The 288358-nt window shown below is 41.5% G+C and overlaps 14 protein-coding genes and 1 long non-coding RNA gene across 19 annotated transcripts; 5 read left to right on the forward strand and 10 right to left on the reverse strand.

Moving 5' to 3' along the window:
• Nucleotides 1-2713: 2713 nt before the first annotated feature.
• On the reverse strand, nucleotides 2714-36770 carry LOC131953173 (R-spondin-2). Its single transcript, XM_059316228.1, has 7 exons — nucleotides 36659-36770; nucleotides 36073-36213; nucleotides 32907-33455; nucleotides 5566-5757; nucleotides 4769-4918; nucleotides 4321-4506; nucleotides 2714-2949 (listed from the first exon to the last, which is right to left on the reverse strand). The coding sequence occupies exons 3-7, from the start codon at nucleotides 32992-32994 to the stop codon at nucleotides 2714-2716; spliced, it is 852 nt and encodes a 283-aa protein (XP_059172211.1). The 5' UTR covers nucleotides 32995-33455; nucleotides 36073-36213; nucleotides 36659-36770.
• Nucleotides 36771-47517: 10747 nt separating this feature from the next.
• Nucleotides 47518-54408, reverse strand: LOC131953204 (eukaryotic translation initiation factor 3 subunit E). Its single transcript, XM_059316277.1, has 13 exons — nucleotides 54292-54408; nucleotides 51566-51683; nucleotides 51148-51265; nucleotides 51015-51057; nucleotides 50741-50845; nucleotides 50517-50642; nucleotides 50254-50378; nucleotides 49783-49903; nucleotides 49310-49411; nucleotides 49103-49212; nucleotides 48887-48989; nucleotides 48021-48155; nucleotides 47518-47892 (listed from the first exon to the last, which is right to left on the reverse strand). Exons 1-13 carry the CDS (start codon nucleotides 54379-54381, stop codon nucleotides 47869-47871), a joined length of 1320 nt encoding a protein of 439 aa, XP_059172260.1. The 5' UTR covers nucleotides 54382-54408; the 3' UTR covers nucleotides 47518-47868.
• Nucleotides 54409-55735: 1327 nt separating this feature from the next.
• Nucleotides 55736-65995, forward strand: LOC131953187 (E3 ubiquitin-protein ligase rnf146). The gene is made up of 2 exons (XM_059316254.1): nucleotides 55736-55955; nucleotides 64745-65995. Exons 1-2 carry the CDS (start codon nucleotides 55826-55828, stop codon nucleotides 65701-65703), a joined length of 1089 nt encoding a protein of 362 aa, XP_059172237.1. The 5' UTR covers nucleotides 55736-55825; the 3' UTR covers nucleotides 65704-65995.
• A 3898-nt stretch (nucleotides 65996-69893) lies between these two features.
• On the forward strand, nucleotides 69894-73252 carry LOC131953217 (G-patch domain and KOW motifs-containing protein-like). The gene has a single exon (XM_059316302.1). It carries the CDS (start codon nucleotides 69901-69903, stop codon nucleotides 71473-71475), a length of 1575 nt encoding a protein of 524 aa, XP_059172285.1. The 5' UTR covers nucleotides 69894-69900; the 3' UTR covers nucleotides 71476-73252.
• A 636-nt stretch (nucleotides 73253-73888) lies between these two features.
• LOC131953216 (ADP-ribosylation factor GTPase-activating protein 1) lies at nucleotides 73889-115541 on the reverse strand. Its single transcript, XM_059316301.1, has 11 exons — nucleotides 115089-115541; nucleotides 113657-113766; nucleotides 113208-113379; nucleotides 112702-112919; nucleotides 112060-112128; nucleotides 110961-111069; nucleotides 110460-110516; nucleotides 80373-80462; nucleotides 79311-79370; nucleotides 77732-77868; nucleotides 73889-77416 (listed from the first exon to the last, which is right to left on the reverse strand). Exons 1-11 carry the CDS (start codon nucleotides 115146-115148, stop codon nucleotides 76870-76872), a joined length of 1629 nt encoding a protein of 542 aa, XP_059172284.1. The 5' UTR covers nucleotides 115149-115541; the 3' UTR covers nucleotides 73889-76869.
• A 16-nt stretch (nucleotides 115542-115557) lies between these two features.
• On the forward strand, nucleotides 115558-123617 carry LOC131953218 (uncharacterized). The gene is made up of 3 exons (XR_009388608.1): nucleotides 115558-115768; nucleotides 122963-123022; nucleotides 123491-123617. It is a non-coding gene; the product is annotated as an uncharacterized LOC131953218 (long non-coding RNA).
• On the reverse strand, nucleotides 117046-128385 carry LOC131953215 (endoplasmic reticulum metallopeptidase 1). Its single transcript, XM_059316300.1, has 15 exons — nucleotides 127491-128385; nucleotides 126974-127101; nucleotides 125614-125719; nucleotides 125384-125530; nucleotides 124850-124942; nucleotides 123856-124068; nucleotides 123482-123705; nucleotides 123108-123285; nucleotides 122328-122503; nucleotides 121823-121978; nucleotides 121443-121648; nucleotides 119915-120027; nucleotides 119464-119648; nucleotides 119208-119285; nucleotides 117046-119071 (listed from the first exon to the last, which is right to left on the reverse strand). The coding sequence occupies exons 1-15, from the start codon at nucleotides 128158-128160 to the stop codon at nucleotides 118979-118981; spliced, it is 2766 nt and encodes a 921-aa protein (XP_059172283.1). The 5' UTR covers nucleotides 128161-128385; the 3' UTR covers nucleotides 117046-118978.
• A 2191-nt stretch (nucleotides 128386-130576) lies between these two features.
• On the forward strand, nucleotides 130577-135213 carry LOC131953181 (zinc finger Ran-binding domain-containing protein 2). Of its 2 annotated transcripts, XM_059316248.1 has the most exons (8): nucleotides 130577-130741; nucleotides 131814-131866; nucleotides 132098-132203; nucleotides 132289-132451; nucleotides 132613-132774; nucleotides 132918-133231; nucleotides 133830-133931; nucleotides 134237-135213. In XM_059316248.1, the coding sequence occupies exons 1-8, from the start codon at nucleotides 130683-130685 to the stop codon at nucleotides 134241-134243; spliced, it is 966 nt and encodes a 321-aa protein (XP_059172231.1). In that variant the 5' UTR covers nucleotides 130577-130682; the 3' UTR covers nucleotides 134244-135213. The 2 variants fall into 2 exon arrangements, with proteins under 2 accessions (XP_059172231.1, XP_059172230.1); XM_059316247.1 differs by having other exon boundaries at nucleotides 133830-135213.
• A 3783-nt stretch (nucleotides 135214-138996) lies between these two features.
• LOC131953169 (cholinesterase 1) lies at nucleotides 138997-196527 on the reverse strand. Its single transcript, XM_059316225.1, has 11 exons — nucleotides 196296-196527; nucleotides 174330-174495; nucleotides 157671-157814; nucleotides 151356-151541; nucleotides 150717-150919; nucleotides 149330-149474; nucleotides 147409-147516; nucleotides 143682-143755; nucleotides 142863-142983; nucleotides 140756-140891; nucleotides 138997-140180 (listed from the first exon to the last, which is right to left on the reverse strand). The coding sequence occupies exons 1-11, from the start codon at nucleotides 196521-196523 to the stop codon at nucleotides 139748-139750; spliced, it is 1944 nt and encodes a 647-aa protein (XP_059172208.1). The 5' UTR covers nucleotides 196524-196527; the 3' UTR covers nucleotides 138997-139747.
• Nucleotides 196528-222388: 25861 nt separating this feature from the next.
• LOC131953201 (antistasin) lies at nucleotides 222389-224057 on the reverse strand. The gene is made up of 2 exons (XM_059316270.1): nucleotides 223918-224057; nucleotides 222389-223471 (listed from the first exon to the last, which is right to left on the reverse strand). Exons 1-2 carry the CDS (start codon nucleotides 223985-223987, stop codon nucleotides 222423-222425), a joined length of 1119 nt encoding a protein of 372 aa, XP_059172253.1. The 5' UTR covers nucleotides 223988-224057; the 3' UTR covers nucleotides 222389-222422.
• A 1451-nt stretch (nucleotides 224058-225508) lies between these two features.
• Nucleotides 225509-230282, reverse strand: LOC131953192 (uncharacterized). 2 transcript variants are annotated; one of them, XM_059316263.1, is made up of 4 exons: nucleotides 230163-230282; nucleotides 229659-230004; nucleotides 228683-228812; nucleotides 225509-226453 (listed from the first exon to the last, which is right to left on the reverse strand). In XM_059316263.1, the coding sequence occupies exons 1-4, from the start codon at nucleotides 230163-230165 to the stop codon at nucleotides 226432-226434; spliced, it is 501 nt and encodes a 166-aa protein (XP_059172246.1). In that variant the 5' UTR covers nucleotides 230166-230282; the 3' UTR covers nucleotides 225509-226431. The 2 variants fall into 2 exon arrangements, with proteins under 2 accessions (XP_059172246.1, XP_059172245.1); XM_059316262.1 differs by having other exon boundaries at nucleotides 228687-228812; nucleotides 230163-230280.
• A 13784-nt stretch (nucleotides 230283-244066) lies between these two features.
• Nucleotides 244067-246200, reverse strand: LOC131953202 (paternally-expressed gene 3 protein). Its single transcript, XM_059316272.1, has 4 exons — nucleotides 246059-246200; nucleotides 244850-245936; nucleotides 244419-244544; nucleotides 244067-244275 (listed from the first exon to the last, which is right to left on the reverse strand). Exons 1-4 carry the CDS (start codon nucleotides 246059-246061, stop codon nucleotides 244145-244147), a joined length of 1347 nt encoding a protein of 448 aa, XP_059172255.1. The 5' UTR covers nucleotides 246062-246200; the 3' UTR covers nucleotides 244067-244144.
• Nucleotides 246201-251164: 4964 nt separating this feature from the next.
• On the reverse strand, nucleotides 251165-264831 carry LOC131953188 (uncharacterized protein DDB_G0283697). 3 transcript variants are annotated; one of them, XM_059316257.1, is made up of 4 exons: nucleotides 264690-264831; nucleotides 251925-252309; nucleotides 251631-251756; nucleotides 251165-251316 (listed from the first exon to the last, which is right to left on the reverse strand). In XM_059316257.1, exons 1-4 carry the CDS (start codon nucleotides 264690-264692, stop codon nucleotides 251183-251185), a joined length of 648 nt encoding a protein of 215 aa, XP_059172240.1. In that variant the 5' UTR covers nucleotides 264693-264831; the 3' UTR covers nucleotides 251165-251182. The 3 variants fall into 3 exon arrangements, with proteins under 3 accessions (XP_059172240.1, XP_059172239.1, XP_059172238.1); XM_059316256.1 differs by lacking the exon at nucleotides 264690-264831 and adding an exon at nucleotides 252479-252577; XM_059316255.1 differs by lacking the exons at nucleotides 251165-251316; nucleotides 251631-251756; nucleotides 251925-252309 and adding exons at nucleotides 260851-261091; nucleotides 263462-263587; nucleotides 263976-264516 and having other exon boundaries at nucleotides 264690-264823.
• Nucleotides 264832-267954: 3123 nt separating this feature from the next.
• On the reverse strand, nucleotides 267955-272758 carry LOC131953196 (uncharacterized). Its single transcript, XM_059316265.1, has 5 exons — nucleotides 272609-272758; nucleotides 272359-272455; nucleotides 270374-270496; nucleotides 268475-268600; nucleotides 267955-268213 (listed from the first exon to the last, which is right to left on the reverse strand). Exons 1-5 carry the CDS (start codon nucleotides 272609-272611, stop codon nucleotides 268083-268085), a joined length of 480 nt encoding a protein of 159 aa, XP_059172248.1. The 5' UTR covers nucleotides 272612-272758; the 3' UTR covers nucleotides 267955-268082.
• Nucleotides 272759-277844: 5086 nt separating this feature from the next.
• On the forward strand, nucleotides 277845-279071 carry LOC131953174 (craniofacial development protein 2-like). Its single transcript, XM_059316229.1, has 2 exons — nucleotides 277845-278244; nucleotides 278758-279071. The coding sequence occupies exons 1-2, from the start codon at nucleotides 277845-277847 to the stop codon at nucleotides 279069-279071; spliced, it is 714 nt and encodes a 237-aa protein (XP_059172212.1).
• The last annotated feature ends 9287 nt before the right edge of the window (nucleotides 279072-288358 follow it).

Below are 288358 nucleotides of genomic sequence, written 5' to 3' on the forward strand. Positions count from 1 at the left end.
TTGTTGGGGTGTGGTCTCAGCATAAAACCAGATCTGTCACGTGGTAATCAGCCGACATTATGACGTCACATGGCATAGATCCCACCAAATGGCACACAGTATTGAAGAATAAAATGTCAATTGAAAAACACCGTTTCAAAATGAACAAGGCCAGATCAATTGTTCCATCGCTGGCCATAAATGACACAATTAATTTACATGGCATGTTAGGAATTTGTAACAACAACAGTGAGAGGTCATCGGTTCAGTCAATGACTAAATGGCCAAGTTCAGTCAATGACTAAATGGCCAAGTCCAGTCAATGACTTAATGACCAAGTTTAGTCAATCACTTAATGGCCAAGTTCAGTCAATGACTTAATGGCCAAGTTCAGTCAATGACTTAATGACCAAGTTTAGTCAATCACTTAATGGCCAAGTTCAGTCAACGACTTAATGGCCAAGTTCAGTCAATGACTTAATGACCAAGTTTAGTCAATCACTTAATGACCAAGTTCAGTCATTAAATCAATAACTTAGTTAAATCCTTGATTTAATGACCCAGTTCAATCCTTGAATCAATGACCCAGTTCAATTATTAAATTAATGACCCAATTCAATAACTGAATCAAATACCAAGGTAAGTGATTGACTTAATGACGCTGTTCAATCATTGGTTCGTGAACCAGTGCTTTAAATCAATCACTCAAACAATTAGCATCCCGTTCAATTTTTCAATAAATTTATCACCAAATGTGTTATTGATGAGAGATGACATAAACTTAATGAATGGATGAGAAATTAACTAATTAGAAAAAAATATTATGTCAAAAAACAAAATAGTTATCATTTAATACATTTTGATTACTAAGTTGAGTAAAACGCTGAATCAACCATACAAAAACGAAAGTACAAAAACACGTTAAATTATAGAAGCTGATTTTTGTGTAAACAAATATTTAGAATGTAAACAGCAATAAAAGATCTTCATCCGTTCTTCGTGTGTTCTTAAGATTTTGATCACAGCAGTTATCCTAGAGCAGATCTTCATTACACATCACAGACAACAGCACATAGGTACACATCACATAGGTACACAGCACATAGGTACACATCACACAGGTACACATCACATAGGTACACATTACATAGATACACAGCACATAGGTACACAGCACAGACACAGCACATAGGTACACAGCACATAGGTACACATCACATAGGTACACAGCACATAGGTACACATAATATAAGCTACACACCACATAAGCTACACACCACATAAGCTACACAACACATACGCTTCACACCACATACAGACCACACCACATATACACCACATACACACCACAGCTACACACCACAAACACACATATATTTGAAGCCGTGTTTCTCGATGTTCACTTTGTACGGCTCACGTTTGATTTCTTCGATTATTTCCCCTTCAACTTTGAACTCCCACAACCGGATGTTGAAAGAACCAACCGTTTTAGCTCCCAGCTCTCCTGCTGACCACCTCAGCACACACAGAGCTAAACGAGTGCTCGGCCCTTGTATTGACCAGCTTTAAGTGGTCTCACGGCAGGGGCGGCGACTGAGTGGTAATTATTGCTTTAATTAGGGTCCCGTCTCATCCAAACCGACCATCTCCAGCCGAAGTGATAGCAGAGTACACGCACAGTGACATCTAGGCAAAAACCTTGGGACATTGTGTATACAATTCAGAGTTCAGACTGGAAAACTTGTAACACTTTGTATTGAATTCAGACTGGATACATCGTAACACTTCGGTTAACTACAGCTCGAGAACGTTGCAACATTTGGTATTGAATTCAGACAAAAACTTGTAACACTGTATTGAATTCAGACTGGAAACATTGTAACAGTTTGTATTGAATTACGACAGAAAAAAAATTTTTAACACTTGGGATTGAATACAACCTTCTGCGTAACTCTCTATCTAAAGAAATATTTAACTGAGGTTTGTTTTCAATTGAAGGGAGACAATTGAAGCTTTATTAAAATATTGAGTTTAGATTATCATCAGTTATCCCCCTTATGAACCTGGAGCACAGAGCGTAGAAAGCGATGACGTAAGCAGCAGACGTGGACGAGACGTATCTGGGCGGTCCCCGTGAGACACTCGGCCACGTGTGACTTGTAGCGCCCCCTCTATGTGCCTCTTGGGAAAAAGGAAAAGTTGTATCAACATTTCGAATATACACGAAACAAAGTGTGTATTGTAAATCCATGCTTGACCTTTAGCACAAGGTACATATTTTAGATGAATGACCGCTAGATTTTCATTTCGTTCACGAGAATGAAAAAAAAAGAAATACATTTTGTAACTGATGAAATAAGGGGTGGAGCTATAGTTTGTAAACAGGCAAACATGAATAGAGGGGGCGTGTTATATGCATGTACATCAAGAGCATCAATCAAATTGGCTGCCGTAGTATTTTCTACATCTAAACCACATAATGATAGAATGTTGGATAGGGAGTGGTATCGACTTAAGTGGTATCGCCACATGTGAACTGGTATCGTCACATGAGAACTGGTATCGTTCCATTAGGTATCGTCACATGTGAACTGGTATCGTCACATGTGGTAACGTCACATGTGGACTGGTATCGTTACATGTGAACTGGTATCGTCACATGAAAACTGGTATCGTCCCATTTGGTATCGTCACTACCCCCACGAAACGAGCGCCCTAGCACGAGCGCCCTAGCTCAGAAATTTTGGATGCGCCCCCTTCGACACCTCATCTTGCATCCCCGACATGGTCTGCGCAGGCGCACTTTCTTCTTGCGGGTGGGATATTTCCGGTTGTCCCTCCGCCTCCCGCCCCACTTTCTACCTCTCCGTGCGGGGAATCGTCTCCCCCCCGGGCGCCGCCATTTTTTCCTCCGGCGTCTGTCCTTCCTCTTCTTCTTCTTCCTGTTCCTCTTGGGGCGTTGACACTCTCCTGGGTTGAAGAAAAACCAGTCTGTACATAGAAGTGGCTTTTGGTTACATGGTTGACTGGTTACACGGTTAGTGGTTAAATTCCCAACCATTATAGGCTAATAGTGGTTATATTGTTATGTGGTTATTTTGTTATGTGGTTATTTGTTATATCGCCATAGATAGCGTGGCTATTTACTAAACAACATAGCGAGTAGGGGTTAAAATCTGATTGTTACTGGGCGCTACTCATGAATTTCTCTGGACGCCGAAAGTTTTTTTGTTAGTAAATTAAACATGCAGATGACACGCCCCCTGTGTTCATGTGTGGCAACCACATGTGGATGTGAGATCACAGGCAAGTGGTAACTCGACTAGAGGTAACACAGGTAAGTGTTATCATAGAGGTGACACAGGTAAGTGGTAACTTGGGTAGAGAGGTAACATAAATAGTTATCACAGATAAACAGGTAACTGAGAGGTAACATAAAGTTAACATGGGTAAATTGGTAACCGAGTAATAACAGGGTTGATAGGTAACACATTAAAATATGTAACAATTAAAATCAAGGGTAATTCAAGAATTGAAATATCAATTTAGTAGTTAAATTATAAGTGAGTTGTGATTTATGTTGTCATCATGATGTGGGTGACATCAACATGTCATAACGATGTGGGTGACATCAAAATGTCATCATGATGTGGGTGACATCAAAATGTCATCATGATGTGTGACATCAAAATGTCATTATGATGTAGGTGACATCAAAATGTCATCATGATGTGGGTGACATCAAAATGTCACCATGTGGGTAACATCAAAATGTCATCATGATGTGTGTGACATCAAAATGTCATCATGATGTGTGTGACATCAAAATATCATCATGATGTGTGTGACATCAAAATGTCATCATGATGGTGACATCAAAATGTCATCATGATGGTGACATCAAAATGTCATCATGATGTGTGTGACATCAAAATGTCATCATGATGGTGACATCAAAATGTCATCATGATGGTGACATCAAAATGTCATCATGATGTGTGTGACATCAAAATGTCATCATGATGTGTGTGACATCAAAATGTCATCATAATGCGGGTGACATCAAAATGTCATCATGAGGTGTGACATCAACATGTCATCATGATGTGTGTGACATCAAAATGTCATCATGATGTGTGTGACATCAAAATGTCATCATGATGCGGGTGACATCAAAATGTCATCATGATGTGTGACTTACCATCATGATGTGTGATTTACCATCATGATGTGTGCCTTACCATCATGATGTGTGACTTACCATCATGATGTGTGACTTACCATCATGATGTGTGACTTACCATCATGATGTGTGACTTACCATCATGATGTGTGACTTACCATCACAGTGTCTCTGTGCCAGCTGACAGCGTTGCGAGTCGGTCAAGGCCGGACACGGCTCGCCGTTGGCCGATGCCGGCTGTAGAACCGGCCGGGTCCGGGTCTGTGTGCCGTACCGGAAGCCGCAGGTTTGGCCGTTCCTCGTGCACTCGGTCCAGGGAGACCATCCCCCGGGGATACAGTCAACTAAACACCGGAAGTAGAGGTCGATCAGGTAACACAACACTTACTTTATTTTCATTAAATTGACTTCTTAAAGTTCTTCTAATGTTATTTCACCGAGAGTATTAAGGGAAATAACTCAGCATTAACAAAGTGTCAATAATATTTGGCAATTATCGTTCTTATATAAACACAAAATTTTCAGACAACCGTCAGTGCAAATGGGGGTTGCTTACCCGTGTCTTCCGACAATTAGCTTACCCCTGTCTTCCAGACCCTCACTTACCCCTGTCCTTGCACTCGTTGGTAAAGTTGGCGTAGTAGAGTCCATTGGGGCAGCTCTCGACACACTGCCCACCGTACAGCAGGTAGGGCGACTCGCACATAACACAAAACTGGCGGCTGAAGCAGTTGTAGCAGTTGCGTATGTGGCATTCTGGAACAGGATGGGCATTCGTCAGTCACACACACACAGAAACACTCACACACACACACGCTCACACTCACACACACACAGACACAGAGACACTCACGCTCACACACACAGACACTCACACGCACACATACTCACACACACACACACTCACACACTCATTTTACACATGCTCCAGCTCATACTCTCATAACACTCACACACTCACACTCTCTCACACACACACTAACTCAATCACTAACTCACACACACACACACACACACTCACACACATATATATAACTAGCCATCCACCCATAGACACACAATACAAACACACACACACACACACACACATATATATATATATATATATATATATATATATATATATATATATATATATATATATATATATATATATATATATATATATATTTATTTATAAATATTTATTTATTTATTTTATTAATGTTTATATAAAAATTTCATAATTTAAAAACAATTTAATCTTCGAATGTATGAAACACAACGATTAAGTTAGATTGTGCCAAGTTTAAGGTCTGTATATAGCGGTGAGTCATTAAAGTAGTGTTAGATTTCAAGTATAAAGATTGAAGACAAAGAATTTAAAGGACATAATCATAATGAAGGAAGAAAGATGTACTCACTGACACACTTGTTAAAATACTGCTCACGCTGCCTGTAGTAGCCGACAGGACAGGACAGCGTGCAGATGCCGATCTCACGTGCATTCTGTCGGTGCAGAAAGAGATACAGGCTGTCCTCGCACGCCACGCAGCCGTTGACTGGGGAGCACGCAGTGCAGCCTCTGGGGCACAGGGGGAACCGTCCCACTATAGCTGTGGAGAAATGGTATATGGCTGCAGCTAGGGGAACCGTCCCACTATAGCTGTGGAGAAATGGCATGTGGCTGCAGCTAGGGAAACCGTCCCACTATAGCTGTGGAGAAATGGCATATGGCTGCAGCTAGGGGAACCGTCCGACTATTGCTGTGGAGAAATGGTATATGGCTGCAGCTAGGGGAACCGTCCCACTATTGCTGTGGAGAAATGGCATATGGCTGCAGCTAAGGGAACCGTCCCACTATTGCTGTGGAGAAATGGTATATGGCTGCAGCTAGGGAATCCTATTGCTGTGGAGAAAGGGCATATGGCTGCAGCTAGGGAACCGTCCCACTATTGCTGTGGAGAAATGGTAAATGGCTGCAGCTAGGGGAACCTATTGCTGTGGAGAAAGGGCATATGGCTGCAGCTAGGGAACCGTCCCACTATTGCTGTGGAGAAATGGTAAATGGCTGCAGCTAGGGGAACCTATTGCTGTGGAGAAAGGGCATATGGCTGCAGCTAGGGAACCGTCCCACTATTGCTGTGGAGAAAGGGCATATGGCTGCAGCTAGGGAACCGTCCCACTATTGCTGTGGAGAAATGGTAAATGGCTGCAGCTAGGGGAACCTATTGCTGTGGAGAAAGGGCATATGGCTGCAGCTAGGGAACCGTCCCACTATTGCTGTGGAGAAATGGCATATGGCTGCAGCTAAGGGAACCGTCCCACTATAGCTGTGGAGAAATGGTATATGGCTGCAGCTATGGGAACCGTCCCACTATAGCTGTGGAGAAATGGTATATGGCTGCAGCTAGGGGAACCGTCCCACTATTGCTATGGAGAAATGGTATATGGCTGCAGCTATGGGAACTGTCCCACTATAGCTGTGGAGAAATGGCATGTGGCTGCAGCTAGGGAAACCGTCCCACTATTGCTGTGGAGAAATGGCGTATGGCTGCAGCTAGGGGAACCGTCCGACTATTGCTGTGGAGAAATGGTATATGGCTGCAGCTAGGGGAACCGTCCCACTATTGCTGTGGAGAAATGGCATATGGCTGCAGCTAGGGGAACCGTCCCACTATTGCTGTGGAGAAATGACATATGGCTGCAGCTAGGGGAACCTATTGCTGTGGAGAAAGGGCATATGGCTGCAGCTAGGGAACCGTCCCACTATTGCTGTGGAGAAAGGGCATATGGCTGCAGCTAGGGAACCGTCCCACTATTGCTGTGGAGAAATGGTAAATGGCTGCAGCTAGGGGAACCTATTGCTGTGGAGAAAGGGCATATGGCTGCAGCTAGGGAACCGTCCCACTATTGCTGTGGAGAAATGGCATATGGCTGCAGCTAAGGGAACCGTCCCACTATAGCTGTGGAGAAATGGTATATGGCTGCAGCTATGGGAACCGTCCCACTATAGCTGTGGAGAAATGGTATATGGCTGCAGCTAGGGGAACCGTCCCACTATTGCTATGGAGAAATGGTATATGGCTGCAGCTATGGGAACTGTCCCACTATAGCTGTGGAGAAATGGCATGTGGCTGCAGCTAGGGAAACCGTCCCACTATTGCTGTGGAGAAATGGCGTATGGCTGCAGCTAGGGGAACCGTCCGACTATTGCTGTGGAGAAATGGTATATGGCTGCAGCTAGGGGAACCGTCCCACTATTGCTGTGGAGAAATGGCATATGGCTGCAGCTAGGGGAACCGTCCCACTATTGCTGTGGAGAAATGACATATGGCTGCAGCTAGGGGAACTGTCCCACTATTGCTGTGGAGAAATGGCATATGGCTGCAGCTAGGGGAACCGTCCCACTATTGCTGTGGAGAAATGGCATATGGCTGCAGCTAAGGAAACCGTCCCACTATTGCTGTGGAGAAATGGCATATGGCTGTAGCTAGAGGAACCGTCCCACTATTGCTGTGGAGAAATGGCGTATGGCTGCAGCTAGGGGAACCGTCCCACTATTGCTGTGGAGAAATGGCATATGGCTGCAGCTAAGGGAACCGTCCCACTATTGCTGTGGAGAAATGGCATATGGCTGCAGCTAGGGGAACCGTCCAACTATTGCTGTGGAGAAATGGTATATGGCTGCAGCTATGGGAACCGTCCCACTATTGCTGTGGAGAAATGGTATATGGCTGCAGCTAATGGAACCGTCCCACTATTGCCGTGGAGAAATGGTATATGGCTGCAGCTAGGGGAACCGTCCAACTATTGCTGTGGAGAAATGGTATATGGCTGCAGCTATGGGAACCGTCCCACTATTGCTGTGGAGAAATGGTATATGGCTGCAGCTAGGGGAACCGTCCCACTATTGCTGTGGAGAAATGGCATATGGCTGCAGCTAAGGGAACCGTCCCACTATTGCTGTGGAGAAATGGCATATGGCTGCAGCTAGGGGAACCGTCCAACTATTGCTGTGGAGAAATGGCATATGGCTGCAGCTAAGGGAACCGTCCCACTATTGCTGTGGAGAAATGGCATATGGCTGAATCTAGGGGAACTGTCCCACTATTGCTGTGGAGAAATGGCATATGGCTGCAGCTAGGGAACCGTCCCACTATTGTTGTGGAGAAATGGCATATGGCTGCAGCTAGAGGAACCGTCCCACTATTGCTGTGGAGAAATGGCATATGGCTGCAGCTAGGGGAACCGTCCCACTATAGCTGTGGAGAAATGGCATATGGCTGCAGCTAGGGGAACCGTCCCACTATTGCTGTGGAGAAATGGCATATGGCTGCAGCTAGGAGAACTACTGGCTGCAGCTAGAAAAGTAACTGGTTAGTGTTTGGTGTGGTTGATGTGTGGTTAAGTGAAAGTCTGTCGTGTGGTTTATTAAAGGTGTGATGGGCGCTAGTGTTCAATAGAGGGTTTAAAAAGTGTAGTTTGTGTTATCTTAGTGGCAAGGAGAGGGGTGTGTCACATAGGAGGGGGGTATAAAGACAGGGGTGTGTCCTATGGGGGGTATAAAGACAGGGGTGTGTCCTATGGGGGGGGGTATAAAGACAGGGGTATGTCCTATGGGGGAGGACAGGGGTGTGTCACATGGGGGGGGTATAAAGACAGGGGTGTGTCACATGGGGGAGGACAGGGGTGTGTCACATGGGGGGGTATAAAGACAGGGGTATGTCCTATGGGGGAGGACAGGGGTGTGTCACATGGGGGGGGGTATAAAGACAGGGGTGTGTCCTATGGGGGGGGGTATAAAAACAGGGGTGTGTCCTATGGGGGGGGGGGGTATAAAGACAGGGGTGTGTCCCATGGGGGGTATAAAGACAGGGGTGTGTCCTATGGGGGGGTATAAAGACAGGGGTGTGTTCCATGGGGGGTATAAAGACAGGGGTGTGTCCTATGGGGAAGGACAGGGGTGTGTCACATGGGGGAGGACAGGGGTGTGTCACATGGGAGGGGGGTATAAAGACAGGGGTGTGTCCCATGGGGGGTATAAAGACAGGGGTGTGTCCCATGGGGAAGGACAGGGGTGTGTCACATGGGGGGGGGTATAAAGACAGGGGTGTGTTCCATGAGGGAGGACAGGGGTGTGTCCTATGGGGAAGGACAGGGGTGTGTCACATGGGGGGTTAAAGACAGGGGTGTTTCCCATGGGGGGTATAAAGACAGGGGTGTGTCCCATGGGGAAGGACAGGGGTGTGTCACATGGGGGGTTAAAGACAGGGGTGTTTCCCATGGGGGGTATAAAGACAGGGGTGTGTCCCATGGGGAAGGACAGGGGTGTGTCCCATGGGGGGTATAAAGACAGGGGTGTGTCCCATGGGGGGGTATAAAGACAGGGGTGTGTCCCATGGGGGGTATAAAGACAGGGGTGTGTCCCATGGGGGGGGGTATAAAGACAGGGGTGTGTCACATGGGGGAGGACAGGGGTGTGTCCCATGGGGGGTTAAAGACAGGGGTGTGTCACATGGGGGAGGACAGGGGTGTGTCACATGGGGTATAAAGACAGGGGTGTGTCGCATGGGGGGTATGTGTCATAGCACGCACGTGATTGTTTTGGCACCAACATATTTACAGTGGTCTACTAACCACAAACATGACATTTGTCTACTGACATAATCACATTTCTACTGACATGATCACGTGACATTTGTCTACTGACATAATCACATGTCTACTGACATGATCGTCTGCCAAAGAAAATATTTGGACCACCTCTACTAAAACTCGAAATAAAACGGGCGCTATGTCACACCTATCTCGCGAGCTCGGGATTTCGTTGATACGTGGCTCGCTGTACACTATCGCGTGAATCTCGTTGCTTGTCGCGTGAATCTCGTCGGTTGCATGAATCATGTCAGCAATTGAGTTTTGACCTTGACTTTAATGAAATAATAAAACTTGGGTTTTTCAAAAATCAAATTTTACGACATAATAAAACTCCAGCTTTTGATACATGAATGTTTGACATGTAATATATAGTTAAAATGATTTCCAGAAAAATGCGTAAACGGTAAATTGCGCAATGGAAAACTGCGCACGTAAAAATACACAAATGCAAACATATTACACTTATACACATTAATTTCGTCATTTTTCGCGGAAAAGTGTTTTATGCTACAATGTACACTCTATTATGTTTATGTCTATAAATGCTCGATTTAAGTAACCATACATGCACTTGCACACTTTAGTGAGCAGTTTTCCATTGCGCATCTTTCCTGTCACCAGTAAGAATTATCTTTTAAAATATTGGATCAGATAATTGTTTTACTATCTGCGGCCAGGCTACACGGAAATAGAATTCGTACAGAAGATGTAAATCTGGAATGTACTTTTGACCTGCAGATAAATTTGATTTAAATGTGGTTTAAAGCTAGAAACTGAAAGAAAATGCTTTTTAAAATACTGTAATGTAATGGGTGTTGTAAAGCGATATTTGAGTTAAATTAGTTTATGTTTTAACTCAATATTTGTCTGCAAACAAAACCTCTTGAAAAAGTTTATTTTCACCAATCCAACTCGAATTTCAATGTATCTTTAATGGCCGCATGGCGCAGGCTCTCTAAAGGCACGGTGCGCACACGAAGTGCGTACTTGAATCTAGAGACGGTGCGCACACGAAGTGCGTACTTGAATCTAGAGACGTCTGCTGTACTTGACATCTCTGATCGCTTCCATTCATTCGCCCCCCCCCCCACCCCGCGGGTATTCTACTGAAACGAGAGATGGCCCAGACACGTAAAGGGACAGAGTTTACAGTTTTCAAATAAATATTTGCGCTGTATTCTTCAAAAAACTGAAAAGCCGTCAAAGACGTCTCGGAAAGTTAACGCAATACTGTCATAAGTGGGCTGGATTTAGATAACAACTTAGATCACTTGCTACTTAGTTCATGAGTTTAAAATAACTTTATAAAGATGAGAGTAGTGGAAAGGGGAGATAAATCCCGGGACGCTGAGTTACTCGTCAGTTGTGTGACGTGTTGCACTGCAATGTTTGATTCGATTAAAAAAAGCTTGCAATGAACAAAATACTAGAGAAAACACAAAGGAAATGGGATTGTTTCGTTTATGAAATTTAGAATTAAAAGTTTGATTTAACTACTAGCTAGTGCCGTGTGGGAGATGGGAATGGTGAAATTGTCTAGGTTAGTGTGTGTGTGTGTGAACAAAAACTTAAACACACTATGTGTGACACACTGTCACACAAACTGTGTTTAATTAGGTTCAATGGGGCGTGGGTGCGTTTAAGTTCATTTTTTACGATATTTAAATGGAAAATAGTTTTAAAACGGAATACATTAAATGTATGCAGAATTTAAAAAAAAATTGCAGCAGAAGAATATGATAGTGATCATGTACCATCTATTGACGTCACAAAGTACCATTTAATGAAACGTTACAAAGTACCTTGTAAGTTTTAAAAACTTTTTAGCTAAAAAACTACCGTCTAGTCTATCTACTGCACTTGTCTACAGCGTGTGTATGTGTGTGTGTGTGTGTGTAGTGTGTGTGGTGGGGAGGGGGTGGAGTTTATTGGTTTTAGGGTGCTCGGCTGGGACGGAGGAGCCATATTTACTGACATGCACGAAGATGGTCTAGGAAAAACAAACATCGTATTTTAAGACACATTGAGACACACGAAGCTATTGGACACAGAAACCCATTGAGATACACGGAGTTACAGTACAGAGACACATTGAGACACACGGAGCTATAGGATACAGAGACACATTGAGACACACGGAGTTAAAGGACACATAGACACATTGAGACACACGGAGTTATTGGACACAGAAACCCATTGAGCTTCGAAGACCTATCGTGTTAGTTGACATTAGGAAATCGTGATCTGTTCTATAGGATTCAGAGAGTTGTCGTCCTGCAAGATTCCTCAAGTTGACAGACACTGGGGCATATCTATAATACATGAGGGCAGACACTGGGGCATATCTATAATACATGAGGGCAGACACTGGGGCATATCTATAATACATGAGGGCAGACACTGGGGCATATATAGAATACATGAGTTGATAGACACTGGGGCATATATAGAATACATGAGTTGATAGACTGGGGCATATCTAGAATACATGAGGGCAGACACTGGGGCATATCTAGAATACATGAGTTGATAGACACTGGGGCATATATAGAATACATGAGTTGATAGACTGGGGCATATCTAGAATACATGAGGGCAGACACTGGGGCATATCTAGAATACATGAGGGCAGAAACTGGGGCATATCTAGAATACATGAGTTGATAGACACTGGGGCATATCTAGGATACATGAGTTGATAGACACTGGGGCATATCTAGAACACATGAGTTGATAGACACTGGGGCATATCTAGAATACATGAGGGCAGACACTGGGGCATATCGAGAATACATGAGGGCAGAAACTGGGGCATATCTAGAATACATGAGTTGATAGACACTGGGGCATATCTAGGATACATGAGTTGATAGACACTGGGGCATATCTAGAATACATGAGGGCAGACACTGGGGCATATCTAGGATACATGAGTTGATAGACACTGGGGCATATCTAGAATACATGAGGGCAGACACTGGGGCATATCTAGAATACATGAGGGCAGACACTGGGGCATATCTAGAACACATGAGTTGATAGACACTGGGGCATATCTAGAATACATGAGGGCAGACACTGGGGCATATCTAGAATACATGAGGGCAGAAACTGGGGCATATCTAGGATACATGAGTTGATAGACACTGGGGCATATCTAGAATACATGAGGGCAGACACTGGGGCATATCTAGAATACATGAGGGCAGAAACTGGGGCATATCTAGGATACATGAGTTGATAGACACTGGGGCATATCTAGAATACATGAGGGCAGACACTGGGGCATATCTAGAATACATGAGGGCAGACACTGGGGCATATCTAGAATACATGAGGGCAGAAACTGGGGCATATCTAGGATACATGAGTTGATAGACACTGGGGCATATCTAGAATACATGAGTTGATAGACACTGTGGCATATCTAGAATACATGAGGGCAGACACTGGGGCATATCTAGGATACATGAGTTGATAGACACTGGGGCATATCTAGAATACATGAGGGCAGACACTGGGGCATATCTAGAATACATGAGTTGATAGACACTGGGGCATATCTAGAATACATGAGGGCAGACACTGGGGCATATCTAGAATACATGAGTTGATAGACACTGGGGCATATCTAGAATATACACAAGACGGAGAATAGTTTTTTTAAATTCTAAAGACCCCCCCCCCCCCGTTGGTAGGAGCTGGGGGCGTCACTGGTACACTGGGCCCTTTCAGCCACGGGACGCGGGCGGCGGGATAAAAGCGATGCAATTAAATTGTTAAATAGATGATTCGAGCAGGGCCTCACTGGCATGTTCGACCCTGAGATTCGAACAAGGGGCTCCGTTGTTCCGGGGGTCGGGCTTTGATTGGCCCGGGCCACAGAACTTTCTGCCTGCACAAGCGGTTGGTGACTTGGTCAATTCACCGGATTACACCTGACAGTCACCTGATTACACCTTACATTTACCTGATTACACCTTACTTTCACCAATTACATCTTACATTCACCGGATTACACGTTACATTCACCTGATTACACCTTACATTCACCGGATTACACCTTATATTCACCTGATTACACCGTACATTCACCGGATTACACCTTACATTCACCTGATTACATCTTACATTCACCAGATTACACCTTACATTCACCAGATTACACCTTACATTCACCTGATTACATCTTACATTCACCTGATTACATCTTACATTCACCTGATTATACCTTACATTCACCTGATTACACCTTACATTCACCTGATTACACCTTACATTCATCGAATTACACCTTACATTCACCTGATTACATCTTACATTCACCTGATTACACCTCAAATTCACCAGATTACACCTTACATTCACCTGATTACATCTTACATTCACCTGATTAAACCTTACATTCACCGGGTTACACCTTACATTCACCTGATTACACCTTACATTTACCTGATTACACCTTACATTCACCGGATTACACGTTACATTCACCTGATTACACCTTACTTTCACCAATTACACCTGAAATTCATCGAATTGCACCTTACATTCACCTGATTACACCTTACATTTACCTGATTACACCTTACATTCACCTGATTACACCTTACATTCACCTGATTACATCTTACATTCACCGGATTACACCGTACATTCACTAGCTTACACCTCACATTCACCGGATTACACCTTATATTCACCTGATTACACCTCAAATTCACCAGATTACACCTTACATTCACCTGATTACATCTTACATTCACCTGATTAAACCTTACATTCACCGGGTTACACCTTACATTCACCTGATTACACCTTACATTTACCTGATTACACCTTACATTCACCGGATTACACGTTACATTCACAAGATTACACCTGACAGTCACCTGATTACACCTGACAGTCACCTGATTACACCTCACATTCACCTGATTACACCTCACATTCACCAATTACACCTTACATTCACCTGATTACACCTTACATTTACCTGATTACACCTTACATTCACCGGATTACACCTTACATTCACCTGATTACACCTCACATTCACCGGATTACACCTTACTTTCACCTGATTACACCTTACATTCACTAGCTTACACCTTCTACAGCTTACACGTCAGTCTATATCGCCGTAGGTGTTGTTCTAAAAATAGCACGGTGACAGTGTGAAAACGGTGGAGGTTGTTGAACGAGCTGATATAAGGAGGTGACATGGACGAATCAATACAGGATGTGCTGAGGGCATGTTGGGTGGGACATGGGGGGTCTAGGCTCATGTGTGGGCAGGGGGTCTAGGCCCGACATGTGGGGTGGGGGTCTAGGCTAGACGTGTGTGCTGGGGGTCGCTATCCCCTGTTGTTTCATATAAGAATATTCGAGAAAGTTTAGGGGAGATCACTCTTGGTTTATTGTTTTCTGGTATACTGAGTATGGGGAGTTTCTAAAATAGTGGGGGAGGGGGAATCGAATTGGAAAAACCCCTTAGCAACATCGTCTCTCTCTCTCTCTCCTTCTGTGTGAATGAGTGTGTGAGCACAATAACTTTTTCTATCAACTTCTTGACGATTTCCGATAACCGGAAGTGGTACTACACTTTACTTCCGGTTTAATAAGAGCATTAAAACATTTATAATTTTATATCATATTCTCATTAAGAAACTTTTTTTAAGAACTTACAGCCTGTGTGCTTTAACAAATTAATTAATTAATTAAAATAAAACAATGGATTTGTTCACAAAGTTACCCATCATTTCCATATCTCGATTCCACGAGATTCCACGAGAAAGTTTAGGGAAGCTGACTCCTGCTGTATTTTTAAAGTTTGCTTGTCATTACAAAATGTAAATACGGCAATTAAACGGAAGATGTGAGGGAAATAGTCTATTAAAATGGTACTTAAATTAATAAAGTACAAAATATATGAAGGAAATAGTCTAAATATTATGTGAGGTATAAAAATGGTAGTTCAATACAAAAGATTTGAAAATATATTCAAAATATTATGTGAGGTATAAAAATGGTAGTCAAATAAAGTACAAAAGATTTGAAGGGAATATTCTAAATATTATGTGAGGTATAAAAATGGTAGTTAAATAAAGTGCGTAATATTGTACACCTAATGGCACTGATTCATGTTTTGGAATGTTCCATTTCATCAGCTCCACTGGGGTGGGGAAATACCTGCTGTAACGGGCTATGTGGATCTACAGAGACCTACACGACGTACAGACCTACACGACGTACAGACCTACACGACGTACAAACCTACACGACGTGCAGACCTACAGAGACCTACTCGACGTACAGACCTACTCGACGTACAGACCTACACGACGTACAGACCTACAGAGACCTACACGACGTGCAGACCTTTAGAGACCTACACGACGTGAAGACCTTTAGAGATCTACATGACGTGCAGACCTACATGACGTGCAGACCTACATGACGTGCAGACCTACAGAGACCTATAAGACGTGAAGACCTACAGAGACCTACATGGGGGGGGGGGGATTTTTTTAAAATTCTAATGAATCATTAGTCTAGACATTTTAAAAATGTGAGCGACTATTTGAGACTCAATCCTAGGATTGAATGGGAGAAGTGAAGCAGACGATTGATGACGCGATAAACCAGAGCGTAACGTCAAGCTCATACTCTTGGAATGCAGTTATTCCCCATTAGTGGGCGCACATTGTTACTTCCCTTTACCGTTGTTTGTTTTTAAGGGTTGCTGATCAGCAGAGCGGTGAAGCGAGACGGAGAGCAGTCAGTGGGTTGGCCATTAGCGGCCTGCCCCGGGTCCAACTTTCCATTTTTGGGATTAGGGCGGCTTCGATTTCTCATCGTGGGGGGTGGGGGTGGGTGGGTCCAGCTAACTTTTTATCAGTGACATGTATCTTGTTTTTTGTGGAATTTTTTCCACATGTTCATGTCTACATATTTGTTTTATTAATCAAAACGTTTTTTTTTCATTAGTTCTCCTAAAAAAAACAAAGTTTCAAACTCGAATACTGTATTGTACACGTATCGTGTCGTATAATTTACAAATCGATTACTGCAAAGTAATAGCTCATGAGTCTTAACACCAGGCGATTGTATACAATATCGATCTAAAGAATGTAGTATCGTGAAGGCATCAGACATAATAAACACATGATCACTCCACACAATTAGCCCACCCGATTAGCCCACAAGATTAGCCCACCCGATGGGCCCACAAGATTAGCCCACAAGATTAGCCCACAAGATTAGCCCACAAGATTAGCCATCTCGATTAGCCCTCACGATTAGCCCACAAGATTAGCCCACAAGATTAGCCCACAAGATTAGCCCACAAGATTAGCCCACAAGATTAGCCGACACGATAGCTCATGTGCTATTCTAGTCCCAGTCTTTCACATCTAAATCAACAACATCAACAACATTAACAACATCAACAACATCAACAACTTCAACAACATCAACAACATCAACAACAGCAAGAACATCAAGAACAGCTATAACAATAACAACATCAACAACATCAACAACAACATCAAAAACAATAACAACATCAGCAGCATCAACAACATCAACAACATCAACAACAGTAAGAACACCAACAACAGCAAGAACATCAACATCAGCAACAACATCAACAACAGCAAGAACATCAACAACAGCAACAACAAACTTTCTCGAATATTTTTATATAAAACAACAGGGGATGGGAACTCGGGCTATAGACATGATTTTTTAATCCATTTTAAATACTTAAAGTTTTAAAAATAGAATAAAATCTCGTAGACAAAAGAATTGCACACCAAGTGAACGCCAAATTAAAAAAAAGTGCATAATAGTGCGCAATATTATTAGTACTTTAAAAATTTACATTAGTTTTTTGAGAAATCGGAAGAAGCGTAAATTACTACTTCCGGTCAACGGAAATTACTCAAAATTTAACAGAAGGTAGAGAATTAGATCTTATACTTACATGTGAAATTTCAGTTATCTATCTGAAATAGTACTCAAGTTATAGCCTTTTGAAAAATTCTAAGTAGAAAAAGTACCACTTCCGGTTATCGGAAATCGCTCAAAAGTTGATACGGATCTACGATTTTGATAAAATACTTATATATGAAATTTCATCAACCTAGCTGTAACGGTACTCAAGTAATCGTGTTTACACACAGACACACACACAGACAGACAGACACACAGACATACGGACAGTATTGCAAAGCCCAGTTTTTCAGACTGGATTACGCATAAAACCTCTTAATATTGATAAATCTGGATTGATAATTTTTGCCCGATTAAAATAAGTCCTCTATACTTCGGATGTGATGAAGGACTGAGGTGTAATACGGTGAAAATTGTGAAAATTTCAAGTGATTTTTGTGCACGATTACAATACTTTCTCTATACTTCGTGTATACGAGAAAGTAAAAAGACGGATAAAGATAGTTTTTACGTTACGCTGCTTTATGAAAATGTGATGTCATTATCGTCTTTTCTCATTAGTGCACAAGACACGTTGGGCAGATGAAGTAGAGTTCATCTGTTTCAATGACCTCGTCATTTGAAGATTTAGTGTAAACCAAGTAAACACAACAATATGGGAAAATACAGGAGAAATCCCAGGTGGAGTCAGATGAATGGGGAGATGGATGGTTCATACTGTGATCTAACCGGCAACTATAGATACGGTGATGTAACCGGCAACTACAGATACGGTGATGTAACCGGCAACTATAGATACGGTGATGTAACCGGCAACTACAGATACGATGATCTAACCGGCAACTACAGATACGGCAACTACAGATACGGTGATCTAACCGGCAACTATAGATACCGTGATCTAACCGGTAACTACAGATACGGTGATCTAACCGGCAACTACAGATACGGCAACTACAGATACGGTGATGTAACCGGCAACTACAGATACGGTGATCTAACCGGCAACTACAGATACGGTGATGTAACCGGCAACTACAGATACGGTGATCTAACCGGCAACTACAGATACGGTGATGTAACCGGCAACTATAGATACGGTGATGTAACCGGCAACTACAGATACGATGATCTAACCGGCAACTACAGATACGGCAACTACAGATACGGTGATCTAACCGGCAACTATAGATACCGTGATCTAACCGGCAACTACAGATACGGTGATCTAACCGGCAACTACAGATACGGCAACTACAGATACGGTGATGTAACCGGCAACTACAGATACGGTGATCTAACCGGCAACTACAGATACGGTGATGTAACCGGCAACTACAGATACGGTGATCTAACCGGCAACTACAGATACGGTGATGTAACCGGCAACTATAGATACGGTGATGTAACCGGCAACTACAGATACGATGATCTAACCGGCAACTACAGATACGGCAACTACAGATACGGTGATGTAACCGGCAACTACAGATACGGTGATCTAACCGGCAACTACAGATACGGTGATGTAACCGGCAACTACAGATACGGTGATCTAACCGGCAACTATAGATACGGTGATGTAACCGGCAACTACAGATACGGTGATGTAACCGGCAACTACAGATACGGTGATGTAACCGGCAACTATAGATACGGTGATGTAACCGGCAACTACAGATACGATGATCTAACCGGCAACTACAGATACGGCAACTACAGATACGGTGATCTAACCGGCAACTATAGATACCGTGATCTAACCGGTAACTACAGATACGGTGATCTAACCGGCAACTACAGATACGGCAACTACAGATACGGTGATCTAACCGGCAACTACAGATACGGTGATGTAACCGGCAACTACAGATACGGTGATCTAACCGGCAACTACAGATACGGTGATGTAACCGGCAACTATAGATACGGTGATGTAACCGGCAACTACAGATACGATGATCTAACCGGCAACTACAGATACGGCAACTACAGATACGGTGATCTAACCGGCAACTATAGATACCGTGATCTAACCGGCAACTACAGATACGGTGATCTAACCGGCAACTACAGATACGGCAACTACAGATACGGTGATGTAACCGGCAACTACAGATACGGTGATCTAACCGGCAACTACTGATACGGTGATGTAACCGGCAACTACAGATACGGTGATCTAACCGGCAACTACAGATACGGTGATGTAACCGGCAACTATAGATACGGTGATCTAACCGGCAACTACAGATACGGTGATGTAACCGGCAACTACAGATACGGCAACTACAGATACGGTGATGTAACCGGCAACTACAGATACGGTGATCTAACCGGCAACTACAGATACGGTGATGTAACCGGCAACTATAGATACCGTGATCTAACCGGCAACTACAGATACGGTGATCTAACCGGCAACTACAGATACGGCAACTACAGATACGGCAACTACAGATACGGTGATGTAACCGGCAACTACAGATACGGTGATCTAACCGGCAACTACAGATACGGTGATGTAACCGGCAACTACAGATACGGTGATCTAACCGGCAACTACAGATACGGTGATGTAACCGGCAACTATAGATACGGTGATGTAACCGGCAACTACAGATACGGTGATGTAACCGGCAACTACAGATACGGCAACTACAGATACGGTGATGTAACCGACAATTACAGATACAGTGATGTAACCGGCAACTACAGATACGGCAACTACAGATACGATGATGTAACCGGCAACTACAGATACGGCTACTACAGATACGGTGATGTAACCGGCAACTACAGATACGGTGATCTAACCGGCAACTACAGATACGGTGATGTAACCGGCAACTATAGATACGGTGATGTAACCGGCAACTACAGATACGGTGATGTAACCGGCAACTACAGATACGGCAACTACAGATACGATGATGTAACCGGCAACTACAGATACGGCAACTACAGATACGGTGATGTAACCGGCAACTACAGATACGGTGATCTAACCGGCAACTATAGATACGGTGATGTAACCGGCAACTACAGATACGGTGATGTAACCGGCAACTACAGATACGGTGATCTAACCGGCAACTACAGATACGGTGATGTAACCGGCAACTATAGATACGGTGATGTAACCGGCAACTACAGATACGATGATCTAACCGGCAACTACAGATACGGCAACTACAGATACGGTGATCTAACCGGCAACTATAGATACCGTGATCTAACCGGTAACTACAGATACGGTGATCTAACCGGCAACTACAGATACGGCAACTACAGATACGGTGATGTAACCGGCAACTACAGATACGGTGATCTAACCGGCAACTACAGATACGGTGATGTAACCGGCAACTACAGATACGGTGATCTAACCGGCAACTACAGATACGGTGATGTAACCGGCAACTATAGATACGGTGATGTAACCGGCAACTACAGATACGATGATCTAACCGGCAACTACAGATACGGCAACTACAGATACGGTGATCTAACCGGCAACTATAGATACCGTGATCTAACCGGCAACTACAGATACGGTGATCTAACCGGCAACTACAGATACGGCAACTACAGATACGGTGATGTAACCGGCAACTACAGATACGGTGATCTAACCGGCAACGACTGATACGGTGATGTAACCGGCAACTACAGATACGGTGATCTAACCGGCAACTACAGATACGGTGATGTAACCGGCAACTATAGATACGGTGATGTAACCGGCAACTACAGATACGGTGATGTAACCGGCAACTACAGATACGGCAACTACAGATACGGTGATGTAACCGGCAACTACAGATACGGTGATCTAACCGGCAACTACAGATACGGTGATGTAACCGGCAACTATAGATACGGTGATGTAACCGGCAACTACAGATACGGTGATCTAACCGGCAACTACAGATACGGTGATGTAACGGGCAACTACAGATACGGTGATCTAACCGGCAACTATAGATACGGTGATGTAACCGGCAACTACAGATACGGTGATGTAACCGGCAACTACAGATACGGTGATGTAACCGGCAACTACAGATACGGTGATGTAACCGGCAACTATAGATACGGTGATGTAACCGGCAACTACAGATACGATGATCTAACCGGCAACTACAGATACGGCAACTACAGATACGGTGATCTAACCGGCAACTATAGATACCGTGATCTAACCGGTAACTACAGATACGGTGATCTAACCGGCAACTACAGATACGGCAACTACAGATACGGTGATGTAACCGGCAACTACAGATACGGTGATCTAACCGGCAACTACAGATACGGTGATGTAACCGGCAACTACAGATACGGTGATCTAACCGGCAACTACAGATACGGTGATGTAACCGGCAACTATAGATACGGTGATGTAACCGGCAACTACAGATACGATGATCTAACCGGCAACTACAGATACGGCAACTACAGATACGGTGATCTAACCGGCAACTACAGATACCGTGATGTAACCGGCAACTATAGATACGGTGATCTAACCGGCAACTACAGATACGGTGATGTAACCGGCAACTACAGATACGGCAACTACAGATACGGTGATGTAACCGGCAACTACAGATACGGTGATCTAACCGGCAACTACAGATACGGTGATGTAACCGGCAACTATAGATACGGTGATGTAACCGGCAACTACAGATACGGTGATCTAACCGGCAACTACAGATACGGTGATGTAACCGGCAACTACAGATACGGTGATCTAACCGGCAACTATAGATACGGTGATGTAACCGGCAACTACAGATACGGTGATGTAACCGGCAACTACAGATACGGTGATCTAACCGGCAACTACAGATACGGTGATGTAACCGGCAACTATAGATACGGTGATGTAACCGGCAACTACAGATACGATGATCTAACCGGCAACTACAGATACGGCAACTACAGATACGGTGATCTAACCGGCAACTATAGATACCGTGATCTAACCGGTAACTACAGATACGGTGATCTAACCGGCAACTACAGATACGGCAACTACAGATACGGTGATGTAACCGGCAACTACAGATACGGTGATCTAACCGGCAACTACAGATACGGTGATGTAACCGGCAACTACAGATACGGTGATCTAACCGGCAACTACAGATACGGTGATGTAACCGGCAACTATAGATACGGTGATGTAACCGGCAACTACAGATACGATGATCTAACCGGCAACTACAGATACGGCAACTACAGATACGGTGATCTAACCGGCAACTATAGATACCGTGATCTAACCGGCAACTACAGATACGGTGATGTAACCGGCAACTACAGATACGGCAACTACAGATACGGTGATGTAACCGGCAACTACAGATACGGTGATCTAACCGGCAACTACTGATACGGTGATGTAACCGGCAACTACAGATACGGTGATCTAACCGGCAACTACAGATACGGTGATGTAACCGGCAACTATAGATACGGTGATGTAACCGGCAACTACAGATACGGTGATGTAACCGGCAACTACAGATACGGCAACTACAGATACGGTGATGTAACCGGCAACTACAGATACGGTGATCTAACCGGCAACTACAGATACGGTGATGTAACCGGCAACTATAGATACGGTGATGTAACCGGCAACTACAGATACGGTGATCTAACCGGCAACTACAGATACGGTGATGTAACGGGCAACTACAGATACGGTGATCTAACCGGCAACTATAGATACGGTGATGTAACCGGCAACTACAGATACGGTGATGTAACCGGCAACTACAGATACGGTGATGTAACCGGCAACTACAGATACGGTGATGTAACCGGCAACTATAGATACGGTGATGTAACCGGCAACTACAGATACGATGATCTAACCGGCAACTACAGATACGGCAACTACAGATACGGTGATCTAACCGGCAACTATAGATACCGTGATCTAACCGGTAACTACAGATACGGTGATCTAACAGGCAACTACAGATACGGCAACTACAGATACGGTGATGTAACCGGCAACTACAGATACGGTGATCTAACCGGCAACTACAGATACGGTGATGTAACCGGCAACTACAGATACGGTGATCTAACCGGCAACTACAGATACGGTGATGTAACCGGCAACTATAGATACGGTGATGTAACCGGCAACTACAGATACGATGATCTAACCGGCAACTACAGATACGGCAACTACAGATACGGTGATCTAACCGGCAACTACAGATACCGTGATGTAACCGGCAACTATAGATACGGTGATCTAACCGGCAACTACAGATACGGTGATGTAACCGGCAACTACAGATACGGCAACTACAGATACGGTGATGTAACCGGCAACTACAGATACGGTGATCTAACCGGCAACTACAGATACGGTGATGTAACCGGCAACTATAGATACGGTGATGTAACCGGCAACTACAGATACGGTGATCTAACCGGCAACTACAGATACGGTGATCTAACCGGCAACTACAGATACGGTGATGTAACCGGCAACTACAGATACGGTGATCTAACCGGCAACTACAGATACGGTGATGTAACCGGCAACTATAGATACGGTGATGTAACCGGCAACTACAGATACGATGATCTAACCGGCAACTACAGATACGGCAACTACAGATACGGTGATCTAACCGGCAACTACAGATACGGTGATGTAACCGGCAACTATAGATACGGTGATCTAACCGGCAACTACAGATACGGTGATGTAACCGGCAACTACAGATACGGCAACTACAGATACGGTGATGTAACCGGCAACTACAGATACGGTGATCTAACCGGCAACTACAGATACGGTGATGTAACCGGCAACTATAGATACGGTGATGTAACCGGCAACTACAGATACGGTGATCTAACCGGCAACTACAGATACGGTGATGTAACCGGCAACTACAGATACGGTGATCTAACCGGCAACTATAGATACGGTGATGTAACCGGCAACTACAGATACGGTGATGTAACCGGCAACTACAGATACGGTGATCTAACCGGCAACTACAGATACGGTGATGTAACCGGCAACTATAGATACGGTGATGTAACCGGCAACTACAGATACGATGATCTAACCGGCAACTACAGATACGGCAACTACAGATACGGTGATCTAACCGGCAACTATAGATACCGTGATCTAACCGGTAACTACAGATACGGTGATCTAACCGGCAACTACAGATACGGCAACTACAGATACGGTGATGTAACCGGCAACTACAGATACGGTGATCTAACCGGCAACTACAGATACGGTGATGTAACCGGCAACTACAGATACGGTGATCTAACCGGCAACTACAGATACGGTGATGTAACCGGCAACTATAGATACGGTGATGTAACCGGCAACTACAGATACGATGATCTAACCGGCAACTACAGATACGGCAACTACAGATACGGTGATCTAACCGGCAACTATAGATACCGTGATCTAACCGGCAACTACAGATACGGTGATCTAACCGGCAACTACAGATACGGCAACTACAGATACGGTGATGTAACCGGCAACTACAGATACGGTGATCTAACCGGCAACTACTGATACGGTGATGTAACCGGCAACTACAGATACGGTGATCTAACCGGCAACTACAGATACGGTGATGTAACCGGCAACTATAGATACGGTGATGTAACCGGCAACTACAGATACGGTGATGTAACCGGCAACTACAGATACGGCAACTACAGATACGGTGATGTAACCGGCAACTACAGATACGGTGATCTAACCGGCAACTACAGATACGGTGATGTAACCGGCAACTATAGATACGGTGATGTAACCGGCAACTACAGATACGGTGATCTAACCGGCAACTACAGATACGGTGATGTAACGGGCAACTACAGATACGGTGATCTAACCGGCAACTATAGATACGGTGATGTAACCGGCAACTACAGATACGGTGATGTAACCGGCAACTACAGATACGGTGATGTAACCGGCAACTACAGATACGGTGATGTAACCGGCAACTATAGATACGGTGATGTAACCGGAAACTACAGATACGATGATCTAACCGGCAACTACAGATACGGCAACTACTGATACGGTGATCTAACCGGCAACTATAGATACCGTGATCTAACCGGTAACTACAGATACGGTGATCTAACCGGCAACTACAGATACGGCAACTACAGATACGGTGATGTAACCGGCAACTACAGATACGGTGATCTAACCGGCAACTACAGATACGGTGATGTAACCGGCAACTACAGAAACGGTGATCTAACCGGCAACTACAGATACGGTGATGTAACCGGCAACTATAGATACGGTGATGTAACCGGCAACTACAGATACGATGATCTAACCGGCAACTACAGATACGGCAACTACAGATACGGTGATCTAACCGGCAACTATAGATACCGTGATCTAACCGGCAACTACAGATACGGTGATCTAACCGGCAACTACAGATACGGCAACTACAGATACGGCAACTACAGATACGGTGATGTAACCGGCAACTACAGATACGGTGATCTAACCGGCAACTACAGATACGGTGATGTAACCGGCAACTACAGATACGGTGATCTAACCGGCAACTACAGATACGGTGATGTAACCGGCAACTATAGATACGGTGATGTAACCGGCAACTACAGATACGGTGATGTAACCGGCAACTACAGATACGGCAACTACAGATACGGTGATGTAACCGACAATTACAGATACAGTGATGTAACCGGAAACTACAGATACGGCAACTACAGATACGATGATGTAACCGGCAACTACAGATACGGCTACTACAGATACGGTGATGTAACCGGCAACTACAGATACGGTGATCTAACCGGCAACTACAGATACGGTGATGTAACCGGCAACTATAGATACGGTGATGTAACCGGCAACTACAGATACGGTGATGTAACCGGCAACTACAGATACGGCAACTACAGATACGATGATGTAACCGGCAACTACAGATACGGCAACTACAGATACGGTGATGTAACCGGCAACTACAGATACGGTGATCTAACCGGCAACTATAGATACGGTGATGTAACCGGCAACTACAGATACGGTGATGTAACCGGCAACTACAGATACGGTGATCTAACCGGCAACTACAGATACGGTGATGTAACCGGCAACTATAGATACGGTGATGTAACCGGCAACTACAGATACGATGATCTAACCGGCAACTACAGATACGGCAACTACAGATACGGTGATCTAACCGGCAACTATAGATACCGTGATCTAACCGGTAACTACAGATACGGTGATCTAACCGGCAACTACAGATACGGCAACTACAGATACGGTGATGTAACCGGCAACTACAGATACGGTGATCTAACCGGCAACTACAGATACGGTGATGTAACCGGCAACTACAGATACGGTGATCTAACCGGCAACTACAGATACGGTGATGTAACCGGCAACTATAGATACGGTGATGTAACCGGCAACTACAGATACGATGATCTAACCGGCAACTACAGATACGGCAACTACAGATACGGTGATCTAACCGGCAACTATAGATACCGTGATCTAACCGGCAACTACAGATACGGTGATCTAACCGGCAACTACAGATACGGCAACTACAGATACGGTGATGTAACCGGCAACTACAGATACGGTGATCTAACCGGCAACGACTGATACGGTGATGTAACCGGCAACTACAGATACGGTGATCTAACCGGCAACTACAGATACGGTGATGTAACCGGCAACTATAGATACGGTGATGTAACCGGCAACTACAGATACGGTGATGTAACCGGCAACTACAGATACGGCAACTACAGATACGGTGATGTAACCGGCAACTACAGATACGGTGATCTAACCGGCAACTACAGATACGGTGATGTAACCGGCAACTATAGATACGGTGATGTAACCGGCAACTACAGATACGGTGATCTAACCGGCAACTACAGATACGGTGATGTAACGGGCAACTACAGATACGGTGATCTAACCGGCAACTATAGATACGGTGATGTAACCGGCAACTACAGATACGGTGATGTAACCGGCAACTACAGATACGGTGATGTAACCGGCAACTACAGATACGGTGATGTAACCGGCAACTATAGATACGGTGATGTAACCGGCAACTACAGATACGATGATCTAACCGGCAACTACAGATACGGCAACTACAGATACGGTGATCTAACCGGCAACTATAGATACCGTGATCTAACCGGTAACTACAGATACGGTGATCTAACCGGCAACTACAGATACGGCAACTACAGATACGGTGATGTAACCGGCAACTACAGATACGGTGATCTAACCGGCAACTACAGATACGGTGATGTAACCGGCAACTACAGATACGGTGATCTAACCGGCAACTACAGATACGGTGATGTAACCGGCAACTATAGATACGGTGATGTAACCGGCAACTACAGATACGATGATCTAACCGGCAACTACAGTTACGGCAACTACAGATACGGTGATCTAACCGGCAACTACAGATACCGTGATGTAACCGGCAACTATAGATACGGTGATCTAACCGGCAACTACAGATACGGTGATGTAACCGGCAACTACAGATACGGCAACTACAGATACGGTGATGTAACCGGCAACTACAGATACGGTGATCTAACCGGCAACTACAGATACGGTGATGTAACCGGCAACTATAGATACGGTGATGTAACCGGCAACTACAGATACGGTGATCTAACCGGCAACTACAGATACGGTGATGTAACCGGCAACTACAGATACGGTGATCTAACCGGCAACTATAGATACGGTGATGTAACCGGCAACTACAGATACGGTGATGTAACCGGCAACTACAGATACGGTGATCTAACCGGCAACTACAGATACGGTGATGTAACCGGCAACTATAGATACGGTGATGTAACCGGCAACTACAGATACGATGATCTAACCGGCAACTACAGATACGGCAACTACAGATACGGTGATCTAACCGGCAACTATAGATACCGTGATCTAACCGGTAACTACAGATACGGTGATCTAACCGGCAACTACAGATACGGCAACTACAGATACGGTGATGTAACCGGCAACTACAGATACGGTGATCTAACCGGCAACTACAGATACGGTGATGTAACCGGCAACTACAGATACGGTGATCTAACCGGCAACTACAGATACGGTGATGTAACCGGCAACTATAGATACGGTGATGTAACCGGCAACTACAGATACGATGATCTAACCGGCAACTACAGATACGGCAACTACAGATACGGTGATCTAACCGGCAACTATAGATACCGTGATCTAACCGGCAACTACAGATACGGTGATCTAACCGGCAACTACAGATACGGCAACTACAGATACGGTGATGTAACCGGCAACTACAGATACGGTGATCTAACCGGCAACTACTGATACGGTGATGTAACCGGCAACTACAGATACGGTGATCTAACCGGCAACTACAGATACGGTGATGTAACCGGCAACTATAGATACGGTGATGTAACCGGCAACTACAGATACGGTGATGTAACCGGCAACTACAGATACGGCAACTACAGATACGGTGATGTAACCGGCAACTACAGATACGGTGATCTAACCGGCAACTACAGATACGGTGATGTAACCGGCAACTATAGATACGGTGATGTAACCGGCAACTACAGATACGGTGATCTAACCGGCAACTACAGATACGGTGATGTAACGGGCAACTACAGATACGGTGATCTAACCGGCAACTATAGATACGGTGATGTAACCGGCAACTACAGATACGGTGATGTAACCGGCAACTACAGATACGGTGATGTAACCGGCAACTACAGATACGGTGATGTAACCGGCAACTATAGATACGGTGATGTAACCGGCAACTACAGATACGATGATCTAACCGGCAACTACAGATACGGCAACTACAGATACGGTGATCTAACCGGCAACTATAGATACCGTGATCTAACCGGTAACTACAGATACGGTGATCTAACCGGCAACTACAGATACGGCAACTACAGATACGGTGATGTAACCGGCAACTACAGATACGGTGATCTAACCGGCAACTACAGATACGGTGATGTAACCGGCAACTACAGATACGGTGATCTAACCGGCAACTACAGATACGGTGATGTAACCGGCAACTATAGATACGGTGATGTAACCGGCAACTACAGATACGATGATCTAACCGGCAACTACAGATACGGCAACTACAGATACGGTGATCTAACCGGCAACTATAGATACCGTGATCTAACCGGCAACTACAGATACGGTGATCTAACCGGCAACTACAGATACGGCAACTACAGATACGGTGATGTAACCGGCAACTACAGATACGGTGATCTAACCGGCAACTACAGATACGGTGATGTAACCGGCAACTACAGATACGGTGATCTAACCGGCAACTACAGATACGGTGATGTAACCGGCAACTATAGATACGGTGATGTAACCGGCAACTACAGATACGGTGATGTAACCGGCAACTACAGATACGGCAACTACAGATACGGTGATGTAACCGACAACTACAGATACAGTGATGTAACCGGCAACTACAGATACGGCAACTACAGATACGATGATGTAACCGGCAACTACAGATACGGCTACTACAGATACGGTGATGTAACCGGCAACTACAGATACGGTGATCTAACCGGCAACTACAGATACGGTGATGTAACCGGCAACTATAGATACGGTGATGTAACCGGCAACTACAGATACGGTGATGTAACCGGCAACTACAGATACGGCAACTACAGATACGATGATGTAACCGGCAACTACAGATACGGCAACTACAGATACGGTGATGTAACCGGCAACTACAGATACGGTGATCTAACCGGCAACTACAGATACGGTGATGTAACCGGCAACTACAGATACGGTGATGTAACCGGCAACTACAGATACGGTGATGTAACCGGCAACTACGTATACGGTGATGTAACCGGCAACTACAGATACGGTGATGTAACCGGCAACTAGTATTTATTACCAGATCAGACACGTCATGGAACCCACAAGGATAAAAAAAAATACGAAAACCCCAAAGACGTCTTGTGCAGAGATATAAAATAAACAGATTCTAGAAACAGTTGTGATAAATAAAATTATAAAGGACAGAAAAGCATGATGGGACGGTCTGGTTGGGTGATAGAGCTTACAACTTCTAAACCGAAAGTCTTGAGTTCGGATCTCGAGTTCGACCTCGCTAGCTCTGAAGGTACCTGACTCACATTAGGGAGAGTAAAGACGTTTGAGCAAAGTGCTGACCACACTATCCCTAACTCATGACTATGCCGGAGATATTAAAACAGATGAACTCTACTACATCAGCATCATTGACCGTTAGGTCCGAAAGCTACTTTACAGAAACATGGAAGGGTGTTGTAAATGGCTTTTGCTCATTTGACAGTTGCAAAATGCGAAGAAGAAAGAGGAATTGATTAGAAATTTGGGAATTTCATAATAAAGTAGTGTTTTTATATAAAATGTGATTATTTATCAGAGACGATGGTATTTTAATAACCGGTAAATTGCGAGTGTGAACGCCTCATGCTATCAGATTACACAAAGACGCGGGGATGAGGGGGGGGGGGGAGATGAGGGGTGTGGGGGTGGGGGAATGTGGCGCCGCGTCTGCCTCCGGTACCTGACATGATGCGCGAGGACACGTGACTCCCGGCTCAGCCGTCTGGGTCGCTCCTAATTGCGCTGATGGTGAGTCGCCTGCTATTTTTAGCAGCCGTGTTCAGATGAGCGTGTGATAAGATTACTGGCCTGATCTTCATTGTCTGCTTGGTGATTGTTGCCATGGAGACGCCGCTGTCGGGCAGTATTAGCGGTATCAAATTTAAGACTAATGTCGGCTAAATGGGCGCGGCGTGTACATTAAATTCTCCGCCAGGTTAGATAAACCCTGTCTATTGGCTACTGCTTCAGTTGGGTTTTTTAAGGGGATTTTGTACTGTATAGAAGCTATGTTGGTCATGCTATTGTAAAGATGATCTACTGGTGATGTTGTAAAGATAATCTACTGGTGATGTTGTTGTAAAGATAATCTACAGGGGATGTTGTAAAGATAATATACTGGGGATGTTGTAAAGATAATCTACTGGTGATGTTGTAAAGATAATCTACAGGGGATGTTGTAAAGATAATATACTGGGGATGTTGTAAAGATAATCTACTGGTGATGTTGTAAAGATAATCTACAGGGGATGTTGTAAAGATAATATACTGGGGATGTTGTAAAGATGATCTACTGGTGATGTTGTAAAGATAATCTACAGGGGATGTTGTAAAGATAATATACTGGTGATGTTATTGTAAAGATAATCTACAGGGGATGTTGTAAAGATAATTTACTGGTGATGTTATTGTAAAGATAATCTACTGGTGATGTTATTGTAAAGATAATCTACTGGTGATATTATAAAGATAATCTACTAATGATGTTGTAAAGATAATCTAATAGTGATGTTGTTGTAAAGATAATCTACTGGTGATATTGTAAAGATAATCTACTAGTGATGTTGTTGTAAAGATAATCTACTGGCGATGTTGTTAAAAAGATGGTCTACTGGTGATGTTGTTAAAAAGATAATCTACTGGTGATGTTGTTAAAAAGATGATCTACTGGTGATGTTGTTAAAAAGATGATCTACTGGTGATGTTGTTGTAAAGATAATCTACTGGTGATGTTGTTAAAAAGATGATCTACTGGTGATGTTGTAAAGATAATCTACTGGTGATGTTGTTAAAAAGATAATCTACTGGTGATGTTGTTAAAAAGATGATCTACTGGTGATGTTGTTAAAACGATGATCTACTGGTGATGTTGTTAAAAAGATGATCTACTGGTGATGTTGTTAAAAAAATGGGTGGTGTTGTGGGTGGTAACATGGGTTTTTTCAAAGGTGGTAACGTGGGTGGTAACGTGGGTGGTAACGTGGGTGGTAACGTGGGTGGTAATGTGGGTGGTAACGTGGGTGGTAACGTGGGTGGTAACGTGGGTGGTATCGTGGGTGGCATGTTTATCACAAGGACGCGAGGTGTACTCACTTCTCCTGATCCTCCCACTGGCCTTGACCGATCTGAAGATGTACTCACACAAGATCAGGTGATAGAGAAAGGTGCTCAACCAGAGCATGGTACTTGTGCATAGTTGTCAGACGCCCTCGTCTGCAGGGGCGTCGCTCACTCGATATGACACCCTCACCTCCAGGGGCGTCGCTCAGTCGATATGACACCACCTCCAGGGGCGTCGCTCAGTCGATATGACACCCTCAATTCCAGGGGCGTCGCTTAGTTTCCTGCCGCCCCCAGCGCTCCCCAGACTCCCATGTTACAGAAATATCCCGACTGGATTGTGTGACGTCATTTCATTAAGGTTTCAAGGGTTTGAGGATCCTGTAAGACGAATCCCTTGTGGAACAGAGCGTGGCTTGATCCCCTCCCAGCGGGGTGACCCCAGAGACGTGTCACTGGATCGCTCCCTAAACGGACGAGGGCGAGAGATGAAACAAGCGGCGAGGGCAGGTCCTGTCTTCAAAGAGACGATTTAGCCGATTAATCTGCACTTTTGTGCGGAGTTGGCGCAGTTAATGAAAGCTGAAAGAGAAGAAAGAAAGGCTTTAGAGGTGGCGTCTAACTCACCTAACAGGGAAACACTCACCGGGGTGCCGGGGTGATCCTGTTCATTAATCCCAATATACAGCGGGGCGGGGGGGGGGGGGGGGGGGGGTGGGGAAGGGGGGGTATCGATGTGGTCACTTGTAACCCATATGTTGAATATCAGAAGGAAGCATTTTTTTCCTGATTTAAATACTTCACAAATTCATTCCTCTAATTAAATCAAAACACGCCATCTTGTAAAACTATTGGTGGAATCTGATTGGCTAGCCGAGAGTGACCAAATTATTGTTGTTGACGCAATAAAAGCTTTTTAGTTAGATTTGTCATCTGAACATCCTCACTTTTAGCTCCAAATAGAAAATCTATATCAAAATGTTTTAAACTGCTGCCAAAAGAAGAAAATGAAATCGAATTTCGGAAAGTAAAATAAAAGTATTGGTCCCACATGAAATCTATTAAACATGTTAAAGAAAATAAATTGTTTTTTTAATCTTCACTACATTTCAAAGATTTTTAATATTTGTTGTATTGTGTCTGCTTCTGTCACGCCTTTTGATATTTTGTCCAAAGACCCGACTTTCTTTTCATAGTGGGTGTTGATAAAATGTTTCAAAGTTCTATAATTAAATGTTACGTCACGTTATTTTAAGCCAGTTCTACAAACACAGGTGTGGCTCTGTGGCCCACAATGACGAACAGGTAGTTTTATAGTTTTATATATATATATATATATATATATATATATATATATATATATATATATATATATATATATATATATATATATACTTTCAATTAGTTCTACAGACGTGGGTGATATTTCTACCTCAAGACTCCACGCTTTCTGTGCGATAGACGTAGGACTTGGTTATCTTACAAGTGATCAAGCTTTTTGTAACGCTCCTAATAAAATAGTTGAGTAAAAAAAATTGTAGTGTAATATATTACAAATTTAAGCGACACAATTTGTAAATGCTTGAAAATGACAATCTCCACTTAGTGCTACATTTTGATTTACTTTGAAGCCTCCGTCATGTTAACTTCATGACACCATCTATTTTACAATAGAAATTCGGACTGGACATTTTATAATGACCAACATTTGTTTTTAAATCTTCCGGTAAATTTATTGATTCGTGGCATTTGAAAGAATGTGTATTAACAGCGAGTGTTTTTCAGTTTTTCATTACGGACACCAACTAGTGGAGTCTAGACAGGCCCATTAAATATTCTAAAAAGTCTGTGTACTGTTGTGATTAAAAACAATGTGTTTATAAAACTTTATTGTGTGGTTTTTGTCGAGTTTAACTAAAAATTAACTGTATTTGATGTTTATAGTTTTTTCGGTAACTAAACAAAAATTTTAAAAGTTTAACACAATATGGTTTGCTTGTTCATTATATCAATGGAAATTTAAGTAAACATAACTAGGTCATGTGGTTTTAAAATATATTTTATTTAAACATTGTAACGGTTAATTAAGTTTGAGTACAAATTTCTCCAATATCGATCACTGAGTTTCTGTACAGACTGCTGATGTTTGTCCTACAAAAGTGAAACATCGGCTTATAATTTAGGCTGGATGAAAATAAATAGAAATGTAGCCATCAACGAAAAAAATGTTTAGTTCTCTGTTTTCGCAAATTTTATATCAGATTCCTAAAATATAAAATTTCTGAAATATTTCAGGCTAAAGCTTTTATTTTTATTTATTTTTATTTTTGTTTTTCGGCCGCTATGAAGGTAAAATTAACCAGTTTAGGAACTATCTCTTCGTGTGTTTTGTGGTAATTCCTCATTATTTACACGGCCATGTCTTTGATTATTTTTCTGTAACAAGATGGAGACTGCAAAGTACTTTAGCTTTTCGATCCCACAAATATGACTTCGATACAATATTAATCGCTGGTAAATTTTGTCTAAAGTCGTCAAAAAACAAAATTTTTCAACATATAGGTTTTTAATTAATAAATGTAGGCCAATATTTAGGGATAATATGAATTAAATATTTGCTAACATTCATTGATTATTTAATTTAAATTATTATCAACTATGTATGAATTATAAATATTGTCTGAAATTTTCAGTAGAAGTGTGATATTCACAAGTTCCCAATATAAATCATGTCAACGTTATTCAGAATAAATATGATAAATTGCCAAACATAATTGTCACAAGCGTATTTTTTTATTTGACTTGACTTACTTTAAGCCGCAGTGACCAATGCCTGAATGTTTTAATGAGGTTTTAATGAATTCATGTGTGTGAGCCTTTTGGTCAGAACAACTCACGCTGATGTGTATGTTGGCAGGATCGGTGAGATCCTCTTATTTCATTTTCTGGTGTCTGAAAACATGCGACTATCATGTGGGGGGGGGGGGGGGGCTAATTATAGCGTGACGTCATTTGTGGATGACCTTATAGAGCTCTGACCTTCCGTTTATTTGTACCTGAGTTCTGGTCTATACTTAACCACCCACACTCCATCACAACCTACAACCACTGCTACAACTCTGATTATCAACCCCAACCACCCTCAACCCCAACCACCTTTAACCACAACCCCCAGCTTCAATCACAGCATCCAACTTACCGGACGACGAAATTTTTATTCCGGGGTAAAACTTCTGAATATTTTAATGAAATAAAATTCCATTGAACGGACAGCTTAATTCCACAAAGAAGAAATTATCTCCACAAATATGGATTAATCCAAAGCGTAACTGGTAGAAATCTGGCAATGGAGAGGAAAGGTGGTAGCATAAGTGGTCCACAGCTACAGTCCCTGTCTACATCTACGGTCCCCTATCTACACATATAGTCCCCTGTCCACGGCTACAGTCCCCTATCTACAACTACAGTCCCCTGTCTATCGCTAGTCCCCTGTCCACAGTTACAGTCCCTGTCTACATCTACAGTCCCTGTCTACAGCTACAGTCCCCTGTCCACGGCTACAGTCCCCTGTCCACAGCTACAGTCCCCTGTCCACAGCTACAGTCCCCTGTCCACAGCTACAGTCCCCTGTCCACAGCTACAGTCCCCTGTCCACAGCTACAGTCCCTGTCTATCGCTACAGTCCCCTGTCCACGGCTACAGTCCCCTGTCAACAGGCTCAGTCTCCTGTACACAGGATAAGTCCCCCTTAGTGCCGCTGACTACCTGTACAGCGCCAGGTGTACCTGTGGCTCAGTGAGATAAATGAAGAAGATCCAGGAAACAAACAAGGTAGGTCTAGATGCTCCGCCAGAATATCACAGCAACGCCTGTCTTAATTGCTGTCAACAGGCGTGGAATGAGTGGAGGAAGGAGCGCACTCCGGTCCGTGATGTAGGGTGGGAGGTGTAGTCTACGGCAGTCAATCCTCGCCACCAGCAGCCGCGCGATAGGCAACCACGGCAGTCACACGACACGGACATGCTGCTGGCACGCTCGGGATATAGCACAAGTATGGATATATATATATATATATATATATATATATATATATATATATATATATATATATATATATATATATATATCTTGTATATAGCCTCTATATTCATACAATATATATTTACATACATATATTTATTAAATACAAGTAAATGTATATATATATATATATATATATATATATATATATATATATATATATATATATATATATATATATATATATATATATATATATATATATATATATATATATATATATATATATATATATATATATCTATAATATAAGCGGGCAAGTAGTGTGTCAGTCCTTCCTTCCGTCATCGCTATAGATTTTGGAACCATAAAAGTAAACATTCGCACCATGCTGTGCTTTTCAGTGCACCGCAGTGTCTTATTATAAGTAATAGAGTAGGGTTTGTTTATATAGTGGCATAGAGCTATTTTATAATTTCCACTGTTTGTACAATTTTGCATAACGTAAAGAAAATATTAAATACACGCACATTGCTAAAACATATTAAAAGGATCAATGTCAAATATAGTTTTCGTTAATATTCCTAGAAAAAGTGGATACATTTTAATAAGATAATAACAGTACGGTAGAAAAATCAAATTAATTTAACTCTTTTTTTCTAATTTTGACAAAGGAGGTAATTTAAAAATACATTAAACTCACGCTAATAAAAAATGTGAATGCAAATATACGTTCGTCATAGAAGGAATTAGTGTTGCAATAATATAATTAGCAAAATGTGAATGCAAATTATTCGGATGTGTAAGAAGAAATTATTGTTAGAAAATTATAATTAACATGGATTGATAAAAGGCAATCTTTTATTTATTTTATTCACTGAATGTAGGCCCTACTGTTTATTACTTATAATTTTTAATCAACTATTCAGCACTATTATAGACGCGTCATCACGTTCATTAGGTGCGCAATGGTTTTAGTTATGAAACTCTATTGTAAATTTTAAAAATTAAAGTACTGGGAAAAAAATGCGTGAATGGATAAAGTGAAATATTGTATATATTATAGATACTGCCTATTATTTATACTGTCGGGTTTTATAGGAGAGGCGTAGCGAGGGGGGGGGGGGCATATGTCCCCGGGTGCCGACCTTAGGGGGCGCCAAATTGGGTTGGAAAAATTTGCGAGGGGGGGGGGGGGTGGCGGAAATCGAAAGTTTTAGCGCGGGGGGGGGGGGGGGGGAAGGGGTGCAAATCGAAAGTTTGAGGGGGCTGCAAATCACCGGAAAGGGCGCGATTTGGCGCTACGGGCTAGACTGTGAGCAATATGCCTTTATGATTGCATTTAAATTGTGTTTATGTTATGAGTGTTGTGTTTGTTTTTTCGTTTTTTTTTTGTTTTTTTTTTGCGTTCGTTTGTGTTGTGTTTAGTTTTGTTCTGTTCCCAAGTTGGTACATTTAAAAAAGATTTACCGTGGCGGAGCACGGGATGCAGCTAGTATATATATATATATATATATATATGCTAGATAGAAAACACATGTTTTGCTTGTGTGCATGCACATGAACATTTAGTTTATGTACAATCTGACAGCCAAACAAACAAACCGACTGATACTATAAATTTTTATGTCAAGATCTGGTAAAAAAAATGTCTGTGACTTTTGAAGGACATTAGCGTCCACGTTTGACTGTTGTTGATATAATCATATGTACACGTCTTACTGATGTCGATATGATCACCCGTACACGTCCATTGCGTGCACGTCCCTCCCGTGAGTGCAGCAGACCGTGACAGCGACACTCCCCACTCTCCCACGGCTCCACACAATCTCTGTGACCGCGATAAATGACGCCAGATCTCTCAGTTAACTGTCACTGAAAGCCGCTTAACCAAAGGCAAGATACCCTGTCAGTAGACAATGGAACCCGGACAGAATAAAACGGATAACAAAAGATCTATACACCGCATCGACCAGTCCTTTCGATTATGCCAGTTTGGCTTCTGGTTACGATTTATCTTGTGGGCACTTTAAATACACAAGAGTTCTTGAATAAGAATGTAAAAATAAATGATAAATGACACGGAGACCCAGATCTGTGAAGCAAAATAAGTAGAAGCTTTTCATGCTTGGTACAAAAAATCTCTTTCAAACCAGATACGCGAGCTTCTAGTGACTAGTTATGTCAAATGTATTTCTGTAGAAACCATTAATTAGTCTGTTTGGGCGTTATGTTTAAGGTCACTGTGTAGTAGGCCCACGTGCAATATTGTCAGCTCGTGTTTAAATGTACTTTACATGGAATTGTTTGGATACTTAATGATATTATTCATCCTGTTAAACAAATGATTGGCGTTAGTTTTAGCAAATGAAAGGTTTTTAAAACGATATTTCTAACTGGCACTTAATTTAACAGATCACTAAATCAAAACAACTAAACGTTTACTGGACATAATGAAATATGTACTGGACATAATGAAATATGCACTGGACATAATGAAATATGTACTAGACATAATGAAATGTGTACAGGACAAAATGAAATGTGTACTAGATAAAATATAATTTAAAGAACAAACATTCAATCATGGGAGTCGATGACACCCTGCCCCACAAGACACCCTGCCCCACACTGCCCCACAAGACACCCTGCCCCACAAGACAGCCTGCCCCACAAGACAGCCTGCCCCACAAGACACCCTGCCCCACAAGACACCCTGCCCCACAAGACACCCTGCCCCACAAGACACCCTGCCCCACAAGACACCCTGCCCCACAAGACACCCTGCCCCACAAGACAGCCTGCCCCACAAGACAGCCTGCCCCACAAGACACCCTGCCCCACAAGACACCCTGCCCCACAAGACACCCTGCCCCACAAGACACCCTGCCCCACAAGACACCCTGCCCCACAAGACACCCTGCCCCACAAGACACCCTGCCCCACAAGACACCCTGCCCCACAAGACACCCTGCCCCACAAGACACCCTGCCCCACAAGACACCCTGCCCCACAAGACACCCTGCCCCACAAGACACCCTGCCCCACAAGACACCCTGCCCCACAAGACACACTGCCCCACAAGACACCCTGCCCACACTGCCCCACAAGACACCCTGCCCCACAAGACACCCTGCCCCACAAGACACCCTGCCCCACAAGACACCCTGCCCCACAAGACACCCTGCCCCACAAGACACACTGCCCCACAAGACACCCTGCCCACACTGCCCCACAAGACACACTGCCCCACAAGACACCCTGCCCACACTGCCCCACAAGACACCCTGCCCCACAAGACACACTGCCCCACAAGACACCCTGCCCACACTGCCCCACAAGACACCCTGCCCACACTGCCCCACAAGACACCCTGCCCCACAAGACACCCTGCCCCACAAGACACCCTGCCCCACCCTGCCCCACAAGACACCCTGCCCCACAAGACAGCCTGCACCACAAGACACCCTGCCCCACAAGACACCCTGCCCCACCCTGCCCCACCCTGCCCCACAAGACACCCTGCCCCACAAGACACCCTGCCCCACACTGCCCCACAAGACACCCTGCCCCACCCTGCCCCACCCTGCCCCACAAGACACCCTGCCCCACAAGACACCCTGCCCACACTGCCCCACAAGACACCCTGCCCCACAAGACACCCTGCCCCACACTGCCCCACAAGACACCCTGCCCCACAAGACACCCTGCCCCACAAGACACCCTGCCCCACAAGACACCCTGCCCCACCCTGCCCCACAAGACACCCTGCCCCACCCTGCCCCACAAGACACCCTGCCCCACAAGACACCCTGCCCCACACTGCCCCACAAGACACCCTGCCCCACAAGACAGCCTGCACCACAAGACACCCTGCCCCACAAGACACACTGCCCCACAAGACACCCTGCCCCACACTGCCCCACAAGACACCCTGCCCCACAAGACACCCTGCCCCACAAGACACCCTGCCCCACAAGACACCCTGCCCCACACTGCCCCACAAGACACCCTGCCCCACCCTGCCCCACAAGACACCCTGCCCCACAAGACACCCTGCCCCACACTGCCCCACAAGACACCCTGCCCCACCCTGCCCCACAAGACACCCTGCCCCACCCTGCCCCACAAGACACCCTGCCCCACAAGACACCCTGCCCCACAAGACACCCTGCCCCACCCTGCCCCACAAGACACCCTGCCCCACACTGCCCCACAAGACACCCTGCCCCACAAGACACCCTGCCCCACACTGCCCCACAAGACACCCTGCCCCACAAGACACCCTGCCCCACACTGCCCCACAAGACACCCTGCCCCACACTGCCCCACAAGACACCCTGCCCCACAAGACACCCTGCCCCACAAGACACCCTGCCCCACCCTGCCCCACAAGACACCCTGCCCCACACTGCCCCACAAGACACCCTGCCCCACAAGACACCCTGCCCCACACTGCCCCACAAGACACCCTGCCCCACAAGACAGCCTGCACCACAAGACACCCCGCCCCACAAGACACACTGCCCCACAAGACACCCTGCCCCACACTGCCCCACAAGACACCCTGCCCCACAAGACACCCTGCCCCACAAGACACCCTGCCCCACAAGACACCCTGCCCACACTGCCCCACAAGACAGCCTGCACCACAAGACACCCTGCCCCACAAGACACCCTGCCCCACACTGCCCCACAAGACACCCTGCCCCACAAGACACCCTGCCCCACAAGACAGCCCGACCCACCCTGCCCCACAAGACACACTGCCCCACAAGACACACTGCCCCACAAGACACCCTGCCCCACAAGACACCCTGCCCCACAAGACACCCTGCCCCACAAGACAGCCTGCACCACAAGACACCCTGCCCCACAAGACACACTGCCCCACAAGACACCCTGCCCCACAAGACACCCTGCCCCACAAGACAGCCCGACCCACCCTGCCCCACAAGACACCCTGCCCCACAAGACACCCTGTCCCACAAGACAACCTGCCCCACAAGACACCCTGCCCCACAAGACAGCCCGACCCACCCTGCCCCACAAGACACCCTGTCCCACAAGACACCCTGTCCCACAAGACACCCTGCCCCACAAAAACACCCTGCCCCACAAGACACCCTGCCCCACACTGCCCCACAAGACACCCTGCCCCACAAGACACCCTGCCCCACAAGACACCCTGCCCCACAAGACACCCTGCCCACACTGCCCCACAAGACAGCCTGCACCACAAGACACCCTGCCCCACAAGACACCCTGCCCCACACTGCCCCACAAGACACCCTGCCCCACAAGACACCCTGCCCCACAAGACAGCCCGACCCACCCTGCCCCACAAGACACACTGCCCCACAAGACACACTGCCCCACAAGACACCCTGCCCCACAAGACACCCTGCCCCACAAGACACCCTGCCCCACAAGACACCCTGCCCCACAAGACACCCTGCCCCACAAGACACACTGCCCCACAAGACACCCTGCCCCACAAGACACCCTGCCCCACAAGACACCCTGTCCCACAAAACACCCTGCCCCACAAGACACCCTGCCCCACAAGACACCCTGCCCCACACTGCCCCACAAGACACCCTGCCCCACAAGACACCCTGCCCCACAAGACACCCTGCCCCACAAGACACCCTGCCCCACAAGACACCCTGCCCCACAAGACAGCCTGCCCCACACTGCCCCACAAGACACCCTGCCCCACAAGACACCCTGCCCCACAAGACACCCTGCCCCACAAGACACCCGGCCCCACAAGACATTCTGCCCCACCCTGCTCCACAAGACACCATGCCCCACAAGACACCCTGTCCCACAAGACACCCTGTCCCACAAGACACCCTGCCCCACAAGACACCCTGCCCCACAAGACACCCTGCTCCACAAGACACCCTGCCCCACAAGACACCCTGCCCCACAAGACACCCTGCCCCACAAGACACCCTGCCCCACAAGACACCCTGCCCCACAAGACACCCTGCCCCACAAGACACCCTGCCCCACAAGACACCCGGCCCCACAAGACAGCCTGCCCCACACTGCCCCACAAGACACCCTGCCCCACAAGACACCCTGCCCCACAAGACACCCTGTCCCACAAAACACCCTGCCCCACAAGACACCCTGCCCCACAAGACACCCTGCCCCACACTGCCCCACAAGACACCCTGCCCCACAAGACACCCTGCCCCACAAGACAGCCTGCCCCACACTGCCCCACAAGACACCCTGCTCCACAAGACACCCTGCTCCACAAGACACCCTGCCCCACAAGACACCCTGCTCCACAAGACACCCTGCTCCACAAGACACCCTGCCCCACACTGCCCCACAAGACACCCTGCCCCACAAAACAGCAAGTCCCACCCTTGTCCCCTTAAACTTTTGTCCTGGCTATATATCTGACTCCATTCGCTATTCCTCCCTCCCATCACACCATAAAACACACTCCTATTAAAACTTTAAGAAAACAACAGTATCAGCTTTACACGGGGTATTTTTTAAAACTTTTTTATATGGCGTGTGAAAGGGAAATAACTCTCTGGATCTAGAATCTACGTATCATGGGGAACACACCAAAATTTCCAAACCCATCTCCAGAACCAAAAAAAAAAAAAAGTATTTAAAAAAAATGGAAATAAAATTCTTGTTGTTCCGATTGTTTACCTTAAGCCTGTGCAACTTTTATAGTCTACACTTACAAGGGAAAGACGTTTCTGTGGATTTTATGGTGACAGATGAACAGTATTTTGGCGAGATTGGCTCTTTATGTTCTCGCCCCTGCCAGGGGGAATAATACTGTACGGTGATTTATCTCGCTCTACCGGAGAAGCTTTTGTGTTGTTAACAATTATTTAAACATAAATCTCAGAGCTATTATATATATATATATATATATATATATATATATATATATATATATATATATATATATATATATATATATATATATATATATATATACATATATAATGTTTGATGATTTATATATATAAGGACTATGTTTGTCGTGTTGAATTGTCGTTTGTTTTGCTATATAACTTTGTTACACTCATGCAAAAAATGCAGTAAAATTATATATTAAAAAATTAGTATTTTATTTTTAAACGCAAAAATATCCATTTGATCACAAAGTTTATAATACTTCTAATGTCTGCTTAATAACATAATGCGTAGAAGCATACGCTTAAAATAAATAAAATACCCTGACTTCTTAGGCCAGCAGAGAATAAAGAGGCTGAATGTTTATTTTTAACTCTTCATTAAATGTGGGTGGCCGAGTGTTTATGCGAAAAGCCACCCGAACGAGACTCCTGAGCAGACGATCCACCAGTCAGAGCCTTCCGTCAGGGAGCCGGTGCTAGCGTCTGAACACATTAAGAGAGCACACGCCGTCCGTTGCCTTTAATTCGAGATGGTTTTGTTTAAACATTCGCGCGTCCAAATTTACCGATTGCTTATTGAATTGTTTTTTTCGTACCTTGTTGGCTTTGAAGTTGCGTTTTTTTCCTGGCCACTTGTCGCTTGCGTGAATGATCATCCGGCCACCGCTATTTAAAAAAAAATCGTAATTCATTATTTAATTTAACGCGTTTGATGTGAAACGAAAAATCATAAACCAAATAGATCTAGTTACGACTAGTGGTAGTCTATCGAGTCCCAAATCTGAATTGGACCTGGATGGGGCCTTTGGTTAAATCTTTATGTACTAGTCAGTAGACTAGAACTATTGTTGCAAGCCATTGATCCTCTGACTTTGGTATAACGTGTAGGTCTATTTGACTTTAACTGCCGAGAGTGGGTGGCGAAACTCATATTTTACCCATTAAACAAATCTACTGGATCCGGCGAGATAGACCACAGGGAAATGAAACGAGCGTAACACACGCAAGTGTTGGACATCAGTATACCAAATAATCCATTAAAAAGTATCAATGTAATAAACAGTAGAATGGGTTGGGTGTAGGCCTACCGTTGTCCGAATATCTGCTCCCCTGGCGTGTGTTACACATCTCTTTGGACGGTGGCTCTATCTAGCCAAACCCTGGAGACATGTATAACTTATTTAGCACTGGCTAGACATGGCCGCAAGCACTTAGATAAAGGAGAAGCGCATTCAATAACTTTTGAAATAACACATGAAAAAAATTTAGTTTGTTCAGCGTGCTAGAATTAAACATAACTCATGTGGCCACATCCAAGCAACCAATCCGTATTGTTCCAGTGTCTCGTGCAAGTCAGCCATTTCAAGAACAGAAAACATTCAACTGTAAATATTACCTCTGCTTAGCGTACAACATTCTCGTAACCCAGGCCGTACACAAGATTGTGACAAGAAGACCTGCCCGATCCTGGTACACCTTTTGTCATTGCCAGCTTGATATGCTTATATTTTACAATCCATGCATGCGCATTGTGACAGCTTTCTATTGATAATTTAATTTAGCACGATCATAATTAGAATAATTCATTCATGAATCGTCTATAACCATGTCCTACCCCAAATAGTTACAGAACCATTTGATCGGTCACTTCCCACATTATGTAAAAAAAAATTCGACCTTCCCCTCAGAAAACTACAAAACGTTTGGAACTTGCTAATGAAATAACCGTCACATCAGTTCCCTTTCACACGTAATTTTACAACTGTTGTACGTACAGTTGCTGAGAGTCTCCGGGAACTTGAATTTTCACGAAAAACGTTAAAAAAAATGGAATTAAAGAGTTTTAGAGGCATATAACACCAACTCCATATCCGCAATAGCTTGCCAGTTATTCATACTATATCGACAATATGTTGTCACCCCCCCCCCCCCCCATACCCGCAATAGCTTGCAGTAATTCACGCTATATCGACAATATGTTGTCTCCCACCCCATATCCGCAATAGTTAACCACCCCATATCAATGGTATAACAAAGAATAAGCCACGCTTTTCCCCCTTTCTCTGTTAGGTTTTACTTTAATTCAAAATGGCTGTTTGTGGACAATCTTACAACTGAATTTTAATTTAACTCACTTCTAAGGCAGCGATTCCTTTCAATTTCCAGATACGTCTCCGATGACGATTCAAGAATTTTATATTTTATGTATCGAATTAAATATTTGATTACTAATTTTAATATTCAATAATAAAAGGGGAGATACATTTAAATCAAAGATAACTATATTCAATAAGAAAATTGATAACAAAACGAATTAAAATATTGCCGTCGACAGTGAACTGTTGGACTAAGAAGGGACATACATGAGATCGCAAACAACAGTTTGGGCTACAAGCAAATAGTTTTAGTTGTGTCCGGTGTGGACTTCATTAAGTGAAATAGGCATTTAGTTCTAACTGATACCCGTCCACCCACATTACTCGATATCATTGTTGACAGAGGAGAGTAAAATAACTCTCTACGGCCATAGTCAAGAAATGGAACTGTAATTCTGTTTGCATATAAATGTGAAACAGTAAATCTCGTCATATGACAATTAATATCGCACCTAATCCTCTTAAAAACAAATCCACACGTCAGACGAACACACTTTTATTTATGATAGGACAAATATTATGAATTTTAAGTAATCTTATATACGAACTAAAAATTAGGACAAGTCCTCTTATTTCTAGATTAGGTGTCACCATTTTTACAAGCTTTTATAAAGTTGGCAACGTCTGTTTGTGGAAAATATTGTAACTCAATTTTGACCTCCTTCTAATGCAGCGATATCGTTCAAACTTTCCAGATACTTCGATGACAATTTACAAGTGTATTTTTTAATTTTATTAGATGATTATTTAGTCAAAATTAAAGTTTTGAAACTAAAGGGGATAACAAAATTAAATAACTCGATAGATTACTATATTTAATGACAGAAAGGGAGATAACTAGCTAGACACGATCACCCTAAGTTTGAAGAGATGTGGTTCACAAGAATGTTTACAATCGTAGATTCGGTAGATATAGTCAGGGCTATTATTAGACGGATAGTTTCAATATAGATTTGAAACTAAGGGGAGGTAATACGATTAAGAATGTGTTGGTTGCTTTCCTATTTCGCGAGCTACTGAGGGTGATGAAAAGCAAATATTTTTAGTTATGTCGGGTTCATAATTTGGTATTACTAAAAAGAAGAAAAATAAATGTATAGCAACAAATTAAATGAACTGAAAAAAAAAATTTCTTTAATCAAAGCTTTGCTCATGATACATATTTTGGCACCAAAAGCAGCTTTTGTTAAAAAAGTTTTTAAAATCTTATTTTCAGTGCATTTAAAAGCTTGTTGCTCCAAGTATTAAGTTTTTTTATTGTTTACAACGTACTAGCCCTATCTCTTTAATAGCAACTTAATGTGCAACACAATTTTTAAAAAGTTCATCCCAACTGTGCCTGTAAAGCAGCACATCTCCAGATTAGAATGCCAATAAGAACATGTAGGCATACTGACCCAGAGGTCAGCCGGGCCCTAACAGGTACGCCCACTCAATTTTAAATGTACCAAACCATGTCTTGTGTCAATTGTTTTTGTTGAGGTACTTGGCAAAAAGTACGGTCATGTCAATTAGGTCAATACCTTTAGTAGAGATAAATGAACACAAAGTGAAATCAACAGGGGATTGGAATTTGTAATAATTTATTTAGAATCAATTTAAGGAGAACATCCCAACCACAGACCAAGACAATCAAACCAGTACTATTCCATATTGTGTCTGTGTTGGTGTATTTGGTCTTGACACCATGTTGTCCAGAGTAGACAAAAATATTTACATAGATAAAATACATTCTTAGCCTGCAATATACTCTAGTGAATTTTTTTTTTCTGATGCCACACAACTTGTGTGGGAAATCTTCAGACATTGGAAACAAGTAAAATGTATAAAGAAAGTTTCTGCCAAATGTAGAGACTGAAATAAAACTTTGATGTTTGCTTGGTGTTGAGAGTAAAGAGTGCAGCAAAGTTCTGGCAACTACTCCTGTCCTGCCCATTGACTCTGTATTCAAAGAGAAAAAAACATTTCCATGATGAAGTCATACCATAAACTATTTTCCCTCAACTTTAAGGCTACCATAACTACAACTGGTTCAATTAATAATCAGAGAACACAAGGCAGCCACTTACATCTTGACCACCACGGTTTCCAAGTTTCTTTTCAATATTTAAGGCGAGCATCTGTGACCTAAAGGAAAGGTTTTTAGTTTTCTCTATCACCTGCTGATATGGAGATATAGCTTGAGTGCCCATCACAACATGACCCTGAAAGAAACAGCATTATATCTTATTATTAAAACATGTTAGCACAGTGTTTAACATTAAAGTGATACACTTCTATCACTCATTACTGCATCTGCCACCACTAACTCTACAATAACATTTTTTCTTGCAACCGAATGTCTTTGGGATAGAGTTCCAATCCAATATGTCTGGTCATTTTTCTTTGCAACCTTAATAATTAAACACTTTTTAGCAAAACAATAGGCCTTAATGCTTTTTTCTTATTTTTGTGTGTGTGGTGTCTGTTGTACCATTATCACTATTAATTTTTTTTATCTAAAATATATAAATGAATTCTTATAAATAATTGGTCTAAAACTATTTTAAAAATGGTATGTAAGAAAAAAAGTGAAGCTCAGACAATTGGGAAGATGGAAATCGCTCTTGGTAATGCTCGTATACAAGTTAGCCATCACCACAATTGTAAGGTTATTTATTTTTGTTAAAGCAATTGAGTCATCATTCATGTTTCTTTAATAGTTTACTGTTGTATTAAAAAATATATACCCATTAGAGTTGTAGTTATGGTACTAAAATATTTATGGCCCATCTTTTAATAAAGCTTAACTTGATGCCCCTTTTAACTTTTACAAGAACTGTGGTTGAGATAAATGCAATGAGGTCTAGGTAAAACTGAATGGTCTTCAATAATTAGAAAGAACTATCTATTCTATAAGAATTAGATATGAATGCTGTACTTTCAAGACACTTACTAGTTTAGAGTCTATCTTGGCATCCAGTCTGGCATTTCTAATTAGATTGACTATCCATTTCTCTGCATCGTCAAGGCTCATGTTTAGTTTTTCAGCTAGCATGCTGATGACACAGGAAAATACATATTACAAATATATAAATATATTTTCATTACTGAAAACAAGTACTTGATAAGACTAATGTTTTACACATGGTGGTCAAAGAATTTTTCTTACCTAGTGCTAATACATTCATGAATACGACAGAAAGTCTCAAAAATAAGAAGACGTGCATTTTCAATGAAGTCTTCCAAACAGGCCACCAAGAAGAAGTCATTGAATAGAACCTGGAATCAACATAAATATATCAATGCAATCCAGTGTAAATGAGAATAATACCCTAATAAACAGCTGTGCTTACAAACTGTAGTTATTTAAACTTACGGTTTCACATTCTCTTAACTTTTTCTGAGCACCATCAAAGTCAAAATCCACATACAGACATTGAACAAATTCAGTAATAGGATCTTTATAGGTGTAAGATTCCTGAAATATTTAGAAATAGAACACAAAATTATCAAAAGCTTAATAATGCCTGATTAAAAGACCGAAAAGGACAACTAAGAATAACTGGAACTTAAGTTTAAAAATAATCAGGACTCTATACATTGTGGTAACCAGATTATAGTAGGGTGTGTAGGTGGTGGATAAGATTTGTTACTTCTGAATATTAGTATTAAGAAGTAGGTGCCCTTTTGAACTTGAATTGTATTTAAAAAAATAAACTGTTAACCTTTAATGCCACTAAAGGTGATATTAGCTGGATTACCCTACAGTTAAAATGTAACTCCAAAATTTGTTAACAGTGCTAAAGAAACTTGGGAGTTAGAGCACCACAAGCTATTCAAATCTCTTACCTGCTGAATAACTTTGACAAGATCTTTTAGCACAGCTCTTCGCCTCTGCTTGTTGGTAATCACAGCGGTTGTAAGGTACCTCAGGACATGCGGACACGTGGTCTGAATGGCATTTAGGTACCTGAGAAATATAAACATTTTACATCCGTGATTCATGTGATGGTATCACTTCAGCTGCCCAATGGGACCCTCTAAATTAACCATGTAAATCCAGGTCAACCACTACAAGCCATCTAAAATTTTTTACACTCGACAAACTGGAAAAAAATCCAAAATCCATAAAACAAAAATTTCGTCTTCCCGTTATTAAACAACTTGAAGTCCAAAAACAGACATTTGCGTGAGAGCTATTCAATACTACCTTAATGTATTTTAAAAGGCTGAACACAGAAATATTGTTTATGCTACTTGATCACCCAAAGGTTTCCCATCTACCCACACAGAGATAGCAAGAAAATGATGCTGGCTTACGTTGGTGTGTAGAGGAACTGATCTATGATAAGATCCCTGCCTTTCGGATGATTGAAGTATACAAATAAACTCCAATGAATCACCCAAGTTCTTTGTTGCAGAGTCATCAGGTCTGAGTTAAATGACTACAAAAAAAAAAAAACATGCCATGACTAGTTAATAGTAAATATGCATGCATTGGGTATTTAAAACTAAACAAAGACAATTAACAACCAACAAGAGACGTTTTTCAAAGTAAGTAATAAAAACTGGTTAATACTTACATTACTATCAATTAGATCTTTTACTTTGTTCAAATCTTCTAGTGCATACTCCCAATTCTGCATCAGAATCTCAGAAGCTAGTTTCCCCCAACAAGCATTAAGAAAATTACGATCATTTGGGGGTATCTGAAATTAAAGGTTAAAAATGATATGCTAATAAGTACCAAAATTAAAATGTACTTTTCAGTTTTCAAACAATAAAATCAACTAACACATTGACTTACCAATACTCTAACAAAGTAGAGGAACTCAGCAGCACCTGAATAATTGCCACACTCATACTGAAACTTGGCGTAGTCGTACAGTGTGTTGATCATGTCATGTTTAAACTGTCAAAATATAAAAAGTTACACATACCCCATATTTTCAAGTAAAAAAAAAACAAATACAAAGAAACTGTCAAAATATAACGTTACAGACAACCGTAATATCAAGTAAAAAAAGATGAGAAAATATTAAGAAAAAGGAAACTTTTCCTTTAAAATAAAAAAGACCTACCCCATATTCTTTGGAAAGAAAATCATACAGCTGTCTCCCATCTCTGAAAAATTTTAATTGTTTTTTAAAATACTAAAGTTATTAAATGCCATACAATTAACCATAAAACATGACAGAAACAATGAAAAGATACCTTGATGCTTGAATCTGACGCTGTACTTCAGGTTTCTCAAAGATCTCTGTAATACTGTCAGTTTTAGCCTGAAGGGTTTTTAACTGAGCTACAACTTCTTGACGTTTGTCTTTCAAAACTGAATTGAATTCAATTCATAAAATTAAAGAAAATATAAAAAAATATGTATATTAAATACATAAAAGCAGAAACAGATCCCAAAAATTCATACATTTAGCAGTTTAAATAAACTGGGTTGCCTTTTTAGCAACACCACTCCCATATTAACACACAATAGGACATAGCTTGTACTTTAAATATGTACAATGGATGAATGTGATAAAATATAGAGCAATCCTAGGCAGGTTTACTGGAACTGTAATAAGATGACATGATTCTACAATCACGACAATATCCTCAAGTGTTTTTTTAAAATTACCTTGTGGCACAGCCTGGTCTGGGTACAGGTTGCGATGGACATCCATAGCAAAGTCAACCATGTTGGTGTTGCTAAGGAGATCCAGCTTGCCCATAAGCATTTCTTTTTCATCATACAGCTGAAATAAAAAAAATTATTGATTAGTCTAAGCAGTGAAATACGCTCTGCAAAAAACATCAGTGGCATTCGTTAGGGCCTTAAATTTCTTGTTAACTTATAATGTATACAAAAAAAGTTCCAGTTCCTTGTAGAAAATAATAGTAGGCAATATGAACAAAAATTACAGTACAAATGTGTAATGAAGTGCTTGATAAGATACAATTTTCCTTCATGTAGCCTGTAAGTTAGGCATAATATTATAGGTGTTATAGATGTTTTGCCAATCCTTGTTTTACAAATTAAAATTTGTCATTAGTCCTATAGGTCCTACTCAATTCTAAATATTCTGGAGCTTATATTTAGGCCTACACATTATTAACATGTAGGCGGGAATGTGAAACATATCTCTTTCTAGGAGAAATAATCACTTTTCTCTCATTGGTTGTTAATTTCTTATTTTTTCCACCTTTAGAGAAGCCAGATGGAAGGTAATTATATTTTCTTTCATCTACGTGTGGTAACAAAACTACTTGATCTGAATTTCTTGATATGTCCGTTGTCAGCCAACATCAGTGTAAAAAACAAGACATGTTCCTACTATGGTAAACAGTTGATAAACTTTGACAGATTATTAACGTTTACGCAAGACCGTGTAACACATTTTACTCATTGTCCTGACTGAATGGAAGACAATCATTGCCATGCAGACATTTCCACAATTTTGTGAAAGAAAAAAAAAACATTGGTTAATATTTTACTTAGGCCCTATTTATTACTTAGGCTATATTTTACTTATTTATAATAAAATACTCTCAACTGGAGGTGAATGTGGCGAATAAAATACACTAAAATGGAGTTTAACCAACATCAGATTACCCAGTACTCCTGTATTTCTATCCTGTATTTGATGGTGCTATTAGTTTTTTAAATTAGGTTTTGAAATGTTATCCTAGAACAAGTTGAGTTAGATCTAGATTCTAGATCGAGTCCCTAACTCAGAACTCTTATGTACCAATCACACTTCATTTTTTTTTAACTACAAAGCCGGCGTAGGTAAAACTCCATTTTAGCGTATTTTATTCCCCGCTTCACGTTCACCTCCAGTTAATTGTAATTTATTATAAACACAACCGAAACACACAAAAATGTTAGGAAAACACTAGATCTAGGGCCTACTTATTTTTTTATGAAAGTGATTTTTAATTAGAAAAGGTAAAAAAAAAAAAAAAACATAAAAAAGCATTAGAACTGTTCCAATTAAATATTGTGTGATCTTCATAAATGTTTATTTAGGCTTTGCAATTGTGAGTTACGTTTATGTACTTCACCCATTGCCATGACAATTCTAACTGACGCACGAACATTCAATATTCTAAATTTGGATTTTTCTTAAGTTTTGACAAAAGTAAATTATCAAAATCTAAAGGCTGCATTTGCGCGGTTAGCTCAGCCTTACGCGTAAAACCGCCTTTGCGCAGTTGGCTCCATGTTACGCTTAATCTTTACCATAGGTGGCACGCGATCTAAAAAAAAAAACATATCAGGACTGACCAATTTTTTCCCCCCGTGGTAACAATTTAATGTTGATATAGATCTAGATCGAGTTTAAGTGTATTTATATTATTTCAACACCTAAGAGTCTAGTACTTGTAAAAAAAACAGTACAGTGTAGTGTCAAGAAAAATTTGTGAGGTCAGATGGGTCAGATGATAGTCCTAGATCTAGAAGCAACCTAGCTAAATCAAACTGTCCTTTAACCTTTAGGCCTAGCTATCTAGCATCTGTGATAGTAGATCTAAGTCTATATTATTTATCCTATGTGAAATTAAAAAAAAATTTCAATTTGCTTGAGGGGGGTGGGAGGAGAGGAAGAGAGAAGTAAAGACAGACGATCTTGTGTGAACTTGTGTCTATGACGTATGCTTTAGGCCTGCTGAACTCACAATGACCTCGCCAACCGTGGTGAGATTTTCCACTCACAGGATAGTAAACGTAAGGCAAGCAAGCAAGCAATCACAGCAGTGACGATGTTTGGAAATTTTATTAAAACAAAAAAGAATCATAGTCTACGTCATATTTTCAATATGAAAAAAAAAAAAAAACTAGACATCTAGATCTAGTACCGGTCAAGCTAACCCATGGTTCGAACTCTGAACTCCGGGCCTATGAACTTCAGACTACAGCTGGCACACTGTTGACTCAACCACAGCGGATGTGATAGAGTTGTAAAAAGTAAGCATTTTCAATTACAAGATGGCAAATCAAACCTGCGAGACGCGTAGTCTTTTTTAGGGGTCACGCTCAGCGATACACGTAGGCGTAGTCACTTCGAATTATCTAAAACAAAGTCAGTCTCTTTGTTTTTTATTCATTTGTTAAAACAAAAAAAAAAGTACAATACAGATAAATAAATCATGTTTTCTTAATGTTTTGGTGTGTTTCGCATATACCTCAACTGGAGGTAAACAAGAAGCGGAGAATAAAATACGCTAAAATGGAGTTTTACAGCCGGCGTAAACAAGTAGATTTTCATTAAGATATCTAGATTGGCCCCGATATTATGTAACTCATAGGATATTGCATTTAGGTGATATCACGATAAAATGACACGTTATGGAAATAATTACCCCTTTAACTGTTAAAAATTCTAGTAAAGGAAACACCAGATGTCTATCTAAATATTGCCCGAGCGTGGTGGTGAGATCAAACTCCGCCATCTTGACACCAATGAGAAATTGATCTATGGCCAGATATTTCTCACCTGCAATGCAAAACGTTCGCATTTTGTTGATAACAAGATCTATGGGTGTAATAAATTAACAGCTAAAGTTAATTTTGGATTATTCTAAACTTAATTAAATTTAAAAGCTTAGGCATATATTCCTATTATATATATATATATATATATATATATATATATATATATATATATATATATATATATATATATATATATATATATATATATATATATATATATATATATATATATATATATATATATAATTTAAAAAAAAATAGTCCTCGGGCCCTTCTACAACTCTACAGTCATGTAAATGTTAGGCCTAGATAAATATCATACACTTTAATTAGGACTTACCAGTATTAAGTTAATATTCATTTCATTCACTCGATTGTCGCCAATAACGCATTCAAATATTGATCACCAAATGTCAATACTTGCTCCAATCGGGCATAAAATGCCTTTAAAAGACGAATGTACTGATACATGTGTAGTTAAAATGTTATTCAAACTTACTAAGTAGGACAGGAGAAAGAAAATAGAGGTGTCAGTGTCATTGTTTCAAATGCTATTGTACTTATACCACGGGATGTAACCCGGTTTGGTAATTGAGTGTCAAGCCTACTTTCTCCAACAATTTTGTATTTTTGGTTGGTGTCACCCCTCCCCAATGGGTAAACAATTTTTAATAGTAAATTTTCGATTTATAATTACGACATATACTTTCTTCCAGGGCCGAGTTCATCGCCCTGCAAGTCATTCGATCTAAAGAAAAGTCGAATTACCAAGAAAAAGTGAGATATTTCCACTGAGAAACGATCGAACCAACAATAACAGTTCAACGATAATGGATACTATATTATATAAATATTTCTTTGGAAGTTGTTGGTCGTAGAGCTACATACAAGTGGTTTATTTTTTTTATACTTACAAAAATTGTAGATGCGTAGCTCAAAACAAGCTTCTAGATATTTTCTGTCATATTCTAGATCTAATTAGAGCTATCTCTTAGTGGCTTCATCGCTGTCTTCTCGGTGCCGTAGGGTGACCCGACCCTTTTATATTTACACATGGGGCTACAAATTAGTCTATCAAACAATGGTTAATCATTATTTTAGGTTTCAATAAAGGTTGTTTTTTTCAAATTAGGGTTGGAGGATTGGCATTAGTCTTAGTGAATGTGGTTGGTGGTGCACACATGGGGTCTAATTTGAAACTGCTAGCAAATTGGGGATAGGGTAAATTTAGATAACAGATTCTATTTGGTCTTAGTGAGCCAATTTGGCAAAGTAATCTTTCGCCAGTGCTATATATAGCCTAATGGCTTCTGAGCTGTTGACATAATAAACCATAGGCCTAGACAAATCTGTCTTCTAGATCTAGATATATTAAATATTTTTTCAAACAAAGGAACAAAAATGGATCCTAGCCATATCGTAGATGAAACAGAAAACGGCAATTTCAATAAATTGGAAATTGACGAGAAGCTGAAAACTAGTGTAAAGGATCAAACTTATCAACCCAATGCTACTGGACAAATTCAACCAGGTAGACTAAGACAAGACCTAAGACGAGAGAAGTGCTGATGAGGGGAATGATAGATCTAGAATCTCTAGGCTATATATTATATATATTAATATTAAATATTATTCTAGATCTAGCTCTAATGATTTAATCTAGATCCAGAAACTAGAATCTACTAATTTAAGTGTCAAGATCCAGAACATCAGGATTAGGATGTCATACTCTTATCTTCTTCTTATGTTAGGCCTAATAGTCTAATACTAATAATGCCTAATATTCCTAATAATTAGCCTATTATATTCTAAATTACTTTAAGTTACTAATGAAGTAAAGTAGCATGTAGGCCGTAGGGGCAGGGGTACTCTAGATCTAAAATTAATGGACTTAAGCCTTAAGCGAGAATAGTCTCAAAGGTATCGGAGAGGCCCATTAAATATTTAAAAAATAAGGCACAGTGTAGGCCTAATTAATTAAAATGAATAGGCTATGGTTAGGCCTACTATAAAATCCTGACTGATTTTTTTGAACTTTATAAAAAAGTTGATGTTTTGTTGTATTTGACGTTTTAGTATTTTTGGTAGGCCTAATTTCTACTAATTAAACACAATTTAAAAAAAATGCAAAAACAATTTGGTTTTCATGTGATAATGGCGACATAAACAATGACATCCTGCTATAAATTTCTTTAGGGGCCTAGGCCTATGCAAAATGTAAAAAAATGGCAGAACTAAGTCATGTGGTTTTAAATAGCATTATGTTATTTAAAAATGTTATCTGCAAAGTTTTGTAAACAAATAACTATTGATTATGGAGTTTCTGTACAGCCAATCTTCAATGTCTGTCTTATAAAAGAAACATCCGGTTATAACTTAGGCTTGATGAATATAAATAGAAATGTTTAGGCCTAATAGTTTAATGTAGCCTTAAACTTAAAAAAATTATTTTCATGTTCTCTGAATTCGCAACTATACTAGCATTGATTCTAAAAATATTAAATTTTTAAACTATTTTTAGGCTTAGGTTTTTATTTTTTAAATTATTTTTATGGCCACTAAGTAGTCAGAAGAAAAAAAAACAAATTTCATCCATGTCAACAATATGATGGAAGGATTCTCATCAACTCGGTGGCCTCCATTAATCTAGTAAAGTCTAGTCACTGGTCCTATCAAAGACAAAAGTCTTAACCTAACTAACTAAATCTAGATCTAGTAACTAAACGAGTAACTTAGGCCTATGTCTATATATATTTACTAGATCTAATTAGTATTAAATAAACAGCTTAGGCCTAGAATAGATTATATTAGGTCACCATCTAGGCCTATCCATTCTAGATCTAGAAGTAAAAGCTTACTGGCTTATAGTTTTTCTTCTAACATAATTATCTGCACCGTGTGGTTGGGCGGTTGTGCTTCAGGCACAGTGCCTGAGGTTGAGGGTTCTATTCCATGTTGTAACGTTAACCTATCTATCAGCCAAATAGAAGGAGAACGTCCCCGGATTCTTTTTTCGGGGTCATATGCAAATGCCTTACGGCCTAAGTGGATGAACACTTAACACAATGACCACTAGGGCTCGAATTTAATGTCTAGGGAAGCTAGTGATACTATTGTAATTAACACTCATCCAATCTACATATGACCTTTTAATCAGCGAACTCAGAAGTGGCAGAACACAAGGTTGAACTAAATAAAATATTTAATGTATAAAATATCAAAAACCAACTTACACAATGTAGGAAAAAACACTATCACAGATTTCTACACTGTCTAAAGAACAGCTACAGGCCACACAACACTGCTGTAGTTTCTAGAATTACTGAGCGACAAGTAATATTAAACTAGAAGACTAAATCACTTTAAGAAAGCAAGGCACACACAGGTCTTAAGTACTCTCACGTTCAAATGGTCAGAGTCTATAGCCGGACAATATGGACGGCTGCCTGACTAAGGTAAAACTGCCTCGTAGACTGCCAGGTCAAGATAAACTGCCTCGTGTTGCGAGTGTGCAGTGCAATTAAAGACTTCTGTGACAGGGGAGGTTATCCTCGACTCATGTCGCCATTGGTTGGGATAATCATCTGATCAGAATCATTCAATCAGATTTTAATGGAAAATTTCTATGTCTCAAACACCTTAATAAGTCAGTGGAAAAACCCCAGGTGTTACACCATCATTCCATATAAGGAATTATACAATGTCAAAATAAAAATGACTCGACCTAAGTAGGTCACATCCCCTCCCTTTTTGGAAGTGACAGATAGGTTCCACAAAAACATACATAGGGAACCAATCTGGCAATGAAATAACAAAAATGTTTTATAAATGTAGGCAATCAAAAACATAATACCAGATGAAAATATCCCTGAACATAAAAGGGAAGTAACTCCAACTTTTACAATTGGTGAAAGGGGAGTAACCCTTCAAAAAGTAATTATACATCAAAATCCCTCAAAAAAGGGTATTACAATATTTCCATGTGGATATTAAAAGTGGTAAACCCGCCAGGGTAAGACCTTTATTTCAATGACTAGCTACAATATCAATAGAGTCATGTGAGACATATTAATATAAAAGATTACATATAATCAAAAACCACCTTTAATTAAGGTTCACCTGAAAATAAACAAAATATTCAACAGGATTGGAATTTTGAAAAATTCTAACTCACACCACTCATTTTCATATGAGTGACACTCAAACAAAACCTGTTTATGGTCCTAATGAACCACAAAGCGTGTCACATGATCAAGGTGTGTAACAAGATTTTACATCCTTGACAAACAATCAGCCACAACATTATCACTACCTTTAATGTGTGAAATTTCCAGATTAAAATTTTGGAAATATAAGCACCATCTCAATATTCTTTGATTTGTCTGTCCTAACTTAGAGGTAAATTTCAGGGGATCATGGTCAGAAAACACTCTGACTGGATTGGTAGAAGAAGAGACATAGACTTCAAAATGTTGTAATGACAAAACTAAAGCTAAAGCTTCTTTTTCAATAGTAGAATAATTCTTTTGGTTTTCATTTAACTTCCTGGAAAAAAAGGCAATGGGATGGTCAATTCCCATGTTGTCTTCTTGAAATAGGACTGAGCCAATGGCTAAGTTGCTAGCATCAATGGCAAGTTTAAAGGGCTTGCTGAAATTTGGTGCAGCCATAACAGGAGCATTAGATAGAAATGACTTAATGGTTAAAAAAACTTCTTGACATTTATCGAACCATTCAAACTCAACACCCTTTTTCAATAATGCAGTAAGAGGTTCAGCAATAGCTGAAAAGTTTTGACAGAACCGCCTATAGTAACCAGCCATCCCAAGGAACTTTTTGATCTCTTTACAATTTTTGGGAGGTGGCAACTTTACAATAGCATCTACTTTAGCTTCAATGGGCCGAACTTGGTTCGTTCCCACTTGATAACCCAAATAGGTAATTGAAGCTTTACAGAAATCACTTTTATGTAAGTTTACAGTAAAATTCACTTCAGACAATTTTCTAAAAAGGTTAGTCAATTGAACAATATGTTCTTCAAAAGTATTAGAAAATACAACTATATCATCTATGTAGGCCTCACATTGGTCTATGTCAGCAATGACAGAGTTAATGACCCTCTGGAAAGTTTGACCAGCATTTCGCATACCAAAGGGCATACGTTTGTATCTATAAAAACCATTAGGGGTTACAAAAGCAGATATTTCTTTTGCACGGTCAGATAATGGGATTTGCCAGTATCCTGAAAGTAAATCAATTTTGGAAATTATCTTAGCCTGCCCAACTTTATCAATAACGTCTTCTATCCGAGGTAAGGGATAGGAATCAGCTTTGGTGAGCGCATTCACCTTCCTAAAGTCGGTCACAAACCTGAAAGATCCACCGTCTTTCGGGACTAGGAGACATGGGGAACTCCAGTTGCTGAAACTGGGCTCAATGATATCATTCTTGAGCATATAGTCAATTTCATCTTTTATCAAAGCAGCTTTTTCCGGGTTAACTCTATAGGGGTGTTGTTTAATGGGTTTTGCGTCACCAACGTCTACATCATGAGGTGGAACCTTCGCTTCTTTGGGGGCATCCCCAAAAATAGAGGGAAATGTCTCAAATAACTGAGACAATCTATGGCTTTCCTCTGTGGACAAATGCATAAGGTGGACATTCAAATTATCTAAAAAGGAAGAATTTACCAATTTTGGGGGTTTCAATTTATCATGTATCACATCATCAGAAACATTAGAACATACAGGTAAATTAATTTTAGCTGTGGATTGAAAATTGTTACAATTATCATAATACTTTTTCAGTGAGTTGACATGATACACTGTCTGTTTCTTTCTTCTGTCGGGCGTATTGACAACATAGTTCAAATCACTTAATTTTGAATGCACAGTGAAGGGTCCACAATATCTCAAGGATAACGCATTGTTCAGATTAGGTACTAGCACAAGAACTTTGTCGCCTGGATTGAATGTTCGTTTACAAGAACTCTTATCATACAGTCCTTTCATTCTCACTTGGGCCTTTCTTAAGTTCTTGTGAGCCATTTCGCACACGGCTTTCAGTCGAACGTGAAAATCGTCGAAGTTTTCCACTGGATGATCACTGGTACCTGTCCAACGTTCGTGTATCAGCTTCAGGGGGCCACGGACAGAATGTCCAAACACAAGTTGAAAAGGCGAGTAGCCTAAAGAGTCCTGGACACAGTCCCTCGCGGCGAAAATAATCCAAGGAACAGACTCATCCCATTGGGTGTTACTGTTAGCGAATGTCCTTAGCATGGTTTTGAGGGTTTGGTGGAACCTCTCAAGTACGCCTTGAGACTGAGGGTGGTAGGCTGAGCTGGTGATGTGGGTAACGCCTAGCGTGGCTAGCGCTTCCTGAAAATGGTGACTGGAGAAGTTGCTGCCTTGATCTGTTTGCACGATTCTAGGTAATCCAAAGGTAGTGAAGAACCGGGTCATGGCTCTGACTACAGTCTTTGCCTTAATGTTCCGTAAGGGAATCGCCTCGGGAAAACGGGTACTTGAACACATAAAGGTAAGTAGGTACTCGTTGCCCGCCTTGGTTTTAGGCAAGGGACCTACACAGTCCATGACGATTTTAGAAAAAGGTTCTTCTAATACAGGAATCGGACTCAAAGGGGCCTTAGGAATTGTCTGGTTTGGCTTTCCGGCCAACTGACAGTTCGTGCAACTTCTACAGTAACGCGACACATCTTTTCTCATTTTGGGCCAAAAGAACAGTTCTTTGATCTTCGCCGTCGTTTTAGTGACTCCTGGGTGCGCTGACATTGGATGGTCATGTGCCAGCTTAAGTATTTCATGCCGATAAGGTGGAGGGACCCACAGCTGGTTTTTACCCAACCATGGTTCGGCTGGTGAGGCAATCACTGGTATAGCGCGACGAAAGAAGAGGCCATTCTCGGTGAAATATTCTCCATCGTCAGATGATAGAGATTTTTCGACCGTTGCCTTGAGTTCCGCGTCGACTTGTTGAGCTTTAATGATGTCTTCCTGAGATATCCTCAGGGGTAAGCCCAGACTTGTGTTTTCTGGAAGCATAGACTCCAGTTTGGGAGTCGAATTTCTTGACGATGATGGTAGATGTGGTTCAGACGTTGTGTCAGCCAATTGTTTGGTCTGGCTTCTTGTCACCGCACATGCAGGATACAGTTCATAATCATTATCTGGAACTGTTGACAAAGGGTCTGAAACCGTACAGGGGTATACTTTGCTTCCCGCAAGGTCATTCCCTAGAAGTAGGTGTACTCCTGGGACTGGAATACTATCTATCACACCTAAAATGACCTCACCTTCGACGAGATGATGTTTCAGGGCAAACTTGTGTAGAGGGACGACAGTAGATTTTGTCCCCACTCCCTGGATAATGGAAATCCTTCCGGTGTTCGTCTCTGGTGTAATGTCCATTGAACTTCTCAAAAGGAGTGATTGTGACGCTCCTGTGTCTCTTAGGACGGTGATATTCTTCTGAGACAACGGATCACCTGGTTTGCTAATGATGGCTTCGGCAATAAAAGATGAAAAGTCAACTTTTCTCGATCCCTCGAGATCGGTAGACTCGGAAGAAACTGGATGGTGGCGAGAACAGTCAAAATGTGACTGCACATAATGTGTGGAGACTTGACTACTTTCTTGCGGACACTTAGGGTTAGAGTCCTTTAGAATTCTAGAGTTCATAGTTGAACTGGCTGCTTGAGGGGATAGAGCATAGTGCGCGGAAGTACGCACCACCTCTCTGTTATATTGACGACGTTTGTAACAGTCCTTGACAAGATGCCCAGGCCTTTTGCAGAACTGGCATACTGCTCGACGATTGAGAGTTGATCTTGGTTTCTCTCTGGACTGTGATGCCTTCAAATGTTGGCCAACAGGATGATTGCTGCCAAAAAGGGGAAGCACGGGGTTGAGGCGGTTTCCTAACACTGGTGGTTTCTTATGCACCAACATATATGTGTCAGCCGACTCAGCAGCCTTCTGGATGTCAGTTATCTTGTTATCCAGAATGTGTAGTCGTATCTCTTCAGGCAGGGACGATAGGAATTCTTCCCTTAGGATAAGTGACCTGAGTTTCTCAAACTCAGAAACTTCCTCAGAGTGTAGCCACCTTGAGAATATTTTCTCCTTTTCAAAGAGAAATTCCACATATGATTGTGTGGGTAACTTGCGGAGTGTTCGGAATTTTGTCCGATAGGCCTCGGGCGTCAGTGCGTAGGCCTTTAAAATGGCAGTCTTGACCAAACTATAGTTATTTTGAACGTCGTGAGAGAGTGCCTGGTATGTTTTTGCAGCTTTCCCAGTAAGGACACAGCTCAATAAAGCAGTAATGGAAGATTCGGGCCATTCACATGTCTTCGCTAAACTCTCAAACGAGTTAAAGAAAACGACCAAATCTGTTTCATCAAATTTAGGAACTAATTTCCCAAATTTGGCAATCACTTGCCCCACCGACAACTTTTTTGGATCTACCAGAGAAGTAACATCACTAACTTGACCAAATTCTGATTCCAACCTCCTCCTATCTAAAGCAATTTTAACTTCCAACTCCTGTTCTTTTAATGCCTTCTCTAAAGCAACTTTCTCCTCGCGGAGTAACACACCAGCCAACAAACTTTCATCAAATACCCCTTCATTAATAAAATGAACAACAACTTTATCTCTCAACACTTCTGACTTCTGCGTAACAGAATAATCCAATTTCAATTCCTTAACAACACTAATCAAAACTTTTCTACTCAACTTCTCGACCTCTTCAAAAGTAGGATTAGCCAAAAAAGACTCCATAACACTAACTTTCAAATCACAACAAGCCTAGATTCTTTAAATTAATACACAGCGTTGGGCCGTGTACTTGACCTCTAAATGTAGGACGTGACACGTCTGCTTATTTGACCTAGATACTCTAGCCTGAGCGCGCGTTGTAAGAACACTGCTCTACTGGATATAAAACAACTAAATCCAACTAACCTTAGTATTCAACTGATATAACCAACAACTGGAACGACAGATTAAATCCCGGACGAGCCCCCACTTTGTAACGTTCTCCTTCTATTTGGCTGATAGATAGGTTAACGTTACAATGTGGATACGTTTTGTTTTATACTTTTTTGTGTGTGTTTCATTCACTTTATTTTTAGATTTTTTTTCTTGTGATAATGGTATTTACTTATCTTGAATAGATAGGCTGATAAATAATTATTAAGGGATCCTAAAATCTAGATTCTAGATCTACTAACAGTAGCTACTAGTTCTACAGTATATCTAGTAATGAGATCTAAAATCTTATCTGTTAGTTCATAACACCTTTTGTAAAAATAAATCTATTTTAATAGCCTATTTCTGTAGCGCTGTTTTGTAAACATGCGCATCTCTTTCCAGCTTGAATCGGCCTTAATATTATTATGGTTCGCCCATGGTAGGTCTGAGGTTAGGGATAGAGCAGGGTTAGCATTGACATGAAGTATAGGGTTAGGTTTTAGGCATTAGGATTAGGGATTACATAGTAGACCAGCCATAGCAATAATATTGAAATAGTTTATTATATTTGGTTGGATCCATTTTTTGTTCCGTTTTTAAACGATTTTTGTTATATGTTTTATTGCCAATGCTTTTTGTGAAGTATGGTTTTTTTTTTTTTTTTTTGCTTTTTGTGAAGAATGCTTAGCCATACATTTTAAATGTTATAATTGCATAAGAAACATGTACAAATTAAATACTCCAACAAGATGCTGCACATTCTGGACATCTGTTGTGTGGTAGAAATAATTGTAATGCACCAGTAATTTTAGAATTACTTAATTCAAGGGAAGCTATTGTTAAAGTATTGTGTTTCTTTCTTTGCTGTGCTCTTGTTAACAAAACAAATCCTAGTTTAAAGCTTAACTTTCTAAGAAAATAATTACTTTTGTCAAATCTAAGAATAAGAAATATGTGGCTAAGGTTAGTGTTAGATATAATAAAGGTTATAACCTAATTGTATTAAGTAATGATTTTTTGGAAATCTAATAGGTGTATTATAAAAAGTTCTACTAAGACTTGAGTATTTCATTGTGTGATTAAGGGTGTTACACTTTAAAAAAAAACTTTCAAGTTACATTAAAAAGCATAAGATTAGTGTTGATAATACCACTTTTCAAAGTGGTTTCTATTTTTACAATTTCTTTTCCTACCTTCAAATTTGGCTCACTATTTTTTAAATATTTGTTTTGTTCAGTCGAGGTTATTATAAAGATTGTCCTGATGGCCCTATACATTTTAATTTTTTATATTTTTGTCTAAGAATTTTAAATTTTACTTTCAGATGGCACTGGTGAGGAAAATATTTTAGAGTGTCCTGTGTGTCTTCAGTCGTGTATATATCCTGTACAGCTACCCTGTCGGCATATCTTTTGTTTTCTGTGTGTAAAAGGCGTGGCCAGTAGAAGCAAGCGGTGTGCTCTGTGCAGGCAGCAAATACCACCTGATTTCTTTTGTCGACCAAATCTAATTCGCCGTGATGACCTTGAGCAGCCTGTTACTTTTGATGATGGCTACAGCTGGTTCTACGAGGGCGTCAATGGGTGGTGGCAGTATGATGACCGTACATCTAGAGAGCTCGAAGTGTACCACAAAGCAGGTCATACTTCCTGTGAGCTTCTAATTGCAGGGTATGTTTATCTCATTGATCTAACAAATATGGTTCAGTCCAGGAGAAATGATCGAACCAAAAAGAGGAGAATTAAACGTGACTTGATAAATCTGGCTGGTCGAAAAGGTGTGGCAGGTTTGAAACTAAGTGCAGACACTGTAGGTATTGATTCAGATCGTCCTGGTGCAGAAGGTCATGAAACTTCCTCCAGTCAGTCTTCTTCAGTCCGTCGGCCTATCCCCATCCAACAAGCAGATAGATCAGGAGACAGCCACTCACTCTCTCCACCCACACCCCACAACACTCCCCAGACACCAATGACCCCTTCAGAGAGTCCACCTAACTCAGCTACCACAGAACGTGACCTTTCTGTTCACCTGGAGCGCCTACGACTTGTTGATAGTACATCAGTGTCAATTAGCCCCCATGGAGGATCCAGTAGCTCTAGCCGGGGCTATGACACACCTGAACAGTTAAGCTCCCATTTAGAAGATGCCACTCGGCTGGAGAATGTTCGTGCTAGCCTACAGCAGTTGCAGTCACAGAGCACAACAAGGGGCAGGGCTCGTGACTCAGATGAAACTGATGGCAGTAGTAATTCTGACTGTGATAACAATATTGTCCAAGTTTAGATCAAGTTACTGTAAAGAATAAAGAAGCTGCAGAGCCTTAGAGATAACACTTATTTTAACAGGTTATACATTCTGATAAGTAATTGAACCTTTACATAGGTTGAGTAAAATTAATTTGTAAGTGTAATCTTAATTTTAAAGTTTAAGAAGGAAATAATTTTAAAAAACTGCTTACCAAGATCATAAGTGATGTCAATTATTTATCAGCAATATCTTAGTTTGTCAAAGTTGTCTGTTAGCACTGAGCTTAATGTACTTTTCATCTGCTGAATATAACTAGTGTATAAATAACTTGCTTGAGTCAGTTTTTTTTTTATTAAGTCTGGGGACTCTCCTCATTTATCCTTATAAACCAGTCTGACCCCACTGCATATAATATGTTGTCATTTTACAGCAGGTCATCTGTTTAAAGTGGTTGTCTATAACGAGGGCTATTTTGATTGATTTAAGTGAGACCATATTGTTTCCTCTTATTGATAACTGATTGCTAATTTCATTATGACCTGTACTCAACTTTTCTTAAACAGTAGAATTTTACTTTTGTGTTTTTAAATAACTAATAAACAAATAATTGAAAATAAATATTGACTCATAATGTATAGGGAATTTTTTTTATCATAACTTTGATGGTTAAAATAACCTCGTCAGAACTATTTTTCAATACATAGGTAGCTTCTTTTGGAAATTAAATTAACTGTAAATAGTCAATGAAATGTCTCTTTAAATAAAAATATAATTGTTATATTATAATTCAAATCTATCTTTTAATATTCAATAAATTATTTGGTGGTTAGCACTCATTTTTTGTGTATATATAAATTCTAGAGTACTATAAAATATACATTACTTTTACCATGTAGCTGAATAGTTTTCTATGTTGAAGGTGTTCTATGAAATTAAATTACTTTTTAAATTAAATTAAATTCCCAAGTACTGCACTACTAGCAGCTGTAATTTGGTGCCATCATGGGTCATAGAAAGTGATGTAAGGTGCAAATGTTAGTTGTAAAAAATTGATTATGGTAGCAAGATATGTAGTCACATAATGTTTTTTGTATTCTTTTCAGTATTCAATTGGGGCTTTAGATGAGGGTTTTTTTTTTTAGCTTTTGCTATAGTTTGCTATTTCACATAAGTGGTTACACAAGAGGTTTGATAAAGTTTGCATCATTTCCCCAATATATGCTGCCCATAAAGTTAATCATTTCCCCAATATATGGTTCTTACTACCCCTATCAATTTTAGTGTTTTGACTCCAAAAATTATTGTTTGAATATAAAAATATTATTAATTAACAAATTTAAAAAATAATTCATGTTCCTGGATTCAGTGATGGTTTGTTTCTCAAAGTTTTACATTTTTATTCAACTAAAGTAAGACAAGCTTTGCAGTTTACATTTTTATTTGAGAATCTGTTTTGTATTAGTATTTACTTTCACAATCAAGTGTCTTTAATATCCAAACCAAGATAAGATTGTTTTTGGTTTTATATTTCTTGAATAAACTATGTAAAAAATTGTCTGCTGTTTGTATTTTGCATATCACAAATTAGATTTTAAAATTGTAATATTAGTAAACACACTTAAAACAACATTCAAATCTAAAAGTGAAGACAGCTATGGATACGGCATAAGTTATTATAAGATATTTAATGCTCAGAAATGTATAGCATCAATAAGCGAATGTGCAAATATCATGTATATAAAGTAACACATATGAAGTGGTATGGAGCAATGTTACATGACACCACTTTGAAACATTAAAGCTAATTTTTTGCTGATTGAAATTAATTAGTCTCAGTCTACCCTTTCTCCTGATATTCATTTTTGTCTAGAGTTTTGAGATGGGTTAAATTTAGGTATATTGATCTTAAAATGTATACAAATACTTATAACTGAAAAATGACTGCTTTAATTAAGTTAAATAATTTTTAAAATGTATGCAACATTGAATTTACATTTTCTAAATCCTTAACCCTCCCATGCTTCAATGACTCATCACTTAAATAGTTACCCATTCTCAAGGAGTGGTGACATAATGGAACCTAGTAATTAATGTTGCTTCCATTAAGATACAAGTTAAAGAAAATAGTGTAATTGTGCCTAAGGTTTGCTTTCTGATAATTGCAATACTTGATAGATATGATAGAATAATTTCTGCATTGCAGCAGTAACCAATCATGCCTTAAATACTTAGACAAAAAGTGGTGTTTGAATTTATGTTAATGATATAGCCTGTTTGTGAAATACTTGCTCGATGAATTTAGCAAGACAAGTTAAGCACTACGACTGAGTACAAGATGCTCAAATTAGCCTAGATCCAGAGCTCAATTAGTCTAGATCCTGAGGTGTTCCTAGGGTATGGCAATTTATAAATAAATATAATATTTAAAAAATCATTTTGTAACTGTTTTCTAGATCAATGTGACACCAAAATAAAAATGTGAATGGGGGGAGGGAGGCGCTTTTTCCCAACATTGTTTGCCCAATATGCGGGAAGGGTTACTATGCCTCTATCTAGATGCAGGGCTATATAGGAAAATATATGCTTCACTTTTGGATTTTGTTAAAGGTTTCACAGATGTGTTCTATCAATTTGAAGGAAAACCAGAAGAAAATATTTCCTTATGTTGATTCCACAAAAAGCAGATGAAAGCATATCAATGAAGTTTAGAAGCAAAACACTTATAGGCATATACATGATGCGTGCATTACACTAGACTAGCACAGAGGGTCCACTTATATACTAAAACGTTTTGATTCTTAATAAAAATTAGAAACCACAGAAGAGTTTCGTGAAGGGGTTTGCGCCGCATGTCAAACATATCATGAAGAAGAATCTTGTAGGAGAAGTCAAGCATTTTCATCAATATGTTAATCAGTCAAGTTAGCGGAACATGATAGTCTGACACCCCTGGATCTGTCTAGGGTTGTATTTGACTATAGTATTTGATCAGTATTCCCTAATCACGTAAAGGCAATTTTGAGATTGTTTGCAAATTGTCTCAGCTGAAGAAGATAAAAAATTAATTTAGAACTTTTAAAAAAAATAAAGCTGTTGGCACACATGTTTCCTGTAGACCTATTTCCATTTGAAATTGTATACAATTCGTTAATACATGAGTTCAAGTATATAGATTGTATATTCATTAGACAACATAAAAATTATGAGAGAAACAATCAGGTTGGAACTTTGTTGATTATCTATATAGAGATAAATGAAAGTGTTTGTGTTTGTCCTTTATGTGTTACTATACCCTTCAAGTTTTATCCGATGGCCATGAAACTTTGTGAAGTTATTGAGAATACTCCTGGGAGGGTTTCAGCAAAAATAAAGCATCCATGTGTACACTATGGCGCTTACGTTAGTTTTAAAGAGTGCGATACATACGTGGGACTGCTAATATAGTTACTTCTGGTTGCATAGATGTTAGTAGTTTGTCTGTCTTATGCCAAGGTTACTGAAATAGGTAAATACTTCCTCTTCTGCCCATTAGACATAAGGTTCGAAAGGTTGCTTTACACTTTTTTAACTACTAGTTTTAGTTTTTAAAAAAAAAGTAAAGCACTAGTGTGGAGTGTCCGCAACCCCCAACCCGAAAGTTTTCAGTTTGAGTGCCCCCCCCCCTCCCCTCCACCTCACTTAAATAAACATTTTTCTTTAGTTGGAGTCTTTGTATTTTTATGGAATTACTTCACAATAAGCACACTGGTAAGCGATCATATCTAGATAGGTTTTTTTTTTTGACATGTTTGCTTGACATGAAGGTTTGGCAGTGTCCGCAGCTTGAGAATTCTGAGCGAACATCGTTTTTTTTAAAGTTTCTTTGTCTTGTGCATAGAAAATAAAGGAGACTACGCATTCTAATTTGATTAGGCCTATGTCGTCAGTGACTTTGATCTGGCAAAGCAAGAAATAAATTTTCGACCATATAAAGAACAGATGTCTATAGGCCTAGCCTAATGTACTTCTTAATTGTATTTCAGTTTAATCCTCTCGGTATCTGAAAATCATATTTGGCACTGACATATAGATTCTAATAGACTAAATATATATGGACTTATAGGGCCCCACATTTTAACTAATTCAAGGCCTGCTCAGTATAAATTTGACGCCGATATTAAAAAAAAAAACAATTATTTTAGACTTGATCGAAACATTTTGATCTGGCACATACCCACCAACTTCGTTTTCAAAATGGAGTCAAATCATAAGGAAGCAACAAAGCCCACAGTGTCTTTCGGATTTTCTAAAAAACAAGAAACAAAACAACTGTTAAAATCAGTCGTAAGCGAGACAACAGACAGAGGAGATCTAGAGCCTGATTATGTGTTATCATTAGAAAACAAGGAAGTACATTCTACTCAATCTACACGTGTAACAAAAAATCAAGAACTAGTCATTCCTCTCATTAAACAAAATAATTGGCGTGTTGAAGGTTCACGCCTGAAAGGACCCTCATCAAAAACATTAGAAACTAAAATTGACTCATTAGTATCAGAATCATTGGATGCTCAAGCTGCTAAAGAAATTTTACAAGAATCAGCCAAGTACAATGAAACATGGGAGGATCGGGGTACTGAAAATACAAATATTTCCATACCACTTCTGATGCAGAATAAGATTCCGCAGGGTTTTGAGACTGATGAAAAATTAAATGTAGAATTACGGCCAGATGAACCGGATGACGCAGACTATGATAAGATTCCTATTGAACAATATGGTCTAGCAATGTTACGAGGAATGGGTTGGAATCAGTCACGTGGCATTGGTAAAAATGGTAAAGTAGTTGCCCCTGTGCAAGCTCTTTTGAGACCCAAAGGACTTGGATTAGGTGCTGATAAAAGTAACACAGGGTCAGATAAGAAGGCCACACAAGAATCAGTTGTAAATGCAGAAGAGGACCGTGAGTTAAAAAAGAATTCACATTGCATGATTCTAAGTGGTGTCAATAAGGATTTATATGGCATTGTTGAAGGGTTGGATGAGGACAATGCACGTGTGCTTATTAAACTTACTGTTAGTGGAAAAACTGTCAATATTATGCAAAACAATGTATCTGTTGTTAGTAAAAAGGAATATGATAAATTTTCAAAATATTTAAATAAAGATAAAGTTGATAAATATAACAAAGAGCAAGAGAAAATATCCAGTAACAAATCTTCAAGTGAAGCTGTTCAGACTAGTGACAAAAAGAGAGCTCATAAAAGTAGAAAGCGTGATGCTTCTCCCAATGATAATAATTCTTATCATAAAAAGCAGAGAAAAGATAAAAATAAGCATAACAGTGATTCTGTGGAAAGAAAAAAACATAAAAGCAAATACAAAAAGTATGAAAGGCAACCTTCAAGTAGCTCTGGTTCTGATTCTTCAGATGAGATAGCAACCAAAATTGTTCCACAGTGGTTAAAGAATGATCTTAAAGTTAGAATAATTGACAAAGACTTAAAGAGAGGAAAATTGTACAATACTAAAGTTGTAATTATTGATGTACCATCAAGTGGAATTTGTATATGTAAAACAGAAGACGGAAAAGTAATTGAAAATGTGAGTCAGTCACAACTGGAAACTGTTGTTCCAAAAAGTGATAATTCTTATATTGCTGTGGTATCAGGGTCTTATCGAGGACAGATAGGTCAGATAATGAAACGTAATAAAGACCTCTGTCTGGCTGTTGTTCAGCTTTTATCTGACAGAGACATTGTTTTGAAATTACACTATGATGAAATTTGTGAATATGTTGGAGATATTCAGAATCATGATGATTATTAATACAGGATACAAAATTCTATCAGTGCATGTAAAAAATTTAGTACCAGTTAGTAATATAAGCTTACTATGACTATTGTTTTGTGCATAGGGTGTTTTATGTAAATGCTGTTATTTTCTACAGAAAGGTAAGCTTATATTGGGCAATAGTTTCAATTTATTCTGGCATTTGTCTAAACTTTGTAAATTAAAACACCCTAGTATAATAAGTAAACTTTGTTTCTTGTCTTTTAATGTATAAGGTAGTAAACGTTGTAATATGAATAGTCTAAGTATAAATTAAATGTATTTTAATAGGTTTTAGTGGTTCCTAGAAAAATGGGCAAACTGAAAACTGCAAACAGATAAGTTCGCAAATATAAACTAATTATATATAGGCCTACTAATACACTTGAATTTTACCACAGTGCATTAAAATCTCTATATATATTTCTCTATGCGGGGACCATGCGGGACACCACCACCACTTAAGCGCACTTAGCAGCCCCCTTTCTTCCTCTCTAGGCATATCGCTACCACCCCCACCAATCGTAGAGCAGGGGCAAATAATTTAGTTTTGAAACTTAGGGGATGTAACTAAGAAGAGGCTGCTTTCTCCGGGGGGGGGGGGGGGTATCGTCCTTAATGAGCTATTGATAGTGTTTTAAAGCAAATAATTTCAGTTGCAGCATTGGTAGTGTCGAATTCACAAATTATGAGTTACTAAAAAGTAGAAAATAAAACAACTAAATAGCGGCATATGTTACGCCGCGGGTTAGCTCATGTTTTATTATGCTACATGTTGTTACTCTTTGTAAATGAAGTTTTCTGTTGCACATCTTCCTGGTCTCAGTACTTTTAGTAATATGGATATAATATTTAGTTATCTCTTTTCCCACTGGAAATTCAGCCCATGTTGCTACAACATGCAGCAGGGCTTGCAGTTAGGTAACAGTATCAGGTCTGGCAATTTTTTTGTTTGTTTCTGGTCATAATTATCAATCTAAAGAGTACATTCTTTCAGTTTGGTTTAATTTATCCTGTTTGTTTAAGCAATAGGCATTTATAGTTTTAAAATACACGTAACTGAATCTCTGGCTAGTTTTTTAATACAGATATAGGTTTTGTGTAAAGATGGTGGTGCTATTTTTATAGAGCAATGTATTTTTCTTTTCTTTAAGTCATATATTTATATTCTGATGGTGTTACTAGATTTAGTTACTTTTTAAACCCAGACTGTTAAAAAAATTAATTGAAAAAAATGATGAAGTAAAAACTAGGAATGTGTGACCATTTTAAACAACTATTAAATGCTACTAGGCATAGGGTATGGTATTGTAAATGTATGTAGTGTTTCGAATTTTCTTTTTTAGTGACCCAATCACTTGTAGTGCTTGAGTCAACATTTCTGCAATGCTACAACACATGTTGATACCACTGTTAGGCTGAGTCTACTGATTGATTAGCCCAGGTTTCAGATGATCAGTGTATCTCCTAATTTAATTGTCCATTATTACACACTACACACCTATAACAAAATGCTTAAACATTGTTTATGGCATTAAGTAAAGGATCCCATATTTGTAATAACTTATGTAAATTTGATTATACATGTTTTGTGGAAGGATTTATAAATTACATCTAAAATCTTGATTGTGCACTTAGCACGAGTATATTTGGGTTCCATTTCCGTAACATTGTAGTGCCCTTTAGGGGTCCAATATGTGCAAGAAATCTGACAATTTGTTTTTCGGAAGAATTCTTTTTTTCTGTAACTAATATATTAAATTTGTAAAGACACCTTTTGTTGTTGTTGCTATTTATTTTTCATGCCATTAGATTGTTCTGATAAAAAAAATTGAAATAGACCTTTTCCACTAAGATCTTTTAATAATTTAACAGTTACTAACAGACTGAATCTCTGATTTTAGAAAAAAATTTCAAAGTGCATTGGTAGATAAGACAATTGATATATGCAACAGTTGAATATGTTGTCAAGCTTTTTTCTTCCTTAGCCAGCAACTGCCAAGATCAGCCCTTTGCTTACTTAAGAAAATGCAGAGAGAAAAAAAATAACCATTAATTTATTAAATGGCCTTGTTTAGTGACTTATCTCACAATACTCATTTAAGTGCATCTAATAGTTTATGAGTTTTTAAAACTTATTTTTAGTGCATACATCTTTTCTGTAACTGATTTGTACACATGTGGTTATTAATACACACTTTTTTTGCTGTTGTATATGCAATCTTTAACTTGATTTTTAATGAATTATTTTAATTCTTATTCAATTACTTAAAGATTTGATGTTCTTAAAGTGTCATCAGAGATTAAATCACTCAACTATAAATGGTCATAATAGTTACAAGATTTGACCACTCCCCACTAAAATTGTGACTTAATCACTTGTACAAAGCTCCCAACAACAACAAAAAAATGGAAAAAGTACGCCTATTTATTAAATTAAAAAGAAAAATAATAACCACATACAGAAAATTAAAACAAAAACATGTTTTCTTCATGCACAAATATAATTGAAACCATATTTCACATCTGAGAATGTACAGCTCCAGTTATGTTAAGCATGGGCTTGAGTTTGAATATTTTTAACACAGTTACTACATACTATGTATGTTTGGAATATTTCTTTAAAACAATTCAGTCACACATCCACAACATGAATATAATGTTAAACTGTGATCAAATGCAGTGACCTTTCACCCACTGGTCACAACCCACTTTCATGAGACGACTGATTACATATAATAAGGTGTAGTGATGTTTTGTACTGTTTACAGTGTAGGTTGTACAATACAACCCCATTCAGTTGACTAGGGAGTAGAGCTAATTTAAGTAGTTTTGGTCTGATATAGCTGATGTAAATTGTCATATTTTTAACAATCCTTTAGACTTCAGATATTATGAAGATATTGGAGTTAGATCATTAGCTATTCAAAATTTTTAAAGCAAAGAATATTCATCAACACTACCTATAAGGGTTGGGGAGGTGTCATCCATTTTTATAACAACATTTTTTTAAGAGATCTAAAACATTGAAAATTTAAAAATAATATTTTCTGCAATCAGATCCAACAATATACATAATTTCTATTTTCATTAACGTCTTGCTTATCAACTGGTAAATATTTGATAATTACTGATGCCATGACTTGTTGAACAAGCGAGTTCTGTTTTTAAAAAAATTACAAGCACTTTAGTAAAACTTACATTTTTTGTATGCAGACTCAGAAAACTAAAATTTTGTGATAAAACCTCAGCCTAAATATACTGATGTTAAATATAATGCATTGGACATCATACATAGATGACCTCTAATAGTTATGATGGATATAAATAAAAGAGTAACCTAGCAGAACGCAAAAAAGTCATGTTATTCCAATAGCTGTTTAAAAATTATCTACCTATTCTCATTACACTACAGAATCACATACTAATGACAAAATGCACTAATTTATTATAGTATTCACTTCTTAAGATCCTTGGCATAAAGTATGGATGATGCACATAGGCTAACTCTAAATATTTCGAAGTAATTTTAACCTGTTTTTTGACAGCAGTTATGAGTGGAAGACAAATAGCGATGATACCAATTTTACTAATAAATTTGTTGTTTTAAACTATTTAAAGGCAATACAAACTTTTTTCGCTTCTGGAATTAGTTAATCATCCTTATTTTAAAATAAAAAAAAAAAATAGTTCAGATTTATGTAAATAGTTTGCATTATGAATCAGAAGAATTTTTTGAAAAATCCAAAACTGCTCTAATAATGTTATGATGTAAAAGCAATTAATTTTAGGTTAAAAAACCAAATAACACTAATATTACTAATAAGAAAACAGAATATACACTTCACAAAATGGATACATAAAAACTCTAACATCATAATTTACATTAAAGTTACAATTGCATGAAGTTATATGAACACTTTATTTTCTGCACCAAGGAATTGATGATACAGGCCTGTTGCTCATGTGTGAAAGTAGGCAGTCAGAAAATGAAGGGGACTGTCTTAGTTTCATCTGCTTAATGGAATGTTCACAAAATGTCCTACATATTTTACAATTTTATTTCTATTTCTACCTTTTATTAGATAATGTGATGAATACTAGCTTAATGTTTTCAGTTTGTTTTCTATTAAGACCTACCGGTTATATATAAAACCTACCGGTTATATATAATCAGAAAGCTAAATAAACCAAATGGAAAAGCGTAAAGCAAATTCCCCAGAAAATTGAAGACCTACTTAATTCAGGCAAAACATTCATCATTAACTACATCTATTTATTAAAATGCAGATGGAGAATATATTTTAATGGATTGAAGAGGACTGAGAAAAACTAAAATGAACTAAAAAAATCTTTTAATGACATAAAATTTTTTTTAGACTATACACAAGGATAAAAATATTTGTATGTTTTTATGTATGTTTTTAAACTGTAGTTTTTTTCTACCCAGCATTTACATTAGCAATATGTATACTATACATGTCTAGAAAAAGCAAATTTGCAGCAAGTATGTATGTTCCGTGGCAAAAATGTTCATATAACATTAACTTGTTGCAAGTTTTTCTTTCCTAGACATATATAAAAAACATGTTGCAAGAGTAAATGCAATGTTAAATGAAAAATATATAGTGATATTATAACAAGTACTTACTTGCTAGACAATTTTATTTACATACATTTTTGTATAATAGACTAGTTTTTATTTGATATACAGCATAAAGAAATATTAGCAACAACAGAGTAATTTGTTAAGGTGGGTATTACTAAAGTTTCTGAGTTCTTTAATTACCAACACAGTGGTGGTTACATTTAATCAGCAGTTAAAAACAACCAAGCCAGGCGTTATATACTTTTGTTTATCAACATTTATAAGGATTATTTACTAGCAACAAACTAATTCAAAAAATATTCTGTTTATACCAATAGAAGTAGTTTTAAAATATTTCATTCAAAAATAAATTCACCAAGCCTTTAATAAAAAAAACCCATGGGTATAGCAGTTAAATAAATTACAAAGATAAAACAAAGCTACCATCTGTTATTCCTGTGTGCTAAAATCAGTCTGCTAACAAAACATAATATTTATATCTACACATTAGCAAACAAAAAAAAAAACAGTGTATAAATATCAGTACAATAGTTTTTTAAGACTAATGCAATTCTTTTCACATGTCAATATCAATCCATAAGATGATTTAGCCTAGCAGCAGATTCTGTAGACTAATTTTTGACATAATACTGTTGATTTTTACATATTTATGGTACATCAATGTATCAACAGACCGATGACGTCATGAAATGAGATGTATGTTACTGTGTGCAACCAAAGTTTGAAATCCACAACAACAATGTACAGTTGGATATCCGACAGAAATCTAGGGCTAAAAATCCTTATCTGGTCTTGTTGCTTTCTCCAGCCAGATCCAGCGTCTGCCAGTCGTCAGCATCATTTTCATCAGCCCATACCTCGTTATCCCACCCATCCCCCCCTCCAGTGGAAGATATACCATTCCCATCATCCAAGTCCAGAAGATTTCCAACCAGTGGTTGCTTCTGCTTAGAGGCAGCAGAAGTGAATCCTGTGTTCCAGTCTGCATCTTCCCAGCCGTCTGAAGATGAAACACCCGTAGAAGATTTTTGAGACTTTTTCTTGGATTTGGATGAAGAGGAAGTTGACTTTCCAGACAAAGATGACTTGGAGGAGTCATTGGCTTTCCAACTGTCCCAGTCATCATCACTTTTCTTCTTTCCCTTCACCTTGGCACCAGAAGACAGAGCAGATTTGTCGTCATTCAGCCAAGCTTCTAAATCATCTTCATTACCAGCTGACCAGTCCGAGGTCTTGCTGGATTTTTTAGATGATGAAAGGTCAGATTCTTGACCCCAGTCACCCCATGACTCATCATCCTCCCCTAGCAGGTGACTTTTAGACGAATCTCTAAAATATCAAGACAAATGTGTACATTAATACATAAGGGATTGTAGAACACTATGTTATGTCTGTTTAATAAAATGGTGCAAAGCTTGAAAGATTAAAAAAAAAATCCACACCAAATATTCACATAGAGAAAAACAACAAAAAATATCATTTACTTTGTAAAAAACCCTAAAAGTATCAAATTTAAGCTGAAGTTGTGTCCCTTAGCTTGGTTCTATTATTATGTTGAAGTATAGCTAATTTTATCAAGACAGTGACAAAGGAATGTGTTCTGGCAATCTAAAACTGTTTTAAATGCGGTCAGTGTTAACTTACTCTCCACTGCCATATGAAGATCTGCTGAGTAGAGAAGACTTCTCCCCAGGGCTGGTGTCAGCAGTGGTCAGGGTTGTCTTAGGTTCACTCCACAGGGACTGCAAGTCCTTCCAGCCTTTGGTGCTTGCAGCCGACAACTGGAAAACAATTGGGTCAAAGATAAACTAGACATCAAGAACAAAAACTCATTTATATATGACTTATGGCATGTTTTTGGACAACTAAAACACAAGAGCTGATTGGTATCAACTTTTTGTGGACTGTGCTGGTAAATGTGGGTATACATACATTTATTATTTTAACATATAAACAGTGCTACTGTTTTAATATAGCTCAATAGGGTAATTAAATCAGAATATCAGATTTATGTTTATACAAAATTCCTACGTTAGCAAACGATCAATGAATGTGGGATCATTAAACTATGGTAAGTAATATAGTTCTGTGTACAACAGCCAAATACATTACTTTGTAACTTTTCTGCCATACTTTTCCATTAAAAAAATGTGTTTAATATCGTGCAACAACTTTTGGTTGATTTGGAGATAAAAATCATTGAAATAAAAAGATTATTATTTAGAAATTTTTTTGTTTTTTTTTCTTAACTATTTGGCTTTTATTTTTAACACCCAAGAGAATTTCAAAATATAAAATTAATTTCAAGGTGGGAAGGGTGTTCACAATTGTCTGCTTGTCATAACCACATGACCCCTATCATCTGAACACTTGAATCTAGTTCTAAATGGAATCATCATATTGTTTGTTTCCCCAGCCAGTAATTAAGCCAGCTGAGGTCATTCTGTGCTATCCTTGTTTAGCTCATGAGCAAGCTGTCAATCATCCTGGTCTAAATCAATAAAACACCTCCACAACACAAACAGCCATTCAATACTCTCAGTAGCAAAGTTGTTTACAGTATCAAAGCTGTTTACAGTATTAAAGTTGCCTGTGTCAATAAACAAAAGACCCAGTGTAAACCTGTGAGAGAAAAAGATAAGCATTTCTCTTCCCTCATACAACATGCATCACAACTAGTGAAGGAAAAACTGCTCTCTAAAACACCTTGTCAAAAAGGATAGTTTGATTTGTACATGTCAAAAATATCTAAAAATAGATTTACTAATGCTCATACAAACAATACATTTAAGTTACTGTTAAGTTCCCTAAAGTGTCTTGTCATGTCTTTCCCTCTTGTCTGAGTCAACTTTGTCTGTTCTAGTATCTGTTCTAAGAACAACATAAACAAGACTAGCTACATTCCCGTGCTCCGACACGGTGAACCTTTTTTAAATGTACCAACTTGGGAACAGAACAAAACCAAACACAAACAAAAATGCAAACGCAAAAAAAAAACAACACAAACACAACACAAACTCCTTATCAAACTGCTTTATCAAACAAATGGCTGTAATATTTTCTTCATGTTCTTTTGAAGAGTAAAACTGTCAACTATCAAAAAAATTTAAATCATTACATAAATAGCCACAACTCCAATACTTGTAATAAGACAATGGCGATGCATCATGGTCAGTTTAAACTATTTAAAGGTAAACACTGGTCACAGACGTAGATAATTTACCTTAGATGCTAGGCCACTCATTGATGTTCCAACTTCATTTAATAGCTGTCCCTCTTTAACCTAAGAAGAAGAAAAGGTAAAATTTCTTGTTAAAAAGAGGAATGCAAAACAGAAAGTACACTTACATAAGTATTAAAATTTCTAAAAATAAGGATTTTACAGCCCTGATATCTGGGCTATCATCAGTTTAACCAGTAGTCTGGGCTACCATCAATTGTAAAAACAGCTAGGAGATGGTAAAAAACAACAAGAGAAAGTAGCAATAGCTTGCTCAGACACTCCCTGCTAGACAGGCAGTATGCAGCATCCTCCAACTGCTATTGATTTTTTAGGGGAAAGTTTTAATATCAAGGATCTTTCAATATTGGGAAAAAATGTAAACTGTAGGGCATCTGAATGCCAACGCAACACTAAATCTTAGGGCCATCTTATGTCAATACAACACTAGATATAAGGGCCATCTTAAGTCAATACAACACTAGATATAAGGGCCATCTTAAGTCAATACAACACTAGATAAAAGGGCCATCTTAAGTCAATACAACACTAGATATAAGGGCCATCTTAAGCCAATGCAACACTAGATATAAGGCCATCTTAGGTCAATACAACACTAGATAAAAGGGCCATCTTAAGTCAATACAACATTAAAGCTTATGGCCGTTTTATTTAAGACAATAGAACACTAAATCTTAGGGCCATAAAGACAAAACAACATTGGATGTAAGGGCCATCTTAAGTCAATATAACACAACACTAGATCTTAGAGGCATCTACAGTTAACAATGGATTTTACATTGAATATTTTTACACCTTCTGTCATATAAGAGCAATATTTTAAAAACATTGTCCATGACATTTCCAGTTTGTAGCATTAAGTATTGTTAATTATTGTCTTTATTAAGATAACAAGTTTCACAAAAACAATGATAATAAATGATCAGTTGATCAAGTGGAAGAAAAGTGAAACACAGAGCATGCAACAACACTGAGCGGGTAACAGAAGGTTGGGTGACAGAGATCTAGCTACAGATGGCGGCTACCTGTCATGCCACAACTCACCTTTTCTGCCGTAGGTTTGATGACACTTTCTGTCACTGTGGTGCCCAGCTCTTTGGTCTTCTTGGCTGTGGTGGTGGCCAACTGAGTTGCCTGGGGGGAGAGGCAAAGTTGACCTCAAACTTTCTTTATTATAGCAAGAGGTAAAGTTGACCTCAAACTTTCTTTATTATAGCAAGAGGTAAAGTTGACCTCAAACTTTCTTTATTATAGCAAGAGGTAAAGTTGACCTCAAACTTACTTCTTTATTATAGCAAGAGGTAAAGTTGACCTCAAACTTTCTTTATTATAGCAAGAGGCAAAGTTGACCTCAAACTTTCTTTATTATAGCAAGAGGCAAAGTTGACCTCAAACTTTCTTTATTATAGCAAGAGGTAAAGTTGACCTCAAACTTTCTTTATTATAGCAAGAGGCAAAGTTGACCTCAAACTTTCTTTATTATAGCAAGAGGTAAAGTTGACCTCAAACTTTCTTTATTATAGCAAGAGGCAAAGTTGACCTCAAACTTTATTATAGCAAGAGGCAAAGTTGACCTCAAACTTTATTATAGCAAGAGGTAAAGTTGATCTAGAACTACTGTATTAATTTTGACAATTGACACCACTAAGTTAGTTTTTAACAAAAACTTGTTAGAAAACTGTCAATGTCAGAGCCACACAGCCAACACAATCAGACTGGTGTATGTAATAGAGCCTTGGTTTCACTGGGCTAATAGGAAAATGTGTTTTGTAAAATGGGGGAGGGGTGAGAGCAGGCAATAAAAACAGATCATAAAGAAGTGGATTAAGGTGGCCATGTGGAGTGGGGGGGGGGGGGGGGGGGGAAAGGACCACAGATGAAAAATGTGGGGTGGGACCAGGGATGAAAAATGTCCTCTGTATGCCATGTGGGGTGGGACCAAAGATGAAAAATGTCCGCTGTATGCCATGTGGGGTGGGACCAAAGATGAAAAATGTCCTCTGTATGCCATGTGGGGTGGGAACAAAGATGAAAAATGTCCGCTGTATGCCATGTGGGGTGGGAACAAAGATGAAAAATGTCCTCTGTATGCCATGTGGGGTGGGAACAAAGATGAAAAATGTCCGCTGTATGCCATGTGGGGTGGGACCAAAGATGAAAAATGTCCTCTGTATGCCATGTGGGGTGGGACCAAAGATGAAAAATGTCCGCTGTATGCCATGTGGGGTGGGACCAAAGATGAAAAATGTCCTCTGTATGCCATGTGGGGTGGGACCAAAGATGAAAAATGTCCGCTGTATGCCATGTGGGGTGGGACCAAAGATGAAAAATGTCCTCTGTATGCCATGTGGGGTGGGAACAAAGATGAAAAATGTCCTCTGTATGCCATGTGGGGTGGGAACAAAGATGAAAAATGTCCTCTGTATGCCATGTGGGGTGGGAACAAAGATGAAAAATGTCCGCTGTATGCCATGTGGGGTGGGAACAAAGATGAAAAATGTCCGCTGTATGCCATGTGGGGTGGGAACAAAGATGAAAAATGTCCGCTGTATGCCATGTGGGGTGGGAACAAAGATGAAAAATGTCCTCTGTATGCCATGTGGGGTGGGACCAAAGATGAAAAATGTCCACTGTATGCCATGTGGGGTGGGAACAAAGATGAAGAATGTCCTCTGTATGCCATGTGGGGTGGGACCAAAGATGAAAAATGTCCTCTGTATGCCATGTGGGGTGGGACCAAAGATGAAAAATGTCCTCTGTATGCCATGTGGGGTGGGACCAAAGATGAAAAATGTCCTCTGTATGCCATGTGGGGTGGGACCAAAGATGAAAAATGTCCTCTGTATGCCATGTGGGGTGGGACCAAAGATGAAAAATGTCCTCTGTATGCCATGTGGGGTGGGACCAAAGATGAAAAATGTCCTCTGTATGCCATGTGGGGTGGGACCAAAGATAAAAAATGTCCTCTGTATGCCATGTGGGGTGGGAACAAAGATGAAAAATGTCCACTGTATGCCATGTGGGGTGGGACCAAAGATGAAAAATGTCCTCTGTATGCCATGTGGGGTGGGACCAAAGATGAAAAATGTCCTCTGTATGCCATGTGGGGTGGGACCAAAGATGAAAAATGTCCTCTGTATGCCATGTGGGGTGGGACCAAAGATGAAAAATGTCCTCTGTATGCCATGTAGGGTGGGAACAAAGATGAAAAATGTCCGCTGTATGCCATGTGGGGTGGGAACAAAGATGAAAAATGTCCACTGTATGCCATGTGGGGTGGGACCAAAGATGAAAAATGTCCTCTGTATGCCATGTGGGGTGGGACCAAAGATGAAAAATGTCCTCTGTATGCCATGTGGGGTGGGATCAAAGATGAAAAATGTCCTCTGTATGCCATGTGGGGTGGGAACAAAGATGAAAAATGTCCTCTGTGTGCCATGTGGGGTGGGACCAAAGATGAAAAATGTCCTCTGTATGCCATGTGGGGTGGGACCAAAGATGAAAAATGTCCTCTGTATGCCATGTGGGGTGGGACCAAAGATGAAAAATGTCCTCTGTATGCCATGTGGGGTGGGAACAAAGATGAAAAATGTCCACTGTATGCCATGTGGGGTGGGACCAAAGATGAAAAATGTCCTCTGTATGCCATGTGGGGTGGGACCAAAGATGAAAAATGTCCTCTGTATGCCATGTGGGGTGGGACCAAAGATGAAAAATGTCCTCTGTATGCCATGTGGGGTGGGAACAAAGATGAAAAATGTCCTCTGTATGCCATGTGGGGTGGGAACAAAGATGAAAAATGTCCTCTGTATGCCATGTGGGGTGGGAACAAAGATGAAAAATGTCCACTGTATGCCATGTGGGGTGGGACCAAAGATGAAAAATGTCCTCTGTATGCCATGTGGGGTGGGACCAAAGATGAAAAATGTCCTCTGTATGCCATGTGGGGTGGGACCAAAGATGAAAAATGTCCTCTGTATGCCATGTGGGGTGGGAACAAAGATGAAAAATGTCCTCTGTATGCCATGTGGGGTGGGAACAAAGATGAAAAATGTCCTCTGTATGCCATGTGGGGTGGGAACAAAGATGAAAAATGTCCTCTGTATGACATGTGGGGTGGGACCAAAGATGAAAAATGTCCTCTGTATGCCATGTGGGGTGGGACCAAAGATGAAAAATGTCCTCTGTCTGCCATGTGGGGTGGGACCAAAGATGAAAAATGTCCTCTGTATGCCATGTGGGGTGGGACCAAAGATGAAAAATGTCCACTGTATGCCATGTGGGGTGGGAACAAAGATGAAAAAATGTCCACTGTATGTCATGTGGTGTTGGAACAAAGATGAAAAAATGTCCACTGTATGCCATGTGGGGTGGGACCAAAGATGAAAAATGTCCTCTGTATGCCATGTGGGGTGGGACCAAAGATGAATAATGTCCTCTGTATGCCATGTGGGGTGGGACCAAAGATGAATAATGTCCTCTGTATGACATGTGGGGTGGGACCAAAGATGAAAAATGTCCTCTGTATGCCATGTGGGGTGGGAACAAAGATGAAAAATGTCCTCTGTCTGCCATGTGGGGTGGGACCAAAGATGAAAAATGTCCTCTGTATGCCATGTGGGGTGGGACCAAAGATGAAAAATGTCCTCTGTATGCCATGTGGGGTGGGAACAAAGATGAAAAATGTCCACTGTATGCCATGTGGGGTGGGACCAAAGATGAAAAATGTCCTCTGTATGCCATGTGGGGTGGGAACAAAGATGAAAAATGTCCACTGTATGCCATGTGGGGTGGGACCAAAGATGAAAAATGTCCTCTGTATGCCATGTGGGGTGGGACCAAAGATGAAAAATGTCCTCTGTATGCCATGTGGGGTGGGACCAAAGATGAAAAATGTCCTCTGTATGCCATGTGGGGTGGGAACAAAGATGAAAAATGTCCTCTGTATGCCATGTGGGGTGGGAACAAAGATGAAAAATGTCCTCTGTATGCCATGTGGGGTGGGAACAAAGATGAAAAATGTCCACTGTATGCCATGTGGGGTGGGACCAAAGATGAAAAATGTCCTCTGTATGCCATGTGGGGTGGGACCAAAGATGAAAAATGTCCTCTGTATGCCATGTGGGGTGGGACCAAAGATGAAAAATGTCCTCTGTATGCCATGTGGGGTGGGAACAAAGATGAAAAATGTCCTCTGTATGCCATGTGGGGTGGGAACAAAGATGAAAAATGTCCTCTGTATGCCATGTGGGGTGGGAACAAAGATGAAAAATGTCCTCTGTATGACATGTGGGGTGGGACCAAAGATGAAAAATGTCCTCTGTATGCCATGTGGGGTGGGACCAAAGATGAAAAATGTCCTCTGTCTGCCATGTGGGGTGGGACCAAAGATGAAAAATGTCCTCTGTATGCCATGTGGGGTGGGACCAAAGATGAAAAATGTCCACTGTATGCCATGTGGGGTGGGAACAAAGATGAAAAAATGTCCACTGTATGTCATGTGGTGTTGGAACAAAGATGAAAAAATGTCCACTGTATGCCATGTGGGGTGGGACCAAAGATGAAAAATGTCCTCTGTATGCCATGTGGGGTGGGACCAAAGATGAATAATGTCCTCTGTATGCCATGTGGGGTGGGACCAAAGATGAATAATGTCCTCTGTATGACATGTGGGGTGGGACCAAAGATGAAAAATGTCCTCTGTATGCCATGTGGGGTGGGAACAAAGATGAAAAATGTCCTCTGTCTGCCATGTGGGGTGGGACCAAAGATGAAAAATGTCCTCTGTATGCCATGTGGGGTGGGACCAAAGATGAAAAATGTCCCCTGTATGCCATGTGGGGTGGGACCAAAGATGAAAAATGTCCTCCGTATGCCATGTGGGGTGGGACCAAAGATGAAAAATGTCCACTGTATGCCATGTCGGGTGGGACCAAAGATGAAAAATGTCCTCTGTATGCCATGTGGGGTGGGACCAAAGATGAAAAATGTCCACTGTATGCCATGTGGGGTGGGACCAAAGATGAAAAAAAAAATGACATGAATAATGTCCGCTGTATTGGATGCTATGGAGCCCAGGGAATGACTGAATATTGACTTCCAACGGTTGGCGCAGCATACATAGTATTTTGTGCTCGGAGTGGAAAGAGGGTGGGGGTAATCCCCTGGGGTGGGGGCAGAAAACTAAAGGGTGAGAGTATTGTACACTAGAAAGATGAACATGGGGCAATTTTGACAATAAAATGAAATGATTAGAGAAGAACAGACAGGTTAAGTTACAGCTATGTGTGGTTGTGGGTTTATTATTTGAAAATAGGTGTCTCAATAACACAATTTGAGCTTAATAAAATCATTATGGTATACAAGCAGACTGCCACACTAAAGTGGCACACACTATGTATGGTATATTATGGTATACAAGCAGACTGCCACACAGAATTGACATATACTATGTATGTCACAGACCTCCCCACCAGGAACACATCATCACTTCAGTCAGAGCCCTTCTCCTCTTACTTGCTGTATGACGTAATGTGTAGTCCCTAAATTCACCCCCCCCCCCAGTTCCATCCGGCAGGGGCTAGCACGTGATCACTGGGGTAGAACTGTAGACAGCTGGCCCAGATGGCCAGGACCTGTAGACAGCTGGCCCAGATGGCCAGGACCTGTAGACAGCTGGCCCAGATGGCCAGGACCTGTAGACAGCTGGCCCAGATGGCCAGGACCTGTAGACAGCTGGCCCAGATGGCCAGGACCTGTAGACAGCTGGCCCAGATGGCCAGGACCTGTAGACAGCTGGCCCAGATGGCCAGGACCTGTAGACAGCTGGCCCAGATGGCCAGGACCTGTAGACAGCTGGCCCAGATGGCCAGGACCTGTAGACAGCTGGCCCAGATGGCCAGGACCTGTAGACAGCTGGCCCAGATGGCCAGGACCTGTAGACAGCTGGCCCAGATGGCCAGGACCTGTAGACAGCTGGCCCAGATGGCCAGGACCTGTAGACAGCTGGCCCAGATGGCCAGGACCTGTAGACAGCTGGCCCAGATGGCCAGGACCTGTAGACAGCTGGCCCAGATGGCCAGGACCTGTAGACAGCTGGCCCAGATGGCCAGGACCTGTAGACAGCTGGCCCAGATGGCCAGGACCTGTAGACAGCTGGCCCAGACGGCTAGGACCTGTAGACAGCTGGCCCAGATGGCCAGGACCTGTAGACAGCTGGCCCAGATGGCCAGGACCTGTAGACAGCTGGCCCAGACGGCCAGGACCTGTAGACAGCTGGCCCAGATGGCCAGGACCTGTAGACAGCTGGCCCAGACGGCCAGGACCTGTAGACAGCTGGCCCAGATGGCCAGGACCTGTAGACAGCTGGCCCAGATGGCCAGGACCTGTAGACAGCTGGCCCAGATGGCCAGGACCTGTAGACAGCTGGCCCAGACGGCCAGGACCTGTAGACAGCTGGCCCACATGGCCAGGACCTGTAGACAGCTGGCCCAGATGGCCAGGACCTGTAGACAGCTGGCCCAGACGGCCAGGACCTGTAGACAGCTGGCCCAGATGGCCAGGACCTGTAGACAGCTGGCCCAGATGGCCAGGACCTGTAGACAGCTGGCCCAGACGGCCAGGACCTGTAGACAGCTGGCCCAGACTGCGTCTGACGGCCACGATCGATTCACCAAGACAGCTAATTAGGCGACACCAAGCCAGATCTTAGAGCGGCAATAACTCACGCGGAAACTTCCATCAGAATTTCTGCCCAAAATGATTCGAGCCAAAGCAGCCGACGATGCCAGGGTCAACGGTCACGTGCTGGTGTAAACAACGTCTTTTTAAAGGGAAAAATATGCCACACATCCAGTTTAGACGGAAATAGGGGAAAATTAAGACCATCTCTACAGCAGGTATCGCACCGAAAGAACCAACCCCGTCCCGTCCCCAACCCAAAAAAGAAAGCTCCAGTCCTTCCCCACCCCTTTCCCCACTGGTGTATGTGATTTATTGTCGCCGCTGGTGTTTGATCACCCCGCCGATATTGACACGTATCGTAAAGCGGTACTGGCTACTTGCTCGGGGCCGTTCTAATGCTGTCCATCTTTAGAGGGGTCAGGAATCGATGGTGGACGTGGGTAGTTGGTCAGGAATCGATGTGGGTAGTTGGTCAGGAATCGATGTGGACGGGGGTAGATGTGGGTAGTTGGTCAGGAATAGATGTGGGTAGTTGGTCAGGAATCGATGTGGGTAGTTGGTCAGGAATAGATGTGGGTAGTTGGTCAGGAATTTAGTTGGTCAGGAATAGATGTGGGTAGTTGGTCAGGAATTTAGTTGGTCAGGAATAGATATGGGTAGTTGGTCAGGAATTTAGTTGGTCAGGAATAGATGTGGGTAGTTGGTCAGGAATCGATGTGGGTAGTTGGTCAGGAATAGATGTGGGTAGTTGGTCAGGAATCGATGTGGGTAGTTGGTCAGGAATTTAGTTGGTCAGGAATAGATGTGGGTAGTTGGTCAGGAATCGATGTGGGTAGTTGGTCAGGAATAGATGTGGGTAGTTGGTCAGGAATTTAGTTGGTCAGGAATAGATATGGGTAGTTGGTCAGGAATTTAGTTGGTCAGGAATAGATGTGGGTAGTTGGTCAGGAATAGATGTGGGTAGTTGGTCAGGAATTTAGTTGGTCAGGAATAGATGTGGGTAGTTGGTCAGGAATTTAGTTGGTCAGGAATAGATGTGGGTAGTTGGTCAGGAATAGATGTGGGTAGTTGGTCAGGAATTTAGTTGGTCAGGAATAGATGTGGGTAGTTGGTCAGGAATCGATGTGGGTAGTTGGTCAGGAATAGATGTGGGTAGTTGATCAGGAATAGATGTGGGTAGTTGATCAGGAATCGATGTGGGTAGTTGGTCAGGAATAGATGTGGGTAGTTGATCAGGAATAGATGTGGGTGGTTGGTCAGGATTAGATGTGGGTAGTTGGTCAGGAATTTAGTTGGTCAGGAATAGATGTGGGTAGTTGGTCAGGAATTTAGTTGGTCAGGAATAGATGTGGGTAGTTGGTCAGGAATAGATGTGGGTAGTTGGTCAGGAATTTAGTTGGTCAGGAATAGATGTGGGTAGTTGGTCAGGAATAGATGTGGGTAGTTGGTCAGGAATCGATGTGGGTAGTTGGTCAGGAATAGATGTGGGTAGTTGATCAGGAATAGATGTGGGTGGTTGGTCAGGATTAGATGTGGGTAGTTGGTCAGGAATTTAGTTGGTCAGGAATAGATGTGGGTAGTTGGTCAGGATTAGATGTGGGTAGTTGGTCAGGAATTTAGTTGGTCAGGAATAGATGTGGGTAGTTGGTCAGGAATAGATGTGGGTAGTTGGTCAGGAATTTAGTTGGTCAGGAATAGATGTGGGTGGTTGGTCAGGATTAGATGTGGGTAGTTGGTCAGGAATAGATGTGGGTAGTTGGTCAGGAATTTAGTTGGTCAGGAATAGATGTGGGTAGTTGGTCAGGAATAGATGTGGGTAGTTGGTCAGGAATCGATGTGGGTAGTTGGTCAGGAATTTAGTTGGTCAGGATTAGATATGGGTAGTTGGTCAGGAATTTAGTTGGTCAGGATTAGATATGGGTAGTTGGTCAGGAATTTAGTTGGTCAGGAATAGATGTGGGTAGTTGGTCAGGAATAGATGTGGGTAGTTGGTCAGGAATCGATGTGGGTAGTTGGTCAGGAATAGATGTGGGTAGTTGGTCAGGAATAGATGTGGGTAGTTGGTCAGGAATAGATGTGGGTAGTTGATCAGGAATCGATGTGGGTAGTTGGTCAGGAATAGATGTGGGTAGTTGGTCAGGAATAGATGTGGGTAGTTGGTCAGGAATAGATGTGGGTAGTTGATCAGGAATCGATGTGGGTAGTTGGTCAGGAATAGATGTGGGTAGTTGGTCAGGAATAGATGTGGGTAGTTGGTCAGGAATAGATGTGGGTAGTTGGTCAGGAATAGATGTGGGTAGTTGGTCAGGAATAGATGTGGGTAGTTGGTCAGGAATAGATGTGGGTAGTTGGTCAGGAATTTAGTTGGTCAGGAATAGATGTGGGTAGTTGATCAGGAATCGATGTGGGTAGTTGGTCAGGAATAGATGTGGGTAGTTGATCAGGAATCGATGTGGGTAGTTGGTCAGGAATAGATGTGGGTAGTTGGTCAGGAATAGATGTGGGTAGTTGGTCAGGATTAGATGTGGGTAGTTGGTCAGGAATAGATGTGGGTAGTTGGTCAGGATTAGATGTGGGTAGTTGGTCAGGAATAGATGTGGGTAGTTGGTCAGGAATTTAGTTGGTCAGGAATAGATGTGGGTAGTTGGTCAGGAATTTAGTTGGTCAGGAATCGATGTGGGTAGTTGGTCAGGAATTTAGTTGGTCAGGAATAGATGTGGGTAGTTGGTCAGGAATTTAGTTGGTCAGGAATCGATGTGGGTAGTTGGTCAGGAATAGATGTGGACGGGGGTAGATGTGGGTAGTTGGTCAGGAATCGATGTGGGTAGTTGGTCAGGAATAGATGTGGGTAGTTGGTCAGGAATAGATGTGGGTAGTTGATCAGGAATCGATGTGGGTAGTTGGTCAGGAATCGATGTGGGTAGTTGGTCAGGAATAGATGTGGGTAGTTGGTCAGGAATAGATGTGGACGGGGGTAGATGTGGGTAGTTGGTCAGGAATCGATGTGGGTAGTTGATCAGGAATAGATGTGGGTAGTTGGTCAGGAATAGATGTGGGTAGTTGGTCAGGAATAGATGTGGGTAGTTGATCAGGAATCGATGTGGGTAGTTGGTCAGGAATAGATGTGGGTAGTTGGTCAGGATTAGATGTGGGTAGTTGGTCAGGATTAGATGTGGGTAGTTGATCAGGAATTTAGTTGGTCAGGAATAGATGTGGGTAGTTGATCAGGAATCGATGTGGGTAGTTGGTCAGGAATTTAGTTGGTCAGGAATAGATGTGGGTAGTTGATCAGGAATCGATGTGGGTAGTTGGTCAGGAATAGATGTGGGTAGTTGGTCAGGAATAGATGTGGGTAGTTGATCAGGAATCGATGTGGGTAGTTGGTCAGGAATTTAGTTGGTCAGGAATAGATGTGGGTAGTTGATCAGGAATCGATGTGGGTAGTTGGTCAGGAATCGATGTGGGTAGTTGATCAGGAATAGATGTGGGTAGTTGGTCAGGAATCGATGTGGGTAGTTGGTCAGGAATAGATGTGGGTAGTTGATCAGGAATCGATGTGGGTAGTTGGTCAGGAATAGATGTGGGTAGTTGGTCAGGAATAGATGTGGGTAGTTGGTCAGGAATTTAGTTGGTCAGGAGTAGATGTGGGTAGTTGGTCAGGAATAGATGTGGGTGGTTGGTCAGGAATTTAGTTGGTCAGGAATTTAGTTGGTCAGGAATAGATGTGGGTAGTTGGTCAGGAATAGATGTGGGTAGTTGGTCAGGAATTTAGTTGGTCAGGAATAGATATGGGTAGTTGGTCAGGAATTTAGTTGGTCAGGAATAGATGTGGGTAGTTGGTCAGGAATAGATGTGGGTAGTTGGTCAGGAATTTAGTTGGTCAGGAATAGATGTGGGTAGTTGGTCAGGAATTTAGTTGGTCAGGAATAGATGTGGGTAGTTGGTCAGGAATAGATGTGGGTAGTTGGTCAGGAATTTAGTTGGTCAGGAATAGATGTGGGTAGTTGGTCAGGAATTTAGTTGGTCAGGAATAGATGTGGGTAGTTGGTCAGGAATTTAGTTGGTCAGGAATAGATGTGGGTAGTTGGTTAGGAATTTAGTTGGTCAGGAATAGATGTGGGTAGTTGGTCAGGAATTTAGTTGGTCAGGAATAGATGTGGGTAGTTGGTCAGGAATAGATGTGGGTAGTTGGTCAGGAATTTAGTTGGTCAGGAATAGATATGGGTAGTTGGTCAGGAATTTAGTTGGTCAGGAATAGATGTGGGTAGTTGGTCAGGAATTTAGTTGGTCAGGAATAGATGTGGGTAGTTGGTCAGGAATAGATGTGGGTAGTTGGTCAGGAATTTAGTTGGTCAGGATTAGATGTGGGTAGTTGGTCAGGAATAGATGTGGGTAGTTGGTTAGGAATAGATGTGGGTAGTTGGTCAGGAATAGATGTGGGTAGTTGGTCAGGAATAGATGTGGACGGGGGTAGATGTGGGTAGTTGGTCAGGAATAGATGTGGGTAGTTGGTTAGGAATAGATTTGGGTAGTTGGTCAGGAATAGATGTGGGTAGTTGGTCAGGAATAGATGTGGGTAGTTGGTCAGGAATTTAGTTGGTCAGGATTAGATGTGGGTAGTTGGTCAGGAATTTAGTTGGTCAGGATTAGATGTGGGTAGTTGGTCAGGAATTTAGTTGGTCAGGATTAGATGTGGGTAGTTGGTCAGGAATAGATGTGGACGGGGGTAGATGTGGGTAGTTGGTCAGGAATAGATGTGGGTAGTCGGTCAGGAATAGATGTGGACGGGGGTAGATGTGGGTAGTGGTAGTTGGTCAGGAATAGATGTGGACGGGGGTAGATGTGGGTAGTTGGTCAGGAATAGATGTGGGTAGTTGGTCAGGAATAGATGTGGACGGGGGTAGATGTGGGTAGTTGGTCAGGAATAGATGTGGGTAGTCGGTCAGGAATAGATGTGGGTAGTTGGTCAGGAATAGATGTGGGTAGTTGGTCAGGAATTTAGTTGGTCAGGATTAGATGTGGGTAGTTGGTCAGGAATAGATGTGGACGGGGGTAGATGTGGGTAGTTGGTCAGGAATAGATGTGGGTAGTCGGTCAGGAATAGATGTGGACGGGGGTAGATGTGGGTAGTGGTAGTTGGTCAGGAATAGATGTGGACGGGGGTAGATGTGGGTAGTTGGTCAGGAATAGATGTGGGTAGTTGGTCAGGAATAGATGTGGACGGGGGTAGATGTGGGTAGTTGGTCAGGAATAGATGTGGGTAGTCGGTCAGGAATAGATGTGGGTAGTTGGTCAGGAATTTAGTTGGTCAGGAATAGATGTGGGTACTTGGTCAGGAATAGATGTGGGTAGTTGGTCAGGAATTTAGTTGGTCAGGAATAGATATGGGTAGTTGGTCAGGAATAGATGTGGGTAGTCGGTCAGGAATAGATGTGGACGGGGGTAGATGTGGGTAGTGGTAGTTGGTCAGGAATAGATGTGGGTAGTTGGTCAGGAATAGATGTGGGTAGTTGGTCAGGAATAGATGTGGGTAGTTGGTCAGGAATTTAGTTGGTCAGGAATAGATGTGGGTAGTTGGTCAGGAATAGATGTGGGTAGTCGGTCAGGAATAGATGTGGACGGGGGTAGATGTGGGTAGTGGTAGTTGGTCAGGAATAGATGTGGACGGGGGTAGATGTGGGTAGTTGGTCAGGAATCGATGTGGGTAGTCGGTCAGGAATAGATGTGGGTAGTTGGTCAGGAATTTAGTTGGTCAGGAATAGATGTGGGTAGTTGGTCAGGAATCGACGTGGACGGGGGTAAGTGTGGACAGAGAGTCCAGGAAATGGATCCAGACACGACGTCAACTGTTACTGACTGCTGATTGTGAGGGAAGATCGATGGATACAGTCTCCTTTAAGGAGCTTTTCCTCATCTCATTGATCAGTTTCTACATTTAATATTTGAATCATTTCATCGTGGAGAGGGGAACAAAAAAGAACATGTAGCACATGACAAACGGACACAGGAACAACATGTAGCTCATGACAAACGGACACAGGAACATCATGTAGCACATGACAAACGGACACAGGAACAACATGTAGCACATGATAAACGGATACAGGAACAACATGTAGCACATGACAAACGGACACAGGAACAACATGTAGCACATGACAAACGGACACAGGAACAACATGTAGCACATGACAAACGGACACAGGAACAACATGTAGCACATGACAAAGTCCTGGTCAAGCGGTAGAGCTTCAAGTGTCGGGTCAAGTTTATGGGCTCGATTCCGTAGCGTGTTCTCAGTGTGTACCTGACGCAAGGCACCATAGGGGACTGGTCATTGTGCCAGCCACACTAGCACATCAAATGGTGATGTAAGAGTAACATATTTGCCCACCTGTGCGCTTATTATGGTGGGCTCAGCTGTTTTAGAAACTCACTAAGACCCAAATCTCAATAATCATCAAGCATCATGGTCGCTACATACCCACACTGTTACAAGTAAGAGGCCATCATTAATGTCGCTACATACCCACACTGTTACAAGTAAGAGGCCATCATTAATGTCGCTACATACCCACACTGTTACAAGTAAGAGGCCATCCCCTAATGTCGCTACATACCCACACTGTTACAAGAGGCCATCCCCTAATGTCGCTACATACCCACACTGTTACAAGAGGCCATCCCTAATGTCGCTACATACCCACACTGTTACAAGTAAGAGGCCATCATTAATGTCGCTACATACCCACACTGTTACAAGTAAGAGGCCATCATTAATGTCGCTACATACCCACACTGTTACAAGTAAGAGGCCATCACCTAAGTAAGACATTACGGGTGACATAGATCACCAGCCACATACCAACACACTATATGTAGTGTGGATGGTGAGTTGCTGTTCTTGCGGCGAATCATGGATCAGATATTAGGCCAAGACAAATAGCAGAAATAGATGAGTTAAGGGCGATCACAAACACAATACAATTTTCTATGATCGATTATTTACTGGGAGATTTATAGGATACAAAAATCACATATTCTACAATTGTCGAGAAATTGCTAAGTAATTTATTCGCAAAGTGATCAGGATTTAAAAAATTGAATGAAAAATAATTGAAACTCCCTATCTCCCCCCCCCCCCCCAAAAGTTTTTATAAAGTGTGTTGATGTGTTGATATATGAGGCAAATAGAGCTTCCATTATTTATGCCGGGACAGGGTGGGGTGTATTTTGTCACTACAGCTAGCACGGGGAGATATTCAATGGAAGCTCGCTCCACTGTGGGTCAATGGGATATGATGACATTTACAGTGAATAAAATAGTGTGTGTGTGTGTGGGGGGGGGGGGGGAAGGGGGGGGGGGGCTTGTACATGTGCAGCAGCTAGCCAAAACTGTAGGGCACTGACCATCTCTAGCCAAACGTAGCATTTATGGCACACTGACCATCTCTAGCCAAACGTAGCATTTATGGCACACTGACCATCTCTAGCCAAACGTAACATTTATGGCACACTGACCATCTCTAGCCTAACGTAACATTTATGGCACACTGACCATCTCTAGCCTAACGTAGCATTTATGGCACACTGACCCATCTCTAGCCAAATGTAGCATATATGGCACACTGACCATCTCTAGCCAAACGTAGCATATATGGCACACTGACCATCTCAAGCCAAACGTAACATATATGGCACACTGACCATCTCTAGTCAAACGTAGCATTTATGGCACACTGACCATCTGTAGCCAAATGACACTGACCATCTGTAGCCAAATGACACTGACCATCTGTAGCCAAATGACACTGACCATCTGTAGCCAAATGACACTGACCATCTGTAGCCAAATTACACTGACCATCTGTAGCCATGACACTGACCATCTGTAGCCATGACACTGACCATCTGTAGCCATGACACTGACCATCTGTAGCCAAATGACACTGACCATCTGTAGCCAAATGACACTGACCATCTGTAGCCATGACACTGACCATCTGTAGCCATGACACTGACCATCTGTAGCCATGACACTGACCATCTGTAGCCATGACACTGACCATCTGTAGCCATGACACTGACCATCTGTAGCCATGACACTGACCATCTGTAGCCATGACACTGACCATCTGTAGCCATGACACTGACCATCTGTAACCAAATGACACTGACCATCTGTAGCCATGACACTGACCATCTGTAGCCAAATGACACTGACCATCTGTAGCCATGACACTGACCATCTGTAGCCAAATGACACTGACCATCTGTAGCCAAATGACACTGACCATCTGTAGCCATGACACTGACCATCTGTAGCCAAATGACACTGACCATCTGTAGCCAAATGACACTGACCATATGTAGCCATGACACTGACCATCTGTAGCCAAATGACACTGACCATCTGTAGCCAAATGACACTGACCATCTGTAGCCAAATGACACTGACCATCTGTAGCCATGACACTGACCATCTGTAGCCAAATGACACTGACCATCTGTAGCCAAATGACATTGACCATCTGTAGCCATGACACACTATACGGATAGCCAAGAGGAACCAATGGACAGACAGCGATTATCGACTTTCCAAGATGGCCAACCCCAACCCATCTGTTACCCGCCGTTATTCTGGTCACGTGGTATCAACACACCAAAAAAGTTTGGTTCAATCAATAAGGCCCGGTTATATCGCAATATTTTTCTTAAGGGCGCTAGTCCTCGTGTTCACATGTAGGGCGGCAATGGTCCCATCACTCAAACAGTAGGGCGGCAATGTTCCCATCGCTTAAACAGTAGGGCGGCAATGGTCCCATCATTCAAACAGTAGGGCGGCAATGGTCCCATCACTCAAACAGTAGGGCGGCAATGGTCCCATCACTCAAACAGTAGGGCGGCAATGTTCCCATCGCTTAAACAGTAGGGCGGCAATCAGTGTTTCTTCCAGACTTTTTTCTCCGGGGGGGGGGCACTTGAAATTTTCGGGGGGGGGGGGGGGGCGGTAAACTTTCTTCGGGGGGGGCGGACACTGTTAAAAGTATATATTTTCTATATAAATTAAATAAATTTCATTTCGTTCGGGGGGGCGGTAAAATTTTTTCGGGGGGGGGCTTAGCCCCCCCGAAGAGATGCCTGGAAGAAATTCTGGCGGCAATGGTCCCATCACTCAAACAGTAGGGCGGCAATGGTCCCATCACTCAAACAGTAGGGCGGCAATGGTCCCATCGCTTAAACAGTAGGGCGGCACGTTGCACGTAGTTAGCCCATATTGTCTTGCTGCACGTAGTTAGCCCATATTGCCTTGTTGCCCGTAGTTAGCCCATATTGCCTTGATGCACGTAGTTAGCCCATATTTTGCTGCACATAGTTAGCCCATATTGCCTTGTTGCACGTAGTTAGCCCATAGTGCCTTGTTGCACGTAGTTAGCCCATAGTGCCTTGTTGCACGTAGTTAGCCCATATTGCCTTGTTGCACGTAGTTAGCCTATGTTGCACGTAGTTAGCCTATGTTGCACGTAGTTAGCCTATGTTGCACGTAGTTAGCCTATGTTGCACGTAGTTAGCCCATATTGCCTTGTTGCACGTAGTTAGCCCATATTGCCTTGTTGCACGTAGTTAGCCCATATTGCCTTGTTGCACGTAGTTAGCCCATATTGCCTTGTTGCACGTAGTTAGCCCATATTGCCTTGTTGCACGTAGTTAGCCCATATTGCCTTGATGCACGTAGTTAGCCCATATTGCCTTGTTGCACGTAGTTAGCCCATATTGCCTTGTTGCACGTAGTTAGCCCATATTGCCTTGTTGCACGTAGTTAGCCCATATTGCCTTGTTGCACGTAGTTAGCCCATATTGCCTTGTTGCACGTAGTTAGCCCATATTGCCTTGTTGCACGTAGTTAGCCCATATTGCCTTGTTGCACGTAGTTAGCCCATATTGTCTTGTTGCACGTAGTTAGCCCATATTGCCTTGATGCATGTAGTTTGCCCATATTGTCTTGTTGCACGTAGTTAGCCCATATTGCCTTGATGCATGTAGTTTGCCCATATTGCCTTGTTGCACGTAGTTAGCCCATATTGCCTTGATGCATGTAGTTTGCCCATATTGTCTTGTTGCACGTAGTTAGCCCATATTGCCTTGATGCATGTAGTTTGCCCATATTGTCTTGTTGCACGTAGTTAGCCCATATTGCCTTGATGCATGTAGTTTGCCCATATTGTCTTGTTGCACGTAGTTAGCCCATATTGCCTTGATGCATGTAGTTTGCCCATATTGCCTTGTTGCACGTAGTTAGCCCATATTGTCTTGTTGCACGTAGTTAGCCCATATTGCCTTGATGCATGTAGTTTGCCCATATTGTCTTGTTGCACGTAGTTAGCCCATATTGCCTTGATGCATGTAGTTTGCCCATATTGCCTTGTTGCACGTAGTTAGCCCATATTGCCTTGATGCATGTAGTTTGCCCATATTGTCTTGTTGCACGTAGTTAGCCCATATTGCCTTGATGCATGTAGTTTGCCCATATTGTCTTGTTGCACGTAGTTAGCCCATATTGCCTTGATGCATGTAGTTTGCCCATATTGTCTTGTTGCACGTAGTTAGCCCATATTGCCTTGATGCATGTAGTTTGCCCATATTGCCTTGTTGCACGTAGTTAGCCCATATTGTCTTGTTGCACGTAGTTAGCCCATATTGCCTTGATGCATGTAGTTTGCCCATATTGCCTTGTTGCACGTAGTTAGCCCGTATTGCCTCTCATGGATACAATGTCGGCCATACTGAGAACATGATCCCACTAGAGCCGTGACTAGTTACATTAGCAATTAGCAACAGGTGATCCACGTTACATTCACAACACACCCTCATACTACAACATATACATTATCCACACACCGTATGACCCTCACACTACAACATATACACTACCCACACACCGTATGACCCTCACAGTACACCATACAATACCCACATACCATAGGACCCTCACAGTACAACATACAATTCCCAAAACACAGGACCCTCACACTACACCATACAATACCCACATACCATAGGACCCTCACACTACACCATACAATACGCACACACCACAGGACCCTCACACTACACCATACAATACCCACATACCATAGGACCCTCACACTACACCATACAATACCCACATACCATAGGACCCTCACACTACACCATACAATACCCACATACCATAGGACCCTCACACTACACCATACAATACCCACACACCACAGGACCCTCACACTACACCATACAATACCCACATACCATAGGACCCTCACACTACACCATACAATACCCACATACCATAGGACCCTCACACTACACCATACAATACCCACATACCATAGGACCCTCACACTACACCATACAATACCCACACACCACAGGACCCTCATACAATACCCAGATACAATAGGACCCTCACACTACAACATACAATACCAACATACCATAGGACCCTCACACTACACCATAGTACCCTCACACCACAGGACCCAAACGCCATAGTACTATACACCATAAAGTAATATTACCCTCAAACCACTAATCACCCTCCCCCCAACACAGCACATCATCATCCTCACTCCGTTAAACACCCGTAAAACATGACCCTTAATAAAACACCATTACCTTGTACATTCTCCCCCCACCCCATCCCAAAAAAAAACACCATTACCCTGTACACTCACCCCCCCCCCCCACCACTGAAGCAGCCAGGAAACAAACTCCAACACATCTCATCCCCACTTGGATAATCTCAGCCGCTGGGTGGGGAGCGAGGGGGGAGGGGTGGCCAGCTGAATAGATTTGTCTTCATGTGGCAATAAGCAATCTGAAGAAATCAATTTGACGCCCCACACAAACAGGAATGTTTATTACACACGTTTCTTATTATCGTGTAGTTTTCTTGCCGGGTGGGTGAGATGATCACACAAAACTTAGGGCTCCATCAAAGACTTGGCTGCCATATACATTTTCCACAAAGGCTTGTGGATTCAAATTTTATAATCAAAAGCTTTGTTATATAAAAAAAAAGTAAACAAAATATTTACTTGGTACAAGCCTAAGAAAGAAATTTTTCTCTCAGAAATCTTCAGCTCATGCGACATCTAAAATTGCTGTAGTACACTTTACTATGGAGACAACACGTTATAAAGCCTACCATATAAATACGAGCCGACCCGCGGCGTATCATACGCCGCCGCCGCTATTTAGTTGTTTTATTTTTATTTTCTACTTTTCATGAATTCATAATTCTTGAATTCGACAATACCACTGCTGTCACTGAAAATATTTGCTTTAAAACACTATCAGTAAGTCGTTAAGGACGATACCCCCCCCCCCCCCCCCCCCCCCGGTGAAAGCAACCTCCTCTTAGCTACCTCCCCTAAGTTTAAAATCGTTTCCAACTAAATTATCTGCCCCTAATAGTAGTAATAGCTGTCATTAAACCCGGCTCTACGATTGTAAACATTTAAGTTGAACAACAGCTCACCAGACCATGTGGAGGTGGGGTGGTTGCGATATGCCTAGAGAGGAAGAGGGGACTGCAAGGCGCGCTTACAACTTGTTTTCTAACAGAATTATATATATAGATAGATAATTCTTGCCGGTATTTTCTTAATGATTTGAACGTTTATGCAACAGAAAAATATAATTTGACGTAGGCCTAGTGTTAACACTATACCACGCGAAAGATAAAGTTTAAAAAATAAGCACATCATTTTATTAATAAGGGTGATTAATTCCCTTCTTTCTTTTCGCTCCCTTACAATTTCTTTTAAAAAAAACATTCATTGGAATTTTTTTTTGCAAAGGATTTTACTTGGCCGATTCAGTTCTATAAGATAAATAAATAATTGAAATTATACGATTATAATGCGAAAATAATTGCAGCCATAGTATTAATGTGACATAAGAACAGCTGTAGGGTGACACAAGAACAGCTGCAGGGTGACACAAGAACAGCTGTAGGGTGACACAAGAACAGCTGTAGGGTGACACAAGAACAGCTGCAGGGTGACACAAGAACAGCTGTATGGTGACACAAGAACAGCTGTAGGGTGACACAAGAACAGCTGTAGGGTGACATAAGTACAGCTGTAGGGTGACACAAGAACAGCTGCAGGGTGACACAAGAACAGCTGTAGGGTGACACAAGAACAGCTGTAGGGTGACACAAGAACAGCTGTAGCAAGAACAGCTGTAGGGTGACACAAGAACAGCTGTAGGGTGACACAAGAACAGCTGTATGGTGACACAAGAACAGCTGTAGGGTGACACAAGAACAGCTGTAGGGTGACATAAGTACAGCTGTAGGGTGACACAAGAACAGCTGCAGGGTGACACAAGAACAGCTGTAGGGTGACACAAGAACAGCTGTAGGGTGACACAAGAACAGCTGTAGGGTGACATAAGTACAGCTGTAGGGTGACACAAGAACAGCTGCAGGGTGACACAAGAACAGCTGTAGGGTGACACAAGAACAGCTGTAGGGTGACACAAGAACAGCTGTAGGGTGACACAAGAACAGCTGTAGGGTGACACAAGAACAGCTGTAGGGTGACACAAGAACAGCTGTAGGGTGACACAAGAACAGCTGTAGCAAGAACAGCTGTAGGGTGACACAAGAACAGCTGTAGGGTGACACAAGAACAGCTGTATGGTGACACAAGAACAGCTGTAGGGTGACACAAGAACAGCTGTAGGGTGACACAAGAACAGCTGTAGGGTGACACAAGAACAGCTGTATGGTGACACAAGAACAGCTGTAGGGTGACACAAGAACAGCTGTAGCAAGAACAGCTGTAGGGTGACACAAGAACAGCTGTAGGGTGACACAAGAACAGCTGTAGGGTGACACAAGAACAGCTGTAGCAAGAACAGCTGTAGGGTGACACAAGAACAGCTGTAGGGTGACACAAGAACAGCTGTAGGGTGACACAAGAACAGCTGTAGCAAGAACAGCTGTAGGGTGACACAAGAACAGCTGTAGGGTGACACAAGAACAGCTGTAGCAAGAACAGCTGTAGGGTGACACAAGAACAGCTGTAGGGTGACACAAGAACAGCTGTAGGGTGACACAAGAACAGCTGTAGGGTGACACAAGAACAGCTGCAGGGTGACACAAGAACAGCTGTAGCAAGAACAGCTGTAGGGTGACACAAGAACAGCTGTAGGGTGACACAAGAACAGCTGTAGCAAGAACAGCTGTAGGGTGACACAAGAACAGCTGTAGGGTGACACAAGAACAGCTGTAGGGTGACACAAGAACAGCTGTAGGGTGACACAAGAACAGCTGTAGGGTGACACAAGAACAGCTGTAGCAAGAACAGCTGTAGGGTGACACAAGAACAGCTGTAGGGTGACACAAGAACAGCTGTAGGGTGACACAAGAACAGCTGTAGGGTGACACAAGAACAGCTGCAGGGTGACACAAGAACAGCTGTAGCAAGAACAGCTGTAGGGTGACACAAGAACAGCTGTAGGGTGACACAAGAACAGCTGTAGCAAGAACAGCTGTAGGGTGACACAAGAACAGCTGTAGGGTGACACAAGAACAGCTGTAGGGTGACACAAGAACAGCTGTAGGGTGACACAAGAACAGCTGTAGGGTGACACAAGAACAGCTGTAGCAAGAACAGCTGTAGGGTGACACAAGAACAGCTGTAGGGTGACACAAGAACAGCTGTAGGGTGACACAAGAACAGCTGTAGGGTGACACAAGAACAGCTGTAGCAAGAACAGCTGTAGGGTGACACAAGAACAGCTGTAGGGTGACACAAGAACAGCTGTAGCAAGAACAGCTGTAGGGTGACACAAGAACAGCTGTAGGGTGACACAAGAACAGCTGTAGGGTGACACAAGAACAGCTGTAGGGTGACACAAGAACAGCTGCAGGGTGACACAAGAACAGCTGTAGCAAGAACAGCTGTAGGGTGACACAAGAACAGCTGTAGGGTGACACAAGAACAGCTGTAGCAAGAACAGCTGTAGGGTGACACAAGAACAGCTGTAGGGTGACACAAGAACAGCTGTAGCAAGAACAGCTGTAGGGTGACACAAGAACAGCTGTAGGGTGACACAAGAACAGCTGTAGGGTGACACAAGAACAGATGTAGGGTGACACAAGAACAGCTGCAGGGTGACACAAGAACAGCTGTAGCAAGAACAGCTGTAGGGTGACACAAGAACAGCTGTAGGGTGACACAAGAACAGCTGTAGCAAGAACAGCTGTAGGGTGACACAAGAACAGCTGTAGGGTGACACAAGAACAGCTGTAGCAAGAACAGCTGTAGGGTGACACAAGAACAGCTGTAGGGTGACAGAAAACAGCTGAAACTAACGGTTAAAAACTTAAGTACGCACACCCTGAATGCGACGGGAATGTAAACACAACTTGAACACGAGACTGTCAACATTAATAAGTTGTATAAACAACAGTCATGGCTTTTATGGGGTTCACTCTACACACCGTCTGTTGCAGCTATACACGAACACGTACACCATGTAAACATCTACTACACATCATTACAGAGCTACACACCATGTAAACAGCTACTACACACCATATAAAGAGCTACAAACCATGTAAACAGCTACTACACACCATGTAAACATCTACTACACATCATTACAGAGCTACACACCATGTAAACAGCTACTACACACCATATAAAGAGCTACAAACCATGTAAACAGCTACTACACACCATGTAAACATCTACTACACACCATTACAGAGCTACACACTATTACAGAGCTACACACCATGTAAACAGCTACTACACACCATGTAAAGAACTACACACCATGTCTAATGCTACTACACACCATGTATAGAGCTACACACTAAGTTAACAGTTACACACCAAGTAAACAACATGTGTTTGAATTCTCAGGGAGAAATGTGGCCTTTAACCCGCACGCTTATAAACAGGTGGGTATGATGCTTATAGCATGCTACATATTGGTCTCAATGACAGACACATGCCAAATATTGGTCTCAATGACAGACACATGCCACACATTGGTCTCAATGATAGACACATGCTACATATTGGTCTCAATGACAGACACACGCCACATATTGGTCTCAATGACAGACACATGCCAAATATTGGTCTCAATGATAGACACATGCCAAATATTGGTCTCAATGATAGACACATGCCACACATTGGTCTCAATGACAGACACATGTCGTTGAGTTGTTGCAATTTCACAAGTTTAATTGGTTGTGAATTGACAACAACTGATATAACCAACGGATAGATCTGGTCTAGTGGTGGTGTACGAACACAACATTTCTCATTAGTTTAGATTGAATCCTCCCCGAAATATGTCACGTCATGTATGGTCAGCTCCGTAACATAAATAGACGTTACAAGTAGACCCCCCCTTCCTCCTCAACCAATAGGGTGACCTCACACGTAACAATAGGGTGACCTCACATGTAACAATAGGCTGACCTCACACGTAACAATAGGCTGACCTCACACGTAACAATAGGCTGACCTCACATGTAACAATAGGCTGACCTCACTTGTAACAATAGGGTGACCTCACATGTAACAATAGGCTGACCTCACACGTAACAATAGGCTGACCTCACACGTAACAATAGGGTGACCTCACACGTAACAATAGCGTGGCCTAATACAACCAACAGGGAGAACTAATACAACCAACAGTGTGACCTAATACAACTAATAGTGTGACCTCACACAACCAACAGTTAGACCTAATACAACCAACAGGGAGACCTAAAACAACCAACAGTGAGACCTAATACAACCAACAGGGTGACCTAATACAACCAACAGTGTGACCTAATACAACTAATAGTGTGACCTCACACAACCAACAGTTAGACCTAATAAAACCAACAGGGAGACCTAATACAACCAACAGTGTGACCTAATACAACCAACAGGGAGACCTAATACAACCAACAGGGAGACCTGACACAACCAACAGGGAGACCTGCCACGAGAAAGGTCTGTGTACGCGGGGTACAGCCTGTGTACAGCTGCTGGCATGAGTCATAGAACGTGCCGTGACCTCATGTCGCCCCAGCCTGTCTCCTAACATGTCTCCTAACCTGTCTCATATCAGATACACATGTTAATAAAAACCCAAACCATAACAAAACACACGAGCTAGCAAGGGAGAACTTACTTGGGTAGACTGTAAACAACGACTCAACTAGAAGAGGGCGATGATCCAGTAGAAAGCTACATAATCCTAGCAGTTACCGCTTTTAAATTGGGAAACTCCGGCTTGTGCGTGTGAGTATAAATAGCCAATCGGCTGGCTGGAGGATGACGGTGGGGTGACCCCGACTTGATGCGCGACTCTAGCAGACGCGCGCACACACACGGGCACACAAAAGGTAACAAAGAAGTTCCATTTGGACACACCAGCGCGGCGGCAAGACACACTGTGTGGGCTCCGGGACACCAGCATTTTTTGTTATGCAAGAGGGGAGCAGCACATATCTAAGCCCGCTGATAATTGAAATTTGAAGAGAAAAAATGTAGGATTGAAACGTTATCACAGCCAGGCAACTTGTCGCTGTGACCTAGGTGCAGCAGAGTGCTGTGTGAATGGACACTTGACAGGCTGGCGTACCCTGGCTGGACCTTCTGTTGGCCCAAGTGTGTGCGTGGGGGGGGGGGGGTGAAAGGACACGAATGTAATGCTGATATCTGTCAGGTTGTGGGATGGGGGGAAATGTTGGATGGGGGGGGGGGGGAAATGTTGGATGGGGGGAGGGGGGAAAGAGGGGGTCACTGTAATGCTGATATCTGTCAGGTTGTGGGAATGTGGGATGGGGGGGGGGGGGGGAATGTGGGATGGGGGGAATGTGGGATGGGGGGGGGGGGGGGGAGGCACTGTAGTGCTGATATCTGTCAGGTTGTGGGAATGCGGTAAACGGAGAATGATGGCATCTTTTTGTAAAAAAAAAAATGGGGTCAGCATAACAGTCACGTGAGGTGTCAAGGAAAAAAAAACCTGGAAAACGCGTCACGTGATTGGATAGTGTAAACTAGACAGTAAGTCACGTGACTTAAGTAAACTAGATAGTAAGTCACGTGATTGGATAGCGTAAACTAGACAGTAAGTCACGTGATTGGATAGTGTAAACTAGACAGTAAGTCACGTGATTGGATAGTGTAAACAAGACAGTAAGTCACGTGACTTAAGTAAACTAGATAGTAAGTCACGTGATTGGATAGCGTAAACTAGACAGTAAGTCACGTGATTGGATAGTGTAAACTAGACAGTAAGTCACGTGATTGGATAGTGTAAACTAGACAGTAAGTCACGTGACTTAAGTAAACTAGATAGTAAGTCACGTGATTGGATAGCGTAAACTAGACAGTAAGTCACGTGATTGGATAGTGTAAACTAGACAGTAAGTCACGTGACTTAAGTAAACTAGATAGTAAGTCACGTGATTGGATAGCGTAAACTAGACAGTAAGTCACGTGATTGGATAGTGTAAACTAGACAGTAAGTCACGTGACTTAAGTAAACTAGATAGTAAGTCACGTGATTGGATAGCGTAAACTAGACAGTAAGTCACGTGAGTGATTTAAGTAAACTAGACAGTAAGTCACGTGAGTGATTTAAGTAAACTAGACAGTAAGTCACGTGATTGGATAGCGTAAACTAGACAGTAAGTCACGTGAGTGATTAAAGTAAACTAGACAGTAAGTCACGTGAGTGATTTAAGTAAACTAGACAGTAAGTCACGTGAGTGATTTAAGTAAACTAGACAGTAAGTCACGTGAGTGATTTAAGTAAACTAGACAGTAAGTCACGTGAGTGATTAAAGTAAACTAGACAGTAAGTCACGTGAGTGATTTAAGTAAACTAGACAGTAAGTCACGTGAGTGATTTAAGTAAACTAGACAGTAAGTCACGTGATTTAAGTAAACTAGACAGTAAGTCACGTGATTTAAGTAAACTAGACAGTAAGTCCAGCGAGGCACGTGATTAGTTTGAGAAAACTAGACAGCAAGTCACGTGATTGGGTTGCATGAATTAGATTGGATTGTAAGTCGCTGTCATTTTAGGGCAATGAATGTCAACTAGGCTTCACAGGTCGTATCAAGATGTAAATTTTTTGTATTGCAGCTCAAATTGGCCAATTGGCCGCTATAAACGAATGAAATAGAAGTTATATAAAAAAATATTTCAACCATTATCGTAGTGCGCCCCCCCCCCCCCCCAGGGAAAAAAGTCTAATAGAAATAATGCTTGGGAGTAGGGTAACAATTGTATGACCCAACTGGTGTGTGACAGTACTCTACAAACAACTGGTGTGTGACAGTACTCTATAAACAACTGGTGTGTGACAGTACTCTACAAACAACTGGTGTGTGACAGTACTCTATAAACAACTGGTGTGTGACAGTACTCTATAACCAACTGGTGTGTGACAGTACTCTATAACCAACTGGTGTGTGACAGTACTCTACAAACAACTGGTGTGTGCCAGTACTCTACAAACAACTGGTGTGTGACAGTACTCTACAAACAACTGGTGTGTGCCAGTATTCTACAAACAACTGGTGTGTGACAGTACTCTACAAACAACTGGTGTGTGCCAGTACTCTACAAACAACTGGTGTGTGCCAGTACTCTACAAACAACTGGTGTGTGCCAGTACTCTACAAACAACTGGTGTGTGCCAGTACTAAGCTAACCAACTCTTATGCCCCATCACTTACTGAGCTAACCAATGCTAATGCCCCATCACTAACTGAGCTAACCAATGCTTATGCCCCATCACTTACTGAGCTTACAACTGTTATGCCCCATCACTTACTGAGCTAACCAACTCTTATGCCCCATCACTTACTGAGCTTACCAACTCTTATGCCCCATCACTAACTGAGCTAACCAACTCTTATGCCCCATCACTTACTGAGCTTACAACTGTTATGCCCCATCACTTACTGAGCTAACCAACTCTTATGCCCCATCACTTACTGAGCTAACCAACTCTTATGCCCCATCACTTACTGAGCTAACCAATGCTAATGCCCCATCACTTACTAAGCTAACCAATGCTTATGCCCCATCACTAACTGAGCTAACCAATGCTTATGCCCCATCACTTACTGAGCTTACAACTGTTATGCCCCATCACTTACTGAGCTAACCAACTCTTATGCCCCATCACTTACTGAGCTTACCAACTCTTATGCCCCATCACTAACTGAGCTAACCAACTCTTATGCCCCATCACTTACTGAGCTTACAACTGTTATGCCCCATCACTTACTGAGCTAACCAACTCTTATGCCCCATCACTTACTGAGCTAACCAACTCTTATGCCCCATCACTTACTGAGCTAACCAATGCTAATGCCCCATCACTTACTAAGCTAACCAATGCTTATGCCCCATCACTTACTAAGCTAACCAATGCTTATGCCCCATCACTTACTAAGCTAACCAATGCTAATGCCCCATCACTTACTAAGCTAACCAATGCTTATGCCCCATCACTTACTGAGCTAACCAACTCTTATGCCCCATCACTTACTGAGCCAACAAACTCTTATGCCCCATCACTAACTTAGCTGAGTGTATTTACCAAGGACATTTGGTTGCTAACCTATTTGAGCCTGCTATCAGAGAAATGCTGCCAGATAAAAAAAAATGGAAGTACAGACAGAGTCGGGAAGGAGCTGGCCAGAATACAGAGATGCTGCAAAAATCAATAAAACCATCGCATCATTGGCACTGGGTTATGGCCCCAAGCTGGGGGGGGGGGAAGCTTGATTTCAGGGGGATCAACTGTTTATTATCACAACATTTTGGCTATTACATCTTTTAAGGGCCATGGCATTTATTTGGAAATCATTTACCTACAGAATCTAACATCAGTATAACTTGTTTTGTAGCCAACCAAGTTGAGAGATTTTGTTGCCTTCTAAGTCAGGGCAAGAGATTTTGTTGCCTACTAAGTTAGACTACATTTTGTTGCCCACTAAGTAAAGACTGAACATTTTGTAGCCCACTAAGTAAAGACAGAAGATTTTGTTGCACACTAAGTAAAGACTGAACATTTTGTAGCCCACTAAGTAAAGACTGAACATTTTGTTGCCCACTAAGTAAAGACTGAAGATTTTGTTGCCCACTAAGTAAAGACTGAAGATTTTGTTGCCCACTAAGTAAGACTGAAGATTTTGTTGCCCACTAAGTAAAGACTGAAGATTTTGTTGCACACTAAGTAAGACAGAAGATTTTGTTGTCTCTTAAGTAAGACTGAAGATTTTGTTGCCACTAAGTAAGACTGAAGATTTTGTTGCCCACTAAGTAAGACTGAAGATTTTGTTGTCTACTAAGTAAGACTGAACATTTTGTTGCCCACTAAGTAAGACAGAAGATTTTGTTGTCTCTTAAGTAAGACTGAAGATTTTGTTGTCTACTAAGTAAGACTGAAGATTTTGTTGCCCACTAAGTAAGACTGAAGATTTTGTTGCCCACTAAGTAAGACTGAAGATTTTGTTGCCCACTAAGTAAGACAGAAGATTTTGTTGTCTCTTAAGTAAGACTGAAGATTTTGTTGTCTACTAAGTAAGACTGAAGATTTTGTTGCCCACTAAGTAAGACTGAAGATTTTGTTGCCCACTAAGTAAGACTGAAGATTTTGTTGCCTACTAAGTCCGGGCAAGAGATTGTGTAATCTTGCATTAATTGACATCACATAAGTTTTCATTTAAAGTTATGGTAATTACAAGCTACACATTAATATATGAAGAAAGCTGGTGCACATAAGTACATAAAACAAAGGCACTTAAAGCAGGCTCACATTGAAAGGATAAGACATTTTAATGTCGCATTAAGTGACAATAAGGGGCACAATTCAATTATTTGATTTTTTTTATTTTTCTTTGAATTATCTCCCTGTATTTGTTTTACACATTTAAGTGGTCATCCATCTATGACTTGATATATGACAATGCACAGGGAATTGGGGTCTCTGGTCTATGTGGTTGTCTGCACTTTGAATTTCAATATTGATTTTCTTTTATCTTACAAGAAATGCAACTACATTTACATCAAAGATGTAAAATTAACAGCTTTTTAAAGAAGAAGATAAACAAAAGAAAGTACTCTTAGTGATCTGTCAAAAAAAAAAGGATGGTGCTCTTAATTAATTGAATGTGTGTGGCTTGTAATAAATGGATGGACCCCCTTAATTAATTGAATGTGTGTGGCTTGTCATAAATGGATGGACCCGCTTAATTAATTGAATGTGTGTGGCTTGTAATAAATGGATGGACCCCCTTAATTAATTGAATGTGTGTGGCTTGTAATAAATGGATGGACCCCCTTAATTAATTGAATGTGTGTGGCTTGTCATAAATGGATGGACCCGCTTAATTAATTGAATGTGTGTGGCTTGTAATAAATGGATGGACCCCCTTAATTAATTGAATGTGTGTGGCTTGTAATAAATGGATGGACCCCCTTAATTAATTGAATGTGTGTGGCTTGTCATAAATGGATGGACCCGCTTAATTAATTGAATGTGTGTGGCTTGTAATAAATGGATGGACCCCCTTAATTAATTGAATGTGTGTGGCTTGCAATAAATGGATGGACCCCCTTAATTAATTGAATGTGTGTGGCTTGTAATAAATGGATGGACCCCCTTAATTAATTGAATGTGTGTGGCTTGCAATAAATGGATGAACCCCCTTAATTAATTGAATGTGTGTGGCCTGTCATAAATGGATGGACCCCCTTAATTAATTGAATGTGTGTGGCTTGTAATAAATGGATGGACCCCCTTATTTAATTGAATGTGTGTGGCTTGTAATAAATGGATAGACCCCCTTAATTATTTGAATGTGTGTGGCTTGTAATAAAAGGATGGACCCCCTTAATTAATTAAATGCATATGGCCTGTCATAAATGGATAGACTTCCTCAATTAATGTTATAGTTGTGTGAAGCAACTAGACAGGCTCTGTCCATGCATGAATCTACATATTGGCTGGTTGAGCCATCACATATTGGCTGGTTGAGCCATCACATATTGGCTGGTTGAGCCATCACATATTGGCTGGTTGAGCCATCACATATTGGCTGGCTGAGCCATCACATATTGGCTGGCTGAGCCATCACATATTGGCTGGCTGAGCCATCACATATTGGCTGGTTGAGCCATCACATATTGGCTGGTTGAGCCATCACATGCTACGGTTTTCCCGTATAGCTATTGTTGTCTGTGGATGTGGTAGGACTTTTTTTTTAGGTATCAACATCTAATGTCTGATATTGTTACTAAACAGAAAGCAGGTGGCTCAGTCAGATACAACATTGAGCAGGGACAACGAAGAGTTTATTAATTTACAATAATGCGGGGAAAAAAAGTTATTTGACCATAACTTACTTTTTCAGTAGCAGCTGAAGCAAATTTGGTTGCACTTAATGCAAAAGTCGACCAGCCCTGCAGACAAATGATGTAATTTAGTGTCTGAGTGCATCAAAGTTTTGTCTATTGGCTACTTGATAGGATGTTAAAATAAATTCAGTTTACAGGTCCACATTTAAAGTGTTAGTTATCCAAAATAAACAATTCTTCCAAACAAATTACATGCTGCAAAAATATGGACACAATCAAAACTTTTGCTGACAGCACGACATTTTTACTTTCCCTACTGCATTCACAAGATTTTTTCAACCACTTTTTTAATCGATATTTTAAATATTCACATAGATAAAAAAAAATTAAACCTTAAGCAAAATTGAGAAAAATAGTCATAATTATTAAGTTAGAGTCCAAAAATAGCTTAACGGTTTAGAAAAAAATCAAGAAAAGGCAACAAAAAAGTTAACAAAAAATCAATAAAATTTCAAACAGTCACTTAAAAAAATGGTAAAAAATACTTACAGATGATAGTGAAGAGAGTGTGTTATCAAAGAAGTCATCTTTTTTATTATCTACTAGAGGCGTGTTTCCAAAGCCAGTATACCTCCCACCTTGACTTGGAGGTAAGTGCCTAAAAATATGCATAGCTAAAATAATGATTTTTCAAGATGTAAATATTAATAACTTTACATTCCGTGCAAACACACAACTTTCAAGCCGTAAATATCGACTTTTTACAATCCATGCAAACACACAACTTTCAAGCCGTAAATATCGACTTTTTACAATCCGTGCAAACACACAACTTTCAAGCCGTAAATATCGACTTTTTACAATCCGTGCAAACACACAACTTTCAAGCCGTAAATATCGACTTTTTACAATCCGTGCAAACACACAACTTTCAAGCCGTAAATATCAACTTTTTACAATCCGTGCAAACACACAACTTTCAAGCCGTAAATATCGACTTTTTACAATCCGTGCAAACACACAACTTTCAAGCCGTAAATATCGACTTTTTACAATCCGTGCAAACACACAACTTTCAAGCCGTAAATATCGACTTTTTACAATCCGTGCAAACACACAACTTTCAAGACATAAATATCGACTTTTTACAATCCGTGCAAACACACAACTTTCAAGACATAAATATCAACTTTTTACAATCCGTGCAAACACACAACTTTCAAGCCGTAAATATCGACTTTTTACAATCCGTGCAAACACACAACTTTCAAGACATAAATATCGACTTTTTACAATCCGTGCAAACACACAACTTTCAAGACATAAATATCGACTTTTTACAATCCGTGCAAACACATAACTTTCAAGACATAAATATCGACTTTTTACAATCCGTGCAAACACACAACTTTCAAGCCGTAAATATCGACTTTTTACAATCCGTGCAAACACACAACTTTCAAGACATAAATATCGACTTTTTACAATCCATGCAAACACACAACTTTCAAGACATAAATATCGACTTTTTACAATTCGTGCAAACACACAACTTTCAAGACATAAATATCGACTTTTTACAATTCGTGCAAACACACAACTTTCAAGACATAAATATCGACTTTTTACAATCCGTGCAAACACTTACTCAGGGCGACCAGCATTTTCTTGCTGCACTCTGTTGAAGTAGTCATCCTTTTGTCTTTTTATATAATCTCTAAAATCAGAGAAACAAGCAGAGGTAAACAAAATTTATTTATAAATGAGATAACATATAAAGGTAAACCAAAGTTCCTGACAAAGCCCTGCCCCCTCATAAATTAAACTGTACAATTTTAAATTAAGACCCCAGATTTAGCTAAAAACTGAGCATACCATACTCATGTACTAGACAATATTATAAGTAAGTAAGCAATAAGCTGTTGTATCAACATCTTGATAGCTAGTGTTATATGCCCCCCTTCCCCAAAGTTCCATGAGCGTAACTTACCCATTATGTGTATCTACATCTTGATAGCCAGTGTTGTATGCCCCCCTTCCCCAAAGTTCCATGAGCGTAACTTACCCATTATGTGTATCTACATCTTGATAGCCAGTGTTGTATGCCCCCCTTCCCCAAAGTTCCATGAGCGTAACTTACCCATTATGTGTATCTACATCTTGATAGCCAGTGTTGTATGCCCCCCTTCCCCAAAGTTCCATGAGCGTAACTTACCCATTATGTGTATCTACATCTTGATAGCCAGTGTTGTATGCCCCCCTTCCCCAAAGTTCCATGAGCGCAACTTACCCATTATGTGTATCTACATCTTGATAGCCAGTGTTGTACATTCCCCCCAGATCCCCTGTGCTGCTACTGTTATGAAAGGATCCACCATCACGATATGAGTTAGATGACAACCTAGGGGTTGATGCTGATGTAGAGAGACGGGACGGTTGGAATGCAACATAATTTTTAGCTGATGAAGTCTCTATACTCCATGGTTTTCCTTCTGCTACGGTAGCCACCTGTGGTAACACACAAAACATGATGATTGTTCAGCTACATTTAAAAGAAAAGGAATGCTTTAAAACATTAAAATAACATGATCTCTTAAAGCAGTCACACAGATGGTCAAATGTTGAGATGTGGCTATTCAGCAGCATATTGGTTCTCAATAGCAAGACTTAGTGGTACTTCCATCACTAAAAGATAAAAGAACAGTACAGTGTGTGTACTCCAGGATATACTGAGGAAATCTTTTATGCTTGATCATCAATAACTTCTTCTAAGCTAATATACTATATATGAAATACCTTATCTCTTAAAAGCGCTGCAGCTTTTGTATTGTATTTTTCCTGCAAACTCATTCCTTCTCTATAGTCAGGTTGTGATGAAAAAAAATCTTTACACATTTTGTTCCCACCAGCTTTCATTTTTTCTAACTCTGAATCTTTCCATTTGTCCATGGACACAGACCGAACAAAGCTGGAAAACAGGAAATTTTAAGTCTTTTATTTCAGGTTACTATAATTTATTAACTACCAAGTTGAAATAAATTAACTAAAAAAACAACAACAGCGTATTATTTTTTTTAGTAAAGTCTCTTTTCAAAAGGAAATCCTAATTACATCCTAGGCTCTATAATACTATTGCATGTGAATTCTTTTAAAGTACTACATAAGACAGTAAACTGTATATAAGATGTCTTACATCATATAACTAGCAATAAACATAACAGATCCAATTAATTATTTTTTTTTACCTAAGGTGCACACCTAAACTGCGGTGTTTACCAGAGCACTCTAAACATATCCAGATCCCATATGTTACACTGACCCATTGTGGATTATGGGAACCACATTCAAAACAATTCTGTAAAAATAAATATAAAAAAGTTAGCCTATAAAAATTATAGAATAGTAAAGAATAGTTTAATATGTAATCTGTGATCCCCTTTTACTCAGACTTCAGTAACTAGGCCTACTACCTTGTAATACTAATAATTAGTGAGTAGGTATTTACTCATTTTATAAAATCCACTGAATTTCATGTCCACTTCAGTAACTAAATACTATGAGAATGATCAATACCTTTCCAAACACAGGGTACAGGGAGTTAAATGCCTAGAGTGCTAACCTTAGAGGGTGCCAAACAGTGTATAAAGAAAAAAAAATAGAAGTTCATTCTGAACGGCTTTATAGAATTATAGGCCCCTATAGAAAGTTGAAAAAAGGGACTGCAGCTTGGCATAAATGAATGTCTTGTTATTAAACTGTTTTTTTACTCAACTGTGTGACACCAAAATAGGGGAGAGGTGTGCTTTTCTCTTTTTTGCTCAAGTGAAAAACAATAAAAAATGGAGGGGTTGCAATACTTAATATTGATAGTTCGTCCCTGGTGCGGAAAAGGGTCGCTACGACGCTGGTTTTGACCTTAAATATGTAATAGAATCTAGACTATTTGTACTTTTATAGGCCTAAATTAAATCATAAATAGGGCCTATAGGCCTACTTGACATAGCCTAGAATTCAAGACAATCTGTCATTTCTTTTCTTTTGTAGTTAAATTAATATTTGATAGGAAAATTACAAATTTTGGTAATCTATCATTTTAGGTACGTAAAATCGCCCGCGGCTAGCCTTGTACGAAAAAGTTACCTCAAGGTCAAGGCTTTAATAGAAGTATATTGTGATATATTTGTATCAAATATTATAGATAAATGAATAATAAATGAATAATGGCTAAATATATCAATATTAGGCAAGAAATTAACTTTAAACAGCAGTGCTTGCTAGCAGGATTTGCTATATAAAAAGTGGCCATCTGTAAGTTAGAGTGGCTTCCCCTGAATCTTGCGCTATAAGTTTACAATATAAAAAAAATAAACAAGATGGTTGCTATTGTATGGTTGCATCTGTTGGAAACATTGCTAGTCTTTTTTTTATTATTGAAAAGTTTTAAAAATTAAATTGTTTAAAAACAGGTACATGAATGAAACAAGGAAACATTTTTGTATTTTAAAAAACATATACCCTCGTCAAAATGTGAAATAATTATTAAAATTTAAGGAGTCACCTGTTTTTCACATTACAAGTCGCGGACGATTTTACGTACCTAAAACGATAGATTACTAATATTTATATATTAAACATGGTACATCTAACAATAATCTAGCTAATCTAGCATAGACTTACATTGTTGCCTTCTTTTAATTTTAGATCCTTTAAAACACGTCTTGTTCTGGGACTTGCCATGATATCCTGACCTATCCTTAGTTAGTGTAAGTCCCTAAGTTAAGTGTAGGTAATAAAGACTCTCTCTCTATCTTAAGAATCGGTATGTGTACTGTAGCAGATAGATTCTACTACTAGATTCTAGATTACTTATTACTTGGACTTGGTGATAGGCCCCTAACATTAACTTTTAATTTAATTGAGTAGGCCTAATTAGTAATTGATATAGAAAAAGTATTGTTTGTATATCTAACTTGATCTTGATTCTACATCTGTTAACTATCATCGGGTCAATTATCACTTTTAACTAGACTAGATTCTGCTATTTATCTAGAATCTAGCTTCTACTGATCTAGATTCTAGAGCTACTCTCTTATGTGAAAATAAGAATTATGCTTGCTGAGTTGTCAACTCTATTTTCGACTACTTTTTACAACTTCCGGAACGACAATGCCAGATTTTCAGTTTCCGAGAAATTATATTTCTTTGATAGTACATTTTCTTTATGTTAACTAAACTAAGACCTAAGAAGTTCTATTTTTTTCCATATAGATCTAGATCTAGATTTCTAGAAGTCCTTTAAGAAAAGATCTAGGCAATATTGATTTGAATTACTTCAAATTCAGACCATCACAATTTTTGTAATTAAAATAAGTTGCATATAATATTTGTTTATTTGGGCTTATGCAGCCTATAATAAATGTATAATATTATTATGTAGGCCTATATATATATATATATATATATATATATATATATATATATATATATATATATATATATATATATATATATATATATATATATATATATATATATATATATATATATATATATATATATATATATATATATATATATACACTAGCCAAGCATAAGATAAATACTCAAAAACTGTTTCGAAGTATCCAATTAAGATATTTAAAATGTAATCTCAAATTACCTAAAGCTAAATCCTGGTTTATACAATATTTGATAACATTTTGAATGATGTAAAGTGTTGTTTTTCTTTCATACATTATATAATACGAGCTGACAGACGGCGTATCATATGCCGCTATATAGTTCTTTTATTTTCTACTTTTCAGTAATTCATAATTTGTGAATTCGACAGTACCAATACTGCCACTGAAAATATTTGCTTTAAAACACTATCAGTAGGTCGCTAAGGACAATACCCCCCCCCCCCCCCGTGAAAGTAAACTCCTCTTAGTTACCTCCCCTAAGTTTAAAATAGTTTCAAACTAAATTATCTGCCCCTAATAGCCGTCACTAAACCTTGCTCTACGATTGTAAACATTTAGCGTGAACCACAGCTCACCAGACCATGTAGGGGTGGGGGTGATAGGGAGCGCGCTTACAGCTTGGTGTTTTCTATCATCTCCAAGAAGAGAATTATAAATATAGATAGATAGCTACATTAGATTCTGTGAGAATGTAGGTTGGCACCAAAGGGGGTGTGGGGGCATAACATTCAGTCAGAGAGATGACAGATGTGGAGCATCATATGGAGTTGTATGCATGAGGTGGGACATTGGAGTTAGTCTGGTGAAAAATGGACATTGCATGGTATAGTGGGCAGTGAAAGAGGAGAACCTGCATTTTAGGTGCTCTCCTGAGGATTTTTTTTAAAAAGAGAATACTATTTATAAAATAGGCATTGTGTCTAAACCTTATGTACTATTACTACTAAGATTTCTAGAAAAATAACGAATATCAAGTTTTTGTGAGAAAAAAAAGTAAGTTATTTATAAAAAAGGAATTTCATATCTTCTCATAACTTAAGTAAATGACATGTATATGCAGCATATCTGGAGGATGTATATAGATGTCGATTCCAGTTGACTGAATTTAACACAAAATAGGTGTATAACTAACACATTTGACACAACTCATACTTACTTTATGCAATTTTTTTTATTAATAATACAAAAAGTAACAAATAGTAAACAAAAAAATAAATGTTCAAATGCTGATTTTTTTTAAAGAAAATAATTTAAAAATTGAAACCGATTAGCTTAAATATTTACGGTGCAAATTGTCTAACAATACATCAGACTAGGCCACTAGCAGTTAATATCTATATATTGTAAGCCTAAAAGTCTTTCATAATCCTTTTGTGTACCAATACATTTATGTTTCAAAATTCTGGCAAAATTAACCAAGCATCAAATAAATAAAAAGGCAATTTTTTTATTATCGAACATACAATGATACATTGTCAAAACTTGATATAAGTAAATTTTCCTAAAAATTTTAAAATCTTTACCATACTGAACTTTTAAATGTGCAATTGCTTGATTAAAATGAGTGGTGAAAAAGTTTTATAAAAGTTAAAAACTGTTTTAATGTGATTTAAAAACTATAAATAAAACTCCATCACCTATGCACAATAAATAACTGGCATTTAACATTAAGGCATTTAGAAAGGAGAGGTAATAAAAATAAAACTCCAGCTTCTTTGATTAATTCTTTAGGCAGTGATGCATTAAAAAAATTAGTAATGCAAGGTTTCAATAATAAATTACCCTGAAATTCTGGAATACATTTCTTTAACATAAGGTCACAAATGTTAAACAGCAATCAACAATAAACTTATACTCTTCTTATACTTATACTTAATTCTCTTCACTTAAATTTTAGAACAAAGAATGTACCTAGATGAAGAAAGCAATTTATAAAAACTTCTGCATTAGCAAATGCTGTTAATAAATATTTAACCTATCACAAATTTAAATCAAGTTTTTTATTTAAAAAAAATTCAATTATAGCTAAAATCACAATTTAGTATATCACATTTTTAATTAACATTATGTAAAATTGAGACAAAAGGTTTAACTTTATTTTGTGCTAAGCAAAATAGAAGTGTTGACTTAAGAACAATAGAACCTTGAAAAATGAAACAAGCATTTTTAGTTTCTTATAACATCAACACAATGCAGAAAAATATTCAAAAAAGCAGTTTTACCAATTGTATCACAGTATATTCATTTAAATTAATGATACTGATAGATGTAACATTATAGGTCATTAAAACTGGTATATAACAAGTTATGATGCAGTACCAACAGATAATAACAAGATTTTTTTTTGTCATTTAGCTCCAGAGAAACTTTATATTAACAAATTTAAGGCAGAAAAGGATAAAAATAAAAAGCACTTGAGCTCTTACTAGCCAAAAAAAAAGTTTATTATAGAATAGTAAATACTGGTATACATGTCAAAGATGTTTATAAATGGAAAATATTAATGCTTTATATATAAATTAATAAAGTAGTAATACTGCTAATACTAAAGTACTATTGTTATGGAGGATGCACTGAGGCAGACATTTTTTTATAAAAATATATTTGTATATCTTTAAGCTTAAAGTTAAGTATTTTTTAAAGTAACAAGCAATCTACAGATTGTGTAATGTATTAGCAACAGTGAAAGGTATATATGATTTATATATGTTGCATAACATTTTTCATTAAATATTTCATAATAAATATTTGATAATGGATCAATATTATCACAATAATGCCAAATTAAAAATTTTTTTTTTTTAAATACTGAGTATCTTAAATTTGGTTTAGATTTGATGGAAAAAAAAGGCAACATGATTTTTAACAAGCATGAAAAGTGTGTGAATTTTGCACACAGTTTTTTGAGGAAATTGAAAGTAAAGAATCAGTTTTTTCTGTCTTTAAAGTACTTTTTATGAAGTTGTTAAATGTTGATTTAAAATATTTACTGCTGAATTTTTCAAAACCACAATAAAAAATTACTACAGCTAGCTTTGAAAATAAATGTAATCACTGGATTAGACTGAAGAAAACCAATTTTAAAAAAGTTGAAAATAGCATAAATTAAAATACATATTCATCATATGTAGCAGACCACCGAGTAGCCAACATCCACACAGGTAGGTTTTGTTCCAGTGCAAACAATTCAGGTGTTACCTGTTTCGGAAAACATTTTGATTACTCATAATGGAATAGGTAAATGAGCAATCTAATTTAACAGTCATATATAACAATTTAAAACTATTATTTTAAAAATATTTGAGTAGCAATTCTTAAATAGAGTAATGATTACCTGAGATGGCCCATGAAGATGGTGCCCTGCAAAACCCATCCTTACAAGAGAGCTGTTCAGGGCGTGTCTGTTCCTAACCTGCAAAAATTAGTTGACTAAAATGTACAATTTTCAAAACAAAACTACCCACTACCAGTCAAAAGCATTCCAATGCAATGCAAGTCACCTCTAAATTTAAACTAAAAAAAAACAACACATTTTTGGAGAGTATTGAATAGAAAATTAGGTATTTAGAAAAACAGAATGCAGTACTGACCTGAAGATCAATGGAAAATTCCCAAGCTGTGTCAGGTGGACCAGCATGTGAGTAGTAAATAAAATAGGTGGAATGGTGGATGGTTGGAATAGTGTTGGCTTTCACAGGAATGTTATGTCCAAAGCTCCAGTGCATCATTCTTGCAGAAAGTAGCTCAGCAATAAATATCGTTACATGACTTGGACCTGGAAAAAATATTAAGTGGGAAGTTTGACAGTTTTACTTTGACAATTTTACTTTTGACTAGTTACCACTTCCTTATTTTTGGACAAATTTAAAATCAATTCATGATAGCAGTTAGATCAAATATTTTAAAGTTAAAAATAGTTCAAGCAACAGTGAATGTTAATTTTGAAAAATAATTACAAAATTGACTAATGCATAAAACATTAAAAAAATTAATTACTTTTAAAACGGCACATTGCGTAAATAAGTACTAAGATAATAATACCTGACATTTTAAAAGTAAGCCTGACTTCGCTGTTACTTTTTTGGACGCGCTCTATCAGTTTTACTGAAACTCTTGTCACATTCAAAGGTGAAGCAGGAAAATCAAATGTTTTTCTTGAGAGAATAAAGCAGATGAATTCTTTTTAAAACAACACAAAAAACCGAATCACTTAAAACACTAGTTTGTGGTCTGACAAAATTAACTAACCACCCACAAACACACGGTCACTACTTTGTGGTCTGACAAAATTAACTAACCACCCACAAACACACGGTCACTACTTTGTGGTCTGACAAAATTAACTAACCACCCACAAACACACGGTCACTAGTTTGTGGTCTGACAAAATTAACTAACCACCTACAAACACAAAGCCACTAGTTTGTGGTCTGTCAAAATGAACTAACCACCCTCAAACACACGGTCACTAGTTTGTGGTCTGACAAAATGAACTAACCCACCAACAAATACACAGTCACTAGTTAGTGGTCTGACAAAACTAACCCACCTACAACACAAGACTGGTCTGTAACACTAGTTAGTGGTCTGACAAAACTAACCCACCTACAACACAAGACTGGTTTGTAACACTAGTTAGTGGTCTGACAAAACTAACCCACCTACAACACAAGACTATTCTGTAACACTAGTTAGTGGTCTGACAAAACTAACCCACCTACAACACAAGACTGGTTTGTAACACTAGTTAGTGGTCTGACAAAATTAACCCACCTACAACACAAGACTGGTCTGTAACACTAGTTAGTGGTCTGACAAAACTAACCCACCTACAACACAAGACTGGTTTGTAACACTAGTTAGTGGTCTGACAAAACTAACCCACCTACAACACAAGACTGGTCTGTAACACTAGTTAGTGGTCTGACAAAACTAACCCACCTACAACACAAGACTGGTTTGTAACACTAGTTAGTGGTCTGACAAAACTAACCCACCTACAACACAAGACTGGTTTGTAACACTAGTTAGTGGTCTGACAAAATTAACCCACCTACAACACAAGACTGGTTTGTAACACTAGTTAGTGGTCTGACAAAACTAACCCACCTACAACACAAGACTGGTCTGTAACACTAGTTAGTGGTCTGACAAAACTAACCCACCTACAACACAAGACTGGTTTGTAACACTAGTTAGTGGTCTGACAAAACTAACCCACCTACAACACAAGACTGGTTTGTAACACTAGTTAGTGGTCTGACAAAACTAACCCACCTACAACACAAGACTGGTCTGTAACACTAGTTAGTGGTCTGAGAAAATTAACCCACCTACAACACAAGACTGGTTTGTAACACTAGTTAGTGGTCTGACAAAACTAACCCACCTACAACACAAGACTGGTCTGTAACACTAGTTAGTGGTCTGACAAAACTAACCCACCTACAACACAAGACTGGTTTGTAACACTAGTTAGTGGTCTGACAAAACTAACCCACCTACAACACAAGACTGGTCTGTAACACTAGTTAGTGGTCTGACAACACAAGACTGGTCTGTAACATACCGTGCATCAACATGGGGAAGGAATGGATAGAGATATGGCCTTCCACAGTAAACACCATCACAGGTGGCTTTCTTAGCATTCTCTAATATCCAAGGGGCGTACTGTTGTAGTGTTGTGCCTCCCTGGTAGTCTAATGGCTGGTACCAAATGTATGCATCTTTACTGATCACTCTATTGTTAGGACCATGAAACCTTCGATCAAAGTGCTGCAAGTGTAAAGGAAATTTTATTTTATGCAAGATTATTGAGTCACATTTTAGAATATAAGAGAATGTATGACAACAAAGGATACACACTGCTTATACAACAACATCAAGTGTATGCAGAAGTGTCAACGAACAACATGTAGCATGATGTGTAAATCACAAACAGCTGCTTACAACAAGCATGGCTCGCTGGACGGAAGCATCCAGTGGGTTAGAGGAGTAAGGAAAGCCTGCAGGTGTAAAGATGACAGCAGCCAGTCCCAGCAATATCACAGCTGTTGTTGTAGTGATCACGCGACCTACTCTGTTGTGTGTATACACAAAGCCAATCTGAAGAGAAGCAAAAACAATTTTTACACCGTGTAAAAACAATGGGGCATATTTTTTTTCAAAGTTAACAGAAATAGGTAAAATTATCCTTTAAAGCATACAATTTAAATCAAAACTTAAATTTGTTTATTCAAAATTTTTAAAAATTATATTCTAACTGATAGATCTATCAAGACACATTTGGCATTTTAAATATTGATTTTGTTCTATTATGTATAATATGTAGACCAATCTAAGCAATTAAAATGAAATTGAAAAAAAAAAACTTTTCTTTAGGAATATAATTAAAAATTGTACACTTTGATATTTTGGTGCTTTTGAACAACATTAAATGTTAGAAAATCTTCACCTGATAGGGCAAGCAGACCAACACAGGTAAGCCAGAAACACAAGCAATAAGAATATCCGGTGCTGTCTCCATGCCTGATCTCCCCATGATGGGGATGAGAAACATCAGTAGAGTGTAGATAAGATAAACAACATACACACTTGGAGCCAGTGATGCAAGCAGATTGAAAGCTAGTCCTAAAAAATAAAAATGTATAAGGCACATCTATATATATAATTCTCTTCTTGGAGACCATAGAAAACACCAAGCTGTAGGCGCGCTCCCTACCACCCCCACATGGTCTGGTGAGCTGTGGATCACGCTAAATGTTTACAATCGTAGAGCCAGGTTTAGTTACGGCTATTAGGGGCAGATAATGTAGTTTGAAACGATTTTAAACTTAGGGGAAGTAACTAAGAGGAGTTTGCTTTCACTGAAGGGTGTAGGGGTTGGGGAATGGGGGGGGGGTTATCGTCCTTAATGAGCAACTGATAGTGTTTTAAAGCAAATATTTTCAGTGGCAGTATTGGTACTGTCGAATTCACAAATTATGAATTACTGAGTGAAAAGTAGAAAATAAAACAACTAAATAGTGGCGTATGATACGCCGCGGGTCGGCTCGTACTATTTAATGAACTTCTACTGCTTTTTTTTAGTGCATGTCAATTATTAAGCATACTGTTTGGATTCTTTAGAACTGAATTCAAGTCTTCCAGGTTAGTAATCACCCACACATAAGCGTAATGTATTTTTAAAAAGCTACCCCGGGCAAAAAAACAAAACAAACACTTGTACACTGACCTGTGGGTTTAAACCCCAACATATTAAGCACAGTGTAAAAAAATGCTGGCCACAAAATACAAAGTAATGGAATGTAGGAGGACATTAGTCCATGTATGGTCATGAACATCAATATAAAGGACCACAAAATCAGGTTGGCTTCTTGCAGCATTGACACCATTACAGTGAGATCAGTATTCTGTAAACATAACAGAGAGATATTACACACTAAAAATATTAAATTTATGAAAAATATTGAGGTGGATGTAATTTCTGTGTTGAGTTATATCACAAGATTTAATATTTTTTCCAACACATGCAATTGCAACCTATTTTAAATGTGTATCAGGACATGTGTATCAATAATGATTTTGAAATGAATGTATTTTATTTACCTTAAACAGTGTTTTTTTCAAGATGGTGTGAAATGCCATAACTGCTGTGACAGATGGAAGAATGAAGAGCCAAACAATATTCAGGCTATTAGTGTAGTAGCTGAGGCTGCGCCCAATCCAAGTGAGGAAAAGTGCTACACCCACTGGAACCAATAAACTGATGACCCATGTGCCCAGCATAGCTAACACAGTTTGCAACATTGGCTTGATCATGCTTGTTGGACCTGAAATTTAAAAATTTGCTTGTATCAAATTGAAGACTACAGATTTGGATCATAGATAAAATTTTACTTACCAATAAGTAGTGAAAATAAAAATAAATTAGCTAAAAAAACTGCTCTCATCCATATAACAATGCCAAAAACAATAGTTACCAGAATATCTGTTTCTAAACATCCGTTTTAGAAAAGCAATATACACATAAACAAATGTTGTCCAGTTGAGAATATTAGCAAGACGTTGTGGATATGCCACGATGAAGAATCCAAGAACATCAAAAAATACCATGGAGCCATGTTTATCTTCACCAGGATTGCTTAATTTTGAACTGGTGGCCATAAGCTTTAATGTGGCTAAAACATTTTCACCTGAAAAAAAGATTAAAGAAATGGATGTGGGCTTTGTGATAGAAATAACATTCTTGAAGAAAAATGTTTTAATTTCATCAACCAAACATGAAGTCTTTTTGTTAGCAACTCATTAGCTTTAATAACACTTTTATCTAGCTTTAAAGGGCAAGGCAAACATTGAGGAGCTGCGGTCTTAATTCAAATCGAATTATACTGATTTGCTTTTAAATTTTAAGCATGTTCAAATTACTGCTTTAACAAATATTAAATTATATTCATTTATAAAATTCTGTAGGTGCAATCTCTTTTAAATAAAATATTTTCTCGCTATAGAGTGTGAATGGAAATTTGGAAGCTCAGTTAGGAAGTCTGTAAAGTGATACATTTAATAATGCATATGGGTTGACAAAGCTTTTAGTTATCCACTGAGTGTGGCATGTTAAGTTCCACCAGCATCATCTTGGTATAGAAACTCTGTATCTAGCACTTTGTTACATTTTATCATTGACAAGATCTGGAGCTATTCTCCCAGTCTCTTCAGCCACATCTAAGCTAAGCACTCTAGAAATAAATGATTTCTGCTCTAGTTATATTATTCACTTCATTCTACTGGGGCTGTGTATTTAAATTTTTATCATATTTTATTTTTCTGACGATTTTTCAGGCCTTCCAAATAAAAATCAGGTTGAAGCAATACCATGATTACATGTGTTGGTTAAAGAATGACTGGTAATAAGTCAAATATTCTGGGATTTGTAACTGTTAATCACATTGTTTTTAAAATATGGAAATTAATTACCGCTTCTTTGCATGGATCCTGCAGGAATATACATAGGTTGGTCATTTTTCGTGTGGTACACATAGCCATTCTTGATGTGGGCTATGTCAATGCCTGTTAAATTAAAAGTTTGCTTAAAATTAGATTACATCTTTAAGATATAAACATATTTAAATACATCCTAAAAGTATGATAAACTACATTTATAAAATATAAAAAATCTCTAAATGGCAAATATTTATTTTTCCAAAATTCAAATTCATAACACAAAATACTAATTTAAAGTAATGATTATTTATGAAAATATATATTAGATGAAAAAATAAATGTTAACTATACAAAACAACAGCAAGAAATAAATGCAAAAAAACTGCTCTTTAATGTCATTCAAGGCTCTTAAAAAAAAGGTTTCCTGAGTTACTTCCCTCAACCACTAAAGCAGCATTACATTACATTAAAGCAGAAGTACATTTGCTTGCTGGTCAAGATTATAGTAAAATTATTGTATATTGCTAGCATTTTTCTAATCCCCTTATAACATAAGTTTAGCAATACCTGGGATGTGACCATAATCCCTAAAAATTCTAAAATCTGTGTCAGATGGTACAAGACCGGTTTGAAAAATTTCTTGTCCAACCACAGATGCATGAGGATAAGGCGCAGAATCTATGTACGCCTTGATCAGCCAGGGATGTTCTGGGCCTAATAAAACACAGTAAAAACAGATTTAACAGTTAATATTCTGTAAGGTTTAAGTGTAATTAGAATAGTGAATTAGAACAAACCAGTCTGGAAGACTATTTCCCATCCTCCTGCTCCAGCTGAGTCCAAGTTAACAAAGGCTTTGACACTACCAGCCCAGCGATGTTGAGTGATAAAAGCATGACTTGTCTGAAATAATACAGGAAATCATGTTTTAAAGCAAAGCTAAGCTAATCCTTTTGAAATAAATTTTATTTTACCAAAGGATTAAAAAGAATAAATAGTCTGTAAAAAACCGTACACAAGTTTTCAATTAACTTAATGAAGTAGTATTTACTACAACAGGGAAAAGCAAAATAAGAAAAGAGTATATATATATATATATATATATATATATATATATATATATATATATATATATATATATATATATATGTATGTATGTATGTATGTATGTATGTATAGACAGACAGACAGACAGACAGACAGACAGACAGACAGACAGACAGACAGACAGACAGACAGACAGACAGACAGACAGACAGACAGACAGACAGACAGACAGACAGACAGACAGACAGACAGACAGACAGACAGACAGACAGACAGACAGACAGACAGACAGACAGACAGACAGACAGACAGACAGACAGACAGACATTTTAAGTAATAATAAATGTAATCATGGCAATTTTTCATTAACTGTTGGATATTTTTACAGCCAAACAGACAGATATATCTGACAGTATGCAACTCCCATTCACATCCAACTTGAGCTCTTATTTAAAGGCAGGCTGGACACCAACAAAAGATAGCAGTTATCTAGTACTTGTAGTTAGAAAGTCATCCCAATAGCACAGAGGCTCATGATAAAAGCCTTAAAGACTAATTGGTCCAGGGCTAATTTATTTAACTCTCAATATTATGCTGAAGTTTTAATTAATTATAATGTTATGAATAATTTGTAGGGAGTGAAGGTTTGTAAACTGCCCACATGCTTAACTAGGGGAGGGCGGGTGGGGCAGTTTCCCTATGGGCAACACCAGTTACATAAAAATAAAGAGTTAATTCTGAGCTGCAGGACTAAATTTACACAGTCAAAATTAGGAAAAATATCTTTATACAACAGTTTACAGACTAGTAAAAATTAAAGTTCCTTTTCAAACCTGAAGGTCTAAGGGGCAAGTGAAGTAAAGTTAACCTGTTTCTGTGACCTCAGCATTTGAAGGGATAGTGTGGTCAGCACTATGCCCAGCCACCTTTACTTTCCTTAACTTGAGTCAGGTACCCATCAGCGCTGGGATGTTCTATGGACTTTAACCAGGATTTGAACTCGAGATTTTTGGGTTAGCAGTCGTCGTATGCTCTACTGTTCGACTACGTGGTCCCATCTTTGAAGACCAATTTAACTGTTTTAAATTAAGCCTAATACAAAGTACTTACTTGCAAAATATTTTCTTCTGCACTATTGAAAAGAAAGATCACATTGTGCATTAGGGTAAAATCACTTTGAGATAATACTCTTAATATTTCCAACATAACACAGCAGCTGGCTGCATCATCTCCTGCACCTATAAAGATAGTTTTATACTACTATAGAGCTCAAATAAAATTAGCATAACTTATTTTTTAAATAGGTATGCCTTAATATCTTTTTAAAAATATGTAAATATACATCAAACAATATCAAGGATACTTATAAATATTTCTAAAAAATTTGAGTTCTGAAAAATGTTAATTCTAAATTCAGCATGTAGGTACTCTTCAATTATTTAATTAAATTCATTTTCATGTTAGTGTGCGCATAACTCAAACCGCCATACTCTAGAAAACACTTATAGAATAACTCTAACCTTGCAGGTTTAGAAATAGGCTGTTATTGCAGATACATATCTATATATATGTATGGGCTACAGAAAAACGTAACAAAAAGGAATAGCTTCAGACAATGAATATTTACCTGGACTATCAATCACACTATCATAATGACAGTTTACTAGAACACTGTTCTCAGACTGTTCAGGTGGTGACAACATCACTACAACATTTTTCAAATCTTGATACACACTTGTAAATTCCCCTACCCCAACATTGATAAAATCAAGTGTTAAACTTCCACTTGCACTCTGGACATCAATTTCCATTTTTATCTTTTGATTACGACCCTCATTCTCATTAAAAATTTGTTGAATATAGTTCAAAATGTAATTTTCTGCTTTAGAATTTGCAATGCTTCCTGAGACACGAGGACCAAACCCTGTTAACATCTCTAAATGACTTCTGGCATTTTGTTCCCTAAATTCATGAGGTCTTGAGTTTTCATTATTTTTTGGTACTGGGTAGGAGTTCATTCTTTGATGGACAAATATACTAATAAGGAGGTAAAATGTTCCTATCAACACATATGCGACAGCTGCCCTTGGGCGTGGAAAATTGGTTCTCTCACGAAGAGGACGTACATGTCTACCTGCATTAGGAAGTTGTTGAGGTTGAAGAGAATCAAAAGTATTATTGTCAGCATTGCGGAGAGAAGTGTTACTGTTAATAACAGCATCTTCTGAGTCAGGGCCTACTGTTTGACGTCGTCTTAGTGAATCTCCTATAAAATGCTGGTCTTGATCGGTATCCATTTTTTTAGATCGCTAATCTTAAATTTAAAATCAATGGGGGAAAAAACTAGATCTATACTAAGTAGTTTAGAACATGATAGTTAGATCTACATATCCAGTGGAGGATATAGATCTAGATTCTAGATACCATATCACTACTAGCTCTACTATAGAGTCTATACTGCATACAGACCACTCCACAAGCAGAGGTATAGAATTTGTATTTTGATGATGGGCCTATAGAATCTAGTACGTGTTATGTTTTGCCCTTATGAAGTTGCCGGCGGTGATTACTAACTATAGACGTCATTTTTTTTCCCCCACGACTAGATTTATAAACAATGCATTCCATAAATAGATAAAGATTTAGTATAGTCAGTTGTATGCTGGTCTACAGGCATATTGTTATATTAAGTTGGCAATTTCCTCATCTCCCCGGAGGGGGGGTGGGGAGGAACTGCAGTGTCTCCCAGAGCAATTCCACCGAAAACATAATAATATGGGCTATTTTAATTAGTGCCCCCCCCCTGGAATTTCAGTTGCCCTCCCCCCACCCAGCAAAATGAAAGAAACCCTGACCCGATCCACCCACCCTTTTTCCTTATTACCTCTCTAAAAATAATTTATGTTCACATTAATGGCAACAATCGATTTAAAACATTTGTAAATATGCCCTGTACAAAAGTATCTTTTATTAATATGCCGTTTAGTTCAGGGAATATGTCGGGTTTTTTATTTTATTTTTACAATTCAAAATTTGAAGCCTTTTAAATACTTTTGCCATTTTAGGCACATGAAAGTAAGTAGCAAACAGCAAAAGACGTTTGAAAACAATTTTAGTTATCATGCAAAAATGAAACAAAAAATCCGCCATTTTTAATTTTTCGGAATTTTTAAAAACACTAATAGTTTAATTAATTTATGCACTTATAGCAATAAAATTTAAACTGCTTATAGTTCAGTATATATTATCACTTTCATGACAACATTTTAATCATTTTAATAAATGTACTGGTGAGACTAGGTCTGGAAATTGCCCTCTTCTTAGTATTCGAACATTTTTTTAAAATTTGCATTTCTTTTTAACCATAAACCAGTTCCAGTGTGACAAAAGTTTTACTCTTACAGAAAGAACAAATACGGAAAATATGGTGGGAATTGTATTGTTAATATAAAAGTATTAGGCTTCTTGGTGCTAAAATCTGTGAAATGAGAAAAATAGCAACAATTATCAAAAAGTAGGTTACAAAATACCATTTTAGTGTAATCTGTACAGCCGATTGAAGAAAGGTTTTGGGTGTTTCCGAGGTGACGGAAAATACGTTTAACAAATAGGCTTACATGAGAAATCCAGTTTTCTAATGATGCCAAAGACAAAATGAAGACGGATATCGAACTTTTCATAGAGAACATGTAAGATGCTTTTTAAATTAATAGGGTCATAAACACTTTATTTTAAACACACTAAAAATTTGTTTTTTTTTTCTAAAAAGTTCTTATTATCTTAATTAAAAAATTGTTAAAGAATCTACAAGTTCAAGAACACCATTATGACGAAAAATCAGGAAGCTGAGCATATATCGAGAAATTCTAAGACTCTGAAAGTATTGAAGAAAAGTGCAGGTAAATCTCATACTACTGTGGCTTTAATTATATCATAAAATAAAGTTTGTTGACTTTTCGGGGGTAATGATGCTACATAATGTAGGCCTCCAAATAGTGACCAAAGATTTAACTTGTTAGAGTAGTCCTTATAATGCCTTATATTATGTGTGGCTTTTGATCAAACAGAGTCACTGCGTTTAAAAGTGACAAATTCGTAATGGTTTATTGGTATTTTTAAACACAATTAAGAAGCAACATAGGCCTACGAATCGGAACCTATAGGCCCTTTTAAGTGCGGGTTCGTGTTATAAATTAAAGGCTGATACAAAGGGCTTTTTAGTTTATATCGATCTAGAGAATTATTTACCGGATGAGATTTGTAAAGTTACCTATAGTCAGATCGGCTCAGAGCTTATATGCCAGATATGGTTTGTCATAAGGTTGTGTTCTAAACTGGCATTTAAAATATAAATATACATATAAGACATATTTTTATCATCAAATTGATACCACTACTACAACTTATGCATATGTATATTTTTTAATATACCTTATTAGAAACAAGAGAACATAAATTATTAACCATAAGATTTCTTTCACTGTACTTGTCCAAACAAGCAATATAGTTAGTTAGACAAATAACATAAGCATATTATATCATTATATTACTTTATATAGCTTTAAAATAAAATAAAAATTGAACTTTCCAGAAAAAAACATTTTAATTGCTTGGATTATATATTACAATATGAACATGGCCTAATAATTTCTATACAGATGCTGTGTGGTAGTAAAATTGATTTGGCATGCATTTTTCTTACAACCTGGGCTGCAAGCACTAAAAAAAAAGGTAGTCCATAATTCCTGTCTTAAAACAACCCTCGGCCAAAGACATTTCTGCTTTGCTGACACATAATTTATTAAATTTTACATTGCCGATGTCTTCAAAGGAACGATTTAAACCAAATGAAGGGGACTGGATCTGCCCCGATACCAAGTATAAATTCATTGTCAATTAATTTTTATTTTTTTTCTAGCTATTTTTGGATTTGGCTCACCTTACTCCTGATTACTTACCATATCTCAGTCCAATACTCAATCAGATTCCGACCCCCGAGTGTCTACACAATTTTGTTTGTATACTACTTCTACTGTATAGGATGTCAGATGTCATGATAGATAAGCGGGCTATGTAAATCCACAATTTGGGAATCTTCTTTTAAAATTTAAGGGTGTTAGATTACTGCTGTGGTAGTTAACTAAAAACACAAACATGACTAATTGTCGTAATTGACTTGCTGTCTGTACTAACACTACCACAAGCCATATAATTTATTAGGCCCTAAGTAATATTAAGAATTATTAAGCAAGTCCTACCCTAGCCCTAATTTAGTAATTTCTGATCATAGCACTAAGTCTAAAGCTGAGATTAGTGGTCATCCATTTATGATGTCCAAAAACTTTTTAGGCAAATTCTAGCAGGAAAAAGATTAGGCCTATGTTTTGCATCTTCTGTCTACCAGCCTAGGGCTGAGGTGGTGAAGCTTCTTCAGAGTAGTCAATTCAAAATCTTAAACCCTTCCACTTTTTATATCACTCACCCCCCCCCCCTCCCCACACACACACTAAGATGTGGGCATGCTTAAAAATTTAGACCTCAAAATGTGTACGCCTACGTTTTCTGTAGGCACCTACCTATTAGTTTCTAACTAATAAACAGATATATTTTCAGTAGGCCTATCTAATCTGTTTATTTTTAGGCCTAAAAAATTAAAATTAGAAAACTATAGGCCTAATAAATGTCGGAGTAAAGATTTTGTTTTTGAGAGATTTTTCCCATTACTAACCAAAAACTCCTGTAAAGTAGGCCTATTAAACACCCTGACCCCTATCCATGTGGTCATCATAAATTGATGAACCCTTATGATTCTATCAACAATCTAGACTCTAGACCTAACTTAATATTTTCAGAAATCATCTGACATCAGTATTACCATTACTTCATCATAGCATAGAAAATATTTACTATGATGCTTCATCTAACAAAAATTATTTTAAATTTTTTTTAGATGTGGCAATGTTAATTTTGCACGACGACCTGAATGCAACAAATGTGGGAAAAGTAAGTAAAAATATCTGTTTATTATTTAGTTAAGAAGGTCTAGCAGTAGCAGAATGGAGATCAAATAGTAAATTAAAAAAAAATTCCAAATGAATTTAAATATGTTGCCACTATAATACTATTATTATATTATGGCTTAATTAAATTCTGTTTACTCTGTTGGTGTTCACAGCTATTACTAAAACATGTTGTGATTTAGTGTTATTGAAATCTTTTATTTTTGTGTTAAAGATCGTAAAGAAGGGACTGTTTTTAAAAAAGGTGGGACAGAAATAGGCAAGCAGTTAGCAGAGAAAAGTAAAGGGCTATTTAGTGCAGAGGATTGGCAGTGTAAAAGGTAATAATATAACATACAATTGATTCAGTTTTAATTCAAATATGAATGCAATGTGTGTGGCATAGAGATACACTTATCATTTCAGCTGTGGAAATGTGAACTGGGCCAGACGTATGACATGTAACATGTGTAATGCTCCTAAGTATGGCAGAGTTGAGCAACGTACAGGCTTTGGGGGAGGTTACATGGAAAGAGATGAGGTGATAGAATACAACAGGAGAGAAGAATCGGATGATGAGTATGATGAGGTACCTAGTGCAGCTTAGGACTAAGATAAATATCAAACGAATGGCAATTGTAAAATTAAATTATATAATAGATATTATATATATATTAATATATATATATATTTATATATAGAGTTGACAATTGAAAAATACAATTGGCATTTTGTTTTAAAATTCAAAAGTTTGGTCGGAAAAAGAAGAAATTTAGAGGAATGAGAAATAGCACGGAAGAAGCAAGTAATGGTAGTAAACAGCCAGAGGACAAAATTCAAGATGAGGGTGATGAAGAGGAGGAAGATGATGAAGACGGTGATATTTCTAAGTACAAGCTTGATTCAGACGAGGTTTTAATTTTTTTTTTAAATTCTAAACTTACTCATAAGTTTTAGGCTTATTATATATATATATTTTTTTTTTAGCAATTGCTACAGTTAAAATAATATTGTAATGTAGAATAGTTTTAAAACCTTTTTGAATTGTTTTGCAGGAGGAAGATGATGGTGATGTTTCAAAGTATAAGCTGGACAGTGATGGAGAAGATGATGAAAAGAAAGACTCAGACTCATCACATAAAAATTCATCCAGTTCAAGTTCATCTAGCTCTAGTTCCAGCTCCCGGTCTAAGTCTTTGTCCAGGTCTCCCAAGTCTCGGTCCAGGTCTGACTCGCCAGAATCAAGATCGCGCTCACACTCTGGAAGTAGAAAACTATCTCATTCACGCAGTCGAAAGCGATCTCGTTCCAGCAGTAGAAAACGCTCTCGATCTGGCAGCAGAAAGCGCAGATCACGATCTAGGTCCAGGTAAAACCAGGGTGTAACAACTCTAGGTAAACCCTACAAGGTCAATATCAGTTTTCATAATTCTGTTGTTCTGTATTGACAGGTTGGCGTACTCTGTGTGCTTGTTACTTTGGTGTAAACCATATGTTTTAATCATTTGATTTCAGTGCAGCTAGTTGTTCTAGCTCTGTTGCTAGAGCTTTGTTTTTCTTGTTCACATTTTTTGATTGGATATGAATTTTGCAATGCCAGATGATGTGCCAGTGCTTTAATCCTCTCAAAGGATTTAATACTTTGAAACCCAGAGTACTAGTGGGGATGTTTGTAAAAGTTCATTGGGCTTTTTTTTTAAGTCTGACATTCAGTAAATTTAATAATTTTTAAGAAAATGTTTAAATATACATTTTGGAAATGATTATATACTTAATTTAAAAAGTTCTATTTCTTAACTGTAAAATTACTGTTCACATTTGAATCACTAGAATGTAGCGCAGTTTCAAAGTATAAAGTTAGATTGAGAAGTAAATGATCTTCTTCTGTGCCATACAGTTTCAAACCTGATGATTATTCCTAGTTTTAAAGCATTTGTGCAACCCAATTTACTTTTTTTTAACATCAGGTCTGGAGATAAGGACATAAAGAAAGGACATCAAGACCATTCAAGCTCTTCTGGTTCCAGGTCGAGGTCCCGCTCTCCTCATTCTGGCTCGAAACGGTCGAGGTTTGATTTTGGGCTGAGTGACATATGTCATCAGGCTTTTATGTTGTGTTTTGTTTAACTTTTTTTTGACAACACTGGAAGTAAACTATTCCCCACAGCTGTATGTTTCTAGGATTTGAATAAACCATCATTTTATATCATTTAGTTGTTTTTTTTAATACATTTTTTAAAAAGTTTATCTGTGAAGGACTCACATCAAAACAAAATACATACGCTTGGGGAATTTTTTATTTTTTTATTTATTTTATAGTTAAAATGTATGTTGTTGATTTTGTTAACTTTTAATTTTTACATTTTTTTAACAGGCGTTAAAGACTGAGTAAAGTATAATTGAGCTGCAGGATTGATTTGAGTAAAGTACGTTCAGCTGCAGGATTTGACTGCCACCACGATTCTCCCTTGTGAGCTAAATATTTTGTAAGATTATTATAACTTTTATTAGCCTGCAATCTATGTTGTAATGTTCTAATTGATCATGGTCCTTGTAATCTGTCATTAATACATTGCTGTCATCCTTTCCATTTCCTTGCTAATGCAATAAACAAAAATTAAAAGAAAGGATGATACCCTATCATGAAACATGATGTGTAGACTACTTGGAGAAATTTGTATCTTATTAAATGATAGAATATTTGCTTCTCATGGTGTAATTAGGAGGAAAATACTGCAGTATTATTTTTCGGTTAGAATCTATGATGAAATGCCATGCTGTTTTAAGTGCGGTACAAACTGGGTCTCTACAAGAAAAGCTAGGTTAGGGAGTTAGTTTGATGAATGAATGCCTGTTCTAAAGCTTGTACTGTGGTGTATCTGGTGTAAATATCAACTGCTAGTCTTCCATGGTGAAAAGGATGTTTTTTTCTCAACCCAAGCTAACATTCATTATAGTACCAAATCTTATATCATCTAGTTCAACATACCGGATTTTTAATAGATTGTAAGTGTAGACTAGTTTTAAACTACTAATCTCAGGTAGGATGATTTTGTCGCTGTTTTAACAACTTTATATCGGTTTACCCTTGAATTTGGTGGTATTTGGGTGAATACAGAAAACTGGTTGTTTTACTTTGTAATGACATGTTTAAAAATATTGAAATATTTTTACATTTAGATATGTGAATAATGTACAGTTATGTGAATGACAAAAATTCATGTGGAAATCTGTGAACTGTGTCAGCTGAGTTTTGCTACGAGCTTTAAATAACTGACCATTGATTGTAGCTTTTATGTCCTAGTGGTTTTTGTTGTTACTACTTCAACAATAAATGTTTACTGAATACTTGTCTGCTATTTTAACATCTTTTGTGTTTCTCATGTTGGTTCTATATGACACAATGTGGCAGTGACTAATGGCAGAATTAAGAACTGAATACAGTTCCGGTAGTTGATCAAAGATAGCGGACACTCAGACACTCACTACCAGTTACTCAGTTGTTTCTCACTGCTACATGAGTGGCACAGACGTTCAAACTGCCTTCTTGCATGACTCCCTAATTCAAACTGAACATTTGGATACAAGATTTTATTTACCATTTTGAGTTCACTTTCCTAATTAATATACTGGAACTAAAAATAAAATGAACAGCATCTTCGCTGTAGATTAAAACAAAGGAGTTAATGAGTGCCTGTGGATGAAAAAAAATTTTTCTAGAGAATTTTCCTAGTGTAGTATTGTGCCAAAGTAATAAAATACATGTATACGCTATAAATGAAAGATAGTCAATTTAACATGAGCGTTGATGAGATTTGTAGCAGTGAAGTGGTTCTGGTGGATCATCTGTTACATCAATATAAATCACATAAAATGTACAGTTTTGATACACCGGAGGTCAAACTGCTGCAAGTCAGGAACACGTGAACAATATTTAATCCTGTATCAAAGGAGAATGACAAATTTGGTTTTGAGGGTAAGGTAAGCGCTGTGAGGTCATATGTTCAAATCAACTACTGGAATTAAAAAAACAAACATTTTACATGAACGCGAAATATAAATAACATAGTTCATGCTGTTGTATCTGCTTAAAATAATACATGTACACCTATACATAATATATAAAAGTATAGTATTTCATTAAGTAAAAAAAAATTCCGAACAGCAGTTTCTTTCACCGTCAGATCATGTCTAACTAAAGAAACAATTGCACTGTGTGCTTTGGTCGTGAGTGATCTCTGTAAACTTTTCTCAAGGCATCAAAGATCTTGTATCACGGGGCAGGTGACGGCAAAAGTCTGAAATGATGTCAAGCCAAATCAGAGACTGGTCTAACTTGACCAGTACGTTTCAAAAGCCCTCCACTTAGAAAAAAATGTCCCACCCTAAGAAGCCCCTAAATTGACTGGCTTATAACCGATCTTTGTTTTTATAATTTCAAAATGCCATGGGGTGATCTTACAAAGTATTTAAGGGGAATTTAGGTGGTGTTTCTACTTTGTAAACATTCTTAGGCCAGGGTAGGAAGAGAAGCAATCTGCCAAACATTCCCGCCACAGCACAGCGGCAAGCAGACCTCGCAGATGTAAGAAAGGATAGGTTATGCGCTGGTTATTTCAAGTAGACTATATCGAACATTGGCCAAAGTTCTGGGTGAAATGACTGGCCAATTCAGGAACTGGCTAAACTTTGAGCTTTGTTGTGTGTAGGCTGTTGTGTAAAACCTTAATTAAACATGGGTTACAAACCTAAAAAGGAAGTTGAAAAAAATACGTTAAGTTCAATATTTACAGTTGAAAAGAAAAAATGTACAACGGATTGTAAATACAAGGAAAGTTCAAAGTTCCAGATTTTATGGATGAGGAAGGAGACGAATATTTAATATAAACTAACCTCGGCACTCGGCAAATGATTTTACAGTACACAACAACTGTGCAAACAAATATCAAATTAATTTTTTCACATGGATATAAATGTATAAAAATAGAAAATTGTTATTTTATTATGTACCGCATTTCTAACAATAAAACATGAGCTAAATATAACAACGATTTAAACACAACTTTTTCTCTAGGCCTACAATAGGACTACGAGGCCCAAACTAAGGTGGGTGAACCCCGCATATCCCACAAATGCGAATATCGAGTCTAAATGCACTCACTGGATCAATAAAACAGCAATTATTTCATGAATACTTGTACACTGGATTAGCTGAACAGAACATCACTATATTTAACGACATACTTGACTTGTCACTATGATTATAAAACTAACGCACACAACTATTGGTAAACATGACTGTGCACTCTAAGGAAGCTTCAGTATCGATATCATGAGGATAATAAGCGGTTTCACTTGCCAGGTTGGATTTGGTAGCATGTAAATAACGATTACTTTCTTTTGATATTTTATGCATACATTGTAATTTACATAAATGAAATGAAAATAAAACAAGTTTTTTTTCTAGATATAAAACGCAAAGTATAAATAGAAAACATGGCCGACTTTGGAATATTTTCCATCCTCCTACATAGATGTGCATGTAGTTTTTTTTTTCAAATGAAATTAATATTAAATATCACAACCTTTGAAGTTCCTGATCCCCCCCCCACACACACACACTTTATGCTCCCTTTTTAATATGTATTTTTTAAGTGCCTTTAATACTTAAAGTATATTAAGTATATATATATATATATATATATATATATATATATATATATATATATATATATATATATATATATATATATATATATATATATATATATATACTTACATACACATACATATATATTAAAACATTAATGCCATTGCCGTAGTTGTATGGCTTATGTGTACATACAAAAATATGGGCACTCACCTCTACAAGTACTTTTTTAAAATAAGTTAAAAACATTGCACATTTACAACTAAAGTTTTTAAAAACAAAGTTCAAGACAATGTGCCAAATGTACAGAAATGCAATACAGTCGTATATACATAGAAACGTTTTTTTGTTCACAATCAGGTCACCGCTCAACACATCAAGAGATAAGTATCAATCGCCATCGCTAAAACCTCACAAGTAACATTATCAAGATTTTAGTGTATGGGAACGGCGCCAAGCTTGCTTGTAGTATTATTAATCCAAACTTAAAACATATATCTGAGGCATTATAAAACTTTAAACACAGTACATGTAGTTATGTAATTTAGGCATTCTGTAGAATAAAAAAATAGCAACACACACACACACACACACACACAGAGGCGTAGCGACCCTTCCCGGCGCCCGGGGACAAACTTTTCGATTTGCACCCCCCCTCAAGATTTTGATTTGCACCCCCCCCTCAAACTTTCGATTTACACCCCCCCTCGAGATTTTGATTTGCAACCCCCCCCCTCAACTTTTCAATTTATTTTTCCAACCCATTTTGGCGCCCCCTAAGCTCGGCGCCCGGGGACATATGTCCCCCTCCCGCCCCCCCCTCGCTACGCTACTGCATATATATATATATATATATATATATATATATATATATATATATATATATATATATATATATATATATATATATATATATATATATATACACAATGTCATGAAGTCGTCTCTACCTCAGAAATATTACTCTTCAACCCTGGTAGCACAGGCGAGAATCATTTGGTGATTTCTACAACAGGAAGTTCCTAATACTGACAGTACCGGACAACACCACTAAATATTGGAGTTCTAATACTGACAGTACCGGACAACACCACTAAGTATTGGAGTTCTAATACTGACAGTACCGGACAACACCACTAAATATTGGAGTTCTAATACTGACAGTACCGGACTACACCACTAAATATTGTAGTTCTAATACTGACAGTACCGGACAACACCACTAAATATTGGAGTTCTAATACTGACAGTACCGGACAACACCACTAAATATTGGAGTTCTAATACTGACAGTACCGGACAACACCACTAAATATTGGAGTTCTAATACTGACAGTACTGGACAACACCACTAAATATTGGAGTTCTAATACTGACAGTACTGGACAACACCACTAAATATTGGAGTTCTAATACTGACAGTACCGGACAACAGCATTAAATATTGAAGTTCTAATATTGACAGTACCGGACAACACCACTAAATATTGGAGTTCTAATACTGACCGAGCCAGGATTTCTAGAAAAATATTTTTTAAAGTGACATTGAAGTATGGAATATTTTATGTTGCTATTTTAAGCATTTTAGAAACAATATGTTGTGAAGTAGTTAATGTATGTTTGACAAAACAATTTTGACATAACTATCTTGGTTAAAAAACTGATTTGTGAAGTCAAGTAGAGATGGGGGAGTATTGAACAAAAGCACACAGCGGCCTAGATGTTGAATATTAAACACGGACGAATCCAATGGTAAGTGGGCTGGGTAACATCACACAGCTTACACATACATTGTACATCTCGCCTTCTGTCTGCCAAGCCCTAAATCTGTACACGCCATCTTTCCCATCATTCTTCTAAACTCTTAAATAAATAATTATCTCGATTTTTATACATGAAATGGTTATCTCACTAAATGTGACTTCTTGTTCAAGAGCTTGCCGACTTGCGGATTTGCCAGGTTGACGAAAGTTAATGTTGGCCGTGGTTACCAGGTTGGCTTAATGGAGCCTAATGCTTGTCAGTTTTTGACCAACAAACTGTACACAGTCGCGCAGCACCGGCGACTTTTGTAATAACATCAACATATGAAATGACGTCAATCGGTTATGGAATGCCATTCAAGGGTATCAGGAGCACCGTGTTTGCTGTCAACTTTGTACAGATGCCATTGTGTCAAGTATGGGATGTCAAGTTCTATACATTGACCACAACAAGTGGACACACGGCCCGTCACTATAAAATGGGCTGACCACTGCTGACACTGCTTTGTCGTATCAACGTCTTCACCTGTCTCCGTACCTGGCAGTAGCAAACGGACAACAACACCGTCAAAATAGACAGCCCTATACACGCCGCTATGAGGATCCAGCTGCCTGATATATGGCTACCGATATAAGGGGAGGATCTCTTCATCAAATCGAGGCTGATGTTCGTCTGCTTGAAAATTTTCGCTTCCGCCTCTTTCAGTAAATGGACGTCTTTTCGCAACTGGTTTAGATACAGGTTGGGAACATGGCGATTCCAGAATTCCATTTTTTCCGTTTTGAACGACATCTTGGACCGCATGTGAACGTGGTGGTCTTTAGACGTGATCTGCGTGTACACCGGTGACGCCTTAGTGTACGGTGTCATGTGAAAATGTTCCTGTGGTACTAAAGATGGCAGCCTGTCAAATAAACAAAACAAATCCGTTTATTTAGAAAAGGACACAAATTTAAAAAGAAAGTTTATAACTATGAGTACAACACTTGTATGTTTACACAATCAGCAGAAGTATAAAAATGTATGGGCTAATCTACACCAATACGATCCCTTGATTTCATGACGTCATTACAGATTTTTTTTTGTACGGACTAGACATCTTCTACATACGGGAGATTATAGTATAGCTGTAACTGTTAACCTTTTATTGATTTTACAATGACATTAAACTATATATAAATTCTGCATAAATTAAATATAAATGCTTGCACATATTCAGACTGGGATAAATGAATTTTAAACAATTGCGAGACCACGCATAGTGATATGAGACCACACCAAAAAGCCATTCATTTTGCTGACGTCTTTCCACGCGAGGTCAACAAGAATAGAACACAATAGCGCTGCGTGACGTCACACCGAATTGGGGTGAGTGCGTGTCATGTGAGATTGTCCGTGACGTCATCATTGGTCATTCCCAAACCACACGACAAGATGCACCTCTAAACGCGCGATGAGCAACGGTCTAAATGTGCTCACCCATTTTGTGCGAAGTTTGCCCACATCTGCATGAGTTTCTCCGACATGTTTTGGTCCGTGCCGTCGTACCGGAAGTTTCCGTAGCCGGTGATTGGGTAGCCGGACAGGTAGAAAAGCTCTGCGCCGTGAATGACCCCTGGAAAAAAAAAGTTTAAAAACGTAAATAACAATCTAGTTTTGTTATAGTTTTTTTGTTATCTAGTTATGTCGTTTGGGTATAAAGTACAACACGCCACTAGAGAAACATTTGTCGCTTAGATATAAAGTACAACACGCCACTTAGTACAGACTAATTCTGTTTGTTTTTAAGTTTGACAAAATGAAGCGTGGGATGCGCATTTGCATCGTTCATTAATTATTCATTGGACGTAAACAGTTATTTAATGATACAGACTCTCTACAAGACAATTAAAGACACAGACTCTCTACAAGACAGTTAAAGACACAGACTCTCTACAGTTAAAGACACAGACTCTCTACAATTAAAGACAGACTCTCTACAAGACAATTAAAGACACAGACTCTCTACAATTAAAGACAGACTCTCTACAAGACAATTAAAGACACAGACTCTCTACAGTTAAAGACACAGACTCTCTACAGTTAAAGACACAGACTCTCTACAATTAAAGACAGACTCTCTACAAGACAATTAAAGACACAGACTCTCTACAATTAAAGACAGACTCTCTACAAGACAATTAAAGACACAGACTCTCTACAGTTAAAGACACAGACTCTCTACAGTTAAAGACACAGACTCTCTACAATTAAAGACAGACTCTCTACAAGACAATTAAAGACACAGACTCTCTACAAGACAGTTAAAGACACAGACTCTCTACAAGACAGTTAAAGACACAGACTCTCTACAGTTAAAGACACAGACTCTCTACAGTTAAAGACACAGACTCTCTACAGTTAAAGACACAGACTCTCTACAATTAAAGACAGACTCTCTACAAGACAATTAAAGACACAGACTCTCTACAAGACAGTTAAAGACACAGACTCTCTACAGTTAAAGACACAGACTCTCTACAATTAAAGACAGACTCTCTACAGTTAAAGACACACTCTCTACAGTTAAAGACAGACTCTCTATAGTTAAAGACAGACTCTACACTTAAAGACAGACTCTCTACAGTTAAAGACATACTCTCTACAGTTAAAGACACAGACTCTCTACAATTAAAGACAGACTCTCTACAATTAAAGACAGACTCTCTACAATTAAAGACAGACTCTCTACAGTTAAAGACAGGCTCTCTACAATTAAAGACAGACTCTCTACAATTAAAGACACAGGCTCTCTACAATTAAAGACAGACTCTCTACAATTAAAGACAGACTCTCTACAATTAAAGACACAGACTCTCTACAATTAAAGACAGACTCTCTACAGTTAAAGACAGACTCTCTACAATTAAAGACACAGACTCTCTACAATTAAAGACGCAGGCTCTCTACAATTAAAGACAGACTCTCTACAATTAAAGACAGACTCTCTACAATTAAAGACAGACTCTCTACAATTAAAGACAGACTCTCTACAATTAAAGACAGACTCTCTACAATTAAAGACAGACTCTCTACAATTAAAGACAGACTCTCTACAATTAAAGACTGACTCTCTACAATTAAAGACGCAGGCTCTCTACAATTAAAGACAGACTCTCTACAATTAAAGACAGACTCTCTACAATTAAAGACACAGACTCTCTACAATTAAAGACGCAGGCTCTCTACAATTAAAGACAGACTCTCTACAATTAAAGACAGACTCTCTACAATTAAAGACACAGACTCTCTACAATTAAAGACAGACTCTCTACAGTTAAAGACAGACTCTCTACAGTTAAAGACAGACTCTCTATAGTTAAAGACAGACTCTCTACAATTAAAGACAGACTCTCTACAATTAAAGACACAGACTCTCTACAATTAAAGACAGACTCTCTACAATTAAAGACACAGACTCTCTACAATTAAAGACAGACTCTCTACAATTAAAGACAGACTCTCTACAATTAAAGACACAGACTCTCTACAATTAAAGACAGACTCTCAACAATTAAAGACAGACTCTCTGCTATTAAAGACCTACCACCGAACTCGTCGTAGACGGACGAGTAGTCGTAGTTGTAGAAGTAGACGGTGACGTTTCTGTCTACCAGCAGGTCAGCGGTCATCTGGGTCGGTGCCGCGATAAAGTAGTCACCCACAATCTGAAAACATGGTTTAGACCGTCTTAAAAGTCACCCACAATCTGAAAACATGGTTTGGATAGTCTTAAAAGTCCCCCACAATCTGAAAACATGGTTTAGACCGTCTTAAAAGTCACCCACAATCTGAAAACATGGTTTGGATAGTCTTAAAAGTCCCCCACAATCTGAAAACATGGTTTAGACTGTCTTAAAAGTCCCCCACAATCTGAAAACATGGTTTAGACCGTCTTAAAAGTCCCCCACAATCTGAAAACATGGTTTAGACCGTCTTAAAAGTCCCCCACAATCTGAAAACATGGTTTAGACCGTCTTAAAAGTCCCCCACAATCTGAAAACATGGTTTAGACTGCCTTAAAAGTCCCCCACAATCTGAAAACATGGTTTAGACCGTCTTAAAAGTCCCCCACAATCTGAAAACATGGTTTAGACCGTCTTAAAAGTCCCCCACAATCTGAAAACATGGTTTAGACCGTCTTAAAAGTCCCCCACAATCTGAAAACATGGTTTAGACCGTCTTAAAAGTCCCTCACAATCTGAAAACATGGTTTAGATCGTCTTAAAAGTCCCCCACAATTTGAAAACATGGTTTAGACCGTCTTAAAAGTCCCCCCCCCCCCCCACAGTATGAAAATATATTTTAAAATGAATACAACGAGCCTTAATTAGGGGACCAATTAACAGAACAATCAGCAACTTACTTCAATAAAGCCTTTTCTTATTTCATCGTCTTTGAAGTCATATGGCCATCGGTAGTACTGTTCCAAAACATTCTCTGAAATAAACATAAAGATATATACATGTAAATAGTGAATGTATATATGTATTTATATATATTTGTGTGTGTGTGTTTAAGTTATATTAGCTCTGGCTTTAGATGTTTAATTTACTAGCGCGTGAATCTAAAGTTTACAGATTTCGTCAAGGAATCGAAGCCTACCCAAGTTTCAAGGGTTACATCATTGGTAAAACACAATCATTACAAGAATTCGATGTTCGGAGCTGATCATTACAATAATTTGGTGTTATTGCCGCTGATAACACGAGACACAGACGAGCCACGGACGAGCCCCCACACAACACCCCCCCCCCCCCCCGTCTAATCCTAGAAAGGCAGCACTGTGAAGGTGGAACCTGCAATTAACCCAGAAACACAGCCAGGGCGACCCGTACTCCTCGCACGTCACACCGATCAATGGGGGGGGGGGGGCGATCAATGGGGGGGGGGGGGGGAAATCTCTGCTCACGCGTACGTTTGGCCTACAGTGCTCGCGATGACGTCAAACAACAACAACAACAGAAAACAAAATACAATAACAACAGACAACAGACAACAGACGACAAACAGCAGAACAGAACTGCAGACAACAAAATACAACAAACAACAGACAACAATTTCGTCGTATTTAGCCCAGAGTTAAGGTTCACCTATGAGTGATATCTTGCCTCTTCAACCACCCCCTTTCTTCCCACACCTCACAACCACAGCCGTATATCGACTAAAGAGATCAGAATCACCTAAAATCACACGACAAACGTCACCTCGCTCCCCGAACAATAATCCTGACACAAATCCACATGGATTTGTTATCTCCAGTGGCGTCGCTAGGTTTGGTGTCACCCGGTGCGGCACTTTGTGGTATCACCCCCCCCCCCCCCAAGAAAAAAGGATATATATATATATATATATATATATATATATATATATATATATATATATATATATATATATATATATATATATATATATATATATGTGTGTGTGTGTGTGTGTCGGCCTCTATAGGCGTATAATATATGCCGCATACACGTACATGTATGTTCATAAGCTTTAATCACTGCACACTTAACAGTACCAATGTTTATCTGTTGTCTGTTAATAATACAGTTGGATGTAGCATTGTTTTCTCTTTAGTTAGTACTGTCACGTCATATTGTGTCACCCCCACCCTCTTGTAATAATTGTCGATTTGTACATAAAATTCTATTTAACTTATCATTAATAAAACTAGCAAAAAGCAATTTTCTTCTGTACATTTAGCAATTTTTTTTACCATGGTGTTCTCCTTAAATGGTGTCACCCGGCGCGGTCCGCACCCCCGCCCCGCCCTCGCTACGCCTCTGGTACAAAGTTTCTCAACACCACCTCCCCCCCTTCGTAGTATAATGCCCCAACAATCAGACAATTCACTAATTAGGTGCGTGACGTCATTTACGTACGACCCTCCTCCCACCACTGGTTTAGACCAATCGTTGGCTAGTTTGACCAGCGTCCACACCGACCTGATCTCCCCTCCTGGGAAATATAACGAAACATTGTTAGTTGCTTGCATTGTTGGTGTGTTGGTTGGTTGGTTGGTTGGTGTGTTAGTTGGTTGCATTGTTGGTGTGTTGGTTGGTTGGTTGGTTGGTGTGTTAGTTGGTTGCATTGTTGGTGTGTTGGTTGGTTGGTTGGGGATATTCCCGAACGCAACATTAATTTGTTGCTGCGTTTGGCGGTTGTTAGATTTTACTTTAAAAATCCTACACTCCGGAAATTCCCAAACATAACATTGATTTGTATTAGCCGTATCGACCAACGACCGGTTAAGCCGGAACAAAAAACAAAACCCAACGACCGTTGAACGACCGTGCCCGGGTTAACTGCTCTAGTCGCCACCGGCTGCAACATTATTTTCCCATTGATGTGAGGCAGACAGATGGGCGTGGCAACTTCCGGTCTAGTCGACAAGAGGTGCCAGTTTATTGTAGTCTCGTAAGACTGACAGATCGATGGAGGGTCGATCACGGACGATTCGTGGGTCAACTTGCCTAATTAGGGTTGCCTAATGATAGATTGGTTGGTGTCTGCTCAGTTGCCGAGCTGGTCGGTGATACAAGGGTGTTAGTGTGGGGTACTTGTAATACAAGTTTTAGTTGGTGTGGGGTACTTGTAATACAAGTTTTAGTTGGTGTGGGGTACTTGTAATACAAGTTTTAGTTGGTGTGGTGTACTTGTAATACAAGTTTTAGTTGGTGTGGGTACTTGTAATACAAGTTTTAGTTGGTGTGGGTACTTGTAATACAAGTTTTAGTTGGTGTAGGGTACTTGTAATACAAGTTTTAGTTGGTGTGGGGTACTTGTAATACAAGTTTTAGACAGCTTAGTGTCGGTATGCTTGTCCGTTTTAATGTATGCCTGTCTTGATGTCTGTCGCTGTTAAAGTCTGTCATGATAGACTTCTGTCACGATGGCCCACTGTCATCATGGCCCGCTGTTATGATGGCCTACTGTCACAATGGCCCACTGTTATGATGGCCTACCGTCACAATGGCCCACTGTCACAATGGCCTACTGTCACGATGGCCCGCTGTTAAATTTTGTAGTATTAATCCAAACTTTAAACAGATACCTGAGGCATCATACAACTTGAAACACAAAACATTCAGTTACGTAATTGAGTTGAATGTTACCTATGGTAGTTACGTAATTGAGTTGAATGTTACCTATGGTAGTTATATAATTGAGTTGAATGTTACCTATGGTAGTTACGTAATTGAGTTGAATGTTACCTATGGTAGTTACGTAATTTAGTTGAATGTTACCTATGGTAGTTACGTAATTTAGTTGAATGTTACCTATGGTAGTTACGTAATTTAGTTGAATGTTACCTATGGTAGTTACGTAATTTAGTTGAATGTTACCTATGGTAGTTACGTAATTTAGTTGAATGTTACCTATGGTAGTTATGTAATTGAGTTGAATGTTACCTATGGTAGTTAGGTAATTAAGTTGAATGTTACCTATGGTAGATGGTAGTTATGTAATTTGGTTCAATGTTACCTATGGTAGTTACGTAATTTAGTTGAATGTTACCTATGGTAGTTATGTAATTTAGTTGAATGTTACCTATGGCAGTTAGTAATTTAGTTGAATGTTACCTATGGTAGTTATGTAATTGAGTTGAATGTTACCTATGGTAGTTATGTAATTAAGTTGAATGTTACCTATGGTAGTTATGTAATTGAGTTGAATGTTACCTATGGTAGTTATGTAATTGAGTTGAATGTTACCTATGGTAGTTAGGTAATTAAGTTGAATGTTACCTATGGTATTGGTAGTTATGTAATTGAGTTGAATGTTACCTATGGTAGTTAGGTAATTAAGTTGAATGTTACCTATGGTATTGGTAGTTATGTAATTGAGTTGAATGTTACCTATGGTAGTTATGTAATTGAGTTGAATGTTACCTATGGTAGTTATGTAATTAAGTTGAATGTTACCTATGGTAGTTATGTAATTGAGTTGAATGTTACCTATGGTAGTTATGTAATTTAGTTGAATGTTACCTATGGTAGTTATGTAATTTAGTTGAATGTTACCTATGGTAGTTATGTAATTGAGTTGAATGTTACCTATGGTAGTTATGTAATTGAGTTGAATGTTACCTATGAGGCTCCTGATGTCCGGCAGGTCAACGCTCAGGCCACTCATCACGGCCAGCAGACGAGGCAGACCTGTCCGGCCCACGCCGAAGTTGTTCAACAGGGGGTCGGCTGCGAGAGATCAGCAAGTTCAAGGTCAAACACAACAAGTTGAGATTTGTGAACACAACAAGTTGACATTTGTGAACACAACAATTTGACATTTGTGAACACAACAAGTTGACATTTGTGAACACAAGATGACATTTGTGAACACAACAAGTTGACATTTGTGAACACAATAAGTTGACATTTGTGAACACAACAAGTTGACATTTGTGAACACAAGTTGACATTTGTGAACACAACAAGTTGACATTTGTGAACACAATAAGTTGACATTTGTGAACACAACAAGTTGACATTTGTGAACACAATAAGGTGACATTTGTGAACACAACAAGTTGACATTCGTGAACACAACAAGTTGACATTTGTGAACACAATAAGTTGACATTTGTGAACACAACAAGTTGACATTTGTGAACACAATAAGTTGATATTTGTGAACACAACAAGGTGACATTTGTGAACACAACAAGGTGACATTTGTGAACACAACAAGTTGACATTTGTGAACACAACAAGTTGACATTTGTGAACACAACAAGTTGACATGTGTGAACACAACAAGTTGACATTTGTGAACACAATAAGTTGATATTTGTGAACACAACAAGGTGACATTTGTGAACACAACAAGGTGACATTTGTGAACACAACAACTTGACATTTGTGAACACAACAAGTTGACATTTGTGAACACAACAAGTTGACATGTGTGAACACAACAAGGTGACATTTGTGAACACAACAACTTGACATTTGTGAACACAACAAGTTGACATTTGTGAACACAACAAGTTGACATTTGTGAACACAACAAGTTGACATTTGTGAACACAACAAGTTGACATTTGTGAACACAACAAGTTGACATTTGTGAACACAATAAGTTGACATTTGTGAACACAACAAGTTGACATTTGTGAACACGACATGTTTAGTTTGATGAACACGAGCAGTTTAGAAAACAAAAGTTTGAGCTGTATTAAAACAAAAGTTTGAGCTGTATTAAAACAAAACTTTGAACTGTATGAAAACAAAAGTTTGAACTGTATGAAAACAAAACTTTGAACTGTATGAAAACAAAACTTTGAACTGTATGAAAACAAAACTTTGAACTGTATGAAAACAAAACTTTGAACTGTATGGAAATAAAACTTTGAGCTGTATGAAAACTACAAGTCAAGACCTACGACAATGTGTATCAAGAGAGATAACACTGTCCACACAAAATGGGTCGAATACTGTTATAGGACCCACATACCTAGAATGACCCACATACTTACAATAAAACTCACATACTCGCAATAAGTAACACATACCTACGGAGTGGTCTAGCGGTAGAGAGCTGGACTGCTAACCCGTTAGTCTCGAGTTCGAATCCGGGTTCAAGTCAGTAGACCGTACCTGAGTCCACCCAACTCTGATGGGTACCTAACTCACGTTAGGGAGAGTAAAGGCGGCTGGGCATAGTGCTGACCACACTATCTCTTCATATGCCGAGGTCACAGAAACAAGTGAACTACTTCACTTGCCCCATAGACCGTCAGGATTGAAAGGGAAACTTTACTTTACTTTACTACCTACACTAAGACCCACACACATACAATAAGAAACACCTACATTAAGACCCAAATACCTACACTAAAACCTACGTGCCTACAAAAAGACCAACACACCTATAAAACGACCCACTTACCTACAATAAGACCCACACACCTGCGATAAAAACCACATACCTACAATAAGACCCACTCACCCGCTACAAGACCCACGTACCTGCTATAAGACCCACATACCTGCTATAAGACCCACATACCTGCTATAAGACCCTCGTCAGTTGTGGTGCCTGTAAGAATCTCCTGACCGTTGATCTCACCTGTCGCTGCCAGACGCTCAGGTGTGTCAGGTAAAACTCGGCCATCGACCACTGGTCTAAAGGGCGGCACCAGCGATACTGGGTGCTGGGAATAGAGGGGTCATAGGTTAACTGACCAGTACACAACAGAGGGTCATAGGTTAACAGACCAGTACACAACAGAGGGTCATAGGTTAACAGACCAGTACACTAACAATTACAAAGAAACTTGTAACTGCAGTTTTTGTAAAGACAAAAAGACTAAAGAGAGCCGATAAATATGATTTGACTTTCTCAATAAAGAAATGTTAAGCTTTCCACGTCTATCAAATGCTGTTAGTGTTATAAATAAAACAACGAATCAGTCTCCAGCCGTCAGACAACTTCCGGTCTAGATTTGTTGTCGACCAGCAGACGATATAGCGCGAGCTTGTCAGTGTACGGCCACCTCGGATATTATGGACGGCCACCTCGGATATTATGGACGGCCACCTCGGATATTATTTATGAGAGTACATCGGGACTTCCCGCTGAGATAGCCGCAATGAAAAGTTCGTGTTTCAAAAACCTACTGATGAATTTATGGATTATTTTGTTTCTAGTTCCTATAGCTTTAAAATCTTGGAAGCGTAGCAGGGGGTACCTAAACTGTTGAGTACTTTATATATATATATATATATATATATATATATATATATATATATATATATATATATATATATATATATATATATATATATATATATATATATATATATATATATCAGATGGGACTCACGAGACTACGAGATCCCAAAATTGTAGTTCAGGCAAACAGAACAGTCAAAGCTGACAAAAAGTACAATTTCGATACATAAACAGCCAATTTTCTAACAAAATTAAGGTAATGTTTCCAGCGAAAGTTTTTTCAAACTTTGAATGTCATAAAAGGAGGATACATCCATATGCCATAAAGGGGTAATATCAGTGGCGTAGCGAGGGGGGGGGGGGGGCGGGGGTGCGGTGACACCATTTAGGAGGGTGACACCAAGGCAAAAAATAGCAAAATATATAGAGAAAAATGATAATTCCACTTAATTAAGTGATTAATTCGAGTGTTTTAAGAGCAAATTTCACAAATCCCGACAAGGGTGGAGGGGGGGGGGGGGTTGCTAATCGAAAGTTTGAGAGGGGGGGGGTGCAAATCGAAAATTGAAAGTTTGTCCCCGGGCGCCGGAAGGGTCGCTACGCCTCTGGGGGGTGACACAATTAAGTGCCGCACCGGGTGACACCCGCCCTCGCTACGCCACTGGGTAATATATCCCAATGTCATAAAAGCATGTTACATCCACATGTATCCATGCTTTACCTCCGGCTGATCGTAGATCACTTTCTGGATGGCCTCCGATGACTTCTGCTTCAAGCACTTCTTCACTTCTGCCGTACCGTTACCGTAGCAGCCGACCGCCGCAGTGAAGAGCTTAAAGTAGAAATTGGAGGCGGCCGGATGACGCGTCACCGCCCAGTCGGCGAATGGGGAGCCGCTCTGCTGGATGGCCCTCGTGAACAGACCTGAAAAACAAAGGCTGTGTCAGCAGACGACCAACAGAAATACAACACGTCGTGAGTGTCCTTCACACGTGGGACATCTGACACAAATCATGATTGGGTCGTGAACAGCTGTACATGACCTTTACCTAGCTGTAACTGACCTTTATCTAGCTATAACTGACCTTCATCTAACTGCAAATGACCTTTATCTAGCTGCAAATGACCTTTATCTAGCTGGAAATGACCTTTATCTAGCTGCAAATGACCTTTATCTAGCTGCAAATGACCTTTATCTAGCTGCAAATGACCTTTAGTAACTGACCTTTATCTAGCTGTAACTGACCTTTATCTAGCTGTAACTGACCTTCATCTAACTGCGCATGACTTTTATCTAGATGACCTTTACCTAGCTGTAACTGACCTTTATCTAGATGACCTTTACCTAACTGTAACTGACCTTTAGCCATGGGCATAAGCATGAGGAGCCCCACACTGCAGCCACCCGCACTGTGTCCGTCTATGGTGACGCGGCTGGGGTCGCCGCCAAAGTGGTGGATGTTGTGCTGGATCCACCGCAGCGCTTCCAATTGGTCCAGCAGTCCCAGGTTCCCGGGGAAGGCGTCGTCATTGGTCTCAAGGAAACCTGAAACAAAGGCGGCGTCATTGGTCTCAGCCTGAAACAAAGGCGGCGTCATTGGTCTCAGCCTGAAACAAAGGTGGCGTCATTGGTCTCAAGGAAACCTGAAACAAAGGCGGCGTCATTGGTCTCAGTCTGAAACAAAGGCGGCGTCATTGGTCTCAAGGAAACCTGAAACAAAGGCGGCGTCATTGGTCTCAGCCTGAAACAAAGGCGGCGTCATTGGTCTCAAGGAAACCTGAAACAAACGTGGCGTCATCGGTCTCAGCCTGAAACAAAGGCGGCGTCATTGGTCTCAAGGAAACCTGAAACAAAGGCGGCGTCATTGGTCTCAGCCTGAAACAAAGGCGGCGTCATTGGTCTCAGCATGAAGCAAAGCGTCGTTATTGGTCTCAAGGAAACTTGAAACAAAGTCGGTGCTTCGAACGTGAAGCACACATAAGACACATAAAACACAGATATCCACGATGATGTTTCAAACCTGAAATGCCCGAAACACATTTGTTGTGAAGTTTAACGAGAGTTTGATCTGGCAGACAGAAATATTTTTTACAGGCCAGCACGTGAAACAATCAACATGTCACACTGCATCATCACACGCTGAAGTCTGTCAAAATACTTTGTGTTTGTTTATTTTTCTAGACGTAAACATCACAGCTACTGTATTTTATGGGTGCTAAAATCAACTTGATTATTCTTTTACTATATAAATCAAAGGTTTGTGTGCTGAGGTCAACTATATTATTATATTGCTGTGTTTTGTGTGCTGAAGTCACGCTTAAGTCTGAGTCACCTGTCCATTTGATCATTACAGTAAACCATTGCTTTAGCTGCACATCCTTAAATAAAACTCAAAATAAATGCAATCCAATCCTTCGATAGCCATTTATTTGCGCCACTTGCTATTTTAAAAAAATGAATCTGCTGATAAAATTATTTTGACTAGCGATGATTCTACCTGGGAAATATTATCTAAATAAACAAACTCAATGCCGGGCGTTGATACATTTGCCGGGTTCATAAAAAAAGTCTATCCTGTCTGTCTAAACGGAGATTTTCCCGGCAGTCCGCACATGAATTCCCCGCCAGGAATTTTATAAGACGATCACGCTGCGCTGATGGACGGCGATGTGTTTCCTTGGCGGGCCAGACGCCATCTCAAGATAAGGCACCCGCCCTGCCGGCAGGGCACCCGGCTGGCCGGCAGGGCACCCGGCTTGCCGGCAGGGCTCGATGATCGCGTCAACTCTCAGACGGAAATCTACTTGTGACGTCACGTCCGAAGCGTCCATAATTTAGATCAAATATTATTTTTTAATTTTTTTGGGAGTAATCTCCTCCGCCATAATTGGCAGAAAAAGTAGATGGCGCCACTTTCAACAGTGGAGACGAAAACATACGACTACATGTCCTTGGGTTACGGTAGTATCAGTAAGCAGAGTTATTGCAAAGAGAGTGGCTAATTGATGGATTGTAGGAAAAAAAGTCACAGGAAAAAAAACACAGGAAAAAAAAAAACAGAAAAAAAGTCACAGGAAAAAAAGTCACAGGAAAAAAAGTCACAGGAAAAAAAGTCACAAATATATATTTGCATGATATTTGTTAATACTTTTATGTATTAAATATTTAGAGAGTGCAAATTAACTTAGGATTAATTAAATGTAATGTAATGTGTTTAGGCTGTATACGTATAGGAATTTTTATAATTCATCTAAAAATATTTATTATGAAGTATGTTGATTGTAATTATTTTAAACTTAAGATTAGTAGCATTTAATAGAATGCTCCAAAGTCCACGTTTTTCATTGTGTTTCTTTTTTTAAATACCTATATTAAATTACCGTGAAATGGTTCGTTCATCTGACTTGTTGCCCTCAACTCATGGCAACAATAGTTATGTTTAGTTCAACCACCTTTACTGCCCACATTTATCACGCTCATTACATAACAAAACTTAAGATCAAAACAGAAAGCCGACAAGGTTCAAAGGCTGTCGATGACGCATAACGTCAACAACACAAAATATGTTCGGACAATGCCTACTGAGGAGAGGCCGACCAGAGAATAGCCTACGGAAAATGTGCCTAAATGTCTTTTATAATTAACTTTTCTACCGCGTATTTAACTAAATACATAACAAATGTTGAGATTGATGTGTTAATTATCTTAGAGTATTTTTACTTACAATTGTTATAAATCATAATGCTTTTAACCTCCATAAATAATTTATGCTATCAAAAAATAAAACCCACAACAATGAGCATACAAAATTTTACAATTCTTAACAAATTAATAAAATATTTCTAAAAAGATTTTTGTGACTTTTTTTCCTAGCAAAATCTGTGACTTTTTTTCTGTGTTTTTTTTTCCTGTGACTTTTTTTCCGTTTACCAATTGATGGGGTAGGGTAGTGGTAAGGGTCTGACTCGCTAATTTATAACAGCAAATTGTAAGAAGTCTTGTAGACCACAGTTCCACAAACTCATGGAGATGTTTCAGCCAGCCCCGCCCTAAACTAACAATTAATTAAAATTTCATTTAATTAACTAATGTAATTAATTTTAATTTCATTAAATTAACTATTGTAATTAATTTTAGTTTCACTAAATAAGACATATATAGATAGATTGACATAATTTTAGCTTTGATTAATTAGAAAAAGTTAGTTTTTAAAATTTAATCCTAAGTTTAAAAAACATTAAAAATAAATAAATATTTGGACCAACCAACCAACAGTTGTTGACAAATACAATACTGTCGAGAAAATCCCGAGCTTATTTTTACGGTTTGTAAATTAAACTTGGTGCCTCAGTGGCCCGATGATTAAAACAATCGGCTTAACCGGCAACCTTAAGACGGATCAGCCGTCTCCCCACTAGTCGGCACGGCGACACGCTCTAAATCTGGCCACATTCAAACCGGCGAACACAATTTTTCTGCCCAGCGAGCGCAGATAAAGTTGAAAGACACCGGTACATGACGTATGGGTCAGTTGGCCAGCAACCCTTCTATAGCGGGTTGGCATTCGTGGTTGGCACACGTCAAGATAAATCCTGGAGTGATGTTCAATAAAACATGGGGAGGCGCGCGGGGGGGGGGGGGGGGAGATAATTTTAATCCGTCCAAAATTATCGTCGTCTGTTGGAGCTAGGTACTTTCTGATAGTTGGCTAGGTACTTTATGTCTGTCTGACTGAGCTAGGTACTTAATGTTTGTCTGACTGAGCTAGGTACTTTCTGATAGTTGGCTAGGTACTTAATGTCTGTCTGACTGAGCTAGGTACTTAATGTCTGTCTGACTGAGCTAGGTACTTTCTGATAGTTGGCTAGGTACTTAATGTCTGTCTGACTGAGCTAGGTATTTAATGTCTGTCTGACTGAGCTAGGTACTTTCTGATAGTTGGCTAGGTACTTAATGTCTGTCTGACTGAGCTAGGTATTTAATGTCTGTCTGACTGAGCTATTTACAAACGTAGGCTGGACACCAACCTGCTGTAACAAACGTCAACTCTAGCTCGGCACACGGGACTGTTAGCTCTAACATAGGTGGTGTAGCCAGCAGGGGTAGCAAAGACTTCTGGTGTAGCCTGCAGGGGTAGCTCTAACATAGGTGGTGTAGCCAGCAGGGGTAGCAAAGACTTCTGGTGTAGCCTGCAGGGGTAGCTCTAACATAGGTGGTGTAGCCTGCAGGGGTAGCAAAGACTTCAGGTCTAGAGTGACTGTTAGCTCAAACATAGGTGGTGTAGCCTGCAGGGGTAGCAAAGACTTCTGGTGTAGCCTGCAGGGGTAGCAAAGACTTCTGGTCTAGAGACCACGTGATCTACCATGTAGAGGGAACTAACAACAGGTGGGGGGGGGGTGCTCAGATCAGTTCCTCTAGTCAGGTCAGGCCAGACACATTTTTTCACCGTCGCTTTTCTTCAAGTCTAATGCTCGTTTTGTCAAAGGATCGTCAAATAAAACAAAACAGCTGATTACTTGAGGCTCTCAGGGGACTGGCCTAGTACTCAGTCCACGGTCGGCACGCCACTGTGGATGGTTGCTGGATGGTTGCTGGGATGTGTGATGATTGTTGGGATGTGTGATGATTGCCTGGATGTGTGATGATTGTTAATGATTGTTTAGGTATGAAAGTAAAAACCTGTGTTGTGCACTTTGTTTTGCTCCAAAAATAGATAACAGACAACAGTTTTAACGACCGAAATCCCAATTAGAAGTGCGAGCCATAATGTAAAAATCTGGCCACATCACGTGCCAATAAAACATCACGGAAAGCGCGCCAAATTTGTTTGGACATTCGATAAGTGCCGAGCGGCAGCAGACGGCGGAGTGTGATCACGCGACTTGCTCACGTTCAAGACATTCTGGGGGGAAACCCGATTTCTACCAAAATTTCTTCAGTTCAAGACATTCTGGGGGGAAACCCGATAACTACCAAAATTCTTCATCTGCTAAAAATCGCCCCCCCCCCCTCTCCCCTAATCCAGCATACCACGCCACTTACCGTAACCTTCCCTCTTAATTTCAGTAATTGAATTGAATCTGGAAAGTCCTCCAGCCGGTAGGTTTGTGAAATACAATCAAAAGTTAATTCACTGCCGCGGTGGCAGTAATCAAGGCACTCGACTGGGTGTAACACAAGAGATGGATGTATAGGTAGGCGTACAGTGGCGGGGGGTGTTAGTTTTGTTGCGGGGGGGGGGGGGGGTGTTGATGGGCTCGTTGATGGTTTGGTTAATGGTTTGGTTGATCGGTGGTTGATTGGGGGGGGGGGGGTGTCGAACTTTGTTGGAGGTCTGGATTAAGGTTTGGATGATGAGCGGTTGAAGTTATTCTCCTTGAAGCTGATGAGCTTCTGAGACGCCGATTGTAGCCACAGTTAGAACCGTTGAGCCCATGGTCTGACGGCATTGTCTAAGATAACGTCTGATCGAACATGTTCAGTAGATTGAGTTATTGTCTAAGATAACGTCTGATCGAACATGTTCAGTAGATTGAGTTATTGTCTAAGATAACGTCTGATCGAACGTGTTCAGTAGATTGAGTTATTGTCTAAGATAACGTCTGATCGAACATGTTCAGTAGATTGAGTTATTGTCTAAGATAACGTCTGATCGAACATGTTCAGTAGATTGAGTTATTGTCTAAGATAACGTCTGATCGAACGTGTTCAGTAGATTGAGTTATTGTCTAAGATAACGTCTGATCGAACGTGTTCAGTAGATTGAGTTATTGTCTAAGATAACGTCTGATCGAACATGTTCAGTAGATTGAGTTATTGTAAAAACACGTTTTATCGTGGGCTTCGGTTAATAAAAGTATAATGATCGAATGAAACAATCCCATTGGTCGATGTAACAGTCACGTGTTGTCTAAATAGTTCAAAGGTCAAGACATAATCAACACAGCCTTATGACGGCCATTTTTGTTGTTGTTATTGCAAACAATTGTCCTATAAGTCTAACCATCTATTGCTCTACGCTCATAGAATTATAAAAATATGAATGTTATTCTGCCGGGAGGAAGTTCGACCAGCAGACGAATTCATTCATCAACTCACCTAGCGGGCCCAGCCTGTAGTTGAACGTGACCACATTCATCAACTCACCTAGCGAGCCTAGCCTGTAGTTGAACGTGACCACATTCATCAACTCACCTAGCGGGCCTAGCCTGTAGTTGAACGTGACCACATTCATCAACTCACCTAGCGGGCCTAGCCTGTAGTTGAACGTGACCACATTCATCAACTCACCTAGCGGGCCTAGCCTGTAGTTGAACGTGACCACATTCATCAACTCACCTAGCGGGCCTAGCCTGTAGTTGAACGTGACCACATTCATCAACTCACCTAGCGGGCCCAGCCTGTAGTTGAACGTGACCACATTCATCAACTCACCTAGCGGGCCTAGCCTGTAGTTGAACGTGACCACATTCATCAACTCACCTAGCGGGCCCAGCCTGTAGTTGAACGTGACCACATTCATCAACTCACCTAGCGGGCCTAGCCTGTAGTTGAACGTGACCACATTCATCAACTCACCTAGCGGGCCTAGCCTGTAGTTGAACGTGACCACATTCATCAACTCACCTAGCGGGCCTAGCCTGTAGTTGAACGTGACCACATTCATCAACTCACCTAGCGGGCCCAGCCTGTAGTTGAACGTGACCACAACGATATCCCGTGCGGCAAGATGGCTGCCGTCTATCATGGCGCCCATCCCGTTTTGATAACTTCCGCCGTGGATGAAGACTAGAACGGCGTGACGCTTGCGGTCGTCTGCTGTGTGCCTCTGGTGGTGGCGGCTCATCTGTGGAACAAACATTTCAACTTGGTCATCGTTGTCGTAAGGGTTAGAACTTGCATCGATATATATATATATATATATATATATATATATATATATATATATATATATATATATATATATATATATATATATATATATATATATATATATATATATATATATATATATATATGTACTTTTTGGCATATATATATATATATATATATATATATATATATATATATATATATATATATATATATATATATATATATATATATATATATATATATATATATATATATATATATATATATATATATATATATATCACATGGGGGCAGTAGAAACTGGCATGTAATTGAACAGGAAATCGAGCCCATTTTTTTACTGCTACTAAATCAGAGAACAGATAACTCTCAGTTGGATTTGTCATAGCTAGAGTCTTGCTTCATGTTGTTTAGATAGGGCGTTTGGCGCCACCTATAAAGTCTATTTATAGCTCTCGCGCCATTTCACTGTTCGTACATGAAGCTTAATGCAAGCATGCCTCGACTGGGTACTCAACTAGCCACCGTAATTAATCGTAGTGATAATAAAATACTTAAAAAAAACTTTTAAAAAAACCACGTTTTTCTTGTGGACTAAAAAGTAGAAAATAACTATTTACATACATTTGATGACAAAAAACGTGGGTACGTTCACCATCAAATTTCCCGACCCATCTGCCCGACCCACGTTTTTTGTCATCAAATGTATGTAAATAGTTATTTTCTACTTTTTAGTCCACAAGAAAAACGTGGTTTTTTAAAAAGTTTTTTTTAAGTATTTTATTTTCTCCTTTTTAGTCTGTTGCTACACATGAAAAACGTGGTTTTTAAAAAAGTGTTTATAAATACACGGACTAAAAATCTTGAGCGACCAGGATTCGAACCTGGGTTGTCGCGGCCACAACGCGAAGCACTAACCACTATACGATCACGGCCAGCGCGCTCACATCGATTGGGGCCGAAGTAACTGTGTCAATAGGCCTCAAGTCTTGTCGGTATCTTTAGAAATCATGTCCTCAATTTTATGGTCCTTGTGGCGTAATTAAATTAAGCTAATTACGGTCACTAATTGCTAGTTTTTATGATTGCATCTGAAATTGTTAGGCGAAAGTAGCATGCATGCCAAATTTCAGGTCTCTAGAGCAATCAGAAGTGGGCTAATTTTCGATGTCAATTTTAACAACAAACATCCAAACAACCAAACAAACAAACAAACGCGAAGCTGAGTTAAGAAAAACGTTTTAAAAGAAAAGAACAGCTTTCCCTGTTTTAGTTCGTTTCAATATCCGATTTCACAACATTGACCAAAAAATGACCGATATCACAACCCAAATACACAAAGAGAGCTTTTGATGTAGAAAATGATAAATATACTATTTACAAACTTATCACCCATCACATACCCAAAGCTTACCATCACCCACCCCCCAAAAAGCTTACCTACACACCTCCAAACGAATCACCCATCACTTAACCTAAGCTTACTCGCAATCGCATATCTAAAAACCTATCTTTCAATCACAATCCACAGAACTTATCATCAAGCCTATTATTGATAAAAAAAAAATACCTTAATTTGATCAAAAAAAAAAAAAGAAAAACAACCCCGCACCTTTTTCTTTATTCTACTGCAGGATCATGTTTGGAAAAAATATCTCGCCAGTTGGGATTTAAAAGATGGATACAACGCACCAGCAAGTTGGTGTTATGTTGCACGGAGAGAAGATGTTGCGACTTAACAATTGGTGCAGGGTGGATCGCAGTGTTTCTTGCAGACTTTTATCTCGGGGGGGGGGGGGGGACTTATTGTTTTTTTTGGGGGAGATGGTGGGCTGAGCTCCCCAAAGAGATGCCTGGAAGAAACTCTGGTAGACTGTGAGGTTTATCAGTTGAGGGTAGAGTACACAGACCTGTGACACAGCTGTGTACCTGGGTACCGTCACGCGTGAGTGAACATGTATGGAGCCCCGAGCACAAGAAACGATCAGACCTGCACCCGACAGGACTCGAACCTCCCTCTCCTGAGGCCACCCGTGTTTACACTGGCCACTAGACCATCTGGAACCGCCCCCTCGGAGAGTGCGAGAGAATTTACTTTTCTGGCCGACCCATCACGTGCCCGCCAGGTCCACTCAACCGTGGAGCGCACGTGCTTTACTCACGCGCCCACCCCACAGCGACTGGTGGCGCCGTCACGGGTCACGTCGACCTCGCACCAACAGACCAACAGATTTGTTTGTACACTCTCCGCCCCGGGAGGTGGGAAAACTCATCCGGTGGGGTTCCGGTAGGGAGGGGAGTTCTGCAGAACGATTTAGCTGGGTGCGACCAACCCCCTCCCCGTAAAGTCTAGAACTTTCTACTGTTTATCGAGCTGCCCTGTAATACATCACCCGTGTCATGATGGTCAACATGTCAGCTGTAGAGAATGACAATGCAAAGTAAGTCGATAGCATGGAAACACCACTTTATCAATAGAGCAAGATGGACACCTTCAGAATACTTGACCAGGCTATTTACTTCTAATTTCATCCTCAACCAAACTATTTACTCCAGACTCTGATTGTCAAATTTAATCAATCCACGTCTCTAACTAGAGTACAAACTCACAAACACCATGTACAAACTCACAAACACCATGTACAAACTCACAAACACCATGTACAAACTCACAAACACCATGTACAAACTCACAAACACTATGTACAAACTCACAAACACCATGTACAAACTCACAAACACTATGTACAAACTCACAAACACTATGTACAAACTCACAAACACCATGTACAAACTCACAAACACCATGTACAAACTCACAAACACCATGTACCAACTCACAAACACCATGTACAAACTCACAAACACCATGTACAAACTCACAAACACCATCTCCCAAGATTAAACAAAATGACGGGCATCACGTGGCTTGAGGACATAACACGTTTATGGTGACGGCACACGTTTATAATTGAAAAGAAAATTAATTTTTTGTTCGATTCGGTCGATAAGATGCTGTTTTACTGCCAGACCACGGAGAGAAGGGGCGGGTCGGGGTGGGGGGGGGGGGGGGTGTTGGGGTAGGGTAGTAGTGGGGGGGGGGGAGTTGATTTTAGTCAACAATTATAAAGTAAAGTATATGACAGTGATCTACACCACCCAATTGAGTAAATGACAGTTAACCACATTATAGGTTCAGTGACCTACATATTGTGATGGGTGGGGGGGGGGGGGCGGGGACACGACGACAAGACATTAGTTCAGTGACCTACATATTGTGATGGGGGGCACAAGACATTAGTTCAGTGACCTACATATTGTGATGGATGGGGGGGGGGGTGCACAAGACATTAGTTCTGTGACCTACATAGTGTGATGGGTGGGGGGGGGGACAATACATTAGTTCAGTGACCTACATATTGTGATTGGGGGGGGGACGGACAAGACATTAGCTCAGTCACCTACATATTGTGATGGGTGGGCTACAAGACATTATTTAAGTGACCTACATATTGTGATGGGGGGGGGGGGACAAGACAGTTCAGTGACCTACACATTGTGATGGGGGGGGGGGGGGGACAAGACATTAGTTCAGTGACTCATATATTACGATGGGCTACAAAAGTTGCGCTCAATGTGTAGGGTCAAAGGTTACAGGCTTGGATTAAGAAGAAAAGCCATACAAAACGACGACGCTCCAGTATCAAATTCTCACATCGTTGTCAAGCTGGAAGTAAAATAATAACTTGCTATCTAGCTGGCATGTCTGTAGGTGGCTAGCTGATCTATGCTGCCGTATATTTCAGCATATACGCTGACAGCATATTTTTTACTAAGGCGCTGATGTTCGCTACTAGCATATTTGAACATTTTTATCACGTGCTTATGTACCCTTCTAGCATATTTCAACATTTTTATTGCGGCGCTGATGTACGCTACTAGCATATTTCAACATTTAAACTACCGTGTTGGTGTACGCTACTAGCATATTTCAACATTTTTATCACGTGCTTATGTACGCTACTAGCATATTTCAACATTTTTATTGCGGCGCTGATGTACGCTACTAGCATATTTCAACGTTTTAACTACTGCGCTGGTGTACGCTACTAGCATATTTCAACGTTTTTATTACCGCGTTGGTGTACGCTACTAGCATATTTCGACATTTTTATTGTGGCACTGATGTACGCTACTAGCATATTTCAACGTTTTAACTACTGCGCTGGTGTACGCTACTAGCATATTTCAACATATTAACTACCGCGCTGGTGTACGCTACTAGCATATTTCAACATTTTAACTACCGCGCTGATGTACGCTACTAGCATATTTCAACATTTTAACTACTGCGCTGGTGTACGCTACTAGCATATTTCAACATTTTAACTACTGCGCTGGTGTACGCTACTAGCATAACGCTGCTTCACTGTGGAAATATTCCCTCGTCCCGGCAGTCGACAGGGGCAGATAAGCAAGGATTAAAAGAAAGCGTTAGTTTGATAAATGGGCGACGTAGCCGTCTGCTTGACGTCTGCATCAAACTGCCGCCTCGTTTTCAAACTTTTATATGAGCTCATTTACACTCCCAGGTAATTAAGAACTGGTTTCCTGTCTGAAATAATTAATTTGTCGACCCGGCAAATCAGACATTTTTCTGGCTATTTAAAACAAACGTACTCTATTATGACATACAGGCCAACATTTTTAAACAGCCGTCTCCGCAAATATTTCGTGGCCCACCAAACCAAACTGTGGCCCACCAAACCAAACTGTGGACCACCAAACCAAACTGTAGCCCACCAAACCAAACTGTGGACCACCAAACCAAACTGTGGACCACCAAACCAAACTGTTGACCACCAAACCAAACTGTAGCCCACCAAACCAAACTGTGGACCACCAAACCAAACTGTGGCCCACCAAACCAAACTGTGGACCACCAAACCAAACTGTGGCCCACCAAACCAAACTGTGGACCACCAAACCAAACTGTGGACCACCAAACCAAACTGTGGACCACCAAACCAAACTGTGGCCCACCAAACCAAACTGTGGACCACCAAACCAAACTGTAGCCCACCAAACCAAACTGTGGACCACCAAACCAAACTGTTGACCACCAAACCAAACTGTAGCCCACCAAACCAAACTGTGGACCACCAAACCAAACTGTGGCCCACCAAACCAAACTGTGGACCACCAAACCAAACTGTGGCCCACCAAACCAAACTGTGGACCACCAAACCAAACTGTGGACCACCAAACCAAACTGTGGACCACCAAACCAAACTGTAGCCCACCAAACCAAACTGTGGACCACCAAACCAAACTGTGGCCCATCAAACCAAACTGTGGACCACCAAACCAAACTGTGGACCACCAAACCAAACTGTGGCCCACCTAAACAAACTGTGGCCCACCAAACTGTGGACCACCAAACTGTGGCCCACCTAAACAAACTGTGGACCACCAAACTGTGGACCACCAAACCAAACTGTGGACCACCAAACTGTGGACCACCAAACTGTGGCCCACCTAAACAAACTGTGGCCCACCAAACCAAACTGTGGCCCACCAAACCAAACTGTGGCCCACCAAACCAAACTGTGGCCCACCAAACCAAACTGTGGCCCACCGAACCAAACTGTGGCCCACCAAACCAAACTGTGGACCACCAAACCAAACTGTGGACCACCAAACTGTGGGCCACCAAACCAAACTGTAGCCCACCGAACCAAACTGTGGCCCACCAAACCAAACTGTGGCCCACCAAACCAAACTGTGGACCACCAAACTGTGGGCCACCAAACCAAACTGTAGCCCACCAAACTGTAGCCCACCGAACCAAACTTTGGACCACCAAACCAAATTGTGGACCACCAAACCAAACTGTGGACCACCAAACTGTGGCCCACCAAATAAATTGCATGGGACAAATGTACCAAGTAGGCCTGATAAAATGTCATAGTTACAAAATCATGTTTACACTTATACAGCCAACAAACACTGACAATCTGAAACAAACTGGAGTGGTTCTATCTGAGAAATGACATGTGATGACATCACCCATGTCATATAAAGTAAAGTCATCCTCCCGCCCCCCCCCCCCACCCCCCCTTGCACCTGGCCACTCTCCTGACTATCGGCCACTCTGGCAAACGGAAGAGCTCCGGGTGTAAACAATGATAATCTGCCCCTGACGATAAGCTTAGATCATACATAATCATTCCCTGACAGCGAGCGGGAGGGGCACTAGGCGTCGTGGCCGTAGTTTAACGGGGTTTCCCCATTATCAAATTATTTCCCCCTAACCAAGATCTACGACGATATCTAGCGAGCCAACTTCAGTAGTTTCTCTAATCAAGGAGACTACCCTTATCCGAGTAGAATCATCCCATTTATTTTCTGCTTTTTAAATCGCCCCACATTCTTGAAATATCCTAGATAATGGTAATTTCTTAGACTTTATTCTGTGGATGAAATGTCAGGCATTTATAAACATAAAATCTTTAGTTGGCCATTCATTAAAATGTTATGCTGCTGATACTTCAATACCTGTTCAAATTATCGAGCATAGGGTTAGGGTTAGCCTAGGACTAGAGGTGTAGCGACCCCTCCCGGCGCCCGGGGACAAACTTTCAATTTGCCCCCCCCCCCTCACCCACCCATACATTTTTTATGTTTATAATTCAAAACTGCAGCTAAAATGAGCTTTTTATTTTTTTCCAACCCATTTAGGCGAACCCTAGGGTCTACGCCCGGGGGACATATGTACCCACCCGCCCAGTGGCGTAGGCAGGGGGGATGCAAATCGAAAGTTTGTCCCCGCCCCACCCCTTCGCTACGCCTCTGCCTAGGACACAACGTGGGGCAAGAATGTGGCAAGGAGCTTGTTAATTTTCTGTATCAATAAACTTTTCAAGAAAAAAAAATTTACTTCTGGCTCTTTAACCTACCGTCCTACCGCCCTATCGTCACACTGAGTGCTATTTACTCTAAGGTAGATCTAGTAGAAATAAAGCACGCATACAAAAAATCTCCAGAATAAATAGTTTTTGGTGCACTAACTATATTCAACAAAAATAGATCTAAAAACTAATTAGTTATTCTAAAAGATGGTTATCTAATCACTGTTTAATCTATACCTTCATGTGTTATAAATTATAGCGATCTTTAAATTAATCAATTAATTACAGTTGTAATTCGCAGGAAAATGATACATTTAGCGTTGTTGTGTAAACGAAATTGCTGCATTTGAAATGAGTCAGACTTTAACGATGTAACCACTGATCCAATTACAGGAAAGACAGACAGACAGACAGACAGACAGACAGACAGACAGACAGACAGACAGACAGACAGACAGACAGACAGACAGACAGACAGACAGACAGACAGACAGACAGACAGACAGACAGACAGGCAGACAGGCAGACAGGCAGACAGGCAGGCAGACAGGTAGACAGACAGACAGGCAGGCAGGCAGGCAGGCAGACAGACAGACGGACGGACGGACGGACGGACGGACGGACGGACGGACGGACGGACGGACGGACGGACGGACGGACGGACGGACGGACGGACGGACGGACGGACGGACAGACAGACAGACAGACAGACAGACAGACAGACAGACAGACAGACAGACAGACAGACAGACAGACAGACAGGCAGGCAGACAGGCAGACAGGCAGGCAGACAGGTAGACAGACAGACAGGCAGGCAGGCAGGCAGACAGACGGACAGACGGACAGACGGACAGACAGACAGACGGACAGACAGACGGACAAACGGACAGACGGACAAACGGACAGACGGACAAACGGACAGACGCACTGACGGACGGACGGAAGGATATCTATTGTTATCTCGATGAAAGCTTTTACACAAAATTATCCAAAGAAAAGTTTGCAACTATTTTTAAAATTTACGGCGACCCTTTACACTGCTAAGAAAACAAAAAAAAAACCCACAACTGTGGCCAATACGTCTACGTAACCCAAATGTAACATGTTTAGATATAATTTTCTGCTGAAATCCGGAATGTGAAATACGTTAATGATCCCTTTTACTGCAAACATTGAGAGTATTTTAGTCCGCCTAAATGAGAGCCGTATGTAGACTGGTGACGCTAAAAATAGAAAGCTTGATATTTTCTCGAGCTAACAAATCTAATTAAAGTATCTCGATTTGAAAGCTTATCTATTTGTGTACCTTGAACACAATAGTAGAGTGTTTCGTATTTGGGCAGTGTGTTGGTGTGGACACAAGGACACGTACATGGGCAATTTGGGGTGTTAGGTTAGTACACTATGGCATCGTACATGGACAGAGTGGGGTGTTAGGTTAGTACACTATGGCATCGTACATGGACAGAGTGGGGTGTTAGGTTAGTACACTATGGCATCGTACATGGGCTATGTGGGGTGTTAGGTTAGTACACTATGACATCGTACATGGGCTATGTGGGGTGTTAGGTTAGTACACTATGGCATCGTACATGGGCTATGTGGGGTGTTAGGTTAGTACACTATGGCATCGTACATGGGCTATGTGGGGTGTTAGGTTAGTACACTATGGCATGGTACAAGTACACGTACATGGACAGTGCACTCTATCAACAACAAGAATACACCCCTACTCTATCAATACAAGAATACACCCCTACTCTATCAATACAAGAATACACACCTACTCTATCAATACAAGAATACATTCCTATTCAACTTAACCTAAGACAGGGCCGATGATTTTAATCTAGACAGCTTATGAGGTGGCGCTTCAACATGCCAGTTTGTGTTCGACTGAACCAATCATCGGTGGGCATGTCTGCCCCGAGGTACCTGGCCAGACTTGCTACTCGACACGGCGTGATCCGAACCCTTCCCGCTGTGTCACACCTCACCGGTTGCTAATCCCGACCACTTCATGCACGCTGGCTGGCAAGCAAATTATGACATTAGATGTCTGGGGCTGGGCATTTGGTGGCAACATTGACAGCATGGAGCCTGGGGTTACTGTCACACCATGACGTCCATGTCACACCAAGACGTACCTGTCAATCCAAGACGTCCTGTCACACATGCCACGCTAAGACGTCCCTGTCACACCAAGACGTCCCTGTCACACCTGTCACACCAAGACGTCCATGTCACACCAAGACGTCCCTGTCACACCAAGACGTCCCTGTCACACCTGTCACACCAAGACGTCCCTGTCACACCAAGACGTCCCTGTCCCACTAAGACGTCCCTGTCACACCAAGACGTCCCTGTGACACCAAGACGTCCCTGTCACACCAAGACGTCCCTGTGACACCAAGACGTCCCTGTCACACCAAGACGTCCCTGTCACACCTGTCACCCCAAGACATCCCTGTCACACCTGTCACACCAAGACGTCCCTGTCACACGTGTCACACCAAGACTTCCATGTCACACCAAGACGTCTCTGTCACACCAAGACGTCCCTGTCACACCTGTCACACCAAGACGTCCCTGTCACACCAAGACGTCCCTGTCACACGTGTCACACCAAGACTTCCATGTCACACCAAGACGTCTCTGTCACACCAAGACGTCCCTGTCACACCTGTCACACCAAGACGTCCCTGTCACACTAAGACGTCTCTGTCACACCAAGACATCCCTGTCACATCTGTCACACCAAGACGTCCCTGTCACACCAAGACGTCCCTGTCACACCAAGACGTCCCTGTCACACCAAGACGTCCCTGTGACACCAAGACGTCCCTGTCACCCCAAGACATCCCTGTCACACCTGTCACACCAAGACGTCCCTGTCACACGTGTCACACCAAGACTTCCATGTCACACCAAGACGTCTCTGTCACACCAAGACGTCCCTGTCACACCTGTCACACCAAGACGTCCCTGTCACACCTGTCACACCAAGTGTCCCTGTCACACCAAGACGTCCCTGTCACACCTGTCACACCAAGACGTCCCTGTCACACCTGTCACACCAAGACGTCCCTGTCACACCTGTCACACCAAGACGTCCCTGTCACACCTGTCACACCAAGACGTCCCTGTCACACCAAGACGTCCCTGTCACACCAAGACGTCCCTGTCACACCAAGACGTCCCTGTCACACCAAGACGTCCCTGTCACACCTGTCACACCAAGACGTCCCTGTCACACCTGTCACACCAAGACGTCCCTGTCACACCTGTCACACCAAGACGTCCCTGTCACACCAAGACGTCCCTGTCACACCAAGACGTCCCTGTCACACCAAGACGTCCCTGTCACACCAAGACGTCCCTGTCACACCAAGACGTCCCTGTCACACCAAGACGTCCCTGTCACACCAAGACGTCCCTGTCACACCAAGACGTCCCTGTCACACCAAGACGCCCCTGTCACACCAAGACGTCCCTGTCACACCAAGACGTCCCTGTCACCAATCTTCAGGTTAATAACGTGTCCACCCATGTCACCCATCTCTCCACGATCCACATGGATTAAAGACGGCTGCTTCAATCAGATGACCCGCTGCTTCCGACATGAGCCACAAAGACAGATGGCTCAGGGCCCAGCTTCAGACGGCTCCAATCTCCAGACTAGCCGGAGGCTGTTTAAACTTTAATCCCCGCGATATCGAGGCGTAATGCAGGTGCTTTAATCGCCATGATATTGTAGCACATTGCAGGTGATTAATCCACACGTTTAGGCTCATTTCCTTTTCCTTGATCCAAACGTGATTAGCCCAAGGCATTCCCGTGAAATATGATCCCCATTTCTATCACAGAGCGTGTGGAGTAGACGCCAGAGAACGTAAACTACCGAGGGCTATGTTCTTTAAGCGAACTAGCACAATAAACTCTCCAGCCATTGACGCTACGATCACATTGGAGAAGTGCAATTAATTTATGGACGCTGTTTAGTTGGACTCTTCAAGGCTAATGAGTGTCGGCTTCATTAGCGCCGAGTCTTCTTGAGACAGTTCGCAGACCTGTCTGCTGGTTTGCTTCGGGGTGGTGTCACGTTAATTGGTGTCTTGGTAATTGGTGCTATGTTAATTGGGACCACCAAACACAGAAGTGATTCTGGTCAGTTGATTTCAATGGGTCCGGGTAGGCGGTGCTGTTAGCTGTAGCTGATGTTGTTACAGTTAGTCTTCAAGTCTTAATGTATCATCAAGTCGAGTCTTGACGTCGCACAAACTCAAGTCTTACAAAAAGATAATTAACGGGACCGATGTGTAAATATGTTGATTAAAAGTACACGGAGATTTTGGTTTGAAAAACTCATCTAAACATAACACATCTAAACATAACACATCTAAAAAAAACATATAAACATAACACATCTAAACATAACACATCTAAACATAACACATCTAAACATAACACATCTAAACATAACACACCTAAACATAACACATCAAAACATCACACATCTATACAAAACACATCTAAACAAAACACATTTAAACAACGCACATCTAAACATCACACATCTAAACATAACACACCTAACTATAACACATCTAAACATAATACATCTAAACATAACACATCTCAACATAACACATCTAAACATAACACATCTATACATAACACATCTAAACATAACACATCTAAACATAACACATCTAAACATAACACATCTAAACAAAACACATCAAAACATAACACATCTAAACAAAACACATCTAAACAAAACACATCAAAACATAACACATCAAAACATAACACATCTAAACATAACACATCTAAACATAACACATCTAAACATAACACATGTAAACATAACACATCTAAACATAACACATGTAAACATAACACATCTAAACATAACACACCTAGACATAACACACCTAAACATAACACATCTAAACATAACACATCTAAACAAAACACATCAAAACATAACACATCTAAACAAAACACATCTAAACAAAACACATCAAAACATAACACATCAAAACATAACACATCTAAACATAACACATCTAAACATAACACATCTAAACATAACACATCTAAACATAACACATCTAAACATAACACATCTAAACATAACACATCTAAACAAAACACATCAAAACATAACACATCTAAACAAAACACATCTAAACAAAACACATCAAAACATAACACATCAAAACATAACACATCTAAACATAACACATCTAAACATAACACATCTAAACATAACACATGTAAACATAACACATCTAAACATAACACATGTAAACATAACACATCTAAACATAACACACCTAGACATAACACACCTAAACATAACACATCTAAACATAACACATCTAAACAAAACACATCAAAACATAACACATCTAAACAAAACACATCTAAACAAAACACATCAAAACATAACACATCAAAACATAACACATCTAAACATAACACATCTAAACATAACACATCTAAACATAACACATCTAAACATAACACATCTAAACATAACACATCTAAACATAACACATCTAAACATAACACATCTAAACATAACACATCTAAACAAAACACATCAAAACATAACACATCTAAACAAAACACATCTAAACAAAACACATCAAAACATAACACATCAAAACATAACACATCTAAACATAACACATCTAAACATAACACATCTAAACATAACACATGTAAACATAACACATCTAAACATAACACATGTAAACATAACACATCTAAACATAACACACCTAGACATAACACACCTAAACATAACACATCTAAACATAACACATCTAAACAAAACACATCAAAACATAACACATCTAAACAAAACACATCTAAACAAAACACATCAAAACATAACACATCAAAACATAACACATCTAAACATAACACATCTAAACATAACACATCTAAACATAACACATCTAAACATAACACATCTAAACATAACACATCTAAACACAACACATCTAAACATCAAGACACGAACTCAGCCAGCAAAACAATATCAACGTAAAAATGTAGCGTACAAATTAACTTGTGAACTAGAGACACTTGTTGAAGGGAAGATGTCTGATGTTTTGACGTGTTGCCTCGAGGGTATTAGCTGGTTCAAATTATCAGGGAGATTTTGTTTTTTTACACAAAACTTGAACTTGTCCCACATAATGGACTAATGTTAGACCATTTGTAAATGTAGTTACAATTTGAAAATGGATGACATCTTCTAAATTTTAGTTTTCGTTTTAAAAAGGATCAGTTAAAATTTAATCCGCGTTTATAACTTGGACAAAGCAACGACACAAATTTAGGATCATCTTCGCCTGACGGAAAGACTAAAACAACTGACCAGCAGACTACTTGAGCTGACCACAAGGCTAACAAGGACTGACCATTAGGCTAACACGGGCTGATCATTAGGCTAACAAGGACTGACCACTAGGCTAACACGGGCTGACCACTAGGCTAACACGGACTGACCATTAGGCTAACACGGACTGACCATTAGGCTAACACGGGCTGACCACTAGGCTAATACGGGCTGACCATTAGGCTAACACGGGCTGACCACTAGGCTAACACGGACTGACCATTAGGCTAACAAGGACTGACCACTAGGCTAACACGGGCTGACCACTAGGCTAACACGGACTGACCATTAGGCTTACACGGGCTGACCACTAGGCTAATACGGGCTGACCATTAGGCTAACACGGGCTGACCACTAGGCTAACACGGACTGACCATTAGGCTAACACGGACTGACCATTAGGCTAGCACGGGCTGACCACTAGGCTAACACGGGCTGACCACTAGGCTAATACGGGCTGACCATTAGGCTAACACGGGCTGACCATTAGGCTAGCAGGGTTTCAGAACTGAGACCAGTGTTGACAATTAAGACAGCTTACCTTTGGGGCGAAGATATTGAGACAGCTTACCTTTGGGGCGAAGATGTTGAGGTAGAGACAGCTTATCTTTGGGGCGAAGATGTTGAGGTAGAGACAGCTTACCTTTGGGGCGAAGATGTTGAGGTAGAGACAGCTTATCTTTGGGGCGAAGATGTTGAGGTAGAGACAGCTTACCTTTGGGGCGAAGATGTAGAGACAGCTTACCTTTGGGGCGAAGATGTTGAGGTAGAGACAGCTTATCTTTGGGGCGAAGATGTTGAGGTAGAGACAGCTTACCTTTGGGGCGAAGATATTGAGACAGCTTACCTTCGGGGCGAAGATGTTGAGGTAGAGACAGCTTACCTTTGGGGCGAAGATGTTGAGGTAGAGACAGCTTACCTTTGGGGCGAAGATGTTGAGGTAGAGACAGCTTACCTTTGGGGCGAAGATGTTGAGGTAGAGACAGCTTACCTTTGGGGCGAAGATATTGAGACAGCTTACCTTTGGGGTGAAGATGTTGAGGTAGAGACAGCTTACCTTTGGGGCGAAGATATTGAGACAGCTTACCTTTGGGGCGAAGATGTTGAGGTAGCTTACCTTTGGGGCGAAGATGTTGAGGTAGAGACAGCTTACCTTTGGGGCGAAGATGTTGAGGTAGAGACAGCTTACCTTTGGGGCGAAGATGTTGAGGTAGAGACAGCTTACCTTTGGGGCGAAGATGTTGAGGTAGAGACAGCTTACCTTTGGGGCGAAGATATTGAGAGAGCTTACCTTTGGGGCGAAGATGTTGAGGTAGAGACAGCTTACCTTTGGGGCGAAGATGTTGAGGTAGAGACAGCTTACCTTTGGGGCGAAGATGTTGAGGTAGAGACAGCTTATCTTTGGGGCGAAGATGTTGAGGTAGAGACAGCTTACCTTTGGGGCGAAGATGTTGAGGTAGAGACAGCTTACCTTTGGGGCGAAGATGTTGAGGTAGGGACAGCTTACCTTTGGGGCGAAGATGTTGAGGTAGAGACAGCTTACCTTTGGAGCGAAGATGTTGAGGTAGGGACAGCTTACCTTTGGGGCGAAGATGTTGAGACAGCTTACCTTTGGAGCAAAGATGTTGAGGTAGAGACAGCTTACCTTTGGGGCGAAGATGTAGAGACAGCTTACCTTTGGAGCGAAGATGTTGAGGTAGGGACAGCTTACCTTTGGGGCGAAGATGTTGAGACAGCTTACCTTTGGAGCGAAGATGTTGAGGTAGAGACAGCTTACCTTTGGGGCGAAGATATTGAGACAGCTTACCTTTGGGGCGAAGATGTTGAGGTAGAGACAGCTTACCTTTGGGGCGAAGATGTAGAGACAGCTTACCTTTGGGGCGAAGATGTAGAGACAGCTTACCTTTGGGGCGAAGATGTTGAGGTAGAGACAGCTTACCTTTGGGGCGAAGATGTTGAGGTAGAGACAGCTTACCTTTGGACCGAAGATGTTGAGGTAGAGACAGCTTACCTTTGGGGCGAAGATGTTGAGGTAGAGACAGCTAACCTTTGGGGCGAAGATGTTGAGACAGCTTACCTTTGGGGCGAAGATGTTATGACAGCTTACCTTTGGGGCGAAGATGTTGAGGTAGAGACAGCTTACCTTTGGGGCGAAGATGTTGAGACAGCTTACCTTTGGGGCGAAGATGTTGAGACAGCTTACCTTTGGGGTGAAGATGTTGAGGTAGAGACAGCTAACCTTTGGGGCGAAGATGTTGAGACAGCTTACCTTTGGGGCGAAGATGTTGAGGTAGAGACAGCTTACCTTTGGGGCGAAGATGTTGAGGTAGAGACAGCTTACCTTTGGGGCGAAGATGTTGAGGTAGAGACAGCTTACCTTTGGGGCGAAGATGTTGAGGTAGAGACAGCTTACCTTTGGGGCGAAGATGTTGAGGTAGGGACAGCTTACCTTTGGGGCGAAGATGTTGAGGTAGAGACAGCTTACCTTTGGGGCGAAGATGTTGAGGTAGAGACAGCTTACCTTTGGAGCGAAGATGTTGAGACAGCTTACCTTTGGGGCGAAGATATTGAGAGAGCTTACCTTTGGGGCGAAGATGTTGAGGTAGAGACAGCTTACCTTTGGAGCGAAGATGTTGAGACAGCTTACCTTTGGGGCGAAGATATTGAGAGAGCTTACCTTTGGGGCGAAGATGTTGAGGTAGAGACAGCTTACCTTTGGGGTGAAGATGTTGAGGTAGAGACAGCTAACCTTTGGGGCGAAGATGTTGAGACAGCTTACCTTTGGGGCGAAGATGTTGAGGTAGAGACAGCTTACCTTTGGGGCGAAGATGTTGAGGTAGAGACAGCTTACCTTTGGGGCGAAGATGTTGAGACAGCTTACCTTTGGGGCGAAGATGTTGAGGTAGAGACAGCTTACCTTTGGGGCGAAGATGTTGAGGTAGAGACAGCTTACCTTTGGGGCGAAGATGTTGAGGTAGGGACAGCTTACCTTTGGGGCGAAGATGTTGAGGTAGAGACAGCTTACCTTTGGGGCGAAGATGTTGAGGTAGAGACAGCTTACCTTTGGGGCGAAGATGTTGAGGTAGAGACAGCTTACCTTTGGGGCGAAGATGTTGAGGTAGAGACAGCTTACCTTTGGGGCGAAGATGTTAAGGTAGAGACAGTCCTCACTCGTCTTGTTGAACTCCGGCACGTGCATCTGGATGTACTCCACGCCCATGCGCGGCTGGGGGCAGGCGGGGGAGAGCTCCTGGGTGGGTCTGATCCCCTGCCATCTCTCTGGCGGGACGGGAGGCTGAAATATTGGTAGACAGATGGTGTCACGTCAGTGGGATATAAGAGTCACGTCAGTAGGCAACGATAGTCACGTCAGTAATAGTCACGTCAGTAGGCAACAATTGTCACGTCAGAAGGCAACGATAGTCACCCTCAAAATAGTCACGTCAGTGGGCAACGATAGTCACGTCAGTAATAGTCACGTCAGTAGGCAACAATTGTCACGTCAGAAGGCAACGATAGTCACCCTCAAAATAGTCACGTCAGTAGGCAACGATAGTCACGTCATTAGGCAACAATGGTCACGTCAGAAGGCAACGATAGTCACCCTCAAAATAGTCTCGTCAGTAGGCAACAATTGTCACGTCAGAAGGCAACGATAGTCACCCTCAAAATAGTCACGTCAGTAGGCAACGATAGTCACGTCATTAGGCAACAATGGTCACGTCATTAGGCAACAATGGTCACGTCAGTAGGCAACAATAGTCACGTCAGTAGGCAACTGGAACGAAACTAATGAAATAAGATGGAAAACCTCGACGCTTCACCAAAAACAGCAAACTCTCTACTAGACGATTGTATCGCAGAAATATGAAGAGATTTTCTCAACAATGGGTATCTTTCGTAGGTGAAGCAGAGCCGACGTGTGTCAGCAGCCGCATTATATGAAGAGATTATGTGTGTCAATAGCCACATTATCTGAAAAGATTAGTGTCATTAGACACTATTTCTGTAGAGATTATGAAGTATATTCTCAATTACTTTAGCGATCAAAACCTAAAACAATTGTCTACCAACCCAACCCAAATCTGTCTACCAACCCAATCTAAACCTGTCAGCCAACCCAGCCTAAACCTGCCTACCAACCCAACCTAAACCTGTCTACCAACCCAACCTAAACCTGCCTACCAACCCAACATAAACCTGCCAGCCAACCCAACCTACACCAGCCTACCAACCCAACCTACACCAGCCTGCCAACCCAACCTAAACCTGTCTGCCAACCCAACCTAAACCTGTCTACCAACCCAACCTAAACCTGTCTGCCAACCCAACATAAGCCTGCCAACCAACCCAACCTACACCAGCCTACCAACCCAACCTACACCAGCCTGCCAACCCAACCTAAACCTGTCTACCAACCCAACCTAAACCTGTCTACCAACCCAACCTACACCAGCCTCCCAACCCAACATAAACCTGCCAGCCAACCCAACCTAAACCTGCCTACCAACCAATAGATGGCCTAGTTCGTCACTTTCGTCACACCCCTGAGTCGACTCAAAATTTGACGAACAACAAAACAAGTTAGCAACGGTTATAAAAAAATTAGGGGACAAGAAGAAATTAAAGCTGAAAAAGTTGATTTAAATAGCGAGAGAAACCGCAAAAGAAAGAAACCACATTGTCATGTAGAATATCAAATAGCGTTCGGCTTAGCGGGATTTCCCGACCTGTAAAAATAGACGTTTGACCGCATACAAGGAACAAGTTTAGGGAAACTCGTTGAGTAGTTGTGGACGGCCAAGATTTTATCCGCCGTCTAAGTTTTGATTTATTGACGGCCAAGTTTTGATTTATTGACGGCCAAGTTTTGATTTATTGAAGGCCAAGATTTGATTTATTGACGGCAAAGTTTTGATTTATTGACGGCCAAGATTTGATTTCTTGACGGCCAAGTTTTGATTTATTGACGGCCAAGGTTCGATTTGTTGACGGCCAAGTTTTGATTTATTGACGGCCAAGTTTTGATTTATTGACGGCCAAGGTTCGATTTGTTGACGGCCAAGATTTGATTTCTTGACGGCCAAGATTTGATTTCTTGACGGCCAAGATTTGATTTGTTGACGGCCAAGTTTTGATTTGTTGACGGCCAAGTTTTGATTTATTGACGGCCAAGGTTCGATTTGTTGACGGCCATGGTTCGATTTGTTGACGGCCAAGTTTTGATTTGTTGACGGCCAAGTTTTGATTTATTGTCGGCCAAGTTTTGATTTGTTGACGGCCAAGGTTCGATTTGTTGACGGCCAAGGCTTAAAGAGAAAGGTGCTACATGTGTGTAAGCCATATTCTCCTCAGATACTGTAGCGGCAGACATTTTGGTTGCTGTACTGGTTTACCCCTAGAAGGCCAAAGTCTGTCCTTTGGACGGCCAAATTCAGACAGATTGACGGCCAGTTGAAACGAGTTGATCTGAACTTAAGAATGTCTGAATGAATTATCTGATCCGTTAATTACCGCCCTGCCCGTCCGCCGCTGACCTCCCTGAACAAATTGTTCTCTGCTCAAATCACAAGCTCCGCCCCCCCCCCCCTCCCTCGCTGGTCAGGTAAGCAGAAAAACATGACCTTTGCCCTCTGATGTAGGGGTGACCGAGCGGGTTTTCTGTAAATTTAGAACGTTAATCACTTAGGGGGGGGGGGGGGGGCGATAGGAGGCTGGTGGGAAATATGAGGATATGGTTTATGGTTGCAGCCACACACATATACACAGCCATACACAGCCACATCCAGCCACATCCAGCCACACACAGCCACACACAGCCACATCCAGCCACACCCAGCCACACACAGCCACATCCAGCCACACCCAGCCACATCCAGCCACATCCAGCCACACACAGCCACACACAGCCACACCCAGCCACACACAGCCACATCCAGCCACACCCAGCCACATCCAGCCACATCCAGCCACACACAGCCACACACAGCCACATCCAGCCACACCCAGCCACACACAGCCACATCCAGCCACACACAGCCACACCCAGCCACACACAGCCACATCCAGCCACACCCAGCCACATCCAGCCACACCCAGCCACATCCAGCCACACACAGCCACACACAGCCATACCCAGCCACACCCAGCCGCACACAGCCACATCCAGCCACACCCAGCCACATCCAGCCACACCCAGCCACACACAGCCACACACAGCCACACACAGCCATACCCAGCCACACCCAGCCGCACACAGCCACATCCAGCCACACCCAGCTATACACAGCCACAAACAGCCACACACAGCCACACACAGCCACACACAGTCACACACATACACACAGCCACACACAGCCACACACAGCGACAAACAGCCACACACAGCCACACACAGCCACACACATATACACAGCCACAAACAGCCACACACATATACACAGCCACACACAGCCACACACATACACACAGCCACAAACAGCCACACACATATACACAGCCACACACAGCCACACACATACACACAGCCACAAACAGCCACACACATATACACAGCCACAAACAGCCACACACAGCCACACACATATACACAGCCACACACAGCCACATCCAGCCACACACATATACACAGCCACACACAGCCACACACAGCCACACACAGCGACACACAGCCACACAGCTACATATTGCAAGACAGCCACCCAGTCATACATAGTCATATCTATAAACTGCCACCCAAGTCACAGCTACAGCCAGCCAAATGATAACAACCACATATTATGGTAGTCTCCACACCACATAAACCACACCTCCTCCACCTCACCACCCCAACCACACCACACCACCACCCACAACCAGAGTTTCTTCCAGGCATCTCTACCGCCCCCCCCCCCCACTGAACGAAATGAAATTTATATAATTTATATAGAAAATATATACTTTTAACAGTGTCCGCCCTCCCCCGAAGAAAGTCTTCCCCCACTCCCCGAAAATTTCAAGTGCCACCCCCCCCCCCCCCGAGAAAAAAGTCTGGAAGAAACACTGCCCACAACTTCATATCACACCCATCTCTTCACACAGAGGAAAAAAAACGAATTGGTAAAATTGTAAAAAAATGGCGAAAGATAAATCAGGTTTAAATTGTTCAGAGTTGAGAGAGCTAAAAACTCGTGAGAAAAATGTAAGCTCGGAGTTTTAGCTGTCCAAAAAAACGTGTTTAATTAATTGCGTAATTAATTTCCAAATTTCTAGCATTCACAGTACATCATATTTGAGGTGACCTATGAAACGTTATGACGTAGTCGATGATCTACTGAATGACGTGATCCACGACTACGGTGTTGCGTGATCAACGACCCAGCGATGACGTGATCAGATACCAGGGAGTGACGTGATCAGTTACCACGGAGTGACGTGATCAGTTACCACGGAGTGACGTGATCAGTTACCACGGAGTGACGTGATCAGTTACCACGGAGTGACGTGATCAGTTACCACGGAGTGACGTGATCAGTTACCACGGAGTGACGTGATCAGTTACCACGGAGTGACGTGATCAGTTACCACGGAGTGACGTGATCAGTTACTACGGAGTGACGTGATCAGTTACCACGGAGTGACGTGATCAGTTACTACGGAGTGACGTGATGTTGTGAACCCTGCCCTACTTCCAGTGGTGACTAATGTCCTATTGCTGTCGACCAGTTCCTTCCCCTGAACATCCTGGACAGGCTCGGATATACGTCACGTGACCAAAGTACTCACGCCACTCAACAATCACTCACACTTAGATCACATGACATCTATCTAGACACATGGCATCTATATAGATACATGACTTCTATGAGGACACTTGACATATATCTAGACACATGACATCTATGAGGACACTTGACATCTATCTAGACATATGACTTCTAAGTAGACACATGACATCTATCTAGACACATGGCATCTACGTAGACACATGACATCTATCTAGACACATGACATATATCTAGATACATGACATCTATGTAGACACAAAACATATCTAGACACATGACATCCATCTAGACACATGGCATCTTTCTAGACACATGACATCTAATTAATTCACATCTGAGTGCTAGGTACGAACATGAGCTGAGCCCAGCTCACCCCCCTTCCCCATTAGTGTGCAGCTAATGAGCTGCACATGGCTTGTCTGAAGTGACCAATTATGCTGGGGCCGCCACCAAAGTCGTCAGGAAACCTTTTGAGCGGCACGAGCTAAGAAAACGGATGTTGAAATGTGACGTCACGCTGTGACGGACGCCGTGCTACACGCTGATTGGTCGGTTTCGCAAGCAGGCCACAGCACGCTTGACCTTCACCTTACAAATCCTACTCGTATATACGCTCAATACGAAATCATATTGAGCAATCACAATCAGCATTCACAATCATCAATCACAATCATAATCATCAATCATCATTAAAAATCATCAATCATCAATAACAATCATCAATCGCGATCATCAGTCACAATAATCAATCACAATCAGCAACCACAATCAGCAATCACAATCAGCGATAGTGTGAAATCTTGTAGTAGTGTGGTATACAGCAAAAGCTACTGTATATTTATGACCCGGAAGTCGACCTCTGACCTCAAGCACCAAATTGTCCAACCAGTACAAGATGCTCCTTGTACACGCGCGGACCTCCGAGAAAAATGTACTTTTGTACTTTCATTCCCTTTTTCCAACTGGCGAGAAACCAGAAACTCTAGTCACAATAAACAAGGTGGAAATAAGACTGTTGGTCGGCAGGGGGTGAGGGGGTATGTTTGTTTCAACAACATCTTGTGTAGTCACATGACCCGTGTGCACCTGTGTGACTCACCTCAACCACCGCCAGGTACAGCATTGTTCAACGCCATCAAAAGAGAAACATTCAACTGGGCAGCCGCAAGATGGTCTCAAATTATAAACTTACCATCAGTCCACAAACCTAAAGAGTGTATCGTGCCAATGGCGTAGCTAGGGTATTTGGGTCCACAAGTCTCAAGAGTGTATTGTGCCAGGGGCGTAGCTAGGGTATTTGGGTCCACAAGTCTCAAGAGTGTATTGTGCCAGGGGCGTAGCTAGGGTATTTGGTCCCACAAGTCTCAAGAGTGTATCGTGCCAGGGGCGTAGCTAGGGTATTTGGTCCCACAAGTCTCAAGAGTGTATCGTGCCAGGGGCGTAGCTAGGGTATTTGGTCCCACAAGTCTCAAGAGTGTATCGTGCCAGGGGCGTAGCTAGGGTATTTGGTCCCACAAGTCTCAAGAGTGTATCGTGCCAGGGGCGTAGCTAGGGTATTTGGTCCCACAAGTCTCAAGAGTGTATCGTGCCAGGGGCGTAGCTAGGGTATTTGGTCCCACAAGTCTCAAGAGTGTATCGTGCCAGGGGCGTAGCTAGGGTATTTGGGTCCACAAGTCTCAAGAGTGTATCGTGCCAGGGGCGTAGCTAGGGTATTTGGTCCCACAAGTCTCAAGAGTGTATCGTGCCAGGGGCGTAGCTAGGGTATTTGGGTCCACAAGTCTCAAGAGTGTATCGTGCCAGGGGCGTAGCTAGGGTATTTGGTCCCACAAGTCTCAAGAGTGTATCGTGCCAGGGGCGTAGCTAGGGTATTTGCTGCCTATCCAGGACTGAGATTTACACAAAAAATAATCCCGATAAATCGGACGCCATTACCCGGACATACCCACTTCTGCCCGTCGTTGTCCGTGTCCCAACAACTACTCCGTGTATTGTTTAGGTCACGTAACTCTGTCCGTGTATTGTTTAGGTGACGTAACTCTGTCCGTGTATTGTTTAGGTGACGTCACTCTGTCCGTGTATTGTTTAGGTGACGTCACTCACTTCGTGTATTGTTTATGTGACGTCACTCACTTCGTGTATTGTTTATGCGCCGTCTCTCTGTTCGTGTATTGTTTATGTGACGTCACTCTGTCCGTGCATTGTTTAGGTCACTTTACTCTGTGTATTGTTTAGGTCACGTTACTCCATATGTGTATTGTTTAGGTCACGTTACTCCATATGTGTATTGTTTAGGTGAAGTTACGCAAACTGTGGTTATTCAGGTAAGGCTTTGACATTTTTAAATTTCCAATTTTAAGTTTCCTATGAAATCCTTTATACATTTCAATTTTAATTTAGTTAAAAACAGTATTCCAGATATGAATACAATAAATAGAGCAGGTTCTAACATTCTGAGAAGGTAAAACAGGTTTGCATTACTTTGTGAACAGAAATTGGAAAAACTGTAGCACCAGTCTTTAAAGGTTCGTCACATTTGAATGTCAGTCACTGTAAAATCAGGTGTCAGTTTTTAAGTATCTGTCTCTTCTGGGTGTAAACTGTAAGATATCATGAGAGATCTACCACCGCATCAGGAGCAGTGTTTCTTCCAGACTTTTTTCTCCGGGGGGGGGGGCACTTGAAATTTTCGGGGGGTCGGTAAACTTTCTTCGGGGGGGGGGGGGCGGACACTGTTAAAAATATATATTTTCTATATAAATTATATAAATTTCATTCCGCTCGGGGGGGGGGGGGGGCGGTAAAAAATTTTCGGGGGGGGGGGGCGGGGGCTTTGTCCCCCGCCCCCCCGAAGAGATGCCTGGAAGAAACTCTGATCAGGAGAGAACTATCACCGCACCAAGGTCTGCACGAACCACGAACCACAAACCACGAACCACAAACCACGAACCACGAACCACGAACCACAAACCACGAACCACAAACCACGAACCACAAACCACAAACCACAAACCACGAACCACAAACCACGAACCACGAACCACGAACCACGAACCACGAACCACGAACCACAAACCACGAACCACGAACCACGAACCACGAACCACAAACCACAAACCACAAACCACGAACCATAAACCACGAACCACAAACCACGAACCACAAACCACGAACCGCGAACCACAAACCACGAACCATAAACCACGAACCACAAACCACGAACCACAAACCACGAACTACAACCATGTGTAGCCAAAGATTTACTTTGTCTCGATCCAAATCTCAGGGAATTGAGTCCATGTGTTGGCCAGATTTTTACATTCTTTTCTTCCAAATTAGATTTTATCTTGTTGGTCTTTCGTATACCTGTAGGACGCGCTTTAAGACGTGAGTATTAATGGGTAAAGGAAAAAACACCAAGTCCTCTTGACCCCTTCTTGTAGGTCATCCCTTCGGGGGAATAAAAACACAACTTATACACTTAGTCGTACCTGAATCGTCCACTTAAATACTATTAAAAATCTGGCAACACTACCGCTTGAACAAACTGGCATCCGGGGTATTTGGACAGGTGAATCTAAAGCACGGAGGTACCTTCGGCCAGTGCTGGCATTTTCCTGGCGATGCCGCCCCTGGCTCCTGCCATTTCGCCGATTGAAAATCAAATTCTTACTGTTACCTTCGGAAAAACTCGACTGGATTTTCCCGATAAGATTCGCGAATCGACGCCCGGCTTTAAATGTCAAACACGCCGAGTGGAAAGGTCGTTAGTTTAAAAAGAATAGCGGCTTTATTATCATTTACAGAAACAACAGGAAGACAATGCTTGGGTTCCTGTGGGTTTGTCTAGAACTGTAAACACGAGGCGATAAGAAGACAATGTTCGACTCTAATGTGGGCGGGAGATCTAGATTCCAGTTGTCGTCTGCACATCTTTCAGTGGTTCTCCGCTCACGTGCAAAATGTTATTCAACACTACAGCAACGTCATCGAGACTTTGATCCTCTTTTAGCATGCTCATTATTTCTTAGCTCCCCTTTTTAAAACCACTCACCACTTGTGGTTCAAATATTGAACCACCAGCCCCATGGCTAGCACACATGAAACCACCCACCCCTGATTGCATGTTACCCCCCCCCCCCCCCTACCGCTGATTACCCAATGTTACCCCCCCCCCCCCGTTTCACCCCGCCCCCCAGATTACCCTCGGTTACCCCAGACACACCTTATCTTTAATTACCGTGGCAAATCTCACCTTTAAAACTCTAGCCGCCTTTCATCTCACGTGGTGTCAAAGGTCAAGGTTTTTTAAAATTCACATCACGTGACTGTTTCATGCCAACAGCCCTAACGACACAAAAAGACTCGCCAACCTCACAACTCTACCGAACGTCAACCATATTAGTGAGTGACACAATAAAGTCCACTCTCTAGGCACACAAGGCATTACAGTATCGTATCAAAGTTGTCTGTCCTTGATATAGTTCACTAAAGTTGTCTGTCATATAGTTCACCAAAGTTGTCTGTCCTTTAGTTCACCAAAGTTGTCTGTCCTTGATATAGTTCACCAAAGTTGTCTATCCTTGATATAGTTCACCAAAGTTGTCTGTCCTTGATATAGTTCACCAAAGTTGTCTATCCTTGATATAGTTCACCAAAGTTGTCTGTCCTTTAGTTCACCAAAGTTGTCTATCCTTGATATAGTTCACCAAAGTTGTCTGTCCTTTAGTTCACCACAGTTGTCTGTCCTTTAGTTCACCAAAGTTGTCTGTCCTTTAGTTCACCAAAGTTGTCTGTCCTTTAGTTCACCAAAGTTGTCTGTCCTTTATATAGTTCACCAAAGTTGTCTGTCCTTTATATAGTTCACCAAAGTTGTCTGTCCTTGATATAGTTCACCAAAGTTGTCTATCCTTGATATAGTTCACCAAAGTTGTCTGCCCTTGATATAGTTCACCAAAGTTGTCTGTCCTTTAGTTCACCACAGTTGTCTGTCCTTTAGTTCACCAAAGTTGTCTGTCCTTTAGTTCACCAAAGTTGTCTGTCCTTTAGTTCACCAAAGTTGTCTGTCCTTTATATAGTTCACCAAAGTTGTCTGTCCTTGATATAGTTCACCAAAGTTGTCTGTCCTGGATATAGTTCACCAAAGTTGTCTGTCCTTGATATAGTTCACCAAAGTTGTCTGTCCTTGATAAAGTTCACCAACCAGACGAGTCCGAGGAGGCACTATGACGTCACCGCTGGGTGAGATGACGTCACCGCTGGGCCAGATGACGATAAGGCCCGATGACGTCACCACTGGGCCTGATGACGATAAGGCCCGATGACGTCACCACTGGGCCTGATGACGATAAGGCCCGATGACGTCACCGCCGTGCGAGATGACGTCACCGCTGGGCCAGATGACGATAAGGCCCGCTGACGTCACCGCTGTGCGAGATGACGTCACCGCTGGGCCAGATGACGATAAGGCCCGCTGACGTCACCGCTGGGCGAGATGACGTCACCGCTGGGCCAGATGACGATAAGGCCCGATGACGTCACCGCTGGCCAGATGACGATAAGGTAGACGAGGACTGGAATGATTGGAACGTGATACCGGTGGGAGAGGTCGGGACCTGTTGCACGTGCAAGGTGGGGGTGGGGTGGGGCAGAGAAATTTCTAGAAAATCTGGACTGAAGGTCACGTGACGAGGCGTTGGGTGGCCACAAATAACCAGTCAGGATGTGATAATTTGTGATCCATAAGAAACACATGTTTTTGCTACAAGCCTGAGGTGGGGGTGGGAGTGGGGTGGGTGGGGTGGGGGGTGGAATGGATGGGGTAGAGATATGATATACCCATCTAGTAAATCAGCTGATAACTCTGACGGTGTTTCTGGTTTCATTTTCTATCCGGACATTCTGATGTACATTTCTAGCCGGACATTCTGATGTACATTTCTAGCCGGACATTCTGATGTAAATTTCTAGCCGGGCATTCTGATGTAAATTTGTAGCCGGACATTCTGATGTAAATTTCTATCCGGACATTCTGATGTGAATTTCTAGCCGGACATTCTGATGTGAATTTCTAGCCGGACATTCTGATGTACATTTCTAGCCGGACATTCTGATGTAAATTTCTAGCCGGGCATTCTGATGTAAATTTCTAGCCGGACATTCTGATGTAAATTTCTATCCGGACATTCTGATGTGAATTTCTAGCCGGACATTCTGATGTGAATTTCTAGCCGGACATTCTAATGTAAATTTCTAGCCGGACATTCTGATGTAAAATTTTTTAAGTATCCTGACCCCCCCCATGTTAAATAATGTAGTATCCCATGAGTCCCCTGACCACCAGTTGCTCACCTACAATGATCACCTACGTACCTTACTGCACACAGACGGGTTAAACCTAAAGCTTTGGGCTTGCGCTCCTTGTTTCAATCGCCAAGATACGAAACAAAACAGAGAATTAGACAAGGAAATAGTTAATTTTTCCTTAGATGTGTCGGTTGGCTCTTGATATACACGACTATGAGAAAGGTTAGGATAGTTTGGGTTAGGTTTATCTCTACCCCCTCCCCCCCCATTACAACTTTGAAGCCTCTTAGGGTATGTGTTGCTCATGGATGCTCTTGAGGCTGGGGTTAAGCTTAACTGGGTCATAATCCAAATGAGACACGAGACCAATCGACTAACACTTACAGTGGGAGCTTATCTTAATCTATCAAAGACAAGAAAGTCGAACGGATCGAGAGTAGGCGTGTTGACTGATATGACGTCATGGAAATATGTGTAAACATGGGTCACCAGTCACGTGGGTTTCAACACAACTAAACGGCTTTATTAAACTTTAACACAATTGAGGTATAAGTATTTGCTGTTAAAGAATATTTATTAAAAATCTCACTTGAAATGAAATGAAACTTATTGTTACACTTTGAAATTTTCAATCAGTTAATGGGCAAGTCCCACACGAGTGATAGTTTGGTCTTTATCCAACGTTAGCGTCTGGTGTAAAATGTTAAAGGCTTGAGCGAGATTACGTTAGTTAATTGGTAATAAACAAGCAGTAAAATCAATTTCACGAAAATAAGCAAGGATGATTCTTGGGCTTCCAATAAAAAAAAAACATAATTTAAACGTGAAAGATTTGAAGCGAATCGAGGTGAAACCAACCAATCGCGTGCTTGATCCTGTCACGTGAACAATGGCGTTTTCAGAAGCTGTCACGTGCCCTGATATTTGGTAGCTGATAAACTTGTCCGATTATTTCATCTAAATTCTATATCGCCAGCAAATGTTTTCAAGAAACTGGTAATTAAAGTGTCGTCAAATTAAATTCCTGCTTATGCTGTAAAAACGAGGACCATCAAATTATCAACTACAAAGTTAAGGACCACCAAATCATCAACCACTATAATAAGGACCACCAAATCATGAACCACAATAATGAGGACCACCAACAAGCAGTAATTAAACATGACACAGAGATCAATCAATGACTGATCCCTTTATTACACTCTAAAACAATCGATTGAAATCGGAAACGGAAAAAAAATTAGGCTATTTTTGTGTTTAATAAATCGATAAACAAGATATCGATTTAATAATCTCGCGTCACTAGAGATAACGTGAGACTAACACGAGACTAACATGAGACCATCAAATATCATGTGACGAACACGAGAATAACTCAACTAACTTCAGAATTTTTTCTTATTTCATTGCACTTTAAAGCTTATTAACATAACGTTTCTTGTAGCTGTTTATCATCTAATCCAGGGGTTCCCAACCCCGTGCCCGCGGGCGCCATGGCGCCCGCCGAACGATTCGTACGTGCCCGCCTCTCACTATTCGACAGAGACAGAATCGAAAGTTTGAGGGGGGGGGGGGTGCAAATCGAAAGTTTTGTCCCCGGGTGAAGGGAAGGGTCGCTACGCCTCTGGAAGGAGGTTGTCGATTTAAAATAGGTGGAGCCCGCCACCCTACCGATATTTTAGAATGTGCTCTAGAGTAAAAAAGGTTGGGAACCCCTGATCTAATCTTTAGTAATTATTCATATAAAAGGAAAGAGGTAAGAAAATTACCATCGAAGACTCGAAAACCCTAAACATTCTCATATACTCTTATACAACAGTAAGGATGATGGCAATGATATAGTGCAATGGGGAAGTAGAGATTTAAAAAAAAATACATTTAAAAATAAAACGGGAGTGATCTCGCCTAAACTTTCCCGACTATTCTTATATAACAGAGGGAGGATGGCAACTCGGGATACAGACATGATATTTAATCCACTTTTAATTACTTAAACTTTTTAAAATATAATAGAATCTCGTAGAAAAAAGAATTGCGCACCAAGTGAACGCCAAACAACATGTGTATAATAGTGCGGAATATTATTAGCTCTTTATAAATTCACATGCGGTTTTCGAGAAATCGGAAATAGCGTAAATTACTATCCCGGTTCACGGCAATTACTAAACATTTGATAGAAGGCAGAGAATTAGATATTTTACTTACATGTTAAATTTCATTTATCTATCTGAAATAGTACTCAAGTTATAGGCTTTTGAAAAGTTGAAAGTAGAATAAGCTCCACTTCCGGTTACCATCATATCATATGATATCATACTTCTATATGAAATTTCATCAACCTAGCTGTAACGGTACTTAAGTAATTGTGTTCATACTCACACACACATACATACACACATACACACACAGGCATACGGACAAAATTGCAAAAATATGTTGTTCCGATTCAGTGAGATGTAAAACGTCGAGATTTGTACAAATCTATTTAAAAAAATAAGTACATTATAAGAAAACATTGATTAATTTTAAAAAATGTAATTAAACATCTAATTAAGTTCCAATTTTTGGTCCACTGTCACCGAGTCTTTATCTTAGTGAAAAGTTTAAAACAAAACCGTCCCGTTAAACTGATATTTTTGAGAAATCAGAAATAAACTTTTGTATTATAGAAACCAGGAATAGAGTAAAGCATTACTTCCGGATATGTAGGCCACTCACAATTTGAGAGTTATCCAACTATAAGATACTATACGTGTTGATGAAATTTCGTCTTCCTAACTTCGTCTTCCCACGGAAATAGAGTAAAGTACCGCTTCCGGACACCGGAAATCTTTCAAAAGTTGAAAGAAAGCTACAAATTTGATATTATACTGATTTTTTGAAATTAAGTTTACTTAACTGAACCGGTACTCAAGTTATCGTTTTTACATACGCACTTACAAACGGACAGGATTAAAAAAAATTTCCGGCTCCGGAAGGTTAAAAAAAAAAATTGTCAAAATCTCGATTTAGATTTTAACACGATCACAACGCATCTTTTACATTCCGTATACGATAAAGTAGGGTGGTGTAGAAGGGTGACAACTGTCAAAATATCGGTTCAAGTATTCAGCACGATTGCTAAGCCTCCTTTACACTATGTATTATTGTAAAGTAAAAACTAGTAAAAAAAAGTAGTAGGCCTGTTTAAAACATTTGTACCAAAAAATCGTATATTTAAAATAGTACCTGAACATAGTATTTAAAAATAATAAAAAAAAAAGTTTAAAGTATTATTAAATCAATACTGTTTAAAAAATAGTATTAAAAATATTTTAAAATAGCAGCTTAAAATGCTAATTTTAAAAATAATAAAAAAAAATGAAACGAACAAATCCAACAGTAAATTTTAAAACACCAGGGCTGTAGTCCAAGGTTAACTGCTGCCGTGTCTGGCGCCAATCTCTGGCCGTTCTAACATTAGTTTAATTGGACACAATTTTTTCTTTTGTCGTCTGCTGGTCGGTGTGGCGTCTCGTCAGGTGCTAATGTCTGGAATCGACTTGATTGGTCCGTAGTCGTGGCACTACTCTGGGACTGGAGCTTAACGAGGGGTCTGTCGGAGCTTAACGAGGGGCTGACCATTCTGTGACTGGAGCTTAACGAGGGGCTGACCATTCTATGACTGGAGCTTAACGAGGGGCTGACCATTATATGACTGGAGCTTAACGAGGGGCTGACCATTCTATGACTGGAGCTTAACGAGGGGTCTGTCGGAGCTTAACGAGGGGCTGGCCAGTCTATTACTAGAGTATAGTATGGGGCTGGTCACTATATGACTGGAGCTTAATGAGGGGCTGGTCAGAGCTTAACGAGGGGCAGGTCAGTCTATGACTCGGGCTTAAGGAGGAGGGGAAGAGGACAGGTAAATGTTCGATGATGGACGGCCCTGGTCCATGAAGCTGTGCCCAACCTTGTTCGTTACACTCATGGACGTTTCGCCACAAGTCAACGTCCCACGTGACAAGTACTGATCACGTGACAAGTACTGGCCAGAGTTGCTTCTCTTGTCCCGTCTCATCGTGTTTTGTTGGAGCCCCTCAGCTAAATTACCGCTCGCAGCCGCAGCTGGAATATGCGCACTACACATACACACCTCCCCCCACACACCCACACCCACCCGCATAACCCCCCCCCCCCCGTATCCACAAAAACACAGACACACACACACACACACACATATATATATATATATATATATATATATATATATATATATATATATATATATATATATATATATATATGTGTGTGTGTGTCTGTGTTTGTGTGTATGTATATAAATATGTGTGTATGTATGTATGTATATATAAAAGGTGAGCAAAGACATATTTTACATTTTCCACTTCCCCAGCACCAGAACTAAGAACCCAACACCTCAGTGAGGAAAAGGAAAATATTTATTTTCCTAATTGTTTATTTTCCTTAGGCTAGAGAAGGCTCCAATACAGTCAGACACACAAAGCTACAAACAGCCCGGGCAGCCAAGTCCCAACAAACAACCGATCACACAAGGATCGCTCGCTAGAGGGGCGCTACGAGCGGCAAAGGGCAACAGATTTGATAAGGCTTCACCAGCCCGCTAGTTAAATAAAAGAATCCACGGCTTTGAGTCGGGACTGGGCTGTGCAGTGGGTAATTGAAACTCGATAGTGTTTTCTCGAACCTCGGAGCCGCGCTGAGAGCCGTCTCGCACCGAGCCGCACCGGTCTGAGAGCGCCCTCCTCCCCCACCCCACCCCACCACTCGTACAGGGAGTTGTGCAAGTTGGTCTTTGATGGGCAGACGATAAAACAGTTCAAACACCTCCCCGACCCGCCTGGCCGTGTGTTTATGTGAAATGGGTTTTAAATAGGTGTAAATCAGGATCTCAAGTGCTGAAAAGGGATATTAAACCTCGGCTGTGTATTGTTAGCGTGAGCCAGGCTGGCTAATAAAAAACTAAAACTAAAACTAAATGAACGAAATAAAAGTGTAATATAAGAACGAATGTTATTGTCCTTGTTTAGAGCGAGCATTCCGAAAATTTTGGGGTGTCTTTTTTTCCCAACCAAAGCGATTACAAAATCTGTTTATGCGTGTGTAAGTGTGTGCGTGTATGTGTTTGTACGCGTGTGCGTGTAAGCGTGCGCGTGTATATGTGTGTGTATATAATTTTTTTTTGTCTAGCCAACTTAAGCCAAGTACGCTTTAATAGCTGAGTTTTCTCATGAGCTACTCCGAACTAAATGTATACAGTCAAAACATACGATCACATAATTACCGATTAAACTTGAACGTTGATATAACGTTATACAGGTATGATATAATGAACGTATGCTAAAGATTAATGATATGAAGTGATTTGAAGTGAAGTTCATGAAACACTAGAGACATCAGTTGTGAACACAAGGGGACAAAATGCCACGTGATGCTGGGGTAGTGCTGTCTTTACATGTCACGTGGTAGTGCTGTCTTTACATGTCACGTGGTAGTGCTGTCTTTACATGGCACGTGGTAGTGCTGTCTTTACATGCCACGTGGTAGTGCTGTCTTTACATGTCACGTGGTAGTACTGTCTTTACATGTCACGTGGTAGTGCTGTCTTTACATGTCACGTGGTAGTGCTGTCTTTACATGTCACGTGGTAGTGCTGTCTTTACATCATGTCACGTGTTGCTGGGGTAGTGCTGTCTTTACATGTCACGTGGTAGTGCTGTCTTTACATGTCACGTGGTAGTGCTGTCTTTACATGTCACGTGGTAGTGCTGTCTTTACATGGCACGTGGTAGTGCTGTCTTTACATGCCACGTGGTAGTGCTGTCTTTACATGTCACGTGGTAGTGCTGTCTTTACATGTCACGTGGTAGTGCTGTCTTTACATGTCACGTGGTAGTGCTGTCTTTACATCATGTCACGTGTTGCTGGGGTAGTGCTGTCTTTACATGTCACGTGGTAGTGCTGTCTTTACATGTCACGTGGTAGTGCTGTCTTTACATGTCACGTGGTAGTGCTGTCTTTACATGTCACGTGGTAGTGCTGTCTTTACATGTCACGTGGTAGTGCTGTCTTTACATGTCACGTGGTAGTGCTGTCTTTACATGTCACGTGGTAGTGCTGTCTTTACATGTCACGTGGTAGTGCTGTCTTTACATCATGTCACGTGTTGCTGGGGTAGTGCTGTCTTTACATGTCACGTGGTAGTGCTGTCTTTACATGTCACGTGGTAGTGCTGTCTTTACATGTCACGTGGTAGTGCTGTCTTTACATGTCACGTGGTTTTGGGGTAGTGCTGTCTTTACAAGTCACGTGTTGCTGAGGTAGTGCTGTCTTTACATGTCACGTGATTTTGGGTGTAACGTTTACCTATCTATCAGCCAGATAGAAGGTGAACGTCCCCGGATTCTTTTTTCGGGGTTATATGCAAATGCCTTACGGCCTAAAAGGATGAACACTAACACAACGACACACTAGGGCTCGAATTCGATGTCTAGGGAAAACTAGTGATACTATTGTAATTAACACTCATCCAATCTGCATACAACCTTTAATAAGCGAACACAGTTGTGGCAGAACACCAGGTTAAACTAGATAAAATATTTAATGTATAAAATATCAAAACCCAACTTACAAAGTGTAGGAAAAAACACTATCACAGATTTCAACACTGCCTAAAAATAGCCACAGGCCACACAACACTGCTATAGCTTCAAGAATTACTTGGCGACAAGTAATATTATACTAGAAGACTAAATCAACTTAAGAAAGCGTAGCACACACAGGACTTAAGTTCTCTCACGTTCAAATGGTCAGAATCTATTGCCGGACAATATGGACGGCTTGGTCTTAATAGACTGTTTGATCAAGGTAGACGGCCTGATCAAGGTAAACTGCCACGTGTGGCGAGTGTGCGGTGCAGTTAAAGACTTCTGCCTCAGGGGAGGTCATCCTCAACTCATGTAGCCATTGGTTGGGATAGTCATCTGATCAGAATCAATCAATCAGATCTTAATGGAAAATTTCTGGGCCCTAAACACCTTAATAAGTCAGTGGAAAAACCCCGGTTGTTGCACCATCACTCCCTATAAAATAAAAATGGAACCTGACTCGACCTAAGTAGGTCACATGGGGTAGTGCTGTCTTTACAAGTCACGTGATGGTGGGGTAGTGCTGTCTTTACATGTCACGTGGTAGTGCTGTCTTTACAAGTCACGTGGTAGTGCTGTCTTTACAAGTCACGTGATAGTGCTGTCTTTACATGTCACGTGGTAGTGCTGTCTTTACATGTCACGTGGTAGTGCTGTCTTTACATGTCACGTGGTAGTGCTGTCTTTACATGTCACGTGATACTGTGGTAGTGCTGTCTTTATATGTCACGAGGTAGTGCTGTCTTTACATGTCACGTGGTAGTGCTGTCTTTACATGTCACGTGTTGTTGTGGTATTCAACTGAACAAAACTTGTTGAACCAGAAGAACTACAAATACAGACAAAATGTCGACAATATTTAAAGAGACACACCCGACAAAACGACAGAAAACAGACAATCTACAGGCAGACAAGACAACAACCAGCCCGTTGTGTGATCAATGGCTGGACAAAACAAACAGTTGACATCACGCGGGCCGCCATATTGAAGCACGCACAATTATTTAGAGTTTTCTCCCTTGTATTTGCGGGTTGACCAATCACGTGCAAGCAAATGCTCAAACAACACGCGCCGTGAACTGACTAGGACACCAGGGGATAGGGCAAGGTCAAGGTCGAACTGTAGCGACAGTTTCCTTGAAGGTCAGAATTTGACAGTGAGTAATGTTTTCATGTGTGTAAATATCAGCTGACTAAAGATGGAGCTCATTCTTTGGTTCAGGAGCTGGACCTAATGGATGTCCATCTTATCCAGCTATCCATCCGTCTATCCGTCCTTCCATCCATCCGTCTGTCCGTCCTACCCACCCACCCTCACACCCATCCTTCCATCCATCCGTCTATCTGTCCTTCCATCCATTCGTCTGTCCGTCCATAAATCCATAGATTATTTTTTTTTCCATCCATCCGTCTATCCGTCCTTCCATCCATATGTTCGCTAAACAAATCACCTATCAACCCATCTACCCACCCATCTCCCCACCCATCTACCCACCCACCCTCACACCCATCCTTCCATCCACATTGAGACAACACATGCATGAAGAACTGCAGACGTGGCGACTTAAAATCAGACGACTACAACGAACAGTATCGATACCAACAATATTTCAATAGCCCAGTATCGATACCAACACTATAACAGCCACACAGTATCGATACCATCAGCTACAGGCACACAGCATCGATACCAAGACTGTTACAACTGTACCTTATTGATACCAACACTGCTATTGCCACACATTATCGTAACCAACACTGTTATAGGCACGCAGTATCGATATCGACACTGCCACAGCCACACTAGACGCTGACTGACGCAGTATCGATACCGATCAATCCACTTAATGACCATCACCCGATCCTGTAGTCAGACATTAGCTGCACGTATCTGCTCATTAAGTTCGGATCTATAAGACACACGGTAAGACAGACTTTCAAGAAGACGCACGGTAAGACATTTTCTATAAGACACACGGTAAGACACTTTCTATAAGACACATGGTAATACAGACTTTCAAGAAGACACGCGGTAAGATTTTTAAAAAGACACATGGTAAGACAGACTTTCAAGAAGACAAATGGTAAGACAGACTTTCAAGGAAAAAACACGGTAAGACAGACTTTCAAGGAAAAAACACGTTAAGACAGACTTTCAAGAAGACACACGTAAGACAGACTTTCAAGAAGAAACACGTAGACAGACTTTCAAGAAGACACACGGTAGACAGACTTTCAAGAAGACACACGGTAGACAGACTTTCAAGAAGACACACGGTAGACAGACTTTCAAGAAGACACACGGTAAGACAGACTTTCAAGAAGACACAGGGTAATACAGACTTTCAAGAAGACACATGTAAGAAGACACGTAAGACAGACTTTCAAGAAGACATACGGTAATACAGACTTTTAAGAAGACACACAATAAGACAGACTTTCAAGGAAAAAACACGGTAAGACAGACTTTCAAGAAGACATACGGTAATACAGACTTTCAAGAAGACACACGGTAAGACACTTTTAAGAAGACACACGGTAAGACACTTTCAAGAAGACACTCGTAGACAGACTTTCAAGAAGACACACAATAAGACAGACTTTCAAGAAGACACACGGTAAGACTGTCTTTGGATAACTACACACTGCCTCCCAGACACACTTAGAATAAGACACTCGCAGTAAGACACATTAAAACATTCTTAAAGGACATTCACTTATAGACAAATATATCGTCAGACTCAATAAGAGACACTCGAACTAAGACACTCCCAAAGACACAATACGACACAGTTTGTCATACAATCACCCATAAGATGTAAGTAAACACAATCACTCTCATACAATCCCTCTCATACAATCACTCATAAGATGTGACACAATCACTCTCATACAATCACTCTCATAAGATGTAGGTAAACTCATGACAGCCTAGTTCTCATTTCATGCGTTCTCATATATTAACGTTATCTGTTGTGTCATTTCTGTTAAACACAAATATCTTTCCAATTAGTTAAACACAGATATCTTTCCCATTAATTAAACACAGATATCTTTCCCATTAATTAAACACAGATAGTTTTCCGTCTATTAAACACAGTTATCTTTCCCATTCCATTAAACAGAGATATCTAACCCATTCCATCAAACACAATACCTAGCTCAATACCATAAGCAGATAGACTTGTGCGTAGAAGAAAAAACAGCGCAAACAAATTGTTTCGTATCTAGACTAGTATTTTAAAACCAGTTTTTTAATCACTAAGTCCGGGTGTGTTTGGGTCGAATTTTTAAAATCAATTTCAAACTATTTTTAAGTCCACAATTATTTTCAAACGTCACATTTAAATGCACCAAATATCAGAACATGAACGTTCATTTTCTTCACATAAATAGGAGAAATACAATTCGCTACGTGTATTGAAAAGACTTCTGGGTTAAATCGCTTTTATTCTTACTATTTTGGCGAAAAAATATTTTCTTAACTTTAGTGTATATTAAAGCTTGGTTTTATTTATCTATAGTTTTATTTTTACTATCAATTGAATGTCAACCTACATGAAATATTTGAACTCTCTAGTAACTAGATCTAGCAGATGGTTTTTATTTGGAGAGAACTTTACAAATAGATTCTATATTAAGAAGTTAAACATTTTTGTACAGAGCCAGGCTTTACTTGCTATGTCTGTTGGTTTATATGTCGGGGAGGTATGGTCAAATATCGTAACTTCATTGGTCACTTCATGTTTAAACTGGTTATTTCATGCTTAATTTAATTACGTCATGTGTAACTGGGTTTAACTTCGATATGTCATGTTTAACTTTATTGAGCCGAGTTTATCAAAGTTGTGCCATGTTTAACTTAGCTCAAGTTTAACCTGGTTAAGTCAGGTTTAACCGGCCAGCTACCACACACATGGGGCCTGTAGTGGGGGGGGGGGGTGAAGGGAGACAAGCGATGACCTACCTCAAATCTCACTGATTGGGGGGAAGGGTGAAGTTAGACAAACGATGACCTACCTCAAATCTCACTGATTGGGGTGGGGGGTGGTGAAGTTAGAAAAGCGATGACCTACCTCAAATCTCACTGATTGGGGGGGGGGGGGGGGTGGTGAAGTTAGACAAGCGATGACCTACCTCAAATCTCACTGATTGGGGGGGGGGGTGAAGTTAGACAAGCGATGACCTACCTCAAATCTCACTGATTGGGGGGGGGGGGGTGAAGTTAGACAAGCGATGACCTACCTCAAATCTCACTGATTGGGGGGGGGGGGGGGAGGGTGAAGGGAGACAAGCGATGACCTACCTCAAATCTCACTGATTGGGGGGGGGGGGGTGAAGTTAGACAAGCGATGACCTACCTCAAATCTCAGCTCTCCTACCGGGGCCCTGGCGTACGGTACTCCGAGGAACTTCTCCACCTTGTGGGCGGGGTCTTGCAGGGTGTCCACCAGCCCGCGGACCGTCCCGTAGTTGGTCTGGCGGTCCACGGTCCTCTTCACGGAGGCTAGGACCGGGACAGGACACAGCAGCAGCAGCAACATGCGGCACCACACGGCGACCACAACCAGAAACACGCGGCACCACATCACTACCACAAATTACGGTCTCACAATGTTAGGGGTCAACTTCAATCCGTGGCTGGTATCACATCCACAGTGGCGATCCCAGTCAGAAAGGAGAACGATCCCAGGCAGAAAGGACAAACATCCCAACAAGACACAACGATCCCTGTCGGCTGTAACGATCCCTGTCGGCTGTAACGATCCCTGTCGGCTGTAACGATCCCAGTATGAATAACGATCCCCACAGGAACCAGTGAGCCCACGAGATGATCTTGTCCCAGCGAGGCGCGCTCTGTTATTGGAGAAAAGTCTGCGCGGGCACTTCCGCTTCCATGTCGCTGTGGTCGTCGGTTGGTGGCGGGCAGGCTGGGATAGATGGGCAGGTCCTCAAAGGTCCTCACACTATAAACTCTCTAATTACTGTCATATACGTAGGTCCCGAGTAGGTCTTTAACTCTAGGTTTCAGAGAAATCGTAAAAAAAAAAATTACATAAAGAACGCTGTTGTCAAATTTAAAACAAACAACAATATTTTTCTAAAAAGAATATATAATTGAAATTATTAATTTAAAAAAAATTAATCAAGATTTCAGTTTTAAAAAAATGCGAGCAATTTAACAGTTGTAAACACAGCACAGAGATATATCCGTGGAATCCTACCGCCACCTTGCAGGTAAAGAACGTTACAGTTTAGTAACGGCCGCGCGGCGCTGCGTTCTATCGCTGCTGTCGTCCGACGATTCAAGCCGTACCCTCGGGCGGGCTGGTGGGGGGGGGGGGGGCTGGTGGGGGCTTCAAACTGTCCAGGTATTCCGCCAGCCGGATAAAAGACGGGCACCTGTAGGTGCGACGGCATGACCTGGGCACCAACGGGCAGAGCGGGCATGATGGGTCGGTACAGGGGCGATTATCGCTGGTTTGTTAAGGGAAACAGGGAGGTAATAAGATTGGGCGGGGGTGACGTATGGTGGTTTATGGCGGTAGATGTTCACATTATTGCAGGCAAAGTGGCGATAGATGAAAGTTTTTAACGAGAAAATTAGATCACTTCACATTGATGTAGACAAAATGGGGATATATGAAATGTTTCAACGGGAGAATTAGATCACTTCACAAGAAAATATTTTAAAACGTTTGAATATAATCAGCTGTTATATCTACTGGCCAGGAACAAATTAGGGCTGGGTGAACTCAGGGGAGCTCTGTGGAATCAAAGCCAAGACAAGCGTCATATCTCCATGTTATCAGTTGAGTCAGGAGTCAGTTGAGTCAAAAGTCAGTTGAGTCAGTTGAGCCAGGAGTCAGTTGAGTCAGGAGTCTGTTGAGTCAGGAGTCTTTTGAGTCAGGAGTCAACTGAGTCAGGAGTCAGTTGTGTCAGGAGTAAGTTGAGAGGACTGAGGAGTCAGTTAGGTTAAGAGTCAGATGCCTCAAGAATCAGTTGATCGGATGTCAGTTTTTGCCGGAATTTCAAAGTGTTCAAAGTGTTCAAAGTGTTCAAAGTGTTCAAAGTGTTCAAAGTGTTCAAAGTGTTCAAAGTGTTCAAAGTGTTCAAAGTGTTCAAAGTGTTCAATGGATTTGGTCTGATGGCGATGATCTCTGACCTCTAGGGCACGGGTTCCCAACCTGGGGGTCGCGACCCCCCTGGGGGTCGCGAAGGTCTTTCTGGGGGGTCGCCAACTGGTATACTAAACCTTAGTAATTTGAAACACAACATAAATATTTAGAAGAATTTTTGAAATTCGGCTTCATTAACATCACTGGAAATGTAATAGAGAAGAAACAAAGCGCACTGTACAAAGTTGCTCTCAGTAACGAATCTATGAAATCTTCAAAACTAAAACGTTATTTGAGACAAGTCATTCGGAACACACCAGAAATATATGGAGTTCTTTCGTCGGTAAGAAGCTAGTTGCAGACGCCAGAGACTTGATCGAACAGGATGTTTTCACCAGCATTAGTGCAAGCATCAAATGAAGTCGCGATAGAAAACGCCAAGCAAAAAAAAAAAAAAAAAAACAATGGGAGAAAATCTCACCAAACGCTTCATGTACGTAAATGTTAAATAACACATTTTTATTGAAATTAAGCTTTCACCATTGTTTGCTTTTCAAGTTGATAAATCAACAGACGTGAGTTCGTGTTCGCAGTTGCTGGTCTGTGTCTATATTCATGCGGATGATAGCAAAGAAGAGTTGCTCTTTTGTGAAGATAACATGGAGAAAATAAATACCTTTTTTGAAACTGGATGATTAAAATGGGTTAGAACGGCTGTGGGGGTTTGTACGGATGGCGCGCCATCTATGTTTAGCTCAAAATCGGGCTTTCAGAAAACAGAAAAGATTTAGCTCCCTAACCACTACCCTAACCAATTGACATCAAGAGTTCATTGCTAGTATAAGGCGTAAATTATATAAAATCTGGAGCCTTCAAAGAACTGAAAAAAAAAACATTAATATAGATCACGAGGTTCTACTCTTCTACACTACAGTACGCTGGCAGTCAAACGAAATGTTGTAAATTGTGTTTTTTATTGAAATCTGAAATCAAATTGTTCTTGGAAGTGCAAAGGAAACATGACTTTTTGGTATACTTAAAACGACTTAGAGTGGTGGTTGGAGAGAGTACCATACCTAGCAGATGTGTTCGAACATCAAGATAAGCTTAACCTGAAGTTTCAGGTAAAATGAACGGATATTATAACTTTCCATGATAATCTCGGGGCACTTTTATCAAAACTGCAAAATCGGCGAATAAAATAAATCTTGGAAATATTGTAAATTTGAGTTATTTAAAATTTCGAAAGAAGCGATTTCTGGGCATCTTGAATCTCTTGAAAACGGACTGCATCGCTATTTCTCTGAGCTGAAAAAAAGAAGAATCTGCATTTACGCATTACCTATTCTCTTCTTCCCTTGATGGTGCCAGCATTCCCGTTGAATTACAAGATGAGTTCTTTTATTTGCAGAATGATTCCGAGTAAGATGAAAAACTGCAGACACAATTTTGGTGTAGTATTCACCATTCGTACCCAAACATAAGATTGATTGACTTTTCGAGAATACATTTTCAACACTATTCTTCGATTAAAAACAAAATTAAGATAATTATAATGACATAGGTTGGCGTTAACAAAAAAAAATGTAATTAAAAAGTTAACCACGAAGGTTTAGTGAATAGTATGCAATTTTACTCATGCTATTAAAACAGTTATCAAGAGTAGTTCATATTGAAAGTCTACTAGAAAATCTTATTTTAGTGCTTATTAATTTCCATACTAATTTCGGCTTTTTAATTCTATGGGGGTCGCGGGTCACTTACTTTTTATAAAAGGGGGTCGCCACTCGAAAAAGGTTGGGAACCACTGCTCTAGGGTAACAACCTCTGACCCCTAGGGTAACAACCTCTGACACCTTGGGCTACAACCTCTGACACCTTGGGCTACAACCTCTGACACCTTGGGCTACAACCTCTGACACCTTGGGCTACAACCTCTGACACCTAGGGCTACAACCTCTGACACCTAGGGCTACAACCTCTGACACCTTGGGCTACAACCTCTGACACCTAGGGCTACAACCTCTGACACCTAGGGCTACAACCTCTGACACCTTGGGCTACAACCTCTGACACCTTGGGCTACAACCTCTGACACCTTGGTCTACAACCTCTGACACCTTGGGCTACAACCTCTGACACCTTGGGCTACAACCTCTGTCCAGTTGGTCTACAACCTCTGACACCTTGGGCTACAACCTCTGACACCTTGGCCTACAACCTCTGACACCTTGGGCTACAACCTCTGACACCTTGGGCTACAACCTCTGACACCTAGGGCTACAACCTCTGACACCTAGGGCTACAACCTCTGACACTTTGGGCTACAACCTCTGACACCTTGGGCTACAACCTCTGACACCTTGGGCTACAACCTCTGACACCTTGGGCTACAACCTCTGACACCTTGGGCTACAACCTCTGACACCTTGGGCTACAACCTCTGCCCAGTTGGTCTACAACCTCTGACACCTTGGGCTACAACCTCTGACACCTTGGCCTACAACCTCTGACACCTTGGGCTACAACCTCTGACACCTTGCTCTACAACCTCTGACACCTTGGTCTACAACCTCTGACACCTTGGGCTACAACCTCTGACACCTTGGGCTACAACCTCTGACACCTTGGGCTACAACCTCTGACACCTTGGGCTACAACCTCTGACACCTTGGGCTACAACCTCTGACACCTTGGGCTACAACCTCTGATCCCTAGGGCTACAACCTCTGACACCTTGGGCTACAACCTCTGTCCACTTGGTCTACAACCTCTGACACCTTGGGCTACAACCTCTGACACCTTGGCCTACAACCTCTGACACCTTGGGCTACAACCTCTGACACCTTGGTCTACAACCTCTGTCCACTTGGTCTACAACCTCTGTCCACTTGGTCTACAACCTCTGACACCTTGGGCTACAACCTCTGACACCTTGGGCTACAACCTCTGACACCTTGGCCTACAACCTCTGACACCTTGGGCTACAACCTCTGACACCTTGGTCTACAACCTCTGATACCTTGGTCTACAACCTCTGACACCTTGGGCTACAACCTCTGACACCTAGGGCTACAACCTCTGACACCTTGGGCTACAACCTCTGACACCTTGGGCTACAACCTCTGACACCTTGGGCTACAACCTCTGACACCTTGCTCTACAACCTCTGACACCTTGGTCTACAACCTCTGACACCTTGGGCTACAACCTCTGACACCTTGGGCTACAACCTCTGACACCTTGGGCTACAACCTCTGACACCTTGGGCTACAACCTCTGACACCTTGGGCTACAACCTCTGACACCTTGGGCTACAACCTCTGATCCCTAGGGCTACAACCTCTGACACCTTGGGCTACAACCTCTGTCCACTTGGTCTACAACCTCTGACACCTTGGGCTACAACCTCTGACACCTTGGCCTACAACCTCTGACACCTTGGGCTACAACCTCTGACACCTTGGTCTACAACCTCTGTCCACTTGGTCTACAACCTCTGTCCACTTGGTCTACAACCTCTGACACCTTGGGCTACAACCTCTGACACCTTGGGCTACAACCTCTGACACCTTGGCCTACAACCTCTGACACCTTGGGCTACAACCTCTGACACCTTGGTCTACAACCTCTGATACCTTGGTCTACAACCTCTGACACCTTGGGCTACAACCTCTGACACCTAGGGCTACAACCTCTGACACCTTGGGCTACAACCTCTGACACCTTGGGCTACAACCTCTGACACCTTGGGCTACAACCTCTGACACCTTGGTCTAAAACCTCTGACACCTTGGTCTACAACCTCTGACACCTTGGTCTACAACCTCTGACACCTTGGTCTACAACCTCTGACACCTTGGGCTACAACCTCTGACACCTTGGGCTACAACCTCTGACACCTTGGTCTACAACCTCTGACCTCTAGGGTAACAACCTCTGACACCTTTGGCTACAACCTCTGACACCTTGGGCTACAACCTCTGACACCTTGGGCTACAACCTCTGACACCTTGGGCTACAACCTCTGACACCTTGGTCTACAACCTCTGACACCTTGGGCTACAACCTCTGTCCACTTGGTCTACAACCTCTGACACCTTGGTCTACAACCTCTGCCCAGTTGGTCTACAACCTCTGACACCTTGGGCTACAACCTCTGACACCTTGGCCTACAACCTCTGACACCTTGGGCTACAACCTCTGACACCTTGGTCTACAACCTCTGACACCTTGGTCTACAACCTCTGACACCTTGGGCTACAACCTCTGACACCTTGGCCTACAACCTCTGACACCTTGGGCTACAACCTCTGACACCTTGGTCTACAACCTCTGACACCTTGGTCTACAACCTCTGACACCTTGGTCTACAACCTCTGACACCTTGGGCTACAACCTATGACACCTTGGGCTACAACCTCTGACACCTTGGTCTACAACCTCTGACACCTTGGGCTACAACCTCTGACACCTTGGGCTACAACCTCTGACACCTTGGGCTACAACCTCTGACACCTAGGGCTACAACCTCTGACACCTTGGGCTACAACCTATGACACCTTGGGCTACAACCTCTGACACCTTGGGCTACAACCTCTGACACCTTGGGCTACAACCTCTGACACCTTGGTCTAAAACCTCTGACACCTTGGTCTACAACCTCTGACACCTTGGTCTACAACCTCTGTCCACTTGGTCTACAACCTCTGACACCTTGGTCTACAACCTCTGTCCAGTTGGTCTACAACCTCTGACACCTTGGGCTACAACCTCTGACACCTTGGCCTACAACCTCTGACACCTTGGGCTACAACCTCTGACACCTTGGTCTACAACCTCTGACACCTTGGTCTACAACCTCTGACACCTTGGGCTACAACCTCTGACACCTAGGGCTACAACCTCTGACACCTTGGGCTACAACCTCTGACACCTTGGGCTACAACCTCTGACACCTTGGGCTACAACCTCTGACACCTTGGTCTAAAACCTCTGACACCTTGGTCTACAACCTCTGACACCTTGGTCTACAACCTCTGACACCTTGGTCTACAACCTCTGACACCTTGGGCTACAACCTCTGACACCTTGGGCTACAACCTCTGACACCTTGGGCTACAACCTCTGACACCTTGGTCTACAACCTCTGTCCACTTGGTCTACAACCTCTGTCCACTTGGTCTACAACCTCTGACACCTTGGGCTACAACCTCTGACACCTTGGGCTACAACCTCTGACACCTTGGCCTACAACCTCTGACACCTTGGGCTACAACCTCTGACACCTTGGTCTACAACCTCTGACACCTTGGTCTACAACCTCTGACACCTTGGGCTACAACCTCTGACACCTAGGGCTACAACCTCTGACACCTTGGGCTACAACCTCTGACACCTTGGGCTACAACCTCTGACACCTTGGGCTACAACCTCTGACACCTTGGGCTACAACCTCTGACACCTTGGTCTAAAACCTCTGACACCTTGGTCTACAACCTCTGACACCTTGGTCTACAACCTCTGACACCTTGGTCTACAACCTCTGACACCTTGGGCTACAACCTCTGACACCTTGGGCTACAACCTCTGACACCTTGGTCTACAACCTCTGACCTCTAGGGTAACAACCTCTGACACCTTTGGCTACAACCTCTGACACCTTGGGCTACAACCTCTGACACCTTGGGCTACAACCTCTGACACCTTGGGCTACAACCTCTGACACCTTGGTCTACAACCTCTGACACCTTGGGCTACAACCTCTGTCCACTTGGTCTACAACCTCTGACACCTTGGTCTACAACCTCTGTCCAGTTGGTCTACAACCTCTGACACCTTGGGCTACAACCTCTGACACCTTGGCCTACAACCTCTGACACCTTGGGCTACAACCTCTGACACCTTGGTCTACAACCTCTGACACCTTGGTCTACAACCTCTGACACCTTGGGCTACAACCTCTGACACCTTGGCCTACAACCTCTGACACCTTGGGCTACAACCTCTGACACCTTGGTCTACAACCTCTGACACCTTGGTCTACAACCTCTGACACCTTGGTCTACAACCTCTGACACCTTGGGCTACAACCTCCTACCTCTGACACCTTGGGCTACAACCTCTGACACCTTGGGCTACAACCTATGACACCTTGGGCTACAACCTCTGACACCTTGGTCTACAACCTCTGACACCTTGGGCTACAACCTCTGACACCTTGGGCTACAACCTCTGACACCTTGGGCTACAACCTCTGACACCTAGGGCTACAACCTCTGACACCTTGGGCTACAACCTATGACACCTTGGGCTACAACCTCTGATACCTTGGGCTACAACCTCTGACACCTTGGGCTACAACCTCTGACACCTTGGTCTAAAACCTCTGACACCTTGGTCTACAACCTCTGACACCTTGGTCTACAACCTCTGTCCACTTGGTCTACAACCTCTGACACCTTGGTCTACAACCTCTGTCCAGTTGGTCTACAACCTCTGACACCTTGGGCTACAACCTCTGACACCTTGGCCTACAACCTCTGACACCTTGGGCTACAACCTCTGACACCTTGGTCTACAACCTCTGACACCTTGGTCTACATCCTCTGACACCTTGGGCTACAACCTCTGACACCTAGGGCTACAACCTCTGACACCTTGGGCTACAACCTCTGACACCTTGGGCTACAACCTCTGACACCTTGGGCTACAACCTCTGACACCTTGGTCTAAAACCTCTGACACCTTGGTCTACAACCTCTGACACCTTGGTCTACAACCTCTGACACCTTGGTCTACAACCTCTGACACCTTGGGCTACAACCTCTGACACCTTGGGCTACAACCTCTGACACCTTGGTCTACAACCTCTGACCTCTAGGGTAACAACCTCTGACACCTTTGGCTACAACCTCTGACACCTTGGTCTACAACCTCTGACACCTTGGTCTACAACCTCTGACACCTTGGTCTACAACCTCTGACACCTTGGGCTACAACCTCTGACACCTTGGGCTACAACCTCTGACACCTTGGGCTACAACCTCTGACACCTTGGGCTACAACCTCTGACCTCTAGGGCTACAACCTCTGACACCTTGAGCTACAACCTTTGACACCTAGGGCTACAACCTCTCACCCCTAGGGCTACAACCTCTGACACCTTGGGCTACAACCTCTGACACCTTGGGCTACAACCTCTGACACCTTGGGCTACAACCTCTGACACCTTGGGCTACAACCTCTGACACCTTGGGCTACAACCTCTGACACCTTGGGCTACAACCTCTGACACCTTGGGCTACAACCTCTGACACCTTGGGCTACAACCTCTGACCCCTAGCCCAATACTTGAATGTTGTATTATTAGCCCGATGGTCGCGTGATGTTAGAATGGAGCATAGACCTTGTGGCGACAACTCGTGGCAGAATGATGTGGACTTGTCTCCCTTGAAATGGAAGTTAGCGCCGCACAGAGCAGAGTTGTGTGAACTTTGAACCCTTTAAATTTCGTCTTTTTACTGCGTCAAGGCAGTCAAGTAACGGCAGATAGGTGAAGTAGGGTGTGATCAAACGTTACTGACGTTTATAAATGTCACGTGACTGATACAATAGATCTCGTGAAGGTCCAGATTTTTCTAATGGGTGGGTGAACTCTCTTCATAAATCACATGTCATTATGTCCAGATTTTTTCTAGTGTGTGTGAACTCACTTCAAAAATCAATACTTTTCTGATGGACGTGAATATATATATATATATATATATATATATATATATATATATATATATATATATATATATATATATATATATATATATATATATAAACAATAATTAATGGATTAATAATCCATATCCACATCTACTTCTGCACCTGTAGTACGTTATTTTCTTAGAGTCGCCTCCATGAGGTATCAATTGCTGGTCCACGCTTCAAGAAAAATTTGATGGCCATTATGTCCATTGCTTCTCTGTTAAGAATGGGCCGATCGTATCGAAGTCCATCAATCTATCGGCCGATCGTATCAATAATATCAGGTAGACAAACTTTAGGTGAAAGTCGTGTCGCTATCGTGGAGCGTCGGTTATCGGATCCGCTGATCGTCCTCGTTTAGCGCGCACGGCTTTGTGGTAAGTTATTTGTACCAAGAAGGTTTGGTGCGGCAAGGGAGGGAATTGTTCTACGGCAAAAATGTTTTTTTAATTTGCCCTTTGTGAGAATTAATCTCTTCAGAATCGACCGATTTAACTGCTGACATATATAGGCCTATTGGCATATAAATAATAAATAAACAAACATGTTATATATATATATATATATATATATATATATATATATATATATATATATATATATATATATATAGTGTATATATTTAACTTATATGAACATGTATATATATATATATATATATATATATATATATATATATATATATATGCATATGTAATATAGTCTACATGACTGGCCTTTGAAAAGATACAAGTGAGGGGGTGGGGGTGGAGGTATTGAGCAGAAAGAATTGACCCAACTCCCCAGCCAACGGGATGTAACTAAAAATGTCCATCACAGCCAGCACTTGCTCACGTGACTTTAGCTGGCCACTGACCGTTGAGAGATCTCAGCTTCTGAAGGGCTGTTTTTTTTTCCTCTCAGCGACCAACAAGTGACCATTATCTGGCACACGTCTGGCACGCTAGTTGTCTCCCGGTGCTCGTGTCTTGCAGAGTTCTCGCTCCTGTCTGGCCGGCCTTGTGTACACATCATGCGGGCTCGGCGATTAGAGGGAATCTTGCTACGATCGTTGATTGACAGAAATCTTGCTACGATCGTCGACTGACAGAAATCTTGCTACGATCGTTGATTGAGAGAAATCTTGCTACATTCGTTGATTGAGAGAAATCTTGCTACATTCGTTGATTGAGAGAAATCTTGCTACGATCGTTGATTGAGAGAAGCCTTGCTACGATCGTTGATTGACAGAAATCTTGCTACATTCGTTGATTGAGAGAAATCTTGCTACATTCGTTGATTGAGAGAAATCTTGCTACGATCGTTGATTGACAGAAATCTTGCTACATTCGTTGATTGAGAGAAATCTTGCTACATTCGTTGATTGAGAGAAATCTTGCTACATTCGTTGATTGAGAGAAATCTTGCTACGATCGTTGATTGAGAGAAGCCTTGCTACGATCGTTGATTGACAGAAATCTTGCTACGATCGTTGATTGAGAGAAATCTTGCTACGATCGTTGATTGAGAGAAGCCTTGCTACGATCGTTGATTGACAGAAATCTTGCTACGATCGTTGATTGAGAGAAATCTTGCTACGATCGTAGACTGACAGAAATCTTGCTGCGATCGTCGACTGACAGAAATCTTGCTACGATCGTCGACTGACAGAAATCTTGCTACGATCGATGATTGAGAGAAGTCTTGCTACGATCGTTGATTGAGAGAAATCTTGCTACGATCGTTGATTGAGAAACCTTGCTACGATCGTTGATTGAGAGAAGCCTTGCTACGATCGTTGATTGAGAGAAACCTTGCTACGATCGTTGATTGAGAGAAATCTTGCTACGATCGTAGACTGACAGAAATCTTGATACGATCGTAGACTGACAGAAATCTTGCTACGATCGTCGACTGACAGAAATCTTGCTACGATCGTCGACTGACAGAAATCTTGCTACGATCGTCGACTGACAGAAATCTTGCTACGATCGATGATTGAGAGAAGTCTTGCTACGATCGTAGACTGACAGAAATCTTGCTACGATCGTAGACTGACAGAAATCTTACTACGATCGTAGACTGACAGAAATCTTGCTACGATCGTCGACTGACAGAAATCTTGCTACGATCGTCGACTGACAGAAATCTTGCTACGATCGTCGACTGACAGAAATCTTGCTACGATCGTCGACTGACAGAAATCTTGCTACGATCCATGATTAAGAGAAGTCTTGCTACGATCGTCGACTGACAGAAATCTTGCTACGATCGATGATTGAGAGAAGTCTTGCTACGATCGTTGATTGAGAGAAATCTTGCTACGATCGTTGATTGAGAAACCTTGCTACGATCGTTGATTGAGAGAAGCCTTGCTACGATCGTTGATTGAGAGAAACCTTGCTACGATCGTTGATTGAGAGAAATCTTGCTACGATCGTAGACTGACAGAAATCTTGATACGATCGTAGACTGACAGAAATCTTGCTACGATCGTCGACTGACAGAAATCTTGCTACGATCGTCGACTGACAGAAATCTTGCTACGATCGTCGACTGACAGAAATCTTGCTACGATCGATGATTGAGAGAAGTCTTGCTACGATCGTAGACTGACAGAAATCTTGCTACGATCGTAGACTGACAGAAATCTTACTACGATCGTAGACTGACAGAAATCTTGCTACGATCGTCGACTTGCTACGATCATCGACTGACAGAAATCTTACTGAAATCTTCTGACAGAAATCTTACTGCGATCGTTGATTGAGAGAAATCTTGCTACGATCGTCGACTGACAGAAATCTTGCTAAAATTGTCGACTGACAGAAATCTTGCTAAAATTGTCGAGTGTCGGAAATGGCACCTGTTGTTATTTAATCTTGTAGTGGTTGTACTATTTTAGGGAACTTTGTGAGTACAGACTAGGGGTAGGGTGCAATTATTGTTGGAATGTTCGAGAGTTGTCAGGATTGTTGGTATTTATTTGCTGTATGAGATTATGAGAAAAGAAAGTTACATAAGTCATACCAATACCAACACAAAGAGAAGCAACTCTAAATAAACTTAAAGCTATAAATAGCAGCGTGACTGAGGGGAGGCAATGAGGGGGAGAACAATTAGAAATTTCATTTTATTCTTTATTCGCTCCAGTGTACCGCGCTGAAAATAGCCGAACCGATCGCTAAACATAGCCCTGCTACACCTTTGATGGTGTTTCACAATGCTAATGACGTGAATAGATCGCCATTGTTTTACCAAGCGGGGGTGAGCGATTTGCGTCTGCTAATTACACATCTTGACAACAAGCAGACGGCATTCCTGGCTGACGGCTGTTACTTTTAGCAGCCAGATCTTCAGGTTCGCCCGATATAAGCTGCCATTGGGTTATATCAGCCCCCCCCCCTTTCAGTGGTTAAAATTAACATGGCCTCCACCTAGCGACCCGCGTCAGTGCTGGTCTACAGAAGGATCGTCCGTGGAGATAGACGTAGGGGCCGCTACTCGCACGATCTTCGCAGCTAGCATTACAACTGCTAGCACATCGATTATCTTATGTTGATGGTTGAATACTGCCTTAGATACACAAAATATATCTGTCCACCCATATATATATATATATATATATATACATATATATATATATATATATATATATATATATATATATATATATATATATATATATATATATATATACATGATGTTTTGTTTTTACAAGTGTAATATACATTGGTTACAGTAAGTTGCAGATTTAGCGTTTTAAATGACACATGGCAGGTTACTTTAGACTTTGTCTTTATGACATATGACAGAATACTTTAGACTTTTAAAAACTGTATAGAGGTGAATGAAGGAGAGTGGGTGTGTGTGTGTGGGGGGGGGGGTAGGTGGTGGGAAGGGTGAGATTAATATAGGTGAATGAAGGAGGGGGAGTGGTGATAGGGTGAATCAGTTCTAAAAACGGCATCGTGAAGCTGTTCAGTGTCCAGACGAAAATGTTGCTGTCAGTGACAATAACTGTATCACACAGGGCAATCAGCCGGCACATCTAGCATTCACATGTGTCATTAAAGGTGTCATTAAACTCATGGCGTTTCTCTTTTTGACGTCAGCAAGATGTCTGCTGCAGTTTGACACCCAGGGGATGGGGAGCTTTGAGGGAGGGAGGGGATTTCACAATCAGATCTATATTCCTTTTACATATTTCACAATCAGATAGACACGTTCTATAAGTCATTTCACAATCCATTTTCTTTTCTAGTTAAATACTTTCCAGCTCGGCACATTTTTCAGTGACATTTTGCTGAGTGAAATTCTCTTTGATAACTTTCAGTATCTACAACATCAGAACTTTCTTTATCGTCATCAGTGTAGTGTTGAAGTCCCACCAACATCACGATGTCCCACCACCAACATCACGATGTCCCACAGCCAACATCACGATGTCCCACCACCAACATCACGATGTCCCACCACTAACATCACGATGTCCCACCAACATCACGATGTCCCACCACCAACATCACGATGTCCCACAGCCAACATCACGATGTCCCACCACCAACATCACGATGTCCCACCACCAACATCACGATGTCCCACAGCCAACATCACGATGTCCCACCAACATCACGATGTCCCACCACCAACATCACGATGTCCCACAGCCAACATCACGATGTCCCACCACCAACATCAAGATGTCCCACCATCAACATCACGATGTCCCACCAACATCACGATGTCCCACAGCCAACATCACGATGTTCCACCACCAACATCACGATGTCCCACCAACATCACGATGTCCCACCACCAACATCACGATGTCCCACAGCCAACATCACGATGTCCCACCACCAACATCACGATGTCCCACCATCAACATCACGATGTCCCACCAACATCACGATGTCCCACAGCCAACATCACGATGTCCCACCACCAACATCACGATGTCCCACCAACATCACGATGTCCCACCACCAACATCACGATGTCCCACCAACATCACGATGTCTCACCACCAACATCACGATGTCCCACCAACATCACGATGTCCCACCAACATCACGATGTCCCACCAACATCACGATGTCCCACCAACATCACGATGTCTCACCACCAACATCTAGATGTCCCACCACCAACAACATGATGTTCCAACACAATTACGATGTCCCACCAACATCACGATGTCTCATCAACATCACGATGTCCCACCAACATCACGATGTCCCACCACCAACATCACGATGTCCCACTACCAACATCACGATGTCCCACCAACAACATGATGTCCCACCAACATCACGATGTCCCACCAACATCACGATGGCCCACCAACGTCACGATGTCTCACCACTAACATCTAGATGTCCCACCACCAACAACATGATGTTCCAACACAATTACGATGCCCCACCACCAACAACATGATGTTCCAACACAATTACGATGCCCACCACCAACATCACGATGTCCCACCACCAACATCACGATGTCCCACCACCAACATCACGATGTCTCACCACCAACATCACGATGTCCCACCACCAACATCACGATGTCTCACCACCAACATCACGATGTCCCACCAACAACATGATGTCCCACCAACATCACGATGTCCCACCAACATCACGATGGCCCACCAACGTCACGATGTCCCACCACCAACATCACGATGTCCCACCACCAACATCACGATGTCTCACCACCAACATCTAGATGTCCCACCACCAACAACATGATGTTCCAACACAATTACGATGCCCACCACCAACATCACGATGTCCCACCAACATCACGATGTCCCACCACCAACATCAAGATGTCCCACCAACATCACGATGTCCCACCACCAACATCAAGATGTCCCACCACCAACATCAAGATGTCCCACCAACATCACGATGTCCCACCACCAACATCACGATGTCCCACCACCAACATCACGATGTCCCACCACCAACATCACGATGTCCCACCACCAACATCACGATGTCCCACCAACATCACGATGTCCCACCACCAACATCAAGATGTCCCACCAACATCACGATGTCCCACCACCAACATCAAGATGTCCCACCAACATCACGATGTCCCACCACCAACATCAAGATGTCCCACCAACATCACTATGTCCCACCACCAACATCAAGATGTCCCACCAACATCACGATGTCCCACCACCAACATCAAGATGTCCCATTAACATCACGATGTCCCACCACCAACATCAAGATGTCCCACCAACATCACGATGTCCCACCACCAACATCACGATGTCCCACCAACATCACGATGTCCCACCACCAACATCACGATGTCCCACCAACATCACGATGTCCCACCACCAACATCAAGATGTCCCACCAACATCACGATGTCCCACCACCAACATCAAGATGTCCCACCAACATCACGATGTCCCACCACCAACATCAAGATGTCCCACCAACATCAAGATGTCCCACCAACATCACGATGTCCCACCACTAACAACACGATGTTCCAACACAATTACGATGCCCACCACCAACATCAAGATGTCCCACCAACATCAAGATGTCCCACCACCAACATCACGATGTCCCACCACTAACATCACGATGTCCCACCACTAACATCACGATGTCCCACTACCAACATCACGATGTCCCACCGCCAACATCACGATGTCCCACCACTAACATCAAGATGTCCCACCACCAACATCACGATGTCCCACCACCAACATAACGATGTCTCACCACCAACATCACGATGTCCCACCAACATAACGATGTCCCACCACCAACATCACGATGTCCCACCGCCACCATCACGATGTCTCACCACCATCACGATGTCCCACCACCAACATCAAGATGTCCCACCACTAACATCACGATGTCCTACCACCAACATAACGATGTCTCACCACCAACATCACGATGTCCCACCAACATCACGACATCACGATGTCTCACCGCCACCATCACGATGTCCCACCACCAACATCACGATGTCCCACCACCAACATCACGATGTCTCACCACCAACATCACTATGTCCCACCGCCAACATCACGATGTCCCACCACTAACATCACGATGTCTTATCACGATGTTTAGATGATTTAAAGATGAACAAAAAATATGTGTGTCTATCAAACTACCAGCTGTGTTGTTGTACCCCCCCCCCCCCGACCCCCAACCCCCCCCCCCCCCCCCCCATTATTACTGATAAAACCCACAGCCACTAGGTAAGCTTGGTCTGGTTACTCGGGCTGGCCCGACGGCCGGGACTGACCGTTGCCTAGAGACCCAGGAATGTGGTCAAGACTGTGTGTTTGTGTATCTGTACGTATGTCTGTATGTGTGTGGTTAGCGTGGTGGAGCTGTCACATACAGACATACAGACATATGGTTTATTGGCTAGCTCTCCTCTACAGCTGCGCGGATGTATCAGGTAGTTGATAGGTCTGGTGTATGGGGTTTTTATATGTGGGTGGTGTGTATAGGTTGTGTTGTGGGAGGTGTATGGGGTTTTTATGTGGGTGGTGTATGCGGGTATTGTATGTGGGTAACCCTAACCCTAGCCTTATCCCAACACTAAACCCTAGCCTTATCCCAACACTAAACCCTAGCCTTATCCCAACACTAAACCCTAGCCTTATCCCAAAAATAAACCCTAGCCTTATCCCAAAAATAAACCCTAGCCTTATCCCAACACTAAACCCTAGCCTTATCCCAACACTAAACCCTAGCCTTATCCCAACACTAAACCCTAGCCTTATCCCAACACTAAACCCTAGCCTTATCCCAACACTAAACCCTAGCCTTATCCCAAAAATAAACCCTAGCCTTATCCCAACACTAAACCCTAGCCTTATCCCAACACTAAACCCTAGCCTTATCCCAACACTAAACCCTAGCCTTATCCCAACACTAAACCCTAGCCTTATCCCAACACTAAACCCTAGCCTTATCCCAACACTAAACCCTAGCCTTATCCCAACACTAAACCCTAGCCTTATCCCAACAATAAACCCTAGCCTTATCCCAACACTAAACCCTAGCCTTATCCCAACACTAAACCCTAGCCTTATCCCAACACTAAACCCTAGCCTTATCCCAACACTAAACCCTAGCCTTATCCCAACACTAAACCCTAGCCTTATCCCAACACTAAACCCTAGCCTTATCCCAACACTAAACCCTAGCCTTATCCCAACACTAAACCCTAGCCTTATCCCAACACTAACCCAAGCCTTATCCCAACACTAACCCAAGCCTTATCCCAACACTAAACCCTAGCCTTATCCCAACACTAACCCAAGCCTTATCCCAACACTTAACCCTAGCCTTATCCCAGCACCTAAACCTTTGGATATGGAGGTGGATATGGATGTGGATATGGACGTGGATATGGATGTGGATATGGATGTGGATATGGATGTGGATATGGATGTGGATATGGATGTGGATATGGATGTGGATATGGATGTGGATATGGATGTGAATATGGATGTGGATATGGATGTGGATATGGATGTGAATATGGATAGGTTCAGAATTTTTTGCCGGTATCATCTATAACAGGTAGGGTGGGGAAAGGGGGCAGATTAATTACGGAAGGGGGGGTCGATTTGGGGTTAATGAATTTGGGTAATGATGACTGGGGTATTGACAGGGGTAGTGTTCTAGACACAATGTGTTATTGCAAGTGTGGTTGGTGTTCTATTGTGTGTGTGATTGGTGTTCTATTGTGTGTGTGGTTGGTGTTCTATTGTGTGTGTGGTTGGTATTCTATTGGGTGTGTGGTTGGTGTTCTATTGTGTGTGTGTGTGTGTGGTTGGTGTTCTATTGTGTGTGTGGTTTGTGTTCTATTGTGTGTGTGTGTGTGGTTGGTGTTCTATTGTGTGTGTGGTTGGTGTTCTTTTGTGTGTGTGGTTGGTGTTCTATTGTGTGTGTGTGGTTGGTGTTCTATTGTGTGTGTGGTTGGCGTTCTATTGCTGTGTGTGGTTGGTGTTCTATTGCGTGTGTGGTTGGTGTTCTATTGTGTGTGTGGTTGGTGGTCTATTGTGTGTGTGGTTGGTGTTCTATTGTGTGTGTGGTTGGTGTTCTATTGTTGTGTGTGTGGTTGGTGTTCTATTGCTGTGTGAGTGGTTGGTGTTCTATTGCTGTGTGTGTGGTTGGTGTTCTATTGTGTGTGTGGTTGGTATTCTATTGGGTGTGTGGTTGGTGTTCTATTGTGTGTGTGTGTGTGGTTGGTGTTCTATTGTGTGTGTGGTTGGTGTTCTATTGCTGTGTGGTTGGTGTTCTATTGTGTGTGTGTGGTTGGTGTTCTATTGTGTGTGTGTTTGGTGTTCTATTGCGTGTGATATGTTGGTGTTCTATTGTGTGTGTGTGTGTGGTTGGTGTTCTATTGTGTGTGTGTTTGGTGTTCTATTGTGTGTGTGTGGTTGGTGTTCTATTGTGTGTGTGTGGTTGGTGTTCTATTGTGTGTGTGTTTGGTGTTCTATTGCTGTGTGTGTGTGTTTGGTGTTCTATTGTGTGTGTGTTTGGTGTTCTATTATGTGTGTGTGTTTGGTGTTCTATTGCGTGTGTTTTGTTGGTGTTCTATTGCTGTGTGTGTGGTTGGTGTTCTATTGTGTGTGTGGTTGGTGTTCTATTGTGTGTGTGTGGTTGGTGTTCTATTGTGTGTGTGGTTGGTGTTCTATTGTGTGTGTGGGGTTGGTGTTCTATTGTGTGTGTGGTTGGTGTTCTATTGTGTGTGTGGTTGGTGTTCTATTGTGTGTGATTTGTTGGTGTTCTATTGCTGTGTGTGTGGTTGGTGTTCTATTGTGTGTGTGGTTGGTGCTCTTTTGAGTGTGTGGTTGGTGTTCTATTGCTGTGTGTGTGGTTGGTGTTCTATTGTGTGTGTGGTTGGTGTTCTATTGTGTGTGTGTTTGGTGTTCTATTGCTCTGTGTGTGGTTGGTGTTCTACTGCTGTGTGTGTTGTTGGTGTTCTATTGCTGTGTGTGTTTTTGGTGTTCTATTGCTGTGTGTATGGTTGGTGTTCTATTGCTGTGTGTATGGTTGGTGTTCTATTGCTGTGTGTATCATTGGTGTTCTATTGCGTGTGATTTGTTGGTGTTCTATTGCTGTGTGTGGTTGGTGTTCTATTGCTGTGTGTGGTTGGTGTTCTATTGTGTGTGTGGTTGGTGTTCTATTGTGTGTGTGTGTGTATGGTTGGTGTTCTATTGCGTGTGTTTTGTTAGTGTTCTGTTCCTATGTTTGTGTGTGGTTGGATATTGGATGACATTGAGAATAAAAATGCCAACAGCTGACATTTGTTGTGAACAAACATACACGATCTAAACTGTCTACACAAACACAGGCTATTCTAAGTCCTAACACAAATTAGTACACGAAACTACGATATAGTTGCTATGGCACTGCAGTACTTGCCTGCACTGCCTTTGTGGAGGTAAATTACTGGACTGGGTACACGCTATCACACACCTTGTACACACGTACACAAACAGGTACACACCGGAACATGATCACGTGAAACAACTCACCGCATGAGGACTGGACAGGGGCAGAGTACAAAGTACACATAACATTCACCCCCCCCCCCCATCCACGCCCCTTCACATGTTCACTACACATCAGATGGACGGTGGCCAGTTTTACTTGACTTATCTGACAGCTGAAGCTCTACGTCTGACTGTCACGCTAGGGATAGTCAGACAGTCACATGATACAACACCAGAAACCACCCAACCACAAGCAGACAACGCCAGAAACCACCCAATCAGAAGCTGATCATATCTCTAACTTTGAGAATTTGTAACTGGTGGGGGGGGGGGGGGGGGGGGGGGGAACGACGACGACGACACCATAGTCCAACATCATCACTACAAACTCTTGACTTGGGACTCGAATAGCATTGTACACAAAGTCATATATATATATATATATATATATATATATATATATATATATATATATATATATATATATATATATATATTTATTTATTTATTTATTTATATATCTAATATATAAGTATTTTAAACGCAGAGAGAGAGAGAGAGAGAGAGAGAGAGAGAGAGAAAGAGAGAGAGAGAGGGAAAGAGAGAGAGAGAGAGAGAAAGAAAGAGAGAGTGGTTTGCCTAGATATAAAAGAAACCCAGACCTTCAGAAGTTGTATAGACCAGGTGTGGTGCAAAGACATGAGAACTAGCAAGAGATGAGGAACCAAACGACTGGGGGGTGGGGGGTATCAGAACAATCAACCAGTGACCCGTCCCCAGGTGCAACATTAAATTTAAACTCACTGGAACGGAAACCAGGTAGGCCGGGAGCTCTGATGGTAAAAAAAAACAAGTTCCGGTCTGGGGAGGATTTGATGCCAGGATGGGGGCGTCGATCTTTTCTTGATGCCAGGATGGGGGCGTCGATCTTTTCTTGATGCCAGGATGGGGGCGTCGATCTTTTCTTGATGCCAGGATGGGGGCGTCGCTCTTTTCTTGATGCCAGGATGGGGACGTCGCTCTTTTCTTGATGCCAGGATGGGGGCGTCGATCTTTTCTTGATGCCAGGATGGGGGCGTCGCTCTTTTCTTGATGCCAGGATGGGGGCGTCGATCTTTTCTTGATGCCAGGATGGGGGCGTCGCTCTTTTCTTGATGCCAGGATGGGGGCGTCGATCTTTTCTTGATGCCAGGATGGGGGCGTCTTGATGCCAGGATGGGGGCGTCTTGATGCCAGGATGGGGGCGTCTTGATGCCAGGATGGGGGCGTCGCTCTTTTCTTGTACGTCACAGGATTCAGTTGGCTGTCTTGATGTTCTAGCCGTTAAAGTTACTTTATAGGGACAGGAGATTTGACAGGTGATCTGACAGGTGATCTGGCAGGTGATCTGACAGGTGATCTGACAGGTGATCTGACAGGTAACCAGACAGGTAATTTGTCAATTGATCTGATAGGTGACCCGACAAATAACCCAATAAGTGGTACGATATGGCATTAACCTTGATATTCGATCGGTCATCTGACATTCCTCCCTGTCATTTTTCATATGATTTGACCTGTCAAATGACCTGACAAGTGATCTGTCAACTGACATTCTATAAACCTGACTGTAAAGAGCATTAATGTGGCAGGTGAGTCTCGTGATGTTTGTGGCCCAGGTCTTTAAAGGCTGGTTGATAGGCTGCTGGCGTCATCCAGCGTCCTACAGCCGTCAGGTAAACGTTCTACAGCCGTCAGGTAAACGTCCTACAGCCGTCAGGTAAACGTCCGTCAGGTAACGTGCGTCAGGTAAACGTCCTACAGCCGTCAGGTAAACGTCCTACAGCCGTCAGCTAAACGTCCTACAGCCATCAGGAAAAGGTCCTGTTTGTGTTGCCCTTAAACCTTTGACCCACGCAGCCTTCAGGTTTGTGATGCATAACCTACACCACATCACCTACACCACATCACCTACACCACATCACCTACACCACATCACCTACACCACATCACCTACACCACACCACACCACATCACCTACACCACATCACCTACACCACATCACCTACACCACATCACCTACACCACATCACCTACACCACATCACCTACACCACATCACCTACACCACACTACACCACATCACCTACACCACATCACCTACACCACACCACACCACACCACATCACCTTACCTACACCACATCACCTACACCACATCACCTACACCACATCACCTACACCACACCACACCACATCACCTACACCACATCACCTACACCACACCACACCACATCACCTACACCACACCACACCACACCACATCACCTTACCTACACCACATCCCCTACACCACAACACCTACACCACACCACATCACCTTACCTACACCACATCACCTACACCACATCACCTACACCACACCACACCACATCACCTTACCTACACCACATCACCTACACCACATCACCTACACCACATCACCTACACCACACCACACCACATCACCTACATTACATCACCTACACCACACCACACCACACCACATCACCTACACCACACCACACCACACCACATCACCTTACCTACACCACATCACCTACACCACAACACCTACACCACACCACATCACCTTACCTACACCACATCACCTACACCACATCACCTACACCACACCACACCACATCACCTTACCTACACCACATCACCTACACCACACCACACCACATCACCTACACCACACCACACCACACCACACCACATCACCTTACCTACACCACATCACCTACACCACAACACCTACACCACACCACATCACCTTACCTACACCACATCACCTACACCACATCACCTACACCACACCACACCACATCACCTTACCTATACACCACATCACCTACACCACATCACCTACACCACATCACCTACACCACACCACACCACATCACCTACACCACATCACCTACACCACACCACACCACATCACCTACACCACACCACACCACACCACACCACATCACCTTACCTACACCACATCACCTACACCACAACACCTACACCACACCACATCACCTTACCTACACCACATCACCTACACCACATCACCTACACCACATCCCCTACACCACATCACCTACACCACATCACCTACACCACATCCCCTACACCACATCCCCTACACCACATCACCTACACCACATCACCTACACCACATCCCCTACACCACATCCCCTACACCACATCCCCTACACCACATCCCCTACACCACATCACCTACACCACATCACCTACACCACATCCCCTACACCACATCCCCTACACCACATCCCCTACACCACATCACCTACACCACATCCCCTACACCACATCACCTACACCACATCACCTACACCACATCCCCTACACCACATCCCCTACACCACATCCCCTACACCACATCCCCTACACCACATCACCTACACCACATCCCCTACACCACACTACACCACATCCCCTACACCACATCACCTACACCACATTACCACTGTACCACAACCCCTGCACAGCATCACCTACACCACATCCCCTACACCACATCCCCTACACCACATCCCCTACACCACATCCCCTACACCACATCCCCTACACCACATCCCCTACACCACATCCCCTACACCACATCACCTACACCACATCACCTACACCACATCACCTACACCACATCACCTACACCACATCCCCTACACCACATCACCTACACCACATCACCTAAACCACATCACCTACACCACATCACCTACACCACATCACCTACACCACATCACCTACACCACATCACCTACACCACATCACCTACACCACATCCCCTACACCACATCACCTACACCACATCCCCTACACCACATCACCTACACCACATCCCCTACACCACATCACCTACACCACATCACCTACACCACATCACCTACACCACATCACCTACACCACACCACCTACACCACATCCCCTACACCACATCACCTACACCACATCACATCACCTACACCACATCACCTACACCACATCACCTACACCACACCACCTACACCACATCACCTACACCACATCACCTACACCACATCACCTACACCACATCACCTACACCACATCACCTACACCACATCCCCTACACCACATCCCCTACACCACATCCCCTACACCACATCCCCTACACCACATCACCTACACCACATCACCTACACCACACCACCTACATAACATCAATTGTACAAGCAACTGTTTAGATCTAGTCCACAGTGACGCACGTTCACACTGACGCACGTCTACCTTGACGCAAATCCACAGTGACGCACGTCCACAGTGACGCGCGTCCAAGATGACGCACATAGAAGTTGACTCTAGACCGTTGAATAAACTGCTGCAGCAACATAGCCTACATTTTCAAACAATCTGCTGTTAATTAGAAATTCCTAAAACCAAGGGAAGTAATCGAAGAATTAGAAACCCGCTGGGTTAGGTTTTAGTCTCCCTTAAGTACGTGTGTATTTGGTCATCAAATTTACGTTTCAGATACCTCTCTCAACGGCTTGTTATAATTCTAACACGTGTGATAAAACTACCAATCACAAGACACCACCCACCCCAAGACACCACCTACCACAAGACACCACCTACCTCAAGACACCACCTACCACGAGACACCACCTACCACAAGACACCACCTACCACAAGACACCACCTACCACAAGACACCACCTACCACAAGACACCACCTACCACAACCCACCCCAAGACACCACCTACCACAAGACAACACCTACCACAACCCACCCCAAGACACCACCTACCACAAGACACCACCCACCCCAAGACACCACCTACCACAAGACACCACCCACCCCAAGACACCACCTACCACAAGACACCACCTACCACAAGACACCACCTACCACAACCCACCCCAAGACACCACCTACCACAAGACACCACCTACCCCAAGACACCACCTATCACAAGACACCACCTACCCCAAGACACCACCTATCACAAGACACCACCCACCCCAAGACACCACCTATCACAAGACACCACCCACCCCAAGACACCACCTACCACAAGACACCACCTACCACAAGACACCACCTACCCCAAGACACCACCTATCACAAGACACCACCCACCCCAAGACACCACCTATCACAAGACACCACCCACCCCAAGACACCACCTATCACAAGACACCACCCACCCCAAGACACCACCCACCCCAAGACACCAACTATCACAAGACACCACCTACCACAAGACACCACAAGACACCACCAACCACAAGACACCACCAACCACAAGACACCACCTACCACAAGACACCATCTTACCCAAGATTCCTTCTATAATTGTCAGATTTCTGTAAATTTTCTCCCACTCGATATGCCATATATTGAAGACAGTTACCTCAGGCTTCGTATGAGAACTAGCCTATTGTTACCTTACTCACCTGACCTTACCCAGACCCCCCCCCCACCCTCCGACCACCCAAAACCACCTTCAATCACTCTTGACGATATAACAACAGACAATACGTACTGATACAGTGGTAACTCAAAGCAAACACAGGATTTCTGTTTATTACGTACTGAGTGCTACATGTTACATGCTACATGCTACATGTTATCTGCTACATCAAAAACACACTTTTCTAAGGATAATCTTTGATACACTGATACACTTCATTATACTCAGCCAAGTAAAATAAACGAATTGAACAGATTAAACATGAATTGAACAGATTAAACATGGATTTAAAAGATTAAACATGAATTGAACAGATTAAACATTAATTGAACAAATTAAACATGAATTGAACAGATTAAACATGGATTTAACAGATTAACATGGATTTAACAAATTAATGAACCGTGATCTTCATTTGCGACTAGAGTAAAATTGTTTGTGAAGAACCATCTTGATATACCTACCGAAGGATTATCGCGACACACCTACTGACAGATTATCGTAATATACCTAGTTAAGGATTATCGTGATACACCCACTGAAGGATTATCGTGATACGCCCACTAAAGGATTATTGCGAGACACCTACTAAAGGATTATCGTGACACACCTACTAAAGGATTATCGTGATACGCCCACTAAAGGATTATCGTGAAGCGATAAGCCACGGGCTCCTACAGTTACACGTCTGGCATCCCCTGGGGTCCACGTCATAGCCGCCAGGGCAGGACGTGCCCCAGCAGTCGACCTGTGGACACTGCAGGGACCTGCAGGAGCAGACGTCACATCCGTTCTCGTCAGTTTGCCAGATGGTGCCATACGGACACCTGCAGGCCACCTGCGTGCAGGCTGCAGGCTTACATTCGCAGGTAGGACAGCCCCTGTCGTTGTCCAGAAATCCGCTGGGGCACCATCTCTTCGAACAGACCAGCTGCGGACATTGCAGAGGGTTGGGTTCGCATGAGCACCTGTCGCAACCATTTTTGTCCTTTTTCCAGATGACCTCATTCGGACACTTGCAGGCGACTCTCGGACACGTCGGTGCCAGACACTGACAGGTCTGGCAGCCGCTGTCGTCGTACACGTACCCGCCGTCACACGGCTGGCACTTCCGCAAGGGGCACTCGTTTATCTGGCACTCACACGTTTGACAGCCTCTGGCATCCCGCCGGTAGCCGGCTCTACACGGCCGGCAATCTCTGACGGGGCAACGATCCGGCTTACACCGGCACGTCTCGCATCCGTCGCTGTCAAGTTGATGGCCGTTCGGACATTTCCGGTTACACTGGAGCCGGGGGCAGCGCTGGACACAGCTACACGTCTGGCAGCCTCTAGTGTCGAACACGAAGCCGCTGGGGCAGTCGGCGTCACACCGCACCCGGGGACAGACGGGCTTCCGGCAGATGCAAGTCTGGCACCCGTCGACGTCCGTGGCGAAACCCTCGGGGCAGCTGACGCTAGGCAGGCAGGAGATTGTCGGGCAAACCTTGCTCCGGCATCGACAGTTTACCGGACAACCGTCGGCGTCCGTGTCGGTTGTCGAGCCAAACTGGCAGAAGTCGGGGCAGACGAGGGGCGGGCAGGTCTGGCACTGACACGTCGGGCAGCCGTTGACGTCCGTGGCCAAGCCGTCAGGGCACCTGAGGGTCGGGCAGGAGGTGGCGGGGCACTGTCTGCCCTTGCTGTCCAGGAAAGCTGGGGGAAAATTGGGGAGCTTATACAGGCTGTTTACAAAACAAGTCACATCACAAGTCGTTTTTCTCTGTCACAGGTAATTTTTCTCTGTCACAAGTCGTTTTTCTATCATAAGTCATTTTTCTCTGTCACAAGTCGTTTTTCTCTGTCACAAGTCATTTTTCTCTGTCACAATTCGTTTTTCTCTGTCACAGGCCATGAAGTAATTTACTGTTCACAAAAAGGTGACTGATACACTAGGCTTTAATATAAACAGAAACAGAAACTTGAAGTATCAGGGAAGATAAAGAAAGTATGAAGCGCGCGACATTATTGAAGGACATTGATTTGTCGAAGTCTGTGGACTACGTCACCGTTAGCAGGTTTGTAGATAACGTGTGAAAGATGACATCACAAACAGATGTTAAACCGACAAGAGATTGACGTTGTGTAACGGATGTACTCACCAGCGCACGTGCTTGTCATGCACGTGAACAGCAGCACACGTGTCAGGTGGTTCAAGGATGTCATGCTCATCAGTTAGGTCCACACGCCGACCACATCACACGTGAACCACACGTGAACCACACGTAAACCACACGTAAACCACACGTGAATGACACGAAAACCACACGAAAACCACACGAAAACCACACGAAAACCACAGCTGAAGATTTCAGCCCGACCGAAGAGTCTGCCATATATTCCGAGATTAACCAATGGCATGAGAGGAAATCTTCACCTCTTTACACATGTCAACTCTACTTCAATTTACCAAAGCAAACAATGACTGAAGCGCACTTCAAACAGCACCCCTAGCGCACCATACCTTTGTGGTGCGGGTGATCCAAGCCACACCTTGGGTACTCGTGTCATTTTATTCACATTTACTCAAGGAAAGCCTGAACATTGTGCCCGGGTTGTCCATGGCCCGGGTTGTCCATGGCCCGGGTTGTCCAAGGACCGGGTTGTCCAAGGCCCGGGTTGTCCAAGGACCGGGTAAACAATGGCCCGGGTTGTCCAAGGCCCGGGTTGTCCAATGCCCGGGTAAACCATGGCCCGGGTTGTCCATGACCCGGGTTATCCAAGGACCGGGTTGTCCAAGGACCGGGTTGTCCAATGCCCGGGTTGTCCATGGCCCGGGTTGTCCATGGCCCGGGTTGTTTACGCAGTGAATGGGGAAAAAAGACAGACAAAAAAAACCCACAGAAAAAAGTCTATTTCAAACGACTTAAATTCATTGCTATATTTTTACTTTCTCGTATATACGTAGTATAGAGAAAGTATTGTAATCGTGCAAAAAAAAAATCGAGATTTTTACAAATCTCGACGTTTTACACCTCACTGATACGGAAAAACATAATTTTGCAATCTTGTCCGTATGTCTGTGTGTGTGTGTGTGTGTGTGTGTCTGTGTGTCTGTGTGTCTGTCTGTGTGTAAACACGATTACTTGAGTACCGTTACAGCTAGGTTGATGAAATTTCATATATAAGTATTATATCAAAATCGTAGATCCGTATCAACTTTTGAGCGATTTCCGATAACCGGAAGTGGTACTTTTTCTACTTTGAATTTTTCAAAAGCCTATGACTTGAGTACTAATTCAGATAGATACATGAAATTTCACATGTAAGTAAAAGATCTAATTCTCTACCTTCTATCAAATTTTGAGTAATTTCCGTTTACCGGAAGTACTAATTTACGCTATTTCCGATTTCTCAAAAAACGCATGTAAATTTATAAAGTACTTAATAATATTGCGCACTATTACGCACATTTGGTTTTGGTGCTCGCTTGGTGCGCAATTTTTTTTTCTACTAGATTTTATTCTACTTTTAAAAGTTTAAGTAAACAAAAATCATGTCTATATTCCGAGTTGACATCCCACGTAGTGTTATATTAGAATATTCGAGAAAGTTTAGGGGAGATCACTCCCGGTTTATTTACATTTGGTTTAATAATTTATTTATTTTTCATATGAGGTTCGCGCTAGAAAGAAGCCGCTTCATAGATATTATCAGTCTGATTCAGATCAAGGGAATAACTGGTTAATTATATAAAGTTTATTTCAAAATAAAAAAAATACAAGTGGGATGTACAGAAGGAATAATGCTACACATACACAACGGACATGAAAATTATATGTAAACATGCTAAAGTTTGGAAAAATCTTTTTAAAATATGGCAAGCGAAACAATTATAGTTAAAAATGTAAAAATCTAAATAGTTTGGGAATTAAACGAATTATACTCATTTTTATATTTTAGTTTCGAATACAAGCCGTTAAAAAGCTGTTTAGAATTATTTTATCAATTCAAATATTTTCAAAAACTGCCCTCAACATCTCAATGAAGCCAACCGTAATGGCCAGGGAGAGTAAAGCAATAAAAGCCGGAACAATTGTTTTCCATGATACAAATACACAATAGTGATCTACGGTGAATAGCGTAGTATTGTATTTATATTAAATGATATAACATCCCCAATCACCACAACACCCTACTAATCCAAATTAAAACTAAAAGTGTTCTCTAATTTAATAGTATATTACGAGTTATTATTTCTTTGACTGTTTCTAGACCTAATGAAACACAAATGTTATAAAATATTATATTCAATTTTGGTTGAAGAATGTGCTTACTGGCAACACAAATTTGGAACCAGCTTTTCAAGTCTATTGGCGGGCCACCACTCAAACGCGTCAACATTTGACGTGCTACCGACACCTACGCGTATTTCATAAACACTAACAATAACAATAAAAAACAGGCAATATTACTCAATGATTTACTTAGCGTTTTAAAAAAATAATTTTAAATCAGTATAATAATAAACTGTGATTTCCAGCAAAGTTAAGCCGGGTCCACTTCAGCCGTCTCTGCAAGAGACACTTGCCGTTCTGCCGATGATGTTGCACGTACATTTATTGTAGGAGTTTCCATGGACAGTGTCTTTAAATACTTCTCCGCCTTTCCAACAGTTACCCTTGCTGTCCTGACAACCTGGGATAATGGTTAACATTACATCTCATCTCAACACTTGGTTAACATTACATCTCATCTCAACACTTGGTTAACATTACATCTCATCTCAACACTTGGTTAACATTACATTTGATCTCAACACTTGGTTAACATTACATCTTATCTCAACACTTGGTTAACATTACATCTCATCTCAACACTTGGTTAACATTACATCTCATCTCAACACTTGGTTAACATTACATCTCATCTCAACACTTGGTTAACATTACATCTCATCTCAACACTTGGTTAACATTACATCTCATCTCAACACTTGGTTAACATTACATTTGATCTCAACACTTGGTTAACATTACATCTTATCTCAACACTTGGTTAACATTACATCTCATCTCAACACTTGGTTAACATTACATCTCATCTCAACACTTGGTTAACATTACATTTGATCTCAACACTTGGTTAACATTACATCTTATCTCAACACTTGGTTAACATTACATCTCATCTCAACACTTGGTTAACATTACATCTCATCTCAACACTTGGTTAACATTACATCTCATCTCAACACTTGGTTAACATTACATCTCATCTCAACACTTGGTTAACATTACATCTCATCTCAACACTTGGTTAACATTACATTTGATCTCAACACTTGGTTAACATTACATCTCATCTCAACAATGGTTAACATTACATTTGATCTCAACACAGTAGCATCAGCCTGATCAGTTTTCTTATTGAGTATTGCAGTATTTCATTAAATAGTTAATCATTAATTTTAAATCTAATTACATTTTAATTAAATATATACGAATTGTTTGAAGTTAATATCTTAATAGGACACGGGACTGGAATGAGTTATTCGACTAAAAATCCACTTATTGCCCATCCAACAACCCACCAATTGAATAACCATGCACCCATCACCCACCCAACCATACACCCATCACCCACCCACCCAACCATCACCCACCCAATTATCCACCCATCACCCACCCAACCATCCACCCATCACCCACCCAACCATCCACCCATCACACACCCAACCATCCACCCATCACCCACCCAACCATCCACCCATCACACACCCAACCATCCACCCATCATCCACCCAACCTTTCACCCAACCATCCACCCAACCATCCACCCATCATCCACCCAACCTTTCACCCAACCATCCACCCAACCATCCACCCATCACCCACCCAACCTTTCAACCATCATCCACCCAACTTTTCACCCAACCATCCACCCATCACACATCCAACCATCCACCCATCATCCACCCAACTTTTCACCCATCACCTACCCAACCATCCACCCATCACACACCCAACCATCCACCCAACCATGCACCCATCACCCACCCAACCATGCACCCATGCACCCATCACCCACCCAACCATCCACCCATCACACACCCAACCATCCACCCATCATCCACCCAACCTTTCACCCATCACCTACCCAACCATCCACCCATCACACACCCAACCATCCACCCATCACCACCCAACCTTTCACCCAATCATCCACCCAACCATTCACCCATCACACACCCAACCATCCACCCATCATCCACCCAACCTTGCACCCATCACCTACCCAACCATCCACCCATCACACACCCAACCATCCACCCATCACCCACCCAACCATCCACCCATCACCACCCAACCATCCACCCATCACCTACCCAACCACCCACCCATCACCCACCCATCACCCACCCATCACCCACCCAATCATCCACCCAACCATCCACCCATCACCCACCAAACCATCCACCCATCACCCACCCAACCATCCACCCATCACCCACCCAACCATCCACCCATCACCCACCCTACCGTAAACCCAACAACCAATCTACCATAGCTTATTTAGCTTATCACCCCACCCCGAAATTTTCAAGTGTTACCCCCCCCCCCCCCCCCCCACGGAGAAAAATGTCTGTAAAACCAGTACACCCAGGCATCCATCTTTTATAAAACTACAGACCGAGAGTGACCAAAGAATCAAGTGGTGTAAGCAGGTCCAAACCTACGGATGTATTGACCAGAGAATCAAGGGGTGTAAGCAAGTCCAAATCTACGGATGTATTGACCAAAGAAACAAGGGGTGTAAGCAAGTCCAAACCTACGGATGTATTGACCAGAGAAACAAGGGGTGTAAGCAAGTCCAAACCTACGGATGTTTTGACCAAAGAATGAAGGGATGTAAGCAAGTCCAAACCTACGGATGTGTTGAGCTGTGATAGAGAAGTACATGTAGTCAGCCTTAGTGGTTCTCAGACAACTGTATTTGACGCAGCCGTGTTCAAACTCGCTGTTTGGTTTATAGCACTGGCCCAGGTGCTCACATCCTGGGGAAACAAAAGTTTTTCGCTTGGTACTCAGCAGTACAGGTCAAAAGACTGAGATATCCTTTTTACTTTCTCGTATACAAACATAAAGAAAACAAGATAACCTGAGTAGTAACGTTTCAGTTATGTTGACCAAATATCACATAGACTATTATATCAAATGTGTAGACTTCTATAGACTTTTGTGCGACTTCCAGTAAACGAAAATGGTATAAACTTTACTTGAGAACTATTTCAGTTACGTAAACGAAATTTCATTTTATAAGTAATTAGATTGCTTTCAATTTTTGAGTGACTTCCGATATCCGGATGTAGTACTCATTTTTCTTTTTTTTCTAAAATAACTTGAGTACTATTTTAGTTAACTAGACGACATTTCATACACATGTTTATGATCTTATTCGTTAAGTTTTCCCCAGCTCTTTAAGGTTCTAGTTCGTTAAAATCTGTCAAAGCCTCGATTAGGTTTTAGCACAATTACAGTGCACCCTTTATATTCCGTATACGATACAGTGGGGATGTATAAAACGGCGATAACTATTAAAATTACATTGAATGTTTGTGTATGATGACAATACTTTTTCTATTCTATGAACACAAGACAGTAAAAAGCAAAAACATTTGACTGCCCTTTCTGTTAAATGAGAATATAGTATAGGAGAGAGTTTAGGGGAGAGCACTCCCGATTTTTAAGGTTATGTTTCGTTAATTTGCAAGTGACTTTATCTCGGAGCTATAAAGCACAAAAGTTCATTGAACAATTGTATTGTACATCTCTCTTTTGGTTCAGAACTTAACATCAAAATAACAAGGTAATTAGTAATAATAAATGTAGATTACACCAACCTTCTTTGTAGATGCTGACTTTGCGATTTGCACATTTGTACTTGATACATTTGGATTTATGTAGATAGAAGGTTTCACCATCTTTATAATACTTTCCGTTCACTTTGCATTTGTTTTTCTTTTTCGCTATTTTGTCGTCTTCATCATAAATGACTGTTTTTGAAATCTCTTTACTTTCATCTTCATCCTCACTTTCATCTGAGGTGTTTTTATCTTTACTTTGATTCACTTCTTCACTTTTATCGTCGTCTTTACTTTCATCTTCATCGTCCTCTTCATCAACCTTACGAGCAGCAGCTTGAGCCAGTAAACAGGCGATGACACCTAGCACAAAAACTTTGGAGACCTGTAGAGGAAGTAGAGTATAGATTTATGCAAAACTCAACTGAATCAAGGTTGAGTATATTATGGACTGACAAACTAATGACACATTTACTTGCAAAATTTGACCCTAAATAACATTTCTAAATTTCAACAATTTATTATAAGAAATAAATGCCTAACCATTTTCCCCAACACAATTTCAGCCACTTTAGTAGAAGTCGATAGCTAGTACAGAGACGTGTCATTGCATGATGAGCCAATGATTAGACGACACGTAGAGGCCTGAGGTGGACCAACAGATGTTCCTTCTCACCGCTCGGTGATTGAGTGAGTCGAAATACACTCTGGAATGGCGACATTTCAACTATTTTCCTGTCTTTACGTCATTTTGGTTTAGCTCGATGTTTGGTTTATAACCTAGATACAAATACAATTTAAATTATGCTATCCTAGTAATACTAAACAATTAAATTTAACTACACTAAACTAAAATTAAAATAATTTTTACTTTTCTCGTACTGTATACTGTATGTCTGTGTATTGTATGTTTGTTTACTGTATGTATGTGTATTGTATGTCTGTGTAATGTATGTCTGTGTGCTGTATGTCTGTATTCTGTATGTCTGTGTAGTGTATGTCTGTGTGCTGAATGTCTGTTTACTGTATGTCTGTGTACTGTGTACTGTATGTCTGTGTACTGTGTACTGTATGTCTGTGTACTGTATGTCTGTGTACTGTGTACTGTATGTCTGTATATTTTATGTCTGTGAAATACCATTTTGTTAAGAGGGTGTAATCTATATAATCGCAAATCTTGTGGCGTACGTGGTCATGATTGAATGTGGAAATCTAAACGCGTGGACCTTTTCAACGCGTGGACCGACCTATTCAACGCGTGGACCTATTCAACGCGTGGACCTATTCAACGCGTTGACCGGTTCGATTAATTTACACCACGATGATTACAACAAAGAGGGCCGTCGTTAAATGACATGAAGATTCAAGTTGTTTTTAATTTTTCAAAAATTTGTTTAGGCGACCTCACTTCCACCATTTTAGGTCTCCAAAATTTAAATATTTTGCGCTGCGTTCATCAATTTATTGACTTATTTATAGACTTCTATATTTACCTATTTAGTATTTATTTATATTTCTGAAATATAAACAGGTCTAAGGATGTAAGGAAATTAGATATTTTCATAATGTAAAATGCTGCTATAATATAAAAAAGGTTTTAATTTTAATTTTTTTATTTTAAAAACTCAACAAAAAACTTAACTCAACATTTAATGTAAATGTGGTGCAAAGCGTGCATTACCAGTTCAACGCTTTCAGATGGGTATACAGGTTTTTGGGCGAACTACAATAGGGGAAATAATCCCATTCTTAATAACACAAAAAAACAGTAGCTAACTAAAATAAACCGGGAGTGATCTCCCCTAAACTTTCTCGAATATTCTTATATAACTTGAAATATAGACATGATTTTTAATTACTTAAACTTTTAAAAATAGAATAGAATCTCATAGAAAAAAAGAATTGCGCACCAAGCGAACGCCAAAACAAAATGTGCATAATAGTAATATTATTAGTACTTTATAAATTTACATGCGTTTTTTTAAGAAATCGAAAATAGCGAAAATTAGTACTTCCTCTCAACGGAAATTACTCAAAATTTGACAGAAGGTAGAGAATTAGATCTTTTTCTACTTTTAATTTTTCAAAAGCCTATAACTTGAGTGCTATTTCAGATAGATAAATGAAATTTCACATATAAGTAAATTTTGAGTAACTTCCGTTTAGCGGAAGTAATAATTTAGGCTATTTTCGATTTCTCAAAAACCGCATATAAATTTATGAAGTACTAATATTATTCCGCACTATTATACACATTTTATTTGGCGTTCACTTGGTGTGCAATTCTTTTCTCTACGAGATTCTATTCTGTTTTTTAAAAGTTTAAGTAATTAAAAATGGATTAAAAAATGATATCTAGATCTATATCCCGAGTTGCCATCCCCCGTAGTGTTATATAAGAATATTCGAGAAAGTTTAGGGGAGATCACACCCGGTTTATTTTCTGTATAACTTTTTTTTTGGTTTGGACTCAAGTTAAGTGACGTTACTTTAAGTAAGGTGTATGTTTTTTAATTTTTCTGAAAATAATATATTTGTTCTGAATTTGTATTATCAAAAGATGTTTTTTTTTCTATAAATGAATTAATCTAATATATAAAGCTCAATTCTGTATGTAACTTGTAATAAGTTTGTCGTTGACATACTTCAATGGATTTAAGTGTTAGATTATTATCGTGCTCATAGTCTAAATTTATGAGTTAAAAAATTACTATTGAAAGTGTTGGGGAATAATTTTCATTTTTCAAACTGATAGTAATAATTGTCGCGGCATGTTCTTTAAACACAATTTTTAAAAATTATCATCTTTTACAAAAATTCTAATTATGTCTGAAAATTTTTTATATTTAGTCCTTTAGCACTTACTTCCCTTTGATAAATTAGGAAAACACAATTACTTCCCTTTATACAACATTGCATTAGTGGAAAAGAATTTACATTTTTATTACTTTGTTTTGGTGTTGGGAAAAAATAATTACATTATTAGCGGGGATTGATCAAGTGCAAATGTTGTAGGTATTTTACGGTTATGCTTGGAATATTATAATTGTTCATTAAATTGAAACAGGTGCGTCCCCCGGCGCCCCACCAGGGTTCAGTTTGGCGCTCTGGGCTATCCTGTGAGCGCTATGGTGCACAATTTCGCTTTAAACAGTGCGATAGAGTATGGATAAGAAAGGTTACTATAGTCTTTAAGTGAATCGAATCCGGGCGTCCTCTGGCGCCCAGACATGGTGCTATTTGGGGCCCCGGGCCTCCCGTGTTCGGTTTGGCGCCTACGTTCGTTTAAGTAAGTGCAAAAGACTATGAATAAGTTGGGGTACTACAGTCGTTTATTAAGCTGAAACAGGCGATTCCACCCCGGGCTAGACTGTGGACACTTTGGGTTTATGTTCGCGTTAGTGTTTTCTTTGTGTTTAGGTTGGGTTTGCGTTAGTGGTTGCGTTTTGATTTGGTTCGTTTTTGTTCTTTCTTTTTTCGTTTTCGTTTGTGTTTTTTTCTTTGGGTTTGTATTTGTGTTTGTGGTTGGTTTTGCGTTTGGATTTGGTTTGTTTTCGCTTGCTTTTTCATTTGTTTTTTTCTTTGGGTTTGTGTTTGTGGTTGGTTTTGGATTTGGTTTATTTTCGTTTGCTTTTTCGTTTTTTTTCTTTGTGTTCGTATTGGTGTTTGTGGTTGTGGTTGGGTTTGTTGTTAGGTTTTTGTTTTCGTTTGCTTTTTTGTTTGTTTTTTTTCTTTGTGTTTGTATTGGTGTTTGTGGTTGTGGTTGGGTTTGTTGTTAGGTTTTTGTTTTCGTTTGTATTTGTAATTGTGTTAGCGTTATGTTTGCGTTTTGTTGTTTAGGTTTTGGTTGGTAGTGGTTTGGGTGGGCAATGCCGGGTTTATGATGATTAATAAACACACAGGTAATGGTCTTTAACAGAAAGGTTTTTCACAGAAGCCAGAGCAGGGCCTGGTCGGGATGGCTAGTATGTCAATAAATTAGTAATATTGTCGCTAATTAAATTTGTGTATAATTATTTTGGGAATTTTTTTTTCTCTTCATAAATATGTATTTTACAGTTCTACACATTTTGCAAGTAAATAAATAAATATACAAACTTGTATGTGGTCGAGTCGGTAAAGCTCATGGTTGCTAAACCGAAAAATCACGAGTTCGAACCCTCGGACAGATGAGGCTCGTTAGCTGGGCAAAAAGCTCATGGTTGATACATTCGAACAGTCTCGAGTTCAAACCCTCTGGCAGATCCCCTTCAACACTAATAATTAAGAACGAAGAAGAAGAAGAAGAAGAAGTAAAAAAAAAAAAAAACTTGAATTCTAATATTGTACTAAACTATCCGTCATCCTTTGGATAACTTGGTTTGGGGTGAGGGGGGAGGGGTCATCCGTAAATAACATTGTATCCGTCACTTACCTTCGACGACGACGACAGTATTCGCCCCGTTACGCCTCTGGGTAAGGGATATGCATAGCGATTGGGGAAAATAAAGTTGGATACGGATATATATATATATATATATATATATATATATATATATATATATATATATATATATATATATGTATATATATATATATATATATACATATACATATACATATATATATATATATATATATATATATATATATATATATATATATATATATGTGTGTGTGTGTGTGTGTGTGTGTGTAGTGGAATCGGTGGGGTAATGTAAAAAAATTAATTAAGATATGGACAAAAATAGGGAAACGGATAATTTTGAAATAAGTATAGCGATAGGGATAAGGAATAAATAGAGCTAGCTAAAGGAATGTGCAAGGAATATAATAATACCCAAGTTGAGATTAATTGGGTGTAATGTCTTAAATCACAGACACATATATGACTGAGGTTAATTTAACTTGACACAGTGTTTCTTCCAGGCATCACTTCAGGGGGGGGGGGGGGGGAAGGCTGAAAAAGTCTACCACCCCGAACGAAATGGAATTTATATAGAAAACTAGGCATACTGCCTAGCTTCGCTTAGGTTTTTAAATAACATTTGAGAATTTGAATACTTAATTATTTAGCGATGGATTGGGTGTGGGGTGATTTAATTTAAACAGTAATGCTAAGTTTAGAAAAAAAAATGTTTTTGTTTGTCATTTAAATACCGTTCTCAGCGAAATAATGGAAAGTACGCACTGTATAACTAAAATGGAATTAGAACTACACAGGTTCCATGAACAGTATATCTCATAGTTTATATTACATTGCCTTTTGAAATTTATTTATTTATTTAATTAGGATACGTAACTGAATTAACAACTTAATTTTGTACTAAAACAAATGCTATACTTCGTCATTTTCTGTTTCTGTTTAAAATAGTATACAATTATTTGAAAAATAATAATTTTACAAACGTTACCTCCCTTGAAAACTGAACGTATGACGTAAGTCTTTGTTTACTTTTTTTTTACAAACAGTTGCTATGCTTATATAAGAAATTACGGTATAGTTTATATTACATTGCCTTTTGAAATTTATTTATTTATTTAATTAGGATACGTAACTGAATTAACAACTTAATTTTGTACTAAAACAAATGCTATACTTCGTCATTTTCTGTTTCTGTTTAAAATAGTATACAATTATTTGAAAAATAATAATTTTACAAACGTTACCTCCCTTGAAAACTGAACGTATGACGTAAGTCTTTGTTTACTTTTTTTTTACAAACAGTTGCTATGCTTATATAAGAAATTACGGTATATGAACATATTTAACGACTATAATGGCTGTTTCCGACGGGAATAAATTTTTTTGTTACCTTCCAGGGTTGGTCTACGACGTCATATAATATTAAGGGGATCGTTCGTCTATTTATATATTTATATCTCATATAAGGAGAATTTAACTCACGATCATCTTTTAGCCCTCGTCGAGGGCTTTGAGTCTGACCAACAGTTTTTCCATACGGCATAGTCATCTATAGTAGTGTATGCAAAAACTTAGCATGATATACAGAAGTTAAGTAACCTAAAAATTGTGTTAAAATTTCCCTGTTTTTGCCATAAAATACAAAGATTATATAGGGAAATACGACTGGTCAGTTTTGACCCATTTCCCGATTTTTCCAGGGCATGGCGAGTTTTTTGTAACACCCCCAGGCGTTCTGCTACCACCTCACAAAATTTCAAGGGGGGTCGTCGGAGGAAAATGTTTTTCGTAATAGAGCTCATATAAAGAGAATTTCACTCGCGGTCACTTTTTAGCCCTCGTCGAGGGCTTTGAGTCAAACCGACAGTTTTCCCTAAAGGTCAAGCCATTGACCTAAACGTATGCAAAAAATTAGCCAGATATACTGAGTTTAAGTACCCTAAAGTCTGCGTTGAAATGACCCTATGTTTTCCCCATAAAATACAAAGATTATATTGGGAAATACAACTGGTCAGTTTTGACCCCTTTACGAAGTTTTCCCAGATATGCCGAGTTTTTTGTGACACCCCCAGGCATTCTCATACCACCTCACAAAATTTCAAGGGGGGTCGTCGGAGGAATTTTTTTTTCGTAATATAGCTCATATAATGAGAATTTCACTCGCGGTCACTTTTTAGCCCTCGTCGAGGGCTTTGAGTCAAACTGACAGTTTTCCCTAAAGGTCAAGCCATTTACCTAAGAGCATGTTAAAAATTAGCCAGATGTAAAGACGGTAAGTGCCCTAAAATCCGTTTTGAAATGACCCTTTGTTTTCCCCATAAAATACAAAGATTATATAGGGAAATACGACTGGTCAGTTTTGACCCATTTCCCGATTTTTCCCAGACATGGCAAGTTTTTTGTGACACCCCCAGGCATTCTGCTACCACCTCACAAAATTTCAAGGGGGGTCATCGGAGGAAATTTTTTTTCGTAATATAGCTCATATAATGAGAATTTCACTCGCGGTCACTTTTTAGCCCTCTTCAAGGGCTTTGAGTCAAACCGACAGTTTTCCCTAAAGGTCAAGCCATTGTCCTAAACGTATGCAAAAAATTAGCCAGATATACTGAGTTTAAGTACCCTAAAGTCTGCGTTGAAATGACCCTATGTTTTCCCCATAAAATACAAAGATTATATAGGGATATACAACTGGTCAGTTTTGACCCCTTTACGAAGTTTTCCCAGATATGCCGAGTTTTTTGTGACACCCCCAGGCATTCTCCTACCACCTCACAAAATTTCAAGGGGGGTCGTCGGAGGAAATTTTTTTTCGTAATATAGCTCATATAATGAGAATTTCACTCGCGGTCACTTTTTAGCCCTCGTCGAGGGCTTTGAGTCAAACTGACAGTTTTCCCTAAACGTCAAGCCATTTACCTAAGAGCATGTTAAAAATTAGCCAGATGTAAAGACGGTAAGTGCCCTAAAATCCGTTTTGAAATGACCCTTTGTTTTCCCCATAAAATACAAAGATTATATAGGGAAATACGACTGGTCAGTTTTGACCCATTTCCCGATTTTTCCAGGGCATGGCGAGTTTTTTGTAACACCCCAAGGCGTTCTCCTACCACCTCACAAAATTTCAAGGGGGGTCGTCGGAGGAATTTTTTTTTCGTAATATAGCCTATATAAGGCGCCGGTCAGTCGAGGTCAGTTTTGACCCCTTCTCCGTAGACTTTTCGGCCAACCGTCACCGGCCCTCGTGTTCTATCGCCCCAAGGCACCATCGTGCCTAATTTGACGCGCCTGCGGCGCCGGGAATTGCCCTATCGGGCACTTGACCACTTTGCTTTATATATATAGACTAGGCATACTGCCTAGCTTCGCTTAGGTTTTCAAAAACATTTGATAATTGGAATACTAATTATTTGGTGATGGATGAGGCGTGGAGTGCTTGAATCTAAACAGTAATGATAATTTTAGAGAAGATGTTGTATGTCCTTAAACATCCGCTGTTAAAGAAAATTTTCGAAAGTACGCAATTTATAACTAAAATGGAAATAGAACTACAGAGGTTCCATGAACAGTATATCTCATAATTTATATTACATTGACTTTTAAAATTAATTTTTTATTTAATTATGATACGAAGTTTAATTAACAACTTATTTTTTCTAAAACAAATGCTATACTTCGTCATTTTCTGTTTCTGTTTAAAATAGTATATAATTATTTGAAAAATAATTATTTAAAAAGGTTACCTCACTTGAAAATTAACCGAATGACGTATGTCTGTGTTTACTTTTTTTTAAACAGTTACTATTCTTATATAAGAAAATACGATATATACACACATTTAATGACTACAATGGCTTTTTCCGACGGGAAAACGTTTTTTTGTTACCCTCCAGGGTCGGTCTACGACCTCAAATAATATTAAGGGGATCGATCGTCAATTTATTTATATATATCTCATATAAGGAGAATTTCACTCGCGGTCATCTTTTAGCACTGGTCGAGGGCTTTGAGTCTGACCAACAGTTTTTCCATACGGCCTAGTCATCTATAGAAGTGTATGCAAAACATTAGCATGATGTACAGAGGTTAAGTAACGTAAAAATTGTGTTGAAATTACACTGTTTTTCCAATAAAATACAAAGATTATATAGGGAAATACAACTGGTCAGTTCTGACCCCTTTACGAAGTTTTCCCAGATATGCCGAGTTTTTTGTGACACCCCTAGGTGTTCTTCTACCACTTCACAAAATATCAAGGGGGGTCGTCGGAGGAAAATTATTTTCGTAATAGATCTCATATAAAGAGAATTTCACTCGCGGTCACTGTTTAGCCCTCGTCGAGGGCTTTGAGTCAAACCGACAGTTTTCCCTAAAGGTCAAGCCATTTACCTAAGAGTATGCAAAAAATTAGCCAGATGTAAAGAGGGTAAGTGCCCTAAAATCCGCTTTGAAATGACCCTCTGTTTTTCCCATAAAATACAAAGATTATATAGGGAAATACAACTGGTCAGTTCTGACCCCTTTACGAAGTTTTCCCAGATGTGCCGAGTTTTTTGTGACACCCCTAGGTGTTCTTCTACCACCTCACAAAATATCAAGGGGGGTCGTCGGAGGAAAATTATTTTCGTAATAGATCTCATATAAAGAGAATTTCACTCGCGGTCACTTTTTAGCCCTCGTCGAGGGCTTTGAGTCAAACCGACAGTTTTACCTAAAGGTCAAGCCATTTACCTAAGAGTATGCAAAAAATTAGCCAGATGTAAAGAGGGTAAGTGCCCTAAAATCCGCTTTGAAATGACCCTCTGTTTTTCCCATAAAATACAAAGATTATATAGGGAAATACAACTGGTCAGTTTTGACCCCTTTACGAAGTTTTCCCAGATATGCCGAGTTTTTTGTGACACCCCAAGGCGTTCTTCTACCACCTCACAAAATATCAAGGGGGGTCGTAGGAGGAAAATGTTTTTCGTAATAGAGCTCATATAAAGAGAATTTCACTCGCGGTCATTTTTTAGCCCTCGTCGAGGGCTTTGAGTCAAACCGACAGATTTCCCTAAAGGTCAAGCCATTTACCTAAGAGTATGCAAAAAATTAGCCAGATGTAAAGAGGGTAAGTGCCCTAAAATCCGCTTTGAAATGACCCTCTGTTTTTCCCATAAAATACAAAGATTATATAGGGAAATACAACTGGTCAGTTTTGACCCCTTTACGAAGTTTTCCCAGATATGCCGAGTTTTTTGTGACACCCCAAGGCGTTCTTCTACCACCTCACAAAATATCAAGGGGGGTCGTCGGAGGAAAATTTTTTTCGTAATAGAGCTCATATAAAGAGAATTTCACTCGCGGTCATTTTTTAGCCCTCGTCGAGGGCTTTGAGTCAAACCGACAGTTTTCCCTAAAGGTCAAGCCATTTACCTAAGAGTATGCAAAAAATTAGCCAGATGTAAAGAGGGTAAGTGCCCTAAAAGCCGTTTTCAAATGACCCTATGTTTTTCCCATAAAATACAAAGATTATATAAGGAAATACGACTGGTCAGTTTTGACCCTTTTACCGATTTTTCCCAGATATGCCGAGTTTTTTGTGACACCCCAAGGCGTTCTCCTAACACCTCACAAAATTTCAAGGGGGGTCGTCGGAGGAAATTTTTTTTCGTAATAGAGCTCATATAAAGAGAATTTCACTCGCGGTCACTTTTTAGCCCTCGTCGAGGGCTTTGAGTGAAACTGACAGGTCTGCCCTACGACTAAGCCATTTACCTATAAACATGCCAAAAATTAGCCAGATGTAATGAGGGTAAGTGCCCTAAAATCCGTTTTGAAATGACCCTCTGTTTTTCCCATAAAATACAAAGATTATATAGGGAAATACGACTGGTCAGTTTTGACCCATTTCCCGATTTTTCCCGGACATGGCGAGTTTTTTGTGACACCCCAAGGCGTTCTCCTACCACCTCACAAAATTTCAAGGGGGGTCGTCGGAGGAAAAAATTTTTCGTAATAGAGCTCATATAAAGAGAATTTCACTCGCGGTCACTTTTTAGCCCTCGTCGAGGGCTTTGAGTCAAACCGACAGTTTTCCCTAAAGGTCAAGCCATTTACCTAAGAGTATGCAAAAAATTTGCCAGATGTAAAGAGGGTAAGTGCCCTAAAAGCCGTTTTGAAATGACCCTATGTTTTTCCCATAAAATACAAAGATTATATAGGGAAATACGACTGGTCAGTTTTGACCCATTTCCCGATTTTTCCCAGATATGCCGAGTTTTTTTTGACACCCCAGGGCGTTCTCCTAACGTCTCACAAAATTTCAAGGGGGGTCGTCGGAGGAAATTTTTTTTCGTAATAGAGCTCATATAAAGAGAATTTCACTCGCGGTCACTTTTTAGCCCTCGTCGAGAGCTTTGAGTGAAACCGACAGATTTCCCTAAAGGTCAAGCCATTTACCTAAGAGTATGCAAAAAATTAGCCAGATGTAAAGAGGGTAAGTGCCCTAAAATCCGTTTTGAAATGAGCCTATGTTTTTCCCATAAAATACAAAGATTATATAGGGAAATACGACTGGTCAGTTTTGACCCATTTCCCGATTTTTCCCGGACATGGCGAGTTTTTTGTGACACCCCAAGGCGTTCTCCTACCACCTCACAAAATTTCAAGGGGGGTCGTCGGAGGAATTTTTTTTTCGTAATAAAGCTCATATAAAGAGAATTTCACTCGCGGTCACTTTTTAGCCCTCGTCGAGGGCTTTGAGTGTAACCGACAGTTTTCCCTAAAGGTCAAGCCATTGACCTAGGAGCATGCAAAAAATTAGCCAGATATACTGAGCTTAAGTATCCTAAAGTCTGCGTTGAAATGACCCTCTGTTTTCCCCATAAAATACAAAGATTATATAGGGAAATACGACTGGTCAGTTTTGACCCATTTCCCGATTTTTCCCGGACATGGCGAGTTTTTTGTGACACCCCAAGGCGTTCTCCTACCACCTCACAAAATATCAAGGTGGGTCGTCGGAGGAAATTTTTTTTCGTAATAGAGCTCATATAAAGAGAATTTCACTCGCGGTCACTTTTTAGCCCTCGTCGAGGGCTTTGAGTGTAACCGACAGTTTTCCCTAAAGGTCAAGCCATTGACCTAGGAGATTGCAAAAAATTAGCCAGATATACTGAGCTTAAGTATCCTAAAGTCTGCGTTGAAATGACCCTCTGTTTTTCCCATAAAATACAAAGATTATATAGGGAAATACAACTGGTCAGTTTTGACCCCTTTACGAAGTTTTCCCAGATATGCCGAGTTTTTTGTGACACCCCAAGGCGTTCTCCTACCACCTCACAAAATATCAAGGGGGGTCGTCGGAGGAATTTTTTTTTCGTAATAGAGCTCATATAAAGAGAATTTCACTCGCGGTCACTTTTTAGCCCTCGTCGAGGGCTTTGAGTGTAACCGACAGTTTTCCCTAAAGGTCAAGCCATTGACCTAGGAGCATGCAAAAAATTAGCCAGATATACTGAGCTTAAGTACCCTAAAGTCTGCGTTGAAAAGACCCTCTGTTTTTCCCATAAAATACAAAGATTATATAGGGAAATACAACTGGTCAGTTTTGACCGCTTTACGAAGTTTTCCCAGATATGGCGAGTTTTTTGTGACACCCCTAGGTGTTCTTCTACCACCTCACAAAATATCAAGGGGGGTCGTCGGAGGAAATTTTTTTTCGTAATAGAGCTCATATAAAGAGAATTTCACTCGCGGTCACTTTTTAGCCCTCGTCGAGGGCTTTGAGTGTAACCGACAGTTTTCCCTAAAGGTCAAGCCATTGACCTAGGAGCATGCAAAAAATTAGCCAGATATACTGAGCTTAAGTACCCTAAAGTCTGCGTTGAAAAGACCCTCTGTTTTTCCCATAAAATACAAAGATTATATAGGGAAATACAACTGGTCAGTTTTGACCCCTTTACGAAGTTTTCCCAGATATGCCGAGTTTTTTGTGACACCCCTAGGTGTTCTTCTACCACCTCACAAAATATCAAGGGGGGTCGTCGGAGGAAATTTTTTTTCGTAATAGAGCTCATATAAAGAGAATTTCACTCGCGGTCACTTTTTAGCCCTCGTCGAGGGCTTTGAGTGAAACCGACAGTTTTCCCTAAAGGTCAAGCCATTGACCTAGGAGCATGCAAAAAATTAGCCAGATATACTGAGCTTAAGTACCCTAAAGTCTGCGTTGAAATGACCCTCTTTTTTCCCCATAAAATACAAAGATTATATAGGGAAATACAACTGGTCAGTTTTGACCGCTTTACGAAGTTTTCCCAGATATGCCGAGTTTTTTGTGACACCCCTAGGTGTTCTTCTACCACCTCACAAAATATCAAGGGGGGTCGTCGGAGGAAATTTTTTTTCGTAATATAGCCCATATAAGGCGCCGGTCAGTCGAGGTCAGCTTTGACCCCCTGTCCGTAGACGTTTCGGCCAACCGTTACCGGCCGTCGTGTTCTATCGCCCCAAGGCACCTTCGTGCCAAATTTGACGCGCCTGCGGCGCCGGGAAGTGCCCTAACGGGCACCCGACCACTTTGCTTTATATATATAGATTAGCGTGCTGTTCCCCGCGCGTTGCCGTTGGGATAGAATAAAGTATGACGTAATATTTTTTATAGAGGGTTTCATCATTGTGTTACTTATCCTATATTCTTAGACATGTGACCTTGTTTTCTAAAACTGAGTTATTTATATGTAAACAATGCCTACGCTGGGATCTTTTTTTAACGGGACATGTGTTGACAAACACTACCGCATGAAACCTTGAGTGCACGCTAATCACTAACCGTAATAATTAGGTAGCACAGACTTTAGTGAACGTCATGGTTCGCGGGAGCCCCGATTACACTACCGCAGGGGTGCCGCGTTCTGCCCCTGATTCCTTAAAACTAACGTAAGCGCCATGGTGCTAACATGATAACCAATGGCGCAAAATAGCACCCTGTCGGGGCGCCAGCGGACGCACCCGGTTCAATTTGGTGAGTGACTGTAAGGCCCCATCTAATTCATTGTCTATCGCAATGTTTAGAACAAACGTAGGCACCATTGCGTTCACGGAAAAGCCCAGGGCGCTAAATCGAAACCTGCAGGGGCGTCAAAAGACGCGACAGGTTCGATATAGTTAACTGTTATTGTTAACTGTCAATTGTGTCTTTGGTGTATGGCTTTTTTTAACTAACGTAGGCGCCATAATGCTCCGCAGGGGAACCCTGGTTGCGCAATTGCTTGTTGCAGTTTTACAGCAATATAGTAGTATTCCTTAGCCGCTATGCAGGATGCCCAATTCACTTATGCCAAATGCCAACAGGGCCGCTCTAGAACTTTGGGCGCCAAACCGTGTATTGACGAAATCGCACCCTCCACGGTGCGGCCCATAAAAAATTTTCATTTTCATTTTCGCAGAAATCTTCTTGGGAGTATTCTCATTTATTCCCCAAAGTTTCATGACACTCGCATGAACGGTGTGAAACTGCAATCGACTTTTATATTTTGTATACCGTATATAGAGAAGAATCGAATCAAACCCTAATGGGGCGCCTGCCCTGCGAATTTGAAATTAATTTTTTTTTTCGTGGGAACCTCCCCAGGACTATTCTAAACAACTTCTCAAAGTTTCATGGAGATTCGATGAAAGGTGTAGTAGTGCATAAAAGACACACACATTGCTTTATATACATACACACACACACACACACACATATATATATATATATATATATATATATATATATATATATATATATATATATATATATATATATATATATATATATATATACCGTCCCCGCCCGGAAAATTTAGTCCGCCCCAACCCCCTATTAATTTCAAGTGCACACCCCCCCGCCCCACGGAAAAAAGTCTGGAAGAAACACTGCAGACACATATGACTGGGGTTAATTTAATTTGGTTAATTGTCATAGACCACAGACACAAAAACGGATACCGAGAAACAGTGAAATAATTCGTGCAAAAGTAAAACGAAAAAATAAAAAAATAAAAAATAAATCCATCGTTCATTAAAGATTTGCAAGCATTTTATTCTTTAATTTATTTTCAAATCAACACAAGAGTCATTTCCTTTTCATGAATTGTAGTTAATTTTTGCAGGACACTTTTGCCATATTCCCTACAACGTTGCACGTACATTTCTTGTACTTGACATTTTTTATTGTGTTTTTGAAATGCGTTCCACTCTTGTGACATTTTCCCTTTCCGTCTTTGCATTCTGGGACGATTTATTACATTTGAATTTTTTTCTAATGTTTAAATCAATTATTAATAGTGAAAATAAAATTTAATTTAATTAAAAAGGTGTATATTTGCGTAGCCACAAAATTGACACTATTGTAGAAAGATTTGTTAACTTACGGATAGTTTCGGCATGAAGAGAAAAGTAGCTTGTGTCATCTTTCGTTGTTTTCACACAACTGTACGTGACACAATCTTTATCAAACTTGCTGTTTGCTTTATAGCACTCACCCTTGTGTTCACAGCCTGGAAATTCACAAGATAAAAATGTCAGGTGTTGAATGCTAGTGCACACATTGTTTGCAATACTTACCATTCTTTCTTTGATTAGGTTTTATTTGCTACAGAGTATTCAGTGTCACAAGTAAAAATTGACATGATATTTTTGTTATGTTTTGTTTTGTTGGTTTACATACCACTCTTGCCCAAAACGGGGAAGCACAGAAGTTTATTAGAATATTTATGTTGTACATCTCTGTTTGGTACTTGATATTACTCTATTTGACCCTAATACAAAACAACTCGTTAATGATACAACACAATATACTAACCTTCTTCCTGGATGGCGAATTCGCCTTTTTCACACTTGTACTTGATACAATTAGATTCTGGAAGAGTGAAGGTTTCGCCGTCCTTGTGTGTCTTCCCATTCACTTCGCAATCATAATCTATCTCTTCTTCTTCCTCATTAGATTTGGATGATGATGATTCTTTTGTTTCATCTTCGCCCTCACTTTCGTTTGAGTTTTCTTCATCTTTACTTTCATATTTACTTTTATCTTCTTCACTTTCATCTTCTTCCCTTTCATCTTCAGCACTCATTTTAAATAAGGGCTTGTTGGCTTTTCTTGAGCCCTTGGCAGCCCTAATTTCAGCTGGGGACTTTGTAGCACTACTTTCAGCTGAGGACTTTGTAGACCTACTTTTAGCTGAGGACTTTGTAGACCTACTTTCATGTGAGCCCTTTGCAACCCTAGTTTCAGCTGGGGACTTTGTAGCACTACTTTCAGCTGAGGACTTTGTAGACCTACTTTTAGCTGAGGACTTTGTAGACCTACTTTTAGCTGAGGACTTTGTAGACCTACTTTTAGCTGAATACTGTGTAGACCTACTTTCATCTGAGCCCTCTGCAGCTCTACTTTCAGCTGAGGACTTTGTAGCACTACTTTCATCTGAGCCCTCTGCAGCCCTAGTTTTAGCTGGGGAATTTGTAGCTCTACTTTTAGCTGAGGATTTTGTAGACCTACTTTCAGCTGAGGACTTTGTAGCACTATTTTCGGCCGAGGACTTTGTAGACCTACTTTCATCTGAGCCCTCTGCAGCTCTACTTTCAGCTGAGGACTTTGTAGCACTATTTTCGGCCGAGGACTTTGTAGACCTACTTTCATCTGAGCCCTCTGCAGCTCTACTTTCAGCTGAGGACTTTGTAGCACTACTTTCGACCGAGGACTTTGTAGACGTACTTTCACCTGAGCCCTCTGCAGCTCTACTTTCAGCTGAGCCCTTGGCATCCCTACTTTCAACTGAGGACTTGTTCCCTTCCTCACTGCCTTCATCATCGTTCTCAACCTCAAGTGTACGAGCAGAAGCTTGAGCCAGTAAGTAGGTGATGACACCTAGCACAAAAACTTTGGAGACCTGAAGATGACATAGACTATGGCTATATAGAAAACTCAAACAAAATACTGACAAATTTACTTAAATTATAAACATAACATTTCCCAATTCCAACAATTTATTATAAGAAATAGATACCGTACCATTTTCTCCAACACAACCTCAGCCACTTCAGAAATGAGTAGAAGCTAATAGCGAATGAGTTACGTGTCGTTGTTTGATATTTAATGATCATAAGACGCATGAAACTGGTTGGTTAATTCAATGGTCAGACCACACGTAGAGACTGGAGATTGGCCAACAGCTGTTTGACCTTTTAACCTCGAGTCAATTGGATGGTGTGAAATACAATTTTTAACGCCGCTGACATGAAAACTCCTTTTAACTAAATTATTTCTTCTTTTCCTTTGTTCATTTTTGCAATTCGATTTAATCTGTGCAAGATTTACATATAATCCAAACCAGCTAGAACTTAGGTCCCCCAGTTTCTTGAGGGTCCCCAATATTTTATTCTTTAGCATTGGTCAGAATTACTCAAATGAAAGCAGCATTGTCCGTTGAAAGCTCTGTGTCGTAGAACAGGTTGAGAAATATATTTGACAAGGAGCATTGCTCAACAATTGTCTGTTAAGAAGCTGAACTAATTTGTCCTCATCCTCTCAGAAACGTCACAGCGCTCTCCATAGCTAGTGTGACATCCACAACTCTGAAAGGTTTAACAGCATTAACATTTGTAATTTAGTTGGCTATTTAGATTTAAAATAAATAGCCCTAATAATACTACAACATACAGAGAATAATATTTTTTTCTTTTACATGTAGCACAAACTAGACATATAGCCTGTAGGGGGTGGGGGGTGGGGGTTGGATGGAATACAACAGGCGCTAGGCTGAAAATGATTAGCGCAATTTCCATACGGAAAATTGCGATTATTTTTTTCTAAACCAAAGCCAAAACCAATATCCCAACCTCAGCCTAAATCTAAATCTAAACCTAAGCTTTCGAACTGGTACAGGAAATTGATCAGTAACCAAAACACAAAACTTTATCCAGAACGTAAATTTTAACCGTAAACGGAAATTAACTTGAAGGGAGTTATGAAACTGGACATTTTATCCACAACCGGTTGAAATCGGATCCTGCTATTTAACTGAATCCGGAAATTTAGACTGAAATGGAAAATAACCTGAAACGAAATTTAACCGAAAAAGGTACTTTATTTGGAACCCGCATTTTTACCGAATGGTATATTTTTTATTACAAGAAACAGATTTTTCTTTACTGATATTGGAACCTTAAAAAGAACAACATATAACCATAAGTTTATTCGGAACTTACAGTTTCAGATTACATTGTCCTAAATTGTCAAAACGAATTGGTCAATTAGAAGTGGTTGAAATTTCGATCGCTGATTTCGATCCATGACGGGCGAAGGACAACAAAAGACAGAAGAACGACAACACTGTCAACACTTGAGCTCAATAATGATGGCATGGCTATAATTAAAAGATAATCCAAGTTTCTCAAGTCCCAAACGTTCCGTAAAAGTACAGATACAAATGTTTACAATACCCGCATACAGTTTATATACTTTCACCAACTTCAATTGCATCAGAACATTGGAGCATGCAGGGTACTATCAAATCAGATGGCTACAGCAGATTATGCCCCTTACAGCTCTAAAACACCACAAGTAGCTCAAGGCCACAATTATAGCCTCTTTTAAGTTCGTGGTCGGCTCACGGGCAAAATATCACCCCTCCCTGAAAAATAGTTCACGGTTGATTGGTAGCTGATAAAGAAGTCGCATTTATATAATCGTCTTTTCTCCCCTTGAATTTAATGAATTTAGTCATTTAAAAACAACAAGTAAGTATACACCGCCATTTAGTTGTTTTATTTTCTACTTTTCAGTAATGTAAGGGGCTGGGAGTTATTTAATTATTATTTTATTACAAAAAGGTGAATGTCACTTTTTATGTTCCTTTGAGGATTGTTGTGGTTTTTAATTAAGTAGTTTGCTATTATGGCGCTGATATGATTTTGATTTTAAAATGGTTTATAGCCTGGTTATTGTGTCTGCGGGAATGTTGAGGCCCGTGTGTTGAAGTGTTTCTGTGTCACATTTATGTGGTGTATGGTAACGTAGAGCTATTTTTATATTGTTTTATTATGGTTTCCTTTTAATAGTTTGCTTATTTTGTATACGAAGTGAATACGTACTATTTAGTCACTTCGACTTTGAGAAGTCTCAATTGTTGTTGTATCCAAACCACGTGGTAGTATGGTGGTCTGGGTTTAGATTTTAGTCATGGATCTAGAATCCATGTCTAGATTTTACTTACATATTTTATGAGAACCTCTTGTCGAGGCTGATAATTGTGTGCTTTGAACCAGTAGTTTTATGCTCAGTGACCTGATATTTACGTTTAAGTGTGTTCTGTGTGGATTACTTGTGAATGGTTAAGATTTCATCTTGTCACCCCTCATTTGAGGTTGAAGATTGATTTTGTACAAGATCCATTTATACTTATAGGCTATATAATCTTATTTACATTTTAAATTGATTTGTTTATTTCACCTCTTTCTAGGACGGTGGTCCGTAATTGGGTGCTTTGTTCCATAAGTCTGTTTTTGTTTTGTATGTCTTGAGTGTTGTGTTTAAAAATGTTTTGTCTAGTTTTTATATAAGTTTTGGCTCCATAAGTTTGTTAAATAAATTTTATTATATTGTTAAAGTTGATGTTTTATTTTTAGTAGATCTAGTTTTTTTTTAAATTTTAAACTAAGGTTATGGATAAGATTTAACCACCGTGGGTTTCACCACGGTTGCACCGAACTGGACTGATTAGTTAGATAAGCGTAGAAGGGTAGTAGAATAGTTATTCCCCCCCCCCAGCAGGGCTTACAAATTGGTAGCACGAGTAGGGTCAGTCCTTTAGTCTAGGTAAATTTTTGTTTTTTTTGCTAGGGCTAGGTGTAGCTTAATTAATTTTTTGTTTTTGATAGGTCCCCATGGAGCCATATATGTGTTTAGTTTATGTGAAGCGTAGGGATTGTTTAAACACCCAATTCGGACGAGATGGCGGGGCACCCCATGAACATCATTATTGTGCCACCCAGAGAGGTTAAAATCCAGAGGTTCCATGGAGACAGCCATGCCTCGTTGGTGGAACGTTTCATTGAAGAGGTGCAGGCTGCATGGAGGGCGAGGAAAGACCTCTCTGCTGAAGAAAGAAATGACCTCCTCTGGGAGCACCTGGGGAGTCTGTTAAAGCGGAGCTTCGATGTAGGGGCAATGATCTGGATCAGGACCCTGAGGCAACTTTAATACTCCTGAGGGACATTTACGGGGAAAAGCGTAGCATCCCCCAACTGATGGCTCAGTTTCAAAGGGTGGTGCAGGGCCCAAATGAGACAGTGGGGTCTTATTTCCACCGTCTGCACCAAGCCTTTAGGGTGCTTACAGCCAGGCAAACTAACCTGCACAGGGCCCCTATGAGTCCAGTCTTCCTGCGAGACCAGTTTGTGCAGAACCTCAACCAACCCTCTGTTAGGCGCCAGCTGAAAGAAATGATCTTCCGTGACCAAAAGGCAACTTTCATTGTCCTAAGGGATGCAGCTATCAGGTGGGCACAAGACGAGTTATCCCCCCTAGCAGGGCTTACACTAATAATGCTGCGAAAATATTTTAAAACACGATCAGTAGCTCGTGAAGGACGATTATCCTACCCCTCGCTTCCCCTCCCCCGCCTCCTTGTCATAGAAACAGTAGCGTAGCGAGGGGGGGGGGGGGCGAGGGGGGGGGGGACATGTCCTCGGGCGCCGACATTAGGGGGCGCCAAAATGGGTTGGAAAAATAAATTGAAAGGTTGAGGATGGTGCAAATCGAAATCTTGAGTAGGGGGGGGGGGGTGCAAATCGAAAGTTTGAGGAGGGGTGCAAATCAAAATCTTGAGGGAGGGGGGGTGCAAATCGAAAAGTTTGTCCCCGGGCGCCGGGAAGGGTCGCTACGCCTCTGCCTAGAAAGCAGCCGTCCCTGACGACAGTTTACAGACGAAAATGAACAGATCAAGCAGAACTTGTTACCTCCCCTTAATTTCAAATCGGTTTAAAAACTTAATTATCTGCCCCTAATAGTCGTCACTAATTCGACCCGGCTCTACTATTGTAAAGCTTGGTGTGAAGTCTTAGACCACAGACACATATACGACTGAGGTTAATTTAACTAGGTGTAATGTCATAGACCACAGACACATATATGACTGACGTTAATTTAACTAGGTGTAATGTCATAGACCACAGACACATATACGACTGACGTTAATTTAACTAGGTGTAATGTCATAGACCACAGACACATATACGACTGACGTTAATTTAACTAGGTGTAATGTCATAGACCACAGACACATATACGACTGACGTTAATTTAACTAGGTGTAATGTCATAGACCACAGACACATATACGACTGACGTTAATTTAACTAGGTGTAATGTCATAGACCACAGACACATATATGACTGACGTTAATTTAACTAGGTGTAATGTCATAGACCACAGACACATATACGACTGACGTTAATTTAACTAGGTGTAATGTCATAGACCACAGACACATATACGACTGACGTTAATTTAACTAGGTGTAATGTCATAGACCACAGACACATATACGACTGACGTTAATTTAACTAGGTGTAATGTCATAGACCACAGACACATATACGACTGACGTTAATTTAACTAGGTGTAATGTCATAGACCACAGACACATATATGACTGACGTTAATTTAACTAGGTGTAATGTCATAGACCACAGACACATATACGACTGACGTTAATTTAACTAGGTGTAATGTCATAGACCACAGACACATATACGACTGACGTTAATTTAACTAGGTGTAATGTCATAGACCACAGACACATATACGACTGACGTTAATTTAACTAGGTGTAATGTCATAGACCACAGACACATATATGACTGACGTTAATTTAACTAGGTGTAATGTCATAGACCACAGACACATATACGACTGACGTTAATTTAACTAGGTGTAATGTCATAGACCACAGACACATATACGACTGACGTTAATTTAACTAGGTGTAATGTCATAGACCACAGACATATACACGACTGACGTTAATTTAACTAAAAATAAATAAAACTGGTAAGCATTTTTTTTCCTTAATTTTATTCTTTAAATCAGCATGAGAGTCATTTTTTTTTCTAGAATGTTATGTTATGCAAATGTTATCCCTTTCTGCAGGCAACTCTCGTGGTGTTTCCGTTGATGCCGCACGTACATTTCTTGTAGCTGACATTATGGATTGTGTCTTTGAAATGTTCTCCTTCCTCGTAACATGTTCCCTTGCTGTCTTTGCAACCTGTCATCATTCATTACGTTTTATACAATTTTAACACGGTAACATTATTTGAAATAACTGACTGTTATTGTGTGTTAATTATTGCACTATTTTAATCAATTGTTAATAGCTAATAAACTAAAATAAATTAAAATTGAATATATTTTTATTGCCATGAAATATCACTAATCTGAAAAGATTTTTGAAAAGACAGCTTAAACAAACGGTCAAATATTGAGTTACAAAATATCCAGAAATCCAACCAACCACTCACTCAACCACAGAAAGATTGTGCAATTCAATAAATAATATATTGTTAGAATTTTAAAACGTACGGACTCTTTTAATTACAACAGAATAATAGTTGATGCCATCTTTAGTCGTTTTCTCACAACCATATGTGAAACAATCTTTTTCAAATTGGCTGTTAATCTTAATACACTGGTCTTTGTGTTGGCAGGCTGTAAAAATTCCAAGAAAAGAAGAATGTAAGTTATTGAATTCTCGTGCCGATATTACAACGGAAAAAACAACAACCCCCCCCCCCCCCAGGTAAATTAATAAACCTTAATGTGGATGTCACAAAAAAGCCAGTTAAATTAATAAACCTTAATGTGGATGTCACAAACCCTCTTTGTGCACTTCGAGATCGCCTTTTAAACATATGTACTTGATACACTTGGTTTTTGGATGACTGAGAATTTCGCCATGGTCGTAGATCTCTTCATTCACTTTACAACCTGGATTTTTCTTTTTTTCTTTTTCCTGAGAACTTGATGACGATAATTTTTTTTTCTTCTTTCCTTTTTCATACAAGGGATTATCTTCATCTTTATCTTCATCTCCATCTTTACTGTCATTTGTATTTTGACTCTCGTCGTTTCCCTCATCTCCTTCTTTAATTTCATCTTCGTGTTTTTTATCTCTATCTCTGTCGTACTCTTCTTCAAGTAGATGAGCAACAGCATGAGCCAGTAAACTGACGATGACAGCTAGCACAACAACTTTAGAGACCTGTAGATGAAGAAGAGTAAAGCTATATACAAAACTCAATCTCAATGTTGAGTTTACCATAGACTAACAAAATACTGACAAATTTACTTGCAAATATCAACTTGACACTAAATTATAAACATAACGTTTCCTAATTCCAACAATTTATTATAAGAAATAGATACCGTACCATTTTCTCTAACTCAACCTCAGCCACTTCAGAAATGAGTAGAAGCTAATAGCGAATGAGATACGTGTCGTTGTTTGATATTTAATGATCATAAGACGCATGAAATAGGTCGGTTCATTTAATCATCTGACGATACGCAGAGACTGGCAGAGGCGTAGCTGGCATCAAAACAAGGTTAAACAATAATAAATTCATAAAAACGTTTATAATTACAAGCTTTTATAAATGCACTAAAAAGAAGAAAATAATACAATCTTTATTAAATATAAAATAACTTTTAAAAATGTAATAAATATGCGGTTACTTTATATATATATATATATATATATATATATATATATATATATATATATATATATATATATATATATATATATATATATAGTTTCTTTAAATATATTATGCACTACTATTTATATCACTATAATTAAAAGCGTGGGCCGCTTGTTTAAATACTTATTATTCTAGCGACCCACGCTTTTAATTATAGTGCGCCAAATCGCACCATGACGAAGTGCGGCGTAACCGCCTGATTCAACTTAGTAAACGACTATAGTACCAAACTTATTCATAGTCTTTTGAACACACTTACGCGAACGTAGGTACCACGGGAAGGCCCGGGGCGCCAAATAGCACCCTGTCGGGGTGCCGGAGGACGCTCGGATTTGATTAACTTAAAGACTATAGTAACCTTTCTTATCCATAGTCTATCGCACTGTTTAAAACGAAATTATGCAGCATAGCGAACCTTGCAGGGGCGCCGGTGGACGCGCCTGTTTCAATTTAGTGAACAAAATTATAATACTCCAAGCTCATCCGTAAATGGAAAGGAATAAACATATAGGACTAGCGTACCCGACCCCCGCGCGTTGCCGCGGGGATAGAAGAAAGTTTGACGAAATATATTAGGATTTCACCAACGCGTTATCAATTATAATTATATGTTCTTAGACGCGTGACCTACTTTTCTAAAACCTTGAGTGTACATTAATCACTCATCGAAATAATATGGTAGAACACACTTCGGTGAGCGCCTCTGTGTCAGAGCGTAGAGGGGCACTCTCAGCCCCCCCCCCCCCCGATTACACTACCACATAGGCGCGGCGTACTACCCCTGGCTCCTTAAAACTAACAGGCGCCATCGGCCAAATAGCACCCTGTTAATAATGATACAGATTTCGTCATTCGCTAAAGTGACACAAATGATCAGGATTTTTTTCTTTAACACGTAAAAAAATTATTTGACGTGTTTTAAATATCAGTGTGACTGGTGCAATATGCTAGCGTTACTAATGGTCTATTATTAGATGCTCGATCTCAATTTCTGTCTGGATTGTCTAATAATAGATGCTTATTGCATCATTCGCAAAGTGACGAAACTCTACAATAGGCTCCTCATATTCAAAAAGTTATTTTTTCATCTTTCGCAAGGTGACGAAACTGTACAGAAGGATTTCCTCGCGTTACAAAGTTATTTTTAGAAGCCTGTTGTAGTTAGAATAGCCTGAATATAGTAGTACTCCTTACTCGCTATGCAGGACGCTCGATTAACGGATGCCAAGTGCCAACATAGTCGCTCTAAAACTCTGGGCGCCAAACCGTGTATTGACGAAAGTTGTACCCTATATGGCGCCGCCCATAAGAAACTTTAGTTTTCTTTTTCGCAGAAATATTCTCGGGAGTATTCTCATCTACTCCCTAAAGTTTCATGATACTCGGATGAACCGCATCCGAGTTTTATTTTTTATAAACCGTGTATAGAGAAAGAAAAAAATCGCTCCCCCCACCCCTGGGGCGCCGCCCTTGCAATATTAAACAATATTTTTTTGCAGAACCCTACCATTGAGTGACCTAATCATCTCCCCAAAGTTTCATGGTACACGGATTTTATAACCGAAATTTTATAAACCGTATATAGAGAAAAATCGCAGCCTCCCGTGGCGCCGCCTTTGCGAAATTAAAATGATTTTTTACAGAACCCTTCCCTAGAGTTTTATAATGAGCTCCCCAAAGTTTCATGCCTATCGGATGAACGGTGTCACTGCAATTCACTTTTATTATTTTTATATACCGTAAATAGAGAAAAATCAGACCCTCCCGTGGCGCCGCCCTTGCGAAATTAAATTTTTTTACAGAACCCTTCCCTAGAGTGGTATAATGAACTCCCTAAAGTCTCATGACTATCGGAATAACGATGCTAAACCAAAATCGACTTTTATTTTTTTATACCGTATATAGAGAAAAGCAAATCGCGCCCTGTCGGGGCGCCACCCCTGTGAATTTGCAATGTTTTTTTTCGCAGAAACCTCCCCAGGAATATTCTCAACAACTTCCTAAAGTTTCATGCCTATCGGATGAACAGTGTCACTGCAATTCACTTTTATTATTTTTATATACCGTATAAAAAGAAAAATCGGACCCTCCCGTGGCGCCACCCTTGCGAAATTAAAAATGATTTTTTTACAGAACCCTTCCCTAGAGTGGTATAATGAATTCCCCAAAGTTTCATGGCTATCGGATGAACAGTGTGAAATCAAAATACTTTTATTTTTATATACCGTACATAGAGAAAAAAACAAATCGCGCCCTGCCGGGGCGCCACCCCTGCGAATTTGAATTTTTTTTTCCGCAGAAACCTCCCCAGGGATATTCTTAACAACTTCCCAAAGTTCGACGGTGATGTGATAAGAGGTGTGGTAATGCATAAAAGACACACACACAGACACACACACAGACACACACATACATTGCTTTATATATATATATATAGATAGATTTATAGGGCCTGGCTTATTAAATGTTATTGATTTTAAAAAATAATTAGTAAACAGTGTGTTCAGGGTATAAAAGGCAGTATTAAAAATACCAACGACATTGCACTTAATCAATCACCGCTAATTATGTAATTATTTTTCCCCAACACCAAAACAAAGTAATAAAAAGTAAATTCTTTTCCACTAATGCAATGTTTTATAAAGGGAAGTAATTGTGTTTTCCTAATTTATCAAAGGGAAGTAAGTGCTTAAAAAAACTGAATATAAATAATGTTCAAACATAATTAGAATTTTTGTAAAAGATGATATTTTTTTTTTTTAAATTGTCTTTAATGAACATTCCGACAATTATTACTATCAGTTTGAAAAATGAAAATTATTTCCCAACACTTTAAATATTAATTTGTTAACTCATAAATTTAGACCATGAGTACTTTAATAATCTAACACTTTAATACATCAAAGTTTCGATTTTTTGTTTTTGTTATATTCCTTTGTAATCCATTTTTCAAACAAACATACAGAATTGAACTTTATATATTGGACAAGAAACATTGCTAAACAACTGTCTGTCAACTAGCAGAACAGACACAACACAAAAAGCAGCTGTGACAGAGGCGTAGCGACCCTTCCCGGCGCCCGGGGACAAACTTTTCGATTTGCACCCCCCCCCCCCCTCAAGATTTCGATTGGCACCCCCCCCCCCCCCTCAAACTTTTGATTTATTTTTCCAACCCATTTTGCGCCCCCTAAGGTGGCGCCCGGGGACATATGTCCCCCCCGCCCCCTCGCTACGCTACTGAGCTGGGACTGTTATTACTACAAAAAGTCAGTGTGAACATAAATAAAAACTTGTAAAAATAAAACGTACCCTTTCACGTGTCTGAACTCAATTTATATAGGCCTACATATAAAGCAATGCATGTGTGTCTCTGTGTCTGTCTTTTATGCATTACTTCACCTTTGATCCGACCGCCATGATACTTTGGGAAGCTGTTGAGAATGTCTTAGGGTGGTTTTTGCGAAAAACAAATATTCAATGCCGCGGGGTTAAAAGAAAATCCCGGGGCAAATCGCACCATGTCTGTGTGCCGTTGGGCGCACCTGATTCAGTTTAGTCAACGACTATAATAATACTTCTAATCCATATTCTAACTCACTCTTTAAAATGAACGTATGCGCCATAGCGCTTACGGGATAAACCGGGGCGCCAAAAGTCGATTGCGGTTCGACACCGTTTATCCGGTCGCCATGAAAATTTGGAGAGTTGATTTGAACACTCCAGGGGAGGTTTCTTCCAAAAATTGTTTTTTTTTAATTTATTAGGGGCGGCGCCCCTGGAGGGTCGATCTTTCTTTATATACAGTATATAAAAAATTGATGTCGGATGCGGTTCGACGCTGTTCGTCCCATCGCCCCATCGCCATGAAACTTGGGAGAGTTAATTAGAACACTCCAGGGGAGGTTTCTGCAAAAATTGTTTATTAATTTCTTAAGGGCTGCGCCCCGGGATGGTGCGATTTTGTTTCTCAATATAGGGTATATAAAAAAATAGAGTCGGATGCGTTTCGACAAAGTTCATCCAAGTGCCATGAAACTTTGGGGAGTTGTTAAGAATACTTCTGGGAAAGTTTATACGAGAACAAATTCAATTTCGCACAGGCGGCGCCCCGGCATGGTAATAATTGGCGCCCCGAATTATCCCGTGAGCTCTGGTGCCTACGTTCGTTTTAAAGAGTGTGACGCAATATGGATTAGAAGAAGTATTATAGTAGTTCACTAAACTGAATCAGGCGCGTCCTACCGCGCTCTGTCATTGTGCGATTAGCCCCGGACAATCCTGTGACCTACTTTTAACCGGGGACGGGCACGCTAATAATTTCATACATATCTTCTATGTTTGTCTAAGCTTGTACTTATACGATTCATTCGCGCCCAAAGTAGGTGTTCAAATAGCTCGTTCATACGTCACCATAGCAGAATTTAATAAACCGGGAGTGATCTCCCCTAAACTTTCTCGAATGTTCTTATATAACTTGGAATATAGACATGATTTTTAATTACTTAAACATTTTTTAAAAATTCATAAAAAAACGTTTTAATAACAAGCTTTTATGTAATAATGGATACCTTTACTAATGTTAAGGAAGACACCCACGCTTTTCTTTATAGTTATTTAAATAGTAGTCTATAATTTATTTTCTACTTTTTAGTGCATTATTACATAAAAGCTTGTTATTAAAACGTTTTTTATGAATTTTTTTTTCAGTACTTTCCATGTTTTATTTACAATAGAGTTACATGACTAAAAACCATTGCGCGCCTTCTGAACGTGATGGCGCAGCCATTGAACGTGATGGCGCAGCTATTGAACGTGATGACGCGTGTGGTGTGATTGGATAGACATGCCTACTAATTCGGTCCAAATTTTAATTAATTCATAAAAAATTAATTAGGCATTCAATTAAGTCAAACTAAATTTCAGATTGCATTGTCTTCATGTCTTGACCCACGTGTCAAGTGTGAATCGTATCGGTCAACCAGAAGTGTCCGAATTTTCACTCCGGCGTTTAGATCGAGACTAACGACGGACAGAGGAAGTGAGTTAAATAAAAGCTTGTAAAAATAGAATAGAATCTCATAGAAAAAAGAATTGCGCACCAAGCGAACGCCAAAACAAAATGTGCATAATAGTGCGCAATATTATTAGTACTATATAAATTTACATGCGTTTTTTTTTGAGAAATCGGAAATAGCGTAAATTAGTATTTCCGGTAAACTGAAATTACTCAAAATTTGACAGAAGGTAGAGAATTAGATCTTTTACTTACATGTGAAATTTCATTTATCTATCTGAAATAGTACTCAAGTTATAGGCTTTTGAAAAATTCAAAGTAGAAAAAGTACCACTTCCGGTTATCGGAAATCACTCAAAAGTCAGACACTGGCCCCTGCCCACCCCACTCAGGGAAAAATTATATGGGGCACCTGCCAAACTGGAGACCACACTCCGGTTTGTTCACGAAGTTGGACTTGTTGTCTGAATCCTCCACTATATTCTCAAGAACGAAGAAGAAGAAGAAAGAACTCAAAAGTTGATCAGGATCTACGATTTTGATAAAATACTTATATATGAAATTTCATCAACCTAGCTGTAACGGTACTCAAGTTATCGTGTTACACACAGACAAACAGACACACAGACACACAGACATACGGACAAGATTGCAAAATCATGTTTTTCTGTATCAGTGATTACAATACTTTCTCTATACTCCGTGCATACGAAAAAGTAAAAATGACCATGCGAAGAGCTAGACGACTTAAAATGATGAAGCCAACGTCGTTATGTGGAGTCAAAAACATGTCAACCAAGGAGACAGGGAGATCACAACCTCCAATCTTACAGAAAATGAGATCATAGTCTCTAATGTTACAGACATTAAGATCACATCATCTAATGTTACAGACAATAAGATCACATCATCTAATGTTACAGACATTAAGATCACATCATCTAATGTTACAGACAATAAGATCACATCATCTAATGTTACAGACAATGAGATCATAGCCTCTAATGTTACAAACAATGAGATCATTGCCATTAATATCTCATATATTTTACCCGGGATCTTTTCCCGTGAGATCATTTGTCCTGAGATAATTTATCAGTGAGCTATTTTCTCTGAGATATTTAGTCTAAGATAATTTGCCCCAAGATAATTTGTCATGGAACTACTAGTCGTCCCGGCCAGGCCCTGTACGTGTTTATTAAGGAGCTTATACCCAGCATAGCCAAGTTCATGAAATATATTACTTTTCCGATAAAATGAGAAAATCACACATAACCCTTACTCTAACTTAAACACAAACAATACGTAATAAGCGTTTAAATTTTTATAAATTGTAAAATCTATTTGTCTCCGGGGGGGGGGGGGGGGGGGGGTGTTGGCACTTGATATCTTCGGGGGGGGGGGAGGGGGGGTAGGTCACTGGTAATAATATATGTTTTCTATATAAATTCCATTTCGTTCGAGGGGGCGGTAGACTTTCTTCGTGGGGCGGAGCCCCTACCCCCTCCCCCCGAAGAGATGCCTGGAAGAAACTCTGATTCATATCCTGATTAACACATGTTAACAATTGCCTTTTTACCTGTAACGTTGTTTAGTATACTAACTATGCTAGGTGAAGGTACGAATAGGATTTAATTCACGCGTAATATATGATGCCTAAACATTCCTAAACACGAGAAAAATGGCCCGTTGAGGAAGGATACAACGGTCGCTAGGTTGATAGTGCTGTCTCTTTTCTCTAAACTAAAACCAAAACCAAAATCACCACCCATACTTCAAATTTAAACAGAAACGAAAAATGACAATGAAAACGGATTTTTATCCAGAATCGGCATTTCAATCGCATTTAAGCATGATCAACGCGTAGTTATCGCGCATTTATGCTAAATATAGTCGTAGCTATACCCCTCTAAACCATGCACCTTATCTCAATCATGACAAAAGTCGAATTTAGAGTTTTTTTGTCAGTCAACTCTACTTGGGAGTATGGGGGCTCCGCCCCCCTCCGCCCAACACACACACCACAAAACATGTCTACCGTCCCATTCAAGGAACTATAATTATATACTTTTTCCCCTCCCAGAAAATTCCACCCCCGCCCACGAAAATTTGAAGTACACCCACCCCTCTCGAGGGAGGAAAATGTCTGAAAGAAACACTGGTCGCATTTGTTGATCATACAAACTAAAGGTAGAGCCTGGAAGAGCTGCATGAAAGAAACTGCACGCTAAACACTTTATAGATTAGAACATTTCAAGTTCCCCGCTCATGAGAGGAACAAGTCTGAAAGAAACACGCAAATCACTTTTATCATAGACACATTAATTGAGCGGTTATTTTGTTATAGAGTATCGATGACATTTCTTTTGAGTTGGGGGGGGGGGGGCGGCTTAGTCGTTCTTTCTCGAGCATGGTCCCCACCCCCACCCCCCTTCTACGCCAGGGGTTAATTTACCCAGGGGTATAGTTCTTCTTCGTTCTTAATTTTTAGTGTTGGAAGGAATCGAGTCTTATCTGCCAAAGGGTTTGAATTTGAGATCTCTCTTTTTCGAATTTATCAAACATGAGCTTTTTTTTTTTTGCCGACTCGACCACGCCTCCATCACAATTTAGGATACGTGTCCACTGGTTATGCGCCATTGAGGCCATTGACTCCGATTTAAGCCTGCTTTTCTTTTTTGGATTTGGTTTCATAGCCTTTGTCCAACCAAGAACAAACTACAAGGCAGCAGTTGTTTGATTTTTGGAGTTGTCTCTCCTAATCCGCCCGAGGGTTCGAACTCGACACTTTTCGGTATAGCAACCATGAGCTTTACCGACTCGACCACGCCGACAATATATGACAATGGTTAAAATTTAATAGGTGCGATATGCTAGACCACAGACAAATATATGACAGGTGTTAATTTATCCAGGTGTGATGTCATATGACGGGATTAATTTTCTTGAATGTAATGTCAAGACACAAAGACAATTACAAGCTGTGAAAAGAATTCAACAAAAAATGAAACAAAAACCGAAATTCAAAAGCATTATTATTCAACGATTGGGAAGAATTTAATCAAAGTTTTTTTTTCCAACAGGCAGCCTGAAATTATCATCTCCACAAAACTTGGTTCGCACAGAACGTTAACTTTTCTTGCAGGAAATGCTTGCCATTTTCCCAATAACGTTGCACACACAGTTCTTGTACTTGACACCTTTGATTTCGTTTTTGAATTTTTCTCCGCCCTTCCAACATTTTCCTGTGCTGTCCTTGCAACCTGTGACAATTTTAAAAATTACATTTGATCTCAACACAACAGGATCAGTTTGCCGGACTGATCTTTTTTCTTATTGATTATTGCATTATTTCATTTAATTGTTAATAATTGATTTACAATCTAATTAGATTTAAATAAAGTATATGTGCGTTGCCATCAAAAGGTCTTGGAGAAGTTGCTACATTAAAATATGTGAGTTGATTGGCTAATTAGATGATTAGAAATTCATCCAACCATCCACCCCACCATCCAACCATCCACCCCACCATCCAACCATCCACCCCACCATCCAACCATCCACCCAACCAGTCATGCAGCCAATTATCCACCTAACCATCCAACCACCCAACCATCCAACCATCCAACCAACCGTTCATGCCAGTGGCGGAACTAGAAAAAATGGGCCACCCCGCAAAAAAAAAATTGTAAGCCCCCCCCCCCCACCACCGCCCATATAAATATATAGGCCTACATACTACTCAAACACAAAATACGAACATAGGATACTTATTGCTGGCCTGTTCGTGTTATGAGAAATACGTGTCTTTTTTTATTAAAACAAATTACATCATGTCATGTGTGTAAGTGCACTAGTCTGTTTTGTGGAAATCAGTATTTTAAATAAATTTATTATCTCTGCCGTAACATCTCTATCCCAGGGGTCGGCAACCTGCGGCTCGCGAGCCGCATGCGGCTCTTTTGATATCAAGATGCGGCTCTCCAGCTCCTTGCGCAAATACTAATAATCTTAATATAAAAATAAAATATTTGAAATAAAAAATGTTAGTGGCTCTTTAAAACCAGGGAAATTTTGAAAATTGTAACTTTTGGCTCTTCTGCTTCAAAAGGTTGCCGACCCCCTAGCTATACCCATTTCGTTCAAAAGAATATAAAACATGAAAGCTTTCTGTAAATAATGGTGTCTCGTGTCATGTTTATTATTATTATTTTTTTTTGTATTTATTTTATTAATTTTTAATACATTTTCTTTTTATACAGTGTCATTCTTTAGTAAGTAATTTATAAACAAATAACAATAAAGAGAAGTAATTGCTTTTTAATCTGTTTAGTATAAATCTATTAAAAAGATGCTTATGCGCATCACTATTTGACTATTTAAAAAAGGGAAATAAGTCATGGAAGTGGTTTGAACGTTTGCTTATCTTTGATAAGTTTGATTGTAGGAGAAAGAGGACTCAGCTTTCACAGTGGTTTAAAAACGAAGGACAAATTAGCGTGGGGTGGTGTCTATAGAATAAAGATAATCCAACCGCAGCTACAGTAATCTTTTTTACAAAACAAACATTAAGTCTAAAATGCAAGAATTTTTTTTTTTAAACTACAACAAATTTTTGTATGGTCGGCCGTGGGCCCCTAAATGGCGTGCCCCCCCCCCCCCGCATTGCGGGGTCTGGCGGCACTGTAGTTCCGCCCCTGGTTCATGCAGCCAATCATCCACCTAACCATCCAACCATCCAACCAGCCAACCATCCAACCAACCGTTCATGCAGCCAATCATCCACCTAACCACCCAACCATCCAACCAACCAACCATCTAACCACCCAACCAACCGTTCCTGCAGCCAATTATCCACCTAACCATCCAACCACCCAACCATCCAATCAGCCAACCACCCAACCATCCAACCAGCCAACCATCCAACCAACCGTTCCTGCAGCCAATTATCCACCTAACCCTTCATCCAGACAACCATCCAACCAACCAACCATCCAACCACCCAACCAACCGTTGCTGCAGCCAATTATCCACCTAAACATCCAACCACCTAACCATCCAACCAGCCAACCATCCAACCAACCAACCATCTAACCACCCAACCAACCGTTCCTGCAGCCAATTATCCACCTAACCATCCAACCACCCAACCATCCAATCAGCCAACCACCCAACCATCCAACCAGCCAACCATCCAACCAACCGTTCCTGCAGCCAATTATCCACCTAACCCTTCATCCAGACAACCATCCAACCAACCAACCATCCAACCACCCAACCAACCGTTGCTGCAGCCAATTATCCACCTAAACATCCAACCACCTAACCATCCAACCAGCCAACCATCCAACCAACCAACCATCTAACCACCCAACCAACCGTTCCTGCAGCCAATTATCCACCTAACCATCCAACCACCCAACCATCCAATCAGCCAACCACCCAACCATCCAACCAGCCAACCATCCAACCAACCGTTCCTGCAGCCAGTTATCCACCTAACCCTTCATCCAGACAACCGTCCACCCAATAATCCACCCATCCACCTTACGATCCATCCACATAACCACCCAGCAACTCCATGAAGAAGGTATGCCTTAACATGCAAGCGATTGTAAAAGTTAAAAACGTACGTATGCTCTGAACTTTGACAGAAAAATACGTGGCGTCGCCTTTCTCCGATTTGACACAACTGTACGAGACACAATCTTTTTCAAACTTGCTGTTTACTTTGTAGCATTTGTCCTGGTGCTCACAGCCTGGAAGTTCCCACGATAAAAATGTCAGGTATTAAAGGCTCGTGAAGACATTATGTGCAGTACTTACCATTCTTTCTTGTCTTAGGTTTTATTTGCTACAGAGTATTCAGTATCACAAATAAAAATACACACATGATCTTTTTTTTTGTTGGTTTACATACCGCTCTAGTCCGGAACGGTGAAGAACATAAGTTTATTAGAACATTTATATTGTACATCTCTGCTTTGGTACTTGATATTACTCTATAATTTGACCCTAACACAAAATATGAAAGTTATGAATAGAAAAGAATTTGGATGCCACGAACCCTCTTGATATTACTCTATAATTTGACCCTAACACAAAATATGAAAGTTATGAATAGAAAAGAATTTGGATGCCACGAACCCTCTTCCTCGATGCTGACATCACCGTCTTCACACTTGTACTTGATACACTTGGATTCCTTTGTCGTGAAGATGTCCCCGTTCTTGTGTTTCTTGCCATTCACCTCGCAGTCCTCATCTTCTCTGCTCTCTTCTGATGGATCGTAATCACTGTCATAGTCACTGCCTTTATTACTGTCTTCTTCAGTTTCTTCATTACTGTCTTCTTCAGTTTCTTCATTACTGTCTTCTTCAGTTTCTTGATTACTGTCTTCTTCAGTTTCTTGATTACTGTCTTCTTCAGTTTCTTCATTACTGTCTTCTTCAGTTTCTTCTTTTCTGCCCTTTTTACTTTCTTGTTTTTTGTCCTTTGTACTTTCTTTTTTGCTGTACTTTTTACTTTCTTTATGATTGCCCTTTTTACTTACATCATCAAAATCATCATCCTCATCATCATCATCATCATCATCATAACTCGCATTGTCTGAATCATCATCAACAATACGAGCAACAGCTTGAGCCAGTAAACAGGCGAAGACACCTAGCACAACAACTTTAGATACCTGTAGAGGAAGTAGAGTATAGCTTTATGCAAAACTCAACTGAATCAAGGTTCAGTTTATTACAGGCAGACAAACTAAGGATAAAAATTACTTGCTAATATCAACTTGACATTAAATTATAAACATAATATTTCCAAATTTCAACATTTGAGTATAATGAATAGATGCCGAACCATTTTCTCCGACAGAACTTTAGCCACTTGAGAAATGAGCTGATAGCGAGTTCAGCTACGTGTCGTTGCTTGATATTTAAATGATCCTAAAACATGTGTCATTGGCTGATAGGTCAATGGTCGGACGACACGCAGTGCCTGGCGATTGGCTAACAGCTGTTTCCTGTTTTCCTGCTGAACCGTTTGACATTCACGTTAATTGGATAAATGGAATTACATTAGTTTACATTACAACAGCTATAGCTAAAACACAAAGTAAGAAGAATTAACTCTAGCTGTTGGAAGTCCGACAGAATACACTGCTAGGATAAATCTTATGACGTCACACTAACACAAACTTAATGAGACGACGTCATTCTCACAAAACTAAACCACACCTCAATAAAACTAAACCACACCTCAATAAAACTAAACCACACCTCAACAAAACTAAACCACACCTCAACAAAACTAAACCACACCTTAACAAAACTAAACCACACCTCAATAAAACTAAACCACACCTCAATAAAACTAAACCACACCTCAACAAAACTAAACCACACCTCAACAAAACTAAACCACACCTCAACAAAACTAAACCACACCTCAATAAAACTAAACCACACCTCAACAAAACTAAACCACACCTCAATAAAACTAAACCACACCTCAATAAAACTAAACCACACCTCAATAAAACTAAACCACACCTCAATAAAACTAAACCACACCACAATAAAACGAAACCACACCTCAATAAAACTAAACCACACCTCAATAAAACTAAACCACACCACAATAAAACTAAACCACACCTCAATAAAACTAAACAAAACCTCAATAAAACTAAACCACACCTCAATAAAACTAAACCACACCACAATAAAACTAAACCACACCACAATAAAACTAAACCACACCACAATAAAACTAAACTACACCACACTGCTTCACACAGACCTAGACCTAGACCTAGACTTAGACCTAGACCTAGACCTAGACCTAGACCTAGACCTAGACCTAGACCTAGACCTAGACCTAGACCTAGACCGAGACCTAGACCTAGACCTAGACCTAGACCTAGACCTAGACCTAGACCTAGACCTAGACCTAGACCTAGACCTAGACCTAGACCTAGACCTAGACCTAGACCTAGACCTAGACCTAGACCTAGACCTAGACCTAGACCTAGACCTAGACCTAGACCTAGACCTAGACCTAGACCTAGACCTAGACCTAGACCTAGACCTAGACCTAGACCTAGACCTAGACCTAGACCTAGACCTAGACCTAGACCTAGACCTAGACCTAGACCTAGACCTAGACCTAGACCTAGACCTAGACCTAGACCTAGACCTAGACCTAGACCTAGACCTAGACCTAGACCTAGACCTAGACCTAGACTTAGACCTAGACTAAAACCATAAAATACAGATAAATTGGTTTTTAATGTGTATTTACAGTGAAAATCAGCCGACTTCACTTACTGAGTGTAAACGCTAAACTTTTTGGTCACTTTAATTTTCTTACTCGTTACACGCTTGAAGCTTATCCCTAAACTTAACTTAACTGACCATAATCGACCTTAAATGCTACTAAAAAATTTCGTTACTCTCTTCATTTTTTTTGGTTTCCTTTCTCTTCACTTGTCTTTCCTCCCCCAGACACAGGACCTTTCTAAAATAATTATAAAAAAATGGTTTTCTCCCTCCATCCCGCCGTCCCTCCCTCCATCCCTCCCGCCGTCCCTCCCGCCGTTCACTCCCTCCCCCTCCCTCACGCCCAGCATGCTGCGGAGTTAAGCAATGTCATTAATTTGCTGTCAATTTGCTGTTAATTTTTTCGTAGTGTTTCTTTTCTACGAACTGTCCATCCCGCTAATCCCGCTAATCTCTCGAATCCGTTTCAAATTATTCTCCTATTTCAAAGCAGACCAATCCTCGTTTGACGGCTCGAAACTTATACAATCTCGTATGTTATAGCACTCGATGTTGCACTCTCGTATGTTAAGGCACTCGATGTTGCACTGTACACTTTTCTAGAAACCTTGTACTACTGAATCAGCAACCACTTCTCATATGTAGAAGTTAGCCATACTTTACTAGCCTATACCACAGTAAACTATTTCAACCATTTCTCATCTGTAGAAGGTAGCCATACTTTACTAGCCTATACTACAGTAAACTATTTCAACCACTTCTCATCTGTAGAAGGTAGCCATACTATACTAGCCTATACCACAGTAAACTATTTCAACCACTTCTCATCTGTAGAAGGTAGCCATACTTTACTAGCCTATACCACAGTAAACTATTTCAACCACTTCTCATCTGTAGAAGGTAGCCATACTTTACTAGCCTATACCACAGTAAACTATTTCAACCACTTCTCATCTGTAGAAGGTAGCCATACTTTACTAGCCTATACCACAGTAAACTATTTCAACCACTTCTCATCTGTAGAAGATAGCCATACTTTACTAGCCTATACCACAGTAAACTATTTCAACCACTTCTCATCTGTAGAAGGTAGCCATACTTTACTAGCCTATACTACAGTAAACTATTTCAACCACTTCTCATCTGTAGAAGGTAGCCATACTTTACTAGCCTATACCACAGTAAACTATTTCAACCACTTCTCATCTGTAGAAGGTAGCCATACTTTACTAGCCTATACCACAGTAAACTATTTCAACCACTTCTCATCTGTAGAAGGTAGCCATACTTTACTAGCCTATACCACAGTAAACTATTTCAACCACTTCTCATCTGTAGAAGGTAGCCATACTTTACTAGCCTATACCACAGTAAACTATTTCAACCACTTCTCATCTGTAGAAGGTAGCCATACTTTACTAGCCTATACCACAGTAAACTATTTCAACCACTTCTCATCTGTAGAAGATAGCCATACTTTACTAGCCTATACCACAGTAAACTATTTCAACCAGTTCTCATCTGTAGAAGGTAGCCATACTTTACTAGCCTATACCACAGTAAACTATTTCAACCACTTCTCATCTGTAGAAGGTAGCCATACTTTACTAGCCTATACCACAGTAAACTATTTCAACCACTTCTCATCTGTAGAAGATAGCCATACTTTACTAGCCTATACCACAGTAAACTATTTCAACCAGTTCTCATCTGTAGAAGATAGCCATACTTTACTAGCACATACCACATTTAGCAACACACACATCAAACTACATGACATAAGTCAGTGTAGGACGACCATACATAAAGTTATATAGATTTTCAAACTAAAGGACTAAACTATGAATGATTGAAACATTGTTTATTTGAACTGAGAAACCATGGCCAGTCAATGATGCACGTCGCCCGTCGGATGGGTCCCACGATGGGGTGCCGGGGTCCCAAGATGGGGTGCTGGGGTGCCGGGGCGTCATCAGGCCTTGCAGGAGATGCTGGCCATATAGCCCATGATGTTACAGTTGCAGTTGTTGTACTGGCGCCCGTTGATAAAGGAGGAAAATTTATCCCCGTGTTCACGGCATCGTCCTTTGCTATCCTTACACCCTGGGGATATAATGGACAGGACCTTTTAGACACACACGGGCAGGACATTTTTTATACTAACACGGGCAGGACATTTTTTATACAAACAAAAACAGGACATTTTTATACAAACAAAAACAGGACATTTTTAATACAAACACGGGCAGGACATTTTGTTTACACTAACATGGACAGGACGTTCTTATACAAGCACTGGCTCGACACTGGCAGGACATTCTATAGGACATAACCTGGACACCAGACTGCCAAATAAAAGCTTACGGATTTTCTGCGGCTTGATGGAGTAGAGTGTTGTATCTTCCTTCCTGGTCTTGATGCAGGTGTATGTGGCACAGTCGATGTCGAACACCGAATTCACTGGGAAGCATTCGTTTTTAAAATCACAAGCTGCAAACATAGGAAGAAATTGTCGTTTTTAAAATCACAAGCTGCAAACATAGGAAGAATAAATGGTCGTTTTTAAAATCACAAGCTGCAAACATAGAAAGAAATGGTCGTTTTTAAAATCATAAGCTTCAAACATAGGAAAAAAGTTCGTTTTCACAAGCTTTTATTTATCATGTTTATTTGTTGCGCAATTACTATTAGTCGTGCAGCTCTATTGTAAATAAAAAATGTTAAGTACTGACACAATTGCATTAAAAACATTTAAATGGTACACTATTATTAAAATAACTTTTTAAAAAAAGGGTCTGTTCCTATATATTAGTAAAGGTATCGAATAGATATATATATATATATATATATATATATATATATATATATATATATATATATATATATATATATATATATATATATATATATATATAAATATATTGACCCACGCTGGAAACGCTGACCACCCCAACACTGACCACCCCTACACTGACCACCCCTACACTGACCACCCCCTACACTGACCACCCCCTACACTGGGCACCCCTACACTGACCACCCCTACACTGACCACCCCATCACTGACCACCCCTACACTGACCACCCCCTACACTGACCACCCCTACACTGACCACCCCCTACACTGACCACCCCCTACACTGGCCACCCCTACACTGACCACCCCTACACTGACCACCCCATCACTGACCACCCCTACACTGACCACCCCTACACTGACCACCCCCTACACTGACCACCCCCTACACTGGCCACCCCTACACTGACCACCCCTACACTGACCACCCCATCACTGACCACCCCTACACTGACCACCCCTACACTGACCACCCCATCACTGACCACCCCTACACTGACCACCCCCTACACTGACCACCCCCTACACTGACCACCCCCTACACTGACCAACCCCAGCACCAACCACCCCCTACACTGACCACTCCCTACACTGACCACCCCTACACTGACCACCCCCTACACTGACCACCCCTACACTGACCACCCCCTACACTGACCACCCCCTACACTGACCACCCCCTACACTGACCACCCCTACACTGACCACCCCCTACACTGACCACCCCCTACACTGACCACCCCCTACACTGACCACCCCTACACTGACCACCCCCTACACTGACCACCCCTACACTGACCACCCCATCACTGACCACCCCTACTCTGACCATCCCCCACCCCCCCACCCCCCACTGACCAACCCTACACTGACCACCTCCTACACTGACCACCCCTACACTGACCACCCCTACACTGACCACCCCTACACTGACCACCCCTACACTGACCACCCCTACACTGACCACCCCAACACTGACCACCCCTACACTGACCACCCCTACACTGACCACCCCTACACTGACCACCCCATCACTGACCACCCCTACACTGACCACCCCATCACTGACCACCCCTACTCTGACCATCCCCCACCCCCCCCCCCCCCACTGACCAACCCTACACTGACCACCTCCTACACTGACCACCCCTACACTGACCACCCCTACACTGACCACCCCCTACACTGACCACCCCTACACTGACCACCCCCTACACTGACCACCCCTACACTGACCACCCCCTACACTGACCACCCCTACACTGACCACCCCTACACTGACCACCCCTACACTGACCACCCCTACACTGACCACCCCCTACACTGACCACCCCCTACACTGACCACCCCTACACTGACCCCCCCCCTACACTGATCACCCCTACACTGGCCACCCCAATACTTACCATCCTTGTAAATGACAACGTTGCCGACACTACACAGGTATTGAATGCACCTAGTGGCACCCTTCAGTCTGAACACGTCGCCATGATCGTAGACCACACCGTCCACCTCACAGGGACTTTCTTCTGGACACACCAACAACAACATTTTGTTAGCTAGTGCTTTTTCTCTTCTAGCTAGTATCATGTTTTACTTGTTCTAGCTAGTTGTATGCTCTCTGTGTTCTAGCTAGTATCATGTACACACCGACAACAACATTCTGTTAGCTAGTGCTTTTCTCTTCTAGCTAGTATCATGTTTTACTTGTTCTAGCTAGTTGTATGTTCTCTGTGTTCTAGCTAGTATCATGTTCTCTGTGTTCTAGCTAGTATCATGTACACACCAACAACAACATTTTGTTAGCTAGTGCTTTTTCTCTTCTAGCTAGTATCATGTTTTACTTGTTCTAGCTAGTTGTATGTTCTCTGTGTTCTAGCTAGTATCATGTTCTCTGTGTTCTAGCTAGTATCATGTTCTGTGTGTTCCGACTAGTTTCATGTTCTACTTGTTCTAGCTAGTATCATGTTCTGTGTGTTCTAGATAGTATCAAATAGGGTGTTCTATATAGAATCATCTTCTGTCTGTATGTTCTAGTTAGTATCATGTTCTGTGTTATCTAGCTAGTATCATGCCCTGTTATTTTTAGTTGTGTTTAGTTAGTATCATTTTCTGTCTGTATGTTCTAGCAATATCGTGTTCTCTGTATTCTAGCTAGTATCAAGAAGTGTGTTCTAGATAGAATCATTTTCTGTGTGTTTTAGAATGTATCGTGTTTTTATGTTCTAGTATCAGTATCATATTCTCTGTGTTTTAGCTAGTACCCAGTTCTCTTTGTTATAGCTAGTATAAGGTTCTGTGTGTATCTTAGTATCATGTGCGGTCTGTTCTGTTTTAGATACAGCTGTATGGGACTGAGATAAAGCTGTACGGGACTGAGATAAAGCTGTACGGGACTGAGATAAAGCTGTATGGGACTGAGATAAAGCTGTATGGGACTGAGATACAGGCTGTACGGGACTGAGATAAAGCTGTATGGGACTGAGATAAAGCTGTATGGGACTGAGATAAAGCTGTATGGGACTGAGATAAAGCTGTATGGGACTGAGATAAAGCTGTATGGGACTGAGATAAAGCTGTATGGGACTGAGATAAAGCTGTATGGGACTGAGATAAAGCTGTATGGGACTGAGATAAAGCTGTATGGGACTGAGATACAGCTGTATGGGACTGAGATAAAGCTGTATGGAACTGAGATAAAGCTGTATGGGACTGAGATAAAGCTGTATGGAACTGAGATAAAGCTGTATGGGACTGAGATAAAGCTGTATGGGACTGAGATAAAGCTGTATGGGACTGAGATAAAGCTGTATGGGACTGAGATACAGCTGTATGGGACTGGGATAAAGCTGTATGGGACTGAGATAAAGCTGTATGGGACTGGGATAAAGCTGTATGGGACTGAGATAAAGCTGTATGGGACTGAGATAAAGCTGTATGGGACTGAGATAAAGCTGTATGGGACTGAGATAAAGCTGTATGGGACTGAAATAAAGCTGTATGGGACTGAAATAAAGCTGTATATGAATGAAATACAGGCTGGGTACGTGGGCTCTTGTTATTATTACATTATTAGCCTGCATTTTTAAATCTTAGTTTAGTTTGAAGTAGTTTAGTTTCGTTTTTTGTGTGTATTTGGTTTCATATTTGTCCCAAAAAAACATGATTAGATCTTTTAAAATATATACATTTAAAATTAGGAATGATTAACTCTGGATTAGATAGAAATGCAATGGAGGTAGAATAGATTGCCCAGTTCCTCTTTAATTAAATTTGTAGGTTGTGTGTAGCTCAAGTAAGATGATTGCTTTAAGGGCCAATATATTGAACCCAGTGAAGAACGGATGCAACGGTTGCTCACTTGATTACAACAGTAGAAAAGTAAGTTTACCTTGTTCTTCACTGGCAAGTTCGTCTTCGTAATCGTAATCGGCAGCAACTGGAGCCAGCAGACACGCTACTACAACGACCACAAACAACTTTGAGACCTGTAGAGGAAGTAGAGTCGATCTTCTGTTTAAACCAGAACAATATATTTCAAGCCGAGGTTAAAACTACTTTACAAATAAGTTTAAGACAACTTCTTTGACCATTTTACAACATCTTAAATTAAGTTTGATCTTAAGAAATAGATGTCGAACCATTTTGTCTATAGAGTTTCCGCCGCTAAAGAAATGTGTTGACGTTGGCACGTTCAGATACGTGTCATTGATTAATTTGTAAATGGTCAGGTGACACGTTTCATTGGCTGACACTTAACGACAGATCGACACGTGGGGATGTAGCACTGGCCAGCAGATGTCAGAGGTGTAGCAGACGAGAGGTGGTCAGACGAGAGGTGGTCAGACGAGAGGTGTAGCAGACGAGAGGTGGTCAGGCGAGAGGTGTAGCAGACGAGAGGTGTAGCAGACGAGAGGTGTAGCAGACGAGAGGTGGTCAGACGAGAGGTGGTCAGACGAGAGGTGGTCAGAAGAGAGGTGTAGCAGACGAGAGGTGTAGCAGACGAGAGGTGGTCAGACGAGAGGTGTAGCAGACGAGAGGTGGTCAGACGAGAGGTGTAGCAGACGAGAGGTGGTCAGACGAGAGGTGTAGCAGACGAGAGGTGTAGCAGACGAGAGGTGTAGCAGACGAGAGGTGGTCAGACGAGAGGTGTAGCAGACGAGAGGTGGTCAGACGAGAGGTGTAGCAGACGAGAGGTGGTCAGACGAGAGGTGGTCAGACGAGAGGTGGTCAGACGAGAGGTGGTCAGACGAGAGGTGTAGCAGACGAGAGGTGGTCAGACGAGAGGTGGTCAGACGAGAGGTGTAGCAGACGAGAGGTGTAGCAGACGAGAGGTGGTCAGACGAGAGGTGGTCAAACGAGAGGTGTAGCACACGAGAGGTGGTCAGACGAGAGGTGGTCAGACGAGAGGTGGTCAGACGAGAGGTGTAGCAGACGAGAGGTGGTCAGACGAGAGGTGGTCAGACGAGTAGTGGTCAGACGAGAGGAAGTCAGACGAGAGGTGTAGCAGACGAGAGGTGGTCAGACGAGAGGTGGTCAGAAGAGAGGTGTAGCAGACGAGAGGTGGTCAGACGAGAGGTGGTCAAACGAGAGGTGTAGCACACGAGAGGTGGTCAGACGAGAGGTGGTCAGACGAGAGGTGGTCAGACGAGAGGTGTAGCAGACGAGAGGTGGTCAGACGAGAGGTGGTCAGACGAGTAGTGGTCAGACGAGAGGAAGTCAGACGAGAGGTGTAGCAGACGAGAGGAAGTCAGACGAGAGGAAGCCAGACGAGAGGAAGTCAGACGAGGGGTGGTCAGACGAGAGGTGGTCAGACGAGTAGTGGTCAGACGAGTGGTGTAGCAGACGAGAGGTGGTCAGACGAGAGGTGGTCAGACGAGAGGTGGTCAGACGAGAGGTGTAGCAGACGAGAGGTGGTCAGACGAGAGGTGGTCAGACGAGAGGTGTAGCAGACGAGAGGTTGTCAGACGAGAGGTGGTCAGACGAGAGGTGGTCAGACGAGAGGTGGTCAGACGAGAGGTGGTCAGACGAGAGGTGTAGCAGACGAGAGGTGGTCAGACGAGAGGTGGTCAGACGAGAGGTGGTCAGACGAGAGGTGGTCAGACGAGAGGTGTAGCAGACGAGAGGTGGTCAGACGAGAGGTGGTCAGACGAGAGGTGGTCAGAGGAGAGGTGGTCAGACGAGAGGTTTAGCAGACGAGAGGTGTAGCAGACGAGAGGTGTAGCAGACGAGAGGTGGTCAGACGAGAGGTGGTCAGACGAGAGGTGGTCAGACGAGAGGTGGTCAGACGAGAGGTTTAGCAGACGAGAGGTGTAGCAGACGAGAGGTGTAGCAGACGAGAGGTGGTCAGACGAGAGGTGGTCAGACGAGAGGTGTAGCAGACGAGAGGTGTAGCAGACGAGAGGTGGTCAGACGAGAGGTGGTCAGACGAGAGGTGGTCAGATGAGAGGTGTAGCAGACGAGAGGTGGTCAGACGAGAGGTGTAGCAGACGAGAGGTGGTCAGACGAGAGGAGGTCAGACGAGAGGTGGTCAGACGAGAGGTGTAGCAGACGAGAGGTGTAGCAGACGAGAGGTGTAGCAGACGAGAGGTGTAGCAGACGAGAGGTGGTCAGACGAGAGGTGTAGCAGACGAGAGGTGGTCAGACGAGAGGTGGTCAGACGAGAGGTGTAGCAGACGAGAGGTGTAGCAGACGAGAGGTGTAGCAGACGAGAGGTGTAGCAGACGAGAGGTGGTCAGACGAGAGGTGTAGCAGACGAGAGGTGGTCAGACGAGCGGTGGTCAGACGAGAGGTGTAGCAGACGAGAGGTGGTCAGGCGAGAGGTGTAGCAGACGAGAGGTGGTCAGACGAGAGGTGGTCAGACGAGAGGTGTAGCAGACGAGAGGTGGTCAGACGAGCGGTGGTCAGACGAGAGGTGTAGCAGACGAGAGGTGGTCAGACGAGAGGTGGTCAGACGAGAGGTGGTCAGACGAGAGGTGGTCAGACGAGAGGTGGTCAGACGAGAGGTGGTCAGACGAGAGGTGGTCAGACGAGAGGTGGTCAGACGAGAGGTGTAGCAGACGAGAGGTGGTCAGACGAGAGGTGTAGCAGACGAGAGGTGGTCAGACGAGAGGTGTAGCAGACGAGAGGTGGTCAGACGAGAGGTGGTCAGACGAGAGGTGTAGCAGACGAGAGGTGTAGCAGACGAGAGGTGTAGCAGACGAGAGGTGTAGCAGACGAGAGGTGGTCAGACGAGAGGTGGTCAGACGAGAGGTGGTCAGACGAGAGGAAGTCAGACGAGAGGAAGTCAGACGAGAGGTGGTCAGACGAGAGGTGGTCAAACGAGAGGTGTAGCACACGAGAGGTGGTCAGACGAGAGGTGGTCAGACGAGAGGTGGTCAGACGAGAGGTGGTCAGACGAGAGGTGGTCAGACGAGAGGTGGTCAGACGAGAGGTGTAGCAGACGAGAGGTGTAGCAGACGAGAGGTGGTCAGACGAGAGGTGGTCAGACGAGAGGTGGTCAGACGAGAGGTGGTCAGACGAGAGGTTTAGCAGACGAGAGGTGTAGCAGACGAGAGGTGTAGCAGACGAGAGGTGGTCAGACGAGAGGTGGTCAGACGAGAGGTGTAGCAGACGAGAGGTGTAGCAGACGAGAGGTGGTCAGACGAGAGGTGGTCAGACGAGAGGTGGTCAGATGAGAGGTGTAGCAGACGAGAGGTGGTCAGACGAGAGGTGTAGCAGACGAGAGGTGGTCAGACGAGAGGAGGTCAGACGAGAGGTGGTCAGACGAGAGGTGTAGCAGACGAGAGGTGTAGCAGACGAGAGGTGTAGCAGACGAGAGGTGTAGCAGACGAGAGGTGGTCAGACGAGAGGTGTAGCAGACGAGAGGTGGTCAGACGAGAGGTGGTCAGACGAGAGGTGTAGCAGACGAGAGGTGTAGCAGACGAGAGGTGTAGCAGACGAGAGGTGTAGCAGACGAGAGGTGGTCAGACGAGAGGTGTAGCAGACGAGAGGTGGTCAGACGAGCGGTGGTCAGACGAGAGGTGTAGCAGACGAGAGGTGGTCAGGCGAGAGGTGTAGCAGACGAGAGGTGGTCAGACGAGAGGTGGTCAGACGAGAGGTGTAGCAGACGAGAGGTGGTCAGACGAGCGGTGGTCAGACGAGAGGTGTAGCAGACGAGAGGTGGTCAGACGAGAGGTGGTCAGACGAGAGGTGGTCAGACGAGAGGTGGTCAGACGAGAGGTGGTCAGACGAGAGGTGGTCAGACGAGAGGTGGTCAGACGAGAGGTGGTCAGACGAGAGGTGGTCAGACGAGAGGTGGTCAGACGAGAGGTGGTCAGACGAGAGGTGTAGCAGACGAGAGGTGGTCAGACGAGAGGTGTAGCAGACGAGAGGTGGTCAGACGAGAGGTTTAGCAGACGAGAGGTGGTCAGACGAGAGGTGGTCAGACGAGAGGTGTAGCAGACGAGAGGTGTAGCAGACGAGAAGTGTAGCAGACGAGAGGTGTAGCAGACGAGAGGTGGTCAGACGAGAGGTGGTCAGACGAGAGGTGGTCAGACGAGAGGAAGTCAGACGAGAGGAAGTCAGACGAGAGGTGTAGCAGACGAGAGGTGGTCAGACGAGAGGTGGTCAGACGAGAGGTGGTCAGACGAGAGGTGTAGCAGACGAGAGGTGGTCAGACAGCTGTGGCCAGACTCAGCAAGAGGCATTGACCAATCACATCATCGATGGACCAATCACATCATCGATGGACCTATCAAATAATCGATGACTAATTAGATAATAGATTGACTAATTAGATAAGCTATGAACTAATTAGATTATTGATGGACTAATTTAATCATCAGTGGATTCAATAGACAACCAATAGACTATATAGATAAACTATGGACTAATTAGATAATCAATGAACTAATTAGATGATTGATTGACTAATTAGATAATCGATGGACCAATACAATAATGAATGGACTAATAGGATGATCAATGGACCAGTCGGTTACATTCACTAATCTACGGACATTTAAGGTAATCAAAAGATCCAAGGACTAATCAATCAATGAATGGACTAATTAAATAGCCAATGAACAAATCAGATGATCTGTTAAAAACGCATGCTCAAAAACAGATTTCTAGTGTAGTCTAGAATGGCCGAAATACTGCATGACCCGAAGGAGAGGCGTATAAAAAAACTAGCCGTCGGTACCCGTTACACGTGAATTATTGGCTTATATATTTTAAGATTATACTTGTTTGAGAAAAATATGTTATAAAATAGTTATTGCAGTGGCGTAGTCAGGATCTTCTCAAGGTGGGGGGGGGGGGGGGAATTTTTCCATCATATATATATATATATATATATATATATATATATATATATATATATATATATATATATATATATATATATATATATATATATATATATATATATATATATATATATATATATATATATATATATATATATATATATATCTGCCATCCGGTGTTAGAGTCTTGTCGTGGCTTGGCAGCTTGTGTATCCTGACCACCCCCAGAGCTAGACCAGCGGGAGTGTAAACTCCTGGTAGGTTCAACCAAGCTGGGAAGGTCTGCGCGGGTAGGGGTCAGACAAAAGCTAGCACCCCGGTCCTCCAGGTTGGGGGTTGAAACATAAGGCCAGCAACCTTATCTCGTAAAAAAATATACCGCTACAGAAACTGCAAGTACACAAATCCAACACCGACTTGGTCGAGGGGGATCCTCTCTAGAAGAGCCCATGACGCCTACTAGTGAAAGCCTAACGGAAGCTAGTTTGCTGACAAATCTCCTAACGTCAAGACTAAAACCAGATTAGGGACCTGGAACATCAGAACCCTGTATGAAAGCAGCAGATCAGCCCAGGTCGCCAAAGAAATGAGGAGGTATAAATTAAAAGTCCTGGGATTAAGTGAGACACGATGGAATGGCAGTGGTCAAACTAGGTTGGTCTCGGGAGAGACTGTCATCTACTCAGGCCACGAGGACGAAGATCATGAACACACGCAAGGTGTAGCCATAATGATGTCTCCAGAAGCAACAAATGCTTTGATTGCATGGGAACCAGTCTCGCCACAACTCATAGCAGCTCGTTTCAATGCCAAGGGAAGGAAAACAACTTTAATCCAGTGCTATGCACCCACAAACGCTGCAACAGATAAAGAGAAAGAGGACTTCTACAGTGCCCTGCAAGCTCAAATTGACAAATCAACAAAAAGAGATATAAAGATAGTGATGGGAGACATGAATGCCAAAGTTGGAACAGAAAATAAAGATCGTGAGCTCACAATGGGGAAAAATGGAATAGGCACAATAAATGAAAACGGGGAACTCTTTGCTTATTTCTGCGCATTTAATGATCTAATTATAGGGGGGGGGGGGACAATTTTCTCTCATAAAGATATACATAAGACCACCTGGACGTCAGCCCGGTCAACGGAAATTACTCAAAATTAAACAGAAGGTATTGAATTAGATCTTTTACTTACATGGGAAATTTGATTTATCTATCTGAAATAGTACTCAAGTTATAGGCTTTTGAAAAATTCAAAGTAGAAAAAGTACCACTTCCGGTTATCGGAAATCGCTCAAAAGTTGATACGAATCTACGATTTTGATAAAAATATTAATCCCAACAAACCAGTAAAGGATAAAGTAGGAAATATCGTAACAAGTGACACAGAACAGAAAGACAGATGGGTACAGCACTTTGATGAGATTTTAAACCATCCTCTCTCATCAAACATCCCTGATATACCACCTGCAAACCACTTACTAAATGTGTGTACAGATCCACCCACAAAGTTAGAAACAATAAGAGCAATAAAGAACATGAAAAATGGCAAAGCAGCTGGCCCGGACGTCATCACACCAGAGGCAGACCCAGCCATATCAGCAGACATACTACATCCTCTACTTAAGCAGATTTGGGAAGAAGAGATAATCCCATCTGACTGGAAACTGGGGTACCTGATAAAACTGCCAAAGAAGGGAGACCTGACACAATGCAACAACTGGAGAGGGATAATGCTTCTTTTAGTCCCAAGTAAGGTGCTGACAAGAATCATCCTAGAGAGACTTAGAGATGCCTTGGAAAAAAGCTGAGACAAGAACAAGCTGGTTTTCGTCAAGACAGGTCATATACTGACCACATTGCCACGCTGCGCATCATTATCGAACAGTCCCTTGAGTGGCAATCCCCCTTATACATGACTTTTGTCGACTTTGAAAAGGCGTTTGATAGTGTGAATAGAAATGCTATCTGGAAGTTAATGAGCCACTATGGAATACCCAAAAAATGTATATCTATCGCACAGAAATGATATGAAGACTCCACCAGTCAGGTAATACACAAGGGAAAACTAACAAAACCATTCACGGTGACGACGGGAGTAAGACAGGGATGTATGCTATCGCCAATGATATTCTTGATAGTACTCGGCTGGATCGTGCTGAAAACCACAAAAAACGACACAGGAATCCAGTGGAGTTTCACCAAAGCTGGACTAAAAATCAATAAAAATAAAACAGAGGTCATCAGAATCAATAACAGCTAAATGGAGAAGATTTACGTGAAACAAACACATTCACATATCTGGGAAGCGTGATCAATAAGGACGGGGGAGCAGACGAGGACATACAATGCCGTATCAACAAGGCGAGATGTGCCTTTAACTCACTGCGCCCGATGTGGAGGTCCACGGCCCTGTCACTCCAGAGCAAAATTGGGATCAAAATTGGGATTTTCAACTCAAATGTCAAAGCAGTGCTGCTCCATAGCTCGGAGACTTGGAGGGTCACGAAGACAAATACTGATAAGCTACAGGCATTCGTAAACAAATGCTTACGACATCTACTTAAAATAAGATGGCCAGAAAAAATATCAAACAAAGACCTGTGGCGAACTTTAAAGCAACAGCCAATAGAGACAGATGTCAAGGCCCGAAAATGGGGATGGATCGGACACACATTAAGAAAGGAAAAAGAAAACATCGCAAGGCATGCTTTAGAATGGAATCCCCAGGGAAAAAGGAGGATGGGCCGGCCAAGGAAGAAGGGGCAACTAAACTATGGGAGGTGGCGTTATAATAAATGTCAGAGGGGTGACAACTAAACTATGGGAGGTGGCGTTATAATAAATGTCAGAGGGGGCAACTAAACTATGTGAGGTGGCGTTATAATAAATGTCACAGGGGGCAACTAAATTATGGGAGGTGGTGTTATAATAAATGTCAGAGTGGTGACCAACTAAACTATAGGAGGGGGCGTTATAATAAATGTCAGAGGGGGCAACTAAACTATGGGAGGTGGTGTTATAATAAATGTCAGAAGGGGCAACTAAACTATGGGAGGTGGCGTTATAATAAATGTCAGAGTTTTCAACTAAACTATGGGAGGTGGCGTTATAATAAATGTCAGAGGGGGCAACTAAACTGTAGGAGGTGGTGTTATAATAAATGTCAGAGGGGTGACAACTAAACTATGTGAGGTGGCGTTATAATAAATGTCACAGGGGGCAACTAAATTATGGGAGGTGGTGTTATAATAAATGTCAGAGGGGTGACAACTAAACTATAGGAGGTGGCGTTATAATAAATGTCAGAGGGGTGACAACTAAACTATGGGAGGTGGCGTTATAATAAATGTCAGAGGGGGCAACTAAACTATAGGAGGTGGCGTTATAATAAATGTCAGAGGGGTGACAACTAAACTATGTGAGGTGGCGTTATAATAAATGTCACAGGGGGCAACTAAATTATGGGAGGTGCTGTTATAATAAATGTCAGAGGGGGCAACTAAACTATGGGAGGTGGTGTTATAATAAATGTCAGAGGTTGCATCTAAACTATGGGAGGTGGTGTTATAATAAATGTCAGAGTGGTGACAACTAAACTATGTGAGGTGGCGTTATAATAAATGTCAGAGGGGGCAACTAAACTATGGGAGGTGGTGTTATAATAAATGTCAGAGGTTGCAACTAAACTATGAGAGGTGGCGTTATAATAAATGTCACAGGGGGGAACTAAATTATGGGAGGTGGTGTTATAATAAATGTCAGAGGGGGCAACTAATCTATGTGAGGTGGTGTTATAATAAATGTCAGAGGGGTGACAACTAAACTATGGGAGGTGGTGTTATAATAAATGTCAGAGGGGTGACAACTAAACTATGGGAGGTGGCGTTATAATAAATGTCAGAGGGGTGACAACTAAACTATGTGAGGTGGTGTTATAATAAATGTCAGAGGGGGCAACTAAACTATGAAAGTGGCATTATAATAAATGTCAGAGGTTGCAACTAAACTATGGGAGGTGGTGTTATAATAAATGTCAGAGGGGTGACAACTAAACTATGGGAGGTGGCGTTATAATAAATGTCACAGGGGGCAACTAAATTATGGGAGGTGGTGTTATAATAAATGTCAGAGGGGGCAACTAAACTATGGGAGGTGGTGTTATAATAAATGTCAGAGGGGTGACAACTAAACTATGGGAGGTGGCGTTATAATAAATGTCACAGGGGGCAACTAAATTATGGGAGGTGGTGTTATAATAAATGTCAGAGGGGCAACTAAACTATGGGAGGTAGTGTTATAATAAATGTCAGAGGGGGCAACTAAACTATGGGAGGTGGTGTTATAATAAATGTCAGAGGGGGCAACTAAACTATAGGAGGTGGTGTTATAATAAATGTCAGAGGGGGTGACAACTAAACTATGGGAGGTGGCGTTATAATAAATGTCACAGGGGGCAACTAAATTATGGGAGGTGGTGTTATAATAAATGTCAGAGGGGGCAACTAAACTATGGGAGGTGGTGTTATAATAAATGTCAGAGGGGGCAACTAAACTATAGGAGGTGGTGTTATAATAAATGTCAGAGGGGCAACTAAACTATGGGAGGTGGCGTTATAAAGGTTGTGTTATAGTAAATGTCAGAGGTTTCAACTAAAGTATGGGAGGTGGTGTTATATTAAATATAAGAAAGAGGGCAACTAAACTAAGTGGTAGGGGTGGCGTTATAATACATAGATATTTATCATGATTTGTGCCTTGGGAGCCAGAATGTTGACAACGCACTTTTGTATTTTAAAAGACAGAACTGAAATTAGGCCTTCTCGGGTTTGAAAAGCTTTAACTGTAAATTGTAATAGAAATCGATAGAAATAATCAATGCCGAGCGAGCTCAGTAAATAGTTTAGACAGAAAAACAAAATCAACGGCTTTGAAGAGATAAGGGTGGCTGGTAGGCTGAGGTATGAGTTTTTGTGACGATGTGTGACGGATGGGGGGGGGGGGGGGTCTGACTGACGATGTGTGATGGAGGGGGGGGGGGCCTCAGACTTTTTGTGACGATACGGAGAGTAGCGATGACCAAAACGTCATAAGAGGCGTGACGTCATGTATGACTTAGCCCTGCCATGCGCCCGAGGGTCAGTCATGTCCTCGCCCTACATAGCTATCGGTAACCAATTGTTTCCTGTGAAGCAAAAGGGAGGGAAAAATGTGTTTACCACTTGGCCTAAAATAAACTTTAAAATTATTAATTTTAATTATCCTGAGCTGCCGAACACAGTTCTCTAACTAGATAAAGCGATATTCAATAATCCAATTTACCTTTTCTACTTATCGTTCAGACACTCACTCCCCCCCCCCCCACCCCCACTCTCCTATAAAACATATTCTACCAACTCTTACAATCACACAGTATGCCACTAACACTTACAATCACACAGTATGACACTAACACTTACAATCACACAGTATGCCACTAACACTTACAATCACACAGTATGACACTAACACTTACAATCACACAGTATGACACTAACACTTACAATCACACAGTATGCCACTAACACTTACAATCACACAGTATGCCACTAACTCTTACAATCACACAGTATGCCACTAACACAATCACACAGTATGCCACTAACTCTTACAATCACACAGTATGCCACTAACACTTACAATCACACAGTATGCCACTAACTCTTACAATCATACAATATGCCACTAACACAATCACACAGTATGCCACTAACTCTTACAATCATACAGTATGCCACTAACACAATCACACAGTATGACACTAACACTTACAATCACACAGTATGCCACTAACACTTACAATCACACAGTATGCCACTAACTCTTACAATCATACAGTATGCCACTAACACAATCACACAGTATGCCACTAACACTTACAATCACACAGTATGCCACTAACACTTACAATCACACAGTATGCCACTAACACTTACAATCACACAGTATGCCACTAACTCTTACAATCATACAGTATGCCACTAACACAATCACACAGTATGCCACTAACACTTACAATCACACAGTATGACACTAACACTTACAATCACACAGTATGACACTAACACTTACAATCACACAGTATGACACTAACACAATCACACAGTATGCCACTAACACTGACAATCACACAGTATGTCACTAACAATTAAAATGACACAAATTGCCTCTTACACTTACAATCATATAGATTAGAAAAAGTTGATTCGAATATAGATTCAATCATTTTCTTTAGAAAACGTTGATTCGAATATAGATTTAACCATTTCCTTTAACAAACGTTGATTCAAGTATACCTTGAACAATTTCCTTTACAAAACGTTGATTCGAGTATAGATTCAACCATTTCCTTTACAAAATGTTGATTCAAATCTATATTCAATCTTTATTTTTAGAAACCGTAGATGCAATGCTAGATTTAGCAGATTTTGCGTGAATTTGAAATGATTGTTAATAGATTTTCTGTCTAGAACATACATACGTCTTTTCGTGTTTATTGGAGAAGTTAATGAACCTATCTTGGTTTGTTGAAAAAATCAATGAGGTTTTAGCATTAAGCTTACATTTAAATGTGGGATTAAACAGTGACCCCATCGAATCCCAGACTGACCCCTATACCCCAGACCCCTCTCACCCAGATGTACGATAACACCACGTGTAGGCCTACAAGTTTAAAATGTCATTTTGTATATTACAAGTCACGTGATGTATTCGATCATGACAGGTCACGTGATGTATTCGATCATGACAAGTTACTCCATATTTTGTAATGACGTGTCCTTCGTAATTTTAAACACAGTCTGCTCAGACACCATCTTAATGACACCATCTTAATGACACCATCTTAATGCCACCATCTTAATGACACCATCTTAATGACACAATCTTAATGACACCATCTTAATGACACCAGTTTATGTATATATCTCTATGACACCATCTTAATGACACCATCTTAATGACACCATCTTGATGACACCATCTTGATGACACCATCTTAATGACACCATCTTGATGACACCAGTTTATGTATATAGCTCTATGACACCATCTTAATGACACCATCTTGATGACACCAGTTTATGTATATAGCTCTATGACACCATCTGAAGGACAGGTACAAGCAATCACTGGGATATAACATATCTATTTCCTTCCCTTGGCATGTCCTCACCAGTTTAACATCGCCTGTCCAGTAAGTTGGACCAGTTTAACATCGCCTGTCCAGAAATTTGGACCAGTTTAACATCGCCTGTCCAGAAATTTGGACCAGTTTAACATCGCCTGTCCAGTAAGTTGGACCAGTTTAACATCGCCTGTCTAGTAAGTTGGACCAATTTAACATCGCCTGTCCAGTAAGTTGGACCAGTTTAACATCGCCTGTCGAGCCAAATGAACTAAATCCATAGCCTGAGTTATGGTCATCTAATTCAGAGTTAACTCGCCATTAGCTGACATGTTATTTGGGATTAGCTGACCGCTTAATTGGATTTAAAATAATTCCCGGATTAGGTCTAGGTTTCTTCGATCTAAAACTCCAACCTCCTTTCATCCTCTCTGTACTCTTTCAAGGTCCTCCCCCATCCTCTCTGTCCTCCATGTCCTCTCCCCATCCTCTCTGTCCTCCATGTCCTCTCCCCATCCTCTCTGTCCTCCATGTCCTCTCCCCATCCTCTCTGTCCTCCTTGTCCTCTCCCCATCCTCTCTGTCCTCTCCCCATCCTCTCTGTCCTCCATGTCCTCTCCCCATCCTCTCTGTCCTCTCCCCATCCTCTCTGTCCTCCTTGTCCTCTCCCCATCCTCTCTGTCCTCTCTGTCCTCCTTGTCCTCTCCCCATCCTCTCTGTCCTCCTTGTCCTCTCCCCATCCTCTCTGTCCTCTCCCCATCCTCTCTGTCCTCCATGTCCTCTCCCCATCCTCTCTGTCCTCTCCCCATCCTCTCTGTCCTCCTTGTCCTCTCCCCATCCTCTCTGTCCTCTCTGTCCTCTACCCATCCTCTCTGTCCTCTCCCCATCCTCTCTGTCCTCCTTGTCCTCTCCCCATCCTCTCTGTCCTCTACCCATCCTCTCTGTCCTCTCCCCATCCTCTCTGTCCTCCATGTCCTCTCCCATCCTCTCTGTCCTCTCCCCATCCTCTCTGTCCTCCATGTCCTCCCCCATCCTCTCTGTCCTCTCCCCATCCTCTCTGTCCTCCATGTCCTCTCCCCATCCTCTCTGTCCTCTCCCCATCCTCTCTGTCCTCCATGTCCTCTCCCCATCCTCTCTGTCCTCTCCCCATCCTCTCTGTCCTCCTTGTCCTCTCCCCATCCTCTCTGTCCTCTCTGTCCTCTACCCATCCTCTCTGTCCTCTCCCCATCCTCTCTGTCCTCCTTGTCCTCTCCCCATCCTCTCTGTCCTCTCCCCATCCTCTCTGTCCTCCTTGTCCTCTCCCCATCCTCTCTGTCCTCCTTGTTCTCTCCCCATCCTCTCTGTCCTCCTTGCCCTCTCCCCATCCTCTCTGTCCTCCTTGTCCTCTCCCCATCCTCTCTGTCCTCCTTGTCCTCTCCCCATCCTCTCTGTCCTCTCCCCATCCTCTCTGTCCTCCTTGTCCTCTCCCCATCCTCTCTGTCCTCTCCCCATCCTCTCTGTCCTCCTTGTCCTCTCCCCATCCTCTCTGTCCTCCTTGTCCTCTCCCCATCCTCTCTGTCCTCCTTGTCCTCTCCCCATCCTCTCTGTCCTCTCCCCATCCTCTCTGTCCTCCTTGTCCTCTCCCCATCCTCTCTGTCCTCCTTGTCCTCTCCCCATCCTCTCTGTCCTCCTTGTCCTCTCCCCATCCTCTCTGTCCTCCTTGTCCTCTCCCCATCCTCCTTGTCCTCTCCCCATCCTCTCTGTCCTCTCCCCATCCTCTCTGTCCTCCTTGTCCTCTCCCCATCCTCTCTGTCCTCCTTGTCCTCTCCCCATCCTCTCTGTCCTCCTTGTCCTCTCCCCATCCTCTCTGTCCTCCTTGTCCTCTCCCCATCCTCTCTGTCCTCCTTGTCCTCTCCCCATCCTCTCTGTCCTCCTTGTCCTCTCCCCATCCTCTCTGTCCTCTCCCCATCCTCTCTGTCCTCCTTGTCCTCTCCCCATCCTCTCTGTCCTCTCCCCATCCTCTCTGTCCCTCCTTGTCCTCTCCCCATCCTCTCTGTCCTCCTTGTCCTCTCCCCATCCTCTCTGTCCTCCTTGTCCTCTCCCCATCCTCTCTGTCCTCCTTGTCCTCTCCCCATCCTCTCTGTCCTCCTTGTCCTCTCCCCATCCTCTCTGTCCTCCTTGTCCTCTCCCCAACCTCTCTGTCCTCTCCCCATCCTCTCTGTCCTCCTTGTCCTCTCCCCATCCTCTCTGTCCTCCTTGTTCTCTCCCCATCCTCTCTGTCCTCCTTGTCCTCTCCCCATCCTCTCTGTCCTCCTTGTCCTCTTCCCATCCTCTCTGTCCTCCATGTCCTCTCCCCATCCTCTCTGTCCTCCTTGTCCTCTCCCCATCCTCTCTGTCCTCCTTGTCCTCTCCCCATCCTCTCTGTCCTCCTTGTCCTCTTCCCATCCTCTCTGTCCTCCATGTCCTCTCCCCATCCTCTCTGTCCTCCTTGTCCTCTCCCCATCCTCTCTGTCCTCCTTGTCCTCTCCCCATCCTCTCTGTCCTCCTTGTCCTCTCCCCATCCTCTCTGTCCTCCTTGTCCTCTTCCCATCCTCTCTGTTCTCCATGTCCTCTCCCCATCCTCTCTGTCCTCCTTGTCCTCTCCCCATCCTCTCTGTCCTCCTTGTCCTCTCCCCATCCTCTCTGTCCTCCATGTCCTCTCCCCATCCTCTCTGTCCTCCATGTCCTCTCCCCATCCTCTCTGTCCTCCATGTTCTCTCCCCATCCTCTCTGTCCTCCTTGCCCTCTCCCCATCCTCTCTGTCCTCCTTGTCCTCTCCCCATCCTCTCTGTCCTCCTTGTCCTCTCCCCATCCTCTCTGTCCTCTCCCCATCCTCTCTGTCCTCCTTGCCCTGTCCCCCATCCTCTCTGTCCTCTCCCCATCCTCTCTGTCCTCCTTGCCCTCTCCCCATCCTCTCTGTCCTCCTTGTTCTCTCCCCATCCTCTCTGTCCTCCTTGTCCTCTCCCCATCCTCTCTGTCCTCCTTGTTCTCTCCCCATCCTCTCTGTCCTCCTTGTCCTCTCCCCATCCTCTCTGTCCTCCTTGTTCTCTCCCCATCCTCTCTGTCCTCCTTGCCCTCTCCCCATCCTCTCTGTCCTCCTTGTCCTCTCCCCATCCTCTCTGTCCTCTCCCCATCCTCTCTGTCCTCCTTGCCCTCTCCCCATCCTCGCTGTCCTCTCCCCATCCTCTCTGTCCTCCTTGCCCTGTCCCCATCCTCTCTGTCCTCTCCCCATCCTCTCTGTCCTCCTTGCCCTCTCCCCATCCTCTCTGTCCTCCTTGTTCTCTCCCCATCCTCTCTGTCCTCCTTGTTCTCTCCCCATCCTCTCTGTCCTCCTTGCCCTCTCCCCATCCTCTCTGTCCTCTCCCCATCCTCTCTGTCCTCCTTGCCCTGTCCCCATCCTCTCTGTCCTCTCCCCATCCTCTCTGTCCTCCTTGCCCTCTCCCCATCCTCTCTGTCCTCCTTGTTCTCTCCCCATCCTCTCTGTCCTCCTTGTCCTCTCCCCATCCTCTCTGTCCTCCTTGTTCTCTCCCCATCCTCTCTGTCCTCCTTGTCCTCTCCCCATCCTCTCTGTCCTCCTTGTTCTCTCCCCATCCTCTCTGTCCTCCTTGCCCTCCTCCCCATCCTCTCTGTCCTCTCCCCATCCTCTCTGTCCTCCTTGTCCTCTCCCCATCCTCTCTGTCCTCTCCCCATCCTCTCTGTCCTCCTTGTCCTCTCCCCATCCTCTCTGTCCTCTCCCCATCCTCTCTGTCCTCCATGTCCTCTCCCCATCCTCTCTGTCCTCCTTGTCCTCTCCCCATCCTCTCTGTCCTCTTTGTCCTCTCCCCATCCTCTCTGTCCTCTCCCCATCCTCTCTGTCCTCCTTGTCCTCTCCCCATCCTCTCTGTCCTCTCCCCATCCTCTCTGTCCTCCTTGCCCT

This window comes from Physella acuta, unplaced genomic scaffold, assembly GCF_028476545.2.
Source record: "Physella acuta isolate Inbredline_101_S28 unplaced genomic scaffold, ASM2847654v3 ptg000913l, whole genome shotgun sequence".
NCBI classification, from domain to species: Eukaryota; Metazoa; Mollusca; class Gastropoda; family Physidae; genus Physella; species Physella acuta.

Excerpts from the sequence above, each read along its gene's own strand:
- LOC131953188 (XM_059316255.1), bottom strand. Across the intron at positions 263,588-263,975 it reads TGTCAGCATCGAGGAAGAGG|GCTGTGAGCACCAGGACAAA; the intron begins GTTCGTGGCATC and ends GGGAACTTCCAG. Across the intron at positions 261,092-263,461 it reads TGTCAAAGTTCAGAGCATAC|GTTGCAAGGACAGCACAGGA; the intron begins GTACGTTTTTAA and ends AAATTGTCACAG.
- LOC131953173 (XM_059316228.1), bottom strand. The coding sequence starts at position 32,994 with ATGCTCTGGTTGAGCACCTTTCTCTATCACCTGATCTTGTGTGAGTAC. Across the intron at positions 5,758-32,906 it reads CAGTGGGAGGATCAGGAGAA|CTATAGTGGGACGGTTCCCC; the intron begins GTGAGTACACCT and ends ATTTCTCCACAG. Across the intron at positions 4,919-5,565 it reads GTATTTTAACAAGTGTGTCA|AATGCCACATACGCAACTGC; the intron begins GTGAGTACATCT and ends ATCCTGTTCCAG.
- LOC131953169 (XM_059316225.1), bottom strand. The coding sequence starts at position 196,523 with ATGTGGTGCCGCGTGTTTCTGGTTGTGGTCGCCGTGTGGTGCCGCATG. Across the intron at positions 174,496-196,295 it reads TAGGAGAGCTGAGATTTGAG|CCTCCCGTCCCGCCAGAGAG; the intron begins GTAGGTCATCGC and ends CCAATATTTCAG. Across the intron at positions 157,815-174,329 it reads CATCTTCGCCCCAAAGGTAA|CAGACGACCGCAAGCGTCAC; the intron begins GCTGTCTCTACC and ends AGAGGCACACAG.
- LOC131953196 (XM_059316265.1), bottom strand. Across the intron at positions 270,497-272,358 it reads ACTTGCCAGTGAAGAACAAG|AAGAAAGTCCCTGTGAGGTG; the intron begins GTAAACTTACTT and ends TGGTGTGTCCAG. Across the intron at positions 268,214-268,474 it reads CATCAAGCCGCAGAAAATCC|GGTGTAAGGATAGCAAAGGA; the intron begins GTAAGCTTTTAT and ends TTATATCCCCAG.
- LOC131953204 (XM_059316277.1), bottom strand. The coding sequence starts at position 54,381 with ATGGCGGAGTTTGATCTCACCACCACGCTCGGGCAATATTTAGATAGA. Across the intron at positions 50,379-50,516 it reads AAGATCTAATTGATAGTAAT|TCATTTAACTCAGACCTGAT; the intron begins GTAAGTATTAAC and ends TTTTTTTTGTAG. Across the intron at positions 48,990-49,102 it reads CATGAATGTATTAGCACTAG|CATGCTAGCTGAAAAACTAA; the intron begins GTAAGAAAAATT and ends CTGTGTCATCAG.
- LOC131953202 (XM_059316272.1), bottom strand. Across the intron at positions 244,545-244,849 it reads ATTCGCCATCCAGGAAGAAG|GCTGTGAACACAAGGGTGAG; the intron begins GTTAGTATATTG and ends GTGAATTTCCAG. Across the intron at positions 244,276-244,418 it reads TCTTCATGCCGAAACTATCC|AATGCAAAGACGGAAAGGGA; the intron begins GTAAGTTAACAA and ends AAATCGTCCCAG.
- LOC131953201 (XM_059316270.1), bottom strand. The coding sequence starts at position 223,987 with ATGAGCATGACATCCTTGAACCACCTGACACGTGTGCTGCTGTTCACG. Across the intron at positions 223,472-223,917 it reads CATGACAAGCACGTGCGCTG|CTTTCCTGGACAGCAAGGGC; the intron begins GTGAGTACATCC and ends ATTTTCCCCCAG.
- LOC131953192 (XM_059316262.1), bottom strand. Across the intron at positions 228,813-229,658 it reads AGTCAGCATCTACAAAGAAG|GATGTGAGCACCTGGGCCAG; the intron begins GTTGGTGTAATC and ends TTGTTTCCCCAG. Across the intron at positions 226,454-228,686 it reads TATCACAGCTCAACACATCC|GTTGTCAGGACAGCAAGGGT; the intron begins GTAGGTTTGGAC and ends CCATTATCCCAG.
- LOC131953187 (XM_059316254.1), top strand. The coding sequence starts at position 55,826 with ATGGATCCTAGCCATATCGTAGATGAAACAGAAAACGGCAATTTCAAT. Across the intron at positions 55,956-64,744 it reads TACTGGACAAATTCAACCAG|ATGGCACTGGTGAGGAAAAT; the intron begins GTAGACTAAGAC and ends TTTTACTTTCAG.
- LOC131953216 (XM_059316301.1), bottom strand. The coding sequence starts at position 115,148 with ATGGCAAGTCCCAGAACAAGACGTGTTTTAAAGGATCTAAAATTAAAA. Across the intron at positions 112,920-113,207 it reads CAGCGCTTTTAAGAGATAAG|GTGGCTACCGTAGCAGAAGG; the intron begins GTATTTCATATA and ends GTGTTACCACAG. Across the intron at positions 112,129-112,701 it reads GATGTAGATACACATAATGG|AGATTATATAAAAAGACAAA; the intron begins GTAAGTTGCGCT and ends CTCTGATTTTAG.
- LOC131953174 (XM_059316229.1), top strand. The coding sequence starts at position 277,845 with ATGAGGAGGTATAAATTAAAAGTCCTGGGATTAAGTGAGACACGATGG. Across the intron at positions 278,245-278,757 it reads TGGAACAGAAAATAAAGATC|ATCCACCCACAAAGTTAGAA; the intron begins GTGAGCTCACAA and ends ATGTGTGTACAG.
- LOC131953215 (XM_059316300.1), bottom strand. The coding sequence starts at position 128,160 with ATGGATACCGATCAAGACCAGCATTTTATAGGAGATTCACTAAGACGA. Across the intron at positions 121,979-122,327 it reads TGGTCTGCTTGCCCTATCAG|ATTGGCTTTGTGTATACACA; the intron begins GTGAAGATTTTC and ends GCTTCTCTTCAG. Across the intron at positions 119,072-119,207 it reads ATCTTCATGGGCCATCTCAG|GTAACACCTGAATTGTTTGC; the intron begins GTAATCATTACT and ends TTTCCGAAACAG.
- LOC131953217 (XM_059316302.1), top strand. The coding sequence starts at position 69,901 with ATGGAGTCAAATCATAAGGAAGCAACAAAGCCCACAGTGTCTTTCGGA.
- LOC131953181 (XM_059316247.1), top strand. The coding sequence starts at position 130,683 with ATGTCTTCAAAGGAACGATTTAAACCAAATGAAGGGGACTGGATCTGC. Across the intron at positions 132,452-132,612 it reads CGGATGATGAGTATGATGAG|TTTGGTCGGAAAAAGAAGAA; the intron begins GTACCTAGTGCA and ends AAAATTCAAAAG. Across the intron at positions 132,775-132,917 it reads ACAAGCTTGATTCAGACGAG|GAGGAAGATGATGGTGATGT; the intron begins GTTTTAATTTTT and ends ATTGTTTTGCAG.